This window comes from Gorilla gorilla, chromosome 9, assembly GCF_029281585.2.
Source record: "Gorilla gorilla gorilla isolate KB3781 chromosome 9, NHGRI_mGorGor1-v2.1_pri, whole genome shotgun sequence".
NCBI classification, from domain to species: Eukaryota; Metazoa; Chordata; class Mammalia; order Primates; family Hominidae; genus Gorilla; species Gorilla gorilla.
This window is the reverse complement of record NC_073233.2, coordinates 40,506,804-40,795,161: the sequence shown is the minus strand read 5'-3', so window position 1 is coordinate 40,795,161 and position 288,358 is coordinate 40,506,804. Positions and strand designations below refer to the sequence as shown.

The following is a 288,358-nucleotide window of genomic DNA, read 5'->3' as shown; positions in this document are numbered from 1 at the left end:
AAGATCTCTAGCTGCCTCTCCTTCCTGACAGCAAAGGGCAGGCAGAGACTTAGCTAAACAAGTTCATTCAAAGAATCATTTTCCACCAAGCAAGAGGACCTGTTGCCCTGTATCATCTTATATGCAGCTCCTGTTCCAGGATATGTGGACATAAACAGATTCAGTTCTGAGACACTGTGACATGAAGCAAAATTCTCCTTCTTGTGTCAAATGTGGAAAGCAATTGCTCCAGGCAACCTGAAAATGAAGATCTATTTACTTCTTTTTTTTTCAACTGAGAAAATAAAGAGAAACGTTATTTTATTTCCTTTTTGTCCTCTATATAAATTCTGAAACAAATAAATCATGTCTAGTGCCTACCTGCCTCATCAGTGGGAACTGAACTTGCATTGATTCCAGAAAGACCAAACAAAGGACAGTCTCAATCTGCAGTGACATGATCCCATTTGTGACATTTAATGCAGTTCATATTTCTAACCTGAATATCAAAGGGCTAATTTTTTTGTTTATGTAATCTTTGGCATATTTTTCTCATGGAGCTTCTTTCTGCCATTTAAATTTGTCTTCATTCTCTCCTGTTTTCTTTTTTCTCTGTTTCCTTTTTTAGCTCCTGGTGGGGCCTCACAAATGAAATTAAGGCCATTCTTTACACATTCATCTCCCATAAGCAATCTATTTTCATATGATTATTGTTCTTTAAGATACTGCTGCCTTCATTCTTCTTGTTTCTTCTTATCATATATTTTCTGTTCTGCCATTCATACTTTTTTTTTTTTGAGATAAAAGTCTCACTCTCTCACCCAAGCTGGAGTGCAGTGGCGCCATCTCCGCTCACTGCAACCTCCGTTTCTCGGGTTCAAGTGATTCTCCTGTCTAGCCTCCCCAGTAGCTGGGACCACAGACACACAGCTAATTTTTGTATTTTTATAAGAGAGGAGGTTTTGTCATGTTGGCCAGGCTGGTCTCGAACTCCTGGCCTCAAGTGACCCACCGGCCTCAGCCTCCCAAACTGCTGGGATTACAGGCATGAGACACCACACCCGGCCCATTCATACTTTTTTGATACTGGATTTGGAGGCAAGATGAACATCTTTCTTGCACATGACATTGTCAGAGGATTTCCCCATCCTTGAGCCAGAGCTAGGGAAAGCAGTGGCTAGCTCTGTAAGCAACATAAACGAACTACTTAGCAAGCACTAGCTTAATTCTCTGAAACTTTGTACTGGGATTTTTCCCAATCCCATCCCACCCAATATTCTAAATGTCAATGAATAACAATCACCGTTGCCTTTCTCTTGTCTGGCTGGCCCCTGAGGTGTGAAACAACTTACTTGACGGGCAAATTATAGATGATACAATATTAGAATTTGTATCATCTTTCTCTTAATGCCCTTTTAAACTCTGCATCCTCAAAAGAAGCCAGAAGCCACATGGCTCAGTTTGGGGGCCTGTAGTTTACCATGTTGTCTTCTCGGGAAGACCTTCCTTGACCACCTCTTTTAATCTTATCGCTTCCTCTGGCACTTCCTGTCATGCCTTCCCTGCTTTATGTTTTCTCCGTGATCCTTCTCCCTTTTAACATACTATATAACCGATTTCATTTGTTTATTGGGTATTTCTCCTACTAGAATAGAATAGAATAGAAGCCTACTAGAATAGAATAGGAGGATTGGTGGGGTTTGTTTCCGGTTTTGTATTTTCTGCTTATTCTTAGCACCTGCAACAGTTTTCTGGCACCCGGGATATTTGACTAAATGAATGAACAAGCAAGTGAATTAATAGATGAGGTAATACCGGGATAAACCATGTTACAAATAACCAGAGTAAGTGACAATTTGCCTTGAGGGATTTGAGAGAGAATTTGATCAGATGCCTGGCTCAAATACAGATACCCTCCCATTTCATTTTTAAATATATTTTCCTTTAGGACTTGAGTACTTTCCCATATTCTCAAAAAGAGTCCTCTTTTAAAAAATAGATATATTGCCGGGTGCAGTGGCTCATGCCTGTAATCCCAGCACTTTGGGAGGCTGAGGCGGGCAGATCACCTGAGGTCAGGAGTTCGAGACCAGCCTGATCAACATGGAGAAACCTCATCTCTACTAAAAGTACAAAATTAGCCAGGCATGGTGACATGCACCTGTAATCCCTGCTACTCGGGAGGCTGAGGCAGGAGAATCGCTTGAACCAGGGAGGTGGAGGTTTCAGTGAGCCAAAATCATGCCATTGCACTCCAGCCTGGGCAACAAGAGTGAAACTCTGTCTCAAAAAAAAAAAATAGATATATTACCCCCATTATGAATCTTCTGACATGGTACACCAGGAAGGACTCAACATCGCTTCTGTGGCATTCCTATCAAAAATGCATACTCTGAATCTAATCATGAGGAAACATGAGACAAACTCCAACTGAGGAACAGTCTACAACTGGCCTTTTCAAAATATCAAGATCGTGAAAGTTAAGGACTAAAGAACTGTTCCAGTTTAAAGAAGACTAAGGAGACATGCCAACTAACTATGAAGAGTGTTCCTGGACTGGGTCTTGGAACAGACGGAAAAGACTTCAGAAACATTATGGAGACAATTTATGAAATTTAATATGGGCCATAAACTTAATATGAGTAAGAATATTGTATCAATGTTAAATTTCCTTGTTTTGATCATTAGACTGCAGTTATGTAATCTCTTACATCAGAGATTTCTTTTGTGTCTTAGAAAATACATATTGAAGTATTTAGTGGTAAAGAGGCATGATGTCTGCAACTTACTCTCAAATGGGCCAGAAAAAAATATACATCATATATATCCATATACACATGTAAGTAAAGAGAGCAAGCACATGACAAAATAAATAGAGCAAAATCTGGGTAAAGGGTAAACTGGATTTACTTATACTATTTTTGTAACTTTCTGCAACTTAGTATTATATCAAAGTAAAAATTTACAAATAAGTATACGTATATTCCTAGGATGAGTCATACACGAGCATCTCAGGTAATACCTTCATTACAAGTTATTCAGTAGCTGAGAGCAAGAACTGGACACTCTCACTTTTGTTACTTCTTCACCCCAACCTGAGGACCCCCACATGAAGATGAGGAAGAAGTGGAAGACATTAAATTCAAACTTCACCTACATCACCGTTTTGCCTTGGACCCAGTGACTTTTGCAGAAACAAATTGAGACACAGAGAAGTTACATAGATTAAAAGATAGAAATACGGGTTAGGGCCAGGCAAGGTGGCTCACACCTGTAATCCTAGCACTTTGGGAGGCTGAGGCAGGTGGATTGCCTGAGCTCAGGAGTTTGAGACCAGCCTGGGCAACATGGCGAAATCCTGCCTCTACTAAAAATACAAAATATTAGCCAGGCATGGTGTTGCATGCCTGTAATCCCAGCTACTCGGGAGGCTGAGGCAGGAGAATCTCTTGAACCTGGGAGGCGGAGGTTGCAGTGAGCCAAGATCATGCCACTGCACTCCAGCTTGGGTGACAGAGCAAGACTCCTGTCTTAAAAAGAAAGAAAGAAATACAGCTTGGGGTGGCAACTCACACCTGTAAGTCCAGACCTCTGGAAGGTTGAAGCAGGAGGATCTCTTGAGCCCAGGAGTTTGAGACCAGCCTGGGCAACATAGTGAGACCTTATCTTTACAAAAAAAATTAAAAATTAGCTGGGCATGGTGGTTCACACCTATAGTGCCAGCTACTCAGGAGGTTGAGGTGGGAGGATCAGTTGAGCCCAGGAGGTGGAGGTTGGTCAGTCCACTGATGATAGCTCACTGCACTCCAACCTGGGCAAGACAGCAAGACCCTGTCTCAATAAATAAATAAGTAAGTTAAAAAGTAGGAATATATAAACAGTTAACCAGACAGGCTACACAGAGAAATGACCAAAGTATTTTCTTAACCCTTATACATTATGAGATTTAATGTGTTAATACTTATAAAACCCTGAAGTCATCTGACAAAATGTACCCTAAGCTTGCCTTTTATTATCCTGAGATAAGGAATTATTTGACAATGAACATCGTTTCTGACTTTTTTATGACAGTATAATTGGTTGACATTAGCTTAATAAATATCAGTCACAATTTTCAAAATAGGCCCTGATTTTATGGCTGCCTTTGGTGATGTTTGGAACATGCCATCTCTTGCGCTATTAAGTTTACAGATTATTCTGTGTATTGTTCTGTTAGCAAGAACCCTAACAACACAAGTCTTGATGTCTGAAGTTAACTAAGTGCAAGAAAGCACCTTATCTTATAATAACTTGCATTCCTCAAACATCTGAGCTTCTGTTGAGTGTCCTCAGTAATCATCAACCCTAAAGTAACCCTTGAGCAAGGGAAAGTAGGGTGTTGGAAAGGAGCTGGGGCAGCTGAAGCCCATGACAAAAAAAAAAAAAAAAAAAAAAAAAAAGATGTCAAAAGTGCCAGTCATCAAAACTCTTGAGTGCTGTAATGAACCCTCCAGGGAGCATTGTAGTTGGGAGAATGATTCAGCAGCAGCTGACCCTAGGCTACATGGACAGATTCAGCGAAGTTTATGGTCAAAAGCATTGCACTGGCTGGGGGCAGAGGAGGTGTATGGTTTGTAACAGAAAAAGGCATTTGTCCTCCTTACATCATATTACCCTGTGTTATTACTCTCTGCCCCTCTCAAACATATCAACACGAAATCTCTGTGACCTAAAGATGAAAAGAAATCATTTGCAAAGGTCAAACATTTTTGTGTTATGAAACACAAAAGTCTATGAAATCCACCACACACATTGTGAAACCAAAGTCAAGGTTCTATTTATTCTGTGCCAGTTCAGTGTAGGAAGAAGAAGTGATGAGGCATATTTTTAAAGACAAAAACTTAAAAAAAATGGACAAAATTATGACTGCAGACATGTGGAGAGTCCTATCTACACCCTGTCAGATGGTCCAAACACTCCACTCCCAACCATTTAGCCACACTTTGCATCTGTTTATGGCTACATCTAGGAAATCAAAAGCAGATGACAACATCATCACTGCAGCCAATGTTTGTAGCAAATATTCCTTCTCTCCAAAGGCTTAGAAATTTGTGAACGTGGAGCCAGGAAGACGGAATCATAATTAAATGCAAATGTGCTATCATGTTATGCTATTATGCACCTAAAAGAAACAATGACCTGGAGTGCAAAACCAGTGTCTCCCTGAGAGAGCCCCAGATGGCACAGTCGGGCTAAGGACAAATTTCACTGTGGGGACCTGGCTGTGAAGGAAGGCCTAGAAGGAAACTAAAGAGATAAACATTGAGATTAGAGAGTCTGCCTTCGTCAATTTAAAAAAAGAAGAAACAAAGATATTAGAGAAAACTCATATTGATCAAGACTAGATCTCACCTCTGAAATTCTGAGGAAAGTACTGTTTGTCCAGAATAAAAGGAGGGAATTTGCAAAATCCAAAGAATAGCGGATAAGGCATGGATTAAAATAGCTTCAGGCCAGGCACAGTGGCTCACTCTTGTAATCCCAACACTTTGGGAGGCGGAAGCTAGAGGATCGCTTGAGCCCAGGAGTTTGAGACCAGCCTGGGCAACATAGTGAGACCCTGTCTCTAAAAAAAAAATTAAAAATTAGCTGAGCATCATTGCACACGCCTGTAGTCCCAGTTACTCCGGAGGCTAAGGTGGGAGGATTGCTTGAGCCTAGGAGGTTGAGGCTGCCGTGAGCTGTGATTGTGCCACTACACTCCAGCCTGGGTGACAGAGTGAGACCCTGTCTCAAAAACAACAAATAAACAAAAAATAGCAGCTTCAGTAGAAGCACATTTATCCAGAGGTGGAGGGAAGGAGGCCTGGCTACAAGAAACCTTCATGCTCAACTGGCAAATTCAGCTCTGATTGTAAAGTATAAAAGGAAGTATTTTTAGAGCAACACTTACTCAGGAAACAGTAAAACTGAACATTGTGTTTCATCATAACTGGCTCTAACTTGCTGTGGCTGATTAGGACCATAAATTTTGAGTGATTCAGGTATGCCAGACCCTCAAAGAATCTAACTGAAAACTGTTTATTGACCAATGAACCACAAGACTTGTTTCAACCAACATACAGTCCTGTGGACTCTTTCCTCTCTATCCACAGTGCTAGTTTTCAATCCTTAATTTGTGGCCATTAACAACCGCTGATTTTTCCCCCCTCAGTGAAACTACTCAATCGACTTTTTTCTATAAAATATATTCCATTGTCTGGCAAGTTTTAAAAAAACACTTGATTTTTTTTTAAGCACTGAGGATTTTTATATATATATATTTATTTATATATATATTTATATATATATATTTTCAATAGCTTTAGGGGTACAAGTGGTTTTTGGTTTCATGGATGAATTGTATAGTGGTGAAGTCCGAATTTTCAGTGCACCCATCACCCAAGTAGTGTTCTTTGTACCCAATAAGCAGTTTGTCATCCCTCATTTCACTTCCACCCTCCCCCTTCTGAGTCTCAAATGTTCATTATACCACTCTGTTTGTCCTTGCATACACATAGCTTAGCTCCCACTTACAAGTGAGAAAACGTGGTATTTGGTTTTCCACTCTTGAGTTACTTCACTTAGAATAATGGCCTCCAGTTTCATCCAATTTGCTGCAGAAGACCTTCTTTTGTTCTTTTTTATGACTGAGTAGCATTCCATGGTGTATATAGACCATATTTTCTTTATCCATTCATCAGTTGACGAGCATTTAGGTTGATTCCGTATCTTTGCAATTGTGAATTGTGCTGCAGTAAACATATACATGCATGTATCTTTTTGATTTAATGACTTTTTTTTTCCTTTGAGTAAATAGCCAGTTGTGGGATTGCCAGATTGAATAGTAGATCTACTTTTAGTTTTTCAAGAAACTTCCATACTCTTTTCTGTAGAGGTTGTATTAATTTACATTCCCACCAGTAGCATATAAACATTCCTTTTTCACCACATCCATACCAACGTCTATTGTTTTTTGACTTTTTAATAATAGCCATTTTGGCTGGGGTAGGTGATATCTCATTGTGGTTTTAATTTGCATTCCCCTGATGATTAGTAATGTTGCACTTTTTAAAAATATGTTTGTTGACCATTTGTATATCTTCTTTTGAGAAATGTCTATTCATGTTCTTTGCCCACTTTTTGATGGGATTATTTGCTTTTTTCTTGCTGATTTGTTTGAATTCCTTGTCGATTCTGGATATAAATCCTTTGTTGGATGCATGGTTTGCAACTATTTTCTCCCATTCTGTGGATTGTATGTTTACTCTGATTATTATTATTATTATTGCTGTACAGAAGCTTTTTCGTTTTTGTTGCGTTTGCTTTTGGGGTCAGTCATAAATTTTTTATGTAGACCAATGTCCAGAGGAGTTTTTTCAAGGTTTTCTTCTAGAATTTTTATGGTTTCAGGTCTTAAAGATCTTAATCAAATATCTTTTTTAAAAAAGAGGAACGTAAACAAGAAAGATAAAGGATGATGTGTGTAAAAAGCTAAAGGTGACTCTAGCCCTTAAAAGCTGTATAAAGAAGGGTAGAGTTTGGAAAGCGCCAGCTAATGCTTCCCCATCCCAGGTGTGAGGCAAGGACAATGGAAGGGATGTGAGTACACAGGGATCATTAAGAGATATGTGGCCTCTTTGGATGTAATTCCTGGAGTCCCAGCCACCACTACTGGCCCCTACCTCCATCCCAATGCTTTGGATTTCCTGGTTACAACAGCAGTGGGAAAACTGAAAATCCATTCTTTTTTTTTTTCTCCTTCTTCTTTTTTTTTTTTTTTTTGAGATGGTGTCTTACTCTGTCGCCCAGGCTGAAGTTCAGTGACACCATCTTGGCTCACTGCAACCTCCACCTCCGGATTCGAGTGATTCTCATGCCTCAGCGTCCCATGTAGCTGGGATTACAGGCACCCACCCCCATGCCCAGCTAATTTTCGTATTTTTAGTGGAGACAGGGCTTCACCATGTTAGCCAGGCTGGTCTCAAACTCCTGACTTCAGGTGATCCACCCACCTTGGCCTCCCAAAGTGCTAGGATTACAGGCATGTCTGGCCTGAAAAGCCATTCTTGCAAGAGCTGTTGGTTCGACTCTTCACTTGGAGTCCAGGTTTCTACTGCCAGGGGCACCACCACATCCTGGCATCTCTCCTAATACCACACCATCGTCACCATGGCAACTGTTGCCTCCTCTCGTTTAGTTGCCATCACCTCCACAAGCTTTCACTGCCCCAGTGAGGTACCTCTCCCAATCATGTTGATGTGCCCACAGTACAGGGAGACCAACCATCCTGGTTTACCTGGGACAGAGGAGTTTCCTGGGATGTGGGACTTTCAGTGTTAAAATGGGAAAAGTCCCTGGCAAATCAGGATAGTTGGTCACCTTACCACCATAGTTGCCACAACTGCCACCGCCACTGACTGTGTCTTTGAAGTTGAGGTGGGAACAGTGGAGCATACTTCTGTCCTATGAAACAGTGCTAGGGCAGCTTTTACTTCCACTTTGAGTGCCCTGCCAGGCCCTCAGGGGAAATTCACACATCTCCATTTCCTTGAATGGAATCACGCAACCCTAGGAGGCTGCACTGCCTTCCCTCAGGCCATTTCTCGGTGACAGCTGTGTCCACCCCACTGTCACCCCAGCGATGTTGGCTCCAGGCTGAATCTGCTCATCTTTCCCGCTCCCTTATCTCTGAGGAGGACCTTCACCACACAACCTGAGGAAGGCAAACTGGACTTAAAACTTACTGCAATTGTCTGTACGTGTGCACCAATACAATCCATAGAATACTCAGGATTTTTAACCGTAAAATCTGCTCAAGTGTTATGCTAAATTCTAAAGGGTGGAGAAATAATACTTTCAGATAGTTTTTTTCAAAAGAAATAAATGAAATCTTTAAAAGACAAATTTGTTAATCTCACCAAAAGCCTCTTTTTTAAAAAATTGAAATGATACTAATATGCTGTTTTTTATAAAGCCATATATATTCACTTCAAGTGCTTTAGAAAATAGAGAATATCATATAAATTTAACCTCTTAAATCACCCCCAAATTTTACCATCCCAAGATAACTATTGTTAATATTTTTTCACAATTTGATGTATACTCTTCTAGTTTTATCTATGAATGTTTATGCACTTAAATATAGAAGGCTTTAAATAAAATGAGATCATATATATTATTTACAAATATTACATATATACATACTATATAACTTGTGGTTCTCACTTAATATGTCACAAACATCTTTCCATGTTGACAAATAAAAATCTCCATGATCATTTTTAATGGCTACATGATATCCCATGTATTCCACAGTATTCCATGGATGTTTATTCTAGGCCTTCTTAGCTGCAGTAGATAGCAGCAGAAATTCCCCAAGGAGAAGCTTTTAAGAAAGCATTTTTCTTAAGGGCTGCCTCCACTTCATTGCAGTGTTGACATCTCTTAAAAGCCTGCCAAAACTCCAATTCCCACAGTTGTTTACAGAGTAGCCCATAAAATATCTGAAATGGCATCTTTATCAAACATCACCAAAAAGAGGAAATAGAAGACCCAGAGGCACTCTGGCCTAATAGCCATGATTCTTGTAAGTAGACTATTCCAGAAAACAAAAACAAAGAGGGAAAAGTAACTGAACTGCCAAACACTGGCAGTGCAATCCAAAGAGGTGAAAAGCAAATTCACACGAGCTGAATAAAGAAACTAGCAATCAGGAAGGAAGCACAGGGGAAATCACAAGAGAAAGCAGAAGAGCAGCCCTTGAGATAAGAAAAGGGAGGCAAACATGAGAAGGGTTCTTCAGAACTTGGAGATCACTGTAGATAACAGCAGAAGCACGGCCCGGCACCGTGGCTCATGCCTGTAATCCCAGCACTTTGGGAGGCCAAGGTGGGCAGATTACCTGAGGTCAAGAGTTCGAGACCCACACGGCCAACATGGTGAAAACCCATCTCTACTAAAAATACAAAAATTAGCGGGGCATGGTGGCACGTGCCTGTAATCCCAGCTACTCGGAAGGCTGAGGCAGGAGAATCACTTTAACTTGGGAGGCAGAGGTTGCAGTGAGCCGAGATCATGTCACTGCACTCCAGCCTGGGTGACAGAGTGAGACTTCATCTCGAAAAAAAAAAAAAAAAAAAAAAACACCAAGCAGATGCATGAAGAAATAGAAACAAAGGTATAGGAAACAAATGCAGGCGTGCAGACTAATACTTAAATGTCTTTTTTGGTCAAGGCTTTTAGTTGTGAAATATTTTATACTTAAAAATTTGAATATGATATAATTTATATATATGCAATACATACACATATTATAGAGAATAATAAAATCAAACATCTGTGATTCACCACTCAGCCTAAATAGAATCTTACCAATACAATATGGGTAAAACTTTCACATATCCTTCCCTGATATTCCCCTTCCTCTCCCTTGCTTTCTTTTATGGTTTAATCAAACATATGTGTTCTATACATAATATACAGAGAGGAGAGTTAGCCTGTTTTTAAATTTTATATAAATGTTATGTGTTCTTTTGTAAACAGAAAACCTGCCTGAACAGGGTCCATCTTTAAGATTTAGAATGTCTGAGTATGTATCATAAGTGGTGGGGGAGGCAAAAGGAAAGTCCCCTTGCATGAAGGCTAAGATGTCTCCTATTAACTACATCAACTGGATGCCCTGTTGGGAGTTGGATGTATATGTATCTTTACATGTCTAGTAAACTCGTAGAAAGGTCTAACACAAATTTTTTTTGCAGGGCCCTGAGAATCCTCTTATGAAACGACTCATTCTAGAAACAGCATGAATTGCTGGACCCAGGAATAAAGCCTGAGTTAGGAAGGAGAAGCGGTGATTCTGTGCTGTGCAACCATTGGGTGCAAGTTTAATTCCAAGGGAGAGACAGTGCTATAAAATAAAAGATGGAAGACTTCTTCTATATTCTGTAACACACTGGAGCCCAGGCAACACTGCTATAACACACCATCATAACAGATAGCAACATAAAAGGGAGAGAGCCATTCTTCCACACTCTGCCCATGATGGCACCAGTTGGGCTTGGGGTGCACATGGTGCCCAGTGGCACTGACCAGAAACAATGGGAGGCTCCCTGGGACCCAGAAAAACAAAGTAGCAGCAGTCCTGGCCAGTTTAGATATCACTTTAATATCTTTCCTTGCTGGGATTCTCATAAATATCTGGGAGGAGACTTGGTAGAGGTTTGGACTTCTGTGTCTGATGAAGAAGTGAAATTTGGGTATTGATGTCAATGTGGTTCTATTTTCATCCTGAGGCTGGTGAGGTCTGAAGAAATTTCAAATTACAACCATAATATGTCAGAAGGTAACCTAGAGAAGAAGTAAAGCACTGTTTGGGAAATACAGGGCTAATTCAGTTTGCCTGGAACTTAGAATCTATGGAAGTTATTGGAGAAGTTATTGGCATGAAAGGTAGGTTCCTTCAAGGTGCTATGCTACCAACCTGGAAGGACAGGCTAAGGGGTATGGACTTTTAAGACTTATTCAATAGGAAAATGAGAAGTGCTGAAAATGTTTTCACATACAATGGTATGCTCAAAACTGTGTTTTAGGAAGATTAATTTTCCAGCAAGATCAAAAAAGATCATAAAATGGAGAGAGCAAATGAAGAGCAGAAAACAAGTTCAACCACCTCCAAAAGAGTCCAGGTTAGCCTAAATAAGGGCAGTCGCTATGGGAGTGATTCAAGAGCAACTGTGAAGTAGAATTGATGAGGACTTGGCATTACATCAGACACATCATTAAATGATGTTTGCAATCACACAATATACCCATGTAACAAACCTACACGTTTACTCCCTGAATCTTAAATAAAAGTTGAAATTATTTTTAAAAAATAAAATAAAGAGCAAATAACTGATTTCATTCACAATGAAAAAAGTTTCCAAATAATGATATGCTATGATTTGCTAATATATATTAAACTTTCTGAAATTTAATGCAATTGAAATTGAATCCATAATGACACCTGGAAAATCTGTACCTATTAAATTCTTCAGTGTTGTCATAACTTGAGTATGAAACCACTAAAAGAGAAAAACTTTCTTTATATACATTCTACTTTTTTTTCTTTTTATTTATTTAAAAGGAAAAAAATGTCCTTAAAAGAGAGGTGAAAATATGTCATTTTCCAGGCCTTCAGATTGCTACACTGGTCACGTGAAGAGAAATCTGAAAACTATACAGGTGTCTTGTTCTAAAGAATCTGGGAAGTCAGACCTCAAGTGTCATTTCTCCAGATTCTGTGTGTTGGGGATTGGAGTGGGAGTTGAAATAGGTCCCTAATCACACATCTATGAGACTTCTGGGGGTAAGAACTGTGAATTTCATGATATTAGAGGCTATGAGATTGTTTTATATACTGGCTATTAGACCTAGGGCCCTGTGAATAGGCTGAGAGTGAGGGCAAGCCTCAAATCTTCCTGAAAGATGACCACTGGCTCTGTTTTGAGATGGCAATTTCCCTAGTTCAGAAAAAAGGGATTTATACATCAATTGAATAAATCATTCTTCAATTAAGTGATTCCAAAAGAAGATGAAGAAAGCAGCCTCTCCAATAAACTTAATAATTACACCATTCAAGGGTACATCTCTCCTGTTGGAAAGCCATTCCCAACGATTAACAGAATAGCTGGTGTCCACTTGCTGAGCAGCATTCCTGTAACCTGTGTCCCAGGATTATGATGTGGTGAGAAGACCCGCTACGTAACAAACTGGAGGAGGAGGAACTCTTCTAATTTCTTTGAACTTTAAGAGTTATAAATAAATGTGTCTTTTAACCATGGGGCTTTTTATTTACTTTTGTTTTTATAGGTAAATATGCTTCTTGTAAAATAGAATACAACAAAATATAAATGTACAAAAACTTGCTACTTATTACCCACTCTCACCCCCAAACTCCTCTCTCTTTCTGTCTTTCTCTCTTCCTCTTCCTCTCCCTCTCTCTCTCTCTCTTTTTTTTTTTTTTTTCTGAGATGGAGTTTCACTCTGTCACCCAGGCTGGAGTGCAGTGGCACAATCTCAGCTCGCTACAACTTCCACCTCCCGGGTTCAAGCAATTCTCCTGCCTCAGCCTCCCCAGCAGCTGGGACTACAGGCACCTGCCACCATGCCTGGCTAATTTTTGTAATTTTAGTAGAGACAGGGTTTCACCATGTTGGCCAGGATGGTCCTGATCTCCTGACCTCGTGAGCCACCCACCTCGGCCTCCCGAAGTGCTGGGATTACAGGTGTGAGCCACTGTGCCCAGCCTGTTTATTATTAATATATATAGCTCCACCTTGTTCTTTTGAGTTGCCACATAACATTCTACAGTGTGAACACATCCTATTTACTTAACCTTTCCATTATTAACAGACATATAGGTTTTCTCTAGTTTTCACTTTTACAAACAATACTGCCCTGAACATCCTTGCAGGGACAACTTTGTATACTGCTGTAAGTCTTCCTGTAAGACAAATTCCTAGAAATTGAATTGCAAAACTCTCCTCCCTTGTGAACAACACTCCATTCTGATTAATCCACAGGATCCCATACTGGCCAAATGTCAATTGTCCCAGCCTTAAAAGTCAGGCATCCAGTAGTTCTCTCCCCACTCTCCTTCCACCTCTTACTTCCTTCTGCATGCTGCCACTAGCTGGTCCTGCTTGAGGAAGCTCATTTCACAGTCTACTAGTTTTATGTGCAGAGGATCTGGCTGAGCAAAAAGAAGCAAGAATTGATGCCATAAACATAAAACCAGCTTTCAAAACAATGATCTGAGAAATAGGCTACTGAGAAATAATAGACAATGAAATAGGTACCTTTAGGTCATAAAGCAGACTAAATGGCTTCGTATAGTCCCCATTAGCTCTATTTTGATTCTTTGCCTCATTGCTTCAAATGCTGAGTGCTGGGTAGAAGGAGGAATTTCTAGATGTTTTGGTAGATTATCTTTTCTAACTGATAAATTTTTTAAATTGGGCAACTTGTTCCTGACGTTTTCACCAGGAGAAACAGATGGACTGGTACCAAGTATTCACCATAGACACCATACCTCATTTAATCCTCAAAACACTCCTGGGAAGGAGTAGATGATGTAACTGAGGCTCAGCGATGATTAGGTGACTTGCCTGCTATTGAATGAGTCTCAAGATCCTAAAGCAGGTCACCCCTATGCCAAAGCCCATGTTTCTTTCACTATTTGATAAAAGTGTCATAGTCTTAGCCCAGACCACTTTCTCCAGGTAAGTCGTCAAACAATCTTTTACTAATGCATCTCCTCCCCAGGATAAGGAAGGAACCAAAAGACAGAATAGTATTTTATTTCTGAGCTGGACTCTTGGTCTGTTTTTTGCATTTATTTCTAACAATTATTTGCCATATTTTTGCATCATTGCTATGGTATTTTCTTCCTCATCTTGCTCATATGTGGGTAACTGTCCCAACATTTTATTTGCTATGATACAATGTTGGTGACTTCTTTACTTTTGTTTTCTAATGAGCTGATATTAAAATAACAATGGAAGACAATGTTGAAGTTGTTTGCTCTAGATTTAGGGATTAAATTTTTAATATTCCTAGTACCAGTTTTCTCTAATTACTAGAAAAACACCATACTGACCATAGAAAGAGCCCCCTAGAGGCTAATTGGCATTTATTTGTTTCTGTTGGAATTCAGATCCCCTCTATAGACAGACAAAAGGATAGAAGATAAGAGGAGTTCAGATTTACAGTCTACAAAGTCATAAAATTTATACTGGCAAAATGTAAGAATATACAAGAAAGATTTCGATACATTTAAGAATGATAGCTCCAACAAGGAACTATAAGGAAGATATTAAGAATTCCTTGGTTATTATACATAAACAGAGACTGACAAAGAAAAAGAACAACTGCCATATGCTCCCTCCCCTCATAAGTGCCTCTTGGTGAAACTGAGTAGTAATATGATTGATCTGAGACAGAATGGTATTTTTTAGTGTCCACATGTGTTCCCTTTACTTGCTCTGGCATTAAGGTTCTCTCTATCCAGTGATGCAATAGACAGTTGCTGGTTTTGCAACTCTATGCACTCTACATTTTGTAATATCATCCTAATTTTGCTTTGTAGAGTTATTCCCTCCTCTATTTTACCTTTTATTTACACTTGAAGTCTATCTGCACCAAGTCAGAATGAAACCTAAACCAATGGGTGCATTCTGTTGCTCCTGCCATAGCAATACATTTACAGATAGACACGTGATCTAACCCAGTCCAATCAGAAACAGAGAGGCTCAATTACAGGACTTTTGTGTAACTTTTCATGAGAAAACAGACTTTCTGGCTGGGCAAGGTGGCTCAAGCCTGTAATCTCAGCACTTTGGGAGGCTGAGGCAGGTGGATCACCTGAGGTCAGGAGTTCGAAACCAGCCTGGCTAACATGGTGAAACCCCGTCTCTACTAAAAATACAAAAATTAGCTGGGCATAGTGGCGGGCACCTGTAATCCCGGCTACTTGGGAGGCTGAGGTGGGAGAATTGCTTGAACCTGGGAGGCGGAGGTTGCAGTGAGCCAAGATTGCGCCACTGCACTCCAGGCTGGGCAACAGAGTGAGACAGACTCCATCTCAAAAAAAAAAAAAAGAAAGAAAGAGAAAGAAAAAAGGAAAACAGACTTTCTCAACAGACTTGAATCTGAGAGGATGCAAGGCCAGAACAACTGTAGCCATTTTATTGCCACATAGAATCTGAGAATAAAACTAACACATGGGGAAATGCAAAATAAAGCCAAGAGCTGGGAAGAAACTAAGACATGCTGATGATGTGTTTTCAGTCCTCAGTCTAGTTTCATCCTATCTACCTAGGTATTCAGCCTGGATTTATTGTTTATATTATCCAATGCATTTTCTTCTTTAAGCTAATTTGAGCTGGGACTTCTGGTCACTTGCAACTGTAAAAGTCTCAAGTGATACAGAAATGCCCAGAAGTAGGGCATTTTTAAATGACAGGTTCTAAGATGTAGAATTAGCTGAACTGAGGTGATGTGGAATACATTAAACCCACCTAAACTACAACACTACTATTTTTGATAGGAAACACGCAGGATGTTAGAATGGATCGTCTAACCTTTGGTTATTTCAATAAGAAATAGAAAAGCTTAAGTTGGAACTGGTCCTTGTGAAAGTACAGACTGAAGAAGATACATCTTTGCCTCGGAAAGCTCACCCTTTTCGGCATGTAATAGAATGTGGAGGCAGAATCCAAGTTCAACTGAGGGCTGGACAATGGACAAAGAAAGCCCTATCCTATTTTTAGGAGAGAGAAAGTTTCAGTCTGGATTATAGAGTCAATGATTAACTAGTCATTGGTTATTTGGCATTGGAGTTCAGTAAACAGAAATAGGTTGAAATTTATTTTGTTTTAAGAAATGTATATTTCTAGAGAAACTCATGCTTGGCAAACTACAAGAACCCATGATTACTTGTCCATTAAGGCAATCCATAGACTCCTAAACCAATGAATTATGAAACAGACTTGTAATTGTTACAGCCCCCATGATAGCTTTCTCCCCAAAGCCCTTTTTAGATGTGGCCACATTTGTCAATCAACAAGGTATGCCCTCCTGTAAATACACCTTAAGTAAACTAGATTGGCTGACCCCAGAGCTCACATTTCTGGCAAGAAAAGGGAATCTTATTACTTCTCTTCATTAAGATTATGTGCTATAAAATGGTGGCCACTGTGTAATGTTTCCTATATTCCCTTTTTCCAAATGAGTTTAAATTATTTTTATTGTAGTTACTCTTTCCTTTTCTATCATTCTATATTGGGATAATCAAACATCATTCAGCAGTAATTCATCCAACCATGTAGAGCAACAAGAGCAACATTCATATCCAACTGAGAGAACTGAACGCCGCTGAAGAATCTGTATGTTGAGGTTAGATCGAGTCACTTGATAATACTTTGGGTGGTCTTCTTTCAGGGGAAGGGGAAAGCTGGATGACAGGAACTAAAATCATCCCCACGCATAAAAGAGAATCATATCTAATGTCACACTGTGAAATAGGAGCTGAGGCAGAACTTGCCCACAGGGAAAGGGGGCATTGTTAACTGTGTATATGTGGTGGCTGGAGACAGAGAACGCCATGTGTACAGAAGCTGACAAGCTCCCTGCCAGCTGAATGAGTGGATCTGTTGTCTGTACTACTGTTGCAGGACAGGAACCCTAAATTTCCAACTGTACACCTAGTTCTAGATTGCAGGTCCTGAGATTAGTGGAAGATAACTTCGAAAATGCCAAACAGGATAGAATTAGCATAGGGAAGAAGACAAGAAATTTCCACTCAAGATAAAAATGTAAATAAAAATTTCAGAGCAAGGAAAGAGAATGAACACAAAGAGCCAGCCAACAAACTTAATTATAGAGAAATTAATTCATGGCTCTCAAAATACAATTGTAGGCCAGGCACGGTGGCTCACGCCTATAATCCAAGCACTTTGAGAGGTCAAGGTGGGCGGATCATGGGGTCAAGATTCAAGACCAGCCTGGCAAACATGGTGAAACTCCATCTCTACTAAGAATACAAAAATTAGCCGGGCATGGTGGTGTGTGCCTGTAATCCCAGCTACTCGGGAGGCTGAGGCAGGAGAATCACTTGAACCCAGGAGGTGTTTGTCACAGTGAGCCGAGATCGCACCACTGCACTCCAGCCTGGGTGACAGAGCAAGTCTCTGTCTCAAAAAAAAAAAAAAAAATACAATTGTAAACTGCACTCAAAAAATCACTTTAAGTATGTACATTTAAGAACTTCAAGAAAATAAGTGAAGCAATAACATGCTTTACAATCAACAAAAAAAGTAGGGAAAAGGCAGATTAGATTAAGAACCAATGGACATGAAAAATAACCAATTGAAAATTCTGTAAATGAAAAATATAGTCATAGAAATACAAACATTTAATGAATTGGATATACAAGTGGTCCTCACTTTGCACAGTGTTGTGCTAGCCAAACCTCATGCAACCATGTCTTCACTTTGCATGATTCTGTGATAACTGAGGACAGGGTTCTGATATGCATAGGTTTCAGTTAACATAGCATCAAGCAAACCAAGGATGGCCTGTACTCTGGCCTGGGCAAAATAAAAAAATGAATTAGTGAATACTGGAAACTAGCACAAAAATTTGGTGATAAATACAGACCAATAAACATATTAAAATATGAATGAGAAATGAAGAGAAATAGAGATTAGATTAAAGGATTTTACTAAATGTATAATATATGAGGCTCTCCAAAAGAATAGAACAATATCGAAAGACTGGTAAAGGATTAAGAATTGAAGAAAAATGTCAGATTTTTTAAGTGCCTATTAAATGATAGAAAGGATAAGTGAAATAAAACCTAGCTTGACAAAGCAAAGGTAGCACAGTTGTGGAACGAAAGGATTAAAAAAAAAATCATAAAAGCTAACAGAAAGAAAGGACAGAAAATCTTAGCAAAAATTATACTTATAGCAGACTCCCCTTTCCCAGCAATACATGCCAAAAGACAATGAAGTAAGGTCTTCAAAGTGCTAAAAAGAAATTACTAATAAAATGTAATTTTATACCCAGCTAAAAATCATTCAAGAGCACTTACATAATATAGACATTTAAAACCTACACAACTCCACTGATGCTTGATAAAAGAACTACTCAAAGACGTACAATAGCAAGGAAAAGAGTGAGCCCTTGGAGAGGAATGCAATAAAGAACAAATAAAGCCTATGAGAGAGATGTCAGTGAAACCATGCAGAGAATTTGATGTCTGATTTCTAAAGTTCATAGATGTCTGACTCACGTATGAGAAAGCTAAAGTAGCCTGGGACAGCAGAGTAGAGGCTATGTCTGGGAAGCAATGGACTCACCTCCAACCATAGGACAGAGGTGCATGAATCCAAGGGATTAAATAGGGATCTGGAATAGCTATATCAAGGGAGCAAAAATCAAACAGAATTAGTAGAGGATTCCTCAAAGAGCCTGTAAAAGTGCTCATGAGAGAAAGATTTGTTCTTAAATACCTGTCAGGTCCAGAGAGCCTAGAACAATCTTTTAATAGTTCTGGTCAAGAATTTTCCAATCCCCATTTCCTTTCTCCCTCTTCTTGCTTTAACACAGGTGGGGAAGGCAAGAGCAATGGATAGATAAAGGAAGAAGAAAGAGAGGAGCTCATGATGTCTTTCCTTCCCAGATGGCATGTTCTTGTCTGCACCAGACCCTGACTGGGAGAAGAGCAAAAACACAAATACCACATTAAGATGGAAGTTTCACCTTAAAGTAATCATAACTCTTTTGTTTGTTTGTTTGAGACAGGGTATTACTCTGTCACCCAGGCCAGAGTGCAGGGGTGCAATCACTTCAGCCTCAACCTCCCAGGCTCAAGCAATCCTCCCATCTCAGCTCCTGGAGTAGTTGGGACTATAGATGCTCCATCATGCCTGGCTAATCTTTTTTTAATTATTGTTATTACTTTTTTTTTCAGAAACAGGGTTTCACCATGTTGCCCAGGCTGGTCTCGAACTCCTGGGCTCAAGGGATCTGCCAGCCTTGGCCTCCCAAAGTGCGGGTATTACAGGTGTGAGCCACAGTGATTGGCCCATAACATTTTATTATCTGTAACCATTGACTACCCAAGTTTTCGACCAGGAGTAGGGAAAGGATCACCCTCACTGAGAAAGTTCAGCGAGAGACAAAAATGAAGTTGCTTTTGGCTTTTACCATAACACCCTGGTTCAACACTAATTTCAAATACTGCTGGTAGCTGGGGCCACAGATCTAAAATAGGCCCGTAGGCCCTGCCTTCACTCCTTCATGTGGCAAAGAAAACTGCTCAACCTACACAAGCAGAATATCTCTTTTCCCCTTCATGTCCCAGTTCCCCAAAAAAGGGAGGAAATCTTTCCCTCCCATATCCAACACCCCTTTTCTACTCCAGAATGATCAATGGTGGGAAAAGAAAGCATTTCCTTAAGAGAGAAATTCACTTCCTTCTCCCCACAGGGGTATATAATCTGACCGATGACTCAGACAAGAAAATGATGAGTCCAGAGTGAGTGACAATCCAGAGTGAGTTTCCCAAAGTTGTTTAGTCTTAACTAACACTTCACGCAGAACATTCTTAGTTCAGTGCAGGTTGAGCTTGAAAGTACAACCAAATCTTTGTCATGGTATCTCCCGCCATGTGAAGTGGAAACAATCAGACCATAGTCCCTCCTTACATGGCCTCATTTCAGATTTTAACCTGGGTTTTAATCTCCTGTCAATTTACACATGAAGATATTAACATCCTCTGAGAACAAGTAATTGTCAGACATGGAATATTCAAATTCAAGAATAAGAAATAAAAAATATGTCTACGGAGGCATGGTTTTAAAGATGGACCCAAATTATATTTCTAAATACCTATCTGGGATAAGAAAAACACTGGTTTTTCTTATCTTTCACTCTCATTCTCATATCACTTCTGACACCAGATGTATGGGGACAGTTTCCCCTATATATTAAGCAATTCTCCAAAGAACACCAGCTGGGTGTCCTACAATTTAAGTCAATTCCCACACTATCTACTTGGAGACAGCATCAGATCCCACAGGTTAAGGGCTCAGTCTCACAAGTCTGCCCCATTTCAAATGCCAATTGCAAACCCCAGGCTGTGACCTGTGCTTCTAACCAACTGGTTATAAATCAGAGTTCCCCTGATATCTTCCTCAGGTTTGATTATTTTTCTGGATGACTCACAGAACTCAAGGAAACACTTAACACTTACCAGTTATCATAAAGGATATTACAAGGGATACAGATGAACGGTTAGATGGAAGAGGTGCGCAGGGCGAGGCATATGGGAAGCGGTGTGGAGAGAGTCCATGTCCTCAATAGGCATGCCACCCTCCTGGTACCTCCATGTATTCAACAATCTAAACCCAGTTCTTTGGAGTTTTTACAGAAGCCTCATTATGTAGGCATGATTGATTACAATCCCTGGCCATTGATGATCAATTCAACTTTCAGTCCCTTGCCCCGTCCCCTCCCTGGAGGTTGGTGGGGTAGTCCCAATCATCTAATCACACCTTGGTCTTTCTAGTGACCAGCCCACATCCTGAAGCTATGTAGGGACTACTAGCCACCAGTCACCTCATTAGCATACAAAAGACACTCTTATTAGTATGGACATTCCAGGGGTTTTAGGAGTTGTGTGCCAGGAACCAAGAGCAGAGACCAAATACATATTTCTTATTACAACACAATATCACAATACCATTTGATATCTTAATCTACAGTATCGCCATTCAGGTCATTGTGTAAATAAAGGAAATCTATTCAAAAGTGTTTTGAAACATTAATTAAATTAAATTAATTTAATTTAATTTAATAAAGTAAATTAAAATTTTCACTTCCAGGCCTGGCGCGGTTGCTCACGTCTGTAATCCCAGCCCTTTGGGAGGCCGAGGCAGGTGGATCACTTGAGGTCATGAGTTTGAGAGCAGCATGGCCAACAGGGTGAAACCCCATCTCTACTAAAAATACAAAAATTAACCAGACATGGTGGTGTATGCCTGTAATCCCACCTACTCAGGAGGCTGAGGCAGGAGAATCACTTGAACCCGGAGGCAGAGCTTGCAGTGGGCCAAGATTGTGCCACTGCACTCCAGCCTGGGCCACAGAGCGAGACTCCATCTCAAAAAAAAAAAAATATTTTCCAAAAACAGATATTAGTAGCATTTTTAAAGTGACATTTCACTATCTAAAGAACTAAAACCATTAGTCTCGCCAAGTGTCCCATTATATCCATCTTTTCAGCATCTGGAGCATTGACATGCATGTCTATAGTGGAAACCTCGTCCTTTTGTCACATATACAGAGGACACCTGATTCACTGATTAGTGTTATGTCACAGGGTGACAACGAATGTAAATAGACTAAACCGTCACATTTTCCTTCCCAAGCCCATTTTATCTTTTAAGGTTTGACCCAGTGTTTTTGTTGTTGTTGTTGTTTGTTTGTTTTTTTGTTTTTAATATACTATGACTAGCTTTTCAGCAGAAGAAATTTTGAATCCATCTCCCAAGATTATTTGATTCTTGTAGGCAGCTAGTTCTGCTCTGCCCCTTGAGTATCAGCTATTGTAGATGGCGCAGGACTGTCACAAAATTTGCGGCTCAGGTTGTTCTCATGTTATCAAATGGTCCTTGACACTGTCAAGTTGGGTGGGTGTTGTGCCATTGCTTTTCCCCCATCTGAAGGTAGTGCCATTTATAAAAACACTCTGAAATCTCTAATCCCCACAATGACCACTCCTAACTGCTGCCTCCTTGAGCTCAACAGAGATTTGTGCTCCTACAACTTCTCTTACTAGCACCATAGAATGGATCTTTCTTCCTTCCACTCTGTGAACCTCAATAGTATGGCACCGCCTTTATCCCTCAAATTTATTCTTGTTTGTTTGTTTCTTTGTTTGTTTTGGAGATAGGGTCTTACTCGGTCACCCATGCTGGAGTGCTGTGGCACAATCACAGTTCACTGCGAGGATCACTTGACCTCCCAGGCTCAAGTGATTCTCCCACCTCAGCTTCCCCAGCACATGTCACAACACCCAGCTAATTTTTGTATATTCTGTAAAGACACTACAGTTTAGCCACGTTGCCTCCTGGCCTCAAACGATTCTCCCACCTTGGCCTTCCAAAGTGTTGGGATTACAGGCATGAGCCACCATGCCCAGCCTCAAACTATTTTCATCTTCTCCTCAATTATTTCCATCCATGTTGTGGGGCCAGGGATTGCCTAACTCCAGACAGGCTGTCACTCTTTTCTCCTTTGACTTCTTAGGTAACTTCACTTTTTATGCTTGAGGCTGGCTTTGAAATGTTAATATCTTGCTAAGACTCCAGTCACATTTGAATGAAAAGGGATTTTTATGGGTAGATCTGGAAATCTATTGCTTATATCATTATTTTCATGAGAATGAGTATTTCAAGTTTAAATATAAGTGGAAGGAGCTAGCTAGGACTACCAGACATTTTTGCCAAGTCAGCAGACCTGTTAGAGAACCCTAAAGAAGAAACAGAAAGTAAGAAAGAAACAAACAGAGCCCACAGAGAACATTCAGGGATCCAATAATGGACGACGTTTCTCCAGTGGCTCTTATGTAAACCCCTATCTCCTGCATACACTGCTGCGCCTCTCCTTAGGTTAAAGCCCCTTCTTTCTCCCGGCCTCTGTTGCTCCCTGCCAGGACCTTTGATCCTTTCCAGCTTCCACTGTGAGTTGGATCAATTACAGTGTGTCTCCAGGTCATCGCTTAGCTAACTTCACTTGACAACTGGACATTTTCTGCTTGCTCCTCCAGATTTAATCTCCATCCTCCTCCATTCTAATCTGTACTCTGTGAGTCTTTTTTTTTAATTGACACAAATAATTGTATATATTTATTGTGTAAAAGATGATGTGTTTTGAAATACGTGGACATTGTGGGATGGCTAAATCGACTAATTAACCTGTGTGTTGCCTCACATACTTATCATTTTTTTGTTGTGAGAACATTTAAAATCTACTCTTTTAGCAATACTCAAGAATACATTAACTATAGTCTCCATATCGTACAATAGATTTATTGAACTTTTCTTCCTGATGAAATGAAATTTTGTGTCCTTTGACCAATATCTCCCCAGCACTCTTCACCTGCAGCCCCTAGCAATCACCATTCTACTCTGCTTCTATGAGTTCAACATTTTTAGATTCTACATATAAGTGAGAATCTGTGCCTGGCTTATTTCACTTAACGTAATGTCCTCCAGGTTCATCCATGCTGTCACAGATAACATGTGACACTTTGTAAGTTAGTTAATGAGATGTCAGTATGGACCATCTAAATATTAATGGAAGGCAAGTGCTCCCCTACTGTTGAACTTCACTTCTGAAGGCAGGTATCAGAAAAATAAAGGAGGAAAAAACTACAATGTATCTAACTATGACTTATGTTATTGAGAAATTAAAGTGCATATTGAAGCTGTCAATCTCAACATTGCCAACCATCATTCAAACATAGCATGTGTTTATGATGAAGCATCTTAAAGCATCCTGGGAAAACTATAATGATGACTCCCAACTTTCCATTAGCTAGGAATGTAAAGAGTTACAAATATGTGTCCAACCATAAAGATATTTGACATGAATATGTTGAGCTCTAAACAAGAAAAGTAATTTTGGACAAAACAATATTATTAAATTCTGAGAGAAGTTCATCTATTTTAATAACTGAATTTAGGAAAAACAAGTCCCTCTGCTATTTGCTGGCTGGATTGGGCTAAGGGCAGACCTGGTTTTTGTAACTCTCCCCACCCTTCTTGGGATGTGTCCTGCCCAGTGGGCAGCCTTGTTCTGGAATATCCAGTTAAGCTGGATTGCTGTGGGGGGTGGAGTTACAGTTGCACTTTTTCAACCTAAGAACAGGATGCACCAACACAATCCCTGATTTTCCTTAATTTTTCCAGGGCCTTGATCTTCTTTCGGGATCCACAGAAAACTACCACTGGCACATGGGGGAGTTGATGGTGATAAATTCCAAGGGTAAGTGGGAAGAAAAACAACCAAGATCCACTGGAGAAGTCAGTTATTGTTAGGTCAGGCAACATCAACACAATAGACATCTGTTCCATTGAGAAAAAAGAACTCTGTTGAACTGATGAAGCTATCAGCATAAGTCATGCTCTTTGGGCATGTCATAAAACGACCTGACCTTCAGAGAGTAGGCTGGGGTATCAGAATCCTCATTCCTACCATCAGTGGAATCTGTCATGGCAGAATTTCTTTCCCTGTGTGGTTCCCCCAAATGTACACTGATTATTAACTTTTAAATTCATAGCTTAGGAACTATAGGAGGATCTAGCTCTGCACTGAAAATAATGAAATTCTGCTGGCTAGCCAACCCTCAGTTGTTCCAGATTCAACAGGTTTCTATTGGGTATCTACGCATGCAAATACCAGAGGTTCAACAGTTAACAAGACAGTCATGATCCCTGTGCTATGGATCTTAAGATCTAGTTGTCCTCCTGTTAGCAATATCACCGTATCAAGAATCAATCAACTGTTCCCAATTGACTGAGCTGGAAGGAACTGCCCAATCCCCTCCATTTATCAATTTAAAAATAACTCTGAAAAGGTTATATCTGTGTATATAGGGTTCAAAACTAATTTAAAAAGAGGACTAGAACCCAGGTCTACTGACTCCCAGACCTTCCCTGTTTGTTGATACTCTGCCCTCCTTTCTACCTACTCCCAAAAAAAGCCTAATTTCCCATGTAGAGTCCTTACACTGGTAAATGTCTGCTGACACATGCAGGAGTCAATGATTATTGACTCTGGCAAAAGCAATACGTTGTCTAGTATATTTACCAACTACTAGAACACAGTGGTGACATAAATTTGTTTTTCATGAAACTTTCTCTATTTCTGAAAGCAAAGTCCAATAGAAAGCTGAACTCGTGGAAAGTATTTCACATAAAATTGTATTTGATGGACAGACTTAAAGGGCAAATATTAAATTATGGCTTTAATCTCTATTCTTTTATATATGTCAGGAAAGCCTCATCAAATCTTACCTTTCATATGCATGAAATATTCCTTTAAAGTTGGCTTATCAGATTACTAAAAGAACTTTTGTACCAGAGATTTTTTTAAAATGTGCTAGGCTAAGACAACATTGTGAGATATATTTAGGAGTAGGAAAAAAGGCTGAATTTCCCTTTTTTTTTCCTTCTTCTCCTTTCAGGGATCCAGTGAACTCAATGTCCTTTAGTAAATGTACCAGGTAGAGCAGTTGAATTCATGAGAAAATCATCAAGTAGTCAATATTCTAGTTGTCTCAAAAGGATTTCTTTTTAAAAAAAGAAGACCCAAGGAAAACACTATCTATAGAAAGCATTGAATGCTCATAAGGAATTTAGGCAATACCAGGAAAGTGTGTTTGGGGTGAGGGGAAGGGTGAAGAGGGAGAAGTGGAGAAATGGGAGGGTAGAGGGAGAGAGAAGTGGAGAGATGGGAGGGGTGGAGAGAGAGAGAAGTGTGGAGATGGGAGGGGTGGAGAGAGAGAGAAGTGTGGAGATGGGATGGTGGAGGGAGAGAGAAGTGGAGAGATGGGAGGGTGGAGAGAGAGAGAAGTGGAGAGATGGGAGGGTGGAGGGGGAGAGATGGAAGATTGGAGGGAAAAAGAAGTGGAGAGATGGAAGGGGTGGAGAGAGAGAGAAGTGTGGAGATGGGAGGGTGGAAGGAGAGAGAAGTAAGGAGATGGGAGGGTGGAGAGAGAGAGAAGTGGAGAGATGAAAGGGTGGAGGGAGACAGGGATGGAGGGAGACAGAAGTGGAGAGATGGAAGGGGTGGAGAGAGAGAGAAGTGTGGAGATGGGAGGGTGGAGGGAGAGAGAAGTGGAGAGATGGGAGGGGTGGAGGGAGAGAGAAGTAAGGAGATGGAAGGGTGGAGGGAGAGAGAAGTGGAGAGATGGAAGGGGTGGAGGGAGAGAGAAGTAAGGAGATGGAAGGGTGGAGGGAGAGAGAAGTGGAGAGATGGGAGGGGTGGAGAGAGAGAGAAGTGTGGAGATGGGAGGGTGGAAGGAGAGAGAAGTAAGGAGATGGGAGGGTGGAGAGAGAGAGAAGTGGAGAGATGAAAGGGTGGAGGGAGACAGGGATGGAGGGAGACAGAAGTGGAGAGATGGAAGGGGTGGGGAGAGAGAGAAGTGTGGAGATGGGAGGGTGGAGGGAGAGAGAAGTGGAGAGATGGGGGGGTGGAGGGATAGAGAAGTAAGGAGATGGAAGGGTGGAGGGAGAGAGAAGTGGAGAGATGGGAGGGGTGGAGGGAGAGAGAAGTAAGGAGATGGAAGGGTGGAGGGAGAGAGAAATGGAGAGATGGGAGGGGTGGAGGGAGAGAGAAGTAAGGAGATGGAGGGGTGGAGGGAGAGAGAAGTGGAGAGATGGGAGGGGTGGAGGGAGAGAGAAGTAAGGAGATGGAGGGGTGGAGGGAGAGAGAAGTGGAGAGATGGGAGGGGTGGAGGGAGAGAGAAGTAAGGAGATGGAAGGGTGGAGGGAGAGAGAAGTGGAGAGATGGGAGGGGTGGAGGGAGAGAGAAGTAAGGAGATGGAAGGGTGGAGGGAGAGAGAAGTGGAGAGATGGGAGGGGTGGAGGGAGAGAGAAGTAAGGAGATGGAAGGGTGGAGGGAGAGAGAAGTGGAGAGATGGGAGGGGTGGAGGGAGAGAGAAGTAAGGAGATGGAAGGGTGGAGGGAGAGAGAAATGGAGAGATGGGGGGTTGGAGGGAGAAAGAAGGAGATGGGGTGGAGGAAAAGAGAAGTGGGGAAATAGGAAGGTGGAGGGAGAGAGAAGTGAGGAGACGGGAGAGAGAAGTGAGGAGATGGGAGAGAAGGGAAAAGGAAGTTACTTTCACGCTTTCTCTCAATCCAGTGGGGAAGATGTTGATATCAGTCCTATGTCATGGATGAGGAAATTGAAGTTCACATTTGTCGCTTGCTGAAGGTCATGTGACCAGAAATGCAAAGCCCGATCTGACTCATATTCTCCTAATTATAAATGTTACGTGCTTTCTATTACTCAGGCATTGCTACTCTTTCGGTTGTGCCAGGAATGGCATAACCAATATTGTGTTTGATTCTCACAGCAACCCCAGAAAATGAATGTTACTCTAAATCTCAAAATTAAGAAACTGCCTCAAAGAGGTTAAGTCATTTTGCATAAGGCCCCACAGTAAAAAGAGCATTTAGCAAATAAGTGGGAGCAAAGCTCTGCCCTTTTTGTTACTTCAGTGTTTCCAAAACACACTCTGGGGATCTGAGGTGAAGAAATGCCACAATATCCTAATCCCTTTGAACAAGGTGATCTTTACATAAAGTTTGATGTGAAGTGTCCTGAAAACAACTGGATCAACCCAGACAAACGTTCTCAACTAGAAGATCCGCTGCCATCTAGATCAGAAGTTTCTAACACAATTGGCGAAAAAGTGGCGGTAGAGCTTCAGGAATGTGATAACACTTGAGGCTGAGGAGGTGGTCAGAGGCGTGAAGCCTAAATCATAGCTCTGATGAAGAAAGCAGCAGCCCTCATGTTCCTGGAGGGGTGTGCCTGCCCATCCGCAAACACTGCAAATGAATTGCACAGGAGGACTTTCCTTCCACGCTTGCCTGATTTGTTCTCAGCGATCCCACTGGAGTGTCCCATCAATCCAGATGAACTGATGGACATCCACTGGTCTCTGCGTAACTTTTAAAATTGGTATAGTATCTACAGCGTGTATAATTGAAACTAACCACAAAGCTTCACATCTTCGTTTCAACTGTTCCATAGCAGAATAAAGCACTTGAAAGGATATAAGACTCCCTTTCACATGTAGATTATAAGTTTCGATTCTGATATCTGTGCTTGATTTTTATCAGTTTTGTGCAGACTTTATGTCTCATATTTTAAATTCAAATCCCATATTGTAAAGTTTGTACAATTTATCCTGAAGCTTTGTGTTTGGCTGCACCTGAATAAGCTGCTACAAATAGAAGAAAGAATCTCATAGCCTGTATCTATCATTTAGATGTATGGGAAAAATAGGTCTTGCACACAATGAGTTTGGAGCTGAGTAGGAACAATGGAAAAAATGACATTAGCTGTGTTTGTAAAGTTTTTTGTTTGTTTGTTTTTTACCATCTTGTGAAAGGTTTCTGAAACTCAATAACAAAAAGCAGTTGGTGTTTTAAAAATGTTCTATTCTTAGAAGCCTGAACATTCTCTTCAAGAATTTTTACATTTTATATTTTTAAAGATAATACTTAAAAATTAATGGAAGCTTATTTTGAATAGCCAAGTAATGCAACAAAGTTTCAGTATGGGCTTTGTACTCATGTTTATTTATACTAGTGGTAACAGTGCTTAACTTTTAATGTGCTGACAAACATGTTTGGTTGCTATTAGGTCGGCACATCCTCATGTCAAAATGACAGCAATGCTGTCACATTTGTACCTAATACCTATTAGGTTTCTTTGTACATTGCACCTAGATACCAGTTCGCCAGCTATCTAGCACTTATCAAAAAGAAAAGTGCTACACAATCACAGGGCGTAAAGTCGTAAGGGGAGCTGAATTCAAGCTATTACCCAGGTTAACCATTGCACTAAAAATTAGATAACATGATTGCTCAATATATGAGCCCTCAGCGGCCAAAAAAATTCACAAAGACAATTGAAAGCAATGTTTAAAAAAATGACTAAAAAGATTGAGCACAGAGGTTCATGCATGTAATCCCAGCATTCTGGGAGGCCAAGGCAGGAGAATCACTTGAGCCCAGGAGTTTGAGACCAACCTAGGCAATATAGGGAGACCCCGTCTCTACCAAAAAACAAAAAAAGAAGTTAGGTGTAGTGGCTCATGCCTTTAGTCTTAGCTCCTCAGGAAGCTAAGGCAGGAGGATCACTTGAGCCCAGGAGATTGAGGCTGCAGTAAGCCATGGTCATGCTACTGCACTCCATCCTGGGCAACAGAGTGAGACTGTCTCAAAAACAAAAAATTATAAAATTATAAACTTCATTAAGGCTTGTTTGCTTCATTCTCATGTAATTATTAAATTTTATAAATCAATGGGCAGTGACCAAAAATAGCTTTTATTATGTTTTAGAGTATCTTGTCTGTCACACTAGACTTTGCTGTTTTTGCCCAAGTATCCTTTTTACCTACAGGTAGAAAAACCCTAATGTTTATTTGAGTATCCACCCCTCCTTTATGCAGCCCATGTCTCTAGCAGATACCGTATTAGACAGCATATTAGAACATTCCCGTCATTGCAGAAAGTTCTGTTGGATACCACTGATCAAGATCGCAACTGAGATTATATACTATTTATTAACATATTTTATAAGCTTCAAAGCACTTCTTTGAAAACCCTCATTATTATTTATTTATTTATTTATTTTTGAGACAGAGTCTTGCCCTGTCACCCAGGCTGGAGTACAGTGGTGTGATCTGGGCTCACTGCAACCTCTGCCTCCTGGGTTCAAGCAATTCTCTCACCTCAGTCTCCTGAATGGCTGGGATTACAGGTGCAACCACACCCAGCTAATTTTTTGTATTTTTAATAGAGATGGGATTTCACCATGTTGGCCAAGTTGGTCTCGAACGCCTGACCTCAGGTGATCCACCTGCCTCGGCCTCCCAAAGTACTGGGATTACATGCATGAGCCACCGTGCCTGGCCTCCCTTATTATTATGATTATTAATCATTTTAAGTCACAGGAAGGGAGTAATTTTCTACAAATAAATGGAGTCCTGTACAGAGCATGGCTATTTCCAATACTAGATTTTAACACTTTAATAAAATGATCATTACTCAATTACTATTTAATCTCTGTCCATCTTGAAGACTTGTTTAAAATAAAATAGCTTTCTCCTAGAACATTATACAATTCTTCAGCTCTAGTTACTTTGTGCCTTTCCTGATTGCCCAACTTAAATATTGAAAACTATAAAGATACTTAATCAGGGAGCTTTGCTTCCAGGAGTTAAATCAGCTTGACTTTGAACTGCCAAACAGATTAGGAATGGTATAGATTTTAACTATTAAAGTCATAGTTTTCTATCATAGAGCTTTTGATTTTAGAACTATAACAACGCAAATTCCCTGGTTACCTAAACTCATTCTCCAAACTCTATCCATACACAGGAACTGAATTCATTTGGATAGCAATGAATAACTGTATAAAGAATAAAGCATGCCCCCGAAAGTTTTCTCCTTAGAAGTCTCTCCCATGGGGCCAAGAAACAATATTGGCCAATGACATTCATTCCATAAGAAAATAGGTATCAGTGCTTTTTTTATTTTACTTTATTATTATTATTTTTTTTTGAGACGGAGTCTCGCTCTGTCGCCCAGGCTGGAGTGCAGTGGCGCGATCTCTGCTCACTGCAAGCTCCGCCTCCCGGGTTCATGCCATTTTCCTGCCTCAGCCTCCCGAGTAGCTGGGACTACAGGAGCCCGCCACCACGCCCGGATAATTTTTTCGTATTTTTAGTAGAGACGGAGTGTCACTGTATTAGCCAGGATGGTCTCGATCTCCTGACCTCGTGATCCGCCCGCCTCGACCTCCCAAAGTGCTGGATTACAGGCGTGAGCCACCGCACCCGGCCTCAGTGCTTTTTTTATAAGCTCTTTCTGTGAAGGGAGAGAATCAGGTGGTTCTGATGTGTGCAAAGAAGTCATTTATACCAATAGCGATTTAAAATAATGTATTTAGAAATGCAATTAAAAATAAAGTTAAAAATAAAGGCCGGGCGTGGTGGCTCACGTCTGTGATCCCAACACTTTGGGAGGCCAAGGTGGGCAGATCACCTGAGGTCAGGAGTTTGAGACCAGCCTGGCCAACATGGTGAAACCCCATCTCTGCTAAAAATACAAAAATTAGCCAGGCGTGGTGGCACATGTCTGTAATCCCAGCTACTTGGGAGGCTGAGCCACGAGAATCACTTGAAGGCAGAGGTTGCAGGGAGCCAAGACCCCACCATTGCACTCCAGCCTAGGCAACAGAGCAAGACTCTGTCTCAAAAATAAATAAATAAATAAATAAACAAACAAATAAATAAATTAAATTTAAAAAATAGACTGTGGGTCGGGCACAGTGGCTTAGACTCTCCTGCTTCTGGCTCCCAGGTAGCTAGAACAACCACACCTGGCTGATGCTGATATTTTCACCACCTCCCACGAATCATGAATGTTTTTTTTTTTTTTTTTTTTTTTGAGACAGGGTCTTTCTCTGACACCCAGGCTGGAGTTCAGTGGCATGATCTCGGCTCACTGCAATCTCCAACTCCCAGGTTCATGCAATCCTCCTGCCTCAGCCTCCCTAGTAGCTGGGACTACAAGCGTGCACCACCACACCTGACTAATTTTTGTGTTTTTAGTAGAGACAGGGTTCTACCGTGTTGGCCAGGGTGGTCTTGAACTCCTGACCTTAGGTGATCCTCCCAACTTGGCCTCCCAAAGTGCTGGGATTACAGGCGTGAGCCACTGTGCCCAGCCTATCATGAATGTTCTTAACGGCATCTAAAATTGTGAATTATTTCCAGAAGGCTTCTGATTTTACTGTGCCCAGATTCAGCAGAGGAATCACTATCTTTGGCAATTATAGCCTTACAAAATGTATTTCTTAAATAATAAGACTTGAAATTTGAATTTACTTCTTCATCCATGGGCTGCAGAAGAGATGTGTTAACAGGCATAAAGACAACATCAATATCTTTGTGGATCTCCATCAGAGCTCTTGGGTGACTAGGTGTGTTGTCAACGAGCAGTAATATTTTGAAAGAAATACTTTTTTCTGAGCAGTAGGTCTTAACAGTGGGCCTAAAATATTCAGTAAATCATGCTGTAAACAGATGTGCTGTCATCCTGGTTTGACTGTTCCATTTATAGAGCACAGGCTGAGTAGATTTAGCATCATTCTTAAGGGCCCTAGGACTTGGGGAATGGCAATTGTGCAGGGCTACACCAGCCTTGTCCCTGGGTCCATCCTCCTAATTGTAGCCTATGGTGCTGGTAGGCATATCACTAGGACTAAGGTTTGCCTAAAGGGTGGCTGCTTGAAAGCAAATGGGTAAAACTTAGACATGCCCCAATGTCCACTAACACACGTGAGGCCCTTCATGTTGTAAAACAATGGAGGAAGGGGCATGGAAAAAAATACGGGGTGGACTATGGGTGGAGGTTGGAGGTGGGAGTTCAGCTCTCCCCATACTGCCGAATTCCAGAGGAAAACTAGAAGTCTCAGAATTCTAAATTTCAACTTCATGATAACTTCAGGTTATCATGAAGCCAAATTTGGCAATGCAGGAGAACAGTACGTATTTTATTTAATAGTTTATTATCTGTTTAGACAAGGGATATGTGAGCCTCTATATTTATTCCTGCCCTGACCCTGGCCCCACAAATGTTAGGGGCAGCTCTGTACAAAGAAGACAAACCTCAAGTGAGATCAAGGCTCCTGTGGGAGCTGGAACTGGACAGAACGAAATCTCACCAGGAATGTGCAGAAATTCTGGCAAGGCTGTGCAATATGTGGTTTGAGCTGACATCTGGGTTAGATTTAAATATTTGGAAAATATCAAAATAAGATAAGGCAAAATATGATAACACTGTACTCCATAAAAAGATGGCCTCATCCCCAGAAAACTTAAAATCGAATTAAAGAACATGGAAACAAAGTCAAAAACTACATTAGCAACAATTTATTTTATATTTTAAAGGATGAGAGGGACTATTGAATACACAAGCAAATTACATGCCACCTAAAACATCCAGAGTATTACATCTTGTTTTAGTTTTCCAGGTAATAGAGAAATGATAAAAACCAGGTAATTGCCAGATATTATTTCGGTGTTCTGTGCCTGAATTTTCAACACAAAGCGTTAAGATGAGATGAGATTATGAAACCACAGTCACACCTCCATGTACAGAGAAAACCACAGTGCCATAGGTTTTCTTCACAAGGCCATAGGAAGTCCTGATCAGCCAGATTCAGATCATACTTGCTTTCAATGCTCATCAGATTTTCTTTTTTTTTTTTTTTTTTTTGGAGATGGAGTCTCGCTCTGTTGCCCAGGCTGGAGTGCAGTGGCGCGATCTCGGCTCACTGCAAGCTCCACCACCTGGGTTCACACCATTCTCCTGCCTCAGCCTCCCGAGTAGCTGAGACTACAGGCGCCCGCCACGACACCTGGCTAATTTTTTGTATTTTTAGTACACCGTGTGTTTCACCGTGTTAGCCAGGATGGTCTCGATCTCCTGACCTCGTGATCCACTGGCCTCGGCCTCCCAAAGTGCTGGGATTACAGGAGTGAGCCACCACGCCTGGCCCAGATTTTCTTTCTTATTGGCTAACTTCAGTGGCAATTGGAGACCAAGTTTGGCCAGGTTAATTAGGGGCAGCATGCAATGTACAGAGCATTGGTATAGAAGCCAAACTCCCTGAATGTTAGTCTCAGCTCTGAACCCTAACAATCTGTGTGACCTTAGGAGGCCATTAAACCTCTCTGTGGCTCATCTTTATTTTATTTTAATTTTCTTTTAGACAAGATCTCATTTTGTTGCCCAGCCTGGAATGCAATGGCACAATCATAGTTCACTGCAGCCTTGAACTCCTGGGCTCAAGCCATCCTCCTGCCTTAGCCTCCCCAGTAGCTAGACTATAGCCATGCACCACCATACCTGCCTACTACTTTTTTTTTTTTTTTTTTCAGAGATGGTGGCGGGGGGCCTGGATCTGCTGCCCAGGCTGGTCTTGAACTCCTGGCCTCAATCAATCCTCTGGCCTTGGCCTCCCAAAAAGTTGGGATTACAGGCATGAGCCACTGTGCCCAGCCCTTCATCTTTAAATTAATGTGATTATGAAGCCTTAGGCATAAACATTCTATGGGATATATGAGTATGTTATTATTTTCTCTCTTTAAGTACAGCTGCTGATGGCATTACTTTCTATCACCAAAAGAACTGACATTTATATCACAGAATAAAAGAGGACACATAAACCAGTTCTCATTTCTACTGGGGATAATATTGAAACTAGAGTTCAGAAGGAATCTGTATCAGTTATAATTAGTTGAGTTGGAATTAGAAAGTCCATGGATAAGCAAGATTTTTAGGTTCACTTCTTCCTAGGTTTAATTTCAACAAAAGAAAATGCTTGCCCTTCTCAGTTATGTGAAGTCTAGGATCTTGTTTTAATTTCCCAAGAGCCCCCATGAGGTAAGTATTATTATTCCTTTATTACATGTAAGTACCTGCTTCATGAAGTGAATTTAAAATAAAACCATGCATAAAAAAGTACTCAGCACGATCCCTGGTACATAATAAAAGCAATACATGTTAGCTATTTTATATATCCATACATATATACTTATATCTGTATATTATGCATATCTCATTTTTATTATGCATAATATATTACATGTGTTTTATTATCTGCACTAGTGGCTTTCAAATTGTGCTCCAAAGAAACAAAGGTTTTCATGGGATCTACAAACAATGAAATATTTGTCACTAATTATAAAAATTAATGAGGAGCATACTTATTGATTTTTTAAAATATATTTTATGTATTGCATGATCTGTGTAAGACTGCTAGAACAATGCATTTTGCTGCTAAAACTAGATTTTTAAACCACTGGTATAATATTCCAATCCATTAATTTTACTGGTGATAAAATGAAAACATGGAGAGCTGAGTTTTTTTAATTTTTGGCTTTGAACACGTTAATATATCTGTTAGGACATATTCAGTTGCAAATAACAGAAAATCCAAATTATCTGGCTTAAATAAGAAAGGCAAATTATCAATAACATAACTAACAGGCAGGTCCAAAAAGAGGGTCTAACTCAAAGTTGGCTTCATTCCACAGCCCAATGACATCATCATGGCCTGTCTTATCTGCTTTCCCCTGTGAGTTTGATCCTACACCTGGCTTCCCTCATGGATGCAACATGGCTGTAACTGTCCCAGGATTTAAAACCATCACAGGTCATTTACAAAGACAGTATGTTTGAATGTCAGCATTCCAAGTGAGAATTCTAACATTTACCCTGATTAAATTAATTTGAGTCTGAACCAATTATGGTTTCCTGGGGAATTGAATATGCCCTCCAGGGGACACCCTGGAAGTTGAGTTGGGTGTTGCTCAGCTTCCTCCAAAGCACACTGGCTTCAATGGATAGCTTATGTGCTCAAACAAAAGCCTGGGTATGGTTAGAAAGGAGGAAGAGGGAATGATCACTTGGTAGACAATGAACAAATGTGTCCTAAACTATGTGACTTTGGGTAAATTACTTCCCTTCTCGTACATATAGAATAAGGTATTGGATTTGATGAGTGATTGCAAATGTGAATATGCAGCCAGGCTTGGTGGCTCAAGCCTGTAATCCCAGCACTTTGGGAGGCCGAGGCGGGTGGATCACCTGAGGTCAGGAGTTCGAGATCAACCTGACCAACATGGTGAAACCCCCGTCTCTACTAAAATACAAAAATTAGCTGGGCATGGTGGCAGGCACCTGTAATCTCTGCTACTCGGGAGGCTGAGGCAGGAGAATCACTTGAACCTGGGAGGCAGAAGTTGCAGTGAGCCGAGATCATGCCACTGCACTCCAGTCTGGGGAATAGAGTGTGGCTCGGTCTCAAAAAGAAAAAAAAAAAGAAAGAAAGAAATTGGTAAATGTAATTTCCTAAATTTAAGCTCCTTTATCTAATCCCAGCAGAACTTTTGAAGCATTATCCCTGAATAATGATTTGTAATTGAACATGCCCCAGAGGCACATACAAGTAGAAGAACATACAATGTGTCACATAGAATGTGAGTCAGCAGGAAACCTAAATAAAACAAGGATTAGTACCAGCTTGCCCAGTTGCTCAGCCTTCAACAGTGGCGTGAGGCCATTTCTGAATTTAGCTTCCCTGTAAATAGCTGCCTAATTCCAGAACCTCACATTAAGGAAGTTGGTGCATTATTTGGTTGGCAACAGTGGCATAGTGAGGGTAAAAGGCCCCAGGAGCAATGTAAAATATTTATGCCTTCACTATTTCAATGCTGCTACTTGAAGTGCTAGATTTTGCAGCATCTAGTGCCTTGTGGACCCCCATAAATCAGATCCCTGTATGTCTCACTGTGACCCATCTTCTCTTTTCTCTGATTGTCAGTGTCTGGTAGAAATGATCCCCTCAGAGAACTATTATTGGAGAACAAAACTCTACTATCATCCAATTATCAGTGCATAACTTCTTTTTTTTTTAAGACAGGGTCTGGCTCTGTCTCCCAGGCTGGAGTCCAGTGGCACGATCTCACTCACTGCAAACTGTGCCTTCATGGCTCAAGCGATTCTTGTATCTCAACCTCCTTAGTAGCTAGGACTACAGGCATGAGACCCCATGCTTAGCTAATTTTTTTATTTTTAGTAGAGATGGGGTTTCACCACATTGGCCAGGCTGGTCTCGAGCTCCTCACCTCAGGTGATCTGCCCACCTCGGCCTCCCAAAGTGCTGGGATTGCAGGCGTGAGCCACTGTGCCTGGCCACATTTACCAGTTTTAATATTCTTGTATTTTAGAATTCGGTGTCTAGCGGGCAATAGGATCATCATGGCAGATGGGAGGCAAGACTAGATTGCAGCTCCGGACATAGAAGCTTGCAGAGACGCACGTTGTGAATTTTAGCTCCAAATTAACTGTTAAGAACAAACCAGCAATCCCAAGAGGACCTGCAGACCCTCTGAAGGAAGCGGACTGCTCCTGCAGGACTTGGGAGACACCCCAAATACTGTGGGTGCCCCAACTGTGGAAGTGGGAAAGGGAGAGCCTCCTCTCCCGAACACACACCCCCACTGGAGAAGCTGAAAGTATGTTTGCAGGAGAAGTTTCCAATTTTACCTAGAGCTGAGTCAATTTAGAGAGCCAAGCAAAATATAGGGGTAGAGGAAGCAGCAGAAAGGCCCTGGTAGCTCACTGGGTCCCCGAGCAGGCCATTCCTGCCTGGCACCATGGGGATCCATCAGCAGAGCAGCCAGAGGAGTGGGGTTGTGGGGGTAAAACTCCACAGGGAGAAGGAAATCTCTAGCTGAACTGTGAAACGATTTGAATGGGGCGAGAAGCCTCCTGGCCAGAACTTGGGGGAGGGCACAAATCTGGTGTGCAGATTCCACAGCTGGGGGAAGAACCAAGCCCTTTCCTTTCACAGCTGGGAGGTGGTAGCCTGAAGCAGGTTTTCAAGCCTGTCTTGCCCTCTGCCTGGAAACAGACTTGGGGCTATTGGGGTTGGGGTGGGGGCACAGTGGGAGTGAGACCAGCCCTTTGGTTTGCATGGGAGCTGGGTGAGGCCTGTGACTGCCGGCTTTCCCCAAGTACCCTGACAACCTGCATGACTCAGCAGAGGCAGCCATAATATTTCTTAGGTATACAATTCCAGTGACCTGGGAATCTCACCCCCGTCCGCCACAGCAGCCATAGCAAGACCCACCCAAGGAGAGTCTGAGCTTAGACATGCCTAGTGCTGCCCCAGCTGATGGTCCTTCTCCTCCCACCCTGGTAGTAGAAGACAAAGGAAATATAATCTTGGGAGTTCTAGGGCCCCACCCACCACCACTACCTCTCCATACTATCACAGCTGATGATCTCTGGAAAGTACCACCTCCCAGCAGGAAGCCAACCAGCACAGAATAGAGCATTAAACCACCAAAGCTAAGAACCCTCATGAAGCCCATTGCACCACCCCACCACCTCCACCGGAACAGGCACTGGCATCCACAGCTGAGAGACCCATAGACAGTTCACATCACAGGACTCTGCAGACAACCCCCAGTACCAGCCCAGAGCTGGGTAGACTTTCTGGGTGGCTAGACCAGAAAAGAAACAATAATCACTGCAGTTCAGCTCACAGAAAGCCACGTCCGTAGGAAAAGGGGGACAGTCTACATCAAGGGAACACCCCATGGGACAAAAGAATCTGAACAAGAGTCTTCAGCTCAAGACCTTCCCTCTGACAGAGCCTATGCAAATGAGAAGGAACCAGAAAACCAATCCTGGTAATATGACAAAACAAGGCTCATTAACATCCCCCAAATATCACACTAGGTCAACAGAACTGGATCCAAATCAAGAAGAAATCCCTGATTTACCTGAAAAAGAATCCAGGAGGTTAGTTATTAAGCTAATCAGGGAGGCACCAGAGAAAGGCAAAGCCCAGTGCAAGGAAATCTAAAAAAAGATACAAGAAGTAAAGGGAGAAATATTCAAGGAAATAAATAGCTTAAAGAAAAAAACAACCAAAAATTCAGGAAACATTGGACATACTTACAGAAATGCAAAATGCTCTGGAAAGTCTCAGCAATAGAACTGAACAAGTAGAAGAAAGAAATTCAGAGCTCAAAGACAAGGTCTTTGAATTAACCCAATCCAATACACACAAAGGAAAAAGAATAAGAAAATACGAACAAAGCCTCTAAGAGGTCTGAGATTATATTAAATGACCAAACCTAAGAATAATTGGTGTTCCTGAGGAAGAAGAGAATTCTAAAAGCTTGGAAAACATACTTGGGGGAATAATCAAGGAAAATTCCCCAGCCTTGCTAGAGACCTAGACATCCAAACACAAGAAGCAAAAAGAACACCTGGGAAATTCATCACAAAAAGATCATAACCTAGGCACATTATCATCAGGTTATCCAAAGTTAAGACAAAGGAAATAATCTTAAGAGCTCTGAGACAGAAGCACCAGGTAACCTATAAAGAAAAACCTATCAGATTAACAGCAGATTTCTCAGCAGAAACCTTACAAGCTGGAAGGGATTGGGGCCCTATCTTCAGCCTCCTCAAATAAAACAATTATCAGCCAAGAATTTTATATCCAGCAAAACTAAGCATCACATATGAAGGAAAGATACAGTCTTTTTCAGACAAACACATACATGTTAAGAGAATTTGCCACTACCAAACCAGCACTACAAGAACTACTAAAAAGGAACTCTAAATCTTGAAACAAATCCTGGAAACACATCAATACATAACCTCTTTAAAGCATAAATCACACAGGACCTATAAAACAAAAATACAGGTTAAAAGCAAAAACAAAAAAAACACAAAGTACACAGGCAACAAATAGCACAATGAATGCAACAGTACCTCCCATTTTAATACTAACATTGAATGTAAATAACCTAAATGCTCCATTTAAAAGATACAGAACTGCAGAATGCATAAAAACTCACCAACCAATAATCTGCTGCCTTCAGGACTCACCTAACATGTAAGGACTCATATAAACTTAAAGTAAAGGGGTGGAAAGAGGCATTTCATGCAAATGGACACCAAAAGTGAGCAGGAGTAGCTACTCTTATAACAGACAAAACAAACTATAAATCAACAGCAGTTAAAAGAGACAAAGAGGGACATTATATAATGGTAAAAGGCCTTGTCCAACAGGAAAATATCACAATCCTAAACATATATGCACCTAACACTGGAGCTCCCAAATTTATAAAACAGTTACTAATAGACTGAAGAAATGAGATAGACAGCAACGCAATAATAGTGGGGGACTTCAATACACCACTGACAGCACTAGACAGGTCATCAAGACAGAAAGCCAACAAAGAAACAGTGGATTTAAACTATACTTTGGAACAAATGGACTTAACAGATATATACAGAACATTTCATCCAACAACTGCAGAATATACATTCTATTTAACAGTGCATAGAACCTCCTCCAAGATAGGCCATATGATAGGCCATAAAACAAACCTCAATAAATTTAAGAAAATTGAAATTATGTAAGCACTCTCTCAAACCGCAGTGGAATACAACTGGAAATCAACTCCAAAAGGAACCTTCAAAACCATGCAAATACATGGAAAATAAATAACCTGCTCCCAAACGAGCATTGGGTCCAAAACGAAATCAAGATGGAAATTAAAAAATTATTCGAACTGAACAACAATAATGATATACCCTCCCAAAACCTCTGGGATACAGCAAAGGTAGTGCTAAAAGAAAGTTTATAGCCCTAAACCCCTACATCAAAGAGTCTGGAAGAGCACAAACAGACAATCAAAGGCTGCACCTCAAGGAACTAGAGAAGAAAGAACAAACCAAACCCAAATCCAGCAGAAGAAAAGAAATAACGAAGATCAGAGCAGAATTAAATGAAATTGAAACACACTAAAAAATACAAAAGATAAATGAAACAAAAATCTGGTTCTTTGAAAAGATAAATAAGATTGCTAGACCATTAGCAAGATTAACCAAGAAAAGAAGAGAGAAAATCCAAATAACCTCACTAAGAAATGAAACAGGCAATATTACAACTGACACCACTGAAATATAAAAGATCATTCAAGGCTACTATGAAACCTTTACACATATAAACTAGAAAACTAGAAGAGATGGATACATTCCTGGAAAAATACAACCCTCCTAGCTTAAATCAGGCAGAATTAGATACCCTGAACAGACCAATAAAAAGCAGCAAGATTGAAATGGCAATTTAAAAATTACCAACAAAAGCAAGTCCAAGACCAAATGGACTCACAGCAGAATTCTACCAGACATTCAAAGAAGAATTGGTACCAATCTTTTTGACACTATTCCACAAGATAAAGAAAGAAGGAACCCTCCCTAATTCATTCTATGAAGCCAGCGTCACCCTAATACTAAAACCAGGAAAGGGCATAACCAAAAAACAAAACTATAGACCGATATCCTTGATAAACATAGATGCTGACATCCTTAACAAAATACTACCTAACTGAATCCAACAGCATATCAAAAAGATAATCCACCATGATCAAGTGGGTTTCATACCAGGGATGCAGGGATGGTTTAAAATACACAAGTGAATAAATGTGATACACCACATAAGCAGAATTAAAAACAAAAAATCACATGATCATCTCAATGGATGCAGAAAAAGGATTCAACAAAATCCAGCATCCCTTTATGATTAAAACTCTCAGCAAAATCAGCATACAAGGAACACACCTTGTATGTATAAAAACGTAATAAAAGCCAACTATGACAAACCCACAGTCAACATAATACCAAATGGGGAAAAGTTTAAAGCATTCCCTCTGAGAACTGGAACAAGACAAAGATGCCCACTCTCACCACTTTTCTTCAACACAGTACTGGAAGTCCCAGCCAGAGCAATCAGACAAGAGAAAGAGATAAAAGACATCCAAACTGGTAAAGAGGAAGTCAAACTGTCACTGCTGACGATATGATTATGTACCTTGAAAACCCTAAAGACTCCTCTAGAAAGCTCCTAGAATGGATAAAAGAATCCAACAAAGTTTCTGGATACAAGACTCATGTACACAAATCAGTAGCTCTTCTATACACCAATAGTGACCAAGTGGGGAATCAAATCAGAACTCAACCCTTTTACAATAGCTGCAAAAATAAAATAAAATACTTAGCAATATACCTAACCAAGGAGTCAAAAGACCTCTACAAGAGAAACTACAAAACACTGCTGAAAGAAATCACAGATGACACAAACAAATGGAAACACATCCCATGCTCATGGATAGGTAGAATCAATATTATGAAAATGACCACACTGCCAAAAGCAATCTACAAATTCAATGCAATCCCCATCAAAATACCACCATCATTCTTCACAGAATTAGAAAAACAATTCTGAAATTTATATGGAACCAAAAAAGAGCCAGCATAGCCAAAGCAAGACTAAGCAAAAAGAACAAATCTGGAGGCATCACACTACCTGATTTCAAACTCTACTATAAGGCCATAGTCAGAAGAACAATGTGGTACTGGTATAAAAATAGACACATAGACCTATACAGAATAGGAACAGAATAGAGAACCCAGAAATAAATCCAAATACTTACAGCCAACTGATCTTGACAAAGCAAACAAAAACATAAAGTGGGGAAAGGACACCCTTTTCAACAAATGGTGCTGGGATAATTGGCTAGCCACAGGTAGGAGAATGAAACTGGATCCTCATCCCTCGTCTTATACAAAAATCAACTCAAGATGGATTAAGGACTTAAACCTAAGACCTGAAACTACAAACATCCTAGAAGATAACATTGGAAAAACCCTTCTAGACATAGGCTTAGGCAAGGATTTCATGACCAAGAACCCAAAAACAAATGCAATAAAAACAAAGATAAATAGTTGGGACTTAATTAGACTAAAAACTTTTGCACTGCAAAAGGAACAGCCAGCAGAGTAAACAGACAACCCACGGAGTGGGAGAAAATCTTCACAATCTATACATCTGACAAAGGACTAATATCCAGAATCTACAACGAACTCAAACAAATCAGTAAGAAAAAAAAAACAATCCCATCAAAAAGTGGGCTAAGGATATGAATAGACAATTATCAAAAGAAGATATACAAATGGCCAACAAACATATGAAAAAATGTTCAACATCACTAATGATGAGGGAAATGCAAATCAAAACCACAATGCGATACTACCTTACTCCTGCAAGAATGGCCATAATCAAAATATCAAAAAACAGTAAATGTTGGTGTGGATGCAGTGATCAGGGAACACTTCTACACTACTGGTCAGAATGTAAACTAGTACAGCCATTATGGAAAACAGTGTGGAGATTCCTTAAAGAACTAAAAGTAGAACTATGGTTTGATCCAGCAATCCCACTACTGTGTGTCTACCCAGTGGAAAAGAAGTTATTATATAAAAAAGATGCTTGCACATGCAGGTTTATAGCAGCACAATTCACAATTGCAAAATGGTGGAATCAACCCAAATTCCCATCAATCAATGAGTGGATAAAGAAACTGCGGTGTATGTATATATATGATGGAATACTACTGAGCCATAAAAAGGAATTAGTTAGCAGCATTTGCAGTGACCTGAATGAGACTAGAGACTTATTATTCTAAGTGAAGTAACTCAGGAATGGAAAACCAAACATCGTATGGTCTCACTGATATGTGGTAGCTAAGCTGTAAGGATGCAAAGGCATAAGAATGATACAATAGACTTTGGGGACTTTGGGGGAACAGTGCGAGAGGGACAAGGGATAAAAGAGTACAAATATGCTACAGTGTATACTGCTCAGGTGATGGGTGCACCAAAATCTCACAAATCACCACTAAAGAAATTTCTCATCTAACCAAATACCACCTGTACCTCAATAACTTAAGAAGAAAAAAAAAGATGCACATTTCCGAACTACAAAAAAAAAAAAAAAGATGTTTAGGAAAGCAGTGTTGGATAATATAAAAAATACAGACCTTGGTGATAAATAGATTTGGGTTCCAGTCCCTGTTCTTTTCCTTCAACTATAGCAGTTGGGCCTTAACTTATAAGTGTGAGTAATATTTGTACCTACTTCTTAGGGTTTTTGTGAGAACTATGGGAGTTATTCATCTAAAGTACTTAGCACAATGCTTAGCACTTAATAAAACAAATTAAATTAATAAACCAAATTAACCAAATTAAATCGGCAATGGCAATGAAAGATTGGCCTGCAAGAGATATAGTGGGAGTACTGGTAGTAGTAAAGATCTGGGTTAATGTAGGGAGATATCCTTTTATCTTAGTGCTGCTAACTGAACTTCAGTTTTCCTCTGAGGAGCCACCTACACCCTCCCCCGTTCTCAATCCATGAGATCCAGGATGAGTTGACACCAACCCAGGTTCCAGTAGTGAAGATGTAAGTAAAACTTGATCATCGATCAGTTCATTGTATTCCACTAGCATGGTGATGGCAATGGCGTTAGAGGTGAGAACATGACCCAGTGACAGCCAATAAGCTACAATGACAGTTTTGCTTAAAAAGCTGAGAGAAAGAAGCCTAAAGTCATTCTGTTGTACTCAAAGCTTGAGTAGGGTGCCCTGTGGCTTTCGGCAGTTACTTTCCCTCACATGAAAAAAAAGCAGGGAAAAAGCCAACACAGAGAAATAATGATGAAAAGAAATAGTCCTGGTGACATAATTTGATGACTACATTCACTTGTGCTGAAGTTATGGTTAAACAAGACAATAAGTTCCATTTTGGGCTTATACTATTTTTGTAGTCAAAAGAACTGGAACTGATATACTCAGATGCATTTTTTAAAAATATTTATGTTAGAAAATAGCCCCACAAACTATTCAACTCATTTCTAAAGGTAGTATGTAATTAGATTAAAGAGAAAAAGTGCGTATGACCATTTCAATAGGTGCAAAAAAACTCAAATTTTGATATCCATTAATAATTTTTTTAAAAAATAACAAACTAGGAAAAAGAAGGAATCTCTCTTAATCTAATAGGTGGTATCTGGAAAAATAAAACCACAGCAAATAATTGACTTAGTGGTGAATCATTTAAAAGCTTTCCCTTCCAGACTGAAAACAAGACAAAGATTACACTGATCACAACATCTACTAAACATTGTTGGTTATATTGAAGGCTGTAGATGGTGCAGTAAAGCAAAGAAAGAAAGAGAGAAAAAAAAAATTTGAAAAGAAGTAACCAAACATCATTTTTAGATTGTATAATTATGCACATAGGAAATCCAAAAGAATCTACTGATACATAATCGGAGTAATAAGAAAGTTTAGCATGGTTGCTGGATACAAAGACAATATACAAAAATCAACAGCATTTCTATACTAAAAATAAACAATTAGAAAATTAAATTTTTAAAGTGATAGTATAAACAATAGAATCAGTAATGGTAAGTACATAGAAATAAATCATTTTTAGAAGGTTCAAGCCTCTTTAGGGGTCTTGTGCCTTTAAAAAAAAAATTTTGGCCAGGTGCGGTGGCTCACGCCTGTAATTCCAGAACTTTGGGAGGCTGAGGTGGGAAGATTGCCTGAGCTCAGGAGTTTGAGACCAGCCTGAGCAACACAGTGAAATCCTGTCTCTCTTAAAATACAAAAAATTAGCCAGGCAAAAAATTAGCCAGGCGTGGTGGCGGGCACCTGTAGTCCTAGCTACTCGGGAGGCTGAGGCAGGAGAATTGCTTGAACCTAGGAGGCAAAGGTTGCAGTGAGCTGAGATTGTGCCACTGCACTCCAGCCTGGGTGACAGAGTGAGACTCCATTTCCAAAAAAAAAAAAAATTTAATTTTAATAAAATTTAATTATAAATTAGGTTTTTAAAAAATTATTATGAAATGTAATTATAAATTTTATAACTATGTTGAAGTATATTAAAGGACACATGATTAAATGGAAATTCATACCATATTCATTGACTGAAAGATTCAACAGGGTTTGGGATTTTGTTTTGTTTTAAAACTTGACAAGCTGGTTTTAAAACATATATGATAATGTAAAGGGCCAAAAGTATCCAAGACAATCTTGAATAAGTAGAAAAATGTCAGAGGATTTGCTCTAAGAGATATCAAGATATATAGATATCAAAGCTACAGTAGTTAAAACAATGTAGAATTGATACAGTGATAGACAAACCAAGAGCTAACATAAAAGAGAAACTAAAAACAGACTCACACTTATGTGGACCTTGATTTAGACAGAGTGGCAATACAGTGTATGAGGAAAATGACAAGTATTTTTAATACTTAATGCTGAGACACTCAATTATATATGTAAGAAGAAATAAAATTGGACTTGAAAAGATGCTGACCTCATTGGTAAGAAGGAAAATGCAATTTAAAAATCACAGTGAGACACCGCTACACACTCATCAGAATGGTTAAAGTGTAAACCATCTGATGTTTATTGCGGCACTATTCACAATAGCAAAGACTTGGAACCAACCCAAATGTCCATCAGTGATACACTGGATTTAAAAAATGTGGCACATACACACCATGGAATACTATGTAGCCATAAAAAAGGATGAGTTCATGTCCTTTGTAGGGACATGGATGAAGCTGGAAACCATTAGTCTGAGCAAACTATCACAAGGACAGAAAATCAAACACTGCATGTTCTCACTCATAGGTGGGAATTGAACAATGAGAACACTTGGACACAGGGTGGGGAACATCACACACTGGCGCCTGTCGTGGGGTGGGGGGAGGGGGGAGGGATAGCATTAGGACATATACCTAATGTAAATGGTGAGTTAGTGGGTGCAGCACACCAACATGGCACATGTATACATATGTAACAAACCTGCACGTTGTGCATATGTACCCTAGAACTTAAAGCACAATAAAAAAAAACAGTAAAAATAAATTTGGATATTAAATTAAAAAAAAATGTAAACCATCTGAAATACCAAGTGTTGGTGAGGGTGTAAAACAATGGGTATCCTCGGCCGGGCGCGGTGGCTCACGCCTGTAATCCCAGCACTTTGGGAGGCCGAGGCGGGCAGATTACGAGGTCAGGAGATCGAGACCATCATGGCTAACACGGTGAAACCCCGTCTCTACTAAAAATACAAAAATTAGCCGGGCGTGGTGGCGGGCGCCTGTAGTCCCAGCTACTCAGGAGGCTGAAGCAGGAGAATGGCATGATGGCGTGAACCGGGGAGGCGGAGCTTGCAGTGAGCCTAGATCACGCCACTGCACTCCAGCCTGGGTGACAGAGCGACACTCCGTCTCCAAAAAAAAAAAAAAAAAAAAAAAAAAAAAAGGGTATCCTCATGTACTGTTGATAGGAGTGTAAATGGGTTCAAACACTTTGGAAAAAGATGGCATTATTTTTTAATGGGGAAGCAATGCATATCCTGTGACCTAGCAATTTAATTTCACTCCAGATACATAACATATAGGAATGTAGGTATGTCTATGTATACAAGAATATACATAGAGACATGTACATGGTTTGTAATAACTGAAAACTGGAAATAATCCAAACATCCAGCAACAGGAGAATGCAACTTTTGTGTGATATTTTCATACAATGGAATGCTATATAGCAATGCAAATAAACAACAGCTACATACCACATGAGTGGATGTTAAAAACAGTCAAGAAATAAGACAACAAAAACACTGCAAAATTACATATTAAAATTGAAAATGGCCAAACTTAAAATGCATTGTTTAGGATGCTTACAAAGGTGGAAAAATTATAAAGAAAAGCAAGGATGTGACTACTATAAATGTAAGAGAGAAAAAAAAACTGATGCAGGCAGGAAGAAGTAGCAGGATGGAGAAATCACATAAAAAGTCATACAAAGGGAGGTCTGGGGACTGTCAGTTTCCATTACTGCTATTCAGCAGGACTTTCTGTAATGAAGAAACTGCTCTACATCTGAGATGTCCAATACTACAGCTTCTTGTCATATGTGGCTACTGAGAACTGGAAATGTGGCTAGTGTGACTGAGGAGATAAATTTTAATATTATTTCGGCCAGGCGTGGTGGCTCAGGCCTGTAATCCCAGCACTTTGGGAGGGTGAGGTGGGTGGATCACCTGAGGTCAGGAGTTCAAGATCAGCCTGGCCAACATGGTGAAACCCCATCTCTACTAAAAATACAAAAATTAGCTGGGCATGGTGGCAGGCACCTGTAATCCCAGCTACTTGGGAGGCTGAGGCAGGAGAATCGCTTGAACCCAGGAGGCAGAGGCTGCAGTAAGCTGAGATCGTACCATTGCACTCCAGCCTGGGCAACAGAGCAAGACTCCGTCTCAAGAAAAAAAAATTAATATTATTTCATTTTAGTTATTTAAAATTTAAATATAAATAGCCCAATGGCTGCTGTTTTGGACAATGCAGCATCTAGTTTGTATCGATCAAGTTTCCAAAGGGAAACAGATGGCTCACTCAAAATAGAGTAGTGGTCTTTAAAAGGTTTCAGAGAAGAAAAAAGAAACAAAAGAAAAATAGAGTCATTTAAGGAGGATTCATTTATGAGACAGCTAATCACAAAGGTACAGGTATAGGGGAGACACAAGAGATGGTTTTGCAACCTAAGGCTAATGGTAGCCAACCATTAATGTGACCATCCCTAGACCTGAAGAGACAAGGAAAAGATGTGATTCCTAGAAGGAGAGAAAATTAAGTAGATTCTGCCATGTTAAGAGGAGCAGTGACCTTTAGTGGAGAAACCCAGTCAGCCAGAGATAATATCACATTAGGAGCCAAGGGAATATAAGCCTTAACACCACTCTCTTTTCCTCCCTACAGTCTCCTGCTGTGTCTCCCCATCAGCCAGGCCCAAGAGGAAGTCAGAGGGGAAAATTGCTCACAGATCCACACAGGTCAGTCTCCCAGATCAATGTCAGATGGTGGATAGATCTAGGGGACAAATAAAAGATGCCCAGCACATGGATCTTGACTGAGATGCTTGCTGCATTATTATTACACCATACATTTTTTATTGTAAGAGATTATAGTATAAAAAAGAAAAGGGAGAAGAGAAGGTAGAAAGGAAAGAAGGAAAAGGAAGGAGGGAAGGGAAGGAAGGAAGCAAGCAAGGAGGGAGGAAGAAGGGAGGGAAAGAAGGAAGGAAGGAAGGAAAGAAGGAAGGAAGGATGGAAGGAAGGAACTAAAAGAGGAAAAATTAAAAAGAAAGTGAATAGAAAGGAAAGAAAATAAACCCGACCAACTAGCTCCTGCATTATGTACTAGTAAGAATCTGATGGATTTATCAACTGAAAAATAGTAACCAAAAGTCTGAATAAATGGTTGTCATCAAATGTTTTTGTCAAGTCAGTAAAATAATATAGCAATTTTTTTTTTTTTTTTTTTTAGACGGAGTCTCGCTCTTTCACCCAGGCCGGACTGCGGTGGCGCTATCTCGGCTCACTGCAACCTCTGCCTCCTGGGTTCACGCCATTCTCCTGGCTCAGCCTCCCGAGTAGCTGGGACTATAGGCACTCGCCACCGCGCCCGGCTAATTTTTTGTATTTTTAGTAGAAACAGTGTTTCACCATGTTAGCCAGGATGGTCTCGATCTCCCGACCTCGTGATCTGCCCGCCTCGGCCTCCCAAAGTGTTGGGATTACAGGCGTGAGCCACCGCACCCGGACTAATATAGCATTTTTAATGCTATGTATTGCATTTCTTAACCTATGATGAATCTTAGACAATGGTCTCCATTTTTTAGTCTTATTGTCTTTCTTTTTAAAGTCACCAGAAATTAAGTAAAGGACATATAACATGTTCAGAAATGCTATGAACAGGTACCCACAATTGGGTGGGTCTTTGATTTTGTTTGCCTTCCTGTAGTGTTGGAACCGTACTTCAATATTCTGGGTAAAACTAGAGCCAGGAAAATGAACTATGCGCACATAGTTCATTTTTAAATGCAAAATGAAAATGTGCACATCAATTAGGAATGCTTTGGCTGAAAGTGAAAGACAATCTGGCTAACTGTGGTTTAACACATAGGGATTATTTTTCTACCTATTAAAAAAGTGATGTAGGCAACTGCTGGTGTTGATTCAGTGACCCCATAATTTCAGGTCCAGCATCTCTGCAGTTCTTCTGTTCTCTTCCTCCCAATCACAAATGACCAAGACATCTCCAAGTATAAAGGTTAAGGCACCAGAGGCAGGTAGGAGGAGGCATTGCAAGGTACAAGTGTCAACATTTTGCTTTTATCGGAAAAGCAAAAGCTTTCTCCACAAACCCCCAACAGACCACTGCCCACATCTCGTGGTCTAGAACTGTGCCACCCCTAGCTGCAAGGAGGCTGGGAAAGTGAATATTTAGTTTTCTCAGCCTTTATAGGGAAGTTGGCAAGAGTTAAGAAAATTGGAAACAGCTATTAGTGAAGCCAGCTAAGCTTTAATGCCTAAAATATTCTCCCTGCAACGTCCAAAATATCTACCATGAAAATGAATTCTTTGGCATTAAAAACAACTTTTAGAAGGCATCTATTTACATATACATGTTTCCTGGAAGGATGATGTAGCAACACACTGGTGCCCATTATCATTTTAGTATTAATTTATTTCTGAAGATTTGCTAGTATTTGCCTAGTACAAAGCCAAGTGTTAAGAGAATAAGATAAATAGGCTTCAACATAGTAAAAATATGCCAGGAAAATTCCAGACACAATCAGTGAACCTTATTAGTTTCAATAAGCAGGTGAAGGCATTACATTTAACAAGTAGGCAAGGCAGGAAACACTAAAATACATTTCACCCACTGCATTATGTCTAGGATCAGCCTCAAAGCCAGCTCCTGAAGGGCATAGCAGATTGTATCTAATATGTGCCATCAAAACTGGCCCACTACTCCTTTTCAGCCTGCCCGGAATCAAGCAGGCATGAAAAATGGACATCATGGAGATGTGATGACAGAAGGCACATACCTAGATTTCTTTCCTCATAGTACAGTGGTTGTTAAGAGCACAGAGTCTAGAACTAGCTAGATTCTTGGGCTCCAAATCCTGGCTCTACTAGCTCTATGACCTTATCAAGTTACTGACCATCACTGTGCTTTGGTTGCCTCATCAGTGGAAAAGATCATAGGGTTGTGATGAGAAAAACAAGTTAATAAATGTAAATAAATATGCATGGTGCATAGTAGGTACTATATAAGAGCTGGCTGCAAAAAATAAGGCCTTTCTCCTGTGATCCCATTAGTATTATGCTTTCATATTTGTATGTTTTTGGTAAAGTCTTCCTTTTCTTCTTTTTCTTATATAAGAACAACATAGTTTCACTACAAAGAACTCAGAAAGGACAGGGAAGCAAAATAAACTTTTTTAAGAAAAAAAAATCCACAATCCCTTTCCTCAAGGGAAAACCACTACTAACATATCATATTTCACCCATCTATGTACTTTTATTTTTGCAACAGTGTTCTGTAACACGTCTTTTTAAAATTTGACAATATATTATGGACATCTTCCACATCGAGAAATATATTTCTACAGTGTCTTTTTAGTTATCACAAAGTATTCTGTTAAATGAGTATTTCATACTTTACCTTGCCAATTTTCTGCTGTTGAACATTGGTATTATTTCTGTTTTTGTTTGGTTGTTTTTTGTTTGTTTGTTTGTTTTTGTTATTACAGATAGCACTGTGATGAACATCTTTAGAGCTAATTTCTAGTACATGTCCATAATATTTCCATAGGATAAATTCTCAGAAATAAAATTGCTAGGTCAAAAATCATGCGTATTTTTAAGGCTTTGATGAGTGTGCTTCAATTGATCTCCAGAAAAAAAAAATGCATCCAAGTATCCATTCATTTCCTTACCCCTCTTGAAAATACTATTATTTTTGTTTCATTTACAGTTTTCCTACAATCCTTACTAAGATCCCCAAACTTGATGGTGTCTTTGATATAGCACCCACAACACACAAATCTGTGATTTCTATGAATTATTTACCCTCAGCCCTTGGCCCCTGACCTTTTATCTTAGCTGCGTCTCAAGGACTTCCTCTGGTGGACTGGATTTTTACCATGATGTATTTTATGGTGTGATTGTCAACACATCAGATGGACGATGTGATTGTCAACACATACCCTGACTAATATCTAAGTCTTCTGACACACTTTTATGTGCTGCTTACTCAATTACTCAACATTTACCCATCACCAGCTGAATTTGTGAACTACATGCTAGGGAAGCAAAGATGAATAATAATAGTCTTTGACCTAGAGGATCTTCAGCTAAAGGGAGGCAGATAGGTAAAAAGATAAATCACAATGCAATGGGAAATATGCTTTTAAAACATTTTTATCCCATGTCATGATAGCAGAAATTGCTATGCGGTTCATTCATTTATTTCCATAATACATAATAGGTCCAAGCTCTATACTTTCATTTTCAAAATTTATTATTTTTTTATAACAAAGCAATACATGCTCATTTCAGAAAGATCAGAAAATGTAGACAAACAGGAAAAAAACGCTATTTTAAACTGTAATCCCATCTGTCTTGTCACCATTAGCACTTTCATATATTAAGTTGTTTTCTACTTTTTTAAAACAAAAGTTAGATCAAAACACACATGTTGGCTGGGAGCAGTGGCTCATACCAGTAATCTCAGCAATTTGGGAGGCTGAGGCAGGCAGATCACTTGAGGTCAGGAGTTCAAAACCAGCCAGCCAACATGGTGAAACCCCATCTCAACTAAAAATACAAAAACTAGCTGGATGTGGTGGTGCATGCCTGTATTCCCTGCTACTTGGGAGGCTGAGCCAAGAGAATCATTTGAATTCGGGAGGTGGAGGTTGCAGTGAGCTTGGGTGACAGAGCGAGACTCCGTCTCAAAAACAAACAAACAAAAAACATTTCCGTGATTTGCTTTTTTCACCTAATTATCATAAACATATTTCAAGACAAAAGATATATTTCTGCATCACTTTAAATGGCTCCATATTATTCCACTATATGGATATTTACTTATTTTTAACAATCTGCCATTGTTAGACAGTTACATGTTTATATCTTTTTATAATTACTAACAATACTGCAATTGATTTTGTTGCTAAATATTTGTGCTCATTCTTATTTCTTTACCACAAATTCCAATAAGTTAAGTCATGTGATATTTGAAATGCTTTTCTCATAGTCAGATTTAGAGGCAATGGCTGTAATAGATATCTCCCAGCTCAGTTGCTTTTTGTGGCTTTGGGTTTCAGTCCTACCTGCTAAAGATTAAACTTGATCAAAGGTGCATGTTCTAAGTGACATTAGCAATGTAGTAATCTAGGAGGTCATAGCCCTTGTCCTGCCACAAAAAAAAAAAAAAAAAAAAAAAAACATTTCATAAGCTCCATAGACAAATATAGCCCCGGGAAAGCTCTGGAGTACAATTAAGAAGATGCAGCAATCTAAAAGAACTGAGAACACCCACATAGAATACGGTAGGAAGCATTTTGCCTGCATTCACCTCATTCCCCAGACAAGCAGAGCCCAATGAAGAAGAATTTCTTCTGCTGTGAGTCCCCCAGTTGGGAAAAAAAGAGAGCAAAAGGACTTGGCAGGCTTCACCATCGAGGACCCCAGCAGTCATTGTGCTAAGGCCCTGCAGTCTTTGCCAAGAGTAACCCCAGCTGCAAGAGTCACCCAGAGCCCATCAAGCTACTTCCTCATGCCAGCCACAGATAAAGGTCTTTCCCTACCAAAGACAGTCTGTAAAGTTTGAAAGAGGTGACTGTTTCTTCAAATGCACAGACACCAATAGGGTCATATCTTAAAGATATTGTGGTTTGGGTTTCAGACCACTGCAATAAAGTAAATATGCAATAAAGTGAGTCACACAAATTTGTTGGCTTCCCAGTGCATATAAAATATGTTGATATTATACTGTAGTCTATAAAGTGTGCAACAGCATTATTTCCAAAAAACAATGTACATATCCTAATTTAAAAATACCTCATTGCTAAAAAAAGGCTAATGATCATCTCCTAGATCCACGGGCTGCAAAATAGATGTTGTGTTAGCAGGCAAAAATCAACTTTAAGGCTGGGCATAGTGGCTCATGCCTGTAATCCCAGCCGTTTGGGAGGCCAACGTGGGTGGATCACCTGAGGTCGGGAGTTCGAGACCAGCCTGATCAACATGGAGAAACCCCATCTCTAGTAAAAATATGAAATGAGTGAGGCGTGGTGGTGCATGACTGTAATCCCAGCTATTCAGGATGCTGAGACAGGAGAATCACTTGAACCCAGGAGGCAGAGGTTGCAGTGAGCTGAGATTGCACCATTGCACTCCAGCCTGGGCAACAAGAGCAAAACTCCATCTAAGAAAAAAAAAAAAACCAATTTTAGTTTTCTTATCTATCTCCATCAGAGAGAGATCTTGGGTGACTAAGCACATTGTCAATGAGCAGTAATATTTTGAAAGAAATATTTTATTATGATAAATAGGTCTCGACAGTAGGATTAAAATATTCAGTAAACCATGCTGTAAACAGATGTACTATTATCCAGTTTTGTTGTTCCATTTTTAGAGCACAGGCAGTGTAGAGTTAGCATAACTCTTAAGGGTCCTGGAATTTTCAGAATGGTAAATGAACGCTGGCTCCACCTTAAAGTCATAAGCTGCATTAGCCCCTAACGAGAGAGTCAGCCTGTTCTTTGAAGCTTTGAAGCCAGGCATTGACATCTCTCTAGCTATGAAAGTCCCAGATTACATCATCTGATAGAAGACTGTTTCATTTACACTGAAAATATGTTGTTTACTGTAGCTACCTTCATCAGTGATCTTAACTAGATATTCTGGATAACTTGCTACAGCTTCTAAATCATCATTTGCTGCTTCACCTTGCACATTTATGTTATAAAGATGACCTATTTCCTTAAACCTCATGAGCCATCCTCTGCTAGCTTCCGACTTTTCTTCTGCAGCTTCCTCACCTCTCGCTGCCTTCACAGAATTGAGGAGAGTTAAGTCATGGCTCTAGGTTATGGCTTGGCCTAAGGGAATATTGTGCCTGGTTTGATCTTCCATCCAGACCACTAAAACTTTCTTCATATCAGCAGAAAGTTTGTTTCACTTTTTTAAAAATATCATTTGTGTGTTCACTGGAGTAGTACTTTAAATTTCCCTCAAGAACTTTTCTGGACAAGGCATGGTGACTCATGCCTGTAATCCTAGCACTTTGGGAGGCCAAGGCAGGCAGATCACCTGAGGTCAGGAGTTTGAAACCAGCCTGACCAACATGGTGAACACCATTTCTACTAAAAATACAAAATTAGCTGGGCATGGTGGTACATGTCTGTAACCCCAGCTACTGAGGAGGATGAGGCAGGAGAATTTCCTGAACACAGGAGGCAGAGGTTGCAGTGAGCCAAGATTGTGCCACTGCACTCCAGCCTGGGTGACAGAGCAAGACTCCATCTTAAAAAAAAAAAAAAAAAAAAAAAAGCTTTTCCTTTGCATTCACAGCTTGGCTGTTTGGCACCACAGGCCTAGCTTTTGGCCTGTCTTGACTTCTAACATGCTTTCCTCACTAGGCTTAATCACTACTAGGTTTTGATTTAAATTAAGAGACATGCAACTTTTCTTTCACTTGAACATGTAGAGTCCATTGTAAGGTTATTAACTGACCTAATTTCTATACTGCTGTGTCTCAGGGAATAGGAAGAGAGATGTCTCAAGGGAAGAAAGAGAGATGAGCGAGTGGCTGGTTGGTAGAGTGATTAGAACATACACAACATTGCCGTAGCTCATGCCTGTAACCTTCCACTTTGGGAGGCTGAGGAGGGCAGATCATCTGAGGTCAGAAGTTCGAGACAAGCCTGGCCAACATGGCAGGCCAACATGGCAAACCCCCATCTCTACTAAAATACAAAAATTAGCGGGGCATGGTGGTAGTCCCCTGTAGTCCCAGCTACTCAGGAGGCTGAAGACAGGAGAATCACATGCTGAGGATTTCTCAGCAGAAACCTTGCAGGCCAGGAAAGAGTGAGATGTTATATTTAAAGTGCTGAGAAAGAAAAAAATTGTCAACCAAGAATATTACACCTAGCAAAACTATCCTTAAAAAAGAAAGAAAGATAAACTTTTTTTCAGACAAACAAAAATTGAGAGAGTTTGTCACCACTAGATCTGTCTTGCAAGAAATGCTTAAGGGAGTTATTTAAATTGAAATGAGCCTCTCCCTCTCCCTCTCCCTCTCCCTCTCCCTCTCCCTCTCCCTCTCCCTCTCCCTCTCGGTCTTCCTCTCCCTCTGCCTCTCGGTCTCCCTCTCCCTCTCCCTCTCTTTCCACGGTCTCCCTCTCATGCCGAGTGGAAGCTGGACTGTGCTGCTGCCATCTCCGCTCACTGCAACCTCCCTGCCTGATTCTCCTGCCTCAGCCTGCCTAGTGCCTGCGATTGCAGTCACGCGCCGCCACGCCTGACTGGTTTTTGTATTTTTTTGGTGGAGAGGGGGTTTTGCTGTGTTGGCCCGGCTGGTCTCCAGCTCCTAACCGCGAGTGATCCGCCAGCCTCAGCCTCCCGAGGTGCTGGGATTGCAGACAGAGTCTCGTTAACTCAGTGTTCAATGGTGCCCAGGCTGGAGTGCAGTGGCGTGATCTCAGCTCGCTACAACCTCCACCTCCCAGCCGCCTGCCTTGGCTCCCCAAAGTGCCAAGATTGCAGCCTCTGCCCGGCCGCCACCCCGTCTGGGAAGTGAGGAGCGTCTCTGCCTGGCCGCCCATCATCTGGGATATGAGGAGCCTCTCTGCCCGGCCGCCATCCCACCTAGAAAGTGAGGAGCGCCTCTTCCCGGCCGCCATCCCATCTAGGAAGTGAGGAGCGTCTCTGCCCGGCCGCCCATCGTCTGAGATGTGGGGAGCGCCTCTGCCCCGCCGCCCCGTCTGGGATGTGAGGAGCACCTCGGCCTGGCCGCGACCCCGTCTGGGAGGTGAGGAGCGTCTCTGCCCGGCCGCCCCATCTGAGAAGTGAGGAGACCCTCCGCCTGGCAACCGCCCCATCTGAGAAGTGAGGAGCCCCTCCTCCTGGCTGCCACCCCGTCTGGGAAGTGAGGAGCGTCTCCGCCCGGCAGCCGCCCCGTCCGGGAGGGAGGTGGGGGTCAGCCCCCGCCAGGCCAGCCGCCCTGTCCAGGAGGGAGGTGGAGGGGTCAGCCCCCCGCCCGGCCAGCCGCCCCGTCCGGGAGGGAGGTGGGGGGGTCAGCCCCCCGCCCGGCCAGCCGCCCCGTCCGGGAGGTGAGGGGCGCCTCTGCCCAGCCGCCCCTACTGGGAAGTGAGGAGCCCCTCTGCCGGGCCACCACCCCGTATGGGAGGTGTACCCAACAGCTCATTGAGAACGGGCCATGATGACAATGGCGGTTTTGTGGAATAGAAAAGGGGGAAAGGTGGGGAAAAGATTGAGAAATCGGATGGTTGCTGTGTCTGTGTAGAAAGAAGTGGACATGGGAGACTTTTCATTTTGTTCTGTACTAAGAAAAATTATTCTGCCTTGGGATCCTGTTGATCTATGACCTTATCCCCAACCCTGTGCTCTCTGAAACATGTGCTGTGTTCACTCAGGGTTAAATGGATTAAGGGCGGTGCAAGATGTGCTTTGTTAAACAGATGCTTGAAGGCAGCATGCTCGTTAAGAGTCATCACCACTCCCTAATCTCAAGTACCCAGGGACACAAACACTCTGCCTAGGAAAACCAGAGACCTTTGTTCACTTGTTTATCTGCTGACCTTCCCTCCACTATTGTCCTATGACCCTGCCAAATCCCCCTCTGCGAGAAACGCCCAAGAATGATCAATAAAAATAATAATAATAATAAATAAATAAATAAATAAATTTAGGTTGGGCTATTGAAAATGTTCACAAAACTTCATTACTTTTGAAAATATAAGCTGGAAAAATTTCTTTAATTAACAAAAATAAATAAATAAATAAATAATAATAAAATGTAATGCCAGTCACCAAAAAAATAAATAAATAAATAAATTGAAATGAAAACATGATAAACAGCAACATGAGAGCATATGAAAGCCATATCTCACTGTCTATATATTCAGTAAACCATGCTCTAAACAGATATACTGTCATCCAGGATTTATTGTTCCATTTATAGAGCACAGGCAGAGAGTGGATTTAGCATAACTCTTAAGGGCCCTAGGATTTTCAGAATGGTAAATGAGCATTGGCTTCATTTTAAAGTCATGAGCTGCATTAGCCCCTAACAAGAGAGTCAGCCTGTTGTTTGAAGCCAGGCATTGACTTCAGGTAAATATATAGACAAATACAGAATAATGTATCAATGTAATGGCATTGCATAAATTACTTTTAACCCTAATATCAAAGTTAAAAGACAAAAAATATTTAGAATAAATATAACCGGGGCAGGTATGGCAGCTCATGCCTAAAATCCCAGCATTTTGGGAGGCTGAGGTGGGTAGATCAGTAGAGGCCAGGAGTTCAAGACAAGCCTGGCCAACACTACTATAACTACAAAAATTAGCTGGGTATGGTGGCACACGTCTGTAATCCCAGCTACTCAAGTGGCTGGGGCACAAGAATCACTTGAACCTGGGAGGCAAAGGTTGCAGTGAGCCATGATCATGTCACTGCACTCCAGCCTGGGTGACAGAACAAGATTCTGTATCAAAAAAAAAAAAGGCACAACTATAACCACAAATACCTGTTAATGGATACACAATATAAAAAGAAATAAACTCTGGCTACAAGAACAAAAATATGTATGTATGTGGCAGGGGCAAAAGTGTATAGTTTTTGTATGTAATTAAAGTTAAATTGTTACAAACATAAAATATGCAGATATAGCTAGAAGATATTCGATTCCAGCTTTGAGGTAACCACAAAGAAAAAAAATAATAGGTGCACAAAAGATAAAAAGAAAAGAATCCAAGTAAATCACTGCCAAAACAAAGAAAAAATCACCAAATAACAAAAGAAGATAGAAAGTAAGGAAGAGAACAAAATAACTGCAAAACAAGCAAACAGAAACAACAAGATGGCAATAGTAAGTCCTCACTTACCAATTTACTTTAAATGTAAAAGGACTACAAGAGACTCACTTTAGATTTAAGGACACACATGGGCTGAAAGTGAAGGGATGAAAAAATATATTCCATGCAAATGGTAACCAAAAGAGAAGAGGGTTGGTTATACTTATATCAGACAAAATAGACTGATGTAGACAGATGATAGATAGATAGATAGATAGAGAGATAGATAGATAGATAGATAGATAGATAGATAGATAGATAATAGATAGATAAAACTGTTTCTAGAGATAGATGAGTTCATTATATGATGACAAAAGCACAGTTAACAGAAACATGTAATAATTATAAATACTGTACACACTCTACATCAGAGTACCTGAATATATATGCACATATTGACAGACCCAAAAGGAGAAATTAACAGCAATACAATAATAGTAGAACTTTAATATCCTTCTTTCAATAACAGAACATCCAGATTGAAAATCAATAAAGAAACTTGAAAAGAAAACTAACTTGAACAACACAATAGACCAAATGGACCTAACAGACATATATACAGAACTATCCAACAGCAGAATAAACATTCTTCTCAGGCATACACAGCACATTCTCCATGATAGATCACATATTAGTTACAAAACAAGACTTAGCAAATTTAAGAAGATTGAAACCATTCCCGGCATTTTTTGGACCACAATGGAATGAAACTAGAAATCAGTAACAGAAAGAAAATGGGAACATTCACAAATATGTGGAAATTAACAATACATTCATGAACAACCATTGGGTCAAAGAGGAAATCAAAGTTAATTTTTAAAATATCTGAAGACAAATGAAAATGAAAACACAACATACCAAAACTTATGAGATGCAGCAATAGCAGAACTTACAGGGTGGTTAATAGTGATTAATATCTATGTTAATGAAGAAAATCTTGAATAACTAACCTAACTTTAAACTTTGAGGAACTAAAAAAAGAGCAACACTAAGCCTAAAGTTAGCAGAATGAAACAATAAAGATTAGAGCAGAAATGAATAGAGTAGAAAAACAATAGAAAAAATCAACACAACTAAGAGTCGGGTTTTTGAAAACATAAAATTGACAAACCCTTAGTTAGACTAACAAAGAAAAAGAGAGGGGAGAGAGAGAGAGACTCAGATAAACCCAGAAATGAAAGAGGAGACATCACAAAGGGTGCCTCAGAAATAAAAAGGATTATAAAAGACTATTATGAACAATTATATGCCAACAAATTGGATAACCTAGAAGAAATCAATAAATTCTTAGTAATATACAACCTACAAAAACTGAACCAAGAATAAATAGGCTGAACAAACAAATAACAAATAAGGAGATTGAATCAGTAATAAAAAAATCTTCCAACAAAGAAAAGCCTAGGACCAGATGGCTTCACAGTGAATTATATCAAACATTCAAAGAAGAATGGTGTATATGTGACACATTTTCTTACATATACACCAGGGAATACTATGCAGCCATAAAAAATGATGAGTTCATGTCCTTTGCAGGGACATAGATGAAGCTGGAAACCATCATTCTCAGCAAACTAACACAGGAACAGAAAACCAAACACTGCATATTCTCACTTATAAGTGGGAGTTGAACAATGAGAACACATGAACACATGGACACAGGGAGGGGAACATCACACACCAGGGCCTGTCGGGGGTGGGGGGCTAAGGGAGGGATAACATTAGGAGAAATACCTGATGTAGATGACGGGTTGATGGGTGCAGCAAACCTCCATGGCACCTGTATACCTATGTAACAAACCTACACATTCTGCACATGTATCTCAGAACTTAAAGTATAATAAAAAAATAAAAAATAAACAAAGAAGAATGAATACTAATCCTTCTTAAAGATGTTAATAATAGGGGAAACTGGGTGTAGGGCCTATGTAGACTCTCTGGACTACCTCCACAATTTTTTTTAAGCTAAAGGTATCCTAAAATAAATTGTTTATTATATAAAAGGGCATGTACCATGGGCTGAAGTTCCAAGACTTTTACCCCTGCAGCAGGCTGGGGGCTATCACAGGATGACTATTAGCTCTAAAATGTAATGTCTTCTTCTTTTTCTTTCTTTCTTTCTTTTTTTGAGACAGAGTCTCCTTCTGTCACCCAGACTGGAAGTACAGTGGTGTGATCTTGGCTCACTGCAACCTCCGCCTCCTGGGTTCAAGAAATTCTCGTGCCTCGGTCTCCCGAGTAGCTGGGATTACAGGCGTGCACCACCACACCTCCTGGCGACATTTTGTATTTTAGTCGAGATGAGGTTTCTCCATGTTGGCCAGGCTGGTCTCAAACTCCTGGCCTCAAGTGATCCTACCTGCCTCAGCCTCCCAAAGTGCTGGGATTACAGGCATGAGCCACCGCACCCGGCCTATAATGTCTTCTTGAAGCCTGATTGGCAGGCTCCCTGGGATAAGTTGCAGACTACCTTCCCAGGTGTTTCTTTCTTCCTAATAGTTTTCTGATATCAACATTTACATCTCAGTTCTCTAAGTACACCCTTGGTAGGGTTCTACCTGGCGTGCACTCAATGTGGCTTACCAGACACCATGGGGGTGTTCCCTGCTGCAAACTTGTACATGATCTTGGTGGACTTCAAGCTGACTGTCATGTCAGCATGTTAGCCCTGTTCAAAGAACAGCTTACTCTCTGGGGGTTTTATTCCTTTTTTTTTTTTTTTTTTTTTTTTTGAGACGGAATTTTGCTCTTGTTGCCCAGGCTGGAGTACAATGGCGCGATCTCAGCTCACCACAACCTCCGCCTCCCAGGTTCAAGCAATTATCCTGCCTCAGCCTCCTGAGTAGCTGGGATTACAGGCATGCACCACCACACCCAGTTAACTTTGTATTTTTAGTAGAGACGGGGTTTCTCCATGTTGGTCAGGCTGGTCTGGAACTCCCAACCTCAGGTGATCCGCCTGCCTCAGCCTCCCAAAGTGCTGGGATTACAGGAGTGAGCCCCCCGCGCCCCGCCATATTCTTATTCAAAGAAAATGAGGCCGGATGCAGTGGCTCAAGCCTGTAATCTCAGCACTTTGGGAGGCCAAGGAGGGTGGATCACGAGGTCAAGAGATCGAGACCATCCTGGCTAACACGGTGAAACCCCGTCTCTACTAAAAGAAAAAATACAAAAAAATTAGCCGGGCATGGTGGTGGGCGCCTGTAGTCCCAGCTACTCAGGAGGCTTAGGCAGGAGAATGGCATGAACCCAGGAGGCAGAGATTGTAGTGAGCCGAGATCGCGCCACTACACGCCAACCTGGGCGACAGAGCGAGACTCCGGCTCAAAAAAAAAAAAAAAGAAAAGAAAATGAGAAGCAAGATGATGAAGTGGGAGAGTCCTTGAATGACAAACACTAATGAACCAGGGCTTCTGCAGCAGGCCCTGTGCTGGGCATATTGGTACAATGCTTTCAACATGGCTTGCCTAACTCTTCTGGTGTGCAGCGTGCCTGGAGAATTGCTAGATTTAACCCAAGACCCCAGTTATCAACTTTTAGAAAAAATCTTGGAATCAGATTACAGAAAACGAAACAAAATGGTGCTCAAAATTATACCCCAAGAGGCCAGGCGCAGTGACTCACGCCTGTAATCCTTGCACTTTGGGAGGCTGAGGCGGACAGATCAACTGAAGTCAGGAGTTCCAGACCAGCCTGGCCAACATGATGAAACTCCATCTGTACTAAAAATACAAAAATTAGCCAGGCGTGGTGGTGTATGCCTGTAATCCCAGCTACCCAGGAAGCTGAGGAAGGAGAATCGCTGAAACCCAGGAGGTGGAGGCTGCAGTGAGCCGAGGTCGCACCACTGCACTCCAGCCTAGGTGACAGAGCGAAACTCCATTTCCAAAAAAAAAAAAAAAATAGACAACAACAACAAAAAATTATACCCCAAAAGTTTCACTACACCCCTTTAGTCACCAGTTTCCAGGCTAAGTCTGAACAAGGAGCAATTGTTTTCCTCTCTTCAACACCTTGAAAAAGCAAATGACAGCAGAGACAGAGTTGCATCATCAGTATTATTTCATCAACTGCTTCTCAAGAATTTCAGAAAGCAGGCTATAACCAGACTCATGGGATGAGTCACGTGGCATTTGCTCTTGTCATTAAGAGTCAGAACGTTTGCTAAAACAGCCATAGCCTGAGTCATCACTTTACAGAATGTCACACGAATAATGCCCAGGAATAAAGAACATTGATTCTCTTTCTTTCACTCCCTGGAAAATACGGCCTTTATAGTGGGGTTATAAGGTACGTGAGAGAGCTACTTCATTAAGTTATTTTTTATTGTAGATTAAATGTTTGAGGTTACTTTTACTTATTGCTGGCCTAAATAATGTCCCACACTGCAATCCTGTCCTTTTTCTAGCTAACTACCTGATCGTGACTTTTCTTTGTTTTGAAGAGAGAAAGTCTTCTAAATGTCCCAAATTGTGGTGTTTTGTGAGTATTTACACATCCTTTGCCAAGAATCTTCATAAGCAAAATGTGTGTGGCCCTACAAAGAAAATAGAGCTTTCTATTTTTGATCAATGAGTACTGCATAATTCAGTTAAACTCAACTGAGTTTAATCCAACAAATATTTATTGAGTATCAATTCTAGGTTTAAAGTGTACTAAGCTCTAGTGGGAAAAGAGTGTTTCTGTCTTCAAGAAACACAGAACAGTGGGAAAGAAAGACATACATCCATGAAACAAATTATTAGCTTTACATGATAAATGTCATTCTTTCATTCAACAAAAAGATTAAATATTTTCCATGAATCAGAGCCTGTGCTGAGTAGGAACTGGGGATACAAAATTAAATGAAATAGCCTCTGCTTTCAAGGTGCACACAATCAAATGGAGAAACACAGACAAGTAAACAGTAGTTACATTAGACTGTGATGAGCGATGATAACAGCAGAAATGGGACCAAAGAGTTGGCAGAGGGGTCTGGGAGGCTTACAGAAAACTTCAGAGAGGAAATGACTTCAGAGAGGTCCTGCTAAAAGGAAACAGAGGCAAAGCATGGTGGCTCATACCTGTAATCCCACCACTTCGAGAAGCCATGAGGGGCAGATTACTTGAGGCCAGGAGTTCGAGACCAGCCAGGCCAACATGGCGAAACCCCATCTCTACTAAAAATACAAAAATTAGCTGGGAGTGGTGCCGCACACTTGTAATCCCAGCTACTTGGGAGGCTGAGGCACGAGAATCACTTGAACCCGGGAGGCGGAGCTTGCAGTGAGACGAGATCGCACCACTGCACTCCGGCCTGGACGACAAAGCCAGACTGTCTCTAAAATAAAGAAAAAGAAAACTGTGTTCCAGCATTCATCTGTTGAAATAGGATCACCCCTAATCCCACTAAACCTCTTCAATTTCAACTTGACTCCTTACTTTGATTTGGAATGTTTAAAGAAAAGGTCCTGGCCGGGCGCAGTGGCTCATGCCTGTAATCCCAGCACTTTGGGAGGCTGAGGCGAGTGGATCACCTGAGGTCAGGAGTTCGAGACCAGCCTGACCAACATGGAGAAACCCATCTCTACAAAAAAAAAAAAAAAAAAAAGTACAAAAAATTAGCCAGGCGTGGTGGTGCATGTCTGTAATCCCAGCTCCTCAGGAGGTTGAGGCAGGAGAATCACTTGAACCCAGGAGGCGGAGGTTGCAGTGAGCCAAGATTGTGCCATTGCACTCTAGCCTGGGCAACAAGAGCGAAACTCTGTCTCAAAAAAAAAAAGAAAAAAAAAGGTCCTAATTGGGGCTCAATTTTTACCCTTTGTTACTGAATTAAGACATATCTCCACTATATTTGTAGGCTTGATTGTTTTTAAATTAATTATGCATTCAAAAGTCTAAAAAAGCTACTATCTTTTAGTTCTTTAAGAAATCTCCACACTGTTTTCCACACTGGTTGTACTAGTTTACATTCCTACCAGCAGTGTAAAAGTGTTCCCTTTACACCATATCCATGCCAACATCTATTTTTTTTTTTATTATGGTCATTCTTGCAGGAGTAAGATGGTATCACACTGTGGTTTTGATTTGCATTTCCCTGATCATTAGTGATGTTGAGGATTTTTTCATGTTTGTTGGTCATTTGTATATCTTCTTTTGAAAATTGTCTTTTCATGTCCTTAGCCCACTTTTTGATGGGATTGTTTGGCGTTTTATTGCTGATTTGTTTGAGTTCCTTGTAGAAAGGTTCTGGATATTAGTCCTTTGTTGGAAGTATAGATTGCAAAGATTTTCTCCCATTCTGTGGGCTGTCTACTCTGCTCATTGTTTCTTTGGCTGTGCAGAAGCTTTTTAGTTTAAGTCCCATCTATTTATCTTTGTTTTTGTTGCATTTGCTTTTGGGTTCTTGGTGATTAAGTCTTTGCCTAAGCCAATGTCTATAAGGGTTTTTCCAATGTTATCTTCTAGAGTTTTTATGATTTCAGGTCTTAGATTTAAGTCCTTGATCCATCTTGAGTTGATTTTTGTAGAAGATGAGAGATGAGGATCCAGTTTTATTCTTCTACATGTGGCTTGCCAATTATCCCTGCACCATTTGTTGAATAGGGTATCCTTTCCTCCACTTTATGTTTTTGTTTGGTTTGTCAAAGATCAGTTGGCTCTAAGCATTTGGGCTTATTTCTGCGTTCTCTATTCTGTTCCATTCGTCTATGTGCCTATTATTAAGCCAATACAATGCTGTTTTGGTGACTATGGCCTTATAGTATAGTTTGAAGTCAGGTAAAGTGATGCCTCCAGATTTGTTCTTTTTGCTTTGTCTTGCTTTGGCTATGCAGGCTCATTTTTAGTTCCATATGAATTTTAGGATTGTTTTTTCTAGTTCTGTGAAAAATAATGGTGATATTTTGATGGAAATTGCATTGAATTTGTAATTGTTTTGGCAGTATGGTCATTTTCATAATATTGATTATATCCATCCATGAGCGTGGGATGTATTTCCATTTGTTTGTGTTGTTTATTATTTCTTTCAGCAGTGTTTTGTAGTTTTCCTTGAAGAGTTCTTTTGACTCCTTGGTTAGGTATATTCCCAAGTATTTTATTTTATTTTTGCAGTTATTATAAAAGGGATTGAGTTCTTGATTTGATTATTATCTTGGTTGCTGTTGGTATATACCAGAGCTACTGATTTGTGTACCTTAATTTTGTACCCTGAAACTTTGCTGAATTCATTTTCAGTTCTAGGAGCTTTTTGGAGGAGTCTTTAGGGTTTTCTAGGTATACAATCATATTATCAGCAGTGACAGTTTGACTTCCTCTTTACTAAATTGGATGCCCTTTATTTCTTTCTCCTGTCTGATTGCTCTGTCTAGAACTTCCAGTACAATGTTGAATAGAAGTGGTAAGAGTGGGCATTCTTGTCTTGTTCCAGTTCTCAGGAGGAATGCTTTCAACTTTTCCCCATTCAGTATAATGTTGGCTGTACTTAATTATACATTTAGTATAATTAAGATATGTCCCTTCTGTGCCAATTTTGCTGAGGGTTTTAATCATAAAGAGATGCTGGATTTTGTCAAATGCTTTTTCTGCATCTATTGAGATGATCAGGTGATTTTTATTTTTAATTCTGTTTATGTGGTGTATCACATTTATTGACTTGAGTATGTTAAACCATCCCTGCATCCCTGGTATGAAACACACTTGATAATGATGGATTATCTTTTCAATATGCTGTTGGATTCAGTTAGCTAGTATTTTGTTAAGGATTTTTGCATCTCTCTTCATCAGGGATATTGGTCTGTAGTTTTCTTTTTTTGTTATGTCCTTTCCTGATTTGGGTATTAGGGTGATACTGGCTTGTATGATTTAGGGAGGATTCCCTCTTTCTCTATTTGTGGAACAGTGTCAATAGGAGTTTGATCCAGCAATCCCACTACTGGCTATCTACCCAGAAAAAAAGGAGTCATTATATGAAAAAGATACTTGCACACACATGTTTATAGCAGCACAATTCACAATTGCAAAAATATGCAACCAGCCCTAATGCCCATCAATCAACACATGGATAAAGAAATTGTATAGATACACCATGAAATACTACTCAGCCATAAAAAGGAACAAAATAATGGTATTTGCAGCAACCTGGATGGAATTGGAGACCATTATTCTAAGTGAAGTAACTCAGGAATGGGAAACCAAACATTGTATGTTCTCACTCATAAGTGGGAGCTAAGCTATGAGGACGCAAAGGCATAAGAATGATATAATGGACTCTGGGGATTTGGGGGAAAGGAATGGGGGGGGTGAGGGATAAAAGACAACAAATTGGGCACAGTGTATACTTCTCAGGTGATGGGTGCACCAAAATCTCAGCAATCACCACTAAAGAACTTATTCATATAAGCAAACATTGCCTGTTCCCCAAAAACCTATGGAAATAATTCTTTTTTTTTTTTTTTTTTTTTTGAGACAGAGTCTCACTCTGTTGCCCAGGCTGGAGTGCAGTGCTGTGATCTCGGCTCACTGCAACCTCCACCTCCCAGGTTCAAGTGATTCTGCTGCCTCAGCCTCCCGAATAGCTGAAATTACAGGTGCATGCCACCATGCCCAGCAAATTTTTGTATTTTTAGTAGAGACAGGATTTCACCATGTTGGCCAGGCTGGTCTCGAACTCCTGACATCAGGTAATCCACCGACCTTGGCCTCCCAGAGTTCTGGGATTACAGGCGTGAGCCACCTCGCCCGGCTGGAAATAATTTTTTTAAAGGCTACTATCTGAACTCTGAAGACCACTTCCTCCAGTCCCATCTGCAATTCAGCCGTCCATCCCTGTGCTGCAGCTGTCTACAATCATTCCTAATATTAAGCACCCTTGCTTAAGGGCAGACAGAGACATTTTCAGATTTTTTAAAGAATTTATCATTAGGAATAGTTATGTGGTTCCAGATCTATCCTCTTGGGAGATTCAAAAGTTGTTTTTTTGTTGTTGTTGTTGTTTTTTACTTTAAATCCTGCTCATGAGTTTTAAAAAATGGCTTCTTAGGTGCAAGTTCGTAGCTAAATGAATGAGAGCGCCACCTGCCGGGAACACCTGAAATTCCTGGACTTGCATATTGAATTGCAAGTTTCCTGGACCCAAAGCATTTGAATCAAACTGAGACCCTCTGGTTAAAAATGAGGACTCACAGGCTCTACGGCTACAGAATTTGCATTTTAAAACAGTTCTGGGGTGCCTTGAGGTTAAAGAAACAAATGTCTTAGTTCCCAAACTTGCCTGATAAGAATTACCCGGGAATTTTTGTTTGTTTGAGACAGCGTCTCATTCTGTCCCACCCCAGAGTGTAGAGACACAATCGTAGCTCACTGCAGCCTTCAATTCCTGGGCTCAAGCGATCCTCCCACCTGAGCCTCCCAAGTAGCTAGGACTAAAAGCACCCAACACCACGCCCTCCTGATTTTTGTATTTTTCTTTTGTAGAGATGGAGTCTTGCTATATTGACAAGCTGGTTTTGAACTCCTGGGCTCAAGTGATCCTCTGGCCTTGGCCTCCCAAAGTGCTGGGATTACAGACATGAGCCACTGTGCCCAGCCAGAATGCTTGTTTAAAATATTTTTACTCCGGATCACATTACAGACTTACTGAATTCGTATTTCCAAGAAAGGTGCCTGGGACTTGAGATTTGTGTAAAACCATCAGATGAATATTAAAAGCTGAAATAGAGTCTCTATACCAGGGTAGAAGAGCACAATTGTTGATTTTGTTTTTTTTTAAGCAGATAATTGATAACTAGAATATGAAACATCTAGGTCTGGGGATTTGGCAACATTACCACAATCAAGTTGTCCCTGGATTCTCTGTCCCATAAATTCAGCTCTGTGGTCTTAAATGCCAGCCCCTTCCTTAAAATTCTTGCCATTAAACCCCAGAGTCCCAGCCTGGGCAGGGTGGCTCACGCCTATAATCTCAGCACTTTGGAAAACCGGGGGGGGGGCGGTGGGGGGGGGCGTGGATCACCTGAGGTCAGGAGTTCGAGACCAGCCTGGCCAACATGGTGAAGCCAGGTCACTATTAAAATACAAAGATTAGCTGGGCGTGGTGGCGGGCACTTGTAGTCGCAGCGAGTCGGGAGGCTGAAGCAGGAGGCTTGCTTGAACCTGGGAGGTGGAGGTTGCAGTGAGCCAAGACCACACCACTGCACTCCAGCCTGAGCGACAGCGGGAGACTCCGTCAAAACACACACACACACACACACACACACACAACCAAAAAAACTCCCAGGCTCCCAATGGCTTCCTCTGATACCAGCTAACACATTTGTGATGCCAACTGCCTGATAGGCAGAGCTCCTGTTGGAAAGCCCTCCTACAACCTATCTTGTTTGCTTTGTGAACCGTTTTATTAGGTTGGTGCAAAAATAATTGCGGTTTAGCCATTACTTTCAATGGCAAAAGCCGCAATTACTTCTGCACTTACCCCAATTTTTTTTTTTTTTGAGCCGGATTCTCCTGCTGTTGCCCAGGCTGGAGTGCAGTGGCGCGACCTCGGCTCACTGTAAGCTCCGCCTCCCGGATTCACGCCATTCTCCTGCCTCAGCCTCCCGAGTAGCTGGGACTACAGGCCCCCACCACCACGCCTGGCTAATTTTTTGTATTTTTAGTAGAGACAGGATTTCACAGTGTTAGCACTTACCCCGATTTTCTCCTGTGAAGCAATGTCCTAGGTTTGGAACTACCTTTGGGATCGCATTGTGTCCAAAAGAACCAAATTCCAGCTTTGTGCAATGGTCAGATACTGAAACTGACTAGTCCTAATGTCTGTCTGGATTTGGTCCAAGGTCCTGCCCTATCACAACTACTTGAGCAAACACATAAGATGTGTCATTGTCTTCATAAGACACATAAGGTAGTCATTGTCTTCTCTTCTTCAAGTTAAATAAAAAGTCCCAGTTACTTTAAAATAGCCTTGTGGTATTTGAAAAAAAAAAACAAACTCTCTGCACAGTTAAGCCCAGGACCAGGATAGCATGGGTTACAAGAAATACAAACAGAGCCTTAAATATTGTAGGTCATGAATATAGTAGAGGGAGAAACGGAACGCAAAATTTCCTAAAGTTAACCACAACATTCAATCCTTTTTTTTCTTTTCTTTCTTTCTTTTTTTTTTCTTTTTTTTTTTTTTTTTTTTTTTTTTGTAGGCCATCTCATGAGACTAACCATCCTGCAAAACATACTTTGGGGAAATATTTTTTTCTTCTTCTTTGTAACCATTTTGGGGCTTTGTTTTGAATTGTCTGTGTTTTTCTTTAGTCCTGAGATTCAGAACAAATAACCTGTGTCAGGAATGGGCTAATCTAGGTTGCACAGGATGGAGGAGACTTTACAGTTTCCACACCATTGGTTTCTTTTTCAGCAACTGAGTGTTCTGTTTGATCAACTTCAGAGCAGCTCTGCTAACCATAGCACTCCTGTTTACCACGTTTCTCAGCTTTCCTTGCATTCCACGGTATTTCCTTCCTTATGTTTGACCCATTTCTCCCCCCAGATATACCAACCTGCATAGTGAGTCAAAGAACTGACAATGGCTTTTGGTCAGTGGTTTTCCAGTAGCTCTGCAAAGTTTTGGGCTTCCACTGAGTTTCTCAGAAGCTGCCTGAAAATTTATGAATTGGCTCTAGACCCTTCCACCCACAACCCCAAATCAAGCTTTCTGCTTCTTTGTATTTCATATCAGGGCCTGTGTAAGACTGGAAAAAGGGATTTCTCAACTCAGCAATTTGAAAACGACTCATTTAAATTATCACCTGTTCTCAGGCATATTATGTTAAGTGTCCCAAGAACAACCCAGATGGTTTTCATAATACCGCGATGTAGCAAGCAATGCTTTTGAAGTCATCTCTGTGCTCCCTGCTTAGTGACTCTCTAACCCTTGCAGGAGGAGCTATGGAAGCCCCACTTCATCCCAGATTCTGAGACAAGCCTGGCACTTGTCAGCAAATAGTTAAGGAGTTCCCAAACCAGTAAGTTAAGGAGTCCCAAACCAGTAAGTGCCTCAGAGATTCAGAGATTACGCTGCCTGCTACTCCTGACCTGGCTCTGAAAACCTTGTGTCCAAACCCCTGCCTGGAAACCCACAGTCCCAATAACTGAGTCCCTGTCTTGACTCTCTGCACCATCCTTCAGTTCCTACAGGCTCAGCCTTTCCTTGTCCCCTCCCCCAAGGTTTTGGAAATTAGAGTCTTCTACCAGCCACTCTGGTAGGGGCCCGTTTGCTGAATGCTATTTACCACCCGTGTTCTTGTCAGTTGCCAGGGCTAGGCAGTGTTTGATGTCTGGTTCTGAGCCATTTCTGGTTTGATCTGCTCTCCACCCTGACCTTCCCTCTCATCTAAGCAGCTTATTGTCTCTGCCAAGCCCAGACCTAGATTGTCTTTAAAATCCAAATTTATGGCTGGGTGCAGTGGCTTACGCCTGTAATCCCAGCACTGTGGGAGGCCGAGGCAGGTGGATCACCTGAGGTCGGGAGTTTGAGACCAGTCTGACCAACATGGAGAAACCCTGTCTCTACTAAAAATACAAAATTAGCTGGGTGTGGTGGCGCATGCCTGTAATCCTAGCTACTCGGGAGGCAGAAGCAGGAGAATCACTTGAACCCAGGAGGCGGAGGGTTGCAGTGAGCCGACATCATGCCATTGCACTCCAGCCTGGGCAACAAGAGTGAAACTCCATCTCAAAAAAAAAAAAAAAAGGAAAAAAAAATCCAAATTTATATGTATCTATGTAAATAGAGGGGCCTCCTCTTCCCTGAGCCTTGAACAGACAGCAGACCCTGGACCTTGCATACATAGGAGCTGGTTCTATGTCCCCAGGACTTGTCTGCCTTTAGCTACCCTTAGGGACAAACCTACCTCCTCACCATGTACTCTCCCACCAATTCAACATGGACTGTGATGTCTTGACAATGGAAGGATGTCTTACTCCTTACACATGGGCTGAGTTCACATCCCATTTAAGACTTTGTATATGCCTTTTCCAAAAGGTTTTATTTGTCCAAGGCCCTAACATTTATCTCCTTTCCTAACATTGCGCTGTGGCGCTGTGACCTAACAATTGGCCACTGTGTTCCGCCAACATTTCGGAAAAACTTCTGTAACAACCATCATTCTTATTTCTCACCTCTTAGGATCATTGGCCTCGTTGAGATCTTCACGAAGGCTATAGACCCGTGCTGTCCACTATGCTAGCACTAACTACTTATAGCTATTCGAGTTTAAAATTAAATTAAAGGCTGAGGCAGGAGGATCACTTGAGCTCAGGAGTTCGAGACCAGCCTGGGCAACATGGCAAAATCCTGTCACTATCAAAAATACAAGGAATTAGCTGGACGTGGTGGCGTGCACCTGTGGTCCCAGCTACTCAGGAGGCTGAGGTGGGAGGACCACTTGAGTTAAGGAGGCAGAGGTTGCAGTAAGCCAAGATCATACCACTGCACTCCAGCCTGAGTGACAGTGAGACCCCATCTCAAAAATAATTAATTAATTAAAATTTAAGACTCAGTTCTTCAGTCACAATAGCTAGATTTCAAGTTGCAGCCACACATGGTTAGTGGCTTCTGTATTTGATAGCACAGATATGGAACCTTTTTCTTTATCTCAGAAAGTTCTATCAGACAGTCCTGCATAGATGCATAGACCCTCTCTCCAGAATATGCAAATACGTACTTATATTAAAAATGTTGTAGGCAATTTTAGGTGATTCAAAGACACTCCCCACTTCCTAAGCCCACCTCCCCAAGGTGTTAGGAACCCCTTTCTGATGTGGGTGGGGGCTGGGCATAGTGGCTCATGCCTGTAATTCCCACACTTTGGGAGGCTGAGGCGGGCAGATCACTTGAGGTCAGAAGTTTGAGACCAGCCTAGCCAATATGGTGAACCCATCTCTACTAAAAACACAAAAATTAGCCAGAAGTGGTGGCACATGCCTGTAGTCCCCACTACTTGGGAGGCTGAGGCGGGAGAATCTCTTGAACCTGGGAGGTGGAGGTTTCAGTGAGCCGAGATAGCACCACTGCACTCCAGCCTGAATGACAGACTGGGACTCTGTCTCAAAAATGATAATAATATGGATGGGGAGCACATGACTCTCCTAAAGTCTATGGAGGAGGCAGGTATCAGGAAAATCTCAGTTCAGATGTCAGTAATCCTTTTCCCTTAACACACAGTCTTAAGCACCTGCTGGTTCCTTGAGAGTTTAAAAAGAAACCTAGCCGTTCATTACATTGCCCCATTCATCCTGTTAGTTTCATTCATTCACTTATTCAGTATTTATTGAGCTCCTACTTTATGCTCATACTGACCTAGGCAATGGGATACAAAAGTGAACTCAATGGAGAAGATCCCTTCCCTCATGGAGCTTATATTCTTGTAGGACAGAAAGACAACCAACAAACAAGCAGGTAATGCTCTCTGCTCTATAAACTTAGTTTTCTCCGATTAATTTCAAATCTATTTCTGTAAGCCTGAACATGTTAATTCTCTGCTTAAAGACATTCCCTCCTGACTAGGAGAGTTGATTAAAACCACCTGTGGGAGTTAAAGATCTACATCTGCCAAATGCACCAAAGGTGATCCACAAACTAATTAAAATTTGGCCACTCTCCAGAGTCAAGGCCATAATCTACCTTTCTCATGAGACAGTTCTGTCTGTAAATAGTTGGGATTATAACACCCTCACTTTCAAGGTAAATTCCAGGGTATTTTATCTCCTAATTTCCAGATTGTTTTTGATTGTGTAAGCACATAGAAGACCTCACACCAGGTAAAGTTTCTAAAGTTTACTTCAAGCTACCTCTCTTACATGGTTTTTGCATAGGTAATCCGAGATCTGCTTCTTAATTGTCAACTCCACTTGGAATTGTTCCAGTGTTTGCCAGTGTTCTGTTATGTTCTTTTCTACTTGTCCAGCTTAATGACGCTGTTTTTCTTCAAAAACAGTGTTTCTTCAAAAATAATGTTTGGGTAAAGCCCGAGTTGGGATGACATTTTCTCTTAATATAATTTGCATTCTTAAAATCAAACACATTACCAGCAGATTGGCTTAACTGAACACATGCACGTATATATAAGAAACCATGCCCTTTCTTTCCTTGACCCAAAGTTTTGTATTTCACCACACTGGCCAACTCCCAAAAGTTTAACTGAAATCAAAGAATTGGTTCATTCTAAGATGGCTGTATATATATATATTCATCTCTGTCTATCTTCCTCCTATTCTTTTTCCCATATCACACAAAACACAAACACAGACACATTCTGGGTTTACTTGGTACTGCCAGTCCTCAGGTTGACTAGAAGACTGAGGAAAATTTGAAAGACAAGAGATCTATCTACAGTCTTTCCTAACTTCCTAGTCCCTTTACCAGATTTTTCCATGAGGATTTTTCTTCCTTTTTTCCTTGAGGAAGCCAACTCTTGAGGGCTACAAAACACTTATTTCAGCGTATGTCTCTAAAAGATAAGAACATTTGATAAACATAACCACACTACCATTACCACATCAAAAAAAAAAAACAGTTATTCTTTAAGAGCAAACATCGAGGCAGTGTTCCTAATGGTTTCATAATGTCAAATGTTTACTGGCTTTTTAAAACAAATTCAAAATACACATAAGTTCCACACCTTGTAATTGGTTATTATGTCTTTCAAGTCTCTTTAAATGTGTAGGTCTTCTCTCCATCTCTTTCTTTCCTTGAAACTTATTTATTAAAGAAACTCAGTTGTTTGTTCAGAAGCATTTCCCATGGCTGAATTTTGCATAATATCTCTTCATGTTGCAGGTCAACATTCACAGGATTCTCAGATTCAGTTGGAGGCATGTTTGATTATCTACACTTTAAGTCATCAAGTAATTTGAATATATTAATATAAATCCCATAGGCTCTTTTCCCCACTCCAGATGATTCCTCCAATAACCTTTCATTCAGTAAGTTCCCCGTTGTAAATTTCCAGTTAAGTAATTTTCTTTAGGTTTGATGGGTGCGCACAACGAAGAAAAGGGAGGGCGGGGAAACCTTTCTGAAATTCATTTCCTTTGAATATATCCATTAGAGGGCGACATTGCCTTTAATATTATATTTCCCCAATAAAGTTTTAAATTGCATAAAATTTACTTTTGTATTTTTGACAAGTTGGACCTCATTGCCTACTTTAACTTCTAATCTCACGTCTGTAAAGTGTGACTGCGTTCTCCTTTGTTAATTTGATCTCTGCTGACTTGCGTCTTTGATATTACAGTACTTCCATCTTTGACTCTGTTCCCAATTCTAACCATCGGGCGGCGATGTTGCATAAATAAAGACCCGCGGAAAGGCAAAATTAAGCGAAACTGCCAAATAAAAAGCAGTTTCACCGGGGGGTAAAGGCCATTAATTTAAGAAGGAAAGAGACAAACCAGACATTTCTAGTTCATATCCAACTCACGGCCCAAGGTCAGAACTGTGTAAAATGCAACACAAAGGAGCCATTCAGGAGTGGAGGAGGCTGACTTGGGGAGAGCGAATGCACAATCCCCGCCTTGAGTCTGCGGTTCCACTGGAGGGGGCACAGGTCCGTTCGCGCACGTGCGTGTGAGTAGCCACAGGGCAGCGGCGGGACATGCCTGCACCGGGCATGGAACTGCTGAACCAACAGCGCTCTGGCGGACCGCTTGGGACACCCGCCCGGAGGCAGGTTGGCACTGGCGCTGCCTGGAGGTCAGCCACTCATTGTACCCCGGAGGAACTGGGTCCCGCGGGGGCATACGGCTCGCCCACCGGCACGCGTTAGGAGGCGAACACCTGCATCCAGCTAGGTGTTCCGAGCGCAGGCCAGGGCTAGGGACTGCTCTGCCACCTTCTTCTCATTCTTCCTGTAAGAACACTGTCTATCTCGGACAAAAAGGATCCACCTGACAGCAAGTGGTATCGTCACACAGAGGTAACAGGGAAGTCACGGATCCTCTTGAGAATCTGACAAAAGTTGGTGCCCCTTCCCCATAGTGGCACTCAGAAAACTGCAGGTGAAACTACAAATGGGCGGAGGCACTCACAGGCTTCCTGGGGCCAGTCCATTGATCAGATACCAGGTTAAGAAATTCTGTCCTGATTGGAGCCTAGACGGCAGCGCAAAGGAACCAGACGGACTTGGAAAGAGAGGCAGGGACTCCCTCCTCCCTCCAAACACAGCCAGCGTTTCATCTCGGATTGCGGGAGGGGCCTGGCGGAAGGTGGAGGAGAGGTGGAGCGCCTGGATGGGGCCCTCCCCATTCTCCTGGCCCCAACCCCAGGACGCCTGGCTGCGGAGGGCTCGAAAGCGAGCAGCGAACGCCCAAAGCCTGGGTGGCGGGAGGGTGGCAGCGCCCTGTAGCTTTTCCTTTGCATTTTTCTTTAAATCGTGAGCTCCGGAGCTATCTTTTCGACCGCTGCTTTCCGGTCTCCACCTCCACCTCCCAGTTGGCTGGCTCGCCCTTCCCCCACCCCCCCCATCCCCACCCCCCCCCATCCCCACCCCCATCCCCACCCCCATCCCCACCCCCATCCCAGCCGCGTGCCCGACCCTCGGCCTCCAGCCCCGCCTCCTTCGCCGCGGGGTTTCACTCGCGGCAGAGTGAAATCTGCATAGTGACCGCCCCCTCGGAGATCATTGGTGCAGCCCCGCCCATCGCGGCCGGTGATTGGTGAGCCGCCCGGGGTTATTTGCATGTCGGACGCAGCCGGGTACCCAGCTGTGCTGCCGGCCGGCGCAGCGCAGAAGTTTGCAGAGCGCTTTCTCGCCGGCTGGTCCCGGACTCGCGCTGCGCCCTGCGCCCTGCGCCGCCGCCTCCTCCTTCTGCCGCCGCCGCCCTGTTCTCCCGGGATTCCTTCTCTGTGGAGGACTGACGCTCTGCTTGTGGGAATTAGAGGTGGACAAGGGGGAGTGCCGGGGGGTAGAGACGGGGGTCTTTCCAGTGACAGCTGCGAGTCGGAACGCCGGGAGCGTGGGGCTCCTGCTGGCCACGGATCTCGCCCACCTTCCCGCGGCCTCCGGGCAGGCAATGCGGCCGCCGAGCCCCGCGACGCAGAGAGGAAGGAGGGTGGCCCGGAGAGCCTAGAGCTTGTTTCTGCCCACTTGGGAAAGAGGACATGGAGTTGTGAGTGCCCCTCGCTCGGCGACGCCGCCCTCGGCAGGCTCCCCATGGCCGGGACGTACAGCTCGACTCTGAAGACCCTGGAGGACTTGACCTTGGACTCCGGGTATGGGGCCGGGGACTCGTGCCGCTCGCTCAGCCTCTCGTCCTCCAAGTCCAACTCGCAGGCGCTCAACTCTTCGGCGCAGCAGCACCGCGGGGCGGCCTGGTGGTGCTACTCCGGCTCCATGAACAGCCGCCACAACAGCTGGGACACGGTGAACACGGTGCTGCCCGAGGACCCCGAAGTGGCCGACCTCTTCTCGCGCTGTCCGCGGCTCCCCGAGCTGGAGGAGTTCCCCTGGACCGAAGGAGACGTGGCCCGGGTGCTCCGCAAAGGCGCTGGCGGCCGGCGGCTGCCCCAGTTCTCCGCGGAGGCGGTGAGGCGCCTGGCCGGGCTGCTCCGCAGGGCACTGATCCGCGTGGCCCGCGAGGCGCAGCGCCTGAGCGTGCTGCACGCCAAGTGCACCCGCTTTGAGGTGCAGAGCGCCGTGCGCCTGGTGCACAGCTGGGCGCTGGCCGAGAGCTGCGCGCTGGCAGCCGTCAAGGCGCTGTCCCTGTACAGCATGAGCGCCGGCGACGGGCTGCGCCGGGGCAAGTCCGCGCGCTGCGGCCTCACCTTCTCAGTGGGCCGCTTTTTCCGCTGGATGGTGGACACCCGAATCTCCGTGCGCATCCACGAGTACGCAGCCATCTCCCTCACCGCCTGCATGGAGAACCTGGTGGAGGAGATCCGGGCCAGGGTGATGGCCAGCCAGAGCCCTGATGGCGGAGGGGCCGGAGGCGGGGAGGTGTCTGCTGAGGCCCTGGAGATGGTCATCAACAACGACGCCGAGCTCTGGGGCGTCTTGCAGCCCTATGAGCATCTCATCTGCGGCAAGAACGCCAATGGTAAGCGCGCGGGCCTCGGACTGGCAGACTGGGTAGGCAAGAAATCCCGCCCTGGGCTACTGGGGGAGTGAGTTTCCTGAGACAAAGCTGGTGGCTGTGCCAGTTCTTTGGGAGAAAACGTTTGGTCTGAGGATAGGGTTCATTACATGGCACTTGCCAGAAATTGTTCTAAGGGTGACTGACTTTTGGAGGGTAAACTCGTGAATGATCTCCATCCTGTTCTGCGTGGCATTGTTACTATCTGTGGGCTGTTCATTGATTGGGTGAGATTGAATCTCTTGACCAAGCCATTCCTGAACCTCTCTTGAAATGAAACTTACTGCCCCGTGGCTCTTTACCGTGATTGACTAGGTCTCTAGTTGCTGTCTTTCCCCAACAGCTGGGCAGATTGACTGATTCTGCCCCCTAGTTTTCCCCAGCTCAATAGCAGCAACCAAAGGGTCCCAACTTAAAGACCTGAACCTTGGATAAGTGAGACGGGCGGAGGGAAGTGGGAAGCCCAAGATCTGGTGCTGCGCCTTGTGCTTTGCTGGGCTGAAGGATGCTGTCAGGCGCTCTCTTGGGGGATGGAGGGGTAGTGGTTCGCTCTTAATTATATGTGCCCAGGAATGATGAAACCTGGGGACCCCGACTCCCCTTCCCAGAAAAGTAACTACAGATTGTCTCCTGAGACCTGATTTTTCCAAGCTGTCACCAACCAAGTGAGCCATTGGTTAAAACCTTGCATTGTATTAAATGTTCTTTCCTGAAAAGAGTGGTGGCCCATCAAGGGGAAGAGATGGAGGGATAGGTAACCGCATGGGGTCAAGTCTGGGAAAGGAACCACTGGGTGGTTGCACTTCTCTGAAGATAGCATGGATTTGGTGCAAAGGATGGAAGCAAAGCACATGACCTTTTCCCTGACAATGTTAGGGGGTGTGACATTGCATTCAACTGCAAACTACCTACAAGACTTCAGTTTGAGAAGTCAGCACCATAAACTGTTCAGAATGGTATTATGGTTAAACAGCCTTACAATCTGATTGGAAAGCCATTTGGGGAGCAGCTTTCAGTGGCAAATAAGCAGGCAGTGGAAGAGGTCAGGTGGGGACTGGAAAGGGATAAAAGAAGTCAAAACATGGTTTAACATAATCATAATAGCTGAAATGCAAAATAACCCTTAATGTGTCACCATTATTCTCAGCACTTTATATTTAACTCAAGTACTCCTAGCAAGCCTATTAGGTAGGTACTTACTGCATAGTATTATGCCCATTTTACAGATAAGGAAACCAAGGTACCCAGCAGTTAAATAATCTGCCCAACATTACATAGATGTTAAATGGCAAAACTGGAATTTGAATCCCGTTTGAATCCAGGTAGGCCCCTTTTAGGTTTTAGACGCTGGCGGAGAAGAAACAGCTTTGTTTTTTGGTTTGTTGTTGTTGTTGTTTGTTTGTTTGTTTTTCTTACTGGACTATAGCTCTCAGATCTTATGCTTTGTTTTTTGATTAGCCCAGTTTTCGAGAACAGTTGACATGTTAGGCCCATTTTGAAGACACTCTGTACCAAGCATGGCTTACTTTGACATTATTGGTTTTGTTTTTAAATTCTGGCACTGCCAAAGGAGATGCTGGGAATTGAAGAGCATCTGCTGCTTAATTTTCTTCCTCTTAGGTCAGAGCTAAGGTCAGTCCTGAATCTCAGTTGATGATGTCACAGCTGCTTGTTGTGCCTCACCCTCCAGGTTTGTGGCATCAACACTGGGAACAGCAGCTCCAGGGCAGGAAGTGGAGGGCCAGGGGATTTCCATCCAGTGGTCATAATTGAGGGAAAGAGTTCTGTACTTTTGGCTGAGGGGAGGCCCAAACTGAACTCAAAGAAGTAAAGGCAGGCTCCTAGGAGAAAAGACTGAAAACTTAACCCTATAAGCCAAACAAGAATAAGGGTGGAACTGTAGATGCAAAACAAAACAAAAACATATTTTCATGCAGAACAGGTGCCCAGCACATTGAGAAGCTTCTTCCAGCTTTTCTAACTGCAAATTGAAATAAGGAAGACCAGCTCCCTGCCCAGGACACCCTGAAGATGCGAAGCGGCCAGAAGCTGCTAGAAAACAGATGTCTTCTGCTAAAGGGCTTCCAACCAAAGAACTATTTCTTATCTAGGGTCAGCATTCCTTGGGATTTCCTTTATAAGTTGGTCTTTTGGCACCACCAACCCCCCCTACCCCCCCAGCCCCACCACCACCTTTTGTTTTTTTAAATAGAGACAGGGTTTTGCTATGTTGCCCAGGCTGGTTTCAAACTCCTGGGCTCAAGCAGTCCTCCTGCCTCGGCCTCTCAAAATGTTGGGATTATAGGCGACAGGCATGAGCCACTACACCCAGCCAGGACCCCATGTTTTAACCTCCTCCTTGCCCCCCCCTTTCCAAACAATCCTCCTTAATCCTGGGTAGTCAAGAGAGCAGGATTCTCTGTGGCAGACAACAAAGCTCCCCGGATGCTCAGAGTCAAAGTGTCTCCCTCTGTACATTCTCGGGTCTCCAGGGAGCTCTCTTGCAGGCGAGGTGACCATTCACTTCCACTTAGCAACTGGATGCTCATTTTTTATACATGAAAACCAGGGGGTGGCCACATTAAACAATAACCAGGCTGATTTATTAAGTCCCTTTAGACAAAGTGAAATGAATGTTTAGTAGAGGGGCAATGAATTACTTATGTCTGAAAGCTGGCTTCAGAGGGAAGCATAAACTGCTTAGGAACAAAATGGAGTGCTCCAAACCTTTGTTATATTAAAATTACCCCAAGGCCAGCAAGGTTACAGTTTACACAGCTGAAGACCAACTGGGGAATGACTGCGTATGGGAAGGAGAGTGCTGGTTAGAATTCTTGTCCTGCTGGTCTTCCCTTTAAATTATATATTTATTGTTGATATGCCTGCTAATTATACAGCATGGGCACATGCATTTGACTCAGCTATATAGGGCTTTTAAACTTAATGTCTTCCAACCAAGAATTTAAGGGCCCTAATCCATCTATTCCTGTCCATTACTCAGAATGCAGGACAAATATGGTTTTGCTCAGCACAAGATGGATAATAAAAGTTCTGCAGTGTTTATAAAACATGATCCCAGCTCCGTAGAGCAGCAGGAGTTATATATTGTTGCTCATTTGGTATTGATGTCCCCAATCCCATGGCAAGGCCATTAAATGATGATATCTTCATGACTTCCTTACGGGAGGTAGAGAAACCAATTTAATAGAGTAGTATTTATAAACAGGTAGTTTGCAGAAAATAGAAACTTTTCGCATCCACTCATCTCCCTCCCTACTCTCCTCTCTCCTCTCTCTCCCTCCTCTCCCCCATCACTTCCCATATGTGAGTTTGATGCTGAGCATCACTACTAGGTTTCTTCTTGGTCATTCTTCTTACTAAGCTTTTGTGAGTGTCTGTGGCATTTTAGAAAATCTTCCTCAATTTCTAGATTCTTGATTAAGTGATAGGATATTGGTGAGAATATTCTTGCTCCAAAGAAGTATCCAGGGTGTACAAAAGGATTGCTCTATCCTAGTGGTAACATGCACAAGACTTTGGATTCACCATGAGAGTTTGAAGCCTACCTTTGCCATTTATTTTATTTTATTTTGTTATTTGTTTGTTTATTTTGAGACAGAGTCTTGCTGTATCACCCAGGCTGGAGTGCAGTGGTACAATCGTAGTTCACTGCAACCTTGAACTCCTGGGTTCTAAGGGATCCTCCTGCCTCAGCCTCCCAAGTGGCTGGGACTGTAGGCATATGCCACCACACCCAGCTAATTTTTTAAATTTTATTTTTGTAGAGACAGGGTCTTGCTATGTTGCCCAGGCTGGCCTTAAACTCCTGGGCTCAAGGGATTCTCCCGCTTCAGCCTCCCAGAGTGCTGGGATTACAGGCATGACCCATCACGCCTGGCCATACACAACTTTGCCATTTACATGAGTGGCCTGGTGCAATTTTCTTAACCATTCTAACCTTCAATTTTGTCATCTGCAAAATGGGACATAATAAGAGCACCTAGCTTATATGGGTGGTATGAGAATTAAATGAGACTATAGATTTAAAGATCTTAGCACATAGTAAATGCTCAATAAATAGTAAATTCATTCAACAATTATTGAGCACTGACCCTGTAGCCACCACTGTTAAAAGTGCTGTGGACTAAGTGATGAACAAGGGGAAAAGCCCTCCTCTCATGAAGTGTATAATCCAGTGGAGGAAATGAGAAAAAGTAAATAAGTAAGGATTTTCTCTTGGTAGTGAATGTTGTTTAAAATATTTTTTTTAAAGGGCAGGGTAATGGGATGGTGTGACGGGGCTAATTTAAATGACAGTCAAGGAATGCTTCTCTGAAGGTTTATTAGTAATAGCCAGTAATATCAATACTACTAAGGACCTTTAGGCCAAAAATAGTGACTGAGGACTTTTCTGAATGATTCAGTTATTCACCAGCTGAGAGAAGTCTCAACATCTCACTTAGAGCTGAGAAAGAAAAGGGCTGCATGTAGAGCAGGGACGAAACCTCTTCTGGTTGTGGGATTTATTTAGTGATGAGATTGTAGGATGAATTTCTACTGAGAGAAGCAACTGAAGCAGCAAGGGTTGATTGAGCTTGTCAGGTGGTGTTTAATCAGTTTCCACACCTGGGTAGTCTGAAGGATGAGGGCTGCTTCCTATCTCTTTAACCGTTTTATTAAAGCCAAGAGAGTTGGCAAAACTGAAACAGAGCAAGCTTTGGAAATGAAAAATTTTTTTTTCTCACACTCCTGAGAAAGGCAACCCTAGCCTTAAGTAGTAAGAGGAACAAGGTAGAGTTGTTCCACTTCCTCCTCCTGAAAGCTCTACCTGACTCCCCGAACTGGAAGAGCCACCCCTTTGTGATGTTTCCTCAGCACCCAGAACATATTCTTAAATCATTTCCTGCTTGTGTGTGTCTCTCCCATCCAACTGTGGACTTCATAGGCATTGCTGTCTTCCCTGTACCTCTCATGGTGTCTACAATATGTGCTCTATAAATGATGGGCAAGTGATAGATCCCGCCATACAGGTTTAAAATTTGTATTTGAATTCCTTTGATATATCAGAACCATCCCCCATTTCTACCAAGGCAGAAAATTTCCAAGTTCTCAATGAATAGAGTCAGCATTTTGGGGCTACATCCAACCTTTGGGTACCCTGATTTCTAGCAGGGTTCCCAAGTCTGGCTTTGATGTGCAAGATGTGAGTTGGGGGAATTTTCAGTTTAGGAGAATGTCTTCAGTGTATGATACCCAAAGAGGAAGGGCTTCACAACAGACGTCTGGTACAGCAGGCCGCAGATAAGTCAACAGGAGGATTGAGTTGAAGGTTTCCTTAAGAATGGAAATACCAATCGCCCCCTTGCCAACAGAGCTGCCCCAGAGGACAATTTATGTTGATGACTATTGCTCAGAAGAGTTTACATCTGTGTCCCACTCCATCTGCCTCCAGTATGAGGACTGAACCAAGGTAATCAATTGCCAAGACATTCCTGGGTTGGCACCCCAAGAATGGGAAGTTCTGAAACAAACCAGAGACACTTGGTTGCACATCCTCGGCTTTGTCCTTATCCCACCTCACCATCAGTATTCATCCTTTGTCCAAACAGGTCAGTGGGTAGATGCTTCGTCTCTATTTCTACTCTTATGCAGCTGTAGTAATAGGTCTGACTTTTCTGCAACACCTCAAGCTTATTCTCATCTGTGAGCTTTCTAGGTCCCCATAAGAATCCTGTGAATGTGTGTCCTTTCATTGAGAGGTCTCCATGAGTCCAGAATTCACAGCTCAATAATAACTAAGCTCAATAATGACTAAGTCCCATTTTGCTCAAGCCCCAAGCCTGTGCTTTTCCTATAAAGAATTACAGAATCCAAGGTAGCAAATACAGGTCAGTACTTGGCCCCATTCAAATGGCAGCTAGGGTCAAACTCATAGCAAGAACAACACTTGTTATAGGTCTTGTTTGTTAATGGCCTATGGTGTCCAGACACTTTACATTTGTTAGGCCAGTGAGTGTTCACGACCACAGTGAAAGAGCAGGCACTGACACCCAGGGGTGTATCTTCCTCCAAAGGATGCTGTTACTCTGTTTAAATGCTGCTTGCTGGCTCTCCCCATCCTAGAGGTGCCACTGATTTTAAAGAGCCATTATTGCTACTCCTGGGGACGGAAGAAGAGGGCACAGAGAGCTCTGCTGCCCGGGGAGGGCCTTTATAAGTGTCACCTGCTGGTGACCAATAAGCTCAGCCGAATAGAGAAGCCGCAGAGTACACTGCGATGCTCTTCTAAAGGATGGGCGGGTCAGCTCAGCAAAGGTGAATACATGAAGGAGAGAAGGCACCAAGAGGGATTTGAGTCTAGGTCACTGGTCTTGGGGAGCTTGGTGCACCTGTCCTGGAGTTGGCAGAAGAGCCTGTATGAAGGGGGCTTTGATTTCCTCCGAGTCTCCCATGGTGTCCGGCTGCTGACTCCATCTCAGTGTTTAGAGCACAGGGAGAGAATGAGTCAGCGATGTAGCAAAGCAGTGAAGGGCCCAGACTTTGGAGTCTGAATTGAGTCCCAAATTGATTTGCCTCTTACTGACCTAGGCCTTCAAGCAAGTCACACTAAGTTTCTATTTCCTCTACTGTAAAATGAGAGGCTTGTACACATGCGGTTGTGCCTTATGCATACTCAGTGCCCTGGGATGTGAGAGATGCAGCCAGGCTTACTGGTGAGAGCACAGCACGGGGTGGGGCTGCCTGGCTGTAATTCCTCATAACTTCACTTGGGAGCTGTGTGACGCTGGGCAAGTTGTTTCACTTCCGTGCCTTAGTTTCTTCCTTGATCACAGGGCACCATTGACATTTTGGACTGGTTAATGTTTTGTCATGAGGTTGTCTTGGGCATTGTAGGATGGTTCATAGCCACCACCAGTTGAGACCATCAAAAATGTCTCCAGACTTTTCCAGATGTTCCCTGGGGAGCAAATTCACCCTTGGCTGTGAAACACAGCTCTATAAGATAGGACTGAAAATAGTACCCAACTCATAGGATGGTTGTGAGAATTTCATAAGAGTCCCTGTGAGGGACTTTGTGTTATGCCTGACACATAAGATATTCTAATTGTTTTTAACAAACTTGTGTTGGATCCACTGATTGTGTTCATTTTTGCCAAAGTCTCTAGTGCAAGGAGGGTCACGACCCAAATCTCAGGGAGATGGGTATTACTCGCAAGGCTTTCCTTGGTGGCTAACAGTTTGTTTGTGGAGATAGGAGGAAGTTATGGAATCTGGAAAAAGCACCCTTGCACCTTGCTCAGTTATGGCTCGATTGCCCCCAACAACAAGTGGTCTGGCAGTGGGCAGAGAGATTAGATCTCACCCTCTGAGCTCAAGCCCACCTCTGCCAGGATGACAGCAACAGTGCACATTCAAAGCTCCAGGCCCCCAGAGAGCAATTCTGCTGTGGATATTGGACCCTGCTTGTGGCAGCCGCCAAATCCTCAGCCACAGATCATAGCAGGTGTTTTGTGTTTTGCTGGCCTGTCATGTAAACATACTTTGTGGTCTTCTTGCTTGTTTTAAAAAAGGCCTAAGTGGTTTTGCAGCTTTGGTTGTGTGCTTGGAGCTGCATGCAGGATTGGGAGGAGATACATAAGGAACACAGCCCAAGTACTCCCGAGGAATGCCACGCCGGCATCATTAATCAACTGCTCACTGAGTGCCAGCTACATCCAAGGCAATGGAGACAGATTAGCAAGGGACAAGAATCTTGACTATTTTGAGTTTAGAAGTGTTTAGAATCTAGTAGGGAAAGCAAAGCATATATACAGATAGTTACAAAGAAGTTTATAGTGACCACCTTCAAACAAAGAGGGGAGCAATGGCGATAGACTCCACTGTCTAGTCTACATTGCTGGTTCCCCATTGCGGGTGCTTTTCAGGAGCTGTTTCATTTAATCCTCCCAGCCCCTCTGGAAGGTAGATATAACTTCCATCCCGTAGTTGGGGACCTTAAAGCTTCTGGCGATTAGAAAGCTTAAAGGGAAGAGATGACTCCTGGCTGTCTGGGTGGAAGGAAGTCAGGGTTTCTTTGTGGAGGATGTGGCAGGTGTGCCAGTGATTTGGGCAGGTAGAGCTGCGACTGCGGAGACGGGAGGGGATGCAGAGCCCCCAGAGGCTTCCAGGCAGAGGTAACAGTGTGAGCAAAGACCTGGAAGCCAACGCATATGTGTTGGAGAACAGCAAGTTCTCCTGTTTGGGTGGAAGGTTCAGATACATGACAAGCAGGAACAGTGGAGATAACACAGGAAAAAGGAAAGCTTTCCCACATCTTTTATCCAGATGTTAAGAAGCCTGCCAGAGTACAGGATGAGAGTTTTCCAAAACTTATTTTCATAATTCAGAAATTGAGTGTGTCTTCTCCCTAGCTCATCTTAACCATGGCCCCAGACCTCCAGTTACTCCTCTTGGTGATTGAAAGCTTGACCTCAAAAATGCACCCGTCTGCTGTCCTAGCAGTAAAAGCATTACAAGACCTTAACTGAGCAAACTTGGGTTTCAAGGGGTTGAAGAACAAGGCTTCTATCAACCCTTCTTTTCTTGTTGAATTTGGCTCTGACTTTGCATTTCTTCCATGGCCCTGAATGTAGCATTACAGGCCAAAGCAATCCCAGTACAGAATGAAGGTCAAGACTGGCAAATGTGTTAAACGAGGCCATTGGATCGACTCTTTCCAAAGCAGGATTCTTAATCGTGGAGCATAAAACAGGGTGAGAGAAGATGGTCCCAGAACTCTTTTTTTCGGTGTTAAGTCCGACTGATGTATACAATATTCGACTTCCAGTTTAGGGTTTATTATTTTGGACAATAAAAGCTCAATTCTCAGAGATGCTGACATTTTAATTCTTAGTTAATGTGTTTCCAGAGCATTGATAATAAAGATTTCAAGCATATTAAATGCTTAATATTGTGGAACCACCTTATAGCTAACTGTCTTCTGAATTGGAGTCCCTAAGGTGCAGCTGAATTCTGCTGATAATAATAAAATGTGATAGGTCATCAATGGCTTAGCTAATAACTCAGGTGTCGGTCTTTTTCCGGACTCCAGTGTTATGAAGGGAAGGAATTTTCTTGTCACTTGACAAAGATAAACTTCATGAACATATTGCAAAAATACATACACAGTCATTTGTAGTTAGTGACTTGAGGCCCACAGTTTCCTTTCTTTCTTTATTTTTATTATTTTTTTTTGACACAAAGTCTCACTCTGTCACCCAGGTTGGAGTGCAGTGCTGCGATCTCAGCTCACTGCAGCCTCCTCCTTCCAGGTTCAAGCAATTCTTCTGCCTCAGCCTCTCAGTTAGCTGAGATTATAGGCAGGCACCACCACACCTGGCTAATTTTCATATTTTTAGTAGAGACAGGGTTTCACCATGTTGGCCAGGCTGGTCTCGAACTCCTGACCTCAAGCGATCTGCCTGCCGTGGCCTCCCAAAGTGCTGGGATTATAGGCATGAGCCACCATGCCCGGCCCATGGTTTGCTTTCTAAAAGTAAGCTGAGGAGAGTCAGGCCCATGATGGAAAAATTAAACAGGAAAACTAAACTTGGAAGTCTGGACATACAAGGTTAGAGTTGAGGAGACATTAAAGTGGACCTCAAAGAGTTTGAAATGGGCCTCTCAGTGCACGAAAACCCTCCCTACAGTTGAGGCCAAGCTTTTATTGAAACCTTTACAACTTTTTTTAGTCTGTACATTTTAAAATATGAAAATTAGTATTTGCTGTGAGGAGAGCTATTAATAAACACAAGCCTGAGGCTCACACACCAAGTGGGTGTACGTGCACAAGCATCCGGAACAATCCAGTACAGAGCTATGAGGATTTGGATCCAGAAAATTCTGGGGTGGAGCTTGCCCCGTCTGTGACCTGGCATGAATCATTCCATCTCTTGGATCTCTGTTTCCTTATCTGTGGTGGGGAGAGGTCAGACTAGATTCCCCAAGGGCTTTTCTGTCTCTGATAGTGTTTCTAGACCCCACATGGACACTGTGCAGTCATTTTCCTAAGGTCGAGCCCTGTAATTAGTATCCTTGGGAAAGAAACACCCAGGATGGTGCTGGACGAGCTCTTTGAAGACCTGGCTTGGTAATAGGGCTGGACACTGTCTTTTTAACATTAAGATTAATTGTGATTACTGTACTCAGGGTTTTCCTGTGCCCCTTTCCCCAGAAAGATGAGTGCTACATGCTTCTGGCCGACCTCGTGCTTCAGTGCTTGACAGCTGCATCCAGGTCCTGGCAGGCCGGCACTGTGGTGAGATCCAGCTCCGAGGTGACTTCATATAGCATGTGCTTGAAGCCCGCCTACCCAGACTTGGGTATTTATAGCAAGGGAGCAGCTAGAAAAAAAAAATTAAATATGCTACACCCTTCTTTATACGATGTGGGACAGAGACAGGCATTGTGAGGAATTTCAAAGGCAGAGCTGTATAATCCAGCAGGATATTTTTAAATGCTGTTTGTTGCCATTGGCAGGGCCGGTGTTTCAAAGAGGAGGGAAAATGAGAGTAACCGAGGATGACAGGCTGCCAGGAATGCTGAAGACCGAGACATGGAGCTCCATGCTCCGAGGTATACAGGCTCTGAACCCTGATGTACTTCACAGTCACATAGCTTGAATGGGGCTTGGGCAGGTCAGTATGAGAGGCTGGGGAAATGGGGTGGCTTGCCTGTTTCTCTTCCTCAACCGGCCCATCTACCCGTCAAATCCCAAGTTGAAAATTGATGAAATCTTCTGGAGAGGCAGAACATATGGCAAAAAAAGAGTTGCTTTTGTGAAAGCCAGGGACCTGGTTGTTTCTTCTTCAACCCGTCTCAGCAGCTGGGTAATTAAAGTTGTACATGGGGACACAATTTGGAAGCAAGTTGCTTGCAGCTGTTCTTCTGGACTTAATCCACTTGAGTACCAGCTGGGCAGGCCAGGACTATGTTGGGACCCAATTCAGTAGCAGGTGAGAAGGCCTCAGGGGTAGGGCTGCCTCTGAGAAGGCATCGCAATGTCCCCCACCTGTCCAGTGGGTGCTTGTAAAGTATTCTAAGTAGTGTTTTCTACCACACTGGTCTTTGAGAAGACAAATGATGATGACAGGGGTGGGGAGTCTGAGGACTGTGTAGGGGAGAGGCCAGGAGTTCTGTTTGGGGTACATCCGTTTGTTCATCCAACAAATATTTATTGAGGACTGTGTGCTGGGCACTGTTCCAGGAGCTGGTGATGCAACAAATGAATAAAAGGGGCCTGAAGGAGGGCAGGGTGCAGGCCCTGTGGATAATGAGGCAGAGTGAGGGGAATCACCTGAGGCCAGCCTGGCTGGAGAAGACAGCTCTAGGCAGAGGGAATAGCAAGCATTCCTGGTGGGTTCGAGGAGCACCAAGGAGAAGCTCCTTCCGTGTGGCTGGGGTGAGTGTAGCAGGAGATGTGGTTGGAGAGGAAATGGTGGGGTGGTTAGTGGGGTAGGCCATTGGGTAATAATTCATTGGCTTTTAGTTCTGAGTAAGCTGAAAAGCATTGGAGGGACTCAAGCACAGAGTGACTTGATCTGATTTGTATTTCCACAAGGTCACTCTCTCTATTGTGTTGGAAATTGACTTTAGTATCAAGTGTGGAAGCAGCGGGACCAGCCACTGGCACTTGCCAACAGCTTGGATGTGTGAGGTATGAGAGAGGAATCAAGGATGACACCAAGTTGCTATGGTCTGAGCCCTGGAAGGAGGGAGTGGCCATTGACTGAAGTGGGGAAAGCTATGTATGGAAGAAGCAGGACTGCACCAAAGATCCTAGTGTGGTTTTAGTTGTCTGTCTCAAATCACATATAGATATCAAATAGGTTGGGCCGGGCACAGTGACTCACACCTGTAATCCTAGCACCTTAGGAGGCTGAGGCAGGTGGATGGCTTGAGTCCAGGAGTTCGAGATCAGACCAGGCAACACAGTGAAACCCCGTTTCTACAAAAAAATACAAAAACTAGCCAGGTATAATGGTGCACATCTGTGGCCCCAGCTACTTGGGAGGCTGAGGTGAGAGGATTGCTTGAGCCCAGGAGGCAGAGGTTGCAGTAAGCCAGTATCACACCACTGCATGCACTCCAGCCTGGGCAACAGAGTGAGACCCTGTCTCCAAAAAACAAATAGGAAGTTGGCTGGGAGACAGGCCACCTTGAACTTCATTAGTCATATGATGGATTGAAATATTGCCCTTCTTTGCCCTTCCAGAGGGTGGGCTCAGTATAGCAGGGCTGCATAGAGACTCAGACAATAGAGATTTAATTTTCAGTCTTACGATCTTTGGCTGATGGCCATAAAAGCCCCTGAATTTTGCTTTCCAGCTTCTTTGTAGGCAGCCAGCAGCCTTTAATAAAGATCATCAACTCTGTTGTTTCCTGTCATTAAAATGGGGGCTGTTTAATTAGTCCAATTGTTCTGTGGATCATTGTGACTTTGTGTCTGTGTCCTTCAGTTCTGGGAAAGCAAGACTCCATTTTTCAGGCAGCTTTGGATTCCTGGAGGTCAAGTGTGGGTCTGAAATTTGGCCAGAAAAAGAACGCTCTTAGGTGGTTTGAGAAGGCATGGGGCCTGGAGTGGTGTCCGAACGGTTTGGGAATATCCAACCGCCTGTTGGATGCTTTGACCTCAGCTGCTCAGGAGGGGCAGGGTGCAAAGCCTGGCTAAGAGATGGGGTCTGAAGGAGTTGTCACTGTCTGATTGCCAGCTAGATAGCTGACATCTCTGCCCTCAGTTTTCCTCTTCTGTTAAATGGGGTTGCCATAGTTCCTAGCTGATAGGGTTGTTGTTTCAGTGGTTTTCAATCCTAGATTCACGTTAGTGTTATCTGGATAGCTTAAAAATAAAAGTGTCAGCCAGGTGTGGTGGGTCAAGCCTGTAATCCCAACACTTTGGGAGGCCAGGGCAGGCAGATCACCTGAGGCCAGGAGTTCGAGACCAGCCTGGCCAACTTGGTGAAACCCTGTCTCTACTAAAAATACAAAAATGAGGCGGTGTGGTGGCAGGCGCCTGTAATCCCAGCTACTCAGGAGACTGAGACAGGAGAACTACTTGACCCTGGGAGGCCGAGGTTGCAGTGAGCGCAGATCACACCACCACACTCCAGCCTGAGCAACAGAGCGAGACTCTGTCTCAAAAGAAAAAAAGTGTGTGTATGTGTGTGTGTCTGTCTGTCTGTCTTAAGGCCCTACCTCCAGATATTCTGAAATAAATGGTCTGGCGTGGGGCCCAGACCATATGGGTAGCATTCCTGGGAGAGCCTGGTATGTAGTGAGGATGCAGACATTAACTATTATTAGTGGTAAAAGCATCCTTGTTCTGGAGTATGTCTTTTCGCCCCACCTAGGATGGTGACTTTCCTTCACTTCACAGCCACAGCAGCTTTGGCTAACTCATCTAGAGGGATCACCAAAGAACACTCAAGAGAAGCTTGAACTGTTAGGTTTACATGGAAAGGGCATGGCTAGATCTAAAATGGGAGCAACATATTAGCCCAGAGTGCTGGCGCACACCTGTGATCCCAGCTACTCGGGAGGCCGAGGCGGCAGGATCACTTGAACCCAGGATGCAGAGGTTGCAGTGAGCCAAGATCGCACCACTGCCCTCCAGCCTGGGTGACAGAGTGAGACTCCATCTCAAAAAATGAATGAATGAATGAACGAATAAATAAATAAATAAATAAATAAATAAATAAATGAAATGGGAGTGATACCATAAGATGTTATTTGCCCCACTGGTAAATGAAGTGAATACTGTGATTCCCATCTTTAAGAGGAAGAAACAAAGTCACAGAGAGGTTTGGTAGCTTGCTCACAGTCATGCAGGTAATAAGTGGTGGAGACTGTAATCAAATCCAGGCAGTCTTACCCCTGATTCTCTACTCTTCAACCATGTATGTTCCCTCCCCAGCCAGAGAAGCCGAGACCGAATTCTCAACTCTGATACCCAGCACAGACCTACCGTGGGTCAAACTTTTACAAAGCACCAGACCCCGGCCCATGTGCTTCACATGTATTATATCATGTGATTCTTACCATCATATATACTCTTACTCCCATTTTGCTGCTGAAAAGCAAGCTCAGAGAAGTTCAGGTGACATAGCTAGTCAATGACACAGCCGGGCTCTTTGAGCTCTGAAGTCCTCATTTGCCCTGTGGCCTCCTGTCCTCAGGAGTGGCCTGGGTGGGGACGAAGCACATGCAGTGATTTCCTGAGCAAAGAAATGAATGGGTTGGCCCAAGAGGACAAGAGGAACTGAAGCAAGGCCAAAGCATCCCTCACTGCATCTCAACAACTGAGCCATTGGGGGCCTGAAAATAGTAACATTGCCCAGTAGGGTGGCCAGCCAGCTGCGCCTGAGAACTGTGGGGTAGGTATTTGTTTCTCTGCGTGTTTAAAGATAATACCCTATGAAGCACATTGTTTCTCTTCTGTTAGTGTGAATGAAATTGCCTCTGAAAGGTTGTGTGTATTGGTTGCTTAAAATAGCTCAAGAGGAAGAATGTTTGGAAGCTGTTAGCTCCTTGAGTCTATTTCCCTGATTTATGATACCTTGGAGAGTGTGGGACCTCTTCTTGTTTACCCTTCTGGCTTTTTCTTTCTACCGTGTTTGAGTCCTTGTGTCATCATAAGCCAAAGGCATTTGTCACCAGAAAATGTGGCAACCTTTCCCAAGTAATTTAATGGGGGACGCTTTACACATTTAATCTTTTTCCTTAAAGGGAGGAAAATGGGGAGAGGTCATTTGTTTTGGAAATGGCCATTTCTCTCTTCCAGCTGAAAACGTTCCAAGATCAGAGCAATGGCATTTGCTTGGGAGTAAGAAAAATTTGTTTTATTTTTCTGTTCACGCTGAGGCCCGGCCTGGGAACTCATGAGTTTTTGTAGAACTTTCATCTTGTGGTGCCCAGGAGACCTGACAAGCCGTGAGTGAGAGGAGCCACAGAGCTGCTCTGTTCAATACGGCGGCCACTTGCCACAGGTGTATATTTAAATGTATTCAAATTCGATAAGGTTAAAAAAAATCATTTCCTCAGTCATGCAAGTCACACTTCTTGTGCTCCCTCGTCATATGTGGCTAGTGGCTACCACATTGGACAATGCAGATATAGAACATTTCCATCATCGCAGACAGTTCTGTGCAACAATACAGCCATTAGACTGGGTCAGCGGTGGGTCGCTTGGGGCCAGCTTTCTGGGTTTTCACAGGTCTAAAAATTTTAACCATTCCCCAGCTTCTCAGAAGCCCTCTGTTTGCAGAAACAAGAAGATTCATGGAAATGGAGATTAAGGCCATTGATTCTTTTATTTATTTATTTATTTATTTATTGATCATTCTTGGGTGTTTCTCACAGAGGGGGATTTGGCAGGGTCATAGGACAATAGTGGAGGGAAGGTCAGCAGATAAACAAGTGAACAAAGGTCTCTGGTTTTCCTGAGCAGAGGGCCCTGCGGCCTTCCGCAGTGTTTGTGTCCCTGGGTACTTGAGATTAGGGAGTGGTGATGACTCTTAACGAGCATGCTGCCTTCAAGCATCTGTTTAACAAAGCACATCTTGCACCGCCCTTAATCCATTCAACCCTGAGTGGATACAGCACGTGTTTCAGAGAGCACAGGGTTGGGGGTAAGGTCACAGATCAACAGGATCCCAAGGCAGAAGAATTTTTCTTAGTACAGAACAAAATGAAAAGTCTCCCATGGCTACCTCTTTCTACACAGACACGGCAACCATCCGATTTCTCAATCTTTTCCCCACCTTTCCCCCCTTTCTATTCCACAAAACCGCCATTGTCATCATGGCCCGTTCTCAATGAGCTGTTGGGTACACCTCCCATACGGGGTGGTGGCCAGGCAGAGGGGCTCCTCACTTCCCAGTAGGGGCGGCCGGGCAGAGGCGCCCCTCACCTCCCGGATGGGGCGGCTGAAGGCCATTGATTCTTGTGGCTCTAACCTCTGGACCCTTGACACAAGGTCGGGTTTTATCATTTCCAAGCTGCGTGGCCTCAGGCAAGTCACTTAGCCCCTCTCAAGTTGTTCCCTCGTCAGCAAAATGGTGTTTTAAAAAATACCTCCCAGGGATGATGTGACTATTTAAACAAAATAACAAAATGTATATAAAACAGTTAGCATAAGGCTTGGCACACAGTAAGAACTTAGATGTGTTACAATGTTTTACCTGCATTTTCTTCTTTGAGCCACACAGTATCCCGCAGAGGTAGATACTGTTGCTGATTTCAAAATGATGGAAGGGGCTTTAGGGAGTGCTATTGCTACCATCACTGCCACTGTTCCTACTGTTGATATTCCTAGGCTTGGGTTCTGCTTTTTCCTCTAAGGCTCATCTTTCCTACTGAGCTTGTTGATTGGCTTCTTGTCGTAAATCGGAGGATGTTTGTTTGTTTGAACTAGGAGCTCTTCTGAGCTTTCATTCAGGGACTGTTTCTTCCACCATGGGAGGTGAGCTCTTTCAGAGGTGTTTGCCTAAAGCTGGCCTATTGGTATCTACCTGGAGAGCCGCCACCAGGACAGCTACTGCCAGGATCTGGGGCTCCTTGGAACTTGAGGTTAAAGTTTTTAGTGCTTCACATGACCTGTGGTCCTTTGGCTGAGTCTAACAGAGCCTTCACTGAGATCTTAGCTGAGGGTGGCTTTGGGAGGAGTATCTCTGAGAAGAGTAGGACCAAAAGAGTCCTCTCTTGAGCTGTAGAAAGGATCCTTCTGAAAAGATATTTCGTCACATCTGGGTCCTGGGTTCGCACCTTGACTCCCCCAGTCACTTGGCTAGATCATATAGCTAATTATTTAACTTTGCAATACCTCAATCTTCTCATCTGCAAAATGGCAATTATACTAAAACTACCTGGCAGGCTGGTTGTGTGAATTAAATGGGATGATGCTAAGTAAAGCATTTAGCCCAGCACATGGCAGGTAGCAGCCACCAGGTATGAGCTACTGTTGCCATCTTCATTATTGTTGCTTCCCAGCAATGGCATTTGGTGCACTATTTTTTCATGTATTGTTCGCATTTTCTCCTTGAGAATGTATTATCTGTCTAGTCAGAAAAAGCGGCCCAGAAGGGGTTTAGTGTGTAAAGTGAGTGTCTAAGTTAAACTTGCATATTATGGACTCTATGTGGTCTTTTATTCTTCCTTCTTCCCTTCCCTTCCTTCCTGTCCTTTTTTCTTTTTTTGTTTTTGTTTTTGTTTGTTTGTTTGTTTTTTTTTTTTTTTTGGAGGATGGTGGGGCTAAGAAGCATGACTGTGCAGTTATCATAAAGCATGACTGTGCAGTTGTCATTCTGGTACCCCACATGGTGACCAGCCTGCCTCCTTCCTGCTGGTTCCAGCTGTATAACAAGCTAACAAGCACCACCCAGTCAAACAGTGTAATCAGAGCTGGATTATTTCTATAGGATTAATTTGTGGTGTGAAGTGCTCATGTATTTATGCAATTGCCACTCGTTTGCCAACATCCAGAATGTGCTAAATCTGCCACTAGTGATGAAATCCAAATAACTTGGAATCATATGTAGGGAATCCAGTAATTTTCATCACCATTGTTACAAGAGAGGAGTTTAAACTGGGGGAATCCAAATGGCACCGAGAAATGATGATATCCCTACTTTCCAGGGATGATTCTACTCAGGGAGGCACCAATCTCAAAGAGAAAACAGGAAGGACACAAGGCCAGGATATTGCATGATTGTGTTGCCATTGGTGTAACTGGGTCCTCACTGAGGGCCCTCCCAGGCGACCACACCATCGTCTTTTGTGAGGCTTCTCTGGCACTGACAGATCACTCATAGTTAATGGGTAACTCGGACTCTTCTTGCCAAATAGTTGCTTTGTTTGTTATCTGTGCTGTGGTCGCCTTCATTGTCCCCACAGCCCCTCAGGCCTCAGAAGGATGTGGTGTGGAGTGGGGTGTGGTGACCTCTAGCATGAGCCCACATACTTCTTCCCCTTTCCCTTAAGTCACTCATTGCCGGAGCTGGCTGGTTGCAGAAACATCTTGAAGCACTTTAAAAATTGATGTTCTGGACTGGGTGCAGGTTCTCACACCTGTAATCCTAGCACTTTGGGAGGCCTAGGTGGGAGGATCACTTGTGGCCAGGCATTGGAGACCAGCCTGGTCAACATGACGAGAAATGGTGTTTTAAAAAATACCTCCCAGGGATGATGTGACTATTTAAACAAAATAGCAAAATGTATATAAAACAGTTAACATAAGGCTTGGCACACAGTAAGAACTTAGATGTGTTACAATGTTTTACCTGCATTTTCTCCTTTGAGCCACACAGTATCCTGCAGAGGTAGATACTGTTGCTGATTTCAAGACGATGGAAGGGGCTTTAGGGAGTGCTCTTGCTACCATCACTGCCACTGTTCCTACTGTTGATATTCCTAGGCTTAGGTTCTGCTTTTTTCCTCCAAGGCTGATGAGACCCTGTCTCTATATAAAAGTAATAGTAATAAATAAGTTTTGAAAGTAACATTACTATTCTGGAACCCACCCTGAATCTATTAAGTGAAAACGTGTAAAAGTGGGGCTAAGACACCTGTTTTTTTGTTTTGTTTTGAGAGGAAGTCTCCCTCTGTCATCCAGGCTGGAGTATAGTGGTGTGGTCTCAGCTCACTGCAAGCCTTGCCCCGGTTCAAGTGATTCTGCCACCTCAGCCTCCCATGTAGTTGGGACTGCAGGTGCACCCCACCACACCCAGCTAATTTTTTTTTTTTTTTCTTCGTACTTTTAGTAGAGATGGGGTTTCACCATGTTGGCCAGGCTGGTCTCAAACTCTTGACCTCAAGTGATCCACCCACCTCGGCCTCCCAAAGTGCCAGGATTACAGGTGTGAGCCGCCGTTCCTGACCAGAACATCTGTATTATTTTTTTCTTTTCTTTTTTGAGAAGTAGTCTCACTCTCTCACCCAGACTGGAGTGCAGTGGTGCAGTCTCAGCTCACTGCAACCTCCATCTCCTGAGTTCAAGCAATTCTCCTCCCTCAGCCTCCTGAGTAGCTGGGATTACAGGCATGCGCCACCACACCCAGCTAATTTCTGTACTTTTCATGGAGACAGGGTTTCACCATGTTGGCCAGGCTGGTCTTGAACTCCTGATCTCAGGTGATCCACCCTCCTCGGCCTCCCAAAGTGCTGGAATTACAGGTGTGAGCCACTGTGCCTGGCCGACATCTGTATTTTTAAAGCAACTCTTGCGGCGATTCTAGATAAATGGGCAGGTTTGTGAATTCCATCTACATCACTGGGGGTGGATTTTATTCTGCGCTCCTCTCAGAGTATGTATGGGGCAAAGGACCCTCTTGAGGATGTACAGTTTGGGAAAGGCCAGTCTTTGAGGGTCTTCTCTGTGGGTGGTAAGGTGGAGATCATGGTTAGGGTGATTTGAGTGGGGGGAGGTGGGGAGAGGTGTTAGAAAGATAACCAATGTTTATTGGATGCTATCTCATTTAATTTTTCCAACCAAATGTGATGAGTTGGTGGTGATAAAAATATAGGTTGTTATTTGCCGAATGCCTACTATGAGGTGAGCAGGACACTAGTGATTTGCATGCAGTATCTTGTGGAATCCTCCCTACAGCCTGTGAGCTGTAGGTCACATTATTTATCCTCATTTTACAAATGAGGAAACTGAGGCCTTGAGATAGTTGAAATGACTTGCTCGAGGTCACACATACACACAAGTAGCAGAGCCAGCGTTTGAGATTAGTACTGTCAGACTTCAAAGCCCACGTTTTCCATGCTGAAAGTTTTAATCAAAAGCATTAGGCTATTGGGTCAAATAAGAATCCTGCATTATAAGTACAGTGTCAGAATTTTTTGAGAAAGCTGCTTGTGCCATCCTTCCTCAAGGTACTGCCCTTTGGCCCTTCCAGTCCTGGCCTTGAGAACCTTGTTATTTCCCCAGGCTGAGACCAGCAGCCAGTCAGCTGTGCCCGTCCTAAAGCTGTCTGTGTTGTGGTCTGCTGTTCCTCCTCCTCAACCGCTGCCTCCTTCCCTACATAGCCCCTGCATGCAACTCTTCTCCCCAGACAGAGGCCCAGAATCGGGGCCTTCCTCAACAAATAAGCCAGGTTCCGGAAGTGCTGCAGTTTCCACCCAGGTGCAAGCCCAGCACAGGCCTCCTCTTAGCCAGCACTCATCCGAATCCACTCACTTGCACTCAGGTGGTTGTCCTCCTCAGTAAACTGAGAAGCAGTAGGGCCTTGTGATTGACGGTGTGGGTATGAAGCTGGACTGCCTGCGTTCAAATCTTGGCTCCACTTCTTCTTGGACAAATTACTTCATATCTCGGTGCCTCAGTTTACTTGTCTGTAAGATAGGGATAATCCTGTTTCCCTCATATGATAGTTGTGGACAAGATTAAATGAACTACACCTCGTAAAATGCTTGGAACAGGACCTGGTGTGTGAGTCTCCCGTATGTTGGTCATGATGATGGTGATGATGATTACCAGTTTGGGGGTTATCCTTGGCCACCCTTCCTTTGGCATGGGGAGGGAGCCCACCCATATGCAAGCATTAACCCTGAGTCTTACAGTAGGGAAATAAGGGCTTTGGAAACAAACCCGGGTCTAACTGCAGGTAAGCTGCTTTTTTTTGTTTGTTTGTTTGTTTTGTTTTGTTTTGAGACAGGGCCTCCCTCTGTCACCTAGGCTGGAGTGTAGTGGTACGATCATGGCTCATGACAACCTCAAACCCCTGGGCTCAAGTGATCTTTCCACCTGATCCTTCCAAACAGCTGGGACTACAGGCACAAGTCACCACACCCAGATAATTTTTTAAAATTTTTTATAGAGATAAGATCTCACTATGTTGGCCAGGCTAGTCTCAAACTTGTGGCCTCAAGCAATCCTCCTGCCTCAGCCTCCCAAAATGCTGTGCCTGGTCTGGCTGCTTTTTTAATGTGGTGCTGGGCAAGTACCTCAACCTATTTGTTTTTTAATCTATAAACTTGGAATGATAGTAGTACCTGCCTTATGGTGTTGTAAATGTGAAATGCAAAAGTGTAAACAATGCTTCTCAGAAGGTGCATGGGCTCAGCTGACATTGAATGAATAGGAGGAAAAATTAGTTGAATGAGCTTTAGTAGTAAGTGAAAAAAATAAGCTCAAAAGATTATATACAGCACAATACAATGTAGAGAAATTAAAAACAAATATTGGATGGCAGGAACAGTCAGGTTCTGGGACAGCTGGAGACAGTGGTGGTGACTGGAATAACTTTACCAAAGGAAAGCTATTTAGTGAACTGTCCCCTCCAGTAGAGTTGGCCAATGTGCTTTGTAACAGAGCCAGACTGTTTTCCTATCTCCCAGGATTTTACTCTTTAGTTAAAACGTTGGCAATCCCAAAGCCTTTTCAACCGCAGGATTGTCAGGTTTAGGTGTCTCATGTGGCCAGTCTACCTCCAGATATATGCTCTCAAACGGTATGGCCTGATGAAACTGTGGGACCGTTTGGACCTCAAGATCAGAGGTTCAAGCTTCCTGGGATCATAGGTTTTGATTGTCACCTCAATGGGACTGCTTCACAGAAGAAAAGCCTGCTTTATAAAACTTTGCCTGATGTTCTAGCAGAAACTTTATCAAGTGAAAGACACGAGTTTGTGATGACACAATATGTGAATGAATTTCAGGGTAATGATGCACCTGTTGAACAAGAAATTAACAGTGCAGAAACTTAACTTTGAAAGTGCCAGAGTGGAGTGTGCAATACAAACGTGTCCAGAATTGTGGCGAAAAGATTTTGAATCACTGTTTCCAGAAGTAGCTAATAGCAAACTAATCATTCTGACTGTAACACAGAAAACTAAGAATAATATGACTCTTTAGAGTGAAGAAGTAGAAACTGAAAGAGAAGTGCTCTTAGAAAAGTTCATCAATGGTGCTAAGGAAATTTGCTGTGCTCTTTGAGCTGAGAGATATTGGGCTGACTTTACTGACCCATTATCTGGTTTGGCATTTTTTTGGACCATATACAAACAACACTCTTTTTGAAACTGATGAATGCTACCGACATTTAGGATTCTCTGTTGATGACCTTCGATGCTTAAAGTGATTCGTCATAGTCTCTGGGGTACCCGTGTAGTTGTAGGAAGCATCTTCACTAATGCAACACCAGACAGCCATATTATGAAGAAATTAAGTGGAAATTAGCGGAAATGTCCATTCATTTGCTGTATTATTTGTATGTAATATTTGGGTTGATCTATAAACACTGTCAGACTAAAGTTTTTAAAATATACTTATTTCTAAGTATTTATTTCAGCATTTATGAATTTACAACCTTGGCAAGTGATATGGGATTTTAAAATTGCAAATGTTCATTATTCATATCATTGAATACATGTTGAGCACACCCACATTGTATAGGATGTGGTAATTAGCTTGTAACTAGGGTATTATCTGTTATTGTTATTTCTCCCCTTTATTGGAAAAAGGCCTCAGTTTTAATTACTTTCTTCCAAAAATAAATCACACATTTGGTTATGAAAAAAAAAAAAACCCAAATATTAAGATGTGCTGAAGGAGTACATTACAGGCACAGTAAATACCATGTAAGAGAGAAAGTGAGGGAATGGGAAACACGGTTGATGGTTATGCCTCATGGGAAGAGGGAAAGGGAAGGATTAGGGGAGGGAGGGTCATATGGTTCAGATGCATGTAGATGGTTGCCAAGGCTCTAGCTTTTGTTTGGGAGTTGAGTTCACATTATAGCTAATTAAAAATGGTCATGAACCAAGGATTATGATAAATCCAATTTGTGCACCTGAGGTTAAAAAATTAGTGGGTTCTCAATAGGTGGTAGCTATTTATTATCCCATGAACCACCTGAACCATGCCACAGGCCACCATTCATACCCTTTCTGATTGCCTCTCATCTGTGCAAAATGCTCTGAGAAGTGAGTTTTTTCTCTTCCAGCCACAGTGGCTTTCACTTGGAGAACACAGAACAGTAGGGATATTTAAGTTGCCTGGATTCTTAGGTTGGGGCAGGTCTTAGGTATGAGCTCCCGTATGTGTCTAAAACAGTTGAACAAAGACAGGGTTGTTTTTGTCCTTGCTGTGCCAGATGTAAAGGCTTCCATTAGAGTCACCTTAGGAGCATTCATGTTAGCCAGGAGATTTTCCTTCCAAGAGAAGGAAACGTTTGGGTTGGATCTGATAGTGTTTGCCTTGGTGTGATTTTAGACCTTTCTGTTTCCATCGTCACCACTCAGCATCATGACTTTTGCTTGTGGCTTTTTTTTTTTTTTTCACCTGTGGCTCCCTTCCCTTAGTGGAAAGGGGAAGCACCAAGATGTTTGAGACACGTCAGTCACGTGCTTGCAGATCCCAGCATCTGGGTATAACGTATCCTCATGTCCTGCCTCTGAATCTTGAATTTGACAGAGTAAAGGAGACAAGAACATAGGTTTTGGAATTAGGGAGACCTGGGTTCAACTTTGGGATCTTCACTGTGTGATTTGAGCTGGAGGCATTACCTGTTTTTCCTTTATTTTATTATTTTATTATATTTTATTTTTTGAGACAGTCTCACTCTTGTCGCCCAGGCTGGAGTGCAGTGACATGATCTCGGCTCACTGCAACCTCTGCCTCCCGGGTTCAAGCGATTTTCCTGCCTCAGCCTCCCGAGTAGCTGGGATTACAGGTGAGCACCACGATGCCCAGCTAATTTGTTTATTTTAAGTAGAGACAGGGTTTTGCCATGTTGGCCAGGCTGGTTTTGAACTCCTAACCTCAAGTGATCTGCCCACCTTGGCCTCCCAAAGTGCTGGAATTACAGGCTTGAGCCACCATACCCAGCCTGTTTTTCCTTTATTTTTAGTTTTTGGGAATTTTGTTTGTTTGTTTATTTTTCTTATTTATTTGTTTTGTTTTGTTTCTCCTTTAGTATAGATTGGGATGCATAAAGTCCGGAGTCTTAAATGCACAGCTTGATGAATTTTTACCCAGACATGCCGCTACGTAACTTACCCAGGTCAAGATCAAGATTTAAAACACTCCTGCCTAGGAGACACCCTCATGGCCATTCCTTGTTAGTGTCTACCCCACGTAACTATTATTCTGACTCCTGCCACCTTCAATTACTTTTACCTGTTCTTGAACTTCTGGGGGTAGGTAAATTATTAAACCTTTCTGAGCCTCAGTTTATTTTATAAAGTGATAGTACTTGTGCTATAGGGTTGAATTAGGAGAATCAACTGAGACAACACATGTAAAATCATTCGAGAAATATTTGTAAAACCCTTGATGCTTAATAAGTTAAAGCTGTTTGTTTATGAATGGCCATTGTTGACCTCAAAGTCTTTGCCTGTTTCTCACCCAGACGAAGCAGGCATTTCCCCAGTGCTCACCATAATTCATGTTCCTGTGCCCTCCATTTCCTTCCATGTCCTGTGACTCCCTGAACGCACTTCAGAGACTGTTCCATCAGTGGCTTTCAGGATTTTTTTTTTTTTTTTTTAACTGAAACCAGTTCTTCTTGCTTAATAAGGCAGAGGAAATGGGCAGGAAAGCAGAGTTCTGCTGCCTTTGCCTCTTTTTCAAAGAGGGTCTGTTTGCTCTATTAGCAAAATCAACAGAGGCATTGCTGGACAGTGGGCTAGGCTGGACCAACTCCCCTGGGCTGTGGGGGGAGGTCCCTGGATGCTGGGTTTGCTGAGGGCCAGGAGTGGGTCACTGTGTGCTTTCAAAAGCAGCTGGAGGAGCCAGTTTTTCTAGCTCCTCCTCAAAAAACCCAACCAAAATATCTACCCCTGTGATTGGCTAAAATTATCCAATTATAATTTAATTCCCTTAGGTCGAGGGTGGATGGGTGCATAATACCCTGAGTGTGAGTGTGGGGGTTACATTTTCGGAGGGAATAATTTTGCGTGTAGGATTCCATTTGACCTTAGTCTGAATGATTACTAGCGTAGCCTTTCCTTAAGGTAGGTCTTCATGGAGGAGAAGGGAGAACTGTGCAGTGGGTAGGTGGCAGTGAAGATGCAGGAGGCTGGGACAGGTTAGAGGGTGAATGCTCCAAATTTGTGATGTGATCTAGAGCTAGGTCTGCCTATAGCCACATCACATGCATTTACAGATGCCTCCTTTACGTTAAGTGCTGCATCAGAACAGAGGCGAAAAGTTACAGTCCTGCCCTTCAGGAGCTCTGGGTCAGAAAGCAAGAATCAAACAGGCAGTTGTAATACAGGCTATTGCATACTATACTGAGAAGACCATGGCCACAAAATCAGATTGGGGGCATGGAGTTGTCATAGTCCCAGAGGTGGTCATTTGTGTTGAGATCTGAAAGATAAATAGAAGTTAGCCCTCAGGCTTGTAAAACCTGTGACTCATGTCACCATATCCTTGGGACTGTCACCAGGAAATACATTTCCAAGGATAACTTCTGCTCACTCCATAAATGAGGTTTGGCTTTTACTGAACTACTTAACACTTTTGCTAGCGGCAAAGCTGGGGTTTTTAATTTTTCTTTTTCCCGCAGTCTTGCAACCCTTCTACCCCATGCAATGTAAACTTGAATACATAGATCTTCTGGCTCTGCAAAAGATTATCATTTCCTTCTGGGTGAGTGAAAGAGGCTGGATGGGAAGATTCATTTATCAATTGAAGACTTTATTAGTAAGAGTTTATGAGTAAGAGAGTAACCTCATTACAGAGCCAGAAGAGAGAGATGTTTGTTATGGAAGAGATACCCACTTGGCATCCCTCACGTGGCCAGTCATGGTGTTTGGGGCCAGCATGCCAAATTGCTGCAGTTACCATGGGACCCAGACTTAGACAGGAAATCATGGTAGGATGGGAAGGAGTCCAAAATACACATGGCTGGTATATAGGCTACAGTTAGAAAAGAGAGTAAGAGAACAGTGTATCTATTTTCCTGAAGGAGTATTGCAACCTCGGATGGGGTTGTTTTTCCACAACTCCTTACTCCTTGCGTTTTATGGTCCTGATTTTTCAAGCTTTAATTTTTTCCGCATTAAGCAATACTTACATGAGTTGAAGTGACCCTTTATATGCCTGTGGTAAGCACTTCTTAGGCTTGTCATGTATGCTTTTTAAAATGCTTCCAAACTAAAAAGAAGCCAAAGTCCCTTCAATCAGGAGGACTTTATTCTTCAACACGTGGAAGGAATATCTTTTTGGTTTTACCTACAGCTGTCTCTTTCCTGCAAGCAGCCCATTTGAAACCCAGAACTCCCTCATTTTATGGGATGTGCTGGTGGAACATAGGAGGGGGTCCACTGGAAGGCTGGATTTCTTGGAAATCTCTGCTGCCAAGCTCAGCAACTGAAATTTCTCATTCATAAAGAAGCAGATTTGCATCCTGCCCATGAAGTTGTTAAATGAAGTTGGAAAATCAGGAAGGGGATCTTACTTGTACTTTTGCATATGTAGCTCTGGAAAAGTTCCAAAGGGATCTGACTGCATGCACATAGCTTGGGAACAGTTCCAGGCCTCCAGAGGAACATTTAACAGGTCACTATTGATAGCATTTTCCATGAACCACCCTAACATATTTCTTGGGAGTGTGCTAAACTGTTGATGAAATGACAGTTATAGCATGGGGTTTGCACCCCTATGCCTCATTGACAACTATCTCTCTGCTGGATTGGGTATAATTTATCAATTGAATTTATTTCATAAGTTTATTGCCTTTTCCCCACACTATGATGTTATAACCATGGCCATTTTAGGAATGAGAGGTGATGACAATAATCCCTAATACAGGTACAGTTTCTCATGGTTTTTACAAAGCACTTTCACATTCTTTCTCATTTGATCTCACAGCTATTATAGCTACCATTTATTGTGTCTTTCTATATATCAGACACCTTACTAAACACTTTATAAACTTTACCTTATTTAATTCTTAAAATAACTCTGTGCAACAATACTCTGATTTGTTCCCATTTTACAAAGAAGGAAACTGAGGGTCAGAGAGATTGGGCCTCTTGACCCAAATCCTAATCTTGGATCTAGGGTAGACTAGGGATTTGAACCTAGATCTACCCAACTCAAAGCCCAAAATACCAGGCAGTACTGGCTCCTATTCTCCCTGTGTTAGAGGCAGAGGGCTTTGTTTTCCTATAGAAGAAAATGAAGTGCAGAAGGGTTTACTTGAGGTCCCATGGCCAAGGAGTGACCCAGCAGGGACCAGAAGTCAGGAGTCCTGAGATCAGTGCTTTGTCATTACCCAAGACCTGTTTATCTAAGCAGTATTCCCCAAGTGAAGTCCCTGGCACTTCCCAGCCAGCAACCACTTGGTCAGAAATAGCCAGTCCTGGACTCATACTTGGGCACAGAGATGGGACGGAGTTCTGGGAATCCAGTGCATCATTCTCATTTCCTAAGTAATTTAAAGCTAAGAAACCATAAAGTTGCTTCTAAGTACACTTCTGTTTACCATTTCAGTGTCAGGACTCTTTGCAGGCTACAGACACAGTTGAATTTACTGGCTTGTTTAAAAGTCCCAAAGTAGGATTGGCTTCAGGTACACTTTGACTCAGGGGCTCACTGGTACCTTTGGGACCCTGTTTCTTTTGCTTACTCTTGCTTCTGGATTCTGCTGCTGGGTTGGCTCCATTATCTGGCAGCCTTTCTCCTGTGGTTGCAAACTAGCTGCAGCAGCCTCAGCTTTGAAGCTGAGTAGGAAAGGAGACCAGTTGGCTTCTTGTGATAGCTCAAAGATTCTGGACTTGAGTCTCATTGGCTCTGATGGGCCTGGCCTAGGTCATGTGCCCCATCATTGAACCAGTCATTGTAGTCCATAGCCACATGCTCCACCCCATTCTGAGAGGGAAGGTTGGGAGCCCTCATGGCCTGAGAACTGTAGGTCAGCTGTGGATAGAAGAGGAAGATTGGATGCTGTGGAGAGAAGATGCTGGGTGATCTGGGCAGGGGGATGGAGTGGGAAGTGGGATGGAAGATGGATCTCGAAGGAAAAGTGGAATGGAAAAACCAGTCTTCTAGAGCAACACCTCACCACATTAAGTAGGGCAAGGGTAACTTTATTTGAAGAGTTTCAACAGACCATTAATGAGAGTATCTTTTGGTTGCTGCTGTTAGAGCAATTATTTGTTATATTCACTGACTTCAGTGTTTATTTGTTCTAATGAAACCTTTCCTCTCTGAAAGAGAAGCACTTTAGAGTGTGTCTTAAATATTCAGATTACAGGTTTGAAGGATTGAGCCATTTAGGTGCTGAATAGCTTGCAGGCTGGGTTTATTTCTGTCTTAATGGGATCTTAAGTTGTGCCAGATGAATTTAAATGTTACTTCTCTTCTAGTCTATCTCTGACCCAGTGCTACCTTGACATACTTGAAATTTTAGTTTGACTGTTTGGTCTAAACTGAGTGTTGACAATTATTATTGAAAAGTTCATCTCGTAGATTTTTGCTTTTAATCAGCTGTAGATGCAAATAGAAGGTGTGACCATATGAGAGGCCACGTGTTTTCAGGATTCTGGATGGCTAAGTGGCCAATTTGCTTTCCATTTCAGAACTAAACCAGACAAGGAGGGGTGTTATAAAATGTTCCTTTTGAAGTACCTACAACTAACTAGATCCAGATAGTGTGAATGTTGAGAGCCAATAAGGGTTCCTTGAATGCCTGCCCGGTGGCCGGCATCTCTAGAGGCATCATGGAGAACAAAAAGGTGGTTTCTGCTCTGGAGGAATTAATGATCCTGTTGTAGTAATAACAGAAACTGTTTATTCAGCAGTTACTAGCTCAGGTACAGTGCTAAGAATTTTGCGTACGTTGTCTCATTTAATCCTCATCACACCAGTAGAAGGGCAGATACTGTTCTCCTCAATTTTCAGAGGAAGCAGCAGAGGCTTGGAGAGGTTAAGCAGCCTGCCCCAAGTCACCAAGCAAGTGAGCATCAAAGCCAGCCTCACACCAGGCTCTCTCCAGCTGCAAAGCCTGCGTCCCTCACTCCGATGCTGTGGATAGAGACTGTCGTTGCAGGATTTCTCACAGTCAAAAAAGCAAGTACTCCCTTGATAACAGATTTCATCACTCTTGAAACTGGAAGCCTGGGAAGAAGGAAGATTGCCTGAATGCTGAGGCCAGTGTCTTTCCAGAAGGGGGGATACTGAGTGGGCCTCCTTCCAACCTGTCTGACCCACGTGATCTCTCCATCTGTCTGACTTTGACTGCCAATCCAGCCTGGACAGCAGGACCAGTCCAAGCACAAACCAAATCTTTATTCTGGAGTTGGACAGAGTCAGAGTTGCTTAGGGCTGATGAGGCCACCTTAATCTCAATATTTTCACACACTGTGCTAGATGACACATTTCAGAGTACAGGCAGAATGAGGGTTGGAAATGTTAAACAGCCAGCGAGGAGTTGGGTCTGGGAGTGAGACAGCAGACAAAGTGCATTCTAACCATGTACGCGCAGCTGCCGGGGGATTGTTTAAACCAGATTCTGCCAAGGTCATAGCAGCAGAAAACATAATCCAGAACTCTTTCTCCCAGGCAGGATCATTTGGTTTCTAAAGTTTTTTTCTCTGTAAGTTTCTTCTGGGAGAAACGTATCTGGGAGAGGGGGAAGAGTGGAAATACGGGAATTTTATTTTAAATCCAACATGCATATAGAGTCCCATTTATAGGATGATGCTATAGAGTTGACATTTTACCCCCAAGGAAGGAGTATTTAATCCTGGGCTGAGGATGACTTTTTCCAACAAGGTCCCTGACTCCTGTCACTTTTGGGGTTGCTTTCCTTCAAAAGCTAATTGAGAGTGGAAAGGAACTGGGGTGAGTGAAGATGACCAAATGTGCCTGAGGCCTGAGAGTGAGAGCCAGGCCACGTTTCCCCTGCTACTGGGCCCTCAAGTGGCTAGCGGGGTGGATTCCTAGGGTGGGACACAGAGGATCTTCCTGAATTGCTCCCACTCCTTTCCCCTAGAAATATCATCTTTGATGCTTTGTATAAAAACTAGGATTGCAATGTCCCTCTTTATCCTTAGTAATCTTCTTTGCTGTGAAGTCTACTTTATCTGATATTAGAGCCACTCCAGCTTTCTTCTGATACATTTGCATAATGTTTTTCCATACATTTAATTTTAACTAGCCTATATCGTATTCCAAGTGAGTTTCTTGTATACAGCAAATAGTCACGTTTTGTTGTTTATCTGTTCTCATAATCCATTATCTCCTAACTGGTATGTTTTTTTCTTATTTTATTTTATTTTTGAGATGGAGTCTTGCTCTGTTGCCCAGGCTATAGTGTAGTGGCGCAATCTTGGCTCACTGCAACCTCCACCTCCTGGGTTTAAGCGATTCTCCTGTCAGCCTCCTGGGTAGCTGGGATTACAGGAACCCACCACCACACCCAAATACAAAATAATTTTCACATTTTTAGTAGAGACAGGCTTTCACCATGTTGCCTAGGCTGATCTTGAACTCCTGACCTCAAATGATCTGCCTGCCTCAGCCTCCCAAAGTGCTGGGATTATAGGCGTGAGACAACACACCCAGCCCTAACTGGTATGTTTAGAACATTTACATTTAATCTAATTGTTTATGTATTTGGATCTAGTTTCTGTTATTTTATTATTTGTTTCTGTTTGTTCTGTTTTTGGCTCCTCCCTTTCTCCTTTCCTGCCTTTAGATTATTTAAACTTTTTATTTTTTTGAGACAGGGTCTCCCTCTGACACCCAGGCTGGAATGCAGTAGCATGATCTCGGCTCGCTGCAACCTCTGCCTCCCAGATTCAAGTGATTTTCATACATCAGCCTCCCAGGTAGCTGGGACTACAGGCATGTGCCACCACACCTAACTAATTTTTGTATTAATATTTTTTGTAGAGATGGGGTCTCACCATGTTGGGCAGGCTGGTCTTGAACTCTTGGCCTCAAGTGATCCAACTGCCTTGGCCCCCCAAAGTGTTGGGATTACAAATGTGAGCCACTGTACCTGGCTAGAACATTTTTCAGTATTCTGTTTTAATGTATCTATTATGTGTTTTGACTATATCTCTGTGGTTTTTTTGGTAGGTGGTCTAAGGATTAAAAACTACATACTTAATTTTCCATTGTCAACTTAGAATCGGTATTTTCCTAGATGTTTAAGTGGAATGTATAGAAAGCTCACCACTATGCCTTTACCCTTTGTACAAAATCTAACATTGTAGGAGACTGCTAGCCTATCAGAGTACAGAGAGAGGAGAGAGACCTGGAAGGAATTAAGAGTTGGTTTTACCTCACTCATTCATTCATTTAGTAAACATTTATCCAGCTTTTTCTTTTTTTTAATTTAATTTAGTTTTATTTTATTTTTTGAGACCGTCTCACTCTGTCACCCAGGCTGGAGTGCAGTGGTGCAATCTCAGCTTACTGCAACCTCCACCTCCCGAGTTCAAGTGACCCTCCTGCCTCAGCCTTCCAAGTAGCTGGGATTACGAGCATGTGCCACCACACCTGGCTAATTTTTGTATTTTCAGTAAAGACGAGGTTTTGCTGTTTTGGCCAGGCTGGTCTCGAACTCCTGGCCTCAAGTGATCTGCCTGCCTCAACCTCCCAAAGTGCTGGGATTACAGGCGTGAGTCACTGCACCCGGCCTATGCAGCATTTGACCAGGCAGCAGAATCCCCTCTCCTGGGCTGGATAATCTTTACATCAATACAGTAGTAAGAGTAGTAATAGTAATAGCTAACTTCATTAAGCACTTACTATGTGCCATGCACTTTTCTAGGTTCTTACAGGTAGTATATTGCTATTTCAATAATGCTATGATGTTGGTGTTATGATTATCTGCACCTTATAAGTGAGGAAACTAGGGAACGGAGAGCTTAACTTGCCTAAGGTCACGTAGGCAGCAAATAGCAGAACTTTGGGCCCACTGATTTTTAATCCTGCATTATCACTGGACCTCCATGGGGAAAGAACACATACTGGAAGGTATAGCACTGGTTCTGTCTTGGAGAGCATTTATTCTCCACCATGTTCAGACCTTCCTCTGATAGTGGCCACTGATGGACCACTAAAGAGGCTCTTTTTTCCCAAACTAGTTATTTTTCCTATCCTCCTGTAAATATTCATAGGATACCTTCCTTGTGCCAGGGATTATGCACATAATACCAGAGCTCTGAGAACTTTGACTTTGAATCTGAAGTTAAAACTGGGAAGTGTCCAGGTATGGTGGCTCATACCTGTAATCCCAGCACTTTGAGGGGGCCAAGGCAAGAGGATTACTTGAAGCCAGGAGTTTGAGACCAGCCCAGGCAACCTCAACAACAAAAAAGAACAAACCAAAAAAAGAACTGGAAAGCACTCTAACTGTGACCGAATCAGTGCACTTTTCAGATGTGGACTCTGAGGTGGAGGGAGGTGATACAGTCTGCCACGGGCACTCCAGTAGAGGCTGAGCCTGCCCGGACATAGGCCCCTGACTCCTGCTTTGGTGTCTTTGTGCTCTCTTGGCAGAAAGGTAGGGGAAGCTAAAAAGTAGCAGAGCTGGAAATTCTGATCTGTAACTGAACAGGGACAGCCAGCGGTCCCCAAAGGGGAGCCTCTACTTGCATGCCAAGCCTCAGAAGGCTTTGGCAGCTAGGCTGTGCTATTTAATAACCTCCTGGAGGCTGATCCAGTGGTCTGGCAGCATTACTGACCAATGCTGAGGTTTATTTGTAGGCTTGGGTTTTGCATTTCCTGAAGAGGCAGGAGTGTACCCTAGGAAGAACTATTGGAGGGGTAGCTCAGTCTAACTGGCACCTGTTTTTTTTAACAGCATGACTTATTGTGGGAATGACAAGTAGATATCACCTCATGGACCAAGCCTGATCAATCATCACTGTCTGGAGCACTGTGGTGAATTCAGGCTCAGAAGAAAGAATTCAGAAATCCATTGATGATGCCTATCATGGGCCCAGGAATAGGAGCTGGAAACTTGTCTGGCAGATATTTACTACTAGTGTGAGGGTTAAAGTAAGCCTGGGATTTTAATTATAGCACAATAATATCTGTCCTCATAGGACTGTTGTGAGGACTAAATAAGAATTTATGTAAAGTAGCTGGGCATGGTGGCTCATGCCTGTAATCCCAGCACTTTGGGAGGCTGAGGCAGGCAGATCACTTGAGGTCAGGAGTTCAAGACCAGCCTGGCCAACATGGTGAAACCCCGTCTCTACTAAAAATACAAGAACTAACTGGTTATGGTGGCAGGGAACTGTAATCCCAGCTACTTAGGAGGCTGATGCAGCATTGTTTGAAGCCAGGAGGCAGAGGTTGCAGTGAACCAAGATCATACCATGGCACTCCAACCTGGGCAACAGAGTGAGACTCCATCTCAAAAAAAAAAAAAAAAGAGGGAATTTACATTGATGTAAAGTGCTCATTAGCTTAGTCATTTGTTTTGCTTTGTGTTGGTAAGGGCTTTTCAAAAGAAAGAAATTTCAGTTTATTCATTCAAATATTTGAGTGCCCTCCATACACCTGGTGCTAATTTGGCCCTGGAGAAAGATTGTGCAAGCTATACTAGGTCACTCTTCTCATGGAGATTGTTCTACATGGAAGAAATAGACAATAATTAGTAAATAAACAAGTAGGATGACTTCACATAGTGATAACTGTATTGAAGAACAACAAAAATTAGGCTAATACGAGACAGAAGGACTGTGAAGGGGGAGGAAACCCCTGTGACAGGGTGACATTTGAACAGAGAACGAGCCGATAGTGCAAAGAGCTTGGAGAGAGAAGAAAAAATGTGAAAGACTCAAGGAGAAACAGCCTTAAGGCATAGTGAACTTACAGAAGGCAGGCCAGAGATACCATGCCCTAGTTGCTAAATGCTTTCATTATAAAAATTTAAAAACATTAAAAAAAGTATACAGGCTTACGTAATAACCTCTGTATATCCATCACATAGATTGAACTGTTAGCTCCATTTTGACTCTTGCTATCTGCACCTCCCTTTTTTGGCTGTACTTGGTTAAAGCAAATCCCAGACATCATGACATTTTATCCCTAAATACTTCAGTATGTATCCCTTAAAAAATAAGCATTTGCGGCCAGGCGCAGTGACTCACGCCTGTAATTCCAGCACTTTGGGAGGCTGAGGCAGGCGGATCACTTGAGGTCAGGAGTTCGAGACCAGCCTGGCCAACATGGTGAAACCCCGTCTCTACTAAAAATACAAAAATTAGCCGGGCGTGGTGGCAGGCGCCTGTAATCCCAGCTACTCAAGGAGCTAAGGTACAAGAATTGCTTGAACCCAGGAGGCAGAGGTTGCAGTGAGCCGAGATAGTGCCACTGCACTCCAGCCTGGGCGATAGAGCAAGACTCAGTCTCATAAATAAATAAATAAGCAAGCAAGCATTTGTTCCCACCTAGGCAACATGGCAAAACCCCATCTCTACAAAAAAATACAAAAATTAGCTGGGTGGGGTGGTACGCACCTCTGGTCTCAGCTACTGGGAGGGTGGGGGGCTGAAGTTGGAGGATCACTTGAGCCCAGGAAGCAGAGGTTGCTGTGAGCCAAGATTGCACCACTGCATTAGAGCCTGGGTGACAGAGAGAAAAAAGCGTTTCCTTACATCCTAATGTAGTTTCTTGCATTTAATTCTCACAATGCCATTGTCATGATTAATAATTTATTCTTTTTCTCTTATTATTTTATTTATTTATTTATTTATTTATTTATTTATTTATTTATTTGAGATGGAGTCTCACTGTGTCACCTAGGCTGGAGTGCAGTGGTGCAATCTCAGTTCACTGCAACTTCCACCACCCAGGTTCAAGTGATTGTCCTGCCTCAGCCTTCCTAGTAGCTGGGATTACAGGTGCATGCCACCATGCCCAGCTAATTTTTGTATTTTATTAGACATGGGGTTTCACCATCTTGGCCAGACTGGTCTCGAACTCCTGACCTCAAGTGATCCACCCTCCTCAACCTCCCAAAGTGCGATTAACAATCTCTTAACACAACCTAGTACTTAGTCTATACCCAGATTTTCCTGCTTACCTCAAAAATATAAATTAGTTTGAATCAGATTCTAAACAAGGTCTGTGTATTGCATCTAGTTATTAACCAGATCGTGTGTTTCATGATGAAAAGGTATTTGACGTCAGACCTACCTTATCTGGATGGGTTTTGCGTGCCTTTCTGGCCAGATATGTAGCTTAGATTGTTAGAAGCCCTGAAGGGCTGTGAATCCCTGTCAATACTGTCAGGTTATTTCCCAGAGGGATATTCAGAAATCCTCTGCCCTTCCTTCATTGTTGCTAACAAAACTGTGGCTCTTTCGGTGTCAGAAGCAATGGGTGTATGAGTTTGGGCTTTCTCTGCTGGCCCAGAGGTGAGTCCCGACTGTCCTGAAGGCTGTCACGATTCTAGTCCCATTGAGAGTGATTGATTTCAGAACAGGCATGTGACCCAGTTCAGGCCATCAAGGCCTGAGGGAAGGATGCTAGGTGGAGCTTCTCTGGAAGGGTTTCTTTTCCCTTGGTTTGGGGTCTTGAGACTTTTGAATGGTATATGCGAACATCATGTCTAGAGCTGCGGCAGCTGCCATCTCATGACTGCAGGGAAAATCAGGCAAAACCCAACATCTTCATGCAGGCCAAGGTGGAAGAAAGGACATAACTTGGGTCCTTGATGACACTGTTGAGTCACAGAACCAACCAACCCTGAAACTACCCTACCCAGATCTTCTTATAGGAGACAATAACACCCTGGCTGTTTAAGCCACTTTTAGTTGTTGGCTTTGCATCCGGGTGCATCCCAATGATACATCACAGGCATCTTTCTGGATAAAGCAATATTGTCTCTAATAGGTTTTTATTTACTTTGAGACAGAAAAGAAGTAACCTTTAAAGTCTATCCTTATTCTCTTGCTTAAACCACTGTTTTTATTTTTTCCAATTGATTGGTGAATATTTCTCCTTTTTCCTGTTGAACTTCAATTGAATATGGCACACACTCATGAGTTGTCTAGAAACATTTAAGAAGCTTTGGCTTCTGTGGAATAAGAAATACGCAGCTGTTCATTCTCCCTTGCAATGACTTGACCCAAAGTAAAACATCTTTTTTTGTTTGTTTGTTTGTTTTTGAGATGGAGTTTTGCTCTTGTTGCCCAGGCTGGAGTGCAATGGTGAGATCTCAGCTCACTGCAACTTCTGCCTCCTGGGTTCAAGCGATTCTCCCACCTCAGCCTACCGAGTAGCTGGGATTACAGGCATGCGCCACCACGCCCAGCTAATTTTGTATTTTTAGTAGAGACAGGGTTTCTCCATGTTGGTCAGGCTGGTCTTGAACTCCCGACCTCAGGTGATCCACCCACCTCAGCCTCCCAAAGTGCTGGGATTACAGGCATGAGCCACCGCACTTGGCCAGTAAAACATCTTTAAATGGCGCAAAGTAAAACTTTGTGGAAGATTTTGGTGCACATTGGCTGAAAGACAGATACAAATGGTATTGGGGAAGATTGGCAAGCTTGAATGTGCTGCTTGCTAACCAGAAGTAAGGCATTCTCAGTAGTGAGCTGGGATTGCCCAGGGGAGATGAAGTTAGTCTGGTATGTTCTAGAGAGTTCCACGGACCTCTAATGTGGACACACGGCACCTATATGCCTGCCTGTGGGGTAAGTCCTTAGTGAAGGTTAGGTGAGAGAATTCAAGAGGCAGCCAGCCCACCCAATGGCACCTTGAGCTTTCAAGTTCTACTTTGCTTTGGAGAAGAGATTCTACTGTGGTGAGGTATATCCATCCAAGTGACTTTTATCATAAATCTCTGTACACCTGTGGAGGCATTGAAATGGTCTACAGCTGAAATGGCCTTTTCAGCTCAGATCATCCAGGGATAAGGTTTTCATCATCAACCAGACTGCTTCGGCCACTGAGTACATTTTTAGGACCCTGCCTTCTGACTTCGATTCCCCCAGGAAATACAAAGCATTCAAATGTTAGCCCAAGGGTAACATCCTTAAGAAATAAAATCTGCTCTTTTCTCAAAACCTGAGTGCCTTCCAAAGCCAGAATTAAATTTCTATTTGGGTCATCTGTGCACATATTTTGGGGAGACGTAAATCATATGCAGCTCTGTTAGAGATCTCAGGGAGTGAGCTGTGTGTTAAGAATAAAAATAAAATTAAGTAACGTGTGCTAATAGATTAGTATGTTTCAAGTACTGAACTAAATGCTTTATACTCACTAGCTCATTTTAATACACCTGCTCTCTAAAAAGTGGCCAGGCACGGTGGTCACGCCTGTAATCCCAGGACTTTGGAAGGCCGAGGTGGGTGGATCACCTGAGGTCAGGAGTTCGAGGCCAGGCACAGTGTCTCACACCTGTAATCCTAGCCCTTTGGGAGGCCGAGGTGGGTGGATCACCTAAGGTCAGGAGTTCGAGACCAGCCTGGCCAACATGGTGAAACCCATCTCTATTAAAAATACAAAAATTAGCTGGGTGTGGTGGTGCATGCCTGTAGTCCAACCTACTTGGGAGGCTGAGGCAGGAGAATCGCTTGAACCTGGGAGGCAGAGGTTGCAGTGAGCAGAGATCACGCCACTGAACTCTAGCCTGGGTGACAAAGTGAGACTTCATATAAAATAAAATAAACATAAAATAAAATAGTTGTGGTGTCTCATTTTCCAGCGGATAAAACAGAGGCTGGAAGGGGTTAAATAACTTACCACACAGTGTGAAGAGTGACAGTGGAAAGCTCACGCTCAGGTCTGGCTGACTCCACAGCCCGCCTTGGTAATGACTTCAGAGGTGACAGACAGCACTGCATATACTTGGTGTATGTTGGCTGTTCCCTTTTTGTTCCAAGCCTGTCCTTGGCTTGGAGCTATCCTACACCTAGGTTTCTCCTCCCCTGCTACCTAGATACTGACCAGTGCAGGCATCAGCTGGTCCTGGTGGGACCTGCCCCTTTATGATAAAGCCAAAAGAGATCCCAGTAAGCTTTGGGGTCTCTTCTGACTTTATCACAAAGGGGCAGGTCTCTGTGACCTTCTTCACCTGGCTGTATAATGACCATCTGAAGTCGGTGGGGTTGTGGGGAAGAAGGCCTGAGCCAAGGCTTCTTGTGTGTCAGATCCAGGAAGCATTTTATTTCATTTCATTGCCTTTCCCTGGGTCATCTGTTGTAGAGTCTGAGGTGGTGTCTACTCCAGCGCTGTTCCTATTACTCTGTGGGGCTGACAAGGTGTTATCCCCCAGCTCCAGGGGCCTTGGCCATCATCCTTGCTAAGACAGTGCCAGTCTCTGGCTCCAGGATTTCAGTCTGGAAAGAGGTGCCTTTGACATTACAGCTGACTCAGGCTAATAACTGGGCAGTTCCTTTGAAAGGCATGCAAGCTTCCTTCCTTAGCCCTGAGATGACACTTCTTGGTATTTCTCCATCAAAACATCTTGTTTCTCCAAACGGGGGTTTATAGATTACTTAGACTAGTGGTTAAGCTGCCCAAGGATGACCTGAGAGCAACATGCTGGATCCTTATCACATTATGGGTCACCTCCCAACTCAGAACATTGAGTTCTGACTCCCCAGCTGGCATTAAATGGAAAATAATCCTCTGGACTCTTGGACTCTGTACTTACTGGCTGATTCACAGTCTAGTAAAACCACCTTCTTTCAACTGCCTAGAAATCTAAGTTGGAATTTTTATTACGACGTCATTGTATATTGAGTAGCTGAGACTCAGGTCCATCCTGGCCCTGCCACGAGCCAACTGAGTGTCCTTAGACGAGTCCCTTGGTCCCTCAGACCCCATGCTTCCTCCTTGGGAAAGTGTTGAGGATGACTTTTCTAGATGGTCTCTGGGTTGCCTTTAAAATAAGTCATTCCTTGGAATCATGTCTTTTGCAGTAACATGGGTGGAGCTGGAGGCCATTATCCTAACTGAACTCAGAAGCAGAAAAATATCACATGTTCTCATAAATGGGAGCTAAACAATGGGTATGCATGGACATAAAGATGGAAAAAATAGACACTGGGAACCAAAAAAAGCGGAGCCAGGCACAGTGACTCATGCCTATAAATCCCAGCACTTTGGGAGTCTGAGGCAGATGGATCACCTGAGGTCAGGAGTTTGAGACTGGCCTGGCCAACGTGGCGAAAGCTTGTCTCTACTAAAAATGCAAAAAAATTAGCTGGGCATGGTGGCACATGCGTGTAGTCCCAGCTACTTGGGAGGCTGAGGCAGGAGAATTACTTGAACCCAGGAGCTGGAGGTTGCAGTGAGCCAAGATTGTGCCACTGTACTTCATCCAGCCTGGGTGACAGAGCGAGGCTATGTCTCAAAAAAAAGGGGGAGGGGGACGTGGGGAGGGGAGGAGTGGGGGTGAGGGTAAAGTGTTCAATATTTGAATGATAGGTATGCTAGAAGCCCAATCCCCACCATTATGTGTGTAATACCCATGCAACAAACATGCACATGTATCCCCAAATCTGAAATTTAAAAAAAAAGCAGTTATTAATTATTATTATTATTTTTTTTTTTTTGAGACAGGATTTTGCTCTGTTGCCTGGGCTGGAATGTGGTGACAACATCTTGGTGCACTGCAACCTCCGCCTCCCAGGCTCAAGTGATCCTCCCACCTCATCCTCTCGAGTAGCTGGGACTACAGGCACCTGACTAATTTTTGTATTTTTTTGTGGAGATGGAGTCTTGTCATGTTACCTAGGCTGGTCTTGAACTCCTATACTGAAGCGATCCTCCTGCTTCAGCCTCCCAGACTGCTGGGATTATAGGTATAAGTCACCATGCCTGGCCCATTCTTAATTTCGTTGACCAAGTGTTTCTCTTACTGTTATCGCACTCTCATTGCCAGTGCCCACTTATTGAGCAGTCTGTGGGCCGAGCGCAATCAAGGGAAAAATACAAGATGCGGGAGAGGAGACAAACCCCCAACTCCCTTGCCCAGGAAGATTATAGTCTCCAGGGTAGAAAGCCTGTAAACACTGTACTAATTGATTGTGATGAAGATCTGAACAGAGGGCAGTGGAATCAGAGGGCAAGATTGCCTAAGCCAGGCTCATCAGGCACATCTAGAATATAAACAGATGGCACAGGTGACATGTTTAACTTACACAAGAGAGGTCATGTCTTTGTTAAACATCCAAAAACCTATGGCGTGAAGTACCAAGGGTTCTTGCATGTGTCTCTGGTTGGAATTGTTCTAGTTCTGTTGGTTTTGTAGTCAGTTGCCTATGAGCAGAGCAGAATCAAACAGGCTTTGTGCCTCTACCGCCCTGAGTACCTCAGGCACAGTAGTTTTGAAGCAGACACTGATGGGGCTGGAGTGTTTCGTCCAGATCTTTCTGTTCTTTCCCATGTGCCTCCCGGGCTTCCCCAGTGAGGTCATTAGTGTGTCCAGGGTAAGAACTGTATCACAAGCTTCCCACATATCTTCTGTGCTACCACTGTCTTGGTCACACACAGGTCCTTTGTATACCCTTAATGTAGTCAATTAGGACAGGCTCAGCCAAGCTTTATTTATTCTTGGAAACTCTGTGTGTGCAGTTGTTATTGTTGCGGTTTTTATCACATTCAAGTACACACTGTATTTTTTGAAAAAACCATATTCTGGGGCTCATGGATTATCTTAAAGCTGGGCTTCAGCAGCACCAGTGGCAACAGTAACTTGGCCTTGGTATTTCCACTGCTCAGCCTTGTAGTTGATGATGAAATATTTGCGGCAAACACGTTTGCCACTTGGTCACTGACAAGCCTGTGGGTTTTGGGTTAGCAAAAGAGCAGAGTGCAGGAAATGATCCAGTGAGTATCTTTTACCTCCCAGAGGAGTAGAAGGCTCAGCCCATCCACTGTGATTATAGTCAGAGCTGGGCTGGATCTGAAGTTGAGTTTAAAATGAAATCATTGCTGAAAGGCAAGTGCTAACCTACTGTGAGGAGTTCTTGTCTATCCAGAGAGCCCCAGTTTGCTGATGGTTGAAAGAAAGGATGAAAGGGAGCCATTTGCGACTTTTGCAGTGTCCGTATGATCCGTGCCACTGTGATGGCCAGAATCTGGGACTGACCACAAAACACAGCCTCACATTGGGTGCTGTCAGTGAGGGCTGTCTCCCCTCCTCCTTGCCCAGGGATGGGGTGTCTGGAATGTTAGTTTCCTTGCTGCAGTGTGAGTGAAGCAGAGGAACATCGGCATTTTTAGCCTTGTTCTAGCAACCCTGGCCACTTGATCCCAAAGTTAGTTCTTGTCAAGTGTTGGATGAAACAAAGAAACACATTTTTTCTTTTGTTCTTAACATTTTAATTGCAAACATTTAATCAGCAGTTTGATGATGACTGGTTGGAAATTGCCGCATAAGCTCGCCTTGAAGAAGTTATGCTAAGCCACCTCAGGTTTCTCCACTGTGAGGGGTAGATGCCTGGCACCTGGCTGGCACAGGTGTTGGGAATTCTGTGTGTCAGAAGCACTGAGAGCCTGCCATGAAAGGCAGCTGGAAACCTGGGGGGTGGCTGCTCGTGTCATTTCTGATAGGAAAAGGGAAATTGAATTTAAGGAGACCTGCGCATTTCAGAACTATACTTACCACAGTAAAGCCTCCGGGCTACAGCCAGCCAGAATGTGCCCTTCTCTCCCTGCCCATGTCTGCTCAGCGCCGAGGGTGAGCTATGATTGGGGCAGGGGAGGAGGGATGGAGGAGACAGGCACTGGATGCCAGGAGAGGAGAATGGGAACCCAGAACACATCCCTGGAATCAATCTAATTGTTTCCATTCCTCCTCATGAATGATTGGGGCTTGTATTCCCCAGAGCTTTTTAGCTGCCCAATACAGCTTTCCTTTGTCTCAAAAACCTCCCAAAGATGGGCTTCTAAACCTCGGAAAGCCAAGCCCCAGACCCTCAGAGCCCCGGGTCGGGATGGCCCCGGACACAGATTATTTCAAATAGACTCATTTCTCCCCATCAGCTGAAACCAGTCAGCCTGAACTGGGCGTGTTTATTCAGTGAAACCCAGGAACCTCAGTGCCCTGGTTTTAATCAGGAGACTTGCTCTGTGGTAATTTGGGGCTCCTCGACCAAGGGTCTGGTCCCAGTTAGTTTCCAAATGCCAGGCGTGCTTGTTTCCACAGACAGCGTCTGCGCTCACGTGGCCTCATGCAAATGCACACTGTCCAGAAGGCAGGCTCGCGCGAGTGCAGGCCTCTTTTTAATATGGAATTTTGAGCCCTTCTGGCGAGGATTTTTCCAGTCTTTGTTTTTTGAAAAGAGGGTAAGATAATCTGCAGCGGCCTTTCTGGGGAAGTCATTTGGAGTGTTGGGTTGGAGCTTGGCAACATGGAAACCATTAGGGCCATCACGGGGGCTGACTGTACCTTGTAAGTGCGGCATCACCCTCAGCCTCTCAGAACAGGGTTAGCCTCATGGACTCTCAGCCTGTGCTGTCACACAGGGCCCCCCACTCAGAAGGGCTCCACACTTGGCTTAATGATCAGCTATCACTGCCTTGAAATTCTTAATTTTTGAACAAGGAGCCTCCCATTTTCATTTTGATCTGGACCCTGAAAATTATCTAGCCAGTCCTTCTAAGAGGATCCAGGCACCAGCATCGGATACCAGGGGGAGGTTGAGCTCTGCCACTCACCAGTCATGAGCCCTTGGTCTGAGGGGACACTGACCTCCTAGCCTCAGTGTCCTCCTCTCAAAAGAGAGCCATCAGCACCTCTCCCTTGCAGCTGTGTGCAGGGAAGAACAGATCATGCCCCTGTGGCACCTAGCACAGGTGTGTCACATGGTAGGTCCTTAAAACACACACATCTATTTGACTTTTCTAGTCATTCCTTTCTTCATGCAACAAATACTATTGAACATGGACTATGTGCCAAGCGCTGGCTCAGCCTTGGAGTACAGATACCCTAGTAAGAAGAACAGACCTGGTCCCACCCTCATCGAGGTTAGAGTCTAATCTCTGACCCGCTTAGTGAACAGGTTGCAGAAGCCTCTTCTCTGTTTCAGCATATCCGAGAAGAACAGCCTCAAGTCTGGTGAGACCAGCTGCTCTGGAAGATCTCTTGGGCATGCGACATGGCCATCTATCCAGCCTTCCACATGGCCCTCGAGGGTTTTGGGGTGCTGGATATCAGGGAATGAAAGCCACCTGCATGGGAGTATCTCAGGTCGTAGTTTCCCTCATCACTCTGTGACCAGCATTAGCCCCTCCCCTTTGCTGTTGTAAATTTGGGGACCTCCAGCCCCCTCGGTTTCCAGAGCATGTTTATCCATTCACCACATAACAGGCAGCACCCACACCCTAGGACCATGTGGGAGCCAGGTTCTGCCCTCCAACCTGCCCCACCTTGAAGGAGAACTTGGCCTTAACGTCGGCAGTGCTGGGGGAAGTCCCTTGCTGAGGACGGTGGGGAGGGCTTTTACACAGAGAATCTATGATTATAAGGGTGGTAAGAAATACTAGTAATAATAGTTGGACATAGTGAGTGTGTGTTCATCATCAGGCACTGAGTGCTTTACACAGATCCACTTGTTTCTCTGTAGAGTTGCAAAGTCCTATCATAACCTCTATTTTACAGATGAAGAAACTGAGGCAGGTGCACCCTCCCAGTGGCGTCTCTCCCACTTTCGTGGCATGGCTGATATCACCGTCTACATGAAATATGTATTGTAACAACTCCATCTCTCAGGGCGTTTGAGATACTCTCCACACATCCTCCTTGTCCGATGGTCTGGGTTATAATGACTGGGCTGTGTATGAGGCCAAAAGAGCTTCTGCTTCTCCAGGGAGCCTGGGCCCCAAGGGGCAGGAGGTGGCACTCTCTGGGGGGCCTGATGGTGGTGCAGGTTGCTGCTGGGGTGCTGGCTTGCCTTCTCAGCCAGGTGGCTTGTAAGGAGCTACCATACACTTCAAAGAATGTGGTCAGACCACATCCTACCCAGGAGACAGCTGAGGTGCTCGGGAGCCGGCCCAATGGGACACTCCGTCTGTCCGGGAGCCAGCCTTTCAGAGCCAGCGCCAGAAGCGGTTGGGGTGTCTGGTCATTCTGTTACTCCTCTTTCCACTGCTAGCTGCTCTCCAGCTGCTGACCTAATTCCAGGGAAGGTTCCAGAAACCCTTGAGCAAGAAAATGCACATGGGCTCCTGTATAAATTGTTCCACTGACAGTGAGCTATTGTTAACTCTTTCAGTTCCTGGACCATTTCTAAATCATGAATATAGATTTAATTTTAGTGCAGGTAGTTTCACTTGCTAAGAAATTGGGCCTTTTCTATTCTTTCTTTTTTCTTTTTTTCTTCTAAGAACATGGATTTTAGAATCATTTAGGCCTGTGTTTCAGGCCCCAGCTCTGCCACTTGCTAGCTTTGTAACCTAACACAAGTTACCCCTTCTGAGGCGATTTCTCCTATAAAATGAGAATAGTAGCCCAGCATAGTGGCACACGCCTGTAATCCCAGCACTTCGGAAGGCTGAGGTGAGAGGCTTGCCTGAGCCCAGGAGGTCAAGGCTGCAGTGAGCCATGATTGCACCCCTGCCCTCCAAACTGGGTGACAGAGTGGGACCCTGTCTCCAAAAAGAGAATAGTAGAACCCAATACACAGTGTTGTTCAGAGGAGTGGGCTTATCTTCTCTTAGACCAGCTGAGAGATGAAAGAACAAATGGGAACTCTGAGGACTGCAAACCAATCTGACCCTGGATACAGTTTAGAGAATAAACTTTTTGATTCAGAAATAATAAAGTGCTGAATGCTCTCCTGGGCACAAAAGCCAGAAACTGGGTTCCGAAGCTGCGTATCCCTGTCAAGCCCTGTGGAATGGCCAGCAATGTGCTTTCATCTTGTTTATCCCTTATAATCCTCAAGGTGACCCCCTACAGCAGTCACCACCCCCGGTTTATAGTGCAGAAAACTCGCCCAATTTGAGGCTGAATCTTCTTGCCCTAAGTCCAACATCACTTGCCTCGTAGAGACCCTCTGAAATGAATGAACAAGGTGTGTTTTCCTGGGATTCCAGTGTTTAATAAAAAAGAGACCATTTAGGGGTATCTGGAGATGCTGTGTCAGGCTGAAGATGCCTTTCCAGGCAGAACCACCTGCTTGTTCCATTGGCTTTCTCTTTTTCTTTTTCTTTTTTTGAGATGGAGTCTTGCTCTGTCGCCCAGGCTGGAGTACAATGGCACAAACTCAGCCCACTGCAACCTCCACCTCCTGGGTTCGAGCAATTCTCCTGCCTTAGCCTCCTGAGTAGCTTGGATTACAGGCGTGCGCCACCATGACCTGCAAATTTTTGTATTTTTAGTAGACACGGGGTTTCACCATGTTGGCCCCGCTGGTCTCCAACTCCTGACCTCAGGTGCTCCGCCCACCTTGGCCTCCCAAAGTGCTGGGATTACAGGTGTGAGCCACCATGCCCGGCCCCCTTTCTCTGAATGAACAGGTCATTAGAAGTCCTGCTCCAGCAGAGTGGTAGTTCTCACTTGTAGCACTTGTTCCATCCTTTACTGTAGGGTTTATCTCAAAAGAGAAAAGTATAATAATTACCCTAGGAAAGAATACTAGTAACTGGGGCTGGGCTTAAATAAGTGCCTCCCAGTATAAATGGACACCTTCTTTTCAAAAAAGATTTTATACTCGGCTTGGAGAACAACCTCAGCTTATCTCTGAAAGTATTATGTGTTCTCTCTCTCCCTCTCTCTCAAAATATTAGCAGCGGCTTCAGAATTTCTATTTACGTGAGGCGCTCTGCCTTAATCTGGATTCGAGAGTGGCCGAGGGACTTGTTTGAAACACCCTTTGCACTGCAAGATGAGATGTTTTTAGAGTGAGCTTATTTGGATTGGTTTGGAGCTGAGGGTAATGATGAGGACAGCTGAGGCCTATCCCAGCCACTCTGGTGTTCTCAGGACTAAACATCACCTTCAGTATTTTTAGATTTCTTGCCAGCAGATAAATTTAGAAGCACTTGCAATGTGCTTTTCTGGGCCTGCAGCATGGAAGTGTTAAGTTCCTGTCCAGCTTCACCTCACAGGTGGCAGCTCTTAGGAGGTCAGGCAGCCCTTCCGGGGCCTGACAAGCAAGGGTGTGCATGAGGTCTGTCAGGGTCCCCTGGAACGAGATGCAGCATCCTGGAGCCAGTGAAAGCTAGAGCTCTGAGGAGCTGCCTCTTCTCCCAAGGCCAAAAAGGTCAGAAACTGAAGGCAGTGGAAGGGGTCAGGCTGTGCATACAGCCCCTTTGACATGGAGAAACGGCATCTCTCTGTGGTTTCCTCAGGATCAGCACAAGTCTGACTGGCATCCTCCATCAGGACCTTGGCTGAAGAGAGGGACCACCGGGGAAATTGCTTCCCTTCCAAAAATAGCACAAATGCACACATTTGCTCTCACAGCCGTTTTTGAGTGTGTCATGTGGGGAGCTGTGCAAGGGACTAAGGATATGAGATGCAGGTGACCATCAGTGGATTAATGAAGGAGACGCACATTAAACAGCATAACCTCCATGCAGTCCACCCACGGAGGAGAGCCATGTTCCTTCTTAAACAGGGGTCCATGACCCAGTTGGGTAGGAGGACTTGACTAGCAGAGGGAGGGTGAGGGAGGTGCAAGGAAAGGGAACAGCGTGTGTGAGGGGCCCTGAGGCTGAAAAGAACAGGAACTTAAAGGCTGGAGGGATGCCGCAGAGGTTGATATGGTCAGAACTGTGCTCTGAAAGGAGGGCTTGCTCTGGCTGGAGGGATAGGTGTGTGAGGAGGAAACCCACAAGGGCACCATGGAGTACTCCAGGGGAGAGGCAAGGCAAGTTTGGGGACGTGAGGGTGGCGGTAGAGAGAAGCAGCAGTGACAGATTTGGAAGTTGATTCGAAACTCAGAGGGTTGCAGGGAGGGGTAAGTGAATCGGGACTCACATTTCTGGCACTCACAGCAGGGTAGATGCTGGAGCTTTAATTGAGAGAGGGAGAGACACAGGACAGGGGCCAAGTTTAGGTTATCTGTGGAATAATAAAGTGGTAAAGTGAAAATGGGATAATGGATCTGAAGATAAGGATTTGAAAGTCATCTGCATATGGATGAGGGATTACTTCTCGAGCCCTTCCTGGGCTCTCAGTGCTTTCCCCCCTGAGCTCATGTCATTGATGAGCAGGAGACAAACATACTGTGCTCCTCCCCCTTTTAGATGCAGGGCGATTTCTCAATGTAATAGAAGTTACTATCACTGTTACTCAATGTCAAGGTCAAGCCCAAGTGATCGCTAGGCCGCTGTCAGGAGTGATCCAGGTTTCCTGACACCTGAAGTTAATACAGTTAAGGAAAAGAATCCAAAATTACAAATGCACAATGAGATATAAAAGTGAATATTTATTTAAAATGAGAAAAATTTGTTAAAGCTGACACATATCACAAATCAATAACTTTAACTGCCTGACACACCTTGACAATACTGTTTTTCCCCATCTTTCTTTTTTGACTCTGATCACCTCTTCCTGTGACAATGATTCTGTACTGTTTTCTAAAGGAACAATTGAGTCTTCCCTTTAAAATAGTTAACCAAAAGTTTGTTTTTCTTTTCTCCAATGGTTTTGAAAATTTTCTTTTAACTTCATAACTCGTTATTGGTGATGTCAAGTATTAGGATTGTTGTCAAATTTGGGGAAATCGTGGCCACGTTTCTTTCATTTCTGAGCAGTGAGATTTGGAAGAACTTTCCACAAGCCTAGCTTCTGACTCTGTCCATCATGAGTTTCGTTTCTCCTCTGCTCCCAGCACTGCCTCTGGTGTTGAGCACGGTAATGCCCGTTCATATCTTGATATAACCTCTGACCTGCACCCTTGTGTCATAACACATTTTGCAATAGGAGTCCTTCTGGAAGTCATTGGCATAAGGGATTGTTAGTGATGTATTAACTCTAAGTGGATGTGACTGCTAACCACTGAACCCAGCTGACTGTATCCCCAACTCAATTTCCTTCAACAAGGTCCCCAAAATGCCCACCCAATGCATGGGAACATGTGGTCAGTTGCAGTGGAAAGAGACAATGGTATCGACTGACAGTGGCTAATCTTACTTTGGCAAAAAAACACACGTCCATGTGAACACATTGCCAGGCCCCCTCCAGAAGTTTTGGAAGCAACCTGTATAAGTAGAGGCTGCCTGAGGTTTACGCTTCTTTGGCTTCGTAGTAAATCTGCCTCTGCTGAAATCTCAGCCTATCAGACCATAGAGGCATTCAGGACTGCAGCACATTCATGCCTTGTAAGTGCCAAAACATTGTCATTGCAATAAAATTTTAATTCTTCGAGACCAAAGCATTTGAAAAGCATTTCACACAGTTTCCTGTTTTCTCTGCTCTTCTTTCTTTCTTTCTTTCTTTTTTTTTGAGACAGTTTCCTCTCATTGCCCAAGCTGGAGTGCAATGGCATGATCTCAGCTCACTGCAACTTCCACCTCTTGGGTTCAAGCAATTCTCCTGCCTTAACCTCCTGAGTAGCTGGGAATACAGGCGCCTGCCACCCACGCCCAGCTAATTTTTGTATTTTTAGTACAGACAGGGTTTCACCATGTTGGCCAGGCTGGTCTTGAACTCCTGACCTCAGGTGATCCACCCGCCTTGGCTTCTCAAAGTACTGGGATTACAGGTGTGAGCCATTGCACCTGGCCAGTTTCCTGTTTTCTTAAACAGTGAGTGAGCTGCGTAGATGTGACTATGTTCTTGATGACTCAAGATCCATGAGTATTCTTACAGTGCTTGTGCCCTCAGGGAGTGACCCCAAGATGTGATCGAATGTTGGTCCCAATATTAAATGGCCCCACACTACAGTCTTAAGTTTTTATTCCTGCTTTTTGTGTTGTAAATGTTTAAGCCCTTCTAATGCTGTTAGCTGTCATTTCTTGCTGCTTTAAACAAGCTGTGGCCTGAGAAATAAAATCAGCCATCTTCCTTCAGTCAGTAGGCTGTTTTGAGGACTTGTTATGTGTCAGGTGATGGGCTGGAAATTTACATATGGTAGCAATGACTAATAATCACAAACATCCATTGCATGCTTGCCCTGTATCCTGTATTCTAAGCTCATCACGTGTCCACACATGTAATCCTCGCAGTAACCTAGGAGGTCGGAGCTACTGTTGTTATCCCCGTTTTGCAGATGAGGAGGCCCAGACACAGAGAAGTGATTTGCCCAAAGGGTCCTGATTCCAAAAAATCCACCTTTTGATTCCATCATGCTGTGACTTAGACAGTCATCTAGCTGGGTGCAGTGGCTCACGCCTGTAATCCCAGCACTTTGGGAGGCCAAGGCAGGCAGTCACGAGGTCAGGGGTTCGAGACCAGCCTGACCAACATGGTGAAACCCTGTCTCTACTAAAAATACAAAAATTAGCTGGGCATGGTGGCGCGTGCCTGTGATCCCAGCTATGTGGGAGCTGAGGCAGGAGAATCGCTTGAACCCGGGAGACGGAGGTTGCAGTGAGCCGAGATCGCACCACTGCACTCCAGCCTGGACGACACAGCGAGACTCCGTCTCAAAAAAAAAAAAAAAAAAAAACAGAGAGTCACCTAACTATGGGGCCAGTCTCAAACCATTAACATAAGAATCAGACCAAGAGAGCACAATCTGTGTCCCCAGGGAAATTACACTTCGGAAAATGTGTGAAAGGAAAGAATTTGTAGTGCCCCCTCTCGGGAGAGCCATGAACAGGGTCTATGGCATTTCTGTTGACTCCTCAAACTCTTTCCTTCATTTCCTGCTCATTGGCTGCATTCTGGATGGTGGAGACTGCTGAAGAGCTCAGTGCTGGGGGTGTGAGCTGTTCTCCAAGCATTTTAGGATGTAGTGGTAATACAGGTTATGCATATGAGGAGGCGGGGGAAGATGTAGGGATAAACATGTGATCTCGTTGAGAGAATGTGTCTGGTCACTTCTCAGTTCTGATCTCACAGGTGTTTTAGAGAAGTGAACTAATTGTGCTGGACTCCTCCTTTTTGTGACCTAGCAACCTGTTACCTTCAGGGAGCACTGGGAGCATTGGTTGCTGTTGAACAGTTCTCACAATACCAGGAGGGAGGGCTCTCACACACAGCAGCACAGGCCTGCAGGAGCCTAGGTGACTTGGGTTGTCCTTATGACTTAGGATACCAGGATCTAACAGACGAATTCATTCAGGGAGACGTGCAGGGAAGTCTACCCTACACGCAGTGGCCCTTTACTGAGTCTTCTTAAAGTTCGTCTGCTTTTTTTCTTTCTTTTTTTTTTTTAAGTTTCCTGACATGGTGCTAGCTGTCATTGCTTGCTATGGCTAGAAAACTAGTAAGCAAGCTTCACTTCAGTCCAGAGGCATCTTTAAGTACCTGCTATGTGTTGAACTCATCAGAACTTTCACACAGCAGAATTTCCCAAATAACTTCTTCGAAGAATTCTATAAAGTAATATTTGTCTATAAAAAGGAAAAGATAACTAAAGAAAGTGGTGTACCTTCCAATCTTTCTTTTCTAGGTTTTACTTAATTTTTTTTTAGAGACAGGATCTCACTCTGTCACCCAGGCTAGAGTGCAGTGGTGCAGTCATAGCTCACTGCAGCCTCACACTCCTGGGCTCAAGCCATCCTCCCACCTCAGCCTCCTCAGTAGCTGGGACTACAGGCACACACCACCACATCCAGCTTGGAATGTCTTTTTAAAAAACAACTTTCCAGTCTGGGCGCAGTGGCTCACGCCTGTAATCATAGCACTTTGGGAGCTTGAGGCAGGCAGATCACCTGAGGTCAGGAGTTCGAGACCATCCTGGCCAACATGGTGAAACCCCATCTCTACTAAAAATACAAAAATTAACCAGGTGTGGTGGTGCACGCCTGTAATCCCAGTTACTCAGGAGGCTGAGGCAGGAGAATCCCTGGAACCTGGGAAGCAGAGGTTGCAGTGAGCCGAGATTGTGCCACTGCACTCCAGCCTAGATGACAGAGAAGACTCCGTCTCAAAAAAAAAAAAAAAAAAAAAAAAACTTTCCAGGCATCTAGTGGGAGCCATTTGCTTCAAGCTTTGTCCTCCCCTGTTGGGTCTACAATGTTGTATAAGGAGAAAATTAGTTTAGAGTCATGGTGCTGAGACCTGTAAATACCTAACTGTATTCTTAGAGAATATGACTGTTAACTTCCTGTTCTTAGAGAATAGACTTTGGTATGTTTTAGAATTATTTTTTTATATGAACAAATGAATCCAAATTGTATCATTTTATTTAGTTGAGGTTTTGCTGACTCTTAATATTAAGAGTGAATATAATGATGTGGATTGATATTAGATATCATTACTGTGTCAGTATTAACTTTCTTGAGAATGGCAATGTGATATAGAAGAATGTCTTTTGTCTTAGGTGATACATGTTGAAATAGTGATAGAGGAAGCCATGTGTTTGCCACTTTCAAATTGTTCAGAAAATAAAAGATGTTAACAATTGGTGAGTCTAGGTAAAGGGTGTATGAGTATTTATTGCACTATCCTGTCTATTTCTCTAAGTTTGAACATGTTCAGAATGAAGGTTTAGAGGGAGGAAAAAGTAAAATTCTACTCCCTTGTCCTCTCCTGTCTCTCTGAAGGTGGAAATCATCATGAATGAAATATATTAAGATATCAGATCTTTTGCCTCTGGTTCCCTTACTCCACACATTTCCTGTCAAGCTCCAAAGCCACCAGTGGAATGTTTATACAACGTGCAAGACGATTTTCTCCCAGGAAGGCGAAACCTCAATAATCGCCCTGTTGACTGGCTATTTCAGTTTGTTGGGAGGCCCATGTGGTGTTACTGCCCCTCTGGTGATGTCTTCATGCATAGTGAATGTTTCAAACTGCAAGATTTTCTTCTTTGAGGAGAGAAGTGTGCCAGGTATCAGAGTGAATGTGTGCATGCGGGAGCAAGCCTGTCCTGTAAAGCCATCGCCGTTTACACACTTAGGAAACTAACACTGCCAAGAATGAGCATATGGCATGCACAAGGTCTCTCAGGCAGGTGTCGGTGGTTTAGTGTGGAGACCTAGCTTAACGTTTTGATTTAAAGCTGGGGATGCAAGAGCCTCTTCTAGATCAAGTGTACATATGTGGGGTCTTCATTCAGAGCCCATGTTTTCTTTAGCCTGAGATGTGTGCCCTGATGTGGAAGCTGCTTGTCCACATAGAAGCAGACACTGCTCTGAGGAGTATTACCTTGCTTAGGTATTAGGCTTGGATGTCAGCACAAATTGCATGTGGCCAAAATAACTCCTGAAAACACTTTGAGTGGCCCATGAATTACACTGACAGGCACCTGGGAACTGAGGCTGGCAGAGGAAACACACATTCACTCTGGGTCTATGCCCTTGGAAGAGAGTGGCAGCCAAAACTCCTACGCCATGTCAGCCAGGGCCTCTGTGGCTTTCGGGTGGTGAAGAGCCCTCTGCAGTGGACTGCCCGAGTTTGAATGCTGGCCTCACCACTCTTACCTATATGTCCATGGACAAACTACTTGACTCCTCTTAGTCTCTTTCCCTCCCCTCCCTTCCCCTCCATTTCCCTCCTCTCCTTCTCCTAGTCTTCTCTTTCTTTTCTCATGTGGTTTGTCTCCCCATATTGCCCAGGCTGGTCTCAAACTCCTGGGCTCAAGCGATCCACCTATCTTGGCTTCCTGAAGTGTTGGATTACAGGCGTGAGCCCCTATGCCTAGCCTCTGTGTCTGTTTTCATCTGTGAAATGTGAATGATACTTACCTCATGGGTTATTAGGAAGATTAAATCCATTCATTTGTAGGAAGCACTTGTAACAGTATTGGCACATAATTACTTTAATACAATAACTGCCAGGTGCAATGGCTTACACCTGTAATCCCAGCCCTTAGGGAAGCAGAGGCCGGAGAATAGCTTGAGCTCAGGAGTTCAAGGCCTGCCTGGGCAATATAGTGAGATCCTGTTCTCCATAAGAAGAAAAAATAAAGACAAAAAGAATACAATAATCTTTTATCCACAGAGCATATGTTGGACCTCTGATGGATGCCTGAAACTGCGATAGGACTGAGCTCTAGATATACCATGTTTTTTCCTATACACCAATGGGCAGATAGCATATACGGCATGGACCAGCTGGACAAAGGGATGATTCCATCCTCAGCACCACAGAGCCGGACTGGGCAAGATTTCATCATGCTACTCAGAGCGGCACTCGATTTAAAACTTAGGAATTGTTTATTTCTGTATATTTCCCATTTAATATTTCCAGACCATAGTTGACCTCAGGTAACTGAAACCAGAGAAAGTACCCATAGCTGAGGCCAGGCGTGGTGGCTTACACCTGTAATCCCAGCATTTTTGGAGGCCGAGACAGGTGGATTACCTGAGGTCAGAAGTTCGAGACCAGCCTGGCCAACATGGTGAAATCCCGTCTCTACTAAAAATACAAAAATTAGCCGGGCAAGGAGGCACACATCTGTAATCCCAGCTACTTGGGAAGCTGAGGCAGGAAAATTGCTTGAGCCCAGGAGACAGAGGCTGCAGTGAGCTGAGATCACGCCACTGCACTCCAGCCTGGCCTGCAGAGTGAGACTCTGTCTCAAAAAAAAAAAAAAAAAAAAAAAAAAAAAGCACCCATAGTTCTTTGTAGATGGGGGACAGCTGTATAAGCATTTATTACTTTTTTTTTTTTCATTTAAGTTAAATGCATTCAAAGTGTGGCTAACCTATAAAGGGTAAAAAGTGTGCATTAGAATTCGCAGTTAAAGAAAAAAACTTTGGATTTCTTCCTCCTGTGGGTGGAAACCTCTACGTGATGCTGCTCTTGTATTCCTTGCAATTGATTAAGAGTGCCTTAGATGTGGGAAAGCTGTTTCTGATCCTCTTATCAGAGTGTAAAGTAAAACATGCCTGACTGGTTAATAAAAACGGAAGACAGTTAGAAAACATTTGTAGGCTGTGCGATGGAGTGGTCCAGAATTGCAGCCAGTAGTTGGTGGGCTGGCCTGTGGCTGCTCTAGGAAGTGCCCAGCACAGGAAGTGACCTTTATATTTCTTCCTAGCCTTACTGTGGCTCTGTCTCTTGACCAATGAAGTGAGCTGACCACTGCCATCTTCCTAAGTACCATAAATCCAACAGCACTGTGGCAAGTGGGAGATGCTAATTGTGTGGTCTATTTGGTTCCTACCTGAGAAAGTGTTCTGTGGCCTCTGCCTAAAATCAAAGGCCTGAAGACAGGAATGTTGAGAAGGAAAGCCATCAGGAATCAATCTGCCAGAGCCAGGAAATTGGGTTGGAGGTGTCTTATCAGGTCCTTATCTTAATGCTGCCCTCCCAGTAAAGCACCAACTACCCTAGATAGAGGTTCCCATTTATAACTGGGGACTTTGCAGCCCCAGACCCCTGAGTAGCTCCCAATCCCCTGGTGAATCTGGGTAATGAACTAAACTGCTAGGAATGCCCCAGCTTCCCTTCTGACTGGGCCTTTGATTATGTCACCTAAGCCGACTACCCCTCACAAGCACTAAAGAGGTTGTGGTCTGGAGGGAGTGAGGCTCCTTAGCCTTAACTGATCACAGGAACATCTTTTTTTGCTTGCTGCCCTTGAGGTATTTTTTAAAGCCACAAACACTGACTCATTCAAGGGCCATAGCCTCAATGACCAACAAACTGTTGAGAGAAATAGCAGACCCAGGTCAACCCTTGATTTCAGGTCTTGGCAGTGTTTCTGGCTGCAGCTTGAGCCCCTCTGTGGTCTGGGGAATGAGCAGGCCTTCTCATACCAGAGGCTCAGGGCAAGAATTCCTGCTCTCAAGTTTCCCAAGTAGAGTATTCCTTGATGAATTTGAATCTGACCAGTCATGGATTTCAGATAGGAAGAGGTAAGAGTTTAATTTTAGTAGCAATGCTAGGGAAAGATTAAAATCCTGTCTACATATCATCTGAGAATGGTTAAATAAATCATAGCACTTGGATATGGTGAAATGTATGCAGCCCTCATTAAACATTACATCTTTGAAGGAAATGTAATAGCATAGGAAAATACTAATGAAATATCCAGTTGTGGTGGGGAAGAGGGTGGGGACAAGAAACTGTAGCTGTACTGTGGTCCAGTTCTGTAAAAGCACACGCATACGTGAGGTGTAGAAATACACCAAAGTGTTACCTAGTGATTATCTTGGGGGTGTACACACACGTGATTTTTATCTTCTATGTATTTTCTAATATTTGCCAAATGTCATACCCTGACATGTATTATGTTTGTGATGTTTATTTTTTTTGACACAGGGTCTCACTCTGTTGCCCAGGCTAGAGTGCAGTGGCACCATCTTGGCCTCACTGCAGGCTAAACCTCTGGGCACAAGCGATCCTTTTGCTTTAGGCTCAAAAGTAGCTAGGACCACAGGCATACATCACCACACCCAGCTAATTTTTGTATTTTCTGTAGAGATGTAGTTTCATCCAATAATTGCCCAGGCTGGTCTCAAACTCTTGGGCTCAAGCCGTCCTCCCGCCTTGGCATCCTAAGGTGTTGGGATTACAGGCATGAGCTGCTGCGTCTGGCCTATATTATGTTTAAATGTTTTATTTTGTTAAGCCTCCCGTAGCAAGAGGAAACTGAAGAGTTTTGAATACTCAAAGGTGGATCCATCTCTGGGTCACAGGCAGAGGGAAATGCTAAAACGTGTTATTCAGAGAACAAAATTCAACAGCATTTATCTATTCTCTTCTTTCAGTGTTGAGGCTAGGCCTTCATGCTTTGTTGGTAGATCTGATTGCCCCAATTTATGTAAGCTCATTGTTTATGCTAGCTTTTTGTTTGGCAGGAAAATTACATATTCATCGATTTAGATTTTTTTTTAATCTTGTTTATAGTCAAGTGATCATTTGAAATATCTAGTTCAAGTACACAGGGCCTTATCTGCTATCCCAGGACCTGAAAACAATTTTTTAAAAATTCATTTAATGGCAAGATGATGTTCTTTGAAAAACACTAACTACAGGAAAGAAGGAAGCACTGTTTAGAAGCATGTGGGCAGCTCCCTTCTCTGACTTCCTTCCTAACTGCAAGTGACCCAGGTGGACCAAGATGCTGTCAGAGGCCTTCAAGGCTGAAATTCCATTTTCTCTAACAGCTTTGGGGCTGGAAGGCTAACCAGCCACAGAAATATCTGGCAATCGGACAGAGAGACATGAGACCACAAAGAGATTGATAAAGCTTCTTATCCTCTGCTTCCCCCAGCCTCCTCATTAATGGCAAAGATTAAAGACAATTATATCTACCCACGGGAACTAGATGGATGCTCCTCTGCCCTCCACACCAGCCCCCCAATAAATTGGGTGGATGGATGTATAAGTAAGGTTAACCCAACTGGAAAGTAGTTTATGATTCACTTTCATTTCATGAAAAACAAATCCAAAATGCAGAGCAAAGGAAGGAAAACAAAAGGGGAAGCATTTACAGTCCTTAGCGGGTTGCTCCAACCTAAAACCCCTTCTCACTGGTTATCTTTATTGTGTACCAAGACTTCGAGCACCTCCCCCACCTCCCAGTTTTCTTTTTTTAAAAGAACAGAAGATGAAAACGCTATGAGATGTATGAGCTCTGATTATGCCCAATTACATTTGGCAAGCCTAAGACAAAAATTAATGGGACCAGATTATTCTTCTGCGTGAGATGTAGTATTGCCCAGCCTAACTATTTTAGCTCTTGCCATGCTGTAGATCGTCAAACAAATTAATAGCATGCTAATGGGTGCCTTTCAGGCTTCTCGTTTATATTAATGAGTTCCACTCCATCCGATAACCAGTGATTTATAGCACTGGAACTTGCAGCCTGGCTGTATAGATTGTCTTTTGTCACTCTTTCTGGGGTGGAGCAGCCAGCCTAACAAGCTAAATGGTAGGGTTTTGTAATTGAATTCTAAAATGTGAAACGCCTGATGCAAGAACATTTCATTCTGATCATGGCTTTGGAAATTGAAAGGCCTTCAGTATGTCTCCCACTACCCAACGCTGAATGCAGTCTGATTTGGGTTTCCACAACTTGTGAAGCAAGGGTGTGACAAGATTCTTAATGGAGGGTATTCATGCTGAGCTAGCATGGCAGTTAGATTCAGCGGGCTGTAAAATAGCTCCTCTAAAGAAAACAATATATTCTTAAGAGCCATAAAAGAGAACCCTTCCTCACCTTGAAGGTATTCCCACCCCTCATCTTGCCCCCACCAAGCGTAGGAGGCAGAGAGCTCTGACTCTGTGCCAGGCACTGTGCTAACTACTTTATTCTTGACTCATTCAGTCCTCTGTGTGCCTTTATGAAGGAGGCAGCAGTGTTATTCCCATTTTACAGAGATGAAACTGGAGCACAAAGAGGTGAAGTAGCTGACCCATTCTGAGAGCTGCTAAGTGGTGGAGCAAGGCTGCCAGCCCAGGCAACACTCTGCTCCTTTCCGGCTCACCCACTGCTTCTGGCTTTGCAGTCCTCTTATTTCTAATGTAAGAGGAGTGCAGATTGGGAGCCCCAGATGAGCAAACTCCAAATGCCTTGGCTATGAGGGCCCCGAGAGTAGTTGCTGTCAGTTGAGCCTGGGAAAAGAAAAGCCAGTTAGCAAATGAAAAAGTCCGTCCTCCTGAAGGTTTCAGTGAGGGTTCATGTGCTGGTTTAAAATGTCCCATCAGGAGTGGTGGGCTGGCAGGCTCCTAATGGAGCAGGATGGGCCGAGCTGCCACCTCCAGCAGCCTGCAGCCTCCTTGGGCTTTGCAAACAACTGCCTTCATTGTTTTCTGGGAGGAGGATACTACCGTGGCTTTCCAAACACGCAGCTCCTCCAAATAAGGGAACCTGATACCCTTGGAGATCTTGGCTTAAACATCAGAGGAACGTCTTGCTTAAATGATTATTTTTTTAAAAAAAGCCATCAATTTGGATTTCATTTTCTTTGGTCCATGACCATCGTGTATAGCCGTGTCCTAGAAATGATCCGAAGACAGCTTATTTTTCATAAGCAACAGTCTGGAAATTTAATTGATATGCCATTCCTGCCCCCAAGTCCAAACCCCTGCCCAGTCTATCCTTTTTACCTACTTTGACTTTGATTCTTTTAGTTCTTCCTATTTTACAATCACCAGCCATTCCAGAAAAACATCTGCTAAAAAGATCCGTTCCCTGTAGTGGGAATTAAGTACATATTTTAACTTCAGACAATTTTACTTAATGTTTTCTACATTGCATGGAGCAGAGGATTAATGCAGACATCCCCGAAAAGCTCCTATGCAACCTTAAGCTGTGTCTTCAATCATTCAAACTGTTCAAGGGCTGGAATTTGAAAGAGGGTGAGGAAGTACCAAGAATGAAATTAGATAAGGGATCTTTGTTAATTTAAACATCTATGCAGGCCCAGTTGTTCATAGGAAACACTGAACTCTTTTGCTTTTGTGTCCCCAAGCCCACCAGTTTTTTATGAGAAGATCACAAATAAAATGACTTTTAAAAGTAATGGGTTTAGGCTGGGTGCTGTGGCTCACACCTATAATCCTAGCACTTTGGGAGGCCGAGACAGGCAGATCACTTGAGGCGGGGAGTTTGAGACCAGCCTGGCCAACATGGCAAAACCCCATCTCTATCAAAATACAAAAATTAGGGGGCATGGTGTTCTGCACCTGTAGTTCCAGCTACTGGGAAGGCTGAGGCACAAGAATCGTTTGAACCCAAGAGGTGGAGCTTGTAGTGAGCCGAGATCATGCCACTGCACACCAGCCTGGGCAACAGAGCAAGACTCTGTCTCAAAAAAAATTTTTTTTTAATGTTTTTAAATTTAAAAGAAAAAAAAGTAATTGGTTTAAAAAAAAAAAAAGAAACAAGATCATTCCTCACCCCTACCCCAGGTTTCTTTCTATAACTTTTTTGCATTTTGAAATTAGAAATTAAGGCCTTAGTTTTATGCTAAGGCTATGCCATGAATGATTGAGTCTGGTTGGTAACTGGCAATGAAATGTGGACATGTATTTTGTGGTGTGTATTGGAGTAGTTGATAGCCAAGAGTCCTGGGTCTGGTTCCATTTCATACTCACTAAGTGAGATCTTGGGCAAGTCAGTTTGGTTTCTGAGTGTCTTAGTCTGTTTATGCTGTTATAACAGAACACCTGAGACTGGGTAATTTATTTAAAAAAAAAAACAGACATTTATTTCTCACATTTCAGGAGGCTAGGAAGTCCAGGATCAAGGTGCCAGCTTGTTCAGTTGTCAAGTGAGGTCTGCACCCTCCAGAAGGGAATTACAGTGTTTGTATATGGTAGAAGGCAGAAAGTCAGGATAGCCCAATGTCCCTGGGAAGCCTCTTTTATAAGGGCCTTAATCCCCTTCACAAGAGAGGAGTTTTCATGGCGTAATCACCTCTTAAACGGCCCCACCTTTTCATACCATCACATCGGCAACACCTGAATTTTGTTTTTTTCTTTTTCTTTCCTTTATTTGTTTTTTTTTTTTTTTTTTTTTTTTTTTTTTGAGATGGAGTTTCACTCTTGTTGCCCAGGCTGGAGTGCAATGGTGTGATCTCAGCTCACTGCAACCTCCACCTCCCGGGTTCAAGCAATTCTTCTGCCTCAGCCTCCTGAGTAGCTGGGATTACAGGCATGCGCCACTACGCCCAGCTAATGTTGTATTTTTAGTAGAGACAGGGTCAAACTCCTAACCTCAGGTGATCCACCCACCTCAGCCTCCCAAAGTGCTGGGATTACAGGTGTGAGTCACCACGCCCAGCCAACACCTGAATTTTGGAGGGGATACATTAAAACCATAGCACTGAGTCTGAGCAAGATGATAAAAATTGGATAGATTGTCTGGTTATATCCAGCTTGGAAATTCTCCAGTAGGGGTATGTTTTTGTTTCAGGATATTCTATGCGAAAGCACCTTAGAAAAAGTTCACCAGAATTTGGCTGGCATTCTTTAAGTTAACCTCTTAAAAAATATGTAGTTGAGAAGACTGGAGAGAGAGAGAGCAAGCTCTAGGTACAAAGACTAAAGAGAAGCAGGGGACCTTTAAGGAAAAGCAAATCATTCATAAATCCGTGGAACACCTACTGTGTGCCAGGTACCAGGCTAGGAAGTGGGGATATAAAATGAATACGTACAGAAAGTGCCAAGACTAAATCTAGATTTCCTTGTGAAATACTTTTAAAAGGTGTTTTCTTTGCATGGTAAGTCCTTTTCTGCTTACACTGTCTGTATAAATAAAAGCCTCACTTGTTGAAAGTCATCTTAAAAGTCATGAATAGGATAGGTGGTAAATTTCTGTAGGTCTTTGAGCAAGTCACAGGTCAGAGCTGTGCGGAAGTCGGGCCTTTTTAAACCAAAACATTTTCTTCTTCGTCCTGCCATAACTGAAGCCTGGAGGACAACACTGTCCCTACAGCCTTCTCCAACTGTGGCGATTTATTTCTGCAAGGTCTAGATATGAGTCAGGACCCTCCTTATTGCCATTTCCAGACCATTTCTCTGTTTACTCCTTTAAAAGAAATAGTTTTTTTGAAGCGTACAGCATTTCAGATTATGCCACCTGCTGTCTCTCCTTATTTCAGTGGTGTGCAGTTCTGAGATTCCTGTCTCTGCCCCTTCCTGGAAGATGCTGGCCTCTGCCTCACTGCCTTGCTTTGCACAACTCCCACCTCATTCTTGGCAATGTCAACATCCACAGGGCACACTGGCCTTGTGATTCCTTGACCTACTCACTTCCAATGGTCCTGTCCTTTATCTGACTTCAGCTACCTGCCCTCAGGGTTATACCTTGGGCCTTATGACCAGTAACTGCATCATCTCTGAAATTATCTTATTAAGCTTCCTTTTCTCTGACTACCATTCCCATCTTTCCAGCTTAATTTTCTTGGTCCTAACACTCTGGTAGGATCTTCCACTGTCCATGAACTCTCCCATCCTCCTCCTTGTCTCCCTCCCCTCCTTAGATTTTATGCCCCATCACACTGCCTTGCCTTTCATCCTCTTTCACCCTTTCTGGAAAATCCTAACCCTGGTTAAACCCAACTCTGCCCTCTCCCTGCTGGCACCAAGGGAGCTCAATGTGGTTGAAGAATACGCACACACCATGCTGACTGGATTCACTTTATTTTTATTTACTTCTTTAGAGACAAGGTCTTGCTCTGTCACCCAGGCTGGAGTACAGTGGCATGATCATAGCTTCCTGCTGCCTTGATCTTCTGGGTTCCAGCAATACTCCCGCCTTAGCCTCCTAAGTAGCTGGGACTACAGGTGCACATCACCATGCCCAACTATGAACTCACTTTCAGTTTTTAGCCTGTTATGGACTGAATGCTTGTATCACCCCCAATGTGATGGTGTTTGGAGATAGGACCTTTGGAAGTGATTAGGTCATGAGGGTGGAGCTCTTAAATGGGATTAGTGCCCTTATAAAAGGGACCCCAGGTAGCTCTTTAGCTCTCTTTCTGCCATGTGAGGACACAGTGAGATGTTGGCAGTCTGCAACCCAGAAGAGGGCCCTCACCAGAACCCAGCCATGTTGGCACCCTGATCTCAGACTTTCAGCCTCCAGAGTGGTGAGAAATAAACTTCTGTTGTTTATAAACTCTCCAGTCTGAGACACTGGTTATAGCAGCCTGGGCTGACTAAGGCATGGTCATGGTCACAGTCACACAAGAGAGCTTTCTGCTTTGCCTGACCATCCCATTCATTCCCTAGCCAGCTCACTCTATTTTCCCACACCTCTCCTCTCTGAAACCTTAAAAGCCTGCCATCCCTTCACATTCAACTACTGACTTTGTTTTACATATCACTGAAAATATATTACAGAAGCAATCAGAAGAATTTCCTTATATTACCTTTCCCAAACAGAGCACTCTTCCTGCATCTGTCTCCATATACCCTGTCAGCCCTCCAGCAGGGACTCATTCCTCCTCCTGTCTGTGACCAACCCCCAACTTGTACATTAGGGTCCCACGACCTCTAGCCTGTGTAAGATCATTGCTCCTGTACTTCTCCCCTCTCTGCTGGATCATTCTCATCAGCAACAAATATGCTATCTTATATAACAATATTTTTATTTTTAATTTTTAAGGATAGGATCTTGCTCTGTTGCCCAGACAAAAGTGCAGTGATGCAATCATAATTCACTACAGCCTCAAACTCCTGGGCTCAAGTGATTCTCCCATCTCAGCCTCCCAAGTAGCTGGGACTACAGGCTTGCACCTCCATGCCTGGCTAATGTTTAAATTGTTTTTGTAGAGGCCCGGCGTGGTGGCTCATGCCTGTAATCCCAACACTTTGGGAGGGTGAGGTGGGTGGATCACGAGGTCAGAAGTTTGAGACCAGCCTGGCCAACATGGTGAAACCCTGTCTCTACTAAAAATTTTAAAAAATAGCCGGGCATGGTTCGGGTGCCTGTAATCCCAGCTGTTCAGGAGGCTGAGGCAGGAGAATCACTTGAACCCGAGAGGTGGAGGTTACAGTGAGCTGAGATCGCACCACTGCACTCCAGCCTGGGTGATAGAATGAGACTCGGTCTCAAAAAAAAAAAAAAAAATTGTTTTTGTAGAGACACGAGGGCTCACTATGTTGCCCAGGCTGGTCTCGAACTGGCCTCAAGGGATCTTCCTGCTTTAGCCTCCCAAAGTGCTGAGGTTACAGGCATGAACCACCACACCTGGCAAGAACCATCTTCAAAAGTCTTTTCACTTGGCCTTATGCACATTGTCTTTCAATTTCCGTCTTCTAACTCATGGCGATACTCCTGGGAAGCACTGGCCATAGTCAGCACCATCATTTTCCCACTGATTCTCTCCCGCCAGCAACAATCAAGGTCTCATCTCCACTGCTCCTTTGAAGTCACTCTTCATACGGTATCAACAAGTTGTGTATTGTCAGTCTCAAAGGCCCATTGTCACTTCTTTCTTGATCTCTCTCTTTTCTTTTTGACAGCATCTCGCTCTGTTGCCCAAGCTGGAGTGCAGTGGCGCAATCACTGTTCACTGCAGCCTCAATGACCCCAGGCTCAAGCCACTATCCCACCTCAGCCTCCTGAGTGGGTGGGACTACGGCCCTCCACCACTCCTGGCTAACTTTTTAAATTTTTTGTAGAGATGAGGTTTTGCCATGTTACCCAGGCTGATCTCTAACTCCTGGGCTCAAGGGATCTGCCTGCCTTTGCCTCACTTAAAGCCTTGAGCCACTGTACCCTACCATTTTGTTCTTTTAACATTTATTTTGACATAATTTTCAGATGTATAGAACATTGCAAGACTAGAACAAAGAATTTTCATACTTCATTTACCCAGATTCCCAAGTATTAACATTTTACCGACCAGCCTGGCCAACATAGTGAAACCCTGTCTCTATTAAAAATACAAAAAATTAGCCAGGTGTGGTGGCATGCACCTGTAGTCCCAGCTACTTGGGAGGCTGACGCAGGAGAATCGCTTGAACCCAGGAGGCAGAGGTTGCAGTGAGCTGAGATTGTGCCATTGCACTCCAGCCTGGGCGACAGAGGAAGACTCCATCTTGAGGAAAAAAAAAAAAATTTACCTTGTTTTCCTTACCCTTACCCTTACCCCAGTCTCTCTCACAGGTGCGTGTGTGTCCACATGTGCAAATTTTTTTCTGCACCTTGGAAGGGTATCTCAGCAGCATTTGACACAGCTGGTCACTCATTCCTTCCCGGAACAGTTCCTGCACTTGGCGCCTGGGGCATGACACCATTGATTCTCATCTTTCCTCAATGGCTTCTCCTTCTCAGCCCCTTTTGAGAATTATTCCTTCTCCTGAGGGTTGAGAGAGCTCTCTGGGCCCACGCTTGGACCTCTCCAACCTGGGGCCTCTTCTTCATCTGCTCCAGTTCCCTAGGTGACCCCATCTGGCTCTGAGAGTCACATCGCAAGTACTACCAGCCAGGACGCTGCCCTCAGCCCCAACTCTCCTCCAGCCTCCTCATGTCCCATCAGGTGTCCCCTGCCCAGAACTGCAGTCCTAGTCTCACCTCCCCTGCTTCTCTCCCTGGACCCCCGCTCGACATCAGTAAATGGCATGATTTATAGTTACTCTGCTGAAAACCTAGCAGCTATCCTCGATTCTTCTTTCTCACACACCATACCCAGTCTGTGAGCCAGCCTGTCAACTCTGCCCTCAAAAAACACTGTTTCCACTGCTGTTGCTCTAGTCTGAGGCACAGCCCTCACTCTTCCACTGCATCCATGACCTCCTAACCTGTCTCCTTGACCCCACTCTTGCTCCTCAAAACCAGAGCCAGGTTTTAAAAGTTCAACTCTTACCATGCCACTGGTTTGTTAAACTTAGAATAAAATCCAAGGCCCTTCCACAGTGGACCAAGTCATTTGTGATTTGGCCCCTACCTTCCTCAGTGACTCCTTTATTACCACCCCCTGGGGGTTTGTACCTGCTGTTACCTTCACCCAGGTGGCCCCATCACAGGCTCCCTGACTTAGTGCAAGTCTCTGCTTCATTGCCACCTCCTCCAAGCAGCCCTCCCTGACCTCCCTATGAGGGAGCTCCACTCCCCTGTCCCTCTCCATTCGCTTTCCTGGCTTGACTTTTCTTCCTATCAACAACTGCTATCTGCCATACCTGTATTTTCTTATTGTCCATCTTCCACCCACTAGAATATAAGGTCCTTAAGGCAGGAATTTGGTCTGTTTCATATCAACTAAGTACCTTGCCACATAAGAAGTATTTCATAAGTATTTGTTACATGGACAAACCAGTAGGCAAAGGCAAGATGACTGACTGGATTCGGACCACAGTAGAGACCAGTGGTCCTGGCCAGCCTTCACATGGTCTGTGAAGCCTGCCATCTTCACAGACCATGACTAAAAGAACCCGAGGAAAACTAGCTGTTTTCAGGCCAAGGCCAACATCTTAACACTTTGCAAAGTAGGAAAGATCATCTTTGTGCCATAAGGCATGTAGCTTCTGCAGCTGTTTTAGAAGTTTCCGAGTGAGTCTTTGCTAAATCACTCCCAGTCCTCTCAGAGAACACTGCGGCTTTTCCTTCCCTCATTACTGGGGAGGGAGTGGGGTATAGGATGAACAGAAGGAATTTAGCCTTGGATCCAGGGGACTTAGGCCAGTGTCTCAAGCAGAATGAAATACACTATATGCTTGACTTAAGGTCTATTTAGATTTGCTCCTCCCTTCCCTAATTTGGTAGATTTCGAAAATATATGGGCTAGGGTCGCGACTTGGCAAATTAGTATATATGGCTTATGTTTTAAATGTGTAAATCAGTTGCATTCAGGTTCCTAGTGCCTTCGTTTAAATGATACCTTTGTATTATTGGTGTAAGTCACTCTAAAAGCCAAAAAAAAAAACCTCTTATTAGCTACAAGCAAGGATGTTTCTTTACAGACCGCTTTGCCCAACCAAAAGCAGCACATATATGTTAAATAATTTTTTAAAAATTAAAAAAATAAACATATCAGGCCGGGCATGGTGGCTCACGCCTGTAATCCCAACACTTTGGGAGGCTGAGGTGGGTGGATCACTTGAGGTCAGGAGTTTGAGACCAGCCTGGCCAACATGGTGAAACCCCGACTCTACTAAAACTACAAAAATTAGCAGGGCATGGTGGCAGACGCCTGTAATCCAAGTTACTCGGGAGGCTGAGGCAGGAGAATTGCTTGAACCCGGGAGGCAGAAGTTGCAGTGAGCCAAGACTGCACCATTGCACTCCAGCCTGGGCAACAAGAGCAAAACTCCATCTAAAAAAATAAAAATAAACTTATCAGTTAGAGGGATAGTTTTCAGTCCTGTGCCCCACTCCCAAGAACACTGTGCCATCTCTGTTCTACTCTGTGATCTTGGAAACTAGAATTGCCAGTTTTACAGCCCATGTGTTCTGCTGATGGAGGGGTCTTCAGCTTTCCCTCCTCCACATTGGGAATGTGCTTACAGACCCCTTCATCCCAGTGGGAGAGGCTGGCTGGGAAGCAAAAACTGGTCCACTTGGGATGAAGACATCAAAGCTGATTCTGATCCAATTAGAAAAAGAGACTATTTTCCTCTTAATTCCCAAAGTTATCAGGCTGTTATGAACACTTAGCCAGTTTCCTTGGGGATTGCTGTGGCATTGACTTAGATCTGAAGCTCATTGATATTCACACATAATGACAAACCCCATTCCCCCATATGTGCAGGGAGCCTGGGAAGCCTGGGAGCCACTTGCTCTGTTTCCACTGGCAGATGAAGGCTTTCAGATTTGCACAGTGGCTGTAAAATGCTGTTTTTCCTCAGTTGGTCTTAAATGAATGTTAGTCTCTTGTGTCTCAGAAAGAAGAATGTGAACACTTTATTGGGAAAAAAATTTATAACTGTTTCCATTTATAGCACTTCAGAGAATGAACATGAGAAATAGTTTAAGCTGGTAATTTTAGCTATTAGTCCTGTCTGTGGCATTTCTGGAGACACTTATCCATCCATGTTCAAGACAAAATGATTCTCTCCTCTGCAGCACACACTTTTCTTTTGTTCCATGGTGTTTCTGCCTCTGGTTTTTCTTTCTTTCTTTCTTTGTTTTTCTTTTTTCATTTTTTATGGAGACAAGGATCTTGCTATATTGCCCAGGCTGGTCTTGAACTCCTGGCCTCAGGCAATCCTCCCACCTCAGCTTCCTGAAGTGCTGGGATTTACAGGTGTGAGCCACAGCACTTGGCACTCTGGTTTTTCTTGAAGGCATCCTGCCCTTGATGTCTAGATGATTTTCATATCTGCCATATGTGGTTAATGAGCTTCTTAAACAATCTGCTATCTTCGATTACTATCACCTATTACAGAGAAGAACCACACATTTAAAGTTTACCAAGTATTTTCCTGGGGTTACTGGGATTGGCATGGACTGCTGAGGTCAGGGAGGAATTAGATACAATCTTGGCAAAAGAAACTTTTGGCCTTCTCTGCTCCACGGCCACAATGTAAACCTTAAGTCCAGGTACAGTCTTGAAAATGCAAATTATTCATGGGATCATGCAAGGGAAGATAGCTACTTTGACACAAATGTAATCTAGAAAGACACTTGCTGTAGTTCTGTTTCTTCTGTACTTCACCATTTGATTATTTCGGTTTCATCTCATGATTTTTTTCCACATCCAAAATCCATCCTAAGGCCAATAGAACTGATTTGCTGCAATTTAGGGATCCCTTTCAAATGTCTTCAGGGACTAGGTCATTTATCTATGTTAACTTGTTTTAAAGAAGCTGTTGGAGGTGGAATAATTGGAAATTGTAGAAGACAATTGGGGAGAGTGAGGACTATAGTTAGTTACAGGCCTTGCCTAAAAGTTACTCAAATATAAACCTTAAAAAGGCTGTGTGGGTCAACCAACACACATCTGATTAGTCCCAGGAGCTGGTTCTTTCTGGGATACTGGTTGCCTAGAGGGTGTGTTTTTATCATCTCTCAGGATTTGGTTACCTGTCCCCAGGCCTCCTTTGTTCTGGTCTGAAGGTCTTGTGCTCCAGGGCAACACCCACTCTGTCCAGCCTGCCTGGGAGGGTGTCTCATGCATTGCCTCTGAACTCCAGAAGAAGCCATTTGGATGGGAAGGAAGACTTGGGGTCAGGGTAGCTTCAAGTTATGGCCTGAGCAGAGTGGGTTTGTGGGCTCATGAGAAATGCCATTAGTTTCCTCCTTATGGTCCTGGAGTCAGGCATGGGTAAATTCCAACTCTGCTGCTTACAAGTAGTGTAGCTTTAGGAGGCAAATTGCTTGGCCTCTCTAAGCCTCATTTTCTACCTTTGAGAATGGGATAATGATAATTGAGTTTTCATGAGATAAAATAAAACAATGTAGGTCAAGCACTTAGCACAGTGCCCAGTGCATAGTAAGCACGACATTAGCATTAACCATGGCTGTTGGGACTTAGAGACTTTCTAGATGTGCCATGGCGAACTCCTGAAATTAATTGCAAAATGCTGTGTTGATGTGTACTTTGTTTTTTCCTGCTCTATTACCCTTCATCAGATTCTAAATACGGACCAAGATAGAATAGGAACTTTGATGTTAAGGGAAGCTGAGTAAGTTGTTACAGAACTCAGATGTTTGAGAATTGACAATCAAGTCCTCCTGGACCTAGAAGCATAAGAGTTCTGTTAGATTAGCACTTGCCACCCCTGTCAGAACTTAACTGTTCATAGATTTATGTTATTGACCCACTTTCTTCAAGAGCAGAGGCAGTTTTTCAGGCAGTGCTGACGCCAGAATTGGAAAAGCAGATTCTCATTTAACAAACACGACCTCAGTAAAAACAGCCATGTTGTTGGTCTCCATTTGAAGGCAGAGGTAGGGATTGGGAGTATGTGATTAATAAACCCAGAGGGACTATGAAGGTCACTGCTGATGTTATGACCAGATGCAGGAACGTCCAGAGGAAGGCTATGCTTCGTGTCAGGGCCATAGAGCAGAGCGTTTCCATGTATCTTCTGTCACAGCCCCTATACCTTCCCTGTGCACCCAGGAGTGATTTCTGCAACAACACAGAGGCCTAGCCTGCAGGAGAGTGACCTTGGAAACGTGGCTGAGGGTCATCCTTCATTGTCATCTCCCGGTGGGCCTGTGAGCTCCCTAACTACTCCCTCCCGCCCCTACCCTCCTCCTGGGCCGAAAACAACCAAGAGACTAATGAGGCAATGGAAGAATCACACTCTGTCTGTTCTGGGCTCTGTCTGTTCTGTTACAATTTTTTCAGACCTGATTTGAAGTGCTCAGAAAACTTGCAAGGGGCACATGGCTTCTAGGGGACCCAGCTATTGGAAATCTTTGATTGTTCTTGCACTTAGGATAACTCTGAAGAGTGACCTTATCTTTTGTTTGTTTTCTTTGTTTATGCAATGGGATGTTTTTAGGTGATTGAATAGAAATTCGTGAAGACAAAGTAAGATGGATAAAAGGATGGATAGAAGAACAGATCTAGCTAAGTAGGTGATAAGACAAGTATAGCAAAATGTAACTGATAGGCTGTAGTCTAAATAGTGGTTATAAATGTGTTCACTGTAAAAAAGCTTTCAACTTACTGGCTTTTTTTTTTGTATGTGAAAAGAAATGCTTTCAACTTTCCTATATGTCTGAAATTTTTAATAATAAAATATTGGGGGAAATGAGTTGAAATATCTGGAAAAATAAAATTTAGATAATGGCTAGAGAGAATTTTCATGGATTTGGGATTCAACATACCACCCCCAGCCTCATTATTATCCCCATTGTGTTCAAGCTCTCTCTTCCTCGTGGCTTATTCATTCGGTCTTGATCATCTCTGGCCATCATGTTCTAAGTGATGTGGATACGATGGTGGGACAAGGTGGCTCTCTGACTGTGGAACATGTATCCTTTCACTTTTCTGGGGGAGTGGAGACAGACAAGCAATAGTGAGATGTTCTATAAAAAAAGAAAAAAAAATACCACAGAAACAGAGTGAGGAGAGGGTTCAGCTGCCTTACGGAGAGGGCTCAGGAAAGGCCTCTCCAAGGTAAAATAGAAGGCGACCCTCGAAGTCAAGTAATACCTGGGGAAGCCCTAGCTTGTGCGGAGAGCCTCTGTATATTGTGCAGAAAACTGTCTTCAAAAATTGGAAGAATTCTGAAGAAGTGGCTCTATTTGGTGACTGGAACCAACTGCTCATTCATAGTTGCAGAATTGCCCCAGCCATATAAAGAGGAGATCTGTTTATTTATTTGGCAGAGTCTTGCTCTGTCACCCAGGCTGGTGTGCTCTCAGCTCACTACAGCCTCCACCTCCCAGATTCAAGCGATTCTTCTACCTCAGAGTCCTGAGTAGCTGGGACTACAGGCGCACATCATTAATTTTTGTATTTTTAGTAGAGACAGGGTTTTGCCATGTTGGCCGGGCTGGTCTCAGGCTGGTCTCAAACTCCTGGCCTCTCAAAGTGCTAGGATTACAGGCATGAGCCACCACACCCAGCCAAGAGATCTCTTCTTTTGCTGTGTATATTTTTTAAATTATCATACAGTAAATTTGACTTTTAGGGGTGTGTGTACAGTCCTATGAGTCTTTTTTTTTTTTTTTAATAAAGACGAGGTCTTACTATGTTGCCCAGGCTGGTCTTGAACTCCTGGGCTCAAGCAATCTTCCCACCTCAGCCTCCCGAAGTGCTGGGATTACAGGCATGAGCCACGACAGCACCCAGCCCAAGTCCTATGAGTTAACACATGTATTCATTTGTGCAACCACCACCTTGATGAGGAGGCAGAACAGTTCCATCCCTCCAGAGCTCCCTCCTGCTATGCTTGATAGTCACACCCTTCCCTCCCCCAGCCCCGGCAACCACCAATCTGTTCTCCATGGTGGTAGTTCTGTCTTGTGTGAATATCATATAAATGGAGTCATGCAGTATGTAAGCTTTTGAGGCTGGTTTCTTTCACTCAGCATAATGTCCATGAATATGTTTCTAAGCCTCCAAGGGGAGACATGTTGAGAGTCCTAGCTAAAAGGCTTTTGTTTTGCTGGGAATGATGAGAAGAGCAGAAACAGCATGAAAATGGTGATGGATGGTGAGAACCAAAAACAGGAATGGGAGATCTAGAGGTGGATGCTGGAAGAAGGGTGCTGGGGAAGGAACCTAGGAATGGAAAGGGGGATCTTTTTAAAAATATTTTAAGGCCGGGCATGGTGGCTCATGCCTGTAATCCCAGCACTTTGGGAGGCCAAGGCAGGTGGATCACTTGAGGTCAGGAGTTCAAGACCAGCCTGGACAACATGGTGAAACCCCATCTCTACTAAAAATACAAACATTAGCTGGGTGTGGTGGCGGGTGCCTGTAATCCCAGCTACTCAGGAGGCTGAGGCAGGAGAATCGCTTGAACTGGGGAGGCGGAGGTCACAGTGAGCCGAGATCATGCCACTGAACTCCAGCCTGGGTAACAGAGCAAGACTCCGTCTCAAATAATGATAAAAATAATAAAGTAGGGTCTCACCGTGATGCCCAGGCTGGTCTTGAACTCCTGGCTCCAAACGATCCTCCTGCCTCTGCCTCCCAAAGTGCTGGGATTACAGGTGTGAGCCACCACATCCAGCCTAAAATTTTTATTTACTAATTTTTTTTTTTTTTTTTTTGAGACAGTGTCTTTCTATGTTGCCCAGGCTGGCCTCAAACTCCTGGGCTCAGGCAGTCATCCTGCCTCTGCCTCCCAAGTAGCTGAGACTACAGGCGATTATAATGTTTTCTTCTATAAATGTGAAATGTAAATCTCTTTTGTTTTCCCCAACTATAGTATTGGGTCATTGAGTTGAATTTATTTGGGCGATGTACCAAGAGACTCCTTTCCCAAGGTGCAAGTAGGCCCAGGACAGAGGCTGCCCATCAAGTTTAGACCATCCCAGTTACAGACACAAGATGCGGAGGGGAACTTTTAGCTTAGTAAAAGAAGAAACAACGGAGTAAAAGGATCATAGAAGTGCTTGCCTCTCAGTAACCTGGGCATCTCTTCCCAAAAAGCAGTCAGAAGCACCCAGCCAATTGAGATGCCATAGAGGCCCATGCTGGGAGAGTGGTTGGAGAGCGCTACCCAGCTCTTAAAAATACTGAAATCCCTGAGTGAATCTAGCATTTTGTGCACGTGTGACGGCTCCAGGGTAGAGCAGCAGGCCCCTGTGTTCCCAGCCATGCTATCTTAAGGATGAACCCTCGCCTGGCCTCCCTAAGATTGCACGTATAGAATGGCCTTATAAACTACAAACCTTTTGAGGTGTTTTTATTATTACTGTCCATTTCTGCACCTTCGTGGTTAAGAAGGCCTGCAAGATAATTAAAAGAGGGGAAAAAAAGGGCCACCCTGTTTTCCGTTGGCAAGGATGCATTGCCATGTTCCTCTGGTTACCGCCAGAGCAAAGCACGCACTAGGTCCTGCTATAATAATGATGAATCCCCAGGGACCCCCGATAGTGATCGATAGCACCCGCCTAGCTCTGGGGCTTGCATAATGAGCTGCGTAGCCCTGCCAGAGTCATCATCCAGCCTCGGGGAAACCTCCCCTCCCCCACTGTCCACTTGTACAGCAAATGTCCCCCTCCCCACCGGTCCCCTCGGTTGGGTTTCCTTTTGATTGGCAGAGACCCTGTGATTTCCGCCTGGATTGCCTGACAGCCCCCCTCCGCCTGGTCTAATTATGCCAGGGCTGTTCTTGGGCCACAGCGACCCCAGGAAGGCTTTATCAGATTGTCCAACTGACCGTGACCAGATCTCCAGCACCTGCCTCTTTTGCTGACTGAGGATGGAAGGTGTTTATACACAGCGGAGCTGGCAGCTGATTGACTGGCCAGGGTCCTGGGCTGAGGACGGCCAGTCTGAGTGTCAGTGATGAAAAATGGGGTCTGCCTCTCCACCCAGCCTCATTAACACTCCTCTGGCTCCAGGCGGTATCAGGTGGGGTGTGTGCAGGCACACAGCCTGCTGCCAGTGTTCAGGGCCTCCTGACAGATTTCTGGCTGCAGTGCTGGACTTGGGTCCATCTCTTATCATTTTAATTTATTTACAAATATTTATTTATTTTATAAATGTTCCTATGTATGTTTAAGCCCTCCGCTTTCTCCATCTCTCTGGTTACAGTTACCCATCCCCTGCTTCTTGTTTATCCGTCACCAACTCACCCTAAGTATGACCTCCTCACCTCTGTCTTCCACTCTCACACCTTTTCTTCCAGCGTCAGCTTTCATGGAAGCCAGTCAATAATTACTGTTTGCAGGCCGATTTATTAGTGTGATTAAAGTTCTGTTTCTGAATAGAAGCTTTGGTGCTGCCTGCCTTTTCCAGGTACCCAAGGGTGATTCTGGTTATACAAAGAGGTTCTGTAAGGCAGCTCAGACACTGGGGCCAATCCTTCTGGTCACTCTGGCAAATGGCCCATTTTGATAAGAACATTAAATCATCCAAATCCTTTAGGGGCTACACGGGGGTCATTTGCTCATTAATCACCAGTGGCCTGAGAAGCTAAAGGTTTCCCAAAGCTGAGCCATCTCTGCCCTACAGGATGATGTGACGTGGCCCATTGTCTCAGTTCAGCTGAGCATCCCTGGGCTGAGCCCAGTTCTTCTATCTGAGACATGGATTGGGCCTTACTGCCCAGAGTGAGGTCTCTGCACCAGCAGCATCGGCATTACCTGGGGGCTCGTTAGAAATGCAGACTCTGAAAAGCCCCACCATAGACCTCCTGTATCAGAGCCCTGTTTGGACAAGATCCCAGGGATTCATGTGCATGGCACAGTTTGAGATGCTCTGCATCTGGACATTATCAATCCAGGTAGGGAAGCCCTCCTTTAGATTTACCAAAAAGCTGGAGAACTCAGCAACTTACTTCCATAAAACTGGCTAGTGAAGCATTCTCTCTTCCTTCTGGCTTTAGAAAGGATCTTATTAGGAGATAAGAAAGCCAGTTGGAAGCCTGGTTGCTGAGAGTAAGGAACCAAATGTGGCCCCTGGGACTAAGTTTCCTGGCAGCTGTGTCTCCTTATTCTTGGGGAAATAGTTTGCAGTTGAAAGACCACCTACAAAAAATAGTATCCTCAACGGTCACCTTGTGATGCTACCCTCTATGCTGGCTGGCATTTAGTTATAATATTCTGTCCTGACCCATGCTCTAATTTGCCTTTGATTAAATTTGGAACTTTGAAGCTTAGATTTATGAGATGGTATTTTTTCTCAATATATACTTTGATACTTGCTAAATGGATATATGCTACTTCTTTAATCAAGACTTTTTTACAGGCTGGGTGTGGTGGCTCACACCTATAATCCCAGAATTTTAGGAGGCCAAGGTAGGTGGATCACTTGAGGTCAGGAGTTCGAGATCAGCCTGGCCAACATGGTGAAACCCCATCTCTACTAAAAGTACAAAAATTAGCTGAGCGTGGTGGCACGTGCCTGTAATCCCAGCTACTCCAGAGGCTGAGACATGAGAATCACTTGAACCCAGGAGGTGGAGGTTGTAGTGAGCTGAGGTCGCACCACTGCACTCCAGCCTGGGTGACAGAGCGAGATTCCATCTCAAAAAAAGAAAAAGATGGCCGGGCACGGTGGCTCACGCCTGTAATCCCAGCACTTTGGGAGGCCGAGGCAGGCGGATCACGACGTCAGGAGATCGAGAATGTCCTGGCTAACACTGTGAAACCCCATCTCTACTAAAAATACAAAAAAAAAAAAAAAATTAGCTGGGCATGGTGGGGGGCGCCTGTAGTACCAGCCACTTAGGAGGCTGAGGCTGGGGAATGGCGTGAACCCAGGAGGCGGAGCTTGCAGTGAGCCGAGATCGCGCCACTGCACTCCAGCCTGGGCAACAAAGCGAGACTCCATCTCAAAAAAAAAAAGAAAAAGAAAAAGACTTTTTAAAATTTTATAACTAATGCATTCGACATAGACAAACTTAAAAAATATGGATCATGAAAAGCACATTACAAGGCCAGGCACGGTGGCTCATGCTTGTAATCCCAGCATTTTGGGAGGCCGAGGTGGGCGAATCACCTGAGTTCAGGAGTTTGAGACCAGCCTGGCCAACATGGCGAAACCCCGTCTCTACTAAAAAAAAGAAAAAAAATTAGCCAGGTGTGGTGGTGCATGCCTGTAATCCCAGCTACTTGGAAGGCTGAGGCAGGCTAATTACCTGAACCTGGGAGGTGGAGGGTGCAGTGAGCCAAGATTGCGCCACTGCACTCCAGCCTGGGCGACAGAGTGAGACTCTGTCTCCAAAAAAAAAGAAAAGAAAAGAAAAAAGAAAAGTACGTTACATCAATCTATCTCACTGCTTGGAGTTTGTGTCAAGATGTTGATGTGCATATAGATATTTTCTTTACAAAAGTGTGATCTCACTTTTAATACTATTTCAAAACCTGCTTTTCACTCAATGTATTATAAATGTCTTTCCAAATCAATAAATACAGCTCTTCTACATGTTCATTTTCAATGCCCTACAAGGTATTTCATTATATGAAATGTTCCATATTACAATGGTCTTAATGTTTGTGTCCCCTCCCCACCCCAGATTCATATGTTGAAACCTAATCACCAATGGGATTATATTAGGAAGTGAGACCTTTGGGAAGAGGCCCCAGACAGCTGCTTCGGCTCTTCCACCGTGTGAGGATGCAGGGAGAAAGTGCCATCTATGAACCAGAAAGCAGGCCCTCATTGGATACTTATCTCCCTTGATCTTGTACTTCCCAGTCTCCAGAACCATGAGAGATGAATTTCTGTTGTTTCTAAGTCACCTACCTACATTATGGTATTTTGCTAGAACAGCTCAAACGAACTAAGACATATATAATGGACTTATGTAATCCATCGCCTATTACTAGGTATTTTGATTTATAGTTTATTTGTCCTCTGTTATATCAGCACTGCTGTGAACTTCATCTGTACCAAAATATTTCCATACAGTCTCAATGACTTGTTTGGGATAATTTTTTGAATAATATCAAAGTGTGACATTTGAATAAGAGAAGAGGCACAGTGTTCCAAGAGCTAGAAGGTGAAGGTAAGCCTTGCTTCCATCCTGCGATGTAGCTTCGTGTCTGTGAATAGCAACTTCAGATGAATAAGCTGTCAACATACTGGAACTCGGTGGTGCAGCTTCCTTGTGGGGATGACTCTTAGGAATCATCTGGATTTTCTGAAGAAAACAAATCATTTGGGTTCTGGCCTTCATTGCCCTGCCCAGCGGGAGTCCCCGAAGGGCTGTGCTAGAATTTCAGAGCATGGTTGGCACAGCGTTGGTGAAGGTTACAGGATTGTCTAGACAAAAGGGCCCAGGGGAGGCACAGAGGCTCTGTTAGTGGGTGGAAGGGATGATGCTGTGTGTATGTATTGAGCCACACCCTGGATTTCAGTAGGAGCCAGAATAATTCTGAGGCTTGGGTGTGGGCAGCTGTGCTAAACAGGGAACTCGGGGTGGTTTCAAGCCAGTACAGAGCTAGGACCTGGGATCTAAGATTGGAGCAGACACACATGGAGAAGCAGATAGTGGAATCAGGATCACCTGTCTGAGTGGGAAGGTCTTAGAGGACCCTTGCTAGGTGTTCACCAGGAAGATGCCCACACCTGTACACTGGATGGGGGTGCATGTTCCTGGGCCAGGAGGGACCACGCTGGGTGTTCTGCTTGCTGAGACAGTGGTTTGGGTGGAGGTTCCCATTCCTGGAATGCCTAGAACTTTGCTGCTTGGCCCAGTATGTTCTGGGCTCCCCCATTTAAGGCAACTATAACCACTTTCATTGCCACCACCTCCTCCTAGCTTGAAACAACCTCCCCTGCTTTGCTCTGTCTGTGCCACAATTAGGGAGCTTCCCATTTTCTTCATTATACTGCGGGTAGTTATATATGTATCTTAGGAAAAGTAGTATGGTGTGAGGAAAGTACCCAAGGACTTTGAGTCCACTGCCTCTTCACTTAATGTTCTGGCTCCTCCAATTACTGCATCACTCTTGGGTAAGCTAATTAACTTCTCTGAGCCTGAGCATCCGCATTTATTAAACAGGGATTAGATACTTACCTCGCAGGGTGGTTGTAAGGATTAGAAGTAATGACATATAAAGCACCCCTCCCACAGTTTAGTGTCTGGCCAGATGGTGGGTGTTGAGATTGTCCGTTATTATTGAGGACTTAATGTGGTCTAGTCTGTAAGGGTTGACAGATCATTGTGGCAGATCCCAGACATGCTCATTATGTTAGCAGTAGGGGCCCTGAGGTCAAAAGGCTTAGGACAGCTATCCTGCCTCCCAGACCTGGGAGGAAAAGAGAGAGACAGAGAGAGAAAGAGGGGCTCCAGGGCAGTTGTCAAGAGTTAGGAAGGTGCTGAGTCGCCACAGGCATCAGAGGAGGATTTTTTGAATGGGTACAGTGAGGACCCAGTGGTGCTCTCTCCTCAAACCTACCTGTTGGGAACCAGATCAGCCCAGCAGGCTGGTAGCAGAGCCATGGCCTGGGAACCTGGGTCAGCCTCACTGTCTTAGCTCCAGACTCACCCACTCCCTTTGCAATGCTGTGCTGTGTAGTGGTAAAGCCTGCACACGCTGCGTCCCATCCCTACGCCATTCTTCCTGCTTGTGTGACCTCAGGCAAGCCCCCAACAGCCTTGTGACTCAATGTTCTCATCTGTACAATAGGGATTATGGCATAGGGTCCTTGTGAGGATCAAATGTTTATTTATGAAAAGCATTTAGAGACTGGGCACGGTGGCTCACACCTGTAATCCCAGCACTTTGGGAGGCTGAGGCAGGTGTATCACTTGAGGTTAGGAGTTTAAGACCAGCCTGACCAACATGGTGAAACCCTGTCTCTGGCCAGGTGTGGTGGCACACACCTGTAGTCCCAGCTATTTGGGAGGCTGAGTCAGGAGAATCACTTGAACCCGGGAGGCCAAGGTTGCAGTGAGCCGAGATCGCACCATTGCACTCCAGCCTGGGTGACAAGAGCAAAACTCCATCTCAAAAAAAAAAAAAAAAAAGAAGAAAGAAAAGAAAAGCATTTAGAATAGTCACTGGCTGTAAAAGTTATTTTCTCTGTGAGTGTTAGCACCTTCTAGAGTTTAGATCTTTATGTTTCTGGCCTTTTGTCTTAACATCTGATTTCTTCTTGAGAGTAGAATCCCTGTCTGGTCCATTTAACCCCCACTGTACATAGTATAAAGTTAAGGATTCATAAATAAGTGTCAGACAGATAGGTAGGTTGGGGAAGCTCAGGCTATGACGCTAAATAGATCTGAGTTCAGATTCTGGCTTTGCCCCTAACTCTGTCTGGATCTTTGACTTCTCTGGCCTCATTTCCTCATCTGTATAATGGAATAAAATAGTAGGCTCTTTATAGGATTATAATGAGGATTAAAGTAAAGAACAGACCGGGCATGGCAGCTCACTCCTATAATCCCAGCACTTTGGGAGGCTGAGGCAGAAGGATGACTTGAGCCAGGGGTTCAAGACCAGCCTTGGCAACATAGCAAGACCCCATCTCTATTTAAAAAGATAAATATAAATATATAAAGAACACATTGCAAAGCATGTGACAGTAGTGAGCTTTCAGGAACTGGTGGTGCTAATGAATAAATAGCACCTTAGTAATGCTCATTCTATCTCACTCACAAACTGGACAGTTCATGCATTTGCTGGGGTTTCATTTTGAAGTAAAAGGATGGTTTGTTTCTGCTTAGTTTTCCCCAGTGACTGAGAACCCTAGGAAGAAAACGAAACACCTGTGCATACACATTATACCCATGGAGCTGCATTTCTGTATGTACTTTTCGCAGGCCATTATCAGACATTACACTGCCCCAGAGGTTAATTGTGATCTCCAGAGTCCATTGCACTTCCACAGTGGCTGGGATCTTTGGCCACTTTCCCAGCCTGTTTATGGGGAGCCTGACCTGAAGCACATCTCCTAAGTGTTTTCCAAGTTGGCGCTGAGTCTCTCCAACTTGGAAATGCCTGCACACAGCTTTGTGTGTGCAATGATTTAGCTCTTATGAAGGTGCCAGTGAAATGCCCACTCCTACCCGGGTGTTGGACATTTTGGAGACCTGGAAAGAAGTAAGCAGTGTTATTGACAAGCGCAGGCCCTGCAGGGGACTGTGGGAAGTTAGGCATGATTCTGTCCCTTGTGCCTTAACAAGGACTGGTGAGGACACTCAGCCATTCCCTCAGTGCATCAAAATGGAGGCCAGCACATTGTATAGCCTTAGTTTCTCTATCAGGGATTAGGGTGATAATGATTAACCAGAGGACTTAGGGTCAACTAATCCCCAAAGTGGTTCTCAGAATACTATGAAAATGTAGCACAGGAAAAGGTTCCATGGCCAAATATATTTAGAAAATGCAATGCACTGTCTTTCCTTCTTTGCATTTTATAATATACAATTTGCATATCAAGGCCCTGAGAAGTCCTGCAGTAAGGAAACAAACTTAACCTTGTTCAGTCCAGCAGCACCCAAATCAAATTTCCATGAGCATCTTTTTCCCTTTAACATCCCCAGCAGCTAGGAAAAACACTGAAGAAATTCTAGATTATCTAATTATCCCCAAAGTTTATTTTTATTTTTTTAACTTTTTTTTTTTTAGTTTTTTTGTATTATATCCTGCTCCTTCTGTAGATTGCAAAAGTTTATAACAAGTGTTGTGTGAATATTAAGAAAGGAGAATCTGAGCCAGGCGCAGTGGCTCACACCTGTAATCCCAGCACTTTGGGAGGCCGTGGCGGGCAGATCACAAGGTCAGGAGTTTGAGACCAGCCTGGCCAACACAGCGAAACCCTGTCTCTACTAAAAATACAAAAATTAGCCAGGTGTGATGGCAGGCACCTGTAATCCCAGCTACTTGGGAGGCTGAGGCAGGACAATCGCTTGAACCCGGGAGGTGGAGGTTGCAGTGAGCTGAGGTTGTGCCATTGTACTCCAGGCTGGGCAACAAGAGCACGACTCCATCTCAAAAAAAAAAAAAGAGAATCTGTTGTTTTGTTTCATTTTGTTTTTGAGACAGAGTCTTGCTCTGTCACCCAGGCTGGAGTGCAGTGCTCACTATAAGCTCTGCCTCCTGGGTTCAAGCGATTCTCCTGCCTCAGCCTCCTGAGTAGCTGGGGTTACAGGTGTGCACCACCACACCTGGCTAATTTTTGTATTTTTAGTAGAGACGGGGTTTCACCATATTGGCCAGGCTGGTCTGGAACTCCTGACCTCAAGTGATCCACCCACCTTGGCCTCCCAAAGTGCTAGGATTACAGGCATGAGCCACCGTACCCGGCCAAATCTGTTTTTTTTTTTTTTTTAAATAAGACATTTAGGAAATGAAATGAAAAGTATTTGATAACTTCTTTTGTAGCCACTCACTCCTAGATTTTATCATGAAGAATTGCATGACTTACCAATCCACTACCCTCTTGAAATACCAGGGTCATGACATGACAAAAGCTACCTCCAGGGGCTAAGACCTGAACTTGAGTAACAAAGGTAAAATTTGAAATTTCAAAGATGTTCTTTATGAGACCCTAGATTAACTGGGGTTGCATCCAAATAGTTTCATTTGAACTTTTAAATACATACTTCTGGCTGGGCACGGTGGCTCACGCCTGTAATCCCAGCACTTTGAGAGGCTGAGTCGGGTAGGTCACCTGAGGTCAGGAGTTCGAGACCAGCCTGGCCAACATGGTGAAACCCTGTTTCTACGAAAAATACAAAAATTAGCTGTGTGGGGTGGCAGGTGCCTGTAATCCCAGCTACTCAGAAGGCTGAGGCAGGAGAATCACTTGAACCTGGTAGGTGGAGATTGCAATAAGCCGAGATCACGCCATTGCACTCCAACCTGGGTGACAGAGCAAGACTCCATCTCAAATACATACATACACACATACTTCTCAGCCAAGTGGGCACCTACTGTTCTGCTAAGGGGTGGAGACATGGACCTGCAGGTTCGCATTCTCCTGGATCTGAGAGGTTATTAGGTCACGTCTGAAGCCTCCATGCCAGCTAAACAAGGAACAGTGGATCAGCAGCGCACCTTGTTTATTATTGTAGTGCCCCAGTCGTCCATCCCTCTCTCCCCTTGTCTTCTGTGACTGGTCAAGCTAATTTGATTTGACATCCTGGCATTTGAGAATTGTCAAGTATTGTAACCCTAAGCAGTACTAATATTGAAACCCATACTTGAAATTTATGTAATCCAGATGTGCATGCCAATAAAGCAGAGATGAAATGGCAGGCCCGGATGGGGGAGGGCCGGGCTGGGTGGGGACTGTGTGTGGGGAAGAATTCTGTGGCCCTATATTTTTTCCACATGGTATATACAGCCAAGTAGGATTTTAGGAATTAATATTTTCCCTTAAGAATAGTAACTGGATTATGAAGTATAGCTTCAAGTAAGTACCAGTATTGGTTTTATTTGTAGCCAAAAATAACTGATTAAGTTTTGAGGAGAAGGAAGGCAATCTATTTTGAGTGCTTTTTAAAACATTTAAATTGGTTAGGACCCTTCAACAGTGTGGTCTTGGGACTTATTAGTCACACCAAATCAGAACTTTTTTTTTTTTTTTTAACCGAACAAGCAGCACTGGTGAACCAGGATTTGTGACATGGCTCTCTGATGTTGAATTTTTTCTATTTGAGCATATCATTAGAAGTCCCCCCTAAGAAACAAAGACTGTGACCCCTGAGTTGTCAATTCAAAGCCCTCCCACACTGGTAATACCCAAATGCCATTTATATTTTCTGAGAGCTCAGTGAGTAGGTGGATTAAATGTGAAAAGGTTTCTGTTCAGGTATTTGACAGTGGCCTTGATTGGAGCCTCTCTACCGTCTAGCAATGGCCCTGTTGTGTGACTTCCAGCACGACAGCTGTCTTCTCGGGCCATGACCTCTTCCACCTGTGGGATCACAGGACTGTGTCCAGCTGACCCAATGAGAATGGTATAAGTGCTTTATCTCATAGGGAGTTCTGAGTCAAAAATTTTGGTGTTCTTGACATGAAAGATTGGCAGAGTGTATTATTATTCCTTAGTGTTCTGTGCATAATTAACAACCACCCTTAACTAGACCTGGTAGCCCAGGGAAACTGGTCAGACCAGCTAGTGAAAGCAGGTGGAAAATGATCTCGAGGGAAGCACGGAGTCGGGATCCACATGAGTGGAGGTGACTTGTAGTGGATTAGGGTGCTCATAAAAACCGTGGTTGCAGTTGGTACCAGTGTCGTCTGTGGCTATTTCTAGGCAGGATATCAAGGGTCAGCTTGCTACTTTAGCCCCCTCTTAAGGCAAAAAAAAAAAAATACAAAAAAAAAGAGAGCCCTGTATTCAGGAGAGGCATGTGACATGCCGTGGTCCCCTGTTTCTCCTGCCCTAAACATCTCTGGAGAAAGTCAAGTGTGTGTGGCTTCTACAGCAGGGCTGGATGTTTTTCCCTGGGGTAGGAGGGGCATTTACCTGCTTTTCTTCAGCCATTATTAATAGGGCTCATTCCAGGAGGGGAGGAGAATGGTGCCTGTAACTCAGACTCCCCAGCACAGGCTCGGCCTGCAGGCTTCAGCCCTGTTGGAGTCAGGGCTTGCGTAAGGAATGCTGTCATGGATCCAAGCCAGATAGATTCCAAATGATGGAATCTGATGTTTCCTGTTGGGTTTGGGGAAGGGATTCAATGTGGTGTGGGCTTAGGTCCCCACAGTTTACCTCAGAAATAGTCAAGATGCAGGGAGCTGAATGAGGACTCTTGAGGCAGCTTTGCCAGCCTGGAGCCCAGGTGAGTCACTACCACCTCAGAAACATCCTTCAGAGGCCAGGATTCAGGCCCCAGGCGGGAGTCGGAGCATCCAGGCTGCTGGTCCGGTTCTCTCCACTGACGTCATCACCCCCACTTAGTCTGGAATGGCTGGCAACCTCTGCCTGAGGATGAGAGCCGGCTGGAAGTGGAAAAGCAGGAAATGTTTCCAGATTGGAAACTCAAGGCATGTTTGCGCAATACTGCACTCGGCCAAGACTGTGTGGCTGACCTGCATGCCTAATGGGATCCCAGGTCTGAAACAGGGTTCTGCAGAACCATTGGTCTGACCTCATACCTCCCAACTAGACACAATGATATCTTCTTGGCCAAGAAAAAATGACCTGTATTTTTCTTTTCTTTTTTAATGTTATCCAGCTGAGGTGTGCCTTTAAAAAAAAGAAAAAATATATATGTATATATACACACACACGCGTGTGAGTGTGTATATTCCAATCCACTACTTAATGCAGGGATGCAAAGTTCATATTAAAAGGGCTATAACCAGAAATAAGCCAACTGAAAGAATCATAGTATTAATAAAGGGCAAACTGAGAGTCCAGGTGAGAGGAACTGCAGTCTCTGGTGATGGAGTGCAGCCTGGTGGTTTAGAGCTCCAAAATGGAGGCCCATCAGCCTGGGTTTGAACCCTGGCTCTGTGGCTTACTAGCTGTGACCTTGGCTTCTGTCATCTTCTGTTCTTTTACTTATTGTAAGAAAGGGTGATAGTGCCACATCATGAATTAGTCTAAGACTCGAGTGCACTTCCACGCAAAGTAAGTGCTTAGTAAGTGGTAGCTGTTATCATAGTTAAATATCATTATTTTTGAGGCAGGGTCTCACTTGTTATAATTATTGTTATCCCTTCCCTCCAGCCTGCTTTAGAGTGATGCCCATGATGCAGTCAAAGGTGTCTGAGTTCCTTTCACTTTTCTAGATCGTTGCCCCAATACTAGTGCATAAAGGGATGCAAGGTTTTAGGAACTTTGACCTTGAAGCCAGACCGTGTAGCCACCGTCACTTCTCTCTGGGAGGCTGTTGTCAGATCAGGCCCTGTTCCATCCCTCTCCTCAGAGGTCTGCCAGTGTTACTCAGCCGTGAAGCCCATCAAGGGGCCACAGTTCAGATGGAGGAGGAGTCTTTAAGCAGAAGACAGAATGCCTGGGGATGCTGTTGTCTGGGGTCAAATGCTGGCTTCGTCCAATGGAGAAGTGAGTAGAACCAGCCCACTGTATCCCTTCTGCATCCCCTGCCAGCTTACTCTCTGAAGCAGCAAACCTGGAGTCGGTCGAGGTTCCCCAACAGAGAGACCCCGGGCCTTCCAAGAGCAGGCCTGGACAGCCTGGAGTTTTCTCTCAAAATTGTAACATAGGTTTATTCCAAAACAAAGCAACAAAAGTAGACCCCTGGTGTATCCTTGGCTCACTTCCATAAAGCATCACAACCATTAACCAAAGGAAAAGAAGGCCTGAGCCCTGTGACAGAAGTCAGGCCAAGATTTTCCTCACTCCCCTCCCTTTCTGGGACCCAGGAATAGTAAAAATAGTAAACATAATAATAACAAAAAATTTAAAAATTTTTTTTTAATTTAAAAAAAGCTAAAAATCATGGAATGTTTGCTAAATGTCAGGACGGTTTAAGTACTTTATATATATTAAGTTATTTAATCCTCCTGGCCTTTAAGAAACGCTATTATTGTTGTTTCCCTTTTACAGATTAGGGGACTAGGGCACAGAGCAGTTATGTAATTTGCTTAAGGTCACACAGCTAGTAGTGGCCATGCCAACTTTAGAACTCAGATAGTCTGGAATTAGAGGCTGTACACTTAACCACAGCTCCGAATTGCGTCTCATGATAGCTATCAAGTTGTTATAGAAATAAACCATATATACGATAAAATTATATCAAACTATACATACACATTATTCCAGTGTGTATGGTTTGTTTGTTTTTGTTTTTTTTTTTTTTTTGAGACGGAGTCTTACTCTGTCGCCCAGGCTGGAGTGCAGTGGTGTGGTCTTGGCTCACTGCAAGCTCCGCCTCCCAGGTTCACGCCATTCTCCTGCCTCAGCCTCCCGAGTAGCTGGGACTACAGGTGCCCGCCACCACGTCCGGCTAGTTTTTTGTATTTTTAGCAGAGACGGGGTTTCACTGTGTTAGCCAGGATGGTCTCGATCTCCTGACCTCGTGATCCACCTGCCTTGGCCTCCCAAAGTGCTGGGATTACAGGCGTGAGCCACCACGCTTGGCCTGCCAATGTGTATGGTTTTTTAAGTTTTGCTATTATACTCTAATTGTGTGAGATTTAACCATATGGGGAAAGTGGGCAAAGAATACACAGGACCTTTCTGTATTCTTTTTTTTTTTTTTTTGTAGCTTCCTGTGACTCTATAATTATTTCCAAATAAGAGGTCAAAACAAAAGCAAACCACAATCAACAGTGTATTGAATTCTTATTGTATGCCAAGCACTGTGATAAACATTTGACATTTATTATTTTATTTACTCCTAACAGCAACCCAATAAGATGTGGGTACTATCATTACCTTTAGTTACAGATGAGGAAACTGAGGGTTGGCAAGGTTAATAAGTTGGATACCATCAATAAGAAGTAGTATGACCACTGGGTAGTACCCACCTAGATTTATTATAAACATCAAATGAGAAAAAGCACCTGGTATATGGATGCTCTGTAAATGTTGATTTCCATGTGTTTGCTTGGCAAGCACAGAGCCCTGCTAGGTGCCATACACAGTCTAGCATTAGCCAGTCCAAGCCTCTGCTGGTTTGGCTCACAGGATGCTAGGGATATAAGGACAAGTACAACATGTTTCCACCATCAAGGAGCATATAGTTGGGGAACAGTGACTTTCATGGTTCCAAAGGCAAGTTGTATGTATGTATGTATGTATGTATGTATATATGTATGTATGTATGTATTTGAGATAGGGTCTCACTCTGTTGCCTAAGCTGGAGTGCAGTGGCACAATCACAGCTCATTCAGCCTCAACCTTCTGGGCCCAAGCAATCCTCCTACCTCAGCCTCCCAAGAAGCTGGGACCACAGGTGTGTGCCACCATGCCCAGCTAATTATTTTTTGTAGAGGTGGAGTCTCCCTGTGTTGCCCAGGGTAGTCTCAAACTCCTGAGCTCAAGCAATCCTCCCATCTTGGCCTTCCAAAGTGCTGGGATTTCAGGCATGAGCCACCACTCCTGGCTTAGTTGTATGTATTTAGCATATGAACCCAGAGGAAGTACCCTCCTACCTCAGAGCTCCCTCCCCTGGAGCCAGAGTCTGGATGGTTGGACCCAAGCCAGGCACCTTCCTGGGACTCAAGGACACGGTGAGGGTTTGAAAGAGGGAGCGTTATCAATCACCATGTTGGATGGCATCAGTGATTATTATCTTCATTTCCATCAAAGGTATCTTGTGAAAGGGTGTCGTCAAGTTCAATTTAGTCTGAATCAGGACATGGCAAGGACTTATTTTCTATTTCTGCCCTGGGCTGGACCTGTCTTGAATAATTCAGTGTTCATCATCTACTTCTAAAAGCCGAGCTTCCTGCACTTCCCCGCCATCACCCGTCCCTATACAGCTTTATCCAGGGTCATGTGGCTGCTTGTTACTCCCTGTCTCATCTCCATCAAAAACCCACCCATCCCCACCTCTGGCTGCTAGTAAATGAGTGTTTTCAGGAAAGAGAATCAACTTTGGGTATGTAGTACAAGGTATCAGCTGCCTAAAGTCAAGAGGCAGCCCTCAGGGCAGAAGGCATCACACAGTAGCCTAGGGACATCTTTCAACCTAGCACTCTTTAAAAAAATGAAGAAAACCCAAAACTTGACGATATGCTGTCATCTAAAACTTGGGAGAGTCCCTGATCTGGCAACAGCTGGCTAGAGCTGAATAGCATCTGCCCCCTCTAGATAGGCAAATGCTGTTCCCATCCCCCAAACTCCACTTGTTTACCTTGCATGCCTGGTCCCCAAGAGCATCTAGTTGTCAACCTCTGAGGTGGAGGAAGGAAAGCCCTCGGGCTGGGCACGGTGGCTCACGCCTGTAATCCCAGCACTTTGGGAGGCTGAGGCGGGCGGATCACCTGAGGTCAGGAGTTCCAGAACAGCCTGGCCAACATGGTGAAACCCCACCTTTACTAAAAATACAAAAATTGGCTAGGTGTGGTGGTAGGTGCCTGTAATCCCAGCTACTCGGGAGGCTGAAGCAGGAGAATAGTTTGAACCCAGCAGGTGGAGGTTGCGGCGAGCCGAGATCGTGACACTGCACTTCAGCCTGGGCAACAGAATGAGACTCCATCTCAAAAAAAAGGAAAACCGTCTACAGTGGTGAACAGATTAGATGTTTTCGAAGATACGTGGGCTATGTTTGATCCTGAAACCATGCAGGAAGCTGCCCACCCACCCTTCTGAGGCCAGTGTTACATCTAGTCCTCTTGGTCGGGGAGCTAGGATTCTAGAGGAGAATTCTCAGCCCTGCATCAACACCCTGACTGCAGCAGGATTTCTGAAAGAGCCACTGGGGGAACGACATGCTGACTTGGATCGTTGTGCATCCGTGCATGAAGCATCCATGAGAAAAGGGCTGGTCTGGAGTGTTTCTGGGTGATGGGTCACCAGATAAGGAGCCAGAAGACGTAAGTTTCAGTCTGGCTGTACCACTTGCTAAGTGGACATTTGACTTGTTTGATTTTCTTATCTGTAAAATGGGGATAATGTCCACTGTGCCTGCCAACAGGGTGGATGAGAGGATCGAGTCACGTGATTGTATGAAAATGTTATGAATTGTGGAGTTGTATTGAAAAATTAGGTGGTGTGACAGCTATGGTAGGCTGTGGAAGCACACACAACCTCTCTGAGTGTGGAGATCAGGAGTTGACAAGCTAGGGCCAGTGGGCCAAATCCCATCCACTGCAAATGGTTTTTATATTTTGAAATGGTTGAAAGATAATCAAAAGACAAATGATGTTCCATGGCACATGGCATTTGTGTGAAGTTCAAATTTCTCTGTCCACACATGAAGGCTCGTTGGGACACAGCCTTGCCATTTGGTTGCAAGTTGTCCGTGGCTGCTCTTGCTCTACAACAGACGAGGTGGGGAGTTGTGAGAGAGACCACATGGTCCACAAAGCATAAAGTATTTGCTACCTGACCCTTAGAGAAAGCTTACCAAGCTGTGGCCTAGGTCATGGAGGGGCAGAGGCTGAATCCCCTCCCTTCTTTTCCTTTGTTTCTTCTGCCACCCAGAAGCAGGTGCTACTGCAAATGGGTGGCACAAGCAAGGAATATATTCAGATCTCACAGAAGCAAATCCGCTGTGACCCACAGCAAATCTGCCCTAAACAACAGAGCCAGGAGTTTCTCCCAGTTTAATTCCTATCGAGTGCTTCCATCCTCTGAGCTCCAGCTTAGAGGCACTTCCCGATGAAAACCACAGCATTCGTTTGTAAAACCAATCCTCCTTTTAGCAACAACCACAAAAAGAGAAGGGGCTGTTCCTGTCACAGTGGGCATTTCTCCATCGTGTTCACTACCCCAGGGGCCTGGTCAGTGGTGCTTCCTCTCCTTGGCCACAAACTGGCAAGAAACACAAAGGGCAAGTGCTGTTCTGATAAGGCTGTGGGGAGCATCAGCGCTGAATCATGTCCCCCAAAAGATATGTTGAAGTCTTAACCCCTAGGACCTCAGAATGTCACTTTATTTGGAAATAAGTAGGTGTGGATGTAGTTAGCTAAGATGAGGGAGGCCCTACTGGGGTAGGGTGAGCCCCCCATCCAACATGCCTGGTGTCCTTACAGTAAGAGGGGCATCTGAATACAGGGTGAGGCACACGTGGAGGATGCATGGGACGTGGAGGGCTGTGTCTAGCAGACGAGGAAGCTGGGAGGAGGCAATGGAAAACCTACCAGGGTCCCAGAGGAAACAGGGCCCTGCCGACACCTTGATTTCAGACTTCTTGCCTCCAGGAGTGTAGAGAATAAAGTTCTGCTGTTTAAAGCCTCCCAGTTCATGGTACTTTGTTACAGAAGCCCCAGGAAACTCACGCAGTGGCTGGCCCACCCTGCTGGTGCAGCATTCCAATACCCTTCCAGCACCTGGCATTATCCCTGTTCTACAAATAAGGCAGTAAAGGCACGGCAGGTTCCAATGACTGCCTGAGGTTTTGGCTAGTGGCAGAGCAGGAATCAAACCCAGGCCCTCTGATTCCACGCTGCTGCAGTGGATGATCTGGGAAATGGCATCCGTCCTATCCCCATCCCTAGCATCCACTAAGAGGAGAGAGTGGGTTCTCAGACTGATGGCATCTTCTGCTTCGTGTTCCTCATTCCAGGAGCTCTGAGGAAGTTATTTTTCTACTGTGAGCATCTGAACTTATTTACTTGAGTTCTTAAATATGTACAAGAAAAAAATCAGGCCAGACACAGTGGCTCACGCCTGTAATCCCAACACTTTGAGAATCCAAGAGAACCCAAGACAGGTGGATCACTTTGAGCCCAAGAGTTCAAGACCAGCCTGGGCAACATGGAGAAAACCTGTTTCTCCAAAAAAATTAAAAAGTTAGCCGAGCATGGTGGCTGGCGCCTATAGTCCCAGCTACTCAGGAGGCTGAGGCTGGAGAATCACTTCAGCCCGGGAAGCTGAGGTTGTAGTGAGCCGAGATCAAGCCACTGCACTCCAGCCTGGGCAACAGAGCCAGACCCTGTCTAAAAAAGAAATCTTAAAATAGGGAGCATGTTTTACATACATTTGTGCATTATTTGCAATAAAAATTGAAGGGGAGTGAACTCATTTTCTTAGCCATTTACAGTGTATCTGAAGAATGTGCTTAAGAGATCCTTGGGGAGGTACCCCAAATAAAACCCCCGTGTGCAAGGCAATTTAATAAGGGAAGTCTCCAATGGCCTCCTGGAAAGCATAAGAATACTGATACTTCCTTCTCAGATAGCACCTGGTTGGCCAAGCCCTTGTGTAACAAACATAAACGAAATCCACACCAAAAACTGGAGATGGTGCACTTTCCCCCACTAGGGTGATTCCTTTTCAAACTTTCAACTCACCCACTGGAGAAGAAACTCAGGTTGCAAGTGAAATCTTACCATTCAAAGTCTAGGATTTTTTTTGTTTCAAAGATTGCCTTTTCTCTGTGTTACAAGTATTTTCAAACATGCAGACATGTATTCAGGGCCCAGGTTTAGGGTTTCTCAACTACGGGGATGGAAATGTGGGATGGGGGCAGGGAGTGATGCCGTTAGGATGGGGAAGAGGCCAGGGTTGGGGTCCAGGAAAGAGAATGCCAGGGACCTTCAGAAAGTCAGCAAGACTGAGCCCCAGTGGGGTGTTCCTGGCCAGTTGAGTCTGTCCCTGTCTGCCGTGGTGACCCAGGTTTCTCCATGGAGTTCCACCAGCATTGGCTTGCTCTTCTGAGGGCTGCCGCCTCTCGAGCACCCAGAATTTGAATGCCTGGCCTCAGCTACAGAGTACTTAGCCGTCGTGACACATGGCTGGCAGCGTCCGATGTGCACGTCTGCTGCTGCCAATAAAGAGAATTGTTTCTTTCTCTGAACAGTGTCCATTTACATTGAGAGAATTTTCCTCTCCTACCTCCACCAGCACTTCCTCCCCGCCCCGCCCCTCCCTCCCCTACCGCCCCACAAAAAGGAAAAAGCTTTTGGGGAATTTGTTTTTAGTGGGCTCACTCAAAAGGAGCTTTATGTTTATTTTCTGAGTGGCCTCTGGACTGTTGTGTCCATTTATCATACCTCCCCCTCCTCTCCCTCCCCTCCCACCCACTGGCCCCCATCTCTCCTCTACTCTGAAAACCTAAACTTCATCAAACTGTTCCTAACGACTACCACATGTCTACAGAGGGCACAGGGGGTGGGGGAGGGGGGTCTGGGAAATGAAGAAACCCTCCAAGGAGCACAGTAGCATATTAAAATTCAATGGCTTAGTCATCAGAGTTTTCAGCCCAAGCACCGAAGAAAAATAAATGAATGTTCTGTAACAGTCTTGTGAATCTCGGAGGAAGGGGGTGGCAGGGGAGGGAGAGGAGAGGAGATGTTGTGGTTTTTAGATAGAGGAGTTCATGCTGTAGAGAACAACTAAGGCCTTTGCTCAGAAATAACAAGACACACTACTGTTTTCCTGCTTGCTGGAGGAGTGCATAGTGTCAGGGCTGGCAGGGATTGGTATGATCGGCCAGCTCTGCTCACGGATGAGGAAACTAAGGCCCAGGCCAGGGATGTGACTTCTTTAGAGTCATATAAGTAGAGGCCAGGTGCAGTGGCTTATGCCTGTAATCCCAGCACTTCGGGAGGCTGAGGCAGGAAGATTGCTTGAGCCCGGGAGTTCAAGGCCAGACTGGGCAATATAGTGAGACCCCATACTTCCGAAAAAAAGTAACAATTTGCTAGGCGTGGTGGCATGTGCCTGGAGTCCCAGCTACTTGAGAGGCTGAGGTGGAAGGATTGCTTGAGTGCAGGAGTTTGAGGTTACGATGAGCTATGATCGCACCACTGCACTCCAGCCTGGGTGACAGAGTGAGACCCTGTCTCTAAATAAGTAGATAAATAAATAACAAAAATGAATTCGTGGTAGGGATGGAACTGGATCCCCTCAATCATTCTTTCCTCCCAACTCAGGCAGATCTGCTTGGAGTTTCTGATGGTGTTTTATTCTGTTTTTTGAGATGGAGTTTTGCTCTTTTCTCCCAGGCTGAAATGCAGTGGCGTGATCTTGGCTCACTGCAACCTCTGCCTCCAGGGTTCAAGCGATTCTCCTGCCTCAGCCTCCCGAGTAGCTGGGGTTACAGGCACCTGCCACCATGCCCAGCTAATTTTTGTATTTTTAGTAGAGACAGGGTTTCACCATGTTGGCCAGGCTGGTCTCAAACTCCTGACCTCAGACGATCCACCCACCTCGGCCTCCTAAATTGTTGGGTTTACAGGCATGAGCCACTGTGCCCGGCTTCTTTTTTTTTTTTTTTTTTTTTTCTTGAGACAGAGTTTTGCTCTTGTTGCCCAGGCTGGAGTGCAATGGCATGATCTCGGCTCACCGCGACCTCCACCTCCCAGGTTCAAGCAATTCTCGTCTCAGCCTCCCAAGTAGCTGGGATTACAGGCATGTACCGCCACGCCTGGCTAATTTTGTATTTTTAGTAGAGATGGGGTTTCTCCATGTTGATCAGACTGGTCTCAAACTCCCAGCCTCAGGTGATTTGCCCACCTTGGCCTCCCAAAGTGCTGGGATTACAGGCATGAGCCACCACGCCCAGCCAATTCTGATGGGTTTTAAGAGCATCAGCTCTTGGGCTGAGAACTGCCATGGTGTCCACAAGGTACTCACCCCATTGAGGGTAGCTGCTTCAGTGACATTGCAGCAATGCTGGTGGGCCTTTCTCCACCTATCCTCTCCCCCAGCTAGGCCGGTGAAAGGGCCTGGGTGTTTGTGAGTTGTCTTATATGCTCAGGCTTCAAGGACTCAACCTGCCTCTGGAACTTGTTGCTTTGGTTCTATTTTTCCTTGTATCCCTGCATCTTCCTTAGGAAGGATAGACCAGATTGCCCTTTCCTTTGCTTTTTTCAAATGAAGTGACTGAGTCACGAGGAAGTGAGAGGACTTGGTAAAGTCCTGAGTTGATGTGAAAGAAATGGCTCTGCAATGCACATCTCCCCTTTCCCTGTCCTCCATGCTGATTCAGATCCCCCATTTTGGTGACCAAGGACATTGAATAGGAGAGAGATTGTGAAATCTTTGAGCTCAAAGTTTTAGAGGAGAATGAAGCCAAGCCCCTGTTCCGAGGATGAGGAAGTGGGGTCGGGATGAGGAGGGGTCTGGCCAGGGCCAGCAGGCATTACAGGCTCGGGCCAGCAGAAATGTGGGATTCACCCTGGACTAGCTGTGGGACACGCTTCGAACAGTTTAATGTCCCAGGAGGGATTGAGGTGTGGCCAGTCCATGCCACCCACCACTGGTCCCAGAACAGGGAGAGCATTGTAGTTGACTGTTATATTGGCTTTGAGTCTCTGTTTGGGCTTCTTTGATCAGCTTGGGAGAAAACTGAAAGAAAAAGGTAGACAAAGTAACCACCCAACTCAGCTAAATTGCTGGCAGCAAAAAGTCAAACAAAATCAGATTTTCTGAGCAAGTTTGAAAGGTCTCCCTCGAGTAGCTGGGCAAATTCCCATGGATCTGGGCCATGAAGCATCATTTCCAAAGGCATTGATTGGTCTGCTCTTGCTTCCTCTGTGTTATGGCAGAAACACTGGCTGTATCCAGACCTCTGACCGTTCTTCCTGTCCACAGCACAGAGACACATCACCATGTGCCTGATGTGCTGCCATTGAATCCTAGGGATGGTGTGAATTGAAGAGCCCATCTCACAGAGGAAGAAACTGAGGCCGAGAGAGCTAGGGAAACCCTGCTTTGAACTCTCAGCCTCGAGACTGCTCACCGTACTCCCTATTCAGGGCTTCCCTCCAAGCTGCTTCTAGAAGATCAGATGTGTTTGGAGACTCTCCTGATGGCCCTAAAACTCTCTCCCTTTTTCTCCTGCTGGAGAAGCCTGGTAAGAAGGCCTGTGTTACTTCCCTTAGAGAAAACACTGGGAAACTTACCCTGGAAGACCACCGATCTCATAGAGCAAAGCCAGACAAACGTCAGACTCCGTAAAGACGTCAGCATGTTAAGGAGAACTGTCTGGGCCTGCAGTACTCACACACACCAGCCTTGTTAGCAGATGGGTTTATGTTCTCCCTCCCATGCCGCAAATTGCAATCTCCATGGCAGATACCAGTGGGGGACTGGGGTCGGGCCTGAGGACAGTGTCTTGCGCATGCCTGATGTGTGTCGTGTGTCACTTTGTGGGCTAGGAGATAGGGCTCGTGGGGGTAGGTCAGCCCATTCATCCTTGTTTCCCTACTGTGCCTAGAATTGAGCTCTGTCCCCAGAGGGTGCCTACAACATGCCTAGGGAATGAGTCCCTGGGCTGGAAATGGAAACTCTTAACCCACTGCCGCACCTGGCTGGCTTTCCAGCCTCTGCAAGAATGAGTCAGCCACCTGCAGGAGAGCCTCAGGGAAGAGCCTAGCGCTTCCAATCCAGATAAGCTTTGGCTACCTGGGCCTGTGACAAGTGACAATAAAAGGAAAGCCTGAGCAGACCTGTGTTTATAAGCATGAGGGAGGGGTCTGCACTCAGAGGTGTGCTAATTAAAAGCTGAGAACCTGCAAAAGAACTTATGTTTAAACCACACCTCCTCTCTCCATCCACCCTGCCTTATCCTGCTGGTTGCTTTTGTTGCAATGAAAAGCCAATTTTATTTCGCCCACAGAGCCTTTGTTAATGAATTTCTAACCAGAACCTAAAGTTAGGGAATGTGAAGGGGGAGCGTGGCCCTCATGCAAGCGCATGCACACATATGGACTCTCACATGTAAGACCAAACACTCCATGGCTCCTCTCTGTGTCCCCCCAACCCCCACCAAAAGCAGCATTTCTTGAGAGATGGACCCTTAACCTCAGTGTATCCAAGGCCCAAAGGACCTAATGAAAACCAGAGCTACCACCAAAGCATTTCTGATGCTAAACCGGCCTCCGGAGTCCTTTAGCATCAGGGCCCTGGGCTGTGAGTGAGCTCAGTTCAAAACAAATCTGGGGCCCATTATCTCCCTGGCCTGATCTTGTCTCCTGTGGCTGCCCTATTAGACCTTTCCTGGCATGATGACATGTTTTGCCGGGTCCTTCTCCTTTGTCCAGTTTCCAGGGCAGTGTTTAGGCAGCTCAAAGTAGAGCGCAGTGCTGGGTACTGACCCCCTGGGCACCTGAGGGTTTGCAGGTGAAAATCGCCCACAAGAGGTGGCAGGAAGTAGGATGGTGTTGACCTGGCAAGCTCTGGTGGAAGCCCTTGAGAAAACAGTATTGCATTATTGTCACCGTTAATAATGGCCCTTTATTTGAGCTTTGCTAGGACAATGCTCTAAACAAAGCTGAGAGGAAGAAACAGTCCCTGCTGTGGGGCCTTGTAATTTATCAAGGCTAATGGAGGAAGAAAAATCCACTGGGGAAAGATTGTGGGGGTGGGCTGGAAATAGATTTGATTGTTGCTGGAGGTGTAATTGGACGATACCCACAGCCTAGCTATGCATCCCCATTTGCTTTGTTGCAACAGGACTGTGTTTCTAGCCCCTCCTTTGTCTTGTCTAGTTCCGCTGGATCTGAGTCCCTTGAAGGCAGATTGAGGTCTAAGTCTTGGATCTGATGTAGCAGCATGACCTCAAGCGGGTTCCTTTACATCTGAGCCTTAGGTTTCCTCATCTGCAGGGGAGGTACCCAGATTGGAAATCATGAGAGTCCAAGCCCCTTAAATTGCTAAAGGAATACTAGCTGCCAAAAACAGATGACAAAAGTATTGAGGAAAGAGGACTTGCTAGAAGTGTCTTTGCATTTCTTAGAGGATCCAAATCCCAAGCTTGGACCTAACTGAGGCCACCATTTACTGAGAGTGCAAGCATCAAACCTGTTGCATCTCTGGACATCATTTATTTCTCTATCAAAGAACTGTTGCAAGAATGATTGCCTCCCACCTTTTCCACACAAGGATGTGAGTCGGTGTTGTTTTCTTGTTGGGTGCTGGACTCACTGTACCAGGGGTATGGTGGCATTTCAGGGCTGGAAGGCCTCTATGAAAACCAGCACCCCACCCTGCCAAGTTGGAGGTCCTGCTGGCCTCCAGAAATGCTGGCAGCCACGAGCTGCAGCTGTGTTGCAACAAGTCTGATTTAATTTGGGGGGTGGTACAGAGATAGCACTGTGATGTTTTTTAAAAGCCAGAAGAATACAGCTTATTCACCAAACTGTGAAACTGGCTATGCCTTGGGTGGGGGAAGCCAGAGGAAAATGTGTGATAGCGTTTTTTAAAAGAGTAAAAATGGTGATAATTATAAATTTACTATAATGCCCATTATTGCATGAGATCTAAGTGGATTAACTCATTACAGCTAAGTCAGCATCAGGTTTTCTTAAGGCCTCTTCCCTTCTGGGGTTTATAATTCTGTTCTTATCTTTCTATTAATTTATAAGGTGGGAAGCCAATCATTGTCTTCTGTGATCCTTGTTATCACCCCCTTGTTTCCTCAGAAGTAAAAATCAGGCAAAAAAAAAAAAAAGTACTTTTTTATATAATGCAATTGGAGTAAACCTGAAAATGTTGGTAAATAGGAGGATTTCTATAAGTTAAATTTTCTTTCAAATGTATGAAAAAAACAGACTACCTTGTAGAATCCCATTGTAAATAGTTTTGTCAAGCAAGGATGTGTCCATATATTTGTCTTTGTGGTAAGCCTGGATCTTTCCTGTCCACAGCTGTGACACTGTGTACTCAAGCTGATACATCAGTCACTCTAGCAGCATTTCTGTTTTTTATATTAACTTATATCCTTTCTCTATAAAATTTTCTAGGTTATTAAACCTAGGCGAGCGTGATTGGGAGAGATGTGAAAGCGCCTTACAAAGTGTCTTTTTTTGGGGGGGACAGGCGGGGAGATGGAGTCTTGCTCTGTTGCCTAGGTTGGAGTGCAGTGGTACGATCTCTGCTCACTACAACCTCTGCCTCCCAAGTTCAAGCGATTCTTCCACCTCAGCCTCCCAGGTAGCTGGGATTACAGGCACCTACCAGCACACCCAGCTAATTCTTTGTACTTTTAGTAGAGACAAGGTTTCACCATGTTGGCCATGCTGGTCTCAAACTCCTGGCCTCAGGTGAGCCACCACATCCAGCCTTAGAAAGTGTCATTTAGATGAGAGAATGCTATACACCCCACAGGACAAGGACGTGTGGCTGTACAGTAGGGTGAAAGAAAGCCTGGAATGGAAATGGAGTCTCAGTTTGCCCTCAGCTCTGCCCTCACCTTTTTCATGACCCTGGGCAGGACACTTAGTCTCCATGGGCTTCCATATTCACATCTGTAAAATGAGGGGTACCGATTGGATGCTTTTTTTTTTTTTTTTTTTGAGACGGAGTCTCGCTCTGTCGCCCAGGCTGGAGTGCAGTGGCGCGATCTCGGCTCACTGCAAGCTCCGCCTCCTGGGTTCACGCCATTCTCCTGCCTCAGCCTCCCGAGTAGCTGGGACTACAGGCGCCCGCCACCACGCCCGGCTAATTTTTAGTATTTTTAGTAGAGACGGGGTTTCACCGTGTTAGCTAGGATGGTCTCGATCTCCTGACCTCATGATCTACCCGCCTCGGCCTCCCAAAGTGCTGGGATTACAGGCGTGAGCCACCACGCCCCGCCCCGATTGGATGCTTTAAGAAAACCTGTGAGATAAGCGTTTCAGAATTCTTCCAATGGTGCTATCCCAGACCAAATGTCCATTTAAGAAAAACTATTAATCCCTTATCAATACAATTTATCCTTTGAAGGAGGTAGCCGTGTGTTTCTAGACAACATCCCGAGGAGTAACTCTATCTGGGGATTCCGCTGCCTTTTCAGAGCCCTGCACTGCAGTGTGTGCTGACATGTCCTCTTCAGAGACCCCTCATTGAATTACACTGTGATCAGCAGTTGGGACCTTCTGTATTTATTATTCAGGAGGCAGTACACAGCCCTCCGCCCTGCAGAGTGCAGGTACTTTATCAGCTAGGATCAGATGGGTTATTGAATTCAGAAAATCTTCATTTTGTATTCAGCTTGCTCTCCCTGTTCCACTTGATCACGTTCCTCATTGACTCTCAGGGCCCTTGGGGATTTCATGGCGAGAAGCCTCCAAGCGCTGAACGGTGGGTACAATTCTGTCCTCTTTGTACTTAGGCAGGGCACCCAGGAAAGCAATTATTCCAGAGCCTTACTTTATATTTAGCAGAGATTTTCTTTTTCATTTAGGCCAGGCATAATGGCTCATGCCTATAATCCCGGCACTTTGAGAGGCCGAGGCAGGCAGATTGCTTGAGCCCAGGAGTTTGAGACCAGCCTGAGCAACATGGCAAAACCCCACCTCTAGAAAAAATACAATAAAAAATTAGCCAAGTGTGGTGGTGTGCACCTGTGATCTCAGCTCCTCGGGAGGCTAAGGTAGGAGGATTGCTGGAGCCCAGGAGGTCGAGGCTGCAATGAGCTGTGATTATGCCACTACACTTCATCCTGGGTAACAGAGACCCTGTCTCAAATAATAATAATAATAATAAAGTTTATTTAGGGGAAGGTCTCTGGGATTTGTTGACTAGTCCTAGTTTTCTAGGGGTGCTAAGCGTTTGAGGACAGCTATGAATGTGATCCAGCCAGTTTTGAAACGCCATTGATAGGTTATATTTCTGATTAATGTAACCGGTCACCTTTCTGTAAGGCTGCAGGCCAGATCCCAGCTGCTGAAAGGGAGAGAAAGAGACAGTGATACCCCACAGATCTGAAAGTCAAGGAAAGGCTGAACTTCTATATCACCCAGAGGAGAATACCTGTCTATTTCTGAGAAGGAGGGGAGCTGAGTAGGGAAGAATTTCCATAGAGTTCTGCATTTCCTCTTCGTTCTCCACAAAACAAAAATCTGTTCACCGTTTGCAAGTTTCTGTGGTGGTTCTTACCTATTCCCCAAACTACTTTTAAAAGCTTAGGGTTGCTGGGTACATTTCCTCCCTTATCTTCCCTGCTTTATTCCTGCTATAAAATCACCACACTTAATTCAAACCAGAGTTGTTGGATCTGCCCTGCCAGGCCTCGTTCAGACTTGGTGGTGCTGACTAGCAAGAGCCCAGGCCAGACACATGAGCTTATGACCTCACTGTGGAGGACAGGCAGAGAGCAGAGGGTGGACTAGGGTGGAGAGACAGACCTGGGCTATTAGACCAAAATGCTAGCAAGCCTGACCCCAAGAACAATTGCAACAGTAACAGTAACAACAGCAAGAATTAACAATAGCAAGCATACATTGAACACTTAGACTTCACCAAGCAAATAAATGTTCAATCCTCACACATAGCGTAATGTGAGCAGAACAGCAGGTGAAAAACAACCAGGTATATAAATATAAAGTGATATGCCCCACCACTACCACATGCATATGTACTACACTTCCCTAACAAGAGCAGGCACTTCTGGCTGGGCGCAGTGGCTCACGCCTTTAATCCCAGCACTTTGGGAGGCCGAGGCAGGTAGATCACCTGAGGTCAGGAGTTTGAGACCAGTCTGGCCAACATGGTGAAACCCCGTCTGTACTAAAACTACAAAAATTAGCTGGGCATGGTGGCAGGTGCCTTACTCAGGAGGGTGAGGCAGGAGAATTGCTTGAGCCCAGGAGGTGGAGGTTGAATTCAGCTGAGATCGCCCTGCTGCACTCCAGCCTAGGCAACAAGAGCAAGACTCCATCTCAAAAAAAAAAAAAAAAAAAAAAAAAAAAAAAAAAAAAAAAAAGCAGGCACTTCTGTAGTGCTCACTAGGCACAGTTCTAAGGACTGTACATATTTTAACTCACAACTCTAAGAGGCAATTCCTACTGCTGTTTCCATTTGATAGATGGCACCAAAACACTGAGAAGTTAAATAACTTGCCTAGAGCAACACTGGATTGTCTTCAGTCTACTATTGTGTCATTAATTCCATCTCTGTAAATCTTTGACAGGGGCATTTCTCATCTGCAAGACAGGTGTAATGGTACCTCCTCTTACCTCTCTCTCACTGTGAGGATTAAAGGGAAAAAAAAAATGAAGTGGGATAGATATTTGTAAATTGTCATTCCATATTCAAATGACCTGTGGGGAAGACCTGTGAGGGATACACAGTAATAGTGGAGAACTGTTGGGATCAGTGACACAAAGTTTATAGGCCAACATCACAATCCATAAAGTATGCCCTGGGACCCTTAATCCTGAGATTTCTATGGGGACAACACAGATTGGAGTTATTGAGGCGGGTCCTGACAGTGGAGTTGCAGGGGTCATTAGAGAACTGCCTGAAGGCTCTGCTGCCCCTGCCTGGGCCTTGCCTCCTTGAGGGACTCTGGGCTGGGGACTCAGGGAGACTGGGGCAGCATGGCCTGTGACTGGGATGTGCTTTGGAGGGATTAGGTGGGTCCGTGTGATTATTAACAACCCCTAGGTAGAGAATATCTCCTCAAGGCCAGGTGCAGTGGCTCACGCCTGTAATCCCTATACTTTGGGAGGGTGAGGTAGGTGGATTGCTTGAGCCCAGGAGTTTGAGACCATTCAGACCATTCTGGGCAACATAGCAAGACCCTATCTTTACAGAAAATAAAAATAAATTAGCCAGATGTGGTGGTGTACGCCTGTAGCCGCAGCTACTCAGGAGGCTGACATAGGACGATGCCTGAGTCCAGGAGGTCGAAGCTGCAGTGAGCCATGTTTGCACCACTGCACTCCAGCCTGGGCAACAGAGCGAAATCCTATCTCAAAAAAAAAGAAGTCACTCCTCAGTCATATTAGCTGCATTTCAAATGCTCGATGATTGTGTGGGTTAGTGACTACTGTGTTGGACAGCACAGATACAGAGCACTGTCACCATTACAGAAAGTTCTAGAGGCTACCTGATTCATCTGAGTACATGATGGCAAGCCTTCTCTTTCCTTGGCTGGGTTCTGTGCCCCTTTCTAGTGTAAAAACTCTCCTCCACCTTCACCTCTTAGAGGCCTCCTGGAGATGTGGCGCTCTGGGTTGCTTTTGATAAGTACCAATTCTAAACGCTGCAGTCGCTTTTTCTTCCTTCTCTGCTGCCATAGAGCCACATCTTCCTGAGCCACGTGTGGCTCTTGGGTTCATTTTCTTTTCATTTTTTCCACCATGGTGTTCTGAATGGACAAGTCAGAATTCAGAGGTTGGTATTAAGACCTATCTTCATAACAAGCCCACCTCATCGGACCATAGGCCACCTGCTATTTGTACTAACACTTGGGGTCATTTCATGTGTGAGGAATAATGAAGTTGCATTGTATATTCAGAACTTTAAAATTTCTTAAATAAGTTTGTGTTTTACCAGCTAAGCTGCTCAGAAGGCATTTGACTACTATGAGTGGCTCTGTGTCTAGATGAGCCCTGGTTGGGTAGCAGTTCAGAGCAACTCAAGAAATCTGGCCAGAGACAGGACAAACTCTGTCTCATCCTTGCAGCTGCACAGCCATGACAGTCCACAAAACGGAGAATTTGCCAGCGAGATTTTTTAGGTTGTAATTTTCCTCTTGGTTAGCCTGTGGCTCTCCGTCCATCCCCTCCAGAGTGAAAGAGCGTGAGTGTTCAGATAAGAGACTGGGAAAATAGACTTCGTGAACCATTTTTCACTTGGGAAACAAAAAAGTCATTGGTGATTTTGCCTTGAGTGTTTGGAACCTGACACCAACCTCGTCCTCCACCGAGCCCCCAAATGTCACACTGTACAGGTTGCCGACACCATGTCTCATTAGCGACTTGATTCTCCCCCAACCCTGGCTTCTTTTCCCAAACAAACCCCCTACAACTGGAAGGTCAGAACCCCGGACAGCTTTTTACACAGCCAGCATATGGTGTTTGCTTTAGCACGGATCCACAAATGATGTGTTATTTCAGTGGAGGTGCAGAAAATTATATGACAAAACCGGGTTTGTTTCTCTGCTAGAAACCCAAGGCTGAAATACTGCAGTATTCCTTCAAGACTGACTCAGAAGACGAAAGGGAGCCTTTCCCAGAATTAGGGGGCATTCACCAGGGACCAGAAGGGAGGGGGGAGAAAGACAACATTGCACTGGTCACTAGTGGCTGGGCCAGTGGTTTATTTTCTGTCTGTGTTTTATTAAGTTTGTGTTTTCCATCTGACTGTTCCTCGTGTGATTTATTTGTCTCTAGGTGCCCCCCGCCCCACCCCCCACAAGTAGATGATAAACCGACGGCAGTGTGGACAGCACAGTTGCTGAGACTCTTTGGTTGGATTTTACGCAGGAACAGAAATAGGTGTTGGGCTAGTGCCAGGGTGTTTTGTGAGGACTTAATCTCCACCTAGTGGGTTCTGCACCATTTTGGACTGAATGCTGATATCCTGAAAACTGGGGCTGGGTAGTGATGCCCGAAAGGAAATGATCAGGAGTTGGGTTTTACTTAAGAAGACATTTGGAATGTCCTTGAGGCCATTGTGGGATCACATTTCTCCCCCTCTATTTTTATGGCTCCTTGGATAAGACCGGTAGAGGAGGGAAAAAAAATGTATTTAATTTCTGGGCGGGCATGGTGGCTCATGCCTGTAATCCCAGCACTTTGGGAGGCCGAGGCGTGCGGATCACTTGAGCTCAGCAGTTCAAGACCAGCCTGGGCAACATGGTGAAACCCTGTCTCTACAAAAATATAAAAATTAGCTGAGTGTGGTGGCACGTACCTGTAGTCCCAGCTACTTGGGAGGCTGAGACACAAGAATCGCTTGAAGTTGAAGTTGAACTTGAGTTGAAGTTGAAATCGCTTGAGGTTGCAGTGAACCGAGATTGTGCCACTACACTCCAGCCTGCGCAACAGAGCGAGACTGTGTCTCAAAAAAAAAAAAAAAAAAAAAAAAAAGTTTTTAATTTCTGACTCACTTTTCTAATTTTTAGAAATATAACTTAGAACCATGGAGCAGCTTAAAGGATTTTGAATCCTGAGCACCTTGTCCTTTTTGATCTGAGGAGATCCCTGCCGTGGGCTGTCTGGACCGTTCTCTGCTGGGTGCATTCCTTCCTTTTACTTCCCAGAGTTGAGGGGAAAGGTGAGAAAGTGATGTGGATCCTGATAGGGCTCCCGGGCAGGACAATTACTCTAGGCCCTAAGGCTAGAGGTCAAGTTTACGAGAAGATCACACAATGGAAATAGTTTGGGAGTTTAGAGAGTGAAGTGCTTAATCCAATTCAGCTTGAGCCAGATCTCTGAATTTCAGTTTTCTCATCTGTAAATGGCATAAATGTGCTCTGTTTGCTTGTTGTGAACATTGAATGATATGGTATGGATGGAAGTAATTTGTGCAAAATTTGGCTTTATGCCTTTGTTGTCCGGTATAGTACACACTAACCATATGTGGCTATTTACATTTAAATTAATTAAAATAAAATCAGGGCTGGGCGTGGTAGCTCGCACCTGTAATCTCAGAGGTGTGAGGCTGGCAGATCACTTGAGGTCAGGAGTTTGAGACCAGCCTGGCCAACATGGTGGAAACACTGTCTCTATTAAAAATACAAAAATTAGCCAGGTGTGGTGGCGAGTGCCTATAATTCCAGCTACTCGGGAGGCTGAGGCAGGAGAATCGCTTGAACCCGGGAGGTAGAGGTTGCAGTGAGCCGAGATCGTGCCACTGCACTCCAGCCTGGGCGATAGAGCAAGACTCTGTCTCAAAAAAAAAAAAAAAAAAAGTTTCTAATATTCACTGGCCTTATTTTAAGTGCCCAAAAACCACATGTGGCTAGTGGCTACCATATTCAGCAGTACCACCATACATGAATGTGAGGAAACAGGTTTTAATAAAAGCTTCCATTGGCCGAGCACAGTGGCTCTCAAATCCCAGTACTTTGGGAGGCTGAGGTGGGAGGATCACTTGAGCCCAGGATTTGACACCGGTCTGGGAAATATGATGAAACTTCCTCTCTACAAAAAAGAAAATACAAAAATTAGCCAGGTGTGGTGGCACATGCCTGTAGTCCCAGCTACTTGGGAGGCTGAGGTGGTAGGATCGCTTAAGCCTGGGAGGTTGAGGCTGCAGTGAGCTGTGATCATGCCACTGCACTCCAGCCTGAGTGACAAAGTGAGAGTCTGTCTCAAAAAAAAATCAAAAAGCTTCCCTTTATTTCTCGGTGTCAGAAAGAACACGAGTTTATGAGTTTACAGTCATGGAAGAGATTCTGCAGTAGAAATGGGGGTAATAATACCTTCCTTATTGTGTTGTTGTGAGGATTTAATAAAATAGTGTCTGCAAAGCATTTGACTCAGTATCTGGCCTTGATAAGTGCTCAAGTGACTTAAGTCGTTTAAGTCATGACTTATTAAGCTGTGGGTACTGTTACACTGCCACTGCTACACCACATAGGAAACTACAAATCTACATGGCCAGTGCTCTCACGGTCTACCTGGGGAGAGACCCACGAACTTCACTGAGGGGGGATTGGAGAGGGGGACATGGTAGTTTTAAGCTCAAGGGCCAAACAAGGAAGTTTTCTCTTCAGTGCCCTGCATACCAAAGAAAGATCCCTTCCTTGGGAGAATGAAGAGTTTTGCTCCCTTCCAGCAGGTAATGAAGGAGGAGGGGACACTGTGCCCAGGCAGGAAAAAGCAGCAATAACTACGGACATTTTGCTTCCTCTGTGGCTCCCTGGTAGGTTCCCCTGAAAAAAAAATTTTTTTTTTTTTTTTTGAGACAGAATCTCGCTCTATTGCACGGACTGGAGTGCAGTGGCACGTTCTCTGCTCACTGCAACCTCTGCCTCCCGGGGTCAAGGGATTCTCCTGCCTCAGCCTCCCGAGTAGCTGGGATTACAAGAGTGTGTCACCATGCCTGGCTAATTTTTGTATTTTTAGTAAAGATGAGGTTTCACTATGCTGGCCAGGCTGGTCTTGAACTCCTGATCTTGTGATCTGCCCGCTTTGGCCTCCCAAAGTGCTGGGATTACAGGCATGAGCCACTGTGCCCAGCCTTGAAAGCAGGAATTTAATTAATTTAATGAGTGGGGCCGGCTTCTCAGCGCTGTGCAGGTCTGTCTGCAACAGGGCAGGGGCCATGGGAGTTGCCGACATGAACAGTGCTCTCTGTCACTCTGAAGGAAGAAGAGAGAAGAATCCCAGGCCTCTAGTGTGTCTTCAGGCCCAGGTGAGGCCTCTGGGCCTGTGGAGATGGCAAGTGACCCAGGGACGGGTGTGAGATGGGAGAAGGGGGTGGGGATTCTCCCAGACTCTCCTGTGCTTTCCACCTGGAGGAGCTGGGGCTTCTGGAGTGGCATAGAGCAGCCTTGCCATCATCTGGGAGGAGCATTGAGGAGATCACTTGGACTGAGCCTTTCCCAGGTGGAGATGGGGATTTGCTGGAAAACAGAAGAGGGGACCTAGGGGCTAGCACAAGTAGGTTTCTCCACCAAGGGCAGCTGCCAAAGCAGCTCTTCCTCCTGGGGGTGGAGGGGTGGAATCGGGCCCTGAGCCATGTGCAGGCCAGGTGACAGCCACCTGGGTTGGGCAGGAGAGGCCCAGGTGTCCAAGCTCCCAGGAGGTCCCCCAGCCTCCTCTGGCCCAGCTGGGAGTCCAGTTGGCCCTGGTACTAGGTTAGGGAGGTCTCTGGTGTTTGCACGTTATAAAAACATGTTTGAGTAGAAGGTGGAAAATAAGACAGGAGAGGATTATTTGAAGTAGGGGAGCCCTAGGGCAGGAGAGCTTCTAAGCCTCAGGAAGGTGCTGGACCAGGACCAGGAGGCTGTCTCCCAATCCCCCTCCTGGCCCCACCCTTCCCCCCATTCTCTCTCCCTGCTCTCCTCTCTTTCAGGCAGGTTGGAGGGTTGGGGGAGTGGCACAGGAGATGCCCTAGCACAGGTTAGGAATCTAGTCTTTCTCTTAGGGTCATGCCCAGCGGTGTTGGGGAGGTCATGATGTCCAGTTGGCACTCTCCCCCTGTGACTGAGGAGGGCTGGTTAAGCAGTGGTCATTATCAGCTGCCTGGATGCTCCAAAGACACCTATTCCTAAAGGGAAGTCAGCCCCAAGCAAGGGAAGAGATGGGGCCAGTCCAAAGAAAAGGCTGATAGGAAGTGGGGAGATGCGATGGTTCAGGAAGAGGCTTGTGCATCTGGCCTCCTCGCTGTCACTCCTGCCACGGCTTTCCCAGGCATGGAGTCGTGGGGCTCTGGCCAGCTCTGGTGTGGCGGCTCATGCTGTGTCAGGTGACTTCCTTGCAGCTCAGCCTCATGAACCCCTGGAGCATGAACTCGGGACCACCATCCGGGCCTTGCTGTGAGTTTTGCAGCTTTCATGAAACTCTCCTCTTCCCTGGGATTGCAAGCCCCTGGGTGGAGGGGATGGGAGTGGGGTGGGGCTGACTTTGGCAGCTTAGATCCCTGAGTGCTCTAAACACTGTGACTCCCAGGATGGGACTGGATGAGGAAAGTCTCCTCCACTGGCTGCAGATTTCCAGTGAGCACAAGAGGAAAACAATACCAGGAATGATTTGGATCTTTTTCTACCGTTCAAGCTCCTGTTTTTTCTAGTCTGCGGTGAATCACTCCTCATGTCACTGTAGATAGCCTCACATTCTGCTTTAGTTGTTTCCTGAGGAACAGTTGTGTCCTCCACTCCATTTTAACTTTCTTTACTGTAATTTCTTATATCTGTGTAGTGCTCTGACTTGAAGAACATACTCATCTGTTTGCATTGCACCCGGTCCCAGAAAATAAAAAAAAGTTCAGGAGTCTTACACAAATGCACGTCAGATAATGAGATAAAGTAAAGAACCCTCCATGTACTCTCTTATAGCTCAGAGAGTGCGCGGCTTCCCCCAGCATAGCTGACATGCTGCTGGGCATGGCATGGACACCGGTCAACAGTTGGCCCAGGGGAAGGAGGAGGACAGTGTCCCTTTAACAGAGCCAGCCACCCTAGCATTTCACTGGTGCCTGAGACAGTGTCGGGGGCTGTGTTTCTGGCTGTATTTCTCTGTGTGGTCCCCCTTTGGAGATGAGCCCCGCCTCTTCCCCGGGGCTGTCACTCAGCCAGAGCAGAATCAGTGTCAGCACTGTCTGAGCAGGCTCCTTGCCTGTCACTAAGGCATGATTCACAGCTGAGTGATGCCCTCTGAAATCAGGGTGCAGAGCCCACGCCCATGGGCAGCCTCACCCGCTCTATTTTGGTGTTGGTTGTCACAGAATATGGGAGGAGCCATTCTCCTTGTCTCTGAGAGGCTCCTCCTACTTCCCCTTTACAACAGCCAGGCCAGCCCCTATTAAGAAGCCAGGGTAGAAGATTTATCTCTTAGCCCACCAGCTTCCACCTGCCAACTCCATGGGTGTAGCCTGAGAGATCAGAAGGAGGAGTAAATATAGGGGTAAAAACACATGTTTGATGGCAGACAGACCTGGATGTGAGTCTTGCTTTGCCTTTAACTAGCTGTGCTTCCTTGGGCAAGTTACTTAACCTCTCTGAACCTCGGTTTTCTCATATGTAAAATGGCAATGATGGTTTCTACCCCCCTAGTTATTCTGAGGATTAAATAGGCAGAAGGTAATTTGCAAAGTGCCTTACACACCTGGTAGGATCTCAGTAATGGCAACTTTAGCTTTATTAGGGGGAGCAGAGCATTTGTAGCCGCAGAAAGAAGTTTGGGGTTGGTGCTATCTCTCTCAGGGAGGGAAACTTAGTGAAGGCTTCTGAGGATTGGGAGGAATTGCTCTGGAGACTAGAATGATGAAGCGTCTTTCTGCCATGTCTGTTCACTTTCCACATGCATCGCTCCTCTTTCAGGATGAAGTTTTATCTCTGTTTCTGCAGAAAGCTTATCCTAGGGTTTGTTTGAAAAATTGTTGCAGTTGGCCACAACCCTGCCATTTGATGTCAATAAATTCCACTTGTTTTCTCCCATGAGAAACTAAGCTATTTGGGCAAGGAAGGAAGAGATTTCAGGATTCACATTTATCGTCACTTTGTTGAGCAAGTATTTATTGCATATGCACTACATGCCAGACATTTTCATGGGTGCTGGGGATGATTCCCCGGCCCTACAGATTGCAGTCTGGTTGTACTAGAGGACTCTTATGGCCCCTTAAGAAGACCTGGGGAGTCTTCATTTGCCCCTGCTCTTGCACTGAAACCTTCAATGTCTCCTTATTGCCAGAAGATACAAGGTCCTTAATGCCTAGATACCCTCAGCCTCCATCTACCTTGCCAGCCTTCCCTCCTCTGTGCTCTTAGAACACCCAGCTCTCCAAGACCCCTGTTCTTTCAGTTCCAAGGCAGCTTGTGCTTCTCTGCCTTGGCTCCTCCCTGGAATCCCAACTCTTATCTATCTTTGCCTGAGTTTCTCAGCTCTATCTTCCGGGACCTGCTCAAGGTGTCACCAGATCCCCAGGGATGCTTTTATAGTCACTGAGCACCATTGGGGTTATTCTGCCAGAGCCATGTAGACCACTCTATACCAGCAAGGTCTCATTTCGCAGCCAGGCCACAAGCTTTGTGAGAACAGGACTGTGAACTGGGCTTCTTCAGCCCTCCTGATGTTATAGAGTGATGGATGCTGAAGAAATATTTACTTAGCTAGGCATGGTGGCACATCTGTAGTCCCAGCCACTCAGAAGCTGTGGCAGGAGGATCACTTGAACCCAGGAGTTCAAGGCTGCAGTGAGCTGTGATTACACCACTGCACTCCAGCCTGGGCAACAGAGCAAGACTCTAACAACAAAGAAAAGACATTTCATATATTTACTTAACTGGGACAAAGCTCCGAGTTAGATGTTCAAGTGGGGTAGTGGGGTCAAGCTCAAATGACCTCCCCCTTTCTGGAAGGTCATGAAATGACCTGCCAGGAGGCCTGCCCTCTTGTAAACATTCTAGGCCCTATTGTACTAGAGGATATTCCCCAAGTGCTTTCTACTATTTGAGAAGCCTTGGTGGGGGTATTCTTGTCAAAGCTACTTTACGGTTGTTGCTTTTGTAGAACCTGCAGCCAGCTCTGGATATTTTTATGTGAAGCTATTATTTCACCACTTCTTGCCAACTTTTTCATTAATACATATATCGTCCTACACTGACCACAGTTGCAGTTCAGGGCCAGATTCTGAAGCTTGTCCTTAAAGGCATGAGCTTCAGTCATTAATTCAGTGGTGGTCCCATTGACCCCAGCTCCCTTCAAGGCTGCACATTCACGAGGGTGCAAGTCATGACCACTTGCAAATTCATGTTGCGAGTGTCTCTCATTTTGTTTGTTTGAGACAGAGTTTCTCTCTTGTTGCCCAGGCTAGAGTGCAATGGCACGATCCCGGCTCACTGCAACCTCTGCCTCCCCGGTTCAGGCGAATCTCTTGCCTCAGCCTCCTGAGTAGCTGGGATTACAGCATGTGCCACCACGCCCGGCTAATTTTGTATTTTTAGTAGAAACAGGGTTTCTCCATTTTGGTCAGGCTGGTCTTGCATTCCCCACCTCAGGTGATCGGCCCGCCTTGGCCTCCCAAAGTGCTGGGATTACAGGTGTGAGCCACCGCGCCCGGCTGTGGTGTGCGTTTATGCAGTGTGTGATAGTTTTCCTGTATTTACTAGACATCAGATTGTGACTGCTCCCATAGATTTGGCAGTTGAAATACCCACAACCTCAATGTGTCCTGCTTTGAAAAGTTGTATGTTTGTGTTCACTTATGAAAACCACACTTGTGAACTAATTAACTTGTTTTACATTCTTAAGGAAGCTGAGGGGAGGGTGTTATGACCACATCAAAGGCCCAAACAGTACCTTTGGTTTTCCTCTGAAGGCAGAATCACCCCGGAAATGGATCAGGCTGTAATCCACTTTACTTTCTGCTTTTTAAATTCCTACTTTCAGTAATAGCCTTCCTGGTTTCTAGGAATGTAGAATGGAAATGAAGTCATAATTAAAGGTAGTAAGGAAGGATTTTTTTGTTTGTTTGTTTGTTTAATAGGAAACTGGCAGTTAACCCTTTAAAAAATGAACAGAGGCCAGGTACAGTGGCTCATACCTAGCACTTTTGGAGGCTGAGATGGGAGGATCACTTGAGGCCAGGAGCTTGAGACCAGCCTGGGCTACAAATGAGATCCCCCACCCTCTACAAAAAAATTTAAAATGTGCTGGGCATGATGGTGCACGCCTCCCCTAGCTACTGGAGAGGCTAAGGTGGGAGGATCACTTGAGCCCAAAGGCTGCAGTGAGCTATGATTGTGCCATTGCACTCCAGCCTGGGTGACAGGGCAAGACCCTGTTTTTCTTAAAAAAAAAAAAAAAAAAAAAAATTATAGATAAGTAAATTGAATGATTGCTACCTGGTGTTCCCTTTGGGTTTTCCCACAGTGGATCCATAAGCTGAGCAAGGACCTTGCCCACCAGGTGTAGCTATTCTTTCTCCCTGTGCTTGTGTAATACACAGCATATACATGCCTTCTTCCTCGAGTTAAGACATAAATGCCCAACAGATATGTGTCTTTCTCCTTTATGCCTCTGAACCGATTTCCTCATGTACAAAATGGTGCCGATAATTACTTTTCTCATAGAGTTGTTTAAATGTTTTCTCATAGGAGGTTTAAATGAAATGGTACATGTGAAGTGCTTAGCAGAGTATCTGATTTGTAGTCAATGCACAATCTGTATCAGCTATTGCTATAATTGGTGGTGTCATTGGTTTGCTAAGATTTCTTGGCCTGCATTTTGGCCCTGGCTGGGCCTTGACTCCTCAATACATGTACAGATGCTCCTTGACTTAAGATGGGGTTATGTCCAGATAAGCCCATTGTAAATTGAAAATATAAATCAAAATGCACTTAATACACCTAACCTACTGAACATCATAGCTTAGCCTAGCTTACCTTAAACATGCTCAGAACACTTACATTAGCCTACAACTGGACAAGATCATCTAACCCAAAACCTATGTTATAATAAAGTGTTGAATATCTCATGTAACTTATTGATTACTGAAAGTGAAACACAGAATGGTGGTGTGGGTACTTGAAGTACTGCTGCTACTGAATGTGTATGGCTTTCCCACCACTGTAAAGTCAAACATCGTAAGTCAGGGACCAGCTGTCTCCAGCATTCCTCCTTCGCAGCTTTGGGAGGGGGTGGTGCTGGCATGAGAACTAAGCTGAGGAACCTGTAGCAGTGGCATCCACGGCTCCACCAGCCAACGGGCCAAGAAAGCTGCACACCAGAGGCCTTGGCCCAGCTTAAGAAATGGAACTTCTGGGGGCCAGGCGCAGTGGCTCACGTCTGTAATCCCAGCACTTTGGGAGGCTGAGGTGGGCGGATCACCTGAGGTTGGGAGTTCAAGACCAGCCTGACCAACATGGAGAAACCCCGTCTCTACTAAAAATACAAAATTAGCCGGGCATGTTGGCGCATGCCTGTAATCCCAGCTACTTGGGAGGCTGAGGCAGGAGAATTGCTTGAATCCGGAAGACAGAGGTTGCGGTGAGCCGAGGTTGTGCCATTGTACTCCAGCCTGGGTGATAAGAGTTAAACTCTGTCTCAAAAAAAAAAAAAGAAAAGAAATGGAACTTCTGGCAAAAAGTGGTTTGTTGAGCATTCTGAGGCTCAATACAAAGAAACTCATTTGTGTAGGTATGAACTTTGGAAAAAACCACCTAAAGAAGTACGTGAGGTTTTCTGTTGTGGTAGGGTTCAAAGCAAGTTGAAATGGTGAAGAGTACAAATATCAAGAAAAAGGTCCAGGGAGACAAGATTTGTCTTTTTTTTTTTTTTTTGAGATGGAGTTTCACTCTTATTGCCCAGGCTGGAGTGCAATGGTGCGATCTCGGCTCACTGCAACCTCCGCCTCCTGGGTTCAAGCGATTCTCCTGCCTAAGCCTCCCAAGTAGCTGGGATTACAGGCATGCACCATTACGCCCAGCTAATTTTGTATTTTTAGTAAAGACAGAGTTTCTCCATGTTGGTCAGGCTGGTCTCGAACTCCCGACCTCAGATGATCCACCTGCCTCGGCCTCCCAAGGTGCTGGGATTACAGGCGTGAGCCACCACGCCCAGCCCAAGATTTGTCATTTTAAAACCAAACAAAAAAGCCCTTGTATCGAAGTTTGGATAAGAACCTATCCAACCTTGGCCACTTTTGTTGAACTCTGTGGGTTTAGGAAACCCACATAATTGCCTGACGGGATTTTGTTGTTACTTTTTTGTTCAGCAGAAGTCTCCCTTTGAATAGAATTGTCTTTTAGGAAGAGAGAAAAGGAATGAGAGGTGTGTCTCCTGGCTGATCCAGCAGGCCCCACGCCCCTCATATCCTTATAGGGGCTTGTGCCAGGCATTGGCCTGAACGTTTTAGAAGCTGGCAGCAAAGCCAGTCCCTGAGTGACAGATATTTGTGGCCCCAGGATGAGGAGGGCCTCTCTCCCCTGCTGGGGCCCATGTGTTTCCGTGGCTGCAGCTTCAAGGCCTGGGTTTATTCCTCAATTTACCATTTAGTCTAGAACAGCACAGTGGCTCCTGATACTTTGGGGACAGCTTTGGATTGGAGCTGGTGAGATGGGCTTTTCACCTCTACTGGTGCTCAGTGTGGAAGCAGCAGCCCACCAAAGAGCTTCCATTTCCCTTCATTGTGAAACACCGTGCTTTGGAAGGGACCCCAGGGTACATCAGAGTGTATGAGCCCCAGGAGCAGGCTGTGCCGTGGTCTGGAAGGTGGCAGCCCCGTGAGCCACCCAGACACCAGCTCCTGCTCATCTCATGCCTTCCCTCACCTCATCTGGATCAGAGGAGAAAAGCAAATCCACAAAAATCAACACAACCAGAGATCAATTGCTGTGCCAGACCCAGTTAGTCTGGTGAGTGCCGCAGGTGTCTCCACACCTCAGATAATTGAGAATTAGGCCTCAGGACTTGCACAGCCAAGCACTGCCTGAGATTGGTCTGCAGTCGGCTTCCATAGAAAGATGCCAGAAGTGGATACCTGGTCCTGGGTGGTTTGCTGTAGGGGGTGATTTCCTCCATGAGGAAAACCAAAGAATCCAAAGCCCTCTGCCTGCAAGGAAAGTTCAGTGGGGAGGAGGCTGTGCTGGTCCTCAGCTCTCGCCAGGGTGGCAGTGTGGTGGGGTAGGCATACCGCAGCAGCCTGGAGAGGAAACGGTGCTGAACCTGAGCCCTTCTGACCTTGGAAGTTTTGGTTTTAATGTATGTGAGACAGAGATGAGGCATGTGTCAGTCAGAGGCTGTTATCAGCCATTATAATAATAGTAGCCAGCATTTATGGAGGACTTGTGTTCCAGATCCTAAGGCAAGTGCTTTATGGAGATTTATTCATTTAGTGTTTAAAACAATCTTTTTCTTTTTTTGAAAATTTTTTGAGACAGGGTCTCACTCTGTCATCCAGGCTGGAGTGCATTGGCGTGATCTCTGCTTAATCCAGCCTTGACTTCCCGGGCTCAGGCGATCCATCCACTTCAGCCTCCAGAGTAGCTGGGACCACAGGCACACACTACGAAGCCTGGCTAATTTTTGTATTTTTGGTAGAGACGTGGTTTTGCCATGTAACCCAAGCTGGTCTCGAACTCCTGGGCTCAAGTGATCCACCCTCCTCGGTCTCCCAAAGTGCTGGGATTACAACAATCTTATAAGGGACCCTAGAATCGCAGTTTGATAGATGAGGACATTGAGGCCTAAAGCAGTTAAGCCAAGTGCCCAAAGTCAAACAGCGAGTACATTGGGGGTTGGGAGAGTGAATATTTAGAACAATCCAGGCCAACAACTCTAAGCCCAGCTCTTATTCACCATGGGGAAGACTAAATGAAATTAAATGAAATGATCTTCATAAAAGGCTTAATGCAGGCAGCAAGTAAGTGCTCGTTCAGTTACAATGAGATATCCCTGTTTTTCTGCGTATTTTATTGTCCTGCATTTTGTGCTAGGGGCCCTGATGTGGATTATTCTAGTCACATGCTAAAAATGTGCAGGGTTTTCAGTCTCTTTGTATTGTGGTGAAACTGCTGCTGATCTGCTTTTCCCACTATCGGTCAGCCTGGGCCTGCTTCCATTTTCACTTTGAGTTTTCAAAGGTCAGGGGAGTCCTGATAGATCGCCTTCTTATCTCCTAAGTGTTTTAGAGTGGTTTATTCATTTAACAACTGAAAGTGATTTTTTTTTTTTTTTTTTAAAGAAACAATTACCTCCCTTGGTCAGCAGCAACATTTCCAGAGGTCAGCATCCCCCTCCTGGGGAAGGTTTGGCCTGCTGAGTCCAGGCTGGCTGCTAAGGGAACCGAGTCTCTTTTCTATCTCCAGGGCTAGCACAGGGCCTAGCTTGGGACAGGCACTGAAGGAAACAGTGGTTTGTGAATTTCAGCGGGGGGCCATTTTGCAGTTCTGGACTTCAGAGACAAAGCTTCGAATTCCTATCCTTTCTCCAGACAGGTCCCCTGCTCTTCTAGAGTACTGAGGGATCTTGGCCACAGTCAGGTGGGGCTTTCCCAGACAACTTTTTTATAAGCCTGTGGAATGCCCTCTGCTGAGTCACCACGCTGATACCCAGGGCTGGGGTGTGTCTGCGAAGAACCGTGCTCTAGACATTCAGGGCTTGGTCCTGGGTCTGGGTGGGTGGCTGACCTTAGGTCTAACCATAGGCTTCAAGCTTTTATCTTTCACTGAGTCTGTGCCAAGCACATTCCGTAAATGATCTCATTGACTCTTCAAGAAAGTTAAGAGAATCAATATTGTTGTTCCCATTTTCACAGATAGATAATAAATCTGTAAAATCGCGTAAGACTAGGACATATTTTCTAGGATTATCGTTGCGGATCAAAGGTGATATCAAGTGGGATGTCAGGAGCAAGGGTGCTTGCAGTGTCAGTGATTTCTGTTGTTGGAGGAGGGGCAGGGTTATGGATGAGGAATGTGGGGTTTAGTAGGGTTAAGAGATTTGCCAGAGGCTGGGCGTGGTGGCTCACGCCTGTAATCCCAGCTACTCAAGAGGCTGAGGCAGGAGAATCACTTGAACCCAGGAGGCGGAGTTCAAGTGAGCTAAGATCATGCCACTGCACTCCAGGCTGGGCGACAGAGTGAGACTCCATCTAAAATATATATATATATTTGGCAGAGGTCAACAGGCTAGTCTCTAGTCCTTGTGCAGAAGCAAGATTTGAAGTGGGTTGCTTGTTCTCACACATCTCTTTGCTGGTCAGTGTAGAGATAAAGAACCCTCTCCCCACCTACAGTGTTCTTAAGAAGCCATGGTTATCTTGGGTGTGATGCTCTTTGGAAGGTAGAAAGTTCCACTGGCAGGCATTTCCTCCTGGAGTCCTCAGCCTCCTTATCAGGCTCCCAGATTCGGACTGTCAGTGAGGTGGGCAGGGCTGTGGAGGGAAGAGGTCCTGTCACAAGAGACACCCAGCTTCCTCCCAGCTTTCGTTTACCTCAGGCCCGGCCTGAGGTGAAGTCCTCATTAGGTTACCTCCCGCCTAGCTGTGACTGGGTTAAGTTGTTGGACTTCTCTAAGGTTCAGCTCCCTGTTCTGGAAAATGAAGACAAGGATTGCGCCTGTCCTGTAGACTTTGAGGATTAGCTGAGGCAATGCCCGCATGAGCCACTTAGCTTGGTGCCACATAAGTGCCCAGGAGACATCATCCTGTGGTGATTAGTTAGATCTGTCATACACCCTTACACCAGGAAGACCCCACCTGGTCATTCTTTTCCCCACAATCCTCTTCTCCCCTAGGATACCAATGCCTCTTCTTCCCTCAGAGTTAATGCAGTTGCAACTATTCTAGAACTTTCTGACAGCATTCCTACTCCTTCAGCCACCCCCCTCCATCCCCGGGCAAAAATGCCACAGTCCAGCAGCCACTCAGCTCAGTGGGGTGGTGCATGCAGGGGCGCGTGACAAGCATGAGGTAAGTGCTGGATCACCATCCTCCCTGCCCCTCCTGTGGCTGCGTGTCAGATACTGTGTGCCAAGCTCCCTTCAGCCACTATCTCATGTAAAGCTCAGACCCCACGATTTCCGGAGTCCTAGAGTAGTCTGGGTGTCCTCCTGGCCCCGTGCTCCCACCCTCCTGCCTTCTTGGTTCAGTGATAAGGCCTTAGATCAGGAGGGTGTGGCTAGGGGTCTGACTCAGGGGTGACCCAGAGCACTTCACAGATCTGCGGCAGAAGGCCTCATCACAAGCATGACCAAATCTTGACTTTATTTATAAAAGGCAAAAGCCCACTCTTCTGTGCAGTTGTTGTGGGCCCCAGAAGTGAGGGGAACTCCATAGCACAGTTGAGGTGGGCAGTGGCCGTGGAGAGAGATTTCCAACGCAGGGCCCGAGCCATCTCCTCGCAGCTTCTGCATTTTGCTTCTTTCATTTGTTGAAGCAAACAAGGGGCCAGGAGGTTCAATCAATGTGTGGAACTTTCACAGACCCCTCAGAAGAGTCCAGCTGTTCCCAGCAGCCTTTGGGGAGTGTGGCCTGTTTCTGACTTAAACTCAGCCTTAGATTCTAAATTCTTGATATGGTTCAGTGATGATGAAGGGGGGAAACATTTACATGTTAGAATGAAAAGGTAACCAATTTTACATTCTATCTAAAGGTGAATACAAGATGGGGACTATCTTTTTAACTTCTGAAGAAAATTGAGATGGGGGTCTCGCCATCTTGCCCAGGCTGGTCTTGATTTCCTGGGCTCAAGCGATTCTCCTGCCTTGGCTTCCCAAAGCGCTGTGATTACAGGCTTGAGCCATCATGGCCAGCTAGTCTTTTAATAATAACAATAAATTATCAGCATTGGAGCTCTGGATGTGGGAAATGCAAAACAGTCCTGCTGGGTCATCATCTCAAACCTGGACTCTTGGGAGAGATACCCTGTGGATCATTACATCTTTTCAATTCCTTCCACTCCTGTTTCCTCACCCCATTTGTGGTACTCAGGCAACAGAGATGTCCTCTGGCTGGAAATCCAGAGGATGAGGCGGGCACCCTTGGACTGTCCCTGGTTAAATGTCACCTCCTCTCCCCACCCCCTTTCCTGGCTCTCTCGATGCACATGGGGATGTTTAATGACATTCTCCTTTTCCCCTCGTTTAGGCCTTGGGAGCAGTGATATTAACTCATTCAGTCCACACAACTTTCCATGAAGGAGATTACTGTAATCTGTTATTCCCGCTGTACAGATGAGGAAACTGAGTCAAAATAAATTATTTGCCCAAAGCCACACAGGAACTGCTAGAGCTGAGACTGGAACTCAAACCATCAGGCTCTCAAATCCTCCTTTTAGACACCATGCCCTAATGCAACTCGAAACAGAAAAAGGACAGCTTGACTAAAAAGTCTCCCATTTCCTTTCCCCCTTGCCCTAAAAACCCTGTGAACTCAGCCTCTGAAGATTTCAGCCCTTCTCTCAGGTGTGAGAAGTAATTTGGCAAAAGAGAAAAAAAATTAAAAAGAAGAAAAATAACCTAAAAAGGGGGGAAGGCCAGGTACGGTGGCTCACACCTGTAATCCCAGCACTTTGGGAGGCCAAGGCGGGCGGATCATCTGAGGTCAGGAGTTCGAGACCAGCCTGGCCAACATGGTGAAACCCCCTCTCCACTAAAAACTAAAAAAATTAGCTGGGTGTGGTGGCGGATGCCTGTAATCTCATCTATTCAGGAGGCTGAAGCAGGAGAATCACTTGAACCTGGGAGGTGGAGGTTGCAGTGAGCCGAGATCACACCACTGCACTTCAGCCTGGGTGACAGAGTGAGACCCCATCTCAAAAAAAGGCAGGGAGGAGAATGAAGATTTCAGCCCAAGTGCTCAGGAGTGGGGGCCTCTTGATAGCACTGGGCACTGGAGGTGAGCAACCCAGATGTCAATTATTAGGAGATCTTCTCTGCTTCTGGCTTTCCCAGTGCCGACAGGTGGGATCCTTGTCAGGCAGCAGGGCAGCACTGAAGGAAGCAAAGCTGTTTCTTGGGGGCCCCACTCAGTGAGTGAAGCCATAGCTTGTGCAGTGGCCAGGTGGATCGCTCGAGACTCCCTGGAATTGCAGCCTCCAGCTTTGAGCTGCTCCTGCTGGCTGCTTGGCTTCACAGTCACCACCAGCTGATGGAGACCGTTCATCAAATGGAAAAGTTTTGGTGACTGTGGGAAGGAGGGCATTCTTTGCGAGCTCTCTTGGCTTTACACTTTAAAGAGGGCAGTGGGGGCAACGCACACACAACCTTTTTCTTCTCATCTGTTCTCAGAAACCCAGGGAAAAAAAAATGGGCTGTAATGAGTTGCAGTTGTGGTTATGATGATTTTCATATGAATTGTCAAATCTTCTGTGTCCATTAACTATCTTTTGTGGTGAGGAAATTGATTGTGGAACTGAAATAAGAAACTCCACCTGACTATTAAGTGATAATTCAGTCCCCAGCCTCTTGGCTCTTTATCCAGTATTTAGGGGGGAAATGCCTCTGTGGAAACAGATGCCTTGCTTTTTTGGGAAGACAGTCCATTTGAATGAACTAGAATGTCTTCCTGCCAGGAGTGGGTCTCCAGTGGATCCTTGTCAAGAGGTGGGGGAGGGGCAGAGTGACAGCTGCAGTTGGCCCCCTAAATGTCAGTGTTCCCTGTAGATTCTTGTCAAAGGGCTTACCTCGTACTGTGGTACAAGTCAGGGCTACACAGAAAGGCCTGTCTTGCAGTCTGTTTGCATAGCTGTGTCTTGCTTGCAGAAAGCCCCGGGTGGGGGTAGAAAAAAGGCAGAGACAGGCCGGGTGGTGGCTCAGACCTGTAATCCCAGAACTTTGGGAGGCTGAGATGGGAAGATCACTTGAGCTCAGGAGTTCGAGACCAGTCTGGGCAACATAGTGAGACCTCACCTCTACTAAAAATACAAAAATAGCTGGGGCTTGGGGGCGCATGTCTGCAGTCTCAGCTACTCAGGAGGCTGAGGTAGGAGGATTGCTTGAGCCCAGGAGTTTGAGGTAAACCGTGATCATAATACCACTGCACTCCAGCATGGGGCACCCTGTCTCCAAAAAAAAATAAATTTAAAAAAAGACAGCAGCATCAATGAAGCCTTGGTTGGCTCAGCCTCAGGGTAGACTGCATTATCCATCCCTGACAAGCTCAGAGGTGGGCGCACAAACCCAGGCGCTACGCAAAGGCCAAGACAGTGAATCATCCACTCAGAGCCCACTTCACCTCCCACCCCTGGTCCTTATCAGGTGTTGTCGTCCCACAGATACTTACTGGGTACCTCCTGGGTCCCAGACAGTCCTGGCTTTCATGGAGCTTCTAATCCAGCAGGGAAAACAGATGTCAGAGATTACAAAAAGAATGTGGGCTGGGCGTGGTGGCTCATGCCTGTAATCCCAGCACTTTGGGAGGCCAAAGCAGGCAGATTATTAGGTTAGGAGATCAAGACCATCCTGGCTAACACGGTGAAACCCCGTCTCTACTAAAAATAGAAAAATTCAGCCAGGTGTGGTGGCACGCGCCTGTAGTCCCAGCTACTCAGGAGGCGGAGGCAGGAGAATGGCATGAACCCGGGAGGCCAAGGTTGCAGTGAGCCGAGATTGCATCACTGCACTCCAGCCTGGGCGACAGAGTGAGACTCCGACTCAAAAAAAAAAAAAGAATGATGATTAATGGGATCAAACACAAGGAAAGAATAGTCTTGGGAAAGAGCGAGGCTTGAATCCCAGCTCAGGCTGTGAGCTCAGGCCAGTCACTCTGTTTCCATGTCTTAGTTTCATCATTTATAAAGTGGCTGTTGCAAGACTTAATGGCTCATATATGTTGAGTACTTGGCACGTGGTAGGTACCGGATTGGTATTTGTTCAAATGCACATGAATAAGTCATGGCACATCTCCATTCAACAAATATTTATTGAGTACCTACTGTATCCCAGGTACTGTGCTAGATACTAAGAATATAGCAATGAATAAAACAGACAAAAGCCCTGCCCTCATGGAGATTACATAGTATTTGGGAAGACAGGCAATAAAATAATAGAATGAATCATATATTTGATGGTTAGTTTTATGGAGAAGTTATTGCAGAGAATCTGACTAGGGAGAGCTGGAAGTGGGCAAATACAGGTCAGAGATTTGGGAAAAGCCCTGAAGGTCGTGAGGGACCTAGCCGTGCAGATGCCAGGGGAAAGGAATACTTCAGGAAAAGGAACAGTAAGTTCAAAGGCCCTGTGGCTAGCATGTTTGAGAACAGCAAGGAGGCAGCTAGTGTGGGTAGCCAGAGAGGCTGGGAGTATAGGAGATAATATAGGGCTTTGAAGCTAATTTAAATATTTTTTTAAATTTATTTAATTTTGTGGGTATATAGCAGGTATATATATTTATGAGGTACATGAGATATTTTGATACATTCATACAATGAATAATCACACATCAGGGCAAATGGGGTATCAATTTAAAGACTTAGTGAGAGTGTGGTCCAGGGTGGAGGTGGGTGGCATAGCGTTTTTTGTTTGTTTTTGAGCGGAGTTTCGCTCTTGTTGCCCAGGCTGGAGTGCAATGGTGCGATCTCGGCCCACTGCAACTTCCACTTCCCACCTCCCAGGTTCAAGCAATTCTCCTGCCTCAGCCTCCCACATAGCTGGGATTACAGGCGCCCACCACTACGCCCAGCTAATTTTTGTATTTTTAGTAGAGATGGGGTTTCACCATGTCAGGCTGGTCTCAAACTCCAGACCTCAGGTGATCTGCCCACCTCGGCCTCCCAAAGTGCTGGGATTACAGGAGTGAGCCTGGCCTTTAGTGGGTTCTTACGGAAGCCAGCCTGAACTGGGAAAGGTCCAGATTTATACAAATAATGATTCAGAAAATGAGACTACCCTTTAAGAAGACCATATTCTGATCGTAATCATAAATCTGGCAAATTCATTTATGGAGATAACAGGAAAACAATTTGAAATCAGAATATCCAGGAAAGGCCAGGCGCAGTGGCTCACGCCTGAAATCCCAGCACTTCAGGAGGCTGAGGCAGGAGAATCACTTGAACCTGGGAGGTGGAGGTTGCAGTGAGCTGAGATGGCGCCACTGCCCAGCCTGGGCAACAGAGCGAGACTCGGTCTAAAAAAAAAAAAAAAAAAAAAAGAATATCCAGGAAAATCACGAGGACACAGCCGTGGTAATCAGTATGAAAGCCCCCAGTATGGAATGTTTACTGTGTATCTATTGCATATTTAATCTTCATAACAACCTGATAGAGGTGGGTACTGTGGGCTCCATTTTACAGATGAGAAAACCTCAACACACACAGAGGGGTTCAGTAACTTGTCCAAGATGATCCAGAGGTACATATTCTGTCCCCAAAGCCCCTACTCTTGGCCACGACTCCATAAAATACTTCTAAACAGCTTGCTTCTCTTGTACAGTTTAAATGATTTTGTCTTTTTGCATACATTCAACTTTCTCATAAACTTGAGGTTCACCAAGGAGAGAATTATTTCCCCCACAGATAATAGCTGCCAAAATAGAGTCCGAATCCCTGAGGGTTCCCAGATGGCTGGGCACACCCAAGCTGCAGAGGCTGTCTGGAATGATTAGGGCAGAGGAAGGTGCTAATCTATCAAGGAGCGAGCAGCTTTGCGGCTGATGCGATTTCGTTTATCTACCCTCCTCGGTTCTTTGTCTCTTTATCCTCCTGTCTCCCTCCTGGCCTGGCTAACAGGCCTGATGTATCGGCATCTCAATCACTTCTGCTTCCCCAGGAGATCAAGGCCTGGCCTTGGGCCCTGAGGCCTCCCGGAGTAAATCAGTAGATTGAGGGGAGGGGGTGCCGGGGAGGCATCAAAAGAGAATGGGGTCCTCTGGCTTCAAGCTACCTAAAATCTGCTGCTTAAAATGCTGCTGTTAGGGAAAACTGGCGGCACAGAGTCCTTCTCCAGCCCTAGAAATAACCTCTCTGAAACCCATCGAGTGACCCACCCCAAATCAGAAAGAATTTTTTGTCTTAAAAGGCACATTAAAGAGAGCCCTGTGTTTTCTGCCCTGTGCCTTCTGGAGGTAGAAGACAAGTGTGAATTCTCTACCCTTCTACAACAAGAGCAAAGGAAGGAGAAAATTTCCATATTTTCTCAGCTATTTCAAAACACATTTTTTTACCTTTCATATGAAGTGACTGTTCCAAATGACCTCTTCTTTCCAGGGAAAAAACTCTATTCTAATACTTTTTCTCCCCTCCTCTTTCTCCAGCCCTGTCTCTTTTTTCTATTTTTAATCTCCCTCTGCCGACAAGAATATCCACGGACTTCCCACCTGGCCTTTACCCTTCTCTTCCTTGCAGGGGTGTCCCCACCAGCCTGCACCCGATGTCCACGATGTCTGTCCACCCCAGAACCCAGCAGCATCTCTCCCCGTCTGGCGCTCAGCCTGCTTCTGAGTGTGGGCAGCAGGGAAGCTAGGCGCTGTGCTTGCCCAGACCACACAGCTGTCTCTGTTTAGGGCTTTGCTGCCTGAAAGTTTGTTTCAAGGAGGAACAGGCTCTGCTCTGCCTTCTCAGCTTGGTCTCCTTACCTGGGGCACAAAGAGTGTTCAATTAGCTAGTGCTGACCTCCTGCAGCTAATTAATGCCTCTAGCATGGATCAGAAAAAGCTCTGCAAAGTGCAATTAGCGATGGATCACTTGTTGCTACTTCATAGGAGTGATGTCAGCAGGAATCATGGCTTGTGGCTTAAAAGCCAGAAGGAGATCCCCAATCAGGTCCTGGATGGCGCTGATAGGCAAATCCTCTTAGGAAGGTGGGATCACAGGCACCAATTCCTTTTGATCTCCCCTGCTCCCCTTCCTGTGGGGCTTATTGAACAGAGGCTAATTCATTCAGTATTGGAGATGTAGCAGTTTATTGTGGGGTTCAAGATCCTTGTCATCTCTGATGATAACAGAGAGAGCCCTTTTATTGAACTCTTGCTATGTGTCAGGCATTGGGTTTAGTGCTTTATGCGATATGTTCATAACCACTACAGAGAAGAAACCATATCCACTTTACAGATGAAGAAACTGAGGTCTAGAGGTTAAGTACTTACCCAGGGTCATGGTCAGATATTTGGCTGATGGCATTCATTTCTTTTCTAGAAATGTCTTGAGCATCTATGTGGCTGACATTTTTCAGGCAATCCCTGCTATGCAGAGCTTGCATTTTAGAGGGGGTAGGGGCACCAGATACTGAGCAAGTAAGCAAATTAATAAACACAATAATCTCGGCCGGGCGCGGTGGCTCACGCCTGTAATCCCAGCACTTTGGGTGGCCGAGGCAGGCAGATCACGAGGTCAGGAGATCGAGACCATCCTGGCTAACACGGTGAAACCCCATCTCTACTAAAAATACAAAAAAGAAATTAGCCAGGCGCCGTGGCGGGCGCCTATAGTCCTAGCTACTTGGGAGGCTGAGGCAGGAGAATGGCGTGAACACACGAGGCGGAGTTTGCAGTGGGCCAAGATAGCGCCACTGCACTCCAGCCTGGGCGAAAGAGCAAGACTCTGTCTCAAAAATAAATAAATAAATAAATAAAATAAACACAATAATCTCTGTATAAGTGCTTCAAGGAAACTAAAAGGGCCCTCTTCTGTGGCAGAACTGGGATTCCCAGTCTCTGAGGTTAAGCAGGAGCAGGTAGCATTACCCTGTAAGCTGGGAGTCGCAATAGGCAATTAGTTACCTGACTGTCCCAGGGCTTGACACTGCCTGGTAGCCCTGCCTTTTCATAAGGAAAAGATTCCGCACAAAGCACTTTACCTAGGTTTTGTGAGAGGCAGAGCCAGAGCTGGCATCCGAGGTGTTCTCACAATGCTGGACTTTGAGGCACAGGAGAGAATTGCATTTCTCCTCTGAGCAGTGGAACCAGCCCTGGTGCCTCCCTTGCCCAGCCTCACCCTGGGTGTGAGTAGTTAGTCTTGTTATCAGTGAGAGTAACCCAGGAATCTCCCTGATGGGGAAATCCCAGGTAATTTACTGTGGCTCTGATATTCCGGTTACAGCCTCTGCTCTAGAAAGGCCAGGGAGGGGAGAATCTAAAAGTTCTCCATTTCTCGCTTGAGATGGCATCCCCCCATGCTTTCCTTAGGCCTCCTTGAGTAAGGTGTCTGCAAATAGCTTCTCAGCATGACTTCACCCGGAAGCTCGTCTGAGTGACTCACAGCCTGCTTTAGGCACCTCCTCCAGAGAGATGCTCTTACCCTTGCCCCCACCCCAACAGGGGAGGGGAGGGAAGAAAGGAAAAACCCGAACTGAGCCACGGAGAAGACCTTGCCAGAGCACTGTGGAAAATACCTGCAGCCCAGCTTGGCCCTCTTCAGGTGCCCTGGGATGGATGGTTTCTCTAGTCTCCTGAGAGGGATCAAGCTGACAATTCAAATTTGGGGGAGTGATGACCCCGGAAACTGTGTAGGTCTTAAAAAGAAATACATATCCAAACACACTGACCTGAAAAGATGTCCACAAAATACAGGATTCAGCATTAGGTGAAAAATAATTGCATTATGTTCCTGGTTTTCAAATTCGGTTTGTGATTTTAAAAAATTGATAGGTTAGTACATGTATTTGTACATGTACTATTTGTACTAAAAGCCTATTTGAAGAAAAATTATACTGTATTAATAGTTATCTCTGGGAGGTAGTATTAAAAGAAACTTTATTCATTATTCCTTTCTGATTTTTAAAAAATAATCATAATTACCTTTATAATAAAAAAAAAAGGTGGGCCAGGTACAGTGGTTCATGTCTATAATCCCAGCACTTTGCAAGGCCAAGGTAGATTGCTTGAGCCCAGGATTTCAAGACCAGCCTGAGCAACATGGTGAGACCTTGTCTCTACGAAACATTTTTAGAAACTTAGCCAGGTGTGGTGGTGTACCCCTGTGGTCCCAGCTAATTGGGAGGCTGAGGCAGGAGGATTGCTTGAGCCCAGGAGTTCAATGCTGCAGTGACCTGGGAGGCGGAGGCTGCAGTGAGCCAAGGTCACACCACTGCACTCCAGCCTGGGCAACAAGGAGGCTCTGTCTCAAAAAAAAAAGCTGCAGTGAGCCATGATCATGCCATTTCCCTTCTGCCTGGGTAATAGAGCAAGACCCTGTCTCAAAAAGAAAGGGTTGTTTTTTTGTTTTGCTTTGTCTTCAAAAAAAGAAAAAGAAAAATCCTCATGCACCAAGCCCAGGTGTCCTAATTGTGTCCTCATTACTAAATGCCTAACTTCCCATGGTGGACCGTTGGCAGGAAGCGACTGGGATGGACTTAACATTCGCTTAGCAAACAGCTACCTCCCTAGCCACTGGAGGACCAAACCACTATGACAGGGTGTCTCCCTTCAGTGGCTCCCAGCATGATGGAGGGGGTAGTATATGTTTTGCGGGGCATTTGGGGTTTTGGGGGGAGGTTAGGGGATTTTTTGAGACAGAGTCTCCTTCTGTCACCCAGGCTGGAGTGCAGTGGTGTGATTATGGCTCACTGCAGCCCTGACCTCACAGGCTCAAGAGATCCTCCCACCTCAGCCTCCCAAGAAGCTGGGACCATTACGCCTGGCTAATTTTATTTATTATTATGTATTTTTTTTTAAGAGACAGAGTCCCACTATGTTGCCCAAACTGGTCTCAGTGATCCTCCCACCTTGGTCTCCCAAAGTTCTGAGATTACAAGTGGGAGCCACCATGCCCCCTGACCAACCACCACCCCACACCCAAGGCCAAGGGCTCGATAAATACTTTGCAAACAAATGGATATGTAAATGAGTAGATACCAAGTGGTCTGTGAGAGAAGGCTACAGATTGTGGTGGGGCTTCAAAAGGTCTCGAGAGGTCCCTTGCTGGGGATTAGGTTAGGCCTCATGATGGTGCTTCTGGGATATTCCTTTTCTCTAGGATTTAAATGTCTCATTTAAGAACAATTTTTTTTTTTTTTTTTTTTTGAGACAGAGTCTCCCTTTATTGCCCAGGCTGGAGTGCAGTGGTGCGATCTCAGCTCACTGCAGCCTCCGCTTCCCAGGTTCAAGTGCTTCTCATGCCTCTGCCTCCCAAGTAGCTGGCACTACAGGCGTGCACCACTATGCCCTGCTAATTTTTTGTATTTTTAGTAGAGATGGGGTTTCACCATGTTGGCCAGGCTGGTCTTGAACTCCTGACCTCAAATGATCCACCCACCTAGGCCTCCCCAAGTGCTGGGATTACAGGCATGAGCCACCACTCCCAGCATAAGAACAATTTTAGATTTACATGAAAGTCGCAAGAGTATTACAAAAGTTTCCAGATACCCCACACCGTTTCCCCTATTAACATTATTAACTAAAGTTCATACTTCTTTAGGATTTCCTTAGTTTTTACCTAATGTCCTTTTTCTGTCTCAGGAACCCATGCCATATTTAGTTGTTATATGTCCTTAGATTCTTCTTGGCTGTGACAAGACTTTCTTTGTTCTTGGTGAGCTTGACAGTTTAGAGGAGAGCTGATCAGATATTTTGCAGAATATCTTTCAGTCTAAAGTTTTTCTCATGACTAGTGTGGGGTTATAGGGTTTTTTGCGGGGAAGTCCACAGAGGTAAAGTGTCATACTCATCATATCAAGAATACACACTATCGGCCGGGTGCGGGGCTCACCCCATCTCTACTAAAAATACAAAAAATTAGCTGGGCATGGTGGCATGCACCTGTAATCCCAGCTACTTGGGAGGCTGAGGCAGGAGAATCGCTTGAACCCAGGAGGCGGAGTTTGCAGTGAACTGAGATCGCGCCATTGCACTCCAGCCTGGGCGACTGAGTGAAACTTCGTCTCAGGAGAAAAAAACAAGAATAAGAAGAATACACACTATCAACATGACTTGTCACTGATGACGTTAACCTTGACCACCCGATAATGTTTGTCTGGTTTCTCTACTGTCAAGTATTATTCCCCACTCCCGCCCCTCAGGCCACGTCCACACTGTAGTCTTTAGAGTGAAGTCACTGTGTGCATTCCATAGCTAAGGGATGGGAAGTTATGCTCTACCTCCTGGGGGAGGGTGGTATCTATTAATGCATAGATTAATTGGAAGATGGATTGGTTTATTCTCCCCTAGTTATTTTTTCAATCATTAAGCATGGATATATGGGTATTTATTTTATACTTTGGGTCATTATGCAATATTGTGTTATTTATTTTGTTATGCAAATTGTTCCGGCTTTGCCCGTTGAGAGCCCTTTCGGTTGGCTCCCATCTCATCATTTTAGGATTCTTTGAGCACTCTTACTTTCTGGTACCACAAGATGCTCCAAGCTCATTTTCTGTATTCCATGCCCCGTTCCTAAAATCAGTCAATTTCTCGAAGGAGCTCTGGTTCCTTTTATTGAAGAATGCTATTAGAATCTAGGATCTGCTGTGTGCGGTGGCTCATGCCTGTAACCCCAGCACTTTGGGAGGCCAAGGCGGGAGGATTGCCTGAAGCCAGGAGTTCAAGACCAGCATAGGCAACAAAGTAAGACCCTGTCTCTACAAAAAAGAAAAAGAAAAAATGAAACCAGAATCTGGGCACTGGATATACTCATTGCTACTGTAGTGTCTGGGACATTCCTTTTGAAAGAAGGTTTTCCGAAACTAGGTAAAGAATTTGCAGATCGTACTGAGATTTCATGATGGAAATAAGAGGAAAAGGACTGGAAGAGGCACTCTAAGCTTCTTGTCATATCAGCAACTTCAGGCAGACACCATGGAAGGTCCTGTGGCATCTCTCTGGTGGGAGGGTATTATAAACAGTCAAATAAATGAACACAGATGCTTTAGGAAGGGGCCATCAGCATTTAGGGACTGTAAGGGGGCAACTCTCCCCATCGTCAACTTACCAGAGCCTTCCCTGTCCATGTCCTTGTTCCAGGTACCATTTTTGAGTCCATCCTGTGTTCCAGGCACTGCCCTAGGTTCTCACTCAACCCTCAGGGCTCCCTGAAAGTTATTTTAGGTATTGTTGGCCCCGTCTTACTGCAGAAAGGCTGAGGACTTGTCTGGGTAAGTGACTAACCCCTCATTCAAACCCAGGTACAACCCTCAAATTCTCCCTCACTGAGCTGACTGCCACTTAATGTGGTTTGGGAACTTCTTAGCTTCAAAATGCAACACTCCCCCTTTGATAGAGATGTGGATGTTAGTGCAGGCAAGGACTATGGTGTCACCAAGGTCACCGGTCCCCCCTCTCTGATCACAGCAGTCATCACAGGGAACTGTAAAGAGGTAGGGTGTGTTCGCGCATGCATATGCGAGCGCTGAGTGCGTGTGCCACCTCCCACCTACAGGCTTTCCGGGAGGTTCAACAGAGAACCCTTGCCCATTGCCTGGCAGGTAGCTGTATCCAACTAGGGGCCCTGCTGTTGAGAACTGAACAACAGTGAGCTTCAGAAGAGAGGAACGTGAAAATATCCAGAAAAGCCATAGGAAAGTGGCTGGCAAAACTGAAACCAGTGGCAAGAACTGGGTAGACATTTAAAGGCCCGTTCCAAAGATAGCTAATGCCATAAGAAAATGCTGTTTGGTGTAATAAGTGAAATGAAACAACACTGTAGGTTTAAAAATATATGAATGATATTTAACAAGTATCAATACTTCTCTCTAAGTGATGGGATTATGGGTGATTTTTATTTTCTACCTTGCATTTGACTGTATTTTTTATATTTTTCTGTAGAAAACATGCATTAGTTATTCTTATAGTGCTAAAGTAATTTAATATGAAACTAGTGAGAGAGCTTTATCCTTAAGGGTCATCCTAACTTTGTGTTCAATGTGCTTCCATTTTATGTGCCTCTTCTGTGGCCTTTGTGGTTGCATTTGTTTTAAGGAAACCCATTCTAGCATAGAAGTCACTGCCAATTTGGTAGCAAAGAATAAATAATTTTCTTTTTTTTTTTTTTTTTGAGATGGAGTCTCACTCTGTCACCCAGGCTGGAGTGCAGTGGTGCAATCTCTGCTCACTGCAAGCTCCACCTCCCGGGTTCACGCCATTCTCCTGCCTTAGCCTCCCGAGTAGCTGGGACTACAGGCGCCCACCACCACACCCGGCTAATTTTTTGTATTTTTGGTAGAGACGGGTTTCATTGTGTTAGCCAGGATGGTCTTGATCTCCTGACCTTGTGATCCGCCCACCTCGGCCTCCCAAAGTGCTGGGATTACAGGCGTGAGCCACCACACCTGGCCAGAATAAATAATTTTCTTAAAGAATCATCACTTAATGAGATACCACTTTCTTTTTCTTTTTTCTCTTTTTTTTTTTTTTTTCCAAGACGGAGTCTTGCTCTGTCTCCCAGGCTGGAGTGCAGTGGCGCCATCTTGGCTCGCTGCAACCTCCGCACCCCCAGATTTAAGCAATTCTCCTGCCTCAGCCTCCCGAGTAGCTGGGATTACAGGTGCCTGCCCCCACACCCAGCTAATTTTTGTATTTTAGTAGAGATGCAGTTTCACCATGTTGGCCAGGCTGGTCTTGAACTCCTGACCTAAAGTGATCTGCCCACTTTGGCCTCCCAAAGTCCTGGAATTACAGGCATGAGCCACTGCACCTGGCCCCTGAGATACCACTTTCTTAGGAGGACTATAACCAAAGAGACAGATAATAAGTGTTGGTGAGGATGTAGAGAAATTGGAGCCTTCATACACCACTGGTAGGAACATAAATGGTGAAGTCACTGTGGAAAACAAGCATGGTGGTTCCTCAAAAAATCAAACATAGGCTGGGCGCGGTGGCACATGCTGTAATCTCAGCATTTTGGGAGGCTGAGGCAGGCGATCACCTGAGGTCGGATGTCGAGACTAGCCTGGCCAACATGGTGAAATCTCTACTAAAAATATAGAAATTATCTAGGTATGGTGGCGGGCACCTGTAATTCCAGCTACTCTGGAGGCTGAGGCAGGAGAATTACTTGAACCCAGGAGGCAGAGGTTGCAGTGAGCCAAGATCATGCTACTGAGCTAAGATTACACCACTGCACTCCAGCCTGGGCAACAAAGTGAGACCTTGTCTCAAAAAGAAAACAAACAAAAAAGTAGGCCAAGTGTGGTGGCTGACGCCTGTAATCCCAGCACTTTGGGAGGCCAAGGCGGGCGGATCACCTGAGGTCAGGAGTTTGAAACCAGCCTGGCCAACATTGTGAAACCCTGTCCCTACTTAAAATACAAAAATTAGCCAGGTGTGGTGGCACGTGCCTGTAATCCCAGATACTCAGGTGGCTGAGGCAGGAGAATTGCTTGAACCCAGGATGCAGAGGTTGCAGTGAGCCAAGATCACGCCATTGCACTCCAGCCTGGGCGACAGAAGCAAAACTCCGTCTCAGAAAATAAAAAAAAAAAGAAGAAAAAAAAGTTACAATTACCACACAACCCAGCAGTTCCACTCATATATACCAAGATAAATGAAAATGTGTGTTCACACAAAAACTTGTACATGACTAGCAGCATTGTTTGTAATAGCCAAAAGGTAGAAACAATCCAAATATTCATCAATAATTGAATAGACAAACAAAATGTGGTATATCCATGCAATGGAATATCATTCGCCCACAAAAAGTATAGTACTGATACATGCTACAACATGGATGGACCTTAAAAACATTATGCCACGTAAAAGAAGCCAGACACAAAAAGCTACATCTTGTGGGATTCCATTTATGTGAAATGTCCAGGAAAGGCAAATTCATAGAGACAGAAAATAGCTTAGTGCTTTCTAAGAACAGAGGGAAATGGATAATGGGGAGAGACTGATGACTTCCAATGGGTACAGATTCTTTTTTTTTTTTTTTCTTTTTGAGATGGAGTCTCACTCTGTCACCCACACTGGAGTGCAGTGGTGCAATCTGGGCTCACTGCAACCTATGCCTCCTGGGTTCAAGTGATTCTCCTGCCTCAATCTCCTGAGTAGCTGGGATTACAGGTGTGCGCCACCATATCTGACTAATTTTTGTATTTTTAGTACAGACGGGATTTCGCCATGTTGGCCAGGCTGATCTCGAACTCCTTTTTATTTTGGAGACAGAGTCTTTCTCAGGCTGGAGTGCAGTGGCGCCATCTCAGCTCACTGCAACCTCCACCTCCTGGGTTCAAGCAATTCTCCTGCCTCAGGAGAGTAGCTGGGACTACAGGTGTACACTGCCACACCATTGCTAATTTTTGTATTTTTAGTAGAGATGGGGTTTTGCCATGTTGGCCAGCCTGGTCACCAACTCCTGACCTGAAGTGATCCGTCTGCCTCGGCCTCCCAAAGTGCTGGGATTACAGGTGTGAGCTACCATACCCATACCATACCAAACGTTTTCTTTTTGGGGTGATGAAAATGTTCTGAAATTAAATAGTGGTTATGGTTTCATAACTCTGATATACTAAAAACAGAGAATGAAATGTTTTAAAAGGGTAAATTTTATAGCATGTGAATTATATCTCATTTTGAAAAAACAGCCTACTTGGACTCATGAACGCTGAGCCCAGTTTCTCTATACTGGAGTTGTGAGGAGCATGGTCCTACTCTGTGGCCTTGGGCAAGTTGCTTAACTTCTCAGGTTATTGTCCGTGTTTTATGTTATAGCCATATGTGATACCATCATGTCACAGAGTCCTTAGGCAGTTTGTACTGACCCTGCCTGTAGTCTGCACTTGTTCATTGCTCCTTAAGGACGCAGCTTCCTCATTTGTGTGAGGGGATCTTGGTTTTGCTTTCTATTCCCATAGGAGAGCTCCTCTTTTAAAACATCCCTTCCAGGAGACTGGGCTCTGGATCAAGGAGGGGCAGTGGTGGCCCATCCTGCCAAGCTATTCCCAATGTTTATTTGAGGCAATAAAAGTCAAATAGGTAGTGGCTTCTTTTTTTTTTTTTTTTTTTTAATGGACTCTCAGCTCAGTCTTTCACCCAGGCTGGAGAGTAGTGGTGCAATCTCAGCTCACTGCAATCTCTGCCTCCCAGGCTCAAGTGATCCTCCCACCTCAGCCTCCCAAGTAGCTGGGACTACAGGCGTGCGCAACACTTGGCTAATTTTTTGTATTTTTGGTAGAGACGGGGTTTCACCATGTTGCCCAGGCTGCTCTCAAACTCCTGAGCTCAGGCAATACACCCGCCTTGGCTTCCCAAAGTGCTGGGATTACAGGCGTGAGCCACCGCACCTGGCTTGATAGCGGCTTCTAAAACCTATAGTTACTTGGAATGTCCAGGGACTTCTAAGCTCAAAGCACTCATGTAACACAGGTTCTTATTTTTCAGATACTTTCTTCTTTCTCCTTTTCTCTGCCCACCCCACCAGCCCTTTCTTTTTATTTTATTTATTTATTTATTTTTGAGATGGAGTTTCACTCTTGTTACCCAGGCTAGAGTGCAATGGCGCGATCTCGGTTCACCGCAACCTCTGCCTCCTTGGTTCAAGCAATTCTCCTGCCTCAGCCTCCCGAGTGGCTGGAATCACAGGCATGTGCCACCATGCCGGGCTAATTTTGTATTTTTAGTAGAGACGGGGTTTCTCCATGTTGGTCAGGCTGATCTCGAACTCCTGACCTCAGGTGATCTGCCCACCTCGGCCTCCCAAAGTGCTGGGATTACAGGCATGAGCCAGCGCGCCTGGCTAGCTCTTTCTTTTTAAGGGAAGGGAAGAGGAAAGCTAGAGCCCAAGAGGGTGGGCTCTGCAGTCTACAAGCCCTGTGTGGAGTCTGAGCTATTGTTTACAGCTGGCGACTTCAGCCATAACAGTGGTGGGGTCTTGCAGCATGACAGTTTAATTCTTTGCTCCCCAGGCCGGCTTTTGGCCCAGGACCAGGGCCAGAGCTGGAGATCAGGCTGACAAGCCCACTCTTTCCCCTTCTGCTGTAACGCGTCAGAGCAGTCAGCCTCTGCCCTCTGCCCTCTGCGCTCCCTGATGGCCACCTCCTCATTAGCTGAGCAATTGGAGGAGACGGGTGTCATGAATACATTGCTTTTCCTTTAACTTGTAATGCCATCTGAAGTCAGAACTAATTCTAGTTTAATATTCAGAATATCTCAGTATCTCAGTTTTGACTGCATACCTCAAGTTTAGATTTAAAGCTAATAAATCCACATTCTCTGAACATGGATTTTTTTATACTTATTAAGCACCTACCATGTTCTTGGAACTGTGTGAACTGCAGAGATGACAGCAAGAAGGAAGTGTGAAGAAAAATATAGTTTTTGCCCTTCCTTAGCCAAAAGCCTCGTTAAAAAAGATTACCACTATCTCAAATCATTCCTACCTCAAGCCTGAGAACCAGAGGAGAGGGGCAGAGTTCAGTGGTGATTAGAGACAATGGTGCCTTCTGTCTTTTGTATGCCCAGTCTTTGCCAGGGACTATGTTGCGTGCATATATGCATCATCTCATTTGATGTTCGCCCTCAGTCTTTGAGAGTAGGTGCTATTTCCACTGTGCAGACAAGCAAACTGAGGCTCAAAGGTGGTGGTATGTGTTGGAGGCCACCCTGCAAGGCTGGGTCCACCTAACTCATGAGCTGGTGCCTTTTAACCAACATGTCATTGTCGGGGGAGTCTCTGTGAAGACCATGGCGGCCAGTCATTTGATAGAAAGAAAGGATGGTCAAAGAGAGGGGAGGCCGCCAGTGTTGAAACTGCAGTCATCAGCATTGCAGTATCCAGAAAGGAGTACACCACGCCTGTAATCTCAGCACTTTGGGAAGCTGAGATGGGAGGATGGCTTGAGGTTAGGAGTTTGAGACTAGCCTGGGTAGCAGGACAAGACCCCATTGCTATGAAAAATTAAAATTAGGCTGGGCATGGTGGCCTGCTCCTATAATCCCAGCACTTTGGGAGTTCGAAGCAAAAGGACTGCTTGAGTCCAGGAGTTGAGTCCAGGGCAATATAGTGAGACCTCATCTCTCCAAAAAAATGAACAAAATTAGCTGGGTGTGGTGGCATACACTTGCAGTTTTCAGCTACTCAGGATGCTGAGCCCGGAAGTCAAGGCTGCAGTGAGCAGATTGTGCCAAAGCATTCCAGCCTGGGCAACAGAGCAAGACCCTGTCTCAAAATAAACAAAAACAGAAAGAGCAGCATGATCCTCTTAGTCTCTTCTGAACCACTCAGGGTGGACACAAACACAGCATACCCTGAAGTTGTACGTGAGGTCCTGGGCTCCTGGATTTAAGAGGGTAGTGAACAGGCTGAGACTGGAGCTGGGTTTACAGGGTGTAGACACAGTACCAGAGAGTGGAAGCTGCAAAAAGACAGAAATAAGGAGAACGTTCTAGTAGTTTTCTCCACCCTCTGGTAGTTGGCTTGAGGGGTGGACAATCAGATCTCACTGGAGGCAACATAGTGTTGGAGCTCTGATGTAACTGGAGGCATGCTGGCGGGTCAGCAATTTGAGTAATGAGGCTGAGGCTGATGCCCGGGCACAGGAGACTGCTTTCCTCTGTGCTCCAATCCCCCAGGCCTGCTGCCTGCAAGGCCCAAGCTGCAAAGCAGGGGTGACAGTTCCCAGAGCTAGAGCATGGGCCACCCAGGCAGGAGCAACACCCCATGCAGAGATAGGGTCAGTCTGCTCAAAGCACGAGTGAGTGTGTGTGTGGTTGGGAGGGAGGTAGCAGCGGCCTATGCTCCTAATGATGATTACGGGGCAAATGTAAATGGAATGGGGTGGCGCAGGGGAGACTCCAAATCAAGAACTAAGAAAAGGCTTAGGGGAGCAGGAGAGGGGAGAATTTTGGGGTACAGACTTCTTCTCTGTCAATTGTGCTGTGCAAATCCAGGAAAGATCCAGGCCAGCTGTCCTGGAAGGACCGATGGGGCTGCTTCTTTGGGACATTGCCACCTCTGCTCCAGTCGGGAGGGCTGAGGAAACAGGTTCTGCTGAAACAGGCTGATTCACTGTTTCCACTCGGTCCTCGGCTGTGTTGGTGGGCAGATCACACGCCAGCCTCGTAAACTCACTCTCCGCTTGTCCATGTGACGTTTATAGCCCCACAGGGAGCTGGCTTTTTAATGAGCCTAATTTGAGACTGTAAGTAGGAGTTTGTAAAACAAACAGCGAGGGGCTTTGGGCCAAAGCCCAAAGTTTCAGTTTAAATACACAGGGTCACATTAGGGCTGTGCAGACAGGCCAAGACTCCTCTGTGCCCAGGGCAGCAAGAAGAAGGTGCTCCCCAGGGAAAGGCCCACCTTCCCAGGAGAGCTTGCTGCAGGCTCTGTCGTTCCCCCAGAAACTGGGGAGACTTAGAGGGAGACCTTCCTATTTTGGTTCTGTGTGCAAAGCACTCGAGAGCCCTAGTTTTCCCATAGGGAGGCAAGGACTCCTTCGGGGTAGGCCTATGTGAGCCCAGGGTTAGAAGTCAGTGCACCGAGGTCTCCAGTGTCTTTCTGCAAAGCACAGCCCCACATCCAGCCTTAAGAGGCTTCTGGGAGGGAAAGTCTGTTATCCACAGGCACTGCATCTGAAACTCAGCATCTCCCTGTAGCTTGATTTCATTTTTGAGAGTTGGTTTTCAAATTAAGATTAAGCTGGAGGGTGCCTGTTATGAGGCCTGTTAAGGTAACCTCTTTCTACAGGGCTCCAGGTGGAGGAGGGGGCTCCAGGTGGAGGAGGAGGCTCCTCACCTCCCACTCGGATGCTTAGGGCTCTGTGAACCAAAATTAAAATTCTAAGGCTCCCCAGCCATCTGAATGGACTTCCTCCACAGCCAGGGCACTCTTAAAATTTAACCTGAAAGACTAGTTCAGGCCATGAATGGAAGTGGGGTTGGACATGCCTCACTATACCTCTCTGGCATTAATATCCACACAGACCTTAAGTCTAAGCAGAAGCATTTATCATCTATTCTCTTTGAAGCCTGCTACCTGGAGGCTTCATCTGCATGATGAAACTCTGGTCACCACAACCTCTTATGCAACCCAGACATTCCTTTCTATTGATAACCCTTTCAACCAATTGCCAATCAGAAAATTTTTAAATCTACCTATAACCTGGAAGCCCCACCCCTTGCTTCAAGTTGTCCCACCTTTCCAGACAGAACCAATGGTTTTTTGTTGTTGTTGTTTTGTTTTGTTTTTTGAGATGGAGTCTCACTCTGTTACCCAGGCCGGAAATGCAATGGTGCGATCTCAACTCACTGCAACCTCCGCCTCCCAGGTTCAAGCTATTCTCCTGCCTCAGCCTCCCAAGTAGATAGGATTGGGATTACAGGCATGCACCACCATGCCCAGCTAATTTTTATATTTTTAATAGAGACAGTGTTTTGCCATGTTGGCCAGGCTGGTCTGGAACTCCCGACCTCAGGTGATCCACCTGCCTCGGCCTCCCAAAGTGCTGGGATTATAGGCATGACCCACTGCACCCAGCCAAGTTTTTAAATTAAAATTAACAGTGAGTGAGTGGGACTCCATAGACTGCCTAGCAGCAGGTGAATGTTCTGGCCAGAGGATTGCCCCATGAGGGGAGCGTTGAGCCCCCGTATTCAAGCTGAATAGGGCTAGATTTGCCATCACCACCTCAAGCCCTCAGGGGACTTGGCTAGAGCCACTCTGTTCTCGGTAGTCTAAGGGACACGGGCACAGCCAGCCAGGCTGGACAGTGTACTCTGAGCAGTCACTTTAGCCTGCTCCTTGGAAACTTGGGGAATCACTTCATCTGCAAGTCACAGAAAACCTGACCTTTGGGGGCTGAACTGTGTACCTCTCAAGATTCCTATGTTGAAATTCCAGCTCCCACTACCTGAGAGTGTGACTGTATTTGGGGATGAAGTCTTTAAAGAGGTAATGAAGTTAAAGTGAGGTCATGAGGGTGGGCCTTAACTCAGTATGGCCGATGTCCTTATCAGAAGAAGAGATTGGCCAGGCGTGGTGGCTCACGCCTATAATCCCAGCACTTTGGGAGGCCAAGGCAGGCGGATCACGAGGCCAAGAGTTCGAGACCAGCCTGGCCCACATAGTGAAACCCCGTCTCTACTAAAAAAATACAAAAATTAGCCGGGCGTGGTGGCGCATGGCTTGTAGTCCCAGCTACTCTGGAGGCTGAGGCAGGCGAATTGCATGAACCCGGGAGGTGGACGTTGCAGTGAGCCAAGATCGCACCAGTCCACTCCAGCCTGCATGACAGAGTGAGACTCCTTCTCAAAGAAAAAAAAAAAAAAGATTAGGACACAGGCACAGAGAAAGACCATGTGAAGACGTAGACAGAGAATGGGCCACCTACAAGTCAAGGAGGGAGGCCTTGTGAGAAACCAACCCCTGCCAACACCTTGATCTTGAACTTCAGGCCTCTAGAACAGTGAGAAAATAAATGTCTGTTGTTTAAGCCACCCGGTCTGTGGTATTTTGTTATGGCAGCCCTAGCAGATTGATAGACAGACCAACAGGGGGTTATTTATTTATTACTTATTTATTTTATTTTTGCAACAAGAGGTTCAGGGATAGGCAGTGCCTGGTGTCTTTTAGCTGCTGGGTGAGACTGCGAGAGAGCCAGGCTCTTTCTGCCTTTTGCTCTGCCATCCTCAGCATGTTGGCTCTGGCCCCACTCTCTGAGAACAGCTTCAGCCGTAGCAGGGTCCTGCCTCCTGGTTACACAGTGGCTGCCACTGCACCTTCTTCAAACAGTATGTCACAGTCGAGGCAATAAGAAGAGCAAAAGCCCTGCCAGCCAGAGAGCTGATTATCCCTTTTGATCAGGAGAAGTAGTATTTCCCAGAAACCCTGAAGTCTTGAATTGATGTCTCATTGTCCAGAACTGTGTGGCACGGCCATAAGAGAGCCTGGGAAGATGTCCACCAGGGCTCCTGGCATATTGCATGGCCACTCGAGACAGAACGGCATGTCAGCCAAGAAGGAGAAGGAATGGAGCTGGGTAGGTCACTGAGAGGTCAGCCCGGTTTCAAGTGTCCAGTGATCGTTTTCTTACTTCTTTGCAGGGAAAGATCATAGTGTCCTCCAAGATGCTGGGAATGACATAGTGACCTCTGGCAGGATGTACCCATCTGGGAATGAGTGTCCTACTGGGACAATAAACTAGCTTCCTTCCCTATACCTCCTCCACCCCTTCAGTCCCTCTGGTATTGCATATTGTTGCTTAACCATGAGATAACCAGGGAGTGTTTGCTTCTCATAAAGTCTGTAAAATCCCTTTGGAGTTCTTTGAGTAAATGGGGGCTTTTTGAAACATCCTGTTATTTTTCCTCCCTTGCTGACGATAACAGCACATAGCAAAAGTCCTCTTTTCAGGCTGTCCTTCCAAGTTTCTACTACAGCCATGCATTGCTTAATGACAGGGATAGGTTCTGCGAAATGCATGGATAGGTGATTTTGTTGGGGAACATCATAGTGTGTACTTATGCAAACCTAGATGGTATAGCTTCCTACACACCTAGGCTATATGGTACAGCCAAGTGCTCCTGGGCTATAAACCTGGACAGGAAGTTACTGTACTGAATGCTGTAGACAATTGTAACACAATGGTACGTATTTGTGTATCTAAATATAGAAAAGGTAATGCATTGCACTATGATCTTATGTTGGCTACAACATCACTAGGTGATAGAATTTCTCTTTTTTTGTTTGTTTGTTTTTGGAGACAGGGTCTTGCTCTGTTGCCCAGGCTGGAGTACGGTGGCATGATTGTGGCTCACTGTAGCCTCAACCTTCTGGGCCCAAGCAATCCTCCCTCCTCAGCCTCCCACAGCTGGGACCATAGCTGCGTGCCACCATGCCTGGCTAATTTTTAAATCTTTTGTAGAGACAGGGTCTTGCCATGTTGCCCAGGCTGGCTTTGAACTCCTGGACTCAAGCAATCCTCCTGGCTTGGTCTCCCAAAGGGCTAGGATTATAGGTTTGAGCCACCATGCCTGGCTGGTGATAGAACTTTCCAGCTCCATTATAACTTTATGGGACCACCATCGTATATGCTGTCTGTCACTAGTCAAAATGTCATGCAGCACATGACTATTCCTACTACAGACTCCTCCTCTAGTATTTATCATGGTCTACTTAAACTATTTGTGTACATGTTTTTCCTCCCCTCCAGATTAGAAAACTGGGTCTTACTCACCTCTGTATTCCTAGCACTAACTAAGCTTGGTATAATTAGTAGGCATGTAATGAATATTTGGATAAGTGAAAGAATGATGAGAACAGCATGGTAAATTTCCCTAGACAAATAGATCAATGGAACAGAATAGAGAGCCCAGAAATAGGCCTACATAAACACAGTCAACTCATCTTGACAGAGGAACAAAGGTAAACAATGGATAGTCTTTTTTTTTTTTTTTTTTTTTTTTGAGATGGAGTTTTACTCTTGTTGCCCAGGCTGGAATGCAATGGTGCAATCTTGGCTCACAGCAACCTCCACCTCCTGGGTTCAAGTGATTCTCTTGCCTCCTCTCAAGTAGCTGGGATTACAGGCATGCACCACCACCCCTGGCTAATTTTGTGTTTTTAGTAGAGATGGGGTTTCTCCATGTTAGTCAGGCTGGTCTGGAACTCCTGACCTCAGGTGATCTGCCCACCTCAGCCTCCCAAAGTGGTGGGATTACAGGCGTGAGCCACTGCACCCAGCCAAAGATAGCCTTTTTAACAAATGGTGCTAGAAAAACCAGACATCCACATGCAAAAATAAATAAATAAATGTAGACACAGACCTTACACCCTTCCCAGAATTCACTCAAATGGATCAGAGACCTAAATGTAAAACACAAAACTATAAAACTCCTAGAAGATAACATGGGAAAAAAAATCTAGGATGACCTTGGGTTTGATGATGACTTTTTAGATATGACACCAGACACCAAAAGCATAATCCAGGAAAGGAAGAATCAATCAGCTGCACTTTATCAAAATTAGTTTCTACTCTGTAAGAGACACTGCCAAGAGAGTGAAAAGACAAGCCACAGACTGGGAGAAAATATTTGCAGCAAAAGATTCATCTGATAAAGGATTGCTACCTAAAATAATATGCAAAGAACTTTTAAAACTCAACAATAAGAAAACAACCAATCAATTTAAAAATGGATCAAAGATCTTAACAGACATCTCACCAAAGATGATATGCAGATGGTAACTAAATTTGTGAAAAAAATGTTCAACATCATCTGTCATTAGGAAATTGCAAGTTACAATGACCATACTAGGACATACCACCGCACACCTCTTAGAGTGGCCAGAATCCAGAACACTGATACCACCAAATGCTGGTGAGGATGTGGAACAACAGGAACTCTCATGCATTGCTGGTGGGAATGCAAAATGGTTCAGCCACTTTGGAAGACAATTTGGCAGTTCCTTACTTACTCATAGGTATATGATACCAATACAATTCAGCAACTGCATTCCTTAGTATTTGCCCAAAGGAGTTAAAAACTTTTATCTGCTGGGCACGGTGGCTCATGCCTGTAGTCCCAACACTTTGGGAGGCTGCGGCAGGCAGATCATTTGAGGTTAGGAGTTCAAGATCAGCCTGGCCAACATGGAGAAACCCCGTCTCTACTAAAAACACAAAAATTAGCCAGTCATGGTGGCAGGTGCCTGTAAGGCCAGCTACTCGGGAGGCTGAGGCAGGAGAATCGCTTGAACCCAGGAGGCGAAGATTGTGGTGAGCCAGGATCACACCACTGCACTCCAGCCTGGGTGACAGAGTGAGACTCTGTCTGAAAACAAAACAAAACAAAAAAAACTTATATCTACACAAAAACCTGTGCACAGTTATTTTCAGCAGGTTTATTAAGAATTGCCAAACTCGGAAGCAACCAAGATGTCCTTCAATATGTGAATGGATAGATAAACTGTGGTATATCCAGACAATGGAATATTATTAGAGCTAAAAAGAAATGAGCTGATGATGCATGACAGGCAAACCTCAAAATTAGGACTTATCCCAGGAGAGTTGTTGGCTTCACCTAGGAAATAATTCAAGGGTGAGCCAGTGGTGTTAAACAGCTTTTATTGAAGTGGCAGTTTACAGCAGCAGCAAAGGTACTATTCCTTGTGGGTCAGGGGTATCCCATAGGCAGTGTGTCCAGAATAGCAGCTTAGAGGCAGTTCCTTACTACTAGTACAGTAATATTTGTACCCACTTTTAATTATATGCAAATTAAGGGGTGGCTCATGCAGAAATTTCTAGGATGAGGTTGGTAACTTCCAGGTTATCAGGTCATTGCCACGGAAAGAGGCAGGAACATCTAGGTGTTGCCATAGAAATGGTAAACCAACCATGGCACACTGGTGGGCATGTCTTAATGGAAAGCTGCTTCTGCCCGGGACCTGTTTTAGCTAGTCCTCAATTTGGTCTGATGTCCAAGCCCTGCCTCTGGAATATCAAGCCATGCAGACATGGAGGAAACTTAAATGTATATTTCTTTTCTTTCTTTTTTTCTTTTTGAGATGGAATTTCGCTCTTGTTGCCCAGGCTGGAGTGCAACAGCACGATCTCAGCTCACTACAACCTCCTGCCTCCCGGATTCAAGTGATTCTCCTGCCTCAGCCTCCTGAGTAGCTGGGATTACAGGCACCTGCCACCACACCTGGCTAATTTTAGTATTTTTAGTAGAGATGGGGTTTTACCATGTTGGCCAGGCTGCTCTTGAACTCCTGACCTCAAGTGATCTGCCTGGCTCGGCCTCCCAAAGTTCTGGGATTACAGGTGTGAGCCACTGCACCTGGCCTTGAATGTATATTTGTAAGTAAAGGAAGCCAATCAGAAAGGGCCATGTATAGTATGATTCCAACTATATGACATTCTTAAAAAGGCAAAACTATGGAGACAGTAAAAAGATCAGTGGTTGCCAGGGGTTGGGCAGGGAGGGATGAATAGGCAGAGCACAGAGGATTTTCAGAGCAGACTGATACCTGCTCATCATCAACTGAGGTGTCCCTTCTTCCAGGAAGCCTTCCTTGACCACCAAGCCTAGGTAGTCTGGCTTAGAGATCCTTAGTCTGGACTCCTTGTGCTGACTGCATCACAGCCCTTTGTATCCAATATTTATTTGGCCGGCATACTGTCTTCCCTCCTCCACTAGACTGCCAACTTCATGAGGGTAGGGACCCTCATTCACTTTCATATCCCCGGAGCATAGCTGCTTCTGGTGTATTATTAGGTAATCATTACACAGTTGTTGAATAAATGAGTGAATGAATGCAGAATAAATGAGCCATCTGTGGTGAGTAAATCACAATTTTTTTTTAAATCACTGTGGATCCTAGTGGCCTTTAAGAAAATAACAGAATTGAGTGGCCTTGGGTCTATCCCTCCTTCCTAATAGTGATAATAACTTTTATATAGTATCTGATGACTTCTTTGTCTTGAAGCCATCAGCCCTAGGAATCAGGCTATTAATAAAAATATTTTTATTTACTATATGCTTTACTGTGTGCCAAGCCTTTTGCTAAGTGCTTATTTACAAAACCTGTTTTAATGCTCAGTCTTGTGAATTAGGAAGTATGATTAGGCCTATTATCCAGAGAAACAAATTGTGGCTCAGAGAGGTTAAGTAACTAGTCCAGAGTCACACAGCTAGTAAGTGGCAGAGCTGGGTTTTGAACCTCATTGCTCTGACTCATGCCCTTTAATTGTCTGAAGAGTCTAATGGTCAATCCCTTTTGGAATTGGAACCGAAGCTGATTGAAGCAGGTTATATTTATAAGCAGGACTCCAGTGCAGTAAATCTCTGATGAATATTCTCTGATGAATATACTCATGTTCTGTTAATAAACATCTTGGCCATCTGCCCTGGGTCTTGTGATGTTTGCATCTTTTCCTTAAACTCTCAAGGAGAGACTTGTGTTTGTGCTCTTTTGATCCCTTTCTTCCTCTCTGAGCTGGCACTGAGAGATCACACCCACTGCCCTCTTTCTGTCCCTGGCAGCAGTGATCCCTAGCAGGGGAAGGATGCAGCTCAGCTGTCAATCCCTGCACCGGCTTTGCCTCCTCTCCCTCTCTCACCCCCTGCCCAGCATTGGCAGCATCCCACCAGTGGTGATTCGGCCACTGTAGCTGTAGAATGATCACACAGGCTCAGAGCAGTAGGTACACGGCAGGGCAGAGCATCAGCAAGATGCCACAGAAAGTCCCACTGGTGATGCCGTGCCTGAGTCACCACCACCTGGGGCCAGGTGAAGGGGCCAGATGATAGATACTTGGAATGAGGCATGCAGACAATGTCTCATCTACTGGTTAGCAATTTAGAATGGGTTCTCCCTGAGTTTCTTCCAAAAGCAGTACCCCCTCATTTTTTGGTAAAATTTCTATAAAACAACCAGGTTTTCCTTTCATGTACCTTTTTCTTTTAACCTCCATGAGCTCATAATAATTTTAATATTAGTTTTGTTAAAAAGTATGAAGAATAATGGGAGAAGAATCATCTAAAAGTATACCATGCAGAAATAAATTCTAGACTCTTTATAGGTAGCGAGATAATAGCGATAGTTTTGGCTGGGTGCAGTGGCCCACATCTGTAATCCCAGCACTTCGGGAGGCTGAAGTGGGAGGATGGCATGAGCCCAGCAGGTGAAGGTTGCAGTGAGCTGAGATTGCACCACTGCACTCCAGCCTGAGAGACAGAGCAAGAACCTGACTTTAAAAAAAAAAAAAGTGGTATTTTTAACATTCACTTTTTTCTTTATCTAAAAATTTAATTTCAGATAACAAATGTTATACCATAATTCAAATTATGGGTGTTCTTTGCTCAGAAGAAACATTTTGTCACCTTCCTCTGCCTCTGATTACATTTCATCCCCTCTCTCATATTTCTCAAAACAGTCATTGTTCCTATGCCAGTATGCCATATTCATTATAAAAAGTTTGGAAAGCATAGTAGGCCAGAAAGCATTTTTATGACCCTAGCATCAAGCGAACCACTCTTACTTTGGTGGCTGTTGAGAAGAAGGCTGATATTTAAGGTACTGAGTCTACGCCTGCTTCATCTCCATCCTTAATTTCTCCATTTACTTTGTGTGTGTGTGTGTGTGTGTGTGTGTTTTGAATGTGCTGCCTTAATAGAAAAGTGGCTCTGTGTTGTCATTGGCTTACAGGAATTAGTGTGCTCACCCACTGCCAGTCAAGGACAGCGTATGACAAAGGACCGTGGTCATGTGGCAGACTATTCTTTTCAAAGAGGCAGTAGTTCCAAGACTCATGCTCCCTGGGTCACTAAGTTCTTCATGTGTTACATCAATACTTTGGAGAGAGGCCACCCAGAATCTCTTAAAAAGTATTCTAAATAACACAGAGATATTTTTCCACAAGAAAAAGCTCAGTAGCTCGAATGTTAGTTTTCTGCCCCACATTGCCCAATGTTGTGACTATTGCACTGGTTTTTCCAGGGTTCACCTTTAGGTTTAATTTCCTGAAATTGATCTGCTTGGTTACACTGGCTTTATTTTTTACTCTTTTGCAAAGAGGAGAAATGGCAGTGAGCAGACGGCACTTTATTAGGTTTTTGCTTCAAAAAAATTAAACAGCAATGTAGGATCTCTGCTAGTTTTTTTTACAGGCACCTAATAGTCATCCTCTGGGTCTGTGTCAGAACTGATATTTACCATAGATTAATCACCAAAGTGCCACTGAGCTAGCATTCCCAGTGGGGATTCCAAATTTGCCACACTTGTGGGGCTGTCTAGTTTTGTTTGTTTGTTTTTGAGATGGCGTCTCGCTCTGTTGCCCAGGCTGGAGTGCAGTGGCAGCGATCTCGGCTCACTGCAACCTCCGCCTCCCTGGTTCAAGTGATTCTCCTGCCTCAGCCTCCTGAGCAGCTGGGACTACAGGCATCTGCCACCACGCCCAGCTAATTTTTGGATTTTTAGTAGAGATGGGGGATTTCACCATGTTAGCCAGGCTGGTCTCGAACTCCTGACCTCAAGTGATCCACCTGCCTTGGCCTCCCAAAGTACTGGGATTACAGGCATGAACCACTGCACCTGGCCAGGGCTGTCGTGTTTTATGGTAGTTCCTCCATCCTTCTAAATTCTAACCCTGCTGGAGCCCCTCTGAGAATTGGAGGAGCCAGCTGGAGGGGAGAGAGGCAGTCCCCACACCAACTCCACAAGCAGGTGCACCCCCAGCAGGCCCAAAGGATTCCAAGAGGAAGTGAATCCAGCCCGGTGTTCGGAGTGAGGTTTACTTTGCACCACTCTTTTTTAGGAAAATTGGGGTTTCTGGCCCTGAGCACATCACCCTTTGCCAGCCTTTTATCTTCCCCTGGGTTCTGTGGCCGCCAGCTTCTTAAGCAGTTGTTAAGTGTGTGTTATTATTTTACTGTTTAACAGTGAGCTCCTGGGCCCCGGGCCTGACTTCACCAGAAGACCACCTTTTGCCAGTGGTGTTCTGATAACTTAGCCAGAATGAAGTGTTAACTGGAGGATAATTGTTATTTGCTTTTAATTTCCTGACCTTAGAAAAAGAAGGAAAGCACAGTGCTGATGGGGTGGTGAGTGCTGAAGGAAGAGTGCTGTCTCTGAGTTTGCACGGGGAGAGCCTCGTGTTCTCCTCCTTCAGACTGAGCCGGTGTGGACTTCAGTATCAGAAACACTGGGTCTGAATCCCACCTCTGCCATTTTCTAGCTGTGGACCTCAGTCAAGTGACTCAGCCCATCTAAACTTCAGTGTCCCTCGCTGGCAAATGGGGTTAGTAATAGTACTCCACTGCGAGGGTCTTTCTAGGGTTTCAAATGCTCGTTCATCCAATCCCTGGTAGAAAGGACCTACTCAATGCATGGTAGTCCATGTCCATTTATTATTAGCCATGGTTAAAACCCGCTTCTCTGGCCGGGTGCGGTGGCTCATGCCTGTAATCCCAGCACTTTGGGAGGTCAAGGCAGGTGGATCACTTGAGGTCAGGAGTTCGAGGCTAGCCTGGCCAACATGGCGAAACCCCGTCTCTACTAAAAATACAAAAATTAGCCAAGCATGGTGGCGGGTGCCTGTACTCCCAGCTACTCGGGAGGCTGAGGCAGGAGAATATCTTGAACCCAGGAGGAGGAGGTTGCAGTGAGCTGAGATTGCGCCACTGCACTCCAGCCTGAATGACAGAGTAAGACCCTGTCTCAATAAATAAATAAAACCTGCTTCTCAAACTTCCTCTTATCTCTCCTGTCTCCCAGCATTTTCTCCCCATTTGAATTTTTGGGCCTCACAGTATCATGGTCACGTCTTGAGATGGGTTTTGCCCAAGTATTAGATGACTTTTTTATTATCTTTTTTTTTTTTTTTTTGAGACAGGGTCTCACTCTGTCACCCAGGCTGTGTCACCCAGGCTGTGTCACCCAGGCTGGAGTGCAGTGGTGCAATCTCGGCTCACTGCAACCTCTGCCTCCCAGTTTCAAGCAATTCTCCTGCCTCAGCCTCCTGAGTAGCTGGGATTACAGGTGTGCACCACCATGCCTGACTAATTTTTGTATTTTTAGTAAAGACAGGGTTTCACCATGTTGGACAGGCTGGTCTCGAATGCCTGATCTCAAGTGATCCTCCTGCCTTGGCCTCCCAAAGTGCTGGGATTACAGGTGTGAGCTACCACGCCTGGCTTGATTATTCCTGATGAATCACTTTACATGGATGATTGACAGCTCCTGGGGCATATTCCATTCCACTTCAGGTTTTTCCTCTTATTTCCCTCATCTTGCTCTTGTCTCAACACCCATCCCTCCAGCCTCTCTGAACTTAGAATGTCATGTGGAATACTATTCAGTGAAGGGTTTGGGGGCTTTTTTAAAGAATTGACTGTCCTGGCTGGGCATGGTGGCTCACACCTATAATCCCAGCAAATTTGGGAAGCTGAGGCGGGCAGATTGCTAGAGCCCAGGAGTTCTAGACCCGCCTGGAAAAGATGACAAAAACTCCATCTCTCCAAAAAATACAAAAATTAGCTGGACACGGCAGTGTGCACCTGTACCCCAGCTACTCAGGAGGCAGAGATTGGGGGATTGCTTGAGCCCCGAAGGTTGAAGCTGCAGTGAGCTGTAATCCCATCACTGCACTCCAGCTTGGGTGACAGAATAAAACCTTGTCTCAAAACAAACAAAAAGAACGAATTGACTGTCCTTACACTCTATTTGGGTCTCCCTGAAAACTATTCATGCTTCAACTTTTCTACACTTTGTTCTGGCATGACTAATATATAACAACTGGGCATTAAATGTACTATATATAAAATTCCAGATCAGAGAATGGAAACACTTAAAAATAAAAAAAGGTTGGCTTATCTGGGCTATTTGGAAACCGTTCAGTGGGGCAGTATAATTTTTATTTTCAGAAGCTTATGGATTGCACCCCACCCAAGCTTCCCGCGCACCTAAGAAGGCTGGCAGAAGACGCCCTGCCAAGTTTCCTTGCAAGTGCAGTAAAGGAGTAATCCTCTGCCCTCTGGTTTTCCTTTCAAAGAAACTAGGGACAGGCGGTGGCCTTGGCTGCCTTGGCCATGAGCTTCCCTGAGCCGGGTAGCTGGTGGGCTAGTGGGGCCGTTGGTGGCAGGTGCAGAAATGGTACCACACTCACTGTCCCATTGCCCCAGAAAGAACATTTACAAGTCTGGGGAGAGCGCCGTAATGGTTGCTGAGTTTGGAGGACAGTTATGTTACAGTCTTGGTGGCTTTTTGATGAATGGTCAGATAAAGCTTCACTATAAACCTATCCAGTTTTACACAGAAAGGACATCTTTTTTACATTTAAAGTTGCGTGTGTGTATATGGGGGAAAGTGGTGGTGTTATAGCTCTGGAGGAAATTAAACCATAGGAAATAGTAAAAACAAGGTCTCTGTGTTCCCACTGTTGACAATTCACAAGTTAAATGGTGGAATGAGAAGGGATAAAAAGGATTTCAGGGGTGCACCTGAGTGCTGTCGCACACATAGGGGTCAGAGTCTAGAATCCCAGTGCTGGGAGGACTTGAGAAGCCATAGATTCCACCCCCGTGGTTTACAGAGAAGGGAATGAAATCCGCATCAATTTGGCCTTTGGCCTAAGCCCTGCTTCTAAAAACCCTGTAGAAGTCTGGCTTGTCATCCCAAAGTGCAGTCCACCAGCTTCCGTCAGCTTGGAAGAGACAGCGCCTCTGCAAGCTAAAACTCAGCTCACTTCCTGGTTGGCAACTGGCAAGAAGGCGGCTTCCCAGTCTTCTGAGAACTGGGTTTCCCTTCTAACTCAGTAGCACCCTCTCTGGGCCCTGGTGGAGAATCACTTAGGAAAGAAGCAGGCTGCTGTCCTCCAGAGTTCCACCCATACCCCTACCATTGACCCTACTCCTACCACTACCCCTCACCCCCATCCCTCACCCCCACCCCCACCCCGACCCCTCACCCCATCCTCGCCCCTACCTCTACTCTCCACCCCCACCCCTACCCCCACCCCTACCCTCCACCCCCACCCTGCCCCCACCCCCACCCCTCACCCCCACCCCTACCCTCCACCCCCACCCCCACCCCTAACGCCCCAACCTCTCACCTCCACCCCTACCCCTCACCCCCACCCCTACCCCTCACCCCCACCCCTACCCCTCACCCCCACCCCTACCCCTCACCCCTACCCCTCACCCTCGCCCCCACCCCTTTCCCCCACCCCCACCCCTCACCCCTCACCCCCACCCCTACCCCTCCCTCTCACCCCCATCCTAACCCCACCCCTACCCTCCACCCCTACCATCACCCCTCTGGGCTAGAGCAGAGCAGAGTGAAAAGTAGCTTAGAGAAGCGAGGATCAGGTGTGCACAGGGTTCCTAACTCTGCTGATATCCTGGGAGGTGCTGGGAAATTTTCCAGTTTACTGGCAGAATTACTCTCCTCTCTAAATTTCAAAAAGCAGAGAAGGACGTTATCTATTCTCTTTTTTGGGGAAAAAAAAAGGTTTTTTTTGGAAACAGAGGCTCACTCTGTTGCCCAGGCTGGAGTGCAGTGGCACGTTCTCATCACTGCAACCTCCACCAGGTTCAAGTAATTCTCCCTCACCTCAGCCTCCTGAGTAGCTAGGATTACAGGTGTGCACCACCACGCCCGGCTAATTTTTGTATTTTTAGTAGAGATAGTGTTTCACCATGATGGCCAGACAGGTCTCAAACTCCTGGCCTCAAGTGATTCACCCGTCTCAGCCTCCCAAAGTGCTGGAATTACAGGCCTGAGCCACCACGGCCAGCCAGGATGCTAACTATTCTTAAAGGATAGTTAGATGTGCAGAGGAGTTTGGACTTCTTTGTGAGGCTGACAGAGAGTCATTGAAGAGTACAAAGCCGGAGCAAGGTGACCAGAGTAAGGGGAGGGGGGTAAGCCTGGAGGCAGGGGATGGGTGAGGAGGCTGCCGCAGGTCCAGGGGGGCAGGGGAAGATGGCAGCCTGACTGGGGTGGTGGCAGTGAAGGATTTTTGAGATATGTTGGTGGTAAAAGCAGCAAGGCTTGGTGGTTGATGGGAGGTGGATGAGAAGGGAGAGAGCTGATAAGGGTGACTCACAGGTCTCTCCTTGGGCAACCGGGCGGCCACGGTGCTGTACTTACAGAGGGGCTGGTGGAAGAGGAGGTGGAGGCTTTGAGGAACAAGATAATGAGTCTGAGATTCAAGGGTTGGGCAAGCAGAAAGAGAAAAGTTGAGCAATGGAAGATTAGGGTTCTGTGTAGAGACTGAGAAACATTGAGGCTTCAGCACAGTCCGCAGCACATTCGAGTACAACACTGAGCAGAAATGCTGCCGTTATAGAAGAGGGAGGCAAAGGATCACTCGATCATGCTCACTGCTCCACACTCCGAGATTCACTCACAGTCATGGGTACAGGGTGGTGCATGCGGTTCCCTCCGTGGCTTTTACACGGTCCCAAAGCGGTTGTCCCTCTTCCCTCTAATAAAGGAATAAAGGGAAATGTTCCCGCATGCTTTCTTCTCCATCATGACAGAAAGGAAGAATTTTTTTCTAAGGATTTTACTAAATAGAAAAAAATAGATATGTCCTTTCCTTTTTTTCTTTTTTAAACTCCTTTTCGCTAGAATGATCTTGCCCTGGGCCCGTTATGCTAGAGCTGGGAATTTGTGTGGGGAAAGGAAGACATCGAGGTGTTAAGAGAATGTAAAGAAAATATTTTCCATCTCTGGTGAGAACTGCTGAGGAATGAGCTGATGTGGGAGAGAGAATTTAGAATTGATGTAGAGAAGACTTTCTTACAGAGCAGATTTGGAAGACAAGCTGTGGAACTGTGTTCTGCAAAGATCAGAGGGAGTCAGAGAGACAGCTTTTTGTCTGTAGAGTTTCATGGGAGGCCTCCAGGAACCCTTGGCAGGAGGTGCCTGGAGACCCATGAAAGGGAAAGTCCTATTTCTGGGTCTTACTTTGAATTTCCTCCTCTTAAACCTCAGGCCCAAACAAAAGGTCTTTCCTCTCCAATATCCTAGGCGTTGCCTAGCTCGAGAAAGGACAAGGTGGGCAAAGTTAGAATGTCATTTATTTCAGCAGCTTGAGAAGAAATTGAAACTCCAGTCCCCGTTCCGTTTCTGACCCTCAGTGACCTTAGGCAAGCCACTAAACTTTTCAGGCCTCAGTTTTCTCAGCTGTAAGATGGGTGGGAATAGTACCTCCTGCAGTTCTGGGGTGTTAAATGAGATAATGCATGTAAGTGCCTGGCACATAGTAAGCCTTCAATAAAAGTCAGCTGTGGTTGTTACTGATCATGACCGTCCTATCTCCCTTGCTGGAAGAACAAATTACTAGATGTAAAAAGTCATTTAAAAGCAAAAGGTACTAGGCAAAAGTTGTGATGCTATCAATTACTATTATTAATAATAGGTTCCTAATTACTTTTGCCACGGTATTAAGTGAAGGCCTCTTTGGGTGGGTGATGACTGAGAAAATGGGAACTATTATTAATGGAGCTGACAGCTCCTGTTACTAGCTCCATTGACATAATATTTCTCTCTGGGAATCCTTTGACAAATCAGCTGAATTTCCTATTCCCTTACCCTAAGCTCTGTAAATTTGATCCACATGTCTCCAGTGTTGTTTCTGTAGATTAATAATGGAGAAAGGAGGAGGAGTCAGGCCTGCACTGGGCTCTCCCAGCTGTTTGGCCTGTCGTGGGTTTCAGCCTGTAGTTGGGGTGGTTTTCCCTTTTGTTTTACTTGTTTTAAAGCTTATGGCCAGCTCTTCCCAATGTGTTTGGTTACTCAGCTGTCAGGGAGAGTTTCTGCTTTAGGGACTGGGGCCCTGGCAGGGGGTTGCGGGGGAGAGCCCAATCATGAACTCTTCCTCCTCCTCCAACAGAAACAAAGCTTGAAGGAAGTGCTTTGAAGCAGTGCTTTGCTAAGTCAGCACTGGATGTGATGAGAGGGGTCGCTGCCATCGAGGAGAGGCAAAGGGAGATGGAGAGGGGGCCTTCACCACATCAGCCAGGAGGAGAGGGGGAAGGCCTGGGTCAGGGGAAGGTCAAGCTAGGAGGGCAGGACTGACCATCAGCTGAACCTGCAGAACGGTCAGAGAACACACTGAGGTCCTGGGCTGGAGGAAGACCTCTGTGTGCATTTGCTCAAGAAAGAAAAACACATGGGGTTCCGCACAGGGTGTCCATGAGTGAAATGGGCAGTAATAATACAGCCATATTGTCATATGCACCAGCCACACATAAGGACAGCCATGAGTGAGCTTTGGTGATGTGTTCACTGGACTCTGAGCTCACAGAGGAGTTAAGTATATGCATTGTAGAGCCAGTCCATCCCAGATTTGAATCCTAGCTCTTCCACTTACCTGAGCAAGTTACTCAAAGTCTCTGAATGGCAGTAGCCCAGTATCTCAAATGGAAGCCAGTAGTACCCATCACACAGGGTTTTTTTTGTTTTGTTTTGTTTTGTTTTTTGAGACACAGTCTCTGTTGCCAGGCTGGAGTACAGTGGCGTGATCTCGGCTCACTGCAAACTCTGCCTCCCGGGTTCAAGCGATGCTCCTGCCTCAGCCTCCCGAGTAGCTGGGATTACAGGTTAATTTTGTATTAAAATGAAAAAATTAGCCACCACACCTGGCTAATTTTTGTATTTTTAATAGAGATGGGGTTTCTCTGTGTTGGCCAGGCTGGTCTCAAACCCCTGACCTCAAGTGATTTACCCACCTCATCCTCCCAAAGTGCTGGGATTACATGTGTGATCCACTGTGCCTGGCCCTGATAGGGTTGTTGGAAGAATAAATGAGATAATGTAAATGAAGCCTATGTTCCCAGCACAAAGTAAAAATAATAGCAACAGCACTTGGTAGAGCATGTACTCTGAGCCAGGCATTGGTCCAAGCATTGACCCCCAGTTACTCAGTTAATCCTCACGGCAGCCCTGTGAGCTAGGTACTCTAGTTATCTCTAGTTAACAGATGATGAACTGATGTAGAGTCTAAGTAACCTGACCAAGATCACACCACCGGTTAAGTGACAGCCAGAATTACAAACCCCAACATTCTGCTCCAAAGCCCTGTCTGCTGTACCTGTTGCTGCTGTTGTCCTTGTTACGTCACACGTGTTTAGGGACTTCTAACCCAGACTTGGCCACATCCCAGTGCTCTCCAGTTATCTCTAGGAATTTTCAGAGATTTTCTCCAAAGTGATTAAATTCCTGTGGGTATTTTTCTTTAAAAAAGAAAAAAAAAAGGTTTGTGGGTGAGTGTTGGAAAAAGAAAATCTGTCCATCAAAGAAACAGTGGTTACCAAAAGTTGGGAATCCGTATCTAGATTCTGACTGCAACTAGAATCTCTGTGGCCACATGCTCTTAAGAGCCAACATGTAATTTTAAACCAGTCTGATTTCACTTTTCTGGTGCTTTCTAAGAAGCCACATAGTGAGTTGGAGAAATTTACAGGCTGTCACCCTCTGGGATTGATTCTGACAGTTCTGCTCCACTGCTGTTGAAGTGTTAATGAAAAACATTAATTGGACTTGGCCCGTGGCTAGGACACATCCCCTTCTTGAAGTGGAGAAGGCAGCATCCCTTTTGAATGGTTGCTCCCAGCATGGGGAAAGGAGAGGACTCAGGGCAGCACTGCCCTTCAGGAAGTCAGGATGGGCATTTACATCTGACTCAGCCATCCCTGAGCTGCATGAAAACAAAGTCAGGTCTCTTTGTCACCCCAGAACCCTAAGTATAGCACAATACCTGGGCTGAGTCAGGCTCTCTGTAAATATTCAACGAGTGAGTGAATGAATGCTTGTATGATCCAGGAGCCTGGGCTGAGTCAGGCACTCTGTAAATATTCAGCGAGTGAGTGAATGAATGCTTCTATGATCCAGGAGCCCAAGAAGGCCAGTTTCTTGAGTACCTCCAAGAAAGGATGGTCTCCACGTGCTTAAAACCACAGCTACGAGTGAGCTACTTCTCATTCTGGCCCCTATAGCACCGTCCACAGTCAAAGTTCTCAAGTCCTCAAGGCTCAGAGAGATTTTACCTCCTCAACCTCTCTCTGTCAAGAGCAGTGGAGCAGGGCTGAGCCCTGCCTGCAGCAGGCTGGGGCCCACTGAACTTCCCCTCCTTCCTAAGTGTGACCTGTCTGCCTTCTTTCCCCATAGGTGTCCTCTCCCTCCCCGCATACTTCAGCCCCTACAACGGCGGGTCCCTGGGCCATGACGAGCGAGCCGATGCCTATGCCCAGCTGGAGCTCCGGACCCTGGAGCAGTCCCTCCTGGCCACCTGCGTGGGCAGCATCTCGGAGCTGAGTAAGTGTGGCCTCAGTGTCTAGCTGGATGGTAGAGCAACGGCGAGGCCCCAGGGCTGGGGGAAGGCAGGGAGAGCTCGCCTCCTCCTCCTCCAAGTGCCTTGCCTTCCCTGAAAGCTAGATCTTTCTAGACCAGAGGTTGCGAATACACAAATCTGGATTTCTGGTTTCTCTTGAAAAGACAAATGATCTAGCAACGTGATACCCCATTCCTGCACAGCAGTGACCCACGGGAGCTAAGTAGCAGCAAAGTGGGTGGCGTGTGTTCCCCACTTTGCCACAGACCTGGGTTTCATCCGGGGGAGCCTGTTTCATTAATTTCACCTGCCTGGCCCCACAGGCTCTGAATTCACAACTGGTGCTCTTTCTTGAAAGAAAGCACACCCCAAGCCTCAATATAGTAAAAGGAAGATAACAATAGAGCCCCTCTGGCTGAAGGCAGGTGTGGCCGGGTGGCATCTCCTAGGACTCAGGGCTCTGTGGCACACACTTGGAACTTGATGTGGCTCTTTACCGTTGACAGCTGCTTCCAGGGTGTTAGGAGAGATGAAATCCCATGCCAGCTCCTGAGCTCCCCCTCTCATTACCCATTTGATTTGAGAAATCTGACTACATCCTCTGCTGCCTTCATTCCCCCTCGCTCTGTTGAGATCACCCAGTGGAGGGCAGTGACATAGCAGGGGTCATAGCACACAGCATGGGCACACCTGGCGTTTCCCTCTGCTCCGGCCTTCTCCGTTTGTGATTCCCTCAAGTCTTCTGACCCCTGAACAATAAACGGCAAGCCTCTGTTTCTTCAGGACATGGCTTCCTCCTTCCCTGCATTCTTCTGCCCCCTCCACAGACAGGAAATGAAGGTGCCTGGTTCAAGGTCACAGAGCAGAGCTGCAATAGGGCTGGGAGAGAAAGCAGGATTTCTGACTCCCTGTCTCCTGGTGACATTACAGTAGGCAGGGCCAGGATGTTGTTGTCTGGGTCCCCTGTCCCCTGAGGGGCCCCACAGGAAGTGGGTTCTGGTTTCATCTCCATCCCTGAGAAGTGTCTCCTGGACAATGGGCTGTCTTGGGCCCTCGCAGAGTCATGCTTTGGTGAGTTCTCGTGCCCGGCAGACAGTAAGGGACACAGCCCCTAGTCCACTGGAGAGCACCTTGGTTTTACTTTACACTTGAACATTAAGTGAGCGCCTTCTGTGTGCAAGACACCATTGTGAAGCACCATATTCACTTTTTATCTCATTTGTTCCTCAGAACAACTCAGCAAGGTATGTCCTGATGAGAGAACTGAGGCTTAGAGAAGAAAAGTGATTTTCTCCAAGTCACATGGATCAGAGCTGAGGGCTTGACTCTGGACGTGTCTAGGGCTGTTGGCCCCCTGGATAAGACTAGCAGCCCAGCCACCAGCTCCTTGGGGCAGCTGAGATCAAGATCGGGGCTGATCCTTTGCCTCTTCTCATGGTGGCCCCATGCCCATTACAACCCCAGCCCAGCCTAAGGGAGGAGCATTTAGAGGCCTCCCCTAGGGAAGGGCTTGACATCATTCTGCCATTACCGTTAGCCAAGGGGCCAAGACCTGTTGGCTCTACCACTTACAACAATCCTGAGTTTTAGTCTGACCCTTTCACCAACTCCACTGCTACCAACCGAGCCCAAGCTAACCATTTGTTTTGTTTTGTTTTGTTTTTGAGACGGAGTCTCGCTCTGTCACCCAGGCTGGAGTGTGGTGGTACAAACTTGGCTCACTGCAACCGCCGCCTCCAGATTCAAGAGATTCTCCTGCCTCTACCTCCCTAGTAGCTGGGATTATAGGTGTGCACCACCACACCCAGCTAATTTTTGTATTTTTAGTAGAGACGGGGTTTCACCATGTTGGCCAGGTTGGTCTCGAACTCCTCACCTCAAGTGATTCCCTGCTTTGGCCTCCCAAAGTGCTAGGATTATAGGCATGAGCCACTGCACCTAGCCCCAGGCTGCCCATTTAAAGCTTAAGTTGGGTTGTGTCACTCATCTGCTCGATATCTATCCCCTCTATCCCCCGACAATGGCTTCCCGGCTCACTCGGTAAAATCCAAAATCCTCACTCTGGCCCAGGATCCATATATGATCTGACTTCATCACTTCATCCTCTTCTCTGTGGACTGCACTCCAACTGCCTGGCCTCCTGGCTAAGGACCCTCCCACTCCAGAGCCTTCACACTGGCTTTCCCTCTGCCTGCAACACTTTCCCCTTGATCCTCAAGTACATTGGTCCTTCACATTTTCAAGCCTCTGCCCAAATGGCACCTTCTCATTCAGGCCTTCCATGAGTACCACACTCTCATTCCACTGTCTTCCCTCTTGCGGCTTTGATTTTATTAAAGCACTGATCACCACTTGACATGTATTATATATTTACTTACAAATAGTTTATCATCTCTCTCCTCTGACTAGAAGAGTCAGCTTCCTGAGATTGGAAACTTTATCTCCTTTGTCCACGGCTGTATCCTCATTGCTTAGAACAGTACCTGGTACAGAGAACAGTACCTGAGGTGCAGCGTGCACACATGTGTGTGTGTGTGTCTGCACACATGCATGCCTGTGAGTATGCATGTTCATGTGTTAGGAGGAATGAGGTCTATCCCACCAAATCTTTTCTCCTAAAACTCGCCTAGGATTTGTCCACATCCTGGCCCAGCCACTCCTCAGGGCCAAAGGAAGAAGCCTCCTTACAGCATCTTTTCACAGACCAGAGAACAGGCTGTGTCATGTGCCAAGTTGCCCTGTTCCTCCCTCTGAAACCAGGGCTTTTGCTAACCTGCTGTGGAGGAGGGAGGAGACAGAGGTGGAGGCAGATATTGCAGTTTTTCTCCCTGAGACTAAAGAACTTAATGAGGCTAGTGATACTTGGCACTGAACCGCTTGGACCTCAGAGTGTACCCTGAGTTTACATGCATTAACTCCCTGAGCCTCGCCAACATCAGCCTGCCAGATGGGGTGAGAAGTTTCACTCTTGTATGAGATCCAGCTTCACACGGAGTTTTGGGACTTGTGCTTTTTCTTTGTCCCTCTCCACCCACAAAAATTTTAAAGGGAGAGAATACAAAATAAAACAAAACGCTTCTTTTTGAAGGGAGCCAGATGTTCTAGGCCTTATTTTGAAGACGGTGTTGAATTCCAGACTCTCTCCTGCTGTTTTTATTTGATGGCTCATAATGAGAGGTGGAAGGACCAGAGTGAAACCTAGCACCTCTAATCAAGTCTTTCATGGTTAACAAGGGAGGAGGACTTGTTTTTCCTTGCCTGGGGGGTGTTTCTGGGCTTCAGACTAAGGTTTCATTGAGTGTAGGATCAATTGAAGTTTCAGAAGAAGCTCTGAGTCCCTGCCATGCTTAAACTGAGAGCCCAGCCTAGCCTGCATCAGGCCTTCTCAAACTATCCATGGTGAAGGTCCAGAGATTTTATTCCCCTCAGTCTGCTGCAGAATGAAACCTTTATAATGAAAAATCAAAATAAATGTCTAGAAAAAGGAAATAAGACATATGAAATGCAAGCCCAATTTTTAAAATTATTATTAGCTAGATATAAAATTACTGTCAATTGCTATGTAAGTTTTTAAAAATTCACTCTTCACTTCTGAAATTAACTTACTGCAAACCAGTAAGTTTGTGGACCTGTCCCGGTTCACAGACCACACTTTTAGTAGCAGCCATGTGATGGTCAAGAGCATGCGTTTGGGAAGCAGGGACCCCAGTTCAAGTCCTGGCTGATTGACTTACTGGTTGCAGAACTGGGACAGGTCATTTAACTCTTGCAAGCTTGCTTCCTTGTCTGTAGAGTAGAAAGACCTCCTTCACAGGGTGGCTGAAAAAGTTAAAGGAAATTTTGTCTATCTTTTCATGTCTATCATGAAGCCTAGAAAATACAAAGTGGCAGGGAGCAAAAATCACCCTAGGAGAAGGTTCAAAGCAAGCTGCTTTCTTTGCCCATAAGCGGGTTGCCACGCAGTGTAAGTTTTTAGACGTCACGGTCAGAGTTCTCTGCAGCCATTTGTCTTTCTGGTCTGAGAGAAACTGACCATAGCAGGGCTTGGATTGAAGAAGCCGGGGACCTCCATCTCCAGCTGCCTTCATGGTTTTTCTGAACTTTTGGGTTATCTGCTTCTGTTTGGATGGGAGATTCCATTTCTTTCTTGATTTTCTTGTCTACATGAAGCAGGAAGTGCGCTGCCAAAGGGTTCTCCACCAATAACAATAAAACAACAATAAAAATAAAGATAATGACTTCTACCTTGTTGAGCCTTTGAAATGTTATTTCAACAAGGTTTCTCTTTGATGCTATCACAGACTCTTTGATTTCTCCTCCTTGTGGTCCTGTGGTTCTGCCAAAAGTTATGACATTTAGACCTGGAGAAACGGGAGCCAGGTTTCAACTTATTAGCAGCCAACTTAGCTGTACAACTGGCTGCTGTGAGGCGGGTTGGCTGGTGGTTGTGATGCCAGTTTCTACCACCCATGGAGCCCAAGGGCAGGGTTGGGATCTGGCATTTTAGGGTGCAGACTCCTCCTGTCCTGGGAAATGTGGGGCAGAGTTTGACGGCAGGCAGTAGTCCTGGAAGGAACAGTCCACAGGAGGCGGCCTGTAGGATAATGGAATAATAATAATAGGACATTAATTATAACAGTGCTATGTTCAGCCCTACCAAGTACTTACTCTGTGCCAAGCAGGATATTAAGTGCTTTACATTTATTGTTTCTTTGAGCCCTCGAAATTGGTAGGGTAGATACTATTGTTTCCATTTTACAGATGAGAAAACTGAGGCTCTGATAACTACGTAAGGGATTTCTCTTTCTCTGTAAGGAATCGCCAGGGGTGGGGCTTAAGCTGACCTCCGGGAGAGCCTCCCTGAGTTCTCAGGCCTAAGGGAATATGGGCTGGAATTAACAGTAACAGGCCCTGATTTGAGGCCAACAGTGTCTGACTTGAATCAATCTATCAGTTCACCTGGTGATTTTCAAACCTGAGTGGACATTAGAATCACTAAGGGAACTTCTACAAACTAGAGATGCCCAGGTCCAGCCACAGACCAATGAAATCAGGGTCACAGGGATGGAAACCAGGTGTCAGTAACTCACTACCCTCAGCCCTCTTGGCCCTAGGGTTTGTCAGGAGCACCCAGGCAGCTGAACTCCAACGGTAGGGATGAGTAGTCAGGAGTAGGGAGGAGTGAGGAACCAGGGGTGGTGGTGGAAAGGGACAAGGAGGACTTTCCTGGTGGGGATCTCAAACTCCAGGGGTGTCATTTGTCCCTGCCTGGAAGCCAAACACCATCACCGTGGCTGTCATGGGAGAATTTAGCAGCTAATGAGCTCAAATCAAGCCTCAGCAGAAGTTGTATTTTAAAAAGAAATGAATGTGTAAGGTGAATTCTTCATTCTCCAAATATCTGCTGAGAACCTAGTATGTAACAGACCCTGTGCAGGGCTCTGGGACACAACGGAACAGAACACCAGATTCCCAGAAGCAGCATGAAGGTTAATTGAGTAAATGAATGAACTGGTTCTGCCATGCATTTCATGGCACTTCACCGGCCAAATTAAAACCTGTTCATTTCTTCCACCTTAAGGTTAGCCGTGCGCGCCTGTTGAAGGGCTCTCTCTAAGGAATGGCCAGGGGTGAGGCTGAAGCTGACCCTGAAGGAGCCACTTTTTTTAGAGCGGAGGTGCCTGCAGGTGCCAGGGCTCCTTCAGCCCATCCTTTCTCAGCATTGTGGCCTCACACAATGATGAGCCATTTCCTGTCTGGGGCTGGTAAGATATTGAAAATACTTAAGTAGAAACACATCACAGGATATGGGGACCTAAGGATCCCACAGACTCCAGCAGGGCAGGCTGCAGCCCAGCTCACAGTGAAGTCCATGGACTTTGGAGTCGAACAGACATGAATTCAAGTCTAGACTACCATTTTCTAGCCACACAGCCATGGCTAGTTAACTCAACCTGCGGGCTCTGAGGTGTCCCTGTGGCCAGGAGAATGAATATATGGGGTCAGGAAATGTTTATCAGATAAGCCTCAAGTTCTTTTTTTTTTTTTTTTTTTTTTTTGAGATGAAGTCTCACTGTCACCCAGTCACCCAGACTGGAGTGTGGTGGCACGATCTCTGCTCACTGCCACCTCCGCCTCCCAGGTTAAAGCGATTCTCCTGCCTCAGCGTCCCAAGTAGCTGGGACTACAGGCGCCTGCCACTATCCCTGACTATTTTTTGTATTTTAAGTAGAGACAGGGTTTCACCATGTTGGCCAGGCTGGTCTCAAACTCCTGACCTCAAGTGATCCACGTGCCTCGGCCTCCCCAAGTGCTTGGGATTACAGCGTGAGCCACTGTGCCCAGCCATAAGCCTCAAGTTCTTCATCTGTAAAATGGGAATCATACCCCCTAGCACTGTAAGGATCAAATTAAATCATATTTCTGGGGAATTGCATACTTTGTACATAGTGAGTCCTCAACAGGTGATGATGGTGGTGTTGGTGGTTGTAATTGGTGCTGAGACAGAGGGACCTTCTCCGCTGAAATACTTTGGGTTTTGTACAAGACAGTGCAGGGGAGAATTGCCACAGAGCCTGGCCCTGGCTGGTAGAGGCTGGGAAAAGAGACCCAGAGAGATTCCCTTGGTCAAAGATCTGGGGAGAGGCCCATGGGGGTGGTGGAGAGAGTGGGGATGTCGAAAAAGAAACCAAATTACCCTAAGTTCTGGAGGAGACAGGCCCTACCAAGTATTTAATTCAGCAAGAGTGAAATGAAAGGGAAACGAAATTGCTATTGTGCATCTAGGTGACAGTTTCCACCTCCGCCTGTTGGCTGCAGGGCAAACAGTAATTATGCGCTAAGGCAAGGGAGCTTCAGCCAGGAACATCCTTGGAAGAATGCAGGCTGTGAACTCAGACTTTGTCTTCTTTTTTTCTCTTCCTCCCCTCTGCCCTCCCCGCCCCCCACCAGGTGACTTGGTCTCCCGTGCCATGCACCACATGCAGGGGCGTCACCCCCTGTGCCCGGGTGCCAGCCCTGCCCGCCAGGCCCGCCAGCCGCCACAGCCCATCACTTGGTCCCCCGACGCCCTCCACACGCTCTACTACTTTCTGCGGTGTCCACAGATGGAGTCCATGGAGAACCCCAACCTGGACCCCCCGAGAATGACCTTGAACAATGAACGGTAGGGATCTTCCTTGGGCTGAGCACCTGGTGGGACGTGCTCCCAAACGTGCATTGACCGACTGACACTGACTGACGACTGACTGACAGGGCGAGGAAGGGGCCCTGGAGCTGTGCTATGCCTGTGAGGAGGTGGCCCAGGAATTCCGATGGATGAAGGCCTGCACTGGTGTGCAGTGGGATTTTTTTTCCTCTGAGCTGATGCAGCATGGGGCCACTGAGGCTCAGAACGTGTGCTTCTGCCTCTGTGCCCAGTCTGGCATGAGCTCACTGGGCTCTCTGAAATTCAGCTGCCTTGTTATAAAATGAGATAGTCACACCCACCTAGAAAGGTTAGTGCTCTGAGTAAAAGCATGTAGGATGGGGGCTAGGTGGGAACTGGCCCTTGGCCAGTGGTAGCTGTCACCTCTTTTCATGGGGTTATCCCATTCAAAAGTGATCAAATGATCATTGCTGCCATCATTGTTATGAGGGGTCTTGGGTGTGTTTTGCCCCATCCATTCATTTAACAGAGGAGACCATCGTGGCCCTGGCAGCTCTCTAATCTCCAGCAGGTTAGTGGTTGAATAGCCCCTGGACCCAAGCCTGTGGGCTCCTAGTCAGGTACTTTCGCTAGAGGGTCCCAACACTTTCCTAGCTGGGAGCAAGGCTGCAAAGAACAGATGTACAGGTTGTATGCTGCACAACAGAACCCAGTGAGGGGCATGAGTAGGGGATGCACGTGGGGCCATGTCAGCCTGAGGACAGGATACCTTTTCTTTTTTTTTTAGACGGAGTCTTGCTCTGTTGCCCAGGCTGGAGTGCAATGGCACAATCTTGGCTCACTGCAAGCTCCACCTCCAAGGTTCACGCCATTCTCCTGCCTCAGCCTCCCGAGTAGCTGGGACTACAGGTGCCCGCCACCACGCCTGGCTAATTTTTTTGTATTTTTAGTAGAGACGGGGTTGCACTGTGTTAGCAAGGATGGTCTCGATCTCCTGATCTCGTGATCCACGCGCCTTGGCCTCCCAAAGTGCTGGGATTACAGGCGTGAGCCACCGCGCCCGGTCTTAGGATACCTTTCTAATGGGTTTTCTCTGAGGGCTGCCTTTTGAAATTTTCTACCTGGAAAATATAATATGTTTTTTTATAACTCGTACCAAACATTGTATATGCTGGCATGAGCCTCACATGGAGGCCACTGCTTGGCCACTTAAGGTAAGGTCTGTCCATGGGCTCAAGAGTTGTGGGTCTGAGGGTCCAGGAAGTGGGAAAGGCTTGCGCTCGGTTTGGGAAGCCCCATCCGCACACATTTCACCACGCAGTGAGGCCCAGGAAAGGCAGAGCCCACGGGACTCAGTGCCCCACCTGGAGGGAGACGATCTGAGACCTCAATATTGGAAGTCCCGGGGGCTCTGCAGTCCCCTTGCCTGGCTGCCCGCTGTCTTTGGGGGGCATTGAGTCTCATCAGCTCTGTGATCCACAGCTGGCTCCACAGCCAGGTCTGCTTCCTCAGTGCCCCAGAAAACAAAGGCACTAAGGTGGATTTACTGAGTGTTTACTATGTGCTAGGCACTGTGCTGAGCAGTTGGCAGGCGGATGCTCAGTTAATTCACACACTACCAAGAAAGAGGTGTTCTTCAGAGCCCCATTTACAGATGAGTAAGTGGAGGCATGGAGAGACTAACTGGCCCCACGACACAGGCTCATAACCACTACACTGTACCTCCTGTCACTAAGAGGAATATAAAACAGCAGTGGCCCAGTACACGTATAGTAGGGTCCCAGTAAATGGTACCATTGCTGTTATCAGTACTAGTATCCTTATGTCATCATTGTTTTACTTCTCTGGGAGTTGGAGGGCAAATCCAAGTCTGAGGAGGGCCACCCTGGGCCTGACACAGCAAGAAGGCTGCAGGTGGAGCCCTGGGCATCCTGAAAGACACCTTTGGCGGGAGCTGGGGCCAAAGCACAGGCCCTAAGCCCCAGCTGTTCCTGCTTTGTGGAAAAGTGTTGTGGTTGAAGGAGTCAGCTGGGAAGGAAAAAGAGCAGGGAAGACATCTGGGAGGAAGAGGCAGGAGGCTTGCTTGCTATTTGGTAAGGTGCTGGGCTGAGGCCGGGTCACTCACACAAAGGTGACTGGGAGGACAGGAGCCTTCTTCAGGCCTGTTGCCCTGGCTGCTGGGCCCTCAGGCTGTCATGGCTATAGGCCCAGGGGCAGGCATTCCTCTGCTGGCACTTTCTCCTGCCCCACCAGGCATCTTTGTCATGTCCTGTGGCTTTCCCCCAGGAGGGTTCCCAGCCCCCTGTACTCTAATACACAGCATCAGGGTTTCTTCATGATCTGAGTTGCACAGCCCTATGTGGTTATAACAGCTGAGCTTGCATGGTAGTAGACACACGTGCATGTGTTTACATAGCCATTTATTTAAAAACCGCACTATCTGTAGCACAAATAATTTGGTAGCAAAGATATTTTTCCATGAATCATTTCAAATGAATATCAGACACATGGGGAATTGGAACCCCCATTAGGAAAAAAAAAAAAACAAATTTTTAAGTTTTGACACAGAAAGGAGGACAACCCTAAAAATACCTGAGGGAGCCAACAGCCCGACGGCTCCCCGGTGGCCTGGCTCCTGTCGCTGAGCAGATCTGCTGCCCTCTGGCTCACTGACAGGGAAGGCCCTGGAGGCTGTGGGGATCCTTCCTGGGAGCGCTGAGCTTACAGCATTACTGCAGGCTGGGCTGGGCCAATGTCCCATCAAGGCCCCAGCACCCTGATACCCTCACCAGAGCTCTGGGGAAAACCTCTCCTGATGCAAATAGTAGCTGGAGTTTGCTAGGGTTCCAGAGTGGCAGAGCTTTGCTTTTGTGAGTTTGGGGATGTGCGACGTCTGTCTCTTGCTCCACTTCATCCTCCTGAAGCCCCGTCCTCTGTCCCACCTGGAAGCATGGCGGACTGAGTTCACCCAGCCAGAATTGGATGGAGCCCCTGATTTCAATGTGACCGTGGTTGTCTGGCTGTAGAGGCTGTCTGTTTGGGTATTGGTGGCTCTCTGGGTTTGTTTGGGATTAAGTGACCTCCTCTACTGCCTTGCACACATGGGAGAAGGAGCTCAGTTTGGTGATATGGGTTTGGCAGCATGACATCATTGATGGAACCACTCAAGTCTGTATTCATATTTCTGCTTTAAAGAAACGTACCCTGATTCCTTCAATTAGGGGCTATGTCTGACCACATCCATGGTGACAAAGGGAAGGGATGTGTGTTCATCTCTTTTGTGTGGAGCTCACTGTGGCATTCCCTGCTAAGCCACCTGCTGCTTCTGCAGTGTTTGGTGGGGACTTCACATCTTTCCGTAAGGGGCCTTCTCCCCAGAGCTCTCTGCTCTGGTTTGGGAGAAGAGACAATGGGAGGAGGGAGGGGCAGAAGCAGCAGGAACTCAGAGTGGTGAGCGGGCAGCTTTGCAGGGAATGAGAAGCCTCTAACCTCCTTTCATCTACTGCTGCAGTGAGCCTGGTGCATCAAGAAACAGTACAGGCTTTGGGGCAGAGGCCTGGGCTCAGAGGGCCCCTCCATACCTTAGGCTCCTCACCTGTAAAATGGGGCTAAGTAATTCTATCCGGTAGGACAAAGTGAGATAACATACGCCCTTCTTTTAAAGCCCATTTCTACCTACTTCTAGGCCCAAAGAACATCAGCAAGTTTGGTGCTATCATTACCTCCGTTTCACAAGTGAGTACTGGAGGCCGCGGGGTACCTGGCTGATAAGTGGCGAGGCCAGGATTCAAACCTGAGGTCTCTCTCACCTCAAGGCCCTTGCCTTTCCCTGTGCCAGGCTGTGGCTTTCCCAGCTGGCTGCTGAGACCTGATCCTACAGCTCTGAGGCATGCTGGGTGGGCCCTGGCCTTTGGGGCCACCTTCTCTGGGGCCATTCCAGCCCCACCCCCTCACTATCCTGGGAAAGCTCTGCAGCTGGAGCCTCCCTGCACCCTTCCAGGGTGCCTTTCTCACTGGCAGCTTTGCATCCCAGGCACCAGCCAGGCACAAGCCAGGGTCTAAAACACAGAATTAGTCACAGCTGTTGCCCTGCAGGGTGTGTCATCACCCGAGATCAAGCTCAGAAAGTGAAAGAGCCTCTTGTCAGGGATCCAGGTTGCCCAGGGAGATCGGGAGCCTCCTTCCTCTGAGGTCTGGAGGAGAATGGACAACCATCTGGTTAGATGTGGCCCTTGCTGGTTGTGCCTGGGGGCAGAGGGATGGGCTAGCTGGAACAGAATCTTTGGCAGAGGATATACCTCCTCAGCCATCACCCTCCTGGGGAATGAGAGGTCTGGGGCAGTAAGGATAAAGACTACGCAGACACGTAGGAAGGCAAGAGGGCCGCCAGCTTGCCAGCAAATTGCTGGAAGGCAGCGTCATCAAGTAGAGGAGACAGAGGGAGACATGCAGTCAGAGGTGCAGAGGGCCTGAGGTCGACAGGAGGTGACCATTTCTCCACATCAGAACCTGGGCTGCTGGAGGGCTTGGGGTCCCCCAGGCACCCTTCCAGACTGCATCTACTGTGAGCAGCAGCAAAGAAGCCAGACCCTTGAGGAGTGGCCAGGCAGAGAGAGTGGGAATGGCAGAGGGCCACTGGTCCACAGAGCGGTCCGCTTGCTAAGCCTCAGATCCTGGCCTCTTGCCTCGTTCTCCCCAGCCCTGCACAGCACGTCTCCGCCTCTGTGGAGGGAGGCACACTCAGAAGGCTTGGAGCCTGCTGGTATCCAGGACATGAAAACAGGAGGAGTGTGGAACCCTTCCCAGAGTTCTGATTGGGGGTCGGGCCTAGAAACCTCTGGTGTCATGACTTCGTAGCCAGCCAGAATAGCCCCATCTGAGGAGGGCCCTGCTATTCAAAGGCGTGCATTTGAGATCTACCTTGCCACTTTTTATAACCTCCAACCAGTCATTTAACCTCTTCAAGGCTCTTAATCATCTGTAAGGTATGCGGACCCAATGAGTTCACATATTTTGGGGGGTTTTCTTGGAAACAGGGTCTTGCTCTGTCTCCCAGGCTGGAGTGCAGTGGCACAATCTCAGCTCACTGCCTCTTTGACATCCTGGGCTCATGCAATCCTCCCACCTCAGCCTCCCCAGTAGCTGGGACCACGGATGTGCCCCACCACACCTGGCTAACTTTTAAAAAAATTTTGTAGAAATGGGGTCCCACCATGTTGCCCAGGTTGGTCTCAAAATCCTGGGCTCAAGGGACCCTCCTGCCTTGGCCTCCCAAAGTGCTGGGATTATAGCCATGAGCCACTGCACCTGCTCACTACCTACTTTTAGAACAGGGCCTAGGACACACTGAGTATCTGTTCTTATGATTATCAACACAATGGTTTGTATCAGGCAGGGGAGCAGCATATACAGAGTCCAAGTGGCTAGAGGAAGCAAGGCACCCCGGAGAGACCGGCGATGGGAAGGAGCAGAGCAAGGGAACACGAGCACTGTTGTGCAGGATGGAGCACAGAAGTGGGCGGACCTTGTGGGCCAAGACACACAGGGCTGAGCTTGTGGCTGAGAAGGTCCTGCCCCCATTGGTGCATCTATTTGTGATTGGCTGGGTTTTATTTGTCCTTCTTCCCACACTTCCCTTCTTGGGGCCTGAACCCTTCTAAGAATAAGGGCAGCAGAGGGTCCAGGAAGCCCCTCCCATGCTGCTTGTCTTGATGCTTCTATAAAGGTCTGCCCTGGAGAAGTCTGATATGTAGTTCTGCACCCCCAGACAGGTTCAGGAGAGACGAGACCAGGGTGCTGATGTTATACTAATCTTGTTCTCCAACTCACATAGGGCTCTTTTTGCTAGGGCTAGCAGGACCTGCTCAGAGGTTGAAGCTCTTGTCCAGGTGAGATCCTGGTAGACGATAAATGTGTGTCCGGCCCAGCTCTTGGCTTCCCTGTTCTGTATCAGGCTAGACAGAATTTCAAAGAGCTGGAGCCAGCGAACGTGTCAGTGCTCTGGGTTCCAGCCACTTCGTTGGAAACGCACACCTGGGGCTTTTTTTCTCTTTAAGAGACTGGCTCACTCTGTCACCCAGGCTGGAATGCAGTGGCGCAATCATGGTTCACTGCAGTCTTGAACTCCTGGGTGCAAGTGATCCTCCCACCTCAGCCTCCTAAGTAGCTGGGACTATAGGTGCATGCCACCATGCCACCTGGGGCTTCTGATGGTGACCAAGGGGAGGAGGGTGCCATAAGCCTCTTGGGTCATCCCAGAGGTGTTATCTCGGCTACCTTCTAGGAGTATGACCATGTCAACTCATCTTCCTGGGCCTCAGTTTCCTCATCAGTAAAATGGTCAAGATAGTAATATGGCTTCTACGGTTAAATGAGATAATACAGTAAAGCACTTAGCTCAATGCTAAGCACATAAAAAGTGCTCATTAAATGGTGTCTCCTCCTCATTATAATGGCCATAAACACATTTAGATGGCATGTTTGACACTCAGAGCAGGCTCTCTTTATTGAGGTAGCATGACATTTCCTAAAATGTGATTCTCAAGTGATATCTGGGTCAGTAATACTACTACTAATACAGTTACTAATACTACTACTGATGATATTACTACTAATTAACCACTACCACTATGACTAATAATAATACGATTACTAAGATTACTGCTACTACCAGCATTACCACTACTGCTAGTTATAGCGAGCGTTATAGAGCACACATTCACAGACAGATACTGTGTTAAGTGCTTGACTTACTCCTGTTTCTCCCTGGGCTCCTGCGGATCCATGGAGAAGGGCTCTAGGAGAATGATAAAGAGTGGCTTATGAGTCTCCAGCCTAATGAGGGAGACAAAAGCAAGACGGAAGTAAACAAATGAGCAAAGCCCACCAGACAGTGCAGGAGGAAGCTCAGGTGCATGATGGTGCACGAGGTCAGCCCTCAGGCTCTGAAGCCTGCCTGGATTCCAATCCCAGCCCTGCCACTCACGAGCTGGGTGGCCTCAGGCATGTCATTTACCCTCTGCATCTCAGTCTCTTTTTTTTTTTTTTTTTTTGGGCAGCGGGGCTGGGGTGGGGCAGGGGCCGGATGGAGTCACACTCTGTTACCCAGGCTGGAGTGCAGTGGCACGATCTTGACTCACTGCAGCCTCCACCTTCCAGGTTCAAGTGATTCTCCTGCCTCAGCCTCCCGAGTAGCTGGGATTATAGGCACATGCCACCATGCCTGGCTAATTTTTGTATTTTTAGTAGAGACAGGGTTTTGCCATGTTGGCCAGGCTGGTCTTGAACTCCTGTCCTCAAGTGATCCACCTTCCTAGGCCTCCCAAAGTGCTGAGATTACAGGCATGAGCCACTGCGGCCAGCCCAGTCTCTTCTTAATAGGGGATTAATAGTGTCAACTTCATAGGGGTGTTGTGGGGATCAAGTGAGTTAATATACGTAAGGCACTTAGCATAGTGCCTGGTACACAGTAAGAAGCAGCAGCAGCAGCATCACATTTAAGAGGATTCTGAGAAGGCTGGAGTAGGTGGGGGACATGTTGGAGCAGACCTGGGATTTTTAACTGGGCCTTAAAGGACAGCCACAGAAGATTGGGAGAGGTGAATGGCATGGGCAGCAAGAGTCATAGAAGGACTTTTGTTGTTTCAGAGCATGAATTTTATAACAGAAATGGACCTACACTTTAAAAACATAAAGATTAGTTGAGTGGTTGTTGTTGTTGAGACAGGGTCTCACTCTGTCACCCAGGGTGGGATGCAGTGGCGTGATCACGGCTCACTGCAACGTCGACCTCCTGGGCTCAGGCAATCCTCCCACCTCCACCTCCTGAGTAGCTGCGACTGTTGGCCCACTCCGCCATGCCTGGCTAATTTTTTTATTTTTTGTAGAAATGGGGTTTCGCCGTGTCACCCAGACTGGTCTTGAATTCCTGGAGTCAAGGGATCTGCCCAGTCAGCCTCCCAAAGTGCTGGTGTTACAGGCGTGAGCCACAGTGCCCAGCATTTTTTATTATATATATATTTCTTTTCTTTTCTCTTTTCTTTTCTTTTGGCTAGTCAAGTGAAACAGTGGGAGTGGCGAAGGAACAAGGAAATCTGTAACTGGTTGTGATCGATTAATTGTAGAAACCACTGCACTCAGACCAGCAGTTGGTTTTTTAAGTCATCGCTGATTGTTGTTTATCTAGGCAAATGCTTCAAGGTCAAGCTGTAGGTCAGTGGTTTCCCAGTGGAAAAAGAAGTGCATCCTCTGAGCCGCTGTGGGATGAGGATCAAGTCCCAGCTCTTTTCTTCTGGCTCTGTGATCCAAGCAAATCACCTTACCTCTCAGAGTCTCCGTTTCCTCCTGCATAAGGTAGAGATCTGAACTGTGCCTGCTTCCTAAGGTGGGGAAATGCCCTGATACGAGTGAGGTACCACATCAAGGCACCTCTTTGTTCCATTCCAGATGCAGCAGGGAGAATGTTTCCCTCCGACAGCACTTTACATAAAGAGGACATGCCCACAGATAGGCTGTGTGTTCAGTCTGAAGAAGTGGGCTCGTTAATCTTTTGCTCAGCTTGCGAAAGTGTTTTCTTATCAAATAATAGAGATGATGGCAGTGGTGGCTTTATGCTACTGACTTCTGAGTTCCTTAAATACCATTTCAAGAAGATTTGCAATGTTAAGCTCTTTTCTCTCCTTTCCTCTCCCCCTTTTTGTGCATTAAATTTCCATCTGTTTACCCAAAATGGAAGTAAATGAAATAAGAATAGCTACTGGGTGAATTAAGTACTTGTTTCCGTGTATTCCCCAGGCTGGCACATCCACTAGCCTCTGAAGGGACTTGTTCACAGTCTACGGTGCACACAGGGAGCTTCCTTTCCACTGCCAGGAACCTCCCTCACTGTACGCTCTTTTTGTTTCCTTCAGAGCACCTTCCTCTATCTGAAGTCACCTTGCTCATGTCTGTTCCCTCCCCACCCCTCTGGAATGTAAGTGCTCTCGGTCTGCCCTGTTCCTGCTGTGTCCTCAGCACAGTCCCAGGCATGTATAGTAGGCAGTTAAATATTTTGTTAAGTTAATGAAATAGGTGGTAGAACCTAATGGTTGGGTTCTTTGGAGTTAAAACGGCCATGATATGGGGTCCCAGCTCTGCCATTTCCTAGCTGTGTGACTTTGGGCAAGTTACGTGATTTGCCAAGTCTCAGTTTCCCTTGCTTGAAATAGAAAATGACTTGAAATATTTCCAGAATTTTTTGTGAGGGGCGAATAAGGTAGCTACATGTTAAGGATGTGGCAGAGAATAAGGTGTTTGTGCATGGCAGCTGCTATTATCAGAATAATCACTGTTACCATAAGCCTGCGTGAAGGCCAAAAAGACCACGTTGTGTTCAATGAACAAGCAATCCAGAAACATTTGTAACAGCAAAAATCATATCTTCTCAACATGCATGTCTTCTCTCCTTCTCATCCATCCCTCCCTCCTTCCCTCAGTCCCTGCTCTTTAGTCCATCTTAACTCAGCCCTCAGAGTAGCTGGGAGCCAGGTGAGTGAGAAAGATGAGAGGCTCACACCTGTAATCCTAGCACTTTGGGAGGTCAAGGTGGGAGGATCACTTTAGGAGTTCAAGACAAGCCTGGGCAGAATAGTGAGACCCCATATCTATAAAAATAAAAATTAGCTGGGCATGGTGGTGCATGCCCTGTAGTCCTAGCTACTCAGGAGGCTGAGTGGGAGAATCTCTTGAGCCCAAGAGTTCGAGACTGCTGTGAGCTATGATCTCACCAACTGCACTCAGCCTGGGCAACAGAGCAACACCCCATCTCACCAAAAAAAAAAAAAAAAAAGGCAAAGAAGATAAGGTAGACAAAAAGACCACATCACAGAGGGCTTGTTAAATGAGGCCCATTTTGGACAGGGACATCTACGAAATTTAGCCTTATCACAACCTACCCAAGGATTTCAAAGAACTCTACAAACTGGATTCCATTTAGCTATGGGATCAAAGACAAAGCCAACTATCAGTCACTCTTTAAAGTTGGTGACGTCCCTGGCCCCACGCCTGCTGGTTTAGCCATAGTGCCTACGTGTAATGGACTGTGGCTGCTGAAGGTTAAACTTGGAAGAGACCTGATCTATCTTTACATGGGCTGGAAGCATCTAGACAAAGTTTTACAGTTTACGGAGCTTGTTTAGTACACAGCTCTCTAACAGGCCCTTACAGTAGCTCTTGGAGGAAACTATTACATTCCCATTTATAGCGAGCAGACTGAGGCCTTGAGGAGGTCCGAGGCATGCCCACCATCACAGCTGGTAAGAGACAGATCTCAGCTCAGGAATGGAGGTCGGTTGTATCAATAATAATTCACATTGCTCAGAGTGGTAAATCCCTTCCCCTCCCAGGAGGGGAGAGGGTGAGACCCCGGAGCCAGGGATCTCGGTCAGCACCTCCTTTTCCCAGAGCGGTGTGGGCAGCTTGCTCTCAGCTACTTGGGGCCTCTTTCTCAGCAGGCTTGCATTGGCTGGCTCTGGGAGGCCAGCCTGGGGGTGGGCGTCTGCCCAGCATCCGAGAAGGAGCGAGCCAGGGATTCGGGGCAGGAAGTGTCAGTGCCACATAACAGGGATAGAGACAGGACAGGATCCTGGCCCGGCCTCTGACAAGCACCCCCCAGGGCTGGCTGTTGCATGGGACTTCCTGTCCCATTGTTGGACCCACCGGTCCTCGCAGAAAAGAAGACTGGGAACTGCCGGGCCCAGGGAGCTTCATTCATTTGGAGTGTTTTTGTAACACGGGCAGCAACAATCCCCTTTGTCTGCAGTCTTGCCAGGATTCTCAATGCAGGGAATTCCCAACTCTAAAGGGAATTGATTTTGCTTTCTTAAAGAAGCCTGCTTCCGAGGCGAAGCTGGAGAGCATTCAGACCCTCAGGATGGGGGGAGGACAGGAGCTGGGTGGTATCTGGAGCCAAGCCGGGCTGGTTCCTGGCGTGCTCTCACTTGCCTGCCAGGCAGCTCTTGGGATTTCTATCCTCTTGCAAGACCAGCCGCCCTGACAGCTGTTTGTGACTTGCCCCTCCCCACTTTGACTGCTTTAATATTTGTGGATTTGAGGGGAAAGGGCTCTTAAGGTACCTGGGGTGCACCCCCTGAGGCACTGGAGCCCAGCCTTCTGTTCCCGGCCGAGTTCAGGGCCTGATGAGGCTGAGAGAGCAAAAGCTGGAGGTTGGGCGGAGCGGTACCGTGGGCCCCAAGGCAAACCTTTCTCCATCACGCCTCCTTCCAGCTTTCCACCCACCAGGGCTCGGAGCATTTCATGCCTGCATTTTGGTATCCTGAAAGACCCCCAGGGCGGTTTGTGGGGTTTTGTTGTTGTTTATAATTGACACATAATAACTGTACATGTTTATGGGGTACAATGTGATGGTTAAATACGTGTATACATTCTATAATGATCAAATCAGGGTCCTTAGCATGTCCATTGCCTCAAACCTTCATCAGTGCTTTATGGTGGTAACTTTCAAGATCCTCTTTTCTAGCTGTCTTGAAACATATAATACATTGTTATTAACTATAGTCATCATACTGTGTAAGGGAATACCAGGACTTATTTTTCCAATCTAACTACAACTTTGTACCTGTTGACCCACCTCTCCCCCCAACCCCACTCCAGCCTCCAGTGACCATTCAGAATGGTTGGAGTTTTTTAGAACCAGACTGATCACCATTGTCTAGCTATGTCACCTTGGACATATGACCTACCCTCTCAAAGGCTGTTTCTGCATTTGTAAAATGCAGACTAATAAGTATATCTCCCTCGCAGGGTGGCTGTTTCAGAGGTAACATATGCAACCTCACACCCACCTGGCACAGAGTAGGCCCTCAGCACATCTCAGCAAGGTGGCTTTGCTGCTCAGAAGCCAATGCCAGTCTTCCCTGCAGCTGCCTTGTGATGTGGATGCACAAAGCAGGGTCATACCCTGTCCTCTGAGCTTGCACTGTCTCTTCCTCTGTCTCTGTCTGGGCCAGAGTGTACCACCCCTCCATGACCCCCATCCCATCAACAGCTCAGGTCAAAACACTGCTTGCCAGTCAAGAATTTCACTCTCATATCAGGCTTCAAGAGCCCTCGTGCCACTGCTTCTTCCTAGAAGTTTCTAGAAACTCTTCAGCTGACAATCTGAATGGGTCATCTTTCTGCCTTATACTATGAGAGTTGGGGAAGGTGAGTGCTGTGTGATTACAGTTAGCTGAATCCAAACAGGATTACCTATCCTAAGAGCCTAAACAAAAGTCCCCCAACCCTGGCCCACAGCTCAGCAGATAGGATAAACCTTGGGGTCCTCCCACGTCTGTCTTCTTGGCAGAGGCCAATGGGTGGTGGCAGGTGCCCTCGGGAGGGAGGTATGTTTGAGCAGGTTGGAGGTCCCCGCCTGTCTGGTTTCCATGTGGTGAAAGAGCTCGTGGTCTCTGGTGAGCCACCACAAACACCGCTCATGGGAGAAGAAAGCGGGTCCCTGGCACATGGCTGCAGTGAGCCCCATGGGTGGGGCGTGGCCAGTAGGCCTGGGAGCTGCTTCCCAATGAGGTGGAGAGATGCCGGCTTTCACACCTGCCACCCAAGGGTGTGGGAAGCACTGAGGCCCAGGCCTGCTGGACCAGCTGCCTGCCCTTGTGCTGGGGCAGCCATGCTGGGGAGTTCTGGCCTGAGAAATGAGGCAGATGTCCTGGCCCTTGCAGGGCTAGGAGCTCTCCCTGCCGTGTGGGAAAGCGAGGAGGGGTGGAGGCCCATGCGCAGTCTCCGCTGGAATCTGTACCATCTCACCCACACGAGATGCCGCCCTGGAACCAGGCCTGATTCCCAAGGACAGATGGCTGTGTACCCTCCACTGAGGCTCAGACACGGTAACATCTGCAGAACCACAGCCACCTTTTCCTATTCCTGGTGACAGCTCCATCCCTACATCCTAGCTGCCTTCCCAGAAGCTGCCTTCCCAGAAGCCGCCTTGGCCCCGGGCTGCCGTGCTTCCCCTAGGAAGTTGTTGCATTTGGAACACTCTCCTGTGAAATAGCTGTCTTTTTACCGGGGAATTATTTCCTTTTTTTTCTGAAAAGAACTCTGCCAATACCCAAGCCAACTCAAGCTTCTAGGAATGAAAGACGAAGCAGCTCCCCCTTTCGTGAGAGTGCTCTGGAGCCCTTAATGAACAGTCCTGGAGGCCGGGCGCAGCAGCTCAAGCCTGCGCAACATAGACCTGTCTCTACAAAAAAAAACACTTTTTAAAAATTAGCCAGGCCTGGTGGCTGAGATGGGAGGATCACTTAAGCCCAGCAAGCAGGTTGAGGTTGCAGTGACCCTTGATTGCACCACTGCACTCCAGCCTGGGCAACAGAGGAAAACTCCCCGTTTTTTGTTTTTTGTTTGTTTTTTTGTTTTTGTTTTTGTTTTTAAAACAAAAACAAAGTCCTGGAGTAAAAGCAGCCCCTGAAACCATGGTATCAGCTGGAGGACTTTGCCTCCAGGAGTGAGAAACATGCCTTGGGTTTATAAATTCAAAAATGAAGTTTCTAACACCGGCTTCTGTGCGGAGAGATGGGGAAACGTCAGTGAGCAAAAATGCCTCTGCCTTCAGAGAAGATATGGTCCAGAGGAGAGACCGTACAAAACCATACCAACCAAGTCATTGCAAATTGGACGAGTGCTGTGCAGGCACTAAGGTAGGGCTGAGTGCTGGAGGGCAGAGGGAGGCCTGCTTCTGAGGGGGTGAGCAGGAGGACCTCTTCCTGCCTGCAGACAGCATGAGCCCAGCAGCAGGCCACCGTGGGCAGTCTCTCTAGCCGAGGGCAGTACGGTGACCATATGTTCTGGTGTGCCCAGCCCAGTTCTAGTTTACACCCGGTAGTCCCAGTGCTGGCGGTAGCTCTCTTTTTCCCTTTCAAAAGTCATCCAGCTGGGCACGGTGGCTCACGCCTGCCATCCCAGCACTTTCGGATGCCAAGGCAGGCAGTTGGCTTGAGTCCAGGGGTTCAAGACCAACCCGAGCAACATGGTGAAACCTCGCCTTACAAAGAACACAAAACTTAGCCGAGTCTGGTGGCACACACCTGTAGTCCCAGCTACTTGGGAGGATGAGGCAGGAGAATCACATGAGCAGAGGAGGTTGAGGCTACAGTGAGATGTGATTGTGCCACTACACCTCCAGCCTGGGCAACAGAGCAAGACCCTGACTCAAAGGAAAAAAAAAGTCATCCAGTTTGCATGACAAATTGTGGTTACTGTGCCTAATATCATCATCCCTAAGATGGAGGAGTTGGGCCAGCACCAGGTGAAGAATCTGAGTGGCGGTGGAATGTCATCTTCAGAAGCTCAGACTCAGGGACACTGCCCAGGTTCATATCCCAGCTCTGCTCCTTGGCAGGTGCATGACATAGGGCGAGTGACCTCACCTCTCTGGCCCTCAGTTTCCCCATGTATAAAATGGAAATAATAATAGTACCTGCTACATCAGGCAGCTCTAAGAAGCAGATGAGCCACTAGATGTCCAGGGCACTATGGCAGCTGCTTAGTAAACGCTTCAGAAATGTTAGCTGTTTGCATTTTTCTATTACTCCTGGAGGCCCTGATTGTCACACGGTGGACCTCCCATCTCACTGCTAACAGAAACTCTCAGGCTCCTATGGAGACCTGACGGGCGACCCCTGGGGAGAGACAAGGGAAATCACCCAGAGCTAGTCATGACTTGGTTGGCTCTAAATTTCTGTCCCTACGTGTATCTGGGCAAGCTTCATCTAGTGCCTCTAATCTGTACCAGATGAGTTTTAATAGGAAAAGTGAATTTCCCCCCCCCCCCAGAGAGCCCAATGCTCCACCTCAAGCAGAAGTCACCTGGGCACAAGTGGAGATTCTGCTGTGGGCTCAGCTGCGGTTCAGAGGCAGCCTGGCTGCTGGAGGAGATGAGGCTGGGGGTCCGAAGAGGGAACCATGCCCAACTCTGCCTCCAAGCCATGCCAAACCATTCTGGTTTACCCAGCAATTCTAGAAAAATAATGAGTACAAGATGTGAGCTGGACTAGAAATGTTTCTTTTGTGCAAAGTGAAATCTGACTTAGCGGGACAATGTTGGTTTTTTATCCCACATGGATGTTTTGGCTTGGTATTAGGCCGTGGTGGCTGTGTGGAAATCTCAGGGAAGCTATGGTGAGGGCCTCATTGCTGGCCCTGCAGAGCCAACTCTGACCTTCCCAAAGAAGTCTGTTCGTGGAGCCGTCACTTGCTTAGGAAAAGCTTGGCATCTTTGCAAGTTCCTGACGGTGCCACTTGGCACCCCCAGCCCCAGCCCAGACAAGACAGAGAGGGGCATGGGAGCAGTGTGTTTCACGGCATGATCCATGAGAAAGGGTGAGTCCAGGGGGATGTGACCCCATTCAACCCCAGTGCTTGGCTCTGACTCCCACTGAAGGTGGGGCAAAGTTAGTGGAAGAATTTAGGGCTGAAGGTAGGAACCACTGGGGCCACCCTCTCCCTTGATCGTCATCTCTTGCTTGTCCTTTCCTGGACTCCCAGGGTGCTTGCAGGTGGGGCAGGCCACAGCTTAGCGGGTGATGGGGAGCTCTCTTGGAAGCAAGCCTGTGGCACAGTGTACCTCCCAGCCCTGGGAGCCGGGCCTGCACCCCAGAACATTGTGTGCTCACACCCACCCTGTCTTCCCAGAGCTAAGCTTGGGCCTGGTCTCGAGGCCCTTCTTAGCTTGTGGGTGTGTCCAGGGTCTGCCTGAGTCTTTGTATTCAGCTCCTCCTGGGTGGATGGAGAAGGGCACAAACTGGCTGGCCTCATTTGCTCGGCCTGCCAGGATGGGAACAGAGACCCGAGGCTTGTGCTTGGGGCCTGGGTCATGTGGCCTCTGGTTACAGGCCTGTGCCCCATCTGCCAACCTGACTCACTCTGGAGCCCCTGCCTACCCCAGGGAAGAACAGAGCCTGCTTTGAGCTGGAAACTGGAGGGGTTTCCTGTTCCATGTTGTTAAGACACTGCTTATAGGACTGTAATCCCAATAAATCATGTGCTTTCTGAGTGCAACAGGGTTGGGGTTTTTTTTGGTTTTTTTTTCCGGGCTACAGGGGCCTCTTAAAACCAAGGCCTTGGCTGGGCATGGTGGCTCACGCCCATAATCTCAGCACTTTGGGAGGCCGAGGCGAGCAGATCAGGAGGTCAAGAGATTGAGACAATCCTGGCCAACATGGTGAAACCCTGTCTCTACTAAAAATACAAAAATTTGCTGGTCATGGTGGTGCGTGCCTATAGTCCCAGCTACTCAGGAGGCTGAGGCAGAAGAATCGCTTGCACCCGGGAGGCGGAGGTTGCAGTGAGCTGAGATCGTGCCACCTCACTCCGGCCTGGGTGACAAAGCAAGACTGTCTCAAAACAAAACAAAACAAACCAAGGCCTTAAGAAGCTTATACTCTTTCATTTTTTAAAGGGGGGAAAAATAGCTTTCTCTGTCCTGGTTCCATTGAGGGGCCTTAGGAGACCCTTGGATTGAACAATCAGGCTCACCTGTATGATTAACTTAAAGGCAGATGAGAGAGACTGTTATGGCACCTGGGTCTAGCATCCCTATTGCAGCTGAATTGGCCGTGTAACCTTGAGCAAGGCGCTTAGCCTCTCTGGGTTTCCTTTTCCTCCTCTAGCAATGAGAGGAGGTGGTCAGGGAGTTCCCGTGCTTCTCGTATAAAAAGACCCATTTCCATTGGTCTATTTCATGCGCTGCCCTTTATGTACACAAAGACAAATGCTACCAGAAAGCCACTGACCTTTTTAAGTGGCTTTGTCCATCTCTGGGATTTGTCTGCATGTATGCATGTGACGGTATTTAGGTTAGGCCTTTGGGCTGTTTGCAGCATTTGAGGACAGATCAGGGGTTGCTGATCCCTTGAAGTAATTCTCTGCTCACGCACCCTCGCCACCACACACGTTCATGACCCAAGGCCTCTGGGTCTGTGTTCCTTGCTGTTGCCCCATCCCTTGTGTGAGTTTTTTCACTGCCAAGGCCAAGAGGCTGCACTGCCAGAAACAGTTTCCAGCTCACACTCGACATAGTGGTTGCATTTGTTTTCTCTGTTTTATGAGCTGGGATGGAGTGGGTGGTGGGCAGCCTGCTGGCAGACTTTTGCAGGCTTTACATGTTTATACTTGCTGTGGGGGGAAGGCAAAGAGTTGGCTGGACTTTCAGAAAGCTGGAGCTGAGGCATTTAATAGAACCAGATTCCTATAGCCCTTTTTGCTATTATATATTTTCTCTGTCAACAGACACTAAACTAGTAATAATAGTTAACATTTATGGAGAAGTTACCATGTTCCAAATATGATGGTAAGTATTTTACATGCATGCTTCTAGCTGTTTTGTGAGGTGGTCCTATTATTTGTAACCATTTTGCCGATGGAACAACTGAGACTGGGAGAGGTGAAGTAACTTGCATAGACCCACATAGCTGAACTCATTGGGAATACACTGGATTCCAACCCAGGCCATCTCCCTCAGGAGTCCGTGCTCTTGGTCACCATGCAGTAGGTACAGCTACTATCGTGTGGAGTCTGTGAAATAAAAGCAAAAGGGCTCTCACAATGAAAGGAGTTAAAAACCACAAACTTTGGCAATTTCTTCTTTAATACAAAATATGGCCCACAGAGGATGATGATCTGCCCAAGGTTATAGAGCAAGTTCAGTTGTATAAAAGAAACTAGAACTTTCTCCCAGTGAGGATGCCACAGGGAAGGGGTCTAGGACCTTCGGATCCCTTTGCCAGGAGCATGCATGCAAGCCATACACCACTCTAGGATTCACCAGACCGTGTGCCACCAGGGGCGAAATGCCAGCTCCGTGCCAGTGCCGCCTGCCAGCCCCTATCAGCTTTGTCCTAGCCATCAGCTGTGGTCTTCCACAGCAACAGTCCTCAAAGTGTGGTCTAGGGACCCCTGAGGTCCCAGGGACTCTTGCCAGGAGTCCACAGGGCCAAAACTATTCTCATAACAAGAAGTTATTTGCCTTTTCATTCTTGTTTTCTCACAAGTATCCAGGAGACTTTTCTAGAAGCTGTGTGATATCATGATGTCATCACTCTGATGGCAAATGGGATATGAGCTTGTGTGTTCATGTGTTTAACATTTTCTCAGTTTTAATTTCTGATACAGCCAATATCCAGAGAATAACACACATAAACAAAAGCTCTTTGAGGTCCTCATTAATTTTTTTTTTTTTTTGAGTTGGAGTTTCACTCTGTCACCCAGGCTGGAGTGCAGTGATGTGGTGTGATCTTGGCTCACTGCAACCTCCACCTTCTGGGCTCAAGCAATTCTCCTGCCTCAGCCTCCTGAGTAGCTGGGACTACAGGTGTGTGCCACCACACCCTGCTAATTTTTGTATTTTTAGTAGAGATGGGGTTTTGCCAAGTTGGTCAGGCTGGTCTCAAACTCCTGACTTCCAGTAATCTGCCTTCCAAAGTGCTGGGATTACAAGTGTCAGCTGCCATGCCCAACCAATTTTTAAGAGTATATATAGAGTCCTGAGACCAGGGAAATAATTGAGAACCACTATTCTGAGGTATCAGATCCAGCTAAGGAAAAATTCAGCAGGCAGAAAGGCTGAACAAAGGGAGCTTTTTCAGCCCCGAGCCGGTCTCCTGGCTCTGGCCCTGCAGATATCTGCATTCGGGCACGGAACGACCAAGCTCAGCCTACGGGAAACGCAACAAGCGGGGAATGAGAACTTCTTTGGGATCTTGAGGATAGTGCACACATCAGTCATTCTCAGCCTTGCTCCTTCAGGCCCTCTCACCCTGGAGTTCTCACACAGCCACGCTGTTGCAGATGGGAGTTTTTAAAGGGGTTTTCCAGAATGGCCAGACATGCAGGTCCAGCTCATCTCAGCCTGCCCAGCAGACTCCATGGAATTACCAGGAAGGAAACAGTAGCCTGGAACCCACAGCCCATGGAAGGCATGTTCCTGAGAAAGTCCATGAATTACTTCTCTTTTTACCTTCCCACACATCCCAGGTTGGGGAGGTGGGTGGGCCAAGGAGAAAGGCCTGAAGGGATCAGTTTGGGGGCCTTGTTTGTACATGTGGGCACCAGCCACCTCCCCAGAGGCAGAGGGCTAATCTAGATTTCTGTATATTGAAAGAGGCAGAGGGCTAATCTAGATTTCTGTATATTGAAAGTATTAATCAGTTTTCAATTCAGGAAGCAGCATTCTGGGTATTGTAAGCAGGAGATGATTTAATGCAGGGAGTTGGGGGTTCACAGAATCATTGGAGGAGCTCGTGGAGCAGGGTGTAGGCTGAGCATCCAGGAATGACGAACTCGCCCATTAGGGGAGCTGCTCCCTGAGACAGCGCCTGGAACTGTGAGTTTGAACAACACCTCTGGAGCTGCAGTTCAGGAGTAAAGCTGGAATCAAGAAGGCGTTGCAGCCAGGCACGGTGCCTCATGCCTGTAATCCCAGCATTTTGGGGGCCGAGGTTGGCAGATCGCTTGAGCTTAGGAGTCGAGACCAGCCTGGGCAACATGGTGAAACCCCGTCTCTGCTAAAAATATAAAAAATTAGCCAGGCATGGTGGTGCATGTCTGTGGTGCCAGCAATTTGGGAGGCTGAGGTGGGAGGTTAAAAAAAAAAAAAGGCTTTGCTATTGCTTTTATCATTGCACCATCACTACCACTGCCTCTGAAGCCTCGGATAGGTGGAAACTGGACTGGAATGTTCTGTAGGAAAAAAAAAACCTCAGTTTTCATGACCTGGTTTGCTAGCAAAAACAGACAAAGGGAACACAAAGGTGGCCTCTGCCTCCCATTCACTTACCAAATCTCATGCAGCATATCTTAATGATAAAACCTAATTTCCAGAATCCCAGCTGCAAAGGAGACTGGGAAATGCAGTTTTTAATTTTCCACCTCACCAGCCAAGATGGTAAAGTGAGGGCTGAATGAGCCCGGTGTATACCCAGTGAGTCCAGTGTATACCCACCAGGACTATCAATACTGCATTTTCTCAAGTGCTGAGTTCTAAGGAGCATGAGGCAGGGAGATGAACCAAGATGCCACCTGATTAGACTTCATGATTTCCCGAATTCCCTCTTGGATTTCCCCTAGTGCAGCTAGGAGATGCCCTCTTAAGAGTTTTAGTAGCCACACGTGGTGCTTTGTCTTGGCTGTTGGCCACAATAGGGAAGAATGGCTGGCAAATCCACGGATTATCTTTTTGTTTACACTTCAGTCTCCAATGCTGATGGTTGAAATAAAGGCTTTTCCTGCAATCAGAAGGACTGATATATAGAAGCATGTCTCTAAGCTTGCCTTCCAGCCCTGTAATATAAGAATTGTGAAATCTAAAAATATTTGGGGGGAATTGGGCATTTATGTTTAAGGGAACTCTTATAAACAGAGGGATAATTCATGAATAGATTGTTGTTTCTTCCTAGACTACACAAGTTCCCCCCATAGAATCTCAGCTTCCTACTCTAATGAGTCAACACTAGGCTCTTGAAAATTATACACCGTTCTTTTCTGGGCAGAAACATGACTTGGTCCATAACTGAAAACCTGGGTACACTATAGTAAGTTACTGACGTTCATCCATACTTTTTGTCATTCAGCAAAACTTTCTACTAATAATTTTGTTTGTTTGTTTGTTTGTTTTCTTGAGACACGGTCTCTCTTTGTCTCCCAGGCTGCAGTGGAGTGGTGCGATCATAGCTTACTGTAGCCTCCAGCGCTTGGGCTCAACCTGTCTTCCTGCCTCAGCCTCCCAAGTAGCTGGGACTACAGGCGTGTGCCAGCAGGCCTGGCTTCAGTGAACATTTATTGAGGACCTGCCATGTCAGGCCCCAGGCTGGTCATATTTCAGAGAATACAGAGATGAGGAAGTCATTGTTCCTGTGCTTAGAAGGAACAGTCTGGTTAGGAAGACGACATGCATTCATGGCTATTGCTGTAAAGGAAAGTTCTCAGTGATCTCAGAGCAGGAAGCTATTTCTTTCTCTTTTTTTTTTTTTTTTGAGACAGAGTCTCACTCTGTCATCCTGGCTGGAGTGCAGTGGCATGATCTCGGCTCATTGCGATCTCTGCCTCCCAGGTTTAAGCGATACTTATGCCTCAGCCTCCTGAGTAGCCGGAACTACAGGTGAGTACCACCACGCCCGGCTAACTTTTGTATTTTTAGTAGAGACGGGGTTTTACCATATTGGGCAGGCTGGTCTCGAACTCCTGACCTTGTGATCCACCTGCCTCAGCCTACCAAAGTGCTGGGATTACAAGCGTGAGCCACCGCACCCAGCCCCCCTTTTTTGTGGGGGAGAAAGAGAATCTGGGAAGGCTTCTGAAGCAGGTGGCATTGGAATGGAGTTTTGAAGGATAAATAGGATCTAGACAAGCAGGGGTGAGAGCTGTTCGTTCTCATGCATAGATGGGAGCAGGCAGGGTGGGCCTGAGGTCCATGAGTGCTGGTGGTGTGTCCTGGTAACAGGGGTGAGTCACGGCAGGAGATAGGGTGAGGTGAGGTTCTGGGAGTCCTTGAGGGCCAGAGATAGTGAGGCTTTACTGGCCTGTGGCCCTCCCCTTCATACAGATTGGTACGCTCAGTGGACCAGTTAAGTGGTTCAAACCCAGGAATAGTTTTGGAAATGACAGAACCAGAACATCAGAATACCTTCCCAAAGGAAAGACCTTTAAGATCACTTCTGATTACAGAAAATCCCTAACTTATGATGGTGCAACTTACAATTTTTCAGCTTTACAGTGGTGTGAAAGCGATATGCATTTAGTAGAAACTACTTCGAGTACCCACACAACCGTTCTGTGTTTCACTTTCATACAGTATTCAGTAAGTTACACTGATGTTCAACACTATTATAAAACAGGTTTTGGGTTATATAATCTTGCCTAACTGTAGGCTAATGTAGGTGTTCTGAGCATGTTTAAGGTAGGCTGTTCAGTAGGTGAGGTGTATTCAATGCATTTTCGCTTAGGATATTTTCAACTTACTATGGGTTTATTGGTATGTAACCCCATCCTAAGTCAAGGAGCATTTATATTTGTTTGCCAGTTTTTAAAATAAAAGCATTCTTTGCCCTCAAGGAGAGAAGAAACTTTTAGAACTCTGGAGATGACCCGAGCTTTTGGAGACCTGAGATAGGGGTTCCGAGGGCAGCCCAGGCTGACTCCCTGGAGGTGGCTTACTTCCTAGCCGAGGAGAGAGAATGGACATCTTTTTCCTGGCGGGAGCACTTAGCTGCATGTCAAGGGGAGAGACCACAGTGACCGCACAGGCCGGACGCTCCAAGAGCCCCGAGGGAGTTGGGGTGGCTGGAGGCCTGGCCGCCTGCCCCTGGCTGCCTGCCCGCAACCTGGCTTAGTTTGAAAGGAAGGACAAGAGTGGCATCGGGAAGGGCTGGGAACAGGCAGGAGCCGGGAGGCTGACTTTTGGGCTGTCATCAGAGAGAACAGCATGAGTGAGGGACAGGCCTCCAGGGCTGCCTTGTTCCTGTGACGGAGCAGGGAAAGAGCTCCGTCCGTTCTGGGCAGAGCAGGTGGGTGTCCCACGAAGTCATGAAGCCACAGGCTGCCATCCGGGCCCCTCGGCGGCGGGGAGGTCTGTTGGACGGCGAAGTGGTCTCCTGAGGGGGCTTCAACACGGAGCCTTGCCAGAGCTGGCAGAGGACAGAAACGCGTCCCCGCCGCCCCCGGCTGAATCTGAGCCGCTCGCCGAGGGCAGGGGCGGGCGCGGCCTGAGCCGCAGTCAGGGCCCAGCACAGGCTGTGCACATGGCGTCCCCTGGTGGCACACAGCGGGCCTCATGAGCGGCGCCCCGGGAGTTTGCAGCTCTAAGCCTGCCGCCGCCTTTCCCTGCTTTTGTGGGCTCTTAGTGATACTCGGACCCGCTAGGACCATTCCTCCCTGTGGGACTTGAAGCCGCTACTCTTTTTCTTTCTTTTTTTTTTTTTTTTGAGACGGAGTCTCGCCCTGTCGCCCAGGCTGGAGCGCAGTGGTGCGATCTCAGCTCACTGCAAGCTCCGCCTCCCGGGTTCACTCCATTCGCCTGCCTCAGCCTCCAGAGTAGCTGGGACTACAGGCGCCCGCCACCAAGCCCGGCTTATTTTTTGAATTTTTTAACAGAGGCAGGGTTTCACTGTGTTAGCCGGGATGATCTCGATCTCCTGACCTCGTGATCTACCCACCTTGGCCGCCCAAAGTGCTGAGATTACAGGCGTGAGCCACCGAGCCCGGCCGAGGCCACTACTCTTTCCTGAGCACCAAACTGGGGGCAACCTGGCCTGGCACACGAAGTGGTGTCAGCCCACCTCAGCCTAGGTGCCAGGTGAGGAAGGAGTGGTCATTAATGTTGTACAACAGCCTAATATGCATCATCCCATTTGGCCTCATGACAGCCTCCATAAGGAGGTATCACACGTGTGCTACAGATGGAGAACCAGACTCGAGTGTGCTTGTCAGAGGGGATGGTGACCTCACCCTGCTGGTGGCAGCCCTGGGTTTGGACCTGGGTCTGTGAGACTCTTAGCTGTGCAGCCTCTCCCCTCTGCATAGAAGAACACCTGGGGACCCTGACTGAACTCTTTGGAGGGGGAAAGGTCCCCAATTCCACACACTGGGGAACTGCTCCTTCCCTGGGCCACCTGAGGGCCCTCAGTTTCTGCTAATGGCCCATGATGGAAATTCCTTCTGTGCATTGCAGGTACAGTCGGGGTCTCTGTGAGCAGAAAGAGCAGGTCCCTTGCAAGGGGTGATCAGCCTTGGTTGCCACTTGTGAGCATGTGTGTGCTTAAGGGGTCCCCTGCTGCCCTTCAGGGAGCACTCTCCCTAGGCCTGACCCTCTGCTGCCCAGCAGGGAGCCTCCCACCCTAGGACTGACCCTCTCTCTGCTGCCCCACAAGAAGCACCCTCCCAGGCCTGACCCTCTCTCTGCTGCCCTGCAGGGACCCCACCCCAGGCCTGACCCTCTCTCTGCTGCCCTGCAGGGACCCCACCCCAGGCCTGATCCTCTCTCTGCTGCCCCACAGGCCCTTCATGCTGCTGCCGCCCCTCATGGAGTGGATGCGCGTGGCCATCACCTACGCAGAGCACCGCCGCAGCCTCACCGTGGACAGCGGCGACATCCGGCAGGCAGCCCGGCTGCTGCTGCCTGGTCTGGACTGTGAACCTCGGCAGCTCAAGTATGAACCAGGGAGGAGGGAGGGCCCCGGCATCCATGACCTGCCCCCAGCGGCTCCCCTCTGCTCGCTTCTTCCCCAGATGGCTGGGCGGGGGTCAGAGAGCAGGGGCTGCAGCACATTTGCGCTGTTCTAAGGGTGTCCTCTGCAAAGGCCAAGCCCGAGTATGGGAACAGATCTGTTGTAGACCTTGGCTGCTGTCTGGAAACGTCTCCTGCAGCTGCTGGTCTGCTACACAGAGGAGACACACATTGGGACTGGGGCAGGAGAGCTCACACATCTAACTCTTTGGGATACTTGGGGACTGAGGGGCAGAAGTGGGCCCGTTCTTTCCTCTGTTCTTGTAATTGACACCACATGGAGCCCTTCCTGGGTGCAGGTGCTGTGAGCCCTTCCTGTTTATGTGCATTATCTTAGTCCTCATGACAAGTGCAGAGAAGAGGCAATCATGCCCATCTTACAGATGAAGAAGCTGAGGGTCAGAGGGGAACAGTAGCTTGCCCACAGATACTCAGCTAGCACTTTACCGTGTCCAGATTTGAACCCAGGTCCATACGGCCTCCAAGCCTGTGCTCCTAATTTCCTTCCCTAAGTGCCTCTCACAGTAGACTTGTTTGCTGAGGAGCTTTTCTAGAGAAGCTTCCCTGGCCATCCTAGGCCCATGAGAGCCTTTTATCTACCTATCTATCTATCTATCTATCTATCTATACACACACACACACACACACACACACATATATATATATATATATATATATATATATATATTTTTTTTTTTTTTTTTTTTTTTTGAGACAGAGTTTCACTCTGTTGCCCAGGCTGGAGTGCAATGGTGTGATCTCGGCTCTCTGCAATCTCTGCCTCCTGGGTTCAAGCAATTCTCCTGCCTCAGCCTCCCAAGTAACTGGAATTACAGGCATGCACCACCACGTCTGGGTAATTTTGTATTTTTAGTAGAGACTGGGTTTCACCATGTTGGTCAGGCTGGTCTCAAATTCCTGACCCCAGGTGATCCACCCACCTTGGCCTCCCAAAGTGCTGGGATTACAGGCGTGAGCCACTGCTCCTGGCCTTATATCTTTTTTTTAACCCTCTGCCAAAACCCAGGTTATGGCCTCCTCTGTCTTCATATGGAAGGCCCAAACCCCATTCTAGGACATGAACTTTCTACACTTTGGCCCAACCAAGGCTCCAGACCAAAGCTGCCAACTGGACGTCTGTGATGCACCCCCTATAACACAGGCGTCATCTGTGACTTTCCTTGTAGGTTGCGTTGATTGCAAATGGCAGTCTATGCCACTCTCTACCATCTCTTTGGTACTTCTGAGCCTCACCAGGAAGCCTTAAAGAGAGAGAATGTAGAGCTAAACACTAGAACCTGGCCATGGTGACCGTTTATAGCCTGCTCAACACAAACAGTATACAGCCAAGTGCTGAGGCATGAGTCTGGGTGGGAGCTGCTTCCTGCTTGGGGCAGACCCATAACAGATTGTTTTACATGAGTCTTTGTTTTCTGCCAGTTGAAGCAACAAGGGCTCAGAACACTTACTTACTTACTTATTGATTGATTGATTGAGACAGAGTCTTGCTCTATTGTCCAGGCTGGAGTACAGTGGCACAATCTCGGCTCACTGCAACCTCTGCCTCCTGGGTTCAATTTATTCTCCTGCCTCAGACTCCTGATTAGTTGGGATACAGGCACATGCTACCACGCCTGGCTAATTTTTGTATTTTGAGTAGAGACAGGGTTTCACCATGTTGGCCAGGCTGGTCTTGAACTCCTGACCTCAAGTGATTCACCTGCCTTGGCCTCCCAAAGTGCTGGGATTACAGGTGTGAGCCACTGAACCTGCCTCCCAAGCAATTTTTTAATGTACTTATAGAAAAGCAGAAATGTGTGCTCTTCATATGACAGAACATGATGGGGACAGTAATTGCTGATCTGATCATAACTCCCTGGTGCTTCCCACCCATCCTCATCCTCACTCTACACGTAAAGCTCACACATGTGTGTCACATCATTGAAAGTTGCTGTCTGCATACAGTCACACGCACCTTTGGGTCTCTTCTGGGCAGACCCGAACACTGTTTCAGTTCCTTCCGGAGGCTGGATGCCCGAGCAGCTACTGAAAAATTCAACCAGGACCTGGGTTTCCGCATGCTCAACTGTGGGAGGACAGACCTCATCAACCAGGCCATCGAGGCCTTGGGTCCGGATGGGGTTAACACCATGGATGACCAGGTACGTCCTGAGAGCTCCACAAAGACAGGCACGAGGACCAGAGTTGGGAATTCTCAGCTCCCAGCATTGGCGGCCCTCTGTCCTAACCCTGAGACTTGCTCAGCTCTGTACTTCGAAAAGGCGGGCTACCTCCCTGAATCCTGCCCTGCCTGGTCATGTGGAATGTCAGCTTGGAGACTTCTAGTACCCCTTGGAAGAACTTTGTCATGTGGCTTCCGCTTCCCTGGCTGGACAGCTGGCCACTGTTTCAGGTGGTGCAAGGCTAGGAACGAGTCTGGGAGAGTGAGCTTCATCTCCAGCTAGGGACACAATCGCTAACCCTGTAGTACAGCCTATTGTGTGCCAACTACTTGCCAGGGCATGGAAACCCTTACCCTCATGGAGACACCATTTTAGTGCAGGAGACAGATAAGAAGAAACACAGACATGTAAAATGTAGAGGATGTTAAAGTGCTGAGGACTAAAATGAAGCATGAAAATGGGTAGGAAATGTGGGAGGTGATGTAGTTTTAGATAGGCTTTAACTTGAGTTTCGCATCTGTTTTTTTTTTACTTTTGCTGTGAACAGCTAACATTTATATAGCATTTACTATGTTCGATGCATTGTTCTAAGTGCTTCACATAGATTAACTCACTTCCTCTTGACAGCAGCCCTGTGATGTAGCACTATTATTTTCCCCATTGTATAGATGAGGAAATTGAGGGACAGAGAGGTTGCTTTACCTAAAGTCACACCACTAGTAAGGAGCAGAGCTGGGTGGAGAATCTGAGCAGCCGGACCCAGCCTCTCAACCACTATGGAATATCCTGTGTGTTTATTTGACACTGTACTGAGAGCACTTACAGTGTGCGGAAGGGCACTGTGGGGTTTGGAAGGCCACACAGAGCGTAGGGAGTTAGATGACAGTGGCAAGTTAAGGCAGTGTTCTCAGATGAGGTGACGGCACAATGCAGCCTGTGATGAAACTCCAGGCAGACCGTGAGGCCAGGGTAGACTCTGACAGATGGGATGGGCTGCAAGGGGAAGCTTCCTGCTGGAGGCGGTTGAGCCGAGCCTGGGGGAGGGCAGGATGGGGACGGAGCAGAGAGGAGTCAGGAAGGGATTCCAGGGAAAGGGACATAAGGAGCGTGGGGTGGGGCAGTCAGGGCGTGGACCCAGGCCAGGGGTTGGGGAAGGACCACAGGCCCAGCACTGGGCTTCCAGAGGGCAGTGGCAGGTGACAGGCTGCTGTGGGATCTCGTGGGGGCCTCTCCGTCCACACAGGTTCCCGGGCTTTGTGGGAGCTTTTGTCCCAGTGGAGTCTTCCTTCTTGAACAGCACAGTGTGGAAGCCCGTGGACTTTAGCTTCAGATAGACCTAGGATTTAGTGGCCATGTAAGAGCTGTAGCATCTTGAACAAGTTACTCTGCCTCCCTGAGGCACTTCAGTTTCCTCCCCTCTAAGATGGGGGATGGTAGCACCTGACACATAGGGTTGGGGGAAGTCTGCATCCAGCACATAGTCGGCACTCACTAAATGTTCATTCCGGTTTTTATTGCCAATATGATGATTATTGTAGTCGTATTGCTGTTGATATGATGACGATGCCTGATATCTGCGAGCCGGCCTGGTTTTATTTGGCCTCTTTATATGTCTGGAGTGCGTGGGGACAGGGACAAGGGAAAAAGCAGTGTCTCCTCACAGGGCCCATCATTTGGTTTAAACTCCAAATTGTATACAGATGTGTGGAGAAAAAAGTAAGTCAAGTTTGTCCACAGGGAGATGAAACAAAGCCAAATTTTTATTCTGTGGTGTTGGCCTTTGTCTAAGTGCTCAATCCTGTTTGTTCCCTAAACCTTAGTATTTATAGAATGATCTGTGGGTAAACAGCTCTCTCACCCCATGATTAATCTCAGGCCATTGCTTTATCTCTGGCCACTAGGCAAGGATTTATGAGGTAAGGAGATCTTGTCTACACACAAATATCCTAATAAATAACATCACAGGACACCAGGCAAACACTTGCTGGGATCCAGCCGTGGAATAAACAGTTTGCACTGCCTTTGCTGTTGCCGGCCACAGAGGAGGATTCCCAGCCAGGGTGGCAGCCCCGCCAACTGCCCACCTAACCCAGGGAGACAGCAGGACTCAGCTTGCAGGAATGCTCTGAACTGCTCAGTAGTAGAAGATGTTGAAGTCAAATGCCTCCTCTACCGTCTCATGGGACGGCGCAAAGCTTGGGCTTCACAGCTTATGGAGGCCTGGTTCCTGCCCCGAGTTCAACCTCTCGCTAGTTGTGTGACTTTGGGCAGTCAATTCCCCTTCTCTGCTCCTCAGCTGTAAAATGGGGAGGATGGGAATATTACGATGACGGAGGGAGATGCTGCATGCTCATCACTAGCAGGGTGATTTCCATGCACAGGGCCTGGGATGGCGGCTATGAGGCTGTATGGCATAGTAGCCATGAGAGTGTTGTTGGTATTTTAATTACGTAGCTCTTAATCAAGGTAAGCTCATTCTGAACTAAGCACTTTATACATATTAATCCACACTCTACAACAACCCTTTGAGGGAGATAAGATACTGCTGTGGTTCCCCAGTTACAGATGAAAAAACTGAGGCACAGAGAGGGCAAATGACATGTATAAAGTTTACAGCTCCCCATGGCAGAGGAGACCTTGGCACCGAGCCTGGCTGCACGGCCTGTGCTGGGCCCTGCTCCAGTGTCCTGCAGTGCTCATGGCAGTGCCCCCACTCACCTTCCCCATGCCCTGTGCCCAGCAGCCCAGGAAGCACAGAGCCTGGGGGACCACAGGATGCTCGGCTGGGGTGGCGGGGTGCCCGATCTGTGGTTTCTGGGGCAGAGGCCTGTGGGCACGTGGTGTTGTGTTCTGTTTGCAAACAGTTCAGCACGTGCATTTGATTTGCTCAGGGTATGACGCCACTGATGTACGCCTGCGCTGCTGGGGACGAAGCGATGGTCCAGATGTTGATTGATGCTGGGGCAAACTTGGACATCCAGGTGAGGAAGCCCCACAGAGCTGCACCCAGGCCCTAGGCCAGCAGGGATCACTCCGAGGGCTCCAACAAACACGCTGGGCGTGATGTTTTGGGCGACTGAGTAGATGTGTGTCAAAAGACCGGAAAGACAAGATACACAGAGGCCACTGTTAGCACAGGGAAGTCTCCTCAAGATTTGGGCTTTCTGTCTGAAAAGGAGTGGACTGAGGCGGGAGTTGAGTGGAGAGATGGGCTGTGATTCTGTTTTCATGATATCTTCCTCCTTTTACCAGCCTAATCTCCAGCCATTCCTTCCATCCCCAAATACTTCTAGCTCTGCCTCCCTCTGAAGCATAAAGCACTCCCCATCTGCCCTCTTTTGCCCAGGGCAGACATTGCTAATTAAATACCTATCCTCTCTTTTTGAGCCTTGTCCACTTTGTGCTCCAGGCAAACATTATCAATCGAATGTAGAAAGCACTTGTTAACTCCGGTTCACCATCCCTGCAGGGTACTCCCTTCGCTCGGGTGCCCAGAAAACACAGATGATTTGTGGTATTTTCCAGGTTCCAAGCAACTCCCCCAGGCACCCTTCCATCCACCCCGACAGCCGGCACTGGACCTCACTGACATTTGCTGTGCTGCATGGACACATCTCTGTGGTCCAGGTGAGCTCCTGCCAGGTGAACACCATGCCCCCCAGCTTACCAGGTGACCTGGGCCCCAAGCACAGCCCCAGCCTCAGCTGAGTGGGCAGGTGCCCTGAATCAGAGATCCCAAAGGCACTGCTTGAGGCCAGCTCACCTGATCGACAGAGCAGCAGCCCACCTGAGTTGCCTCAAGGAAAGGGGTTAGTGCAAGGACAAGTGGAATTTTTAGGAAACAAGACCCAGGTCCAGGCAGCACTAGGGTCCTGTCATGCCCTCCCGGCATCTCTATCTCTCGTGTCGGGCACACTGGGGGCTGTCCCAGTCCCACTCAGCTTTCTCGCCTACAGCCACCTTTCCGACCCTTCCCTTTTCTCCTCCCTCGTGAATTCTACTACAGGGCCAACTCTATATCATGGGGTCTGTGCAATTCTGTCCCCTCCTTAGTTCCTGAGAGAGGTTTCGGATTGGCATGGCTCACCTGTCGAGCCAAGCCACAGGTTGCCCACCTCAGCTCAGGTAGCTGTGCTGGCGTGGGGACAGTGGTGGTTCTAGAAGCAGAAGCTGTGGGCAGAGCAGCTCCCCATGCCAGCAGGGGCTCCAGCCACGTGCACTTACTCCCAGGTCCTCAGATCGCTGGCATGCGCAGGGTTTCATGGCACCCCTTCCAGGGAGTTAGCGTGACACCCTCGCTCCCCACTAGGTTGCAAGACCTCTGAGGGCAGGGATTGTGTCTGGCTGATTCACAGCCCTAGCCTATCACAAGGACTCAGCGAGTGGCTGTTACCCACTGGCCACCACATCCTGCCGCCTTTGCCTTATAAGAACCGGAGCAAAATCCCAACCTCAGTTCAGACTGGGCCTGCAGGGCTGTGCCCTGAGCTTGCCTGGATCCGTGCCTAGTTTTGCCCCAGTGAGCAGGCCCCCGCCTCCACGGCCTTGGCACTGGTGCAGGGAGTGACTGATTTCTGACTGCTGTATCTCCAGTGATGTCTGTCCTCCATGCCACAGTCCATGGGACTGAGAGGTCAGCCCGAACTCCACTCCTGGTCTCCAGGAGAAGGGCGGTTGGGCTCCCCTAGACTGCCATGCATGCTTGGAGGAAGGTTTGGTCTTCAGGAGCCTGGGAGGGCTGGAAGGTTGCTCCCTCCAGAGCAGCTGGTCAGGGAAGGTGGAACGGGAGCTGAAAGTCACCAGTTGGAGTAATGCAGGCCCCACCCCTGCCCCAAGGCAGAGCCAGGACCGGCTCATCTGGAACTGCCTGGTATCTGTTAACCCTGCCCCGTCTGTCCCCTGTCAAAGCCCGCCCTTGCTAGCATGGGGAGAGGCCCTCTGCTGTCCTAGACTGGGACTTCCTGCTTCAGCCCCACCACCTGCCTTCCTGGGGTACCTGCTGTACCTCTCCGACAAGAAGCCTAAGGGAAGCAAGCCCCTCTTCCCATTCTGTGGATGAGGAAGACTGAGGCTCTGGGAGTTGAAGTACCTGCTCGGGGTTACTCATTGGCCAGTGGCCAGCACTGACACCCTGCTCCTTCTGACTCCAACACGTGCTGCCACCCAGAGCCATGGTTTACCACAGATTGCGGGCAACATTTTCTGTGCTGCTCATCCACATGTGTTCTCAGAAAGGTGGCTGCAGTCAGTTCATGGGAAAGCATTTGAAAGACGGAAAAAGCTCAGAGGTCCTCACAGCTTAGGGGCTTGGTCTTGGACCACAATAATGGAGTTGAAGATTCTAGAAACTTTGAGCCCTGAGGATAACCTGGAGTTCTAAAGTTCCAGTTCCTCAGCTGCTGGGGTGAACCGTGTCTTGGTCACATACCTGGAGAGAAGCAAAGGCCCTGTCCCCCAAAGCACCCTGGCCCTTCCCAGGTGCTCCCTGCCACGCTGAGCAGTGCCCTCCTCCTCTGTGCCCCTGGCAGTTGCTGCTGGATGCTGGTGCCCATGTCGAGGGCTCGGCAGTGAACGGCGGCGAGGACAGCTATGCGGAGACGCCCCTGCAGCTGGCCTCTGCGGCAGGTAGGCACCTGCTACCCGGAGGCTCTGTCTACCCTTCCCTGCAGTGCCCCCCAGCCTGGCCAGGCATGTAGCTGGACGTGCAGGGGTCTCTTTAGCACACACAGGCCCCATGCAGGGGCCTTAAAACCCCTTCTCTGGGCCACTGGGGGCTTCCCCTGACCCCACCCATCAGTTTCTGTTGGGCTCAGCATCTGGCAGGACCCAGCAGGGCAGGGAGGCCCTTCCCTCTGGAGAACCAGGGAGGGGGAGCAGGGGCAGGGCACGGCCAGCCTTCTTCCTCTCCCTCCACTTCATCCACCAAATGCAGATGAGCGTGGAGTTTACTGACTTATTCCAGCACTCAGAGCTGCGAGAATCCCGCTCTCCCTTCCCTTTCGCCTCAGCTGCCCTGGCAGCTACTGTCTCAGTGTCCTCCGTGCTGCCCACCTTCTCTTTCAGGGAACTACGAGCTGGTCAGTTTGTTGCTGAGCCGAGGCGCCGACCCCCTCCTCAGCATGCTGGAGGCCCACGGCATGGGCTCCTCCCTCCACGAGGACATGAACTGCTTCAGCCACTCCGCTGCCCACGGCCACAGGTACCTGCCCGGGATTCCCACTCTGTGTGACATGAGGGCACTGAAATAAGCTCACAGGAGCCTCAGTTTCCCTGATGGGAGCAAAAGAGCTAGGCCCGGAGACCTTTCCCAAAACAGGGGGCCTGTGTGCTAGTAAACCAGAAACATGGGGGAGTTTAGCCCGCACAGGGCCCAGAGATGGGGGAGGCCCCACAGCTGATTCCTGGCAGACCTGGGACTGGAGCCTGGGCCTCCCGACACCCAGGGCAGACCGTCCCATTTCCCAGTGAGATGCCACTCTGCAGCTGCCAGAGCCCACTCAGGACCACATTGCTTCCCATGCCTGCTGGTGGTCCCCCAGTGCCCAAGTGGCCTTGGACGTCCAAACAGCATACGGCTCAGCTGTGCAGAGGCTTTTGGTGCAAAATTGCACCCTGCGCCAGGTGCAGATGGTAGAGCTTGCTTTGTGGGGACCAGGCCTGCCCAGGGGTGTGGCGGGACAGCAGCAGGCTGAAGTCAGGGACAGCATGGAGGGGCAAAGGGAGACCAGACAAGGGCTTATTACAGGGCAGAAACGGGGCTGGAAAAGCGGGGCTGGAAAAGCAGGGCTGGCAGGCAGGACACTTACTTCCAGTTCCCCGACACCATTCTTGCCACCAGCCTCATGTTCTGGCTGGGGTCCCCTCCCCTAGAATGCTTTTCTCTCCAGCTGTCTCCAGCTCACCCCCACATTCACCCACCCCAGCCACCCTCACCCTCCAGGCGCCATCTTTCACATCACCACCTCTAGGCCGCTCCACCCCACCCAGTGCCCGCATCCCCCATGGAGGCCTCTTCACCCTGTGTGGAGACTGCCTGCCCACTCATCGGCCTGTCACTCTGAGCACAGGACCCTTGGGACAGTCACCGTGGCTAGTTCACCTTCACATGCCAGCGCCTGGCCCAAACGGGGTGCTCTGTAAACTGCCTGAACTAGCAAGTCCACCCGTGAGGAGGAGCCCTTGGGAGGGACCTTGGGTCCTTGGAAGGGCACCTCCAGGCCATGGGCTTGGCAGGTATGAGGAGGATCTGCGGGGTAGCCGTGGAGCAGGTCAGCCCCCAGGAACCTTGCAGCACCACCCATGCTGCATCCATCCCAGAGCCCCAGGCCACAGGAGGTGACAGAATGAGCCTAGGTCTTGGAGCCAGAAGTCCTGGGTCTGTACCCCCACCTGGAGTGGCCTTGAGCAAGATGGATCCATCGCCTATGACGGTGATGTGTCTGGGATCTCACGAGGCTAAAAGCAGCAGCACGGGGGAGCGTCCTCCGTGGGGTCTAACATTCTGTGTCTTCATTCATAAATATGAATAAATTCTACGTGACATCCTTCTTCAGTTCATCCTTATCAACATGAAGGGACCAAATGAGTACTTACTGGGCTCTTCCTGTGTTTTAGACACTTTCACGTGCATAGTCAGCTGCTATTTAGAAAGACCTGCTGTGTTTCAGGCTCTGCATTTAAACCCTTTACATCAGCCTCACATGAGCCCCGGGAAAGTGTGATATAGTGACACCCTGTAATATATGCTAAAGCAGTCAGGGCTCAGAGAGGTAGAGTGACCTGGCTAAGGTCACACAGCCAGGATGGCAGAGCTCGCTCAGCCCTGAAGCCTATGGCTTCTCTGCAATACCGGGATGGTAGAAGGGTGGGTTCCCCTGCACCCTGCCCTGCCTCTCGGAGGTATATGGGGATTGGTGACCCTGGGACCCCTGGCCTGCCTGGAGGAGGAAGACCATGAAACTCCGAGCCCTCGGGTACCCCAGAGCAGCCCGTCGGGGCAGGAGGGCACTGGGGAACAGCTCAGGTGGGCACTGCCTGTGGGACTTCAGCCCTCACCTTCATTCATCCCTGGGCCTGCAGGAACGTCCTGAGGAAGCTCCTGACGCAGCCGCAGCAGGCTAAAGCGGACGTGCTGTCCCTGGAGGAGATCCTGGCCGAGGGTGTGGAGGAAAGTGATGCGTCGAGCCAGGGCAGCGGCAGCGAGGGGCCCGTGCGGCTGAGCCGGACCCGCACCAAGGCCCTACAGGAGGCCATGTACTACAGCGCTGAGCACGGCTACGTGGACATCACCATGGAGCTGAGGGCACTGGGTGAGGCCTTGCGGGCATGCACACCCATGTCCATGCATGCATATGGACACACACGGTCACTCCCTGCTGCTCTTCAGCAGGCCTGAGAGGGCCAGGGCCTGCAGGGACAGACAAGCCCCAGGGCGGCTGAGCACAGACTGGGTGGAGGCTGGGACCCCCCTACTACACAGCCAGTTCAGGAGGGGCCCTGGGCCTCAGACAGTGCTCAACAGTGCCACGTCTTGGGGTCATGGCCCAGTCCTCTGCCCTCGGGCCCTCCACCCTGCCTGGCTGGAGCTTTGCTGCCCCCTCCCCAGTCACAGCCCAGGGATGTCGAGCACTGGGAGCCTCTGAAGCCCCGGGACTCCACGCTGTGAGGCGGCAGTCCTGTCACTCGGCTGACCTTGCACTCCTTGGGTCTGCGAGTCTGTGGACTTTTGGTGTCCTCCAGGGAGGCTAGTCAGACAGACTTAGGTCAGGTCCTGTGTTAGCTGCATACCACGTCCTCTCTCCAAGCCTCAATTCCCACCTCTGTGGGTTTGGTGCTAATGATCCTTATCTAAGAATGGGGTGACATCACCTAAAGTACAAGGCACAGTGGCCGTGAGCACTTGGTGGATGATAGCACTGTCACTGTCATCACAAGGCCACAAACCCCCAGGGCTGGGCCAAGACAGCAGTGAGTCAGCCTCAGTGTTCTTCACTGTAAAACAGAGATGTCACTCCCACCTGCAGTCAATAACCCAAGGATACTAACACACCACACTACTGTCAATGTGTCGCTGGGGAATGCCATCAGTTCTTTAATCCACAGTGAGGTTGGGGTAAGAAGCTGTCTCTCTAATTACCAGGGACATGACTAGTTTATGTCATGAACTTCCCACAGCAATTTTAAGTTATAGCCCCACTGACACATGCTGAGGAACTGGTAAAACAATCATTATGTGCCCGGGGATGTGCAGCGGCTTTCCAGTGCTCTGTGTGCTGGAGAGCCCCTCGTGATAGGACCGGGTTCGTTTCGAGCTTCCATGCAGACAAGGAGGCCTGTGTGTCCTTGAGTGCCTGGCATATTCTCTGGCCATCCAAGCCCTCCTGGCCACCCCTCCACAACTAATGAGACCTCTCTAGCAAGTAATTCTTGAGCCCAATAAGCAACAAGGCTACTATGGGTGCTGGGCCCATACTTCCAAATCCCCAGGCTGGGCGGTCAACTTTCAGAGCTTGAGTTCCCTGCATTTGGGCCGAAGCCATTCCTCCACCTCATCTCATGAGAACCTGAAACTCCACTCTGACCTGCCAGCAAGACCTATTAGAATGAATTAAAGCTTTCATTCTATGGCCATCCTGAGAGGGCCACTCCATGCCCAGGAAGGGGGCAGGCGGGAGGGGGCGGGCGGGTTGCTCTGCAGACAGCGGGGACATCCCGAGAGAGTCTGCCCAGAAAAGGCTGTGGTCTGTGCCGGGAGCGCTTAGCTGTGGTGCGTGACTGCCTGCCCTTCCCTGCCTGGGCCAGGAGTCCCCTGGAAGCTGCACATCTGGATCGAGTCTCTGAGGACCTCGTTCTCGCAGTCGCGGTACTCGGTGGTGCAGAGCCTCCTGCGGGACTTCAGCTCCATCAAAGAGGAGGAGTACAACGAGGAGCTGGTGACCGAGGGCTTGCAGCTCATGTTCGACATCCTCAAGACCAGCAAAGTAAGTGTGGCCAGTGGCCGGTTCCCAAGCCCACGGCCCAGACTCAGACCACGGGACACACAGATGGACACACAGGCAGACACGCGGATAGACACAGGGACCCCCTCACCCAACGCACACACACTCACACGCCTGCCCTCAGCACCCAGGGACCCCTCCACCCAACACACACACACACACACACACACACACACACACACACACACGCCCGCCCCCAGCACCCAGGGCCCCCCCCACTCAACACACACACACACACACACACACACACACACACACGCGCACGCACTCGCCCCCAGCACCCAGGAACCCCCCCACCCAACACACACACACAGCACCCAGACTTAGACTTGCACTGCCTGGCTGTAGAGGACAGGGGCCATGGGCTGGAACCTGACCAAAAAAGCCATTTGGGCAATCACTGATGAAGGAACAGGCATCTCTTGCCAAGCCACATCCAGCAGGAACAAAAGATAGCGGCTGCACTAATCCTGGCCTGGACTTTTGAAATTAGCCTGACGTATCTGCATCTGTGAACAGCCAGCCACAGCGGGCAGCTCACAGGCCCTCTCTCTCCTCCCCACAGAACGACTCCGTCATCCAGCAACTGGCTGCCATCTTCACCCACTGCTATGGCAGCAGTCCCATCCCCAGCATCCCAGAGATCCGGAAGACCCTGCCGGCCAGGCTAGGTGAAGGCGCGCCCCCTGCGCCCTGCATCACCACACGTCCTCCCCCTCTTCCCTTTCCTGCTTCCTCCCCACTTTGTCATCTTTCTCCATTTCCAAGCGCCAAGGCCCCAGCCTCAGTTTCTCTGTTCCTCACCTCTGTGTCCCACCCCCAACCCCAGACACGCACCTCACAGCACACTCAAGCAACCCCCAGCAGGGGACTCCTCAGCCATATCCCTCTGTCTCCCCCCTTTTCACAGATCCACACTTTTTGAACAATAAGGAGATGTCAGATGTGACCTTCCTGGTGGAAGGAAAGCTGTTTTATGCACATAAAGTCCTGCTGGTGACAGCTTCTAACAGGTAGGCAGCCTCAGATAACAAACTCCCAGCCCAGGGGCACAGAAGCACCTTGTTTCAGATTCCAGGTGACAGAGAGTGACTCGCTGGGGCTGTACCCTGCAGCCTCTGCCCCTCAGACTGCGGTCACATCACAGCAGAGCCCCACTCGCCCCACAGCGGGATGAGACAGGGTGGACCCAGGGCAGCAGGAAAGGGGGGCTCTGAGGTGGTGTTCTTTCTGGCCTAGTTATTGCTTTTATTATTAGAAAACATAAATATCCTGGAATGAAGAGTCAGCATTCTGGCCACAGGCATCAGGTCGCTTGTAGGGTGGGTGGTGGGGACAGAATTGGGCTCAGCCCAGATGTCTTCCTAAGATGGTGTAAAATGGCACTTGCTGAAAATTATTTTAGGAGCACAGCAGTAATTTTTAAAATGCTCCGTCTTGTGGTAGCCGGTCAGGTGACAGATGGTGCCATCGCCACACAGTGGTGAAGTAAAAGGTTCAAAACCCACCTTGCTTTGTCTCCTTTGCTCCAGGTTCAAGACACTAATGACCAATAAATCAGAACAGGATGGTGACAGCAGCAAGACCATCGAGATCAGCGACATGAAGTACCACATTTTTCAGGTGTGTGGGTCTTGGTGCCGCCCTCTTCTCGGAGGGATGACCCTCCCCCAGGAGCCCACCTTGTGGGCAGCTGTGCATTGGTTGTCATTGTTCACTCTATTCCCAGTGCCTTCTGTATTTTGTTGAATGAATAGAGCATCCAGGTCTTTCCCTGTGCAGAGGTAGCCACCCGTTGTGGGGCTGCAGCTTCAGAGCCTGTCACACGGGTCCTGAGCTCTAACCGCTGGACAGGTGGTCTGGGCAGCCTGCAGACAGACGTGCAAGGACAGATACAAGCCACACAGCTGGGGTGTGAGTCCTTGTTATCAGGGTGGGCTCCCAGCCAATGGGCATTACTGAGAGCTTGTTGGAAATGTAGAGTCCCAGGCCCCACCCCAGCCCTCCCGCATCTTCACAAGTTCCCCAGGTGGCCATGTGCTCAGTGCAGTTTAGGAAGTGCTGGTGGAGGCTGCGTCACTTCTCCCAAGCATCAAACCCCGGCCACATTGGTCAAACACGTGGCCGTGAGGCGCACATCCTGACTGTAGATCAAAGTCAGGTCTTTCGGGCTTTAAGCTTTGCAGAACATACAAGGTTACATACTAGAAACTCCAGTCAGGGCAGACAAGGTCCAGAGGAAGAGACCTGGCTGGGATCTCAGCTGAACCCCAGTGAGAGGAGCTTTCTAGAAAGTAGCAACTGCAGGTCTCCAGGCTGTGTGGTGGGCTCAGGGCTGCAAGAGCTGACCCTTATGGGCTGGGACTGAGGCCAGGAGGCAGCTGGCAGGTGGGTCTAGGGCCTTGCCCTGCACAGGAGTGGTTTGTGATGTAATAGGAGAGATTGCAAACCCGAGTCTCACAGAAGCACGTGGGGCCACCTCTAAAATGGCTTTTTTTTTTTTTTTTTTTTTGACACGGAGTCTCACTGTCGCCCAGGCTGGAGTGCAGTGGCATGATCTCAGCTCACTGCAACCTCTGCTGCCCGGGTTCAAGTGATTCTCCTGCCTCAGCCTCATGAGTAGCTGGGATTACAGGCGCCTGCCACTGTGCCTGGCTAATTTTTGTATTTTTAGTAAAGACAGGGTTTCACCATCTTGGTCAGGCTGGTCTTGATCCACCTGCATCGGCCTCCCAGAGTGCTGGGATTACAGGCGTGAACCACCGCACCTGGCCTAAAATGGCTTTTTCTTTCTCATGCCCCTTCTAGTCACTTATCCCCATGCTTATGTAGCATTTAGACATTTTGGGGTGAATACCACAGCAAATAGGACAGAGACACTGCCCTCAAGGAGATAGGATTACGAAACAGTGTGATCGCTGTGGCAAGGGAAGCCCAGGGGGTTCTGGGGGCTGCAGAAGGTACATCTACACCAAACATGGGGCGATGAGGCATGCTTCCAGGGGGAGTGATAGGCTAATGTCTCAAGGGCTGGAGCAACTGTCAGTTACTCCAGAGCTCCAGGTAGACGGACTATCACACGCAAAGCCCCTGAAGCCAGAGTCCATGACATGTGCGGGAATTGCCCTCTGGTCTAGTCTGGGTAATTAAGAAGAATGTCCAGAAATTAGTCTGAAGCTGCCCCAGGGAACCATAGTGTGGAGGACTTGAACTTCAACCTGAGGACAGCTGGAAGCTCTAAAAGTTTTTTTTATATATATATTTTTTAAATTATAATATGTAAAATTACATATTATATATTATATATAAAATTATATATTATATATTATATATAAAATTATATATTATATATTATATATAAAATTATATGTATTTTTTAAAAATTATATATATATATATATATATTTTTTTTTAATTGAGATGGAGTCTCGCACTCTCGCCCAGGCTGGAGTGCAGTGGCACAATCTCGGCTCACTGCAAGCTCCTCCTCCTGGGTTCACGCCATTCTCCTGCCTCACCCTCCCGAGTAGCTGGGACTACAGGTGCCCACCACCACGCCCAGCTAATTTTTTGTATTTTTAATAGAGATGGGATTTACCATGTTAGCCAGGATGGTCTCTATCTTCTGACCTTGTGATCCGCCTGCCTCAGCCTCCCAAAGTGCTGGGATTACAGGCGTGAGCCACCGCGCCCAGCCTCTAAAAGGTTTTAAGCAGTAGGAGGAACTCACCATCACTAACACTTAGGCAGGCAGGGTTCTAAGTGTTTTGCTTGGTTTCCATTGAGGCCTCACAGCACAGTTCCAGGGAGGTGGGTATGTTATTATCCCCTCTTGGTAGAGGAGTCAGAGGCATGGAGAGGTTGAGTAACTTGCTCAAGGTCACATAGCTGGGAAGTGATCGAGACAGAATTCAAACCCAGGATGTGCAAAACAGCCAAGTTTGCATTTGCAGTGGTAAGAAGGGATGGAAGGGGGCATGGCCACCTCCAGGGGACCAGTTAGGGGCTGCTGAGGAATCCAACTGAGTGACAGTGGTGACCTGCATTGGCAGTGGCTGGGGGGATGGAGGGAAATGGACCAGGGAAGAGTGGATGGGACTTGGAACTTGGTAACTGATGGATGTGGGAGGAGGGGAGGCCCAGGGTCTGGCATAAGCCAGGTGGCATCTCCCCTTCCCTCTTTTCTCACCCCTTAATCCAACTCACTGGAGAATGGGCAGCTTTAGGAACATGTCCAGGTGAGTGGGAGCAGGAGGTGGAGTCATGCTCAGATCAGGCAGGAGGCAGGTCCTAGAGGGGCTACAGGGATCGCTGGAGACTGGGGAGCGCACGTGTGGCCATGGGTGACCACTGCCTGTAAGGGGACGTGTGCGGGCTCAGTCGCCTGTGCTTACCTGCCAGGCCAAGGGAGGGCATCTGTCACAGAACAGGCTCAGCAGCCCCTTGGCACCTCCCGGGGTTGCTGGGAGGGCAAATAGGGGACAGGCTTCAGGTCCACAGCACACACGTGCCTTCCCCTGGGCCTCTTGCCAAGTTCTGGCTGACTGTTCTAACTAGGCCCAGGGCACTGGCCTTGCCCAGTGGGTCTCCTGGATACAGAACTTTGCCATATCCAGGGCATCATTTCAGATGGGGCTTCCAGACCTCAGCTCCAACTTTCCGGGCTTCCCTGGAGGGGTCAGCCTGAAGCCATCAATCTGGGGTCAGGGCTCCCTAACAAAGCCTGCAAGTTTTCCAGCAGCCCCTAAATATCGCATTGACTCTCATGCAGGCGGGGTGGGGGTGTGTGGATCATTATTTTGTTTTCTGGAGGAGGAAACCGAGGCCCAAGGACATCTAGGCAGTACTGTTGGATACAGTGTGAGGCATACATTGTAATTAAAAATTTACTACTAGTCACATAAAAAATAAAGAGCAGGTGAAATTGATTTTAATATTTTTGAACTTACAGTATAGCCAAAATATTATTTCAACATGTAATCAATGTAAAAAGTTACTCACAGCTGGGCACGGTGGCTCACGCCTGTAATCCCAGCACTTTTGGAGGCCGAGGTGGGCGGATCACCTGAGGTTGGGAGTTCGAGACCAGCCTGACCAACATGTAGAAACCGTATCTCTACTAAAAATACAAAATTAGCTGGGTGTGGTGATGCATGCTGTGTAATCCCAGCTACTCGGGAGGCTGAGGCAGGAGGACCGCTCGAACCCGGGAGGTGGAGGTTGCGGTGAGCCGAGATTGCGCCACTGCACTCCAGCCTGGGCGACAAGAGCGAAACTCTGTCTCAAAAAAAAAAAAAAAGTTACTGAGCATATAGCCCAGAGGGCCCCAACCCTGCCCTTCCCACATGGTTTCTGCAGTATCAGCTTCCAAGTGGCCCACTCAGGACAGAAGGAAACCCTGCTGCCCTTCTACAGGTGGTCCTGTCTGGGGCCTTGCCTCAAGCAGCCTCTAGCCCCACAGGCTGCCTGGCTCCAGGAGGCACATGACCTGTATCCTGCTAGGGACTGCCAGGCTGTGCAAAATTCACCCACCTCTGCCTGCTGGCTGCCCAGCTCCCATAGCAAGGCTCCAGGTGAGCCATTCTGATCTGACTTCTGTGGCCTCATATGCATTCAAGTGGCCTCAGGGAGATCCATGTGCCACGGATGCCAAGACTGGGCCTTGCCAAAACCAAATCCTAAAATGCAGCAGGAGGTAGCCTTCCAGGCCAGGAAGGGAGCTGCAGCCTAAGGTGGCTGGTAGGCCTGGCCCTAGGGGCTGCCCTGAGGCCATCCCTTAGCAAAGAATCCCAACAGGAAGATCTGAGCTGCCTGCCTGGTGCTCTAACCCCAACCCTGTATGAGGGGCATTCCAGGCACTGCTCCTGCTGGTGCCTCACCTTACTGAGCACTCACTCAGTGCCCTGCATGGGGAAGGCAGAGGGACCCGGGCATGGCCTGCCCAAGGCACACACTATCTGGAGGGAGCAGACGGACACTTACTGTGCAATCATGAGCTCACCACCCAGGCTCCAGCAGGGGCTGCAGAAGGCCGTGGGAGCTTCCCAGACCTCTAGAGGTGGGGAGAGGCTGACATCTCCAGGGTGGGCCTTGGCCAACATCTCCTGATGCCTGAACAAGGCTGGCAGGCCTGTCTCCCCACTTCTCTCCCCACAGTTGGGCCTTCTCCTAGACCCTCTGGTGCCTCTGCAGCCTCAGGGCTGGTCTTGACAGAGCCTGACTGTGCCGGCTGGAGCCGTGTTTACTTACACACTTGCCAGCTCCTTGCTGGAGCCGTTTCTTCAGCCAGCCAGAAAGAATTGTTTTTCTTTTTCCAACTGGGAACCTCACTAGGCTCCAGCGTGATGGCAGAGTTTGTAACTGAAACCTCAGCAGAACTAAATCGTTCCCGGTCCTGGACCACCTCATCTGGGAGCCCAAGGTGGGGCTCAGCCTGTCGAGGGGAGCTCCGGGCCTCTGGGCCTGGGCTCTGCACTTTCTTTTTGAGGAAGCACACCTGAGACAGAGCCCAGATGGGACACTCACCTCCACATTGGAGTCCTTGTGCAAACAGGGGAAGGCAGGAGGCAGCGTCCTCCAACATCCCTTCAGAGACCCCCCCACTGCTACTCACTGTGTAGAATTTAGATCACACCAGCAATGAGCCACACGGGGCCAGGCATGATGCGAGAGCCCTGCTGCAGGCATCAGGGGAGCTGAAGGACTTGAGCCAAGTCATCTTCCTTCCCTGGGTCTCAGTTTCCCCAGCTGTGAATAGGAACTTCCCTCCTGGGCTCACGGTGTTCTCATGAGGATTGTAGGGAAAACATTCCAAGGAGAGAGCCTGTCATCCGGGCAGGGACTCAGGAGAGAGGGTCTTGGAGTTGGCTTCCCTGGGAAAACACAAGTCTCAGCCTGAGCAGGAGAGGGAGGGAGAGACAGAGCTGGGGACCTGCAGAGGGACAGGCCCCTGGAGGCGGCAGCTGGAGCAGTACCCTGTGGGGCCGGCAAGGACTTTCATGCCTCAGGTTCACGTGGCATTCACATGGGCCTCTTCCCACCACAGATGATGATGCAGTATCTGTACTACGGAGGAACAGAATCCATGGAGATCCCCACCGCTGACATCCTGGAGGTGAGACTCGGGAGAGGGGGAGGGGGCCTCGGCCAGGGTCCCCAGCGGCTCGGTCTCCCATTCACCCCCTTCAGAGGGAAGGTGGCTCTTCCTCTCCATCTGACAGGAAGAGCGGTTCCCAGAAAGAGGAACTGTGCACACCACTGAGCCCAGCCTCAGTGCGTGCCCCAGCGGGGATGGTTAGGCCCAGGAGTATCAGAAGGTAGTGGGGCCTGAGGGTGGAGGCAGCAGGGCACACGGCACTTGGGAGCTTTCTGTTCGGTGCTGTCTGGGCCACTGGTCTGGCCATGGGTCCCCAAGACCTGCTCTGCCTCCCTACCAGCTGCTGTCAGCTGCCAGCCTGTTCCAGCTGCATGCCCTGCAGAGGCACTGCGAGATCCTGTGCTCCCAGACCCTCAGCGTGGAGAGTGCCGTGAACACCTACAAATATGCCAAGGTGAGGGCCAAGGATGCCTGCTGGCCACCTCCCACCACATGCTCTGCTCCACGGGGGCCTCGGCCGTGTGGCTGCACTGGGGATGAGCTAGGAGATGCAGGTGACCAGGCTGCTTCTGAGGGCAGTGTAGAGGCTGAGGGAGGGTTAGCAACTCCCTGTGTTGCCTGGGGTCACTGCTGCCCACTGGCCATGTGGTAGCTTGGGAAGTGAGCTTTTGAGCCAGCTGCATCCTAGTTCACATTCCAGCTCTGCCACCTGGGCTGTGGTAGCTGGACAAATTGCTGAGCCTCTGAGTCAAATCAAAGCCATAGGTAATTACTTTTCTCCCCTACCTGTCTGTGCCTCCCCAGCTGTCCCATCTCAGCAATCAACATGGTCACTGCTCAGTTGCTCAGACTCAAAACTCAGGAATCACATTTGATTTGCAAAAACGCTCCCATATGCAAGCCACCCACCTCTGAAACACACCAGCGGTTTCTCCACTTCCCTTCATCTCCACTGCCCTCGCCTTGCCCTAAGCCACCACCATCACTCTCTTGGACAATGGCATCGGCCCAGCCTCCCTACTTCCTGGCTTTAGCCCTGCAATCCACAAGGTTCTTTCAAAAGTTCAAAAACCATGGCCAGGCACAGTGGCTCACACCTGTAATCCCAGTACTTTGGGAGGATGAGGCAGGAGGACCAGGAGTTTAGACCAGCCTGTGAAACATGGCAAGACCCTGCCTCTACAAACTAGCTGAGTGTGGTGGCATGCATCTGTGGTCCCAGTTGCTCAGGAGGCTGAGGCAGGAAGATCACTTGAGCCCAGGAGGTTGAGACTGTAGTGAGCTGTGATCATGCGCACTCCAGCTTGGGCAAGAGCAAGACTTTGTCTCAACACAACCCCCGCCCCCCAAAAAAGTACAAAGACTGTGTTACTGCCATACTTAATCCCACCAAAGGTTTTCCACCTGCTGCAGGCTAAATAATAGCCAGCCCTTATCATGCCTTCCAAGGCCCCCAAGGTCCTGCCCACATCTCCCCTCACTCTGCCATGCTTCCTTCTCAGCGTGCCCAGACCCCAGGACTTTTGTGACACTTCCCTTTTCCTGTAAAGCTCTTTCCCACCCTTCATCTTCATCAGCTGGTGTCCCCAGGCCTCCCCTGGCCTCTCACAAGCCATCCTGTCACGTTGGCTTTACCTCCTTCACAGTCTTCTGCAGTTACCTTGTCTTTGGTTCCTCAGATTCCGTCTGTCTCCCCCAAACTAGGACATCAGCAGCACTGCAGAGATCTTGACCTCAGAACTGAAAACCCAGAGCTGCCCCTTGATATGTGTTAAGTGAACATCTTTATCCAGCATTTACCATGTGCACAGTCACATGCCGGGCCTGGTGCTGAGCCCTGGACACCCAGTGGTGGACAGTCCCCGTTCCCCCCCTTAGGAAGGGAACTTCCAACCCAACAGGGATGACTGCCACTTAACAGGGCAGCATGACAGTATGACACAGGCAGGAAAATGACGGGGGCTGAACAGTTCAGATATAGCGGAGGTGGCCTCAGGATGCAGGGACAGGGAACGCCTACCCTGGCCAGAGTGGGGCTTAATCAGGGCCGTGGCCATGGGTAGGTAGTATTTGGGGGTGAGGGTGAGTGGGGCTGTACTAAGGCCATGGGCTTCACCCCTCCTCTCTCTGCCCTACAGATCCACAATGCCCCAGAACTGGCCCTGTTCTGTGAGGGTTTCTTCCTCAAGCACATGAAGGCCCTACTGGAGCAGGATGCCTTCCGGCAGCTCATCTACGGCCGCAGCAGCAAAGTGCAGGGCCTGGATCCACTGCAGGACCTGCAGAACACCCTGGCAGAGCGCGTGCACTCTGTCTACATCACCTCCCGGGTGTGAGGCAGGGGGCGGAGGCTGCCGAGGCCAGGGCCTGTGGAGGTGCCAGGGCCCACCATGTCGGGGTATGGTTGTAGGCCCTCTTGGAGCCAGGTTCACGGGGCTGTTTCCTCCTCCTTCCCCAGATGTCCCCCCTGTCACCGGGCAGCTCACCCTCATCTCCTCTGCCCTAGAGCTGTTTGTTCAATCACTGATGGGCAAAGGGGAGATGTAGCTAACTGGTGGCCCTCCTCCCCATCTCAGTTTGCAACTCAAGGGCAGCCATGCACTCCCCCTGGGTGTCGCTCTCCCCTCCTGCAGGTCAGCAGCTGATCCTGATCCACCTCCGCCCAAGCCCTCCAAGCTCTACTCACCCCTAGGGCCTCAGTAAACTCAGACCATCCCAACTGGGGCTCCTGGGGGTACAGGAATCCTGATGAATGTATAGAATGCATACTGCCTAGGCCCCCAGTCGTCTACAGTAATTCAAAAGCTGGTATTTTTCTTCCTAAATGTCACATAGCAAAGGCTGCCCAAATCCCCAAACTTGTTCTTCAAAGGTTTGACAGGCTTAATGTGGGCATCCAGTGGCCTGTGGACCCCCCCCTGCCACCACGACTGCTGCCACCCAGAGTCCCCCCATTGTCTTTGGTGCCTGGGCTTCCAGAGTCCCTCCCATCAGGACTACCAGCTTGCTCAGTTAGTAGCAGAGGGCAGTTCCCCAGCTTGATGGTTTCTGAGCTAAGTCTGGCATGGAGGGGCAAGGGGTAGGGGATGGGGTGCTGTGTAGGAATGGCCTCAGCTCTTGTTTTGCTGCTGGTTTTAGGGGCCAAAGTAAATGGGTGGATTCTGGAACCTCAGGCCTAGACTAGGTTGCCTTTGTGGGGGCGATGAAGCAGAGTCCCCTGGTCAAGTCTCTCGGCTCCTTTAATGTAGGATTGAGAGCTGGGCAAACATGTCCCACTGGGGACTGTGACTCTTGAAGATTAAAGGACAGGGCATTGATGGAAGGTAAGGGCTGGGAGAAGAGGCCTTTCTGCTGTGTCCCCTCACGGCCTTGCCCTCGAATTCTGCAGGCCCTGGGCTCCCCTGACACCTGTCATATTTATGGACCAGACACTGGGGCAGCATCAGGCACAGTCCTGTCTGGGTGCAACTTCTTCAGCTGTCTGGCCGCACCTTAAAAACTATTTATTCACCAAAAGCCCCAGGCATTTCAGAAGGTGTCACTCAGGTCACCCTGAAAAGCCCCCAGGAGCTTGCAATTCTGGAAAATATTTTGACTAGCTGCTTGGCTGGATGTACAAAGAAATAGGCATTATTTTATTGCTGTAATATTGTATGATACTTTAACTGTACAATAATGTCACTTACTGTAAATGTACTATGGTTTTATTAACAATAAACACTCATTAACAATGACCTTGACCTCACTGCTCCTGGTAGAGGGTTACTCAGAGTTCAGAACTGGGGAGGAGCCCCTTAGGACCAGGAAGAGATCCCAGAGCTAACTGTTACTCAGGTCTCCCGCCTCTCAGAGCCAAGACCCTACCAAAGCCATTGCTGTGGCCACCCAGCACTCGCCTCTCTCCAGAAACGAAGCCTGGATCCATTCCTCACCCGCCCACGCTCACATTTAGTTAAGCACATGTGTGCCACTGAGCTGGACAGACACCAAATGACTGAGGAATATGACACTATCGGGCTTTCCTGATCTCCACTCCCATCCCCTCCACGGCCCTTTATGTGGGAGCTATTTTGGGGGTTGTCTTCAGAGGCACATCCCCAAATGGCATAGCCCACCAAAGTGGCAGCAGGGCCTCCTTCACCCAGGCCCGACCTGGCCTGATTTGAGGGACCTATGCCTGGGTGACTGCTGCCCCCAGGCCCAGCTAAGCTAAGCTGGCTGTGCCACCACAAGGCCACTAGCAGAGGTAATGGAGGGAGATGGTGAGGCGCCGACTCAGGTCCAAGAGTGTACTGGGGCTATGGCTGTAGTTTTAGGTGCAAAGTTCAGGCACAAATATAAGTTTTTAAAACATTCCCTGCCAGTTAGCTGGGCATAGTGGTGCACATCTGTATTTCCAGCTGCTCAGGAGGCTGAGGTGGGAGGATCACAGAGCCCAGGAGTTCGAGGCTGCAGTGAGCTATGATCACCCCTGCACCTCAGCCTGGGCAACAAAGCAAGACTCTCTCTCAAAAAAAGGTCGCCTGCCTGCCTGCCTGAGGCAGGTATACAAATTCCTAAGGTCACTGAGAACCTGAACCAAAGTGGCTGTGGGTCAGTGACCGGCCGTGACTCAGGCGTTAGGGGAATGACATAAAGATCCCAGTCCCTGGCAAAGCCCAATTCCAGCAGGAGCTGCGCAGGGCAGCTCGAGGCCCAGCCTGGGGACCTGTGGCCGCACAGACCCATGGTGCCCTCTGGGGGCCACTGGGAGGGGACGCACTGCCCCACACCATCTTCCTGTGCAGTGGCCCAAGACGGTGGTGGAGCGGGCTGTCCGTCCCCAGCACTTGCCATTCAAAGTGGCTGCCCTTCATGGGTCTGTGTCCAGCATCCCCACAAGTTCCCCCATCCCTGCAGGACATGCCTTGGTCAGTACCCAGCCTAGAAAGCAAGATCTAGTTGCATTCTGGCTCCAGATGAGGGATCCACCATTTCCTCTCTTGAGAGGGTGAGTGGGGGGTTGAGAGAAAGTGGAGGTAGGAGGGAGGGAGCGGGCCCCTTGGAGCCTGTGGGTAGCAGGAATACATTTTTGAATAAACATTTAAAATTAAAACAATTACCAAAAAAAATCAGACATGCTTCCAAGGGGCTAGGACTCAAACAGAAATGATCACTTACCCAGGCAGCTGGACCTCCTAATTCGGGGCCACTGCTCACGGCCTGCCCTGCTCCGCCTGCTATGAGCAGCCACAGGCAGGCTTGGGGGAGTTACCTTCTTACTGGAGCCCTTGAGGACCCAGGTGCTGCGAGCATGGGTTGCATCTACAGGGATTTCACTCCGCTCCAGTGGGTCCACAGGCAAGCATAAGCTGGCACCTTAGCCGTCTCCAAAGGAAACACCTCTCCAGAGGTGGCAGGTACCAGTCTGCTCCTGCACCAACAGGGCTAACACTGAGATTGTCCTTTTTGAGGCCGTCTGGTTTCTTTCCTGCATTCAAATCTTCTCCTGAAGCTTTCCTTTCCTTTCTGCTCTCGGCCTGGAAGGCCAGTTATCCTTTTCCACATTAGTCCCCGTGCCAGATGCCAGGTGGCTAGAGCTTTCTCAACAGAACCAGCCCAAGCAGGAAGCCCCGGCCTCTCCCTTTCAGGCTGCCTTTCAAGTCCCCTTTGCAGGATCCAGAAGATGTTTAACTGGAACCAATTGTTTGTAGAATCAAGGGCATGCCCCCTCAGGGGCAATCCCCTGAAATTGTCTATTCCAGCCCAAGGGGCTTCCCACCCCACCCCCTCCTCCAGGCCTGCAGAATGGCTGCGGGTGTTGTAACAGGCCTCAGATAATGAGTCTACATTTTTCCAAGGTGACGGTCACTTATTTCTGCCCCTCCCCCACCTCCCAGCCTCAGCGGCCCCCTTTGTGTCCCGTCTCCTGGTCATCCGGAGTCCTCCGGGACTGCCGGGCCAGATGAGCAGTGGAAGCACTGAAGCAGGCCGGCATTAGCCCCGCCTGGCGAGGGGGTATGGGGGGTGACCATTTAGTAACCCTCTTTGTTCAGGCTTCTTCAGGCTCTTCCCCTTCTGGTGACAGCACTCATGGCTGGCCTATCTGAATTCATTTCGCAAGTGACATTTCCTAAGACAGCCAAGCTTTACAGATGTCACTCTGTCTGGGGGCCAGATGGTGAGGTGTGGGGGAGGCATGCCTTTTCAGGTTTGAAGGAGAACCCAAGATCATGACCATAAAATGCAAAGACCCAAGCGTGTGTTTAGGAACACACGCTTTGCAAATAAAGAGGCCTTGTCCAAGGATACAGAGATATTACACAGAGCCAGACAAGTCTGACTGCAAAATGCATGCTCTTCGCTGCCCAAGTGAGACTCCTTTTCTAGCTTAGGTTGTGGTTTTAGAACATGGCCAGTCCTGGCCAAGTGTGGTGGCTCATGCCTCTAATCCCTATACTCTGGGAGGCCCAGGCAGATCACTTGAGGCCAGAGTTCCAGACCAACCTGGGCAACATATTGAGACTCCATCTGTACATAATTTTAAAAATTAGGCAGGTGTGGTGGTGAGCACCTTCCCAGCTGCTTGGAAGGCTGAGGTGGGAGAATGGCTTCAGCCCAAGAGTTCAAAGCTGCAGTGAGCTATGATTGAGCCACCGCACTCCAGCTTGGGCAACAGAGCAAGACCCTGTCTGTTTTCAAAAGAACACCACAGCTAGTCCTTATTGAGTATTCTTAGAGCTGGCATGTAACTGAACTTGAGCGGCTCCTCTAGTTAGATCTGATGAGTGCCCAGAACCCAAAGAGGCACTTGCTATGTGCCAGGCACTGTTCTAAACGCTTCCCATTCTACCCCACCCACTTCTCACCACAGCCCCGTGACGGAGGTGCTATTCCTACCACTCAAATTTTGCAGAAGTGGACCTGAAGGGCAGGTAGGATGAAGTAACCTGCCCAAGGCCACGATGAGCGTCAGGGCAGAGCAGTCTACCTCCAGAGCCCTCACCTTGCACCCCAGAGCAGAGCCAGCCAGGGAGACTTTGGGGGTAGAGACACTAAACAAAAGCTTCCTTACCTGTAGGATGATATGCCTGGACAACTTGCACAGTCCCATCCAGCTCTGACCATTTGAGCATGTGACTCTGCTTCTGGCCAAGGTCTAAGAAAACCCTCTTTGAAAGGCAGGTTCAGGCACCCACCTGAGAAAATAAATAAAAATTATTTTCATGCCCCCTCCCTGCCTCCAGCAAAATTTCCTACAGACCTAACAGAGGTCTGTGGCCAGGAAACTTCAGTCCCAAGAAACGAAAGGCCCCTAGGCTCATGTCCTGACAGCCTCGGTGACA

General features: G+C 46.2%; 1 protein-coding gene, 1 long non-coding RNA gene and 2 pseudogenes across 2 annotated transcripts; 2 read left to right on the top strand and 2 right to left on the bottom strand.

Annotated features, from left to right (window-relative positions):
* The window catches only part of LOC101140566 (corepressor interacting with RBPJ 1-like), a 3,741-nt pseudogene extending 2,614 nt beyond the window's left edge, over positions 1–1,127 (bottom strand).
* A 75,387-nt stretch (positions 1,128–76,514) lies between these two features.
* Positions 76,515–284,767, top strand: ABTB2 (ankyrin repeat and BTB domain containing 2). Its single transcript, XM_004050922.4, has 17 exons — positions 76,515–77,897; positions 230,176–230,322; positions 237,290–237,503; positions 261,527–261,679; positions 263,753–263,918; positions 266,831–266,920; positions 267,465–267,566; positions 269,468–269,564; positions 270,003–270,138; positions 272,019–272,248; positions 273,741–273,919; positions 274,503–274,608; positions 274,848–274,950; positions 275,470–275,560; positions 280,983–281,051; positions 281,374–281,487; positions 283,172–284,767. The coding sequence occupies exons 1-17, from the start codon at positions 76,541–76,543 to the stop codon at positions 283,367–283,369; spliced, it is 3,552 nt and encodes a 1,183-aa protein (XP_004050970.3). The 5' UTR covers positions 76,515–76,540; the 3' UTR covers positions 283,370–284,767.
* LOC109028687 (cobalamin trafficking protein CblD-like) lies at positions 88,028–101,235 on the top strand (annotated as a pseudogene).
* Positions 274,884–280,986, bottom strand: LOC109028856 (uncharacterized). The gene is made up of 2 exons (XR_008669664.2): positions 277,668–280,986; positions 274,884–275,805 (listed from the first exon to the last, which is right to left on the bottom strand). It is a non-coding gene; the product is annotated as an uncharacterized lncRNA (long non-coding RNA).
* Positions 284,768–288,358: the final 3,591 nt, after the last annotated feature.

What these genes read in the sequence shown, in the direction of transcription:
- ABTB2 (XM_004050922.4), top strand. Translation starts at nt 76,541, where the DNA reads ATGTCGGACGCAGCCGGGTACCCAGCTGTGCTGCCGGCCGGCGCAGCG. An exon ending in TCCGCTGCCCACGGCCACAG is followed by an intron (nt 270,139 to 272,018) that starts GTACCTGCCCGG and finishes CTGGGCCTGCAG; the next exon opens with GAACGTCCTGAGGAAGCTCC. An exon ending in GACCCTGCCGGCCAGGCTAG is followed by an intron (nt 274,609 to 274,847) that starts GTGAAGGCGCGC and finishes CCCTTTTCACAG; the next exon opens with ATCCACACTTTTTGAACAAT.